Genomic DNA, 288358 nt, shown 5'->3' with positions numbered 1-288358 from the left:
CAGAAGCTTCACTTCTGTTTAAATAAAAGTTTCCAGTTGTCACAGCTGTATAAAACATCAAGCACCACTCCTAGCAGCACGGAAACCAGAACATTACATTTCAAAGAACCTAAATGTATTTTTGTGTCACATCGATTGTATCGCACCTCTTCTTTTTTAAGCCACTTCCACAATTCTGTAGGACAGATTTAAGCCTTTGGTGATGTTGTACATCACATGGGAGTGAACCTGAAGGTGCGAAGCCACTCCGAGCAGCGGAGGCCGTGCCAGAGCGCTTTGTCTGCAAGGAGTAGCTGTGGCCAAGTGGGGGGGAACAGCAATGTCAGCTTCTCCTCTTTGGATGGTGTATCAGTGCGTAGTGCCAAGCTGAGGGAGGAAGGGAGCTGGGTTTGCTGCCCTGGGAAATGCAAGTCTCTGAGATTTGCCCCTGGGTAGATCACACAGCAGCAGCTAGCACAAGTGACTGCTGCAGACTGGTGACAGGTCTCTGCCACCAGCAGGCATCGGGTTCAATCCGTGCTGAGGTGCAGCAAAGATGTGACGTGATTTATGGGCTTTCCACAGGCAGTTGTCTGCTCCTATGCTAAATTCCCATAAAGCATGTAAGGAATGACATGGGGCAGAAAGCTTTCTTGGTCTGGCCTGGGTCTGGGCAGCTGTACCCCAAGAGAGCAGGGATGGCACACTGCCTGGCTTGGAGGTGATGGAGGGGATGAAGACAGGTACTCCTTGCATAGATCTGATCTCAGGGAGACAAAAACTGGCTCTTGAGTTTTACGTGGTTTAGATAGGAAGAAGGGCTAGGAGGGCCCCTTGAAGGTTCATCTGCCTTCAGGCTGGGCTTCCACAAGAGAGGCACCAGGGAGGACTGGGCTGGTAGGGGTGGCCAGGAGCCACATGAGCATCCACCTGCAGAGCCTGCACGGGCACTTCTGTTATCAGCACATGCACTTGGGGCGTGCTTGGCTGCCCCGTGCTGCACTGCTGCAGGCTTGCCGGGCACAGCACCAGGCCCATGGGGGAGGCTGGGTGCTCATGCTGTCACCGGGGATGTTGCAGAGCTATTACTGTAGGAGCTAGCCCACTTTTTCCCTTTTTCCTGACTGCAGTGTAACAGCAGGGAGTGTGTCTCTGTGCTTCCCTGCTGCTCCTTGTCCTGGGCAGGGCTGAGGCCACACTTGGGTGGCTTCACTGGCGCTTGCTCTCGGCCTCCTCCCAGGGATGCTCTCCGCCTGCATGGCCATTGACTGGACCATGCTGCCCTTGCTGCTGTGGCCCTCCCATTAGTCAGCATCTTCACACTATTATAACCAGAGGGATGTGGGGTCCCGGGTTGGGAAGGGGCCATCCTTCACCTCTGCCCTGAAATATTTCCTTCACACCACTGCAATGCAGAAAGCCGTTCACAACATGCATCTGAGAGGGATGGGAACAGGCGCGAGCTTCCTGCGGGGTGTCAGGTTGTGTCCCACAGCTGGCTGAGTGCTGGAAAACCAGGGCTGCGGCAGCTGTGGCAGCTCCCAGGGACATGTGCGTGGCACTGGCGGCGGGAGGACAGCGGGGAGCAGCCAGAGAGACGTCTGTCTTTGTTCTGGAGGGAGGAGGCCGGTGGAAAAAAGCGAGAGGTGGGATGAAAACCAAGCAGGAGAGCAAGTTCCGTGGGCCAAGTGTGCCGCAGCTGCCAATGTCATCAACTCCAGGCCCGCGATGCGGCGGGAGCCACCCTTTCCAAACACGGCGGAGGACGTTGGATGCTCTCCCAGAAACAGCGCTGCAAACCCACCCAGAAAGCTCCCAGCACAGGCAAAGAGAAATATTATTCTCCCATTAAAAAATAAAGAAAAGCCTGATAAGATATCCAGAAAGTGTCTCCTCTTGGTGCCCGCTCTGAGGAAGGAAACTGGGGGTGGACAGAATGCATGTCCTGAGCTCCAGACACTATTATACTGAGACATAGACACTATTTGAGCAAGCACTGATGCTTGCTCAAATCTGACACTGCACATCATCAAAATGGGAGAGCAGTGTAGTGAGGAGAAGAGAAAATTAATAAATATTCTTTTCACGTTGAAACTATACTTCTGCTCTCCATAGGTTGAGTGATGAAAGAGAGCAGCTGTGTCAATAGCCCATTATGTGTGGGGGAAAAATAGTTGTTTGCAGACATGTAAACACATAGAGAGGGTTTAAAGGCTTTGTTTGAAGTTGTGTGTGGCTCCAGCATCAAAGCAGCAGGAGGGGCTGCAGGTGTGCTCAGAGCATCCCCTGACCACGGTGGGGCACGCGTAAAACTCCAAGCAGCAGAAGAACCCCGAGAGGCTAGAACTAAGTGCAACAAAGGATCAGAGCTCAGGTGCCAACAAAGATTTCCCATCTAGGACTTGCATTGGAATATGAAATTTGCTGATTTATCCTGCTGATAAAGTGCTGAAGAGGTGCAAAACAGGGCAGATGTCACTGAAGGGGGAAAGGCAAATGTATTGGGAAAGTTCAAGCAACAGGATTTTGCTTGTGCTGGCCAGAAGGTGCTGGGCCATGCATACCCTGTGGAGAATAGCAGTAGCTGCTTGATCCTACATGGACTGCAACCTGCAGAAGGGACCTCAGACTGCTGACGTCTGTCCTGTGCTGGGGAGATGTCTGGTGGAGGAGCAGCCTTCAGCAGGGGCTCCTCCAGGGAGCTGGGCTGTGTCTCTGGGTGGCCAAGCTCACACTGGAGCCCTGCTGCTGCTCCATTCACCCATTTTTCACCTTGAACACTTAGCTTTGCTGTAGCACTTCCTTGCTTATTTACTCCTCCTGCAATCCCATGTGAATAAGAATTGCTTACCTTAGAGTTCATGTTATTTACCCACTCCTTGTCTTGGCAGACAAAGCCTTAGACACACTTGCGTAGGTAAAACTCTGAAGCTGCATATTTTGGTACATTGCCAACTGATGCAGAAAGTTTTATTCAGAGAGTTAGAGATGTCAAATTGAAAATGGCATCCCTCTGTCATCTAAATGAATGTTTTTTTCCGTGTAATGCCCAAGGTGATTATTTTCAGTTCTCTTGGAAACCTCTCAAGACCCCTGAAGTCACAGGTGTTGCACATAGTTTTCTTTGTATCTTGTGTGGTGAGCCCGTTTCCCTTTATTTTAAACATCTACCTGAAAACAAGATGGACCATTCTCTAGAAGTGTATTTTTCTGTCAACTGCAATGGGAACCACTCGGTGCATGCAAACTGTTGAAGTTCATGTAGCCAAAAAAGCTCAGCAGCTTGGGTCCTTCTACATGCTGCACCACAGGGGCACCTGCCTGCCTGGGTGCTTGCCCTCTCTGGGCTCCTCTTTACGGGCTTTCCAAGGGCTTTCTTGACATCTGAAACATTGGTTTTACCAAATTCACTACAGGAAAGTTGACTGCTTCACTCCGTGTGTGTTTAGGGGTTGTTTCTCTTGGGAAATCATTGGGTTTGGAGATAAGAGGGCTCAATGCCTCCACCAGCCTATTTCTGTCGCTCCCTAGGCAGCTGCTGAAGGCACAGTTCTCCCCAGCTCATTATTTCCAGCTTTCCATGCACATCCCATCAGTTACTTCTGATTTTTTTTTAAAATTTTTTTAATTATTTATTTTGTCCTGCCACCAGCACGATTTCAGGCAGCTCCTCGGAGGTGCTGAGCTATTTTTCTGGTAGCTAAGTTGCTCCGGCAGTTAAGTCGGGCTGGGAGAAAGGCAGGATCCCTTCAGAGCAGAATGGCAGAAACGAAGATTGTCTAAGATGGCACTTGATTAGCGGCATCCTTCATGTCCTACCCTCTGCATTTGGTGTGGGCAATCAGGAGAGGGTGTTGCCAAGGCTACAAGATCTTGTCAGTCTGCCTTCCAGGTCCTCTGTGGCTTCCCTCTTCCTTCTTCCCTCCCTAATTGTGCCCAGACTTTCTGTTTAAATACCATCTGCTTCAGCTGCAATTTGCACAAGTGTCCCGAAGGGCTTTGCTCTTGATTCTCTGTAATCTGCCCTTTGTATGCTAACCCTCTACGAGACTGTCTTGTCACACAGAAAATACACTTGTCTTTGAAGAATGATAAAACAGGGATGTGAAGGAACACAGGACAAGCAGGTCAAATCCAAGCTTGGCGCTGTCTGAGCCAGATTCTGCCGCAGATAATTCCTGAAGTCAACCTGCGATCACAGCAGTAAAACAAGGCTTTGTCATAACCAGGGGAAGGGTTAATGGAAGATCCTGTCTGTAACGAACTCTCTGCTGCATATTCCTGCTCATATTTTGCAAGCAAAATACTTACTGGTGTCAGCGGGGGGTTCAGGCGGGGAGCAATGACTTTGCCATGGCGATCCACATCACTGATGAGAATTAAACCAGGTTTAAAACCGGCTGAGTTTCCAAGGTTAGACCTCAGCCAAGCAGGCTGATTCCAACTCCATTGCAAACCAGCTAAAAAGCAGGATTAGTCCCTTCCCAACAGATTCACGGCAAGGCATTTTTCACAGTGTCTGACCAACAAATGTGCACTTCTTGGAGCATTACAAGAGGAATAAATATAATCAGAATTGTTAGAATTTATTAATATAACTGGCTTCCTCATTTTCACTGTTTCACATTCTTCCTACACCGTTTTTCACAAAGTTTTGCTGCCATTATCACCTTGGAAATGCCCATTGGCATTGTGCTGCAGGCTGTGCTGCTAGCACTGCCTGCTAGGGAGGCTGCTGCCTGATGCTTCCCGTTACGAGACCCCTTTCCCACTTTTGTTTAGTTTGTGATCTTTCAGTGTTTGGGCTGAAATATTAAGAACATTCTGACTGAGCCAGGTAATTCGGTATTTACTGTATGTGTGAAAATGTTAACCTAAAGCAGTGGTTTCTGAGAATAAAGCATAAAAAAAGCATTTTGTTCCGCCCATTTTAAGAAATGCTTAAAGGAATGACTTGAAATTTGATGGGCGTGTTGTACCAAGGATGCCTTTCCCTGTGAAAATTCCCCTAAACAGAGCTAAATGTGTGAACCTTCGAAAAAAATCACAGTTTGCACAGGAAGGAGTTGCAGGATTTCACAGCTGAGTTCCCCCAGAGGCTCTCCCTTCCACGAGCTCTGTGCACTGCAGGGTAGACAACCCCGGAGCTGTCAAAGCATTGCGTTCACATCTCCCCACTGCCTGCACATCATCAGGACTCGGGGATGAGCCCGTGTTGGCTGGAGCTTCTCTTAACACCCAACACTAGCAGATATTTTCTCCAAGCCTGGCCAGCAAGGAGCTTTCCTTCTGATTTCCTATCTTGCATCGTTTTATCTCCTGCACCTCAAGCGGTGTGCTTTGAGGCAAGGCGAGGCAGGGTGGTGAGGGAAATTTTGGAGCTGCATTTCCCAGGTTTTCTCTTCTGAGACCTCGTTCCCCAGCGTGATCCAGCCCTGCAGGGTCTCGTCTGCCTCTTGGACCTGCCCAGCAGTGGTCCCAGGGGTCAGGGCAGGAGGAGACCCCGAAGAAGGAGCACATCTCCCCTTGTCTCTGGCTGTCACCTCCACTTGCTCCTGATGTCTCCATATGTTCAGCCAGATCCCTAATTTATGAGGTGCCTTCACTCCTGTGTGCTCTGGGATTTTTCTCTCAGCTAAGCAGGAGATGGGAGGAGAGTGAGAAGGAGAAAAGACCGGAGACACTGTGAGAAGGAGCAGTAACGGGCAGGAAACACCTCTGTCACAGCCACCTGCAGGGCTGAGGAAGAGGGCACGGGACTCATGCAGGACTTCAAGTCCTCGCCCTTTGAGTTGGGACTGTAGGTCTTGCTGTTTCAGCAGGCCTGGAAGCTGGACACCCTGCCCAAGCACAACTGGGAATGTTCTCCTTTCTCACACCTGGCATCCAGGCCTGTGTCTGCCTCCGTGTGTGGAGGAGGAAACCTTTCAAAAGACATGTACAGCTGTGCCTGGCTCTGGGACAGCTAAAAGGGTCACAGACATGGGGCAGGTGCTGGCACACACCCCTTTCCCTGGGGGAACAGCAAGTCTTCCCAGGGGGGCTGACACTGCAGCCCCCTCTGCATGCGGCCCGATGGGACTGAAAGCAAACAGCGCTGAACCCAGGCTTAACATGGAAAAGATGAGAGGAAGGAGGTTTGCTCTGCACACCCAGAGCGAAGGGATTTCTGCCCTGGCCATTTCTGCTGGGTGTGCTGAAAGGTCAGCAAATATTTGAGGCCAGCCATCCAATAGCTATTTTTGGCTCCTATTTTGCAAACACCACATCAGAAACAAAGAGTTATTTTTGTCCATCAGGATTTCTCTGATAACTTCGCTCGGTACAATGTTAAATAATCAAACCCTGCAGGAATAACAGCCCTGTATTATAATCCCCTATTATCAGATACGTAGAGGCACACAAGGGTGTGTGTTTGGAGGGGAGAGCTCAAATCTCCCAGCAAATACAAAGGAGTATTTATATTATTCATAACATCTGAGTCCACATATTGCAGTGATTTGGAGTATTGCGTGGGTGTGCATAGAGGTGTGGATTTTTTAAACAAGGGGTACTTGTCCCAACAGGAGAAAATAGTAATAGCTATCGTCCTCACTGCTTTTTAGCAATACCGGTGTAGAACGGGGCTGGTGTGACAAGGAGCAGCTGAGGCGCCTGCAGAGCCCAACTCCTACACATACACTGTCACACGGCTTCCTCCACATCTGTGCTGCGGAAACACCTCCTTTGCCCATGAAAAGCCTGGTGGAAGTGGAGCATATTGATTTGTGAGTCACTGGTAGCACTGCTACAGCAACCACAACGGAGAGAAAGCCCCAGCTTCTGGCTTTCTATGGTTCATGTCACGCAGGGCACACATGGGACCGGAGCTGTCTTTTGCCAAGCACTGTATAGACTCAGGAAAGACAACCCTTGCCCAAAAAAACTGAAAATGTCCCTAGAGAAGACAGCTATAAGTAAGAGAAAGGGAGTTTTATGATATGTAATTCATGGCTGGAGGGGTTAAGCATGGAGACCTCACGGACCATCTGCTCTGCACCTACCACAAAGAGCATTTTATTTTTTTTAATTCTATTTAGATGTCAAAGAAACACCTGTATTTTCAACATGGTCTTCATGGCAGGTGATCACCACATGGAGAAACCTGGCACAGGGATCTTCACCTTTGCCAGGGGCATTTGACCAAGCTTCCTGCCTCAGAGGCAATTGCTCTGTAAAGCTCTAGGGAGCAGTTAGGCTGCAACACCAAGCAGTCACTGGTCTGAGAACGGAGGAGAGATGCAGCTTGAACCATCTCCTTCCTCTGGACGTCCTGCTGTGTAACCTGGGCTTCCCCACACATACCAGGCTGGATGAAATGAGCAATGCTGCCCAGGCACTAAGTCCTCCCAAGTGCTTTCTAGGGACCTGAGTGCCTCCTTTGGTGAGTCTTCTGGTCTGCAAGACGCACAGAAATCTGGCCTGGGGCCCACGTCCTTGTGTTTAGCCCAGAGACTGGCCCACCATCAGGAAGTAGGTTTGATATGGTGAGGGAACGGGGACTTCCAAGGCAGTGTCACTGACTTAGGGTTTATTACTCACTAGATCGTGTTCTCTCACATTTCCAGCACCTGGAGTTGTGAGACTACCAGCGAATCTCAATTTGGGGATTTTCTAAAGGATGTTCAGAGCCAATTGTGCTGCAAAGAAATGATTGAAAATGCAGTACCTCTCCTCTTCCCTGCTGCAAAGAGCAATCAGGGACCCCAGATCTACTTCTTTTGAACCTTTCTATTTAAAGCCAGGATTAAACTACAGGATTTCTGAACACCTGGAGCTGACAGTCCTGCAGCCCAGAGGTCCCTGTGCCTGGACCACCCAGCTTTGCAGATATCTGCATAGATACACGTGTCTTCAATTTCTAATGCATTTTGCAAAAGCTGTTTCAATTTCTTTAAACAGGCACTTGATACCTTGAACATTCACATTCCTATGCATCGGGCTCTCCTGGAGTATTCATGTGCTTTTTGTGTGTTTGATGGAGAGGCTGCTGTCACTCGGTCAGAAGGCAGGTAACATATGCAATTGCATATTTGGGTCACTCATCTTATGGAGTGCTGAACAGACTTCCTAAATGATGCCTCAGTCCTTTGTTCAAATTTCAAAATGAATATCACAGACAGGTCTGCATTCTCTGGCTCAGAAAGACTTTCAAGCACAATGAATCAAAAAGGGGATGATTTTTGGAGCACTTGTATGGGAAATTTATGGGTTTGCTTCTTTCCAAGATGAAAAACCTGATGTAGGCTATAAATTTACTTAGAGGCTTGCCTTTAAAACTCAGCTTGTGACTTCTCGTGGGAAACAGAGGACGGGTAGGTATAAATCAACCTGCACTAAATGGAATGGCTAAGACTTCAGAAAGAAAAACCAGGTCCAGAGGACATGCACTTTGTTGTGGAGTTCAGCAGAGCTCAAACCAAGTGTTAAACCAAGCTCAAACTCTGCCATGAGTTTTGTGGCACTTTTTGCCGGGTGAGCTGGCACAAGTAAAGAGCAGAGCCAGCTCGCAGCAAGGATGCAGGCTAAAAAATCCTGCTTGGGCCCTCCTATAGTTTACCACCTGTACCAAGAAAGACGGAGATGGTCTCCTAGTACAGGCAAGAGGAAAGAGCAAGGTAAGTTGGTTTGGGGCAGCACAAGGAGCTGCAGGATGTGTCCTTCAAAGCCCTGGGGTACGGTGCATTGGTGATGCCCAGCGTGGCCCCTTGAAGCAGCTCTGCTTGGCCATCCCACAGGCTCACCCTCAGCCGTGGCTGACCCCAAGTGCAGCCTGGTGGTCATCCAGCATAGCCGATGTGGCAGCAAATCCCAAACTGCTCTGCTGGGACAGAGAGCAATAAAGTTAAGCTGCAACGGCAAACCAAACCCATGTTTAATCTTGATTAGTTTACATTGAACCATGGCTGCTGACAGGTTATTTCAGTTAAAAAAAAGCAAGAGCTCATTATGTCCCTCGTTCTGCTGCCTACTCCCTATGGGTGGAGTTTCACTGAAATCAGCTGGAGCCCTTCCACATACAGCAAACGGCAGGATTAGCAGTGATGTTTTGCAAATATCCCTCTTACTCAAATAACCTATTAACTAAAATGCTCCATTGAGCTGCAATCACAAGTAGGGTTGTTTCAGTTTGTAGTTTCTATGGTGAGTTGTGTGTTTCTGGAAGCAGGGCTAGGTATTTTTTTTCCTCCGCTTGGAAACATTGTGTTGAAGAAAGAGGAGGTTAAAGGATTTGAAACACGTTCTTCTGCAAAATGTTTCCCTTTTGAATGTTTGGTAATACAACTTCATTTGCATGATGCTACAAGCTGTGGGCTAAATCGCTTGGCTGGATGATTGTTTAGCAAGATACAGAGATGCCACAAAATTAGATGCACGTTCAGTAAACAACCAAGCAATGCCCAAGTTCGCAGCTCCAGTGAAGCATCACAGATGGAGATGCTTGCGGTGTCACGCAGCGTGCCGGGCAGTGCTGGGGCAAATCCCACCATTACAGCACAGGATGCAGAGCTGGTTAGCCATGCCAAAAAGTGTTTTTGTCTGTCCCTCAGCTCCATAATCTGGGGAGGGCTCAGAGCAGCCCACGGCTCCTCAGCCTAGCTCCCTCTGGGCAGTTCGCATCCAGCAGAGGCAGCTGCATCCTGGAGAGGGGAGCTGGGTGTGTAGCAGCAATCGGGCAACTGCTGATAGGAATGTGGAATATTTGAACTATTCCTCTTGTCATGTAGAAAGCTGCGCGTCAACACCAGAAATGCAACACAAAAGAAAATGTCAGAAAAGAGAAGAGGCAAGGACATAACAGCAACAGCTTTTGGTAACCACATTCACGTTTCCACCCATTAATCTGAAGATGTAATTCTTAATTCTTGCCAGTATGTTCTATGCAGACTGTTGCTGTCTCCAGGAGTTGCAAGTAAAAGCACGTGTGTTATACCCATGCTCTTATCTCGCGTATAATGACTCTTGTCCAATTTGCTAAGCAGCAGTGATCAGTGTCACATTGTGTAGGCATTAGAAGTATTATTTGGTAGTCTTTTTAATTTTAAGTATTTCTGAAATGCTAGGCATATACATTGCTGCTTTAAGTTTGGGGTGGAAAGAGGGAAAATTGAGAAGAGTGTCACTGCTGTTAATCAAGACATCACCTCGATGCAGTGCCTCAGCAGCACCCCATCGGAGCTGCCCAGTTCTTTCAGAGCTGGCACAGCAGCTCGTGGTGTAGCACATATGCATTTCTTGCAGGTGAGTTTACATCTTGTGTGCAAGGCAGCCACATGCCTTCATTGCCAGCCATGGCCCATGGGGAATTCAGAAGCTGTCTACTCGACAAAGCCCCACTGATGAGAAAGTTCATGAATCCCACAGGATTCATATGTGGCTGTGGGTGTTGGATGTAAAAATGCAGAGCGGTTAACTGAGGGAAGGTAGTGGGTCTCAGAAGAGCAAAGATGGAGGGGGGTGAAAATTTGGGACTGAACATAAAAACCTCCATGAGTGACTTCAGCTCAGATGGATATATTGGTTACATTGAAGTTTGTGGTGAAACTGGAACCAGAAAAGCAGTCTCCGGACACCTACAACCCAGCAAGCAACAAGCTTCCCCCCGGTTAATCTGTCTTCCTCTGAATCATTTATGGATGTTTGGGGACTGCTGATGAAGTTCAGAGGCATTAGGCTGGAGAAGAAAGCACGGAGAGGCTTTGCGTGTGCTGTCAGCCCCCGGCGGTGTGTCCGTCTGCTCTCATGCGCTAACGAAGACCTGCTGCGCTGGGCCTTTCAGGGAGCCCCCATCTTTAAGGCCTTTTGCATTAATCGTTAATACGCTCTTTGTGTGCTTGTCATGTAAGAATGCAAAGACTGAAACTAATCTTCTCGGCCAATATGGTGCATATTAGCTGGCTTCTACTTCAGGCTGTGGGACAAATCCACCAGAAGAGACCAGGTTGGGCTGGTGTGCCATTTTGCAATTTTTTTCCAAACAGGAGAGGGAAACCTGTCAGCACCATGAGGGATCTCATCCCTTGTTTTTTAATCCTTCCTTTGTTTGATCTCTCACGTAAGACACAGTTCATGAGGAAAGTTCACAGTGGAGGCTCAGCAAAGTTGCTGAGAAATGTGTGCCAGGTGAACAAGGCCACGATCACTCCATGGTTTCAAAAGTAGGCCCCGATAATGGTCCGAATGCCCCCATTCAGTGGGGGGCAATGCCCATCTTGAAGCAGGTCCACAGTCAAGGGAATTACCTCTATGCGTACCTGATCCCAGAGGAAAATGGAGCTGGAAGTTTGTGAGCATGGATGCACCAGGCCTGACCTAGCAGCACAGACACAGCTGGGGTTATTTTATGCCTTTGTGTTAAAAGTTGAGTACCTGAATTAGCTGCTTTTATATAGTTTCATTAGCTGTTTTCATATAGTTTCATTAGCTGCCTTCATACATCAGGGATTCCTGCTCTTTCATGTATATTGTATCCAGAGCATCTTGCTCTGAGTTGGTAGTAATACATTACTCAGAGGGGAATGGTATCACCCTAGGAAAATAATAATAATAATAAGCCCACAAAGAGAAGATCTACCTTGATTACAGGATAATTCAGCACAGAGAGTAATATTTTTTCCTGGTAGACCGTAGGAAGACTGGCACACACACATTTTCTGAGTTAGTGCTAACGTATGCAGTCCTGATAAAACTCAGCTTCTGAATTCTAGTCATGGTCTTAAACTTTATTAAAATGCACTGAAAAGAAAGGTGACATGGTAAAGCAAAATAAATAGTGGTGCCTTGTAAAACCTGAAATATCAACATGAGTATTTGAGTGCAGTGCTATTCCAAGTAAATTTGGAGCAGAAATCAGCTCTTACAGTTTCTTCTGAAATCTTTCTCTGGAGGAGAGCCAATGGTCACTCTAGGAATGTTTAATACTTGATGTTTGGCATCGTATGCTCTGTGTCTTTATGTCTCATTCTTTTTCTGTGTGTTTAACTTGTGTAAACTACTCAGCAGTGCTACAGTACTCACAAACCTCCCCACTGCTGTGCATTGCCTGTAGCAGATGTTACAGAAACTCTGGTGTCTATGAACACCCCAGGTGGGATCGCATTATAGTGACAGCCATATTCTGCTCTGGTGTAAAACACGAGTCTTATCCTGCTTCCTGCATCATGCTTCTACTGAAAACTTGCTAGGAACTTACATCCTGTTGTGTTCAATGCATAAAGAAGCACAGTGTGTGGAAATAATCTTGGAAGTAGGAGTAACTCCATGGGCAGAGAGGTTTTGCCAAAATGCATCAGCATCTGGTTCTCATTCTGGGAATCAGTCATTTATCCAGCTTTACGAGGCTGAGACACAAGAGGTCGTATAACTTCACTTCAGGCACCAAGTTGGTGGACCAGGTTGATTTACACCTCAAGATGCTCTTCTCTTACTTGGACACCGGACTTTACAAAGTGATATGAAACACAATTCCCAGAATTAATTAGGTATTGCTTGTTTCTTCTCCCATAACCTGTACACACCCATATGTTAAGACTCTGTAAGATCACATCATGGTGTTTTCCCAAACCTTGTATGTTTTCTGATTAGATATGTGTGTTGGATTTAGCCAAATCCCCACTTAACTGGTGCACTCTGTGTATCTAGGTCATTTACACACAACAGTTCGTATGTGGAATAACAAGCACAGCTCTTGGCAGAGTTCTGCATGGCAGAAACACTTTATACCTTCATAGAAATGAATGTGAACTTTTCTGGGAAAAAAAAAAAAAGAAAAAGGACAAATAAGTTAACGCAACAAAGGTTTTCTTAGCAATGCAAGAATGTCTTCAATAGATAACTGCAGAGACTCTGGGCTGTTGCTTTTGCATTGCTTTTGGGCAACTCTTGGACCTTTTCACGTGGATCCTCCGGCCTCATCCTGGTCTCAGTTTGCAGTGGGGAAGGGAGCAAGAAAACAGCTGGGTTTGTCTCTTGCCAGGGCCAGCTCACTGTGCCGGCAGCCCTGGAGCTTCTGCAGCTGGTGCTGTGTGGGTGTTTTGGGTACAGGGCAACCAGAAGGCAGGCACTGCCCCAAGTATGGAGTCGCTTGGAGGGAAAGACTTGGGTCATTTACATCAGCAGTCATCACGACTGGAGATGATGCTAGGAGCTGGCCCTGCCTGGCACAGGGGCTGAGCATGATAACAGCCATCACTTGCTGTGCTTGTTTCAATGTATTACGGAGCACATCTATAGAGCAGGGTTTTAAAACATTCTCATTTTGTTCTTTCTTCCCCTCGGTGTTCAAAGGCATCTCTCAGCTGCAGTAGACCCAAAACCATGCCACCAAATTTATGGGAACTCTTATCAGTGGATCTGCAGACATGGTTTGAGACCATGCATCAATACCTTGTAGCATTTTAATGACTGCTTTTTTCTCATAATGTATATGAAAATTGTACAGATGATTTCAGCTGGACAGCAGCTTGTGCCAAGCCAGCAAATAATTTTCTAGTCTTGGAACAAGACTGAGCTCTGCCTGTACAAACTAGGCCAAAAAAAAAAAAAAAAAGGAATGGGGGAAAAGACACTAGGCCCTTTGTCCTCCCTGGAATTTGTTCAAAACCTCAGGGATGAATAAGCCACTTTATTTAACCCAGCCCAGCTATAAATAGGCAGCAGCACCTTAGCCTCTGTGTGAACTGGGAACTCAGATGTGTCACCTCAGTTACAATCATGCTTGAGAGGTACAGCCTGAATTTGAGATGTGCTCCTATGCTAAAGGGTCACTGAATGTAACCAGGCCACTGGATGTGGTCCAAAGAGAGACCCTGAGCTAAAATGGAGGTGCTGGGGCTGGCAGGGGCCAGAGGGCCGGTTTGCTTTTGCTCTTCTTTTCTTCCTTGTGTTTGCCAGTTGTGTCTTAAGCATCAAGTTTTCATCCCATGACTAGTTTATTTTGTGCTGCCCCCATGTTTTTGTCACAAGACCTGACCAGACTGAAGGGCTAACCCTGGAGGGCACACGAGGGCTGCCAGCTAGGCTGGGGGAAGGCTGGGTTGATAGGACACGTCCCTCTGCTATTCCTTCCTGCTTGAATCGTCACCAGTGAACAGTTAGCAGGGGCAATAATTTACTCTCAGGCTTCCAGCAGTGTGGTACCTGGAGCTTTCCGCAGCTCCCAGGTCTGGCTGTCCGTCCAGGCAGCATCCCAGTCCCTGGGGTTTTCGTGGCTGCGTCACCCACTGAATAGCGATGCTGGGGAGTGCAGCTGTCAGGGGTACGGAGGACACCTGAGTATGTGACAATATCCAACCCACGTTTCATAAATTAAATGACTAATTCATAAAGATAGTCTGTCACACTCCGGGATTCTTGCTGAAGCGGAATGCTGGCGTGATTGCAAACATCCATTTAACGGCTGGACTCACCGCAATCACGGGAGCTTTAAACAGATTTCCTTCGGGGGGTGTGTGCACGAATCGTCAGGCAGGACGAAAAGATCCTTGTCCTCTGTAGTGTAAAGTCTGGAGGCTGAGAGCGTGACCAGGATCGGAAGGTCTGTGTACCCACCTCCCCGGAGGCCCCCGCTCCCACCTGGGCTATGCAGAGCGGAGGTCTGCTAAGGCTCGGCACGAAGATTTTGGGAGCTTCATGGCAGAAATGTTGGCGAAAATGGAGGAAAGTGCTTTATCAGCATTCTTAAGGGAAAATTGCAGCTTTTTAATGTTTCAAGTTTAATTTTTTCAGTGAAAACTTTGAAAAGAAAAAAAAAAGAAACTTTGTTAAAATCCTCATTTTAGAGAACTGCGTGAAATTAAACATTTAAACATTGGTTCACTGAAATAAAAGCCACAGTTTATTTTCAAAGATAAAATGAGGAAAGGTCTCCTGCTGTAATTTGCGGCGGAAGCAGTGCATCTGGGTAACAGCGTTTGTAACGTGAACGTAAGGGATGTGCTGCCTGTTGTGGCAGACGCGGCTCCCTGTCACTGTCAGGGATCACCTCTCTCCAGAGAGGAATTCACACAAATACTAGATTAAAAACAAAAGCTGTCAAAAACACAACTTAGGATGTGGTTTGATTTGGAAGTGAAACTTTTTAGCTTAACACCATAGAAGTCAGTTTCCAGCTCAGATGGTTTAAATACAGGCTAATTCCTCTGAAAAAGTTATTTGCTCCTTTAGACAGCAGCGTTAAACAGGATACAGCTAAAAGAAAGAATTATTAAGCAGGCATCTGAATAAACTAAATTATCTGATAATATGTTAATGGGAAAACATTAAATGAACCTGAGAATGTAGTTGATTGAAGTTTGAAATGTTAGGAGCAAGAGGACAGTGTTCCCATGAGCAGCCAGGGCTCAGCATGGATCTCACAGCAACATAACATCTGCCCCGCTTGCAACTGCGTTCAGCCACCAGGCAGCACCTGCTGCATCCTGCTGTGGCTGGACACCACGCAGGATGGCCCCAGAAGGAAGGGACGGCTCCTGCATGCCCCAGGTGTGGGCTCAGACACCCAGGAAGGTGCGAAGGAGGCAGAGTCAGTCTCCCTACCCCCAACCCCTGGGGAAATCTATGCCCAGACCGGAGATTTTCCATGCGTGGCACAAGTGTAACTCCAGTACGGAGTGACGCCAGGCATCAGGTTCGCAAGTGCTGCAGTGCCAAAGCTGGGCCCATCGCCTGCCCCTTGGGGTTCAGAGAATTTCCTGCCCCAGGCCAGTGCTGCCTGCAGGGCACCGCGGGTGGCAGGTCCCCAGCCTGGCTGCAGAGGGGCTAGCTGTGTCCCCAGGCAGCACTCTGTGCCGTGCTGGTGTACCCATCCCAGCGAGCAGAGCTGCTTTTGCACTGAGCCTCTCGATAATGGGAAGGGGCAGAGTCTCACCCCCACTTACCCGATCCCTAGCTTTTTGTTAAGTTGGCATTTCTGGGGAAAAAAAAAAATAAAAAATTGTTTGTTCAGCGCAGGCTATCTCTGCCTCTCATCTTCGCTGCCACATGACCCCGCTCCCCTTGCGCGGGTATAGGTTTCTAGTAATGTGAGTTCCTGCTGGGCTCCACAAAAGCCTTTCCAGAAAATGCTAAAAATGTGCATCGCATTAGGGGGTGAGGGAAGGCGGCCAGCTGGCTCGCGGCACGTGGGGACCGGCTGCCACCCGGGGCGAGGGGCTGCCAGAAACACCCGAAAAGGAGCGGTGAGGTTCAAGCTGAGGGTCGAGGCAGGGCTCGACGGAAAGAAGTGGAAATGGCAAGTGCCGAGGGAGTGGATCTGAATTCAGCTGCGTGCCAGGGGCAAAGGCAGGCATGGGGCAGGCTGCCTTCCCTGCGCCAGCGGTGGGCCAGCAGCTGCCCAAGTGGATCTCTGTGCTTTTAAAGCAAGACGCTGCAGCTACACCACATCTTCCAATCGGTCCATTATAGGCATTTAATAGGCTAAACGGTGTAATACATCTACAGGACATACATTAGTCGAGTATTATGTACAGGTGGCATTTTACAAAATTAGAAAGAACTGAAATAGAGCAAAATCCAACAATGTCTTACTCCATAAAACTTCCTTTCTGCACTACATGAAATATTCTACAAGCTAGACTAGAAAAATATGACTGAATGTCTTTTTTTTTTCATTTTTAGTTTCTACAAAGCTTTTCATCCAGAAAAAAAATACAAAACAACTATTGAGTTTATCAGAGAGACAACACTTGCACACAGACAAAGTAAGTGGACATTCATAGACCTGCAAGTTGAATAAATAGGGCTTGTTTGTATAAAACAAGTTTCTCTCTATCTTGCTCTCCTACTTTAGGGCCTCTGGTCCATGTTCAGAAAAATAAAAATGGGAGGAGGAGTTTGGCTTTGCGTGGTAGTTAAACTGGGGCCACACTGCTTTAGTGGAAAGCTGAAGTTTGAAGCATCCATTTGCTTCAGCTGAAATACTGAGGGGGAGCTGCGTGAAAGAGGAAACAGGAAAGAGGGGAGTAATGAGGCTGGAAGGAGGAAATCTGGCATTTCTGCATGGGCTGCAGCGCTGTGTATTCCAACCCAAAAAAGTAGCGTCCTGAGGCGTATTTTCAGGGTGGATGTAGAATTTTGTTGTTTTTTTGGGAAACTTATTTAGGGAAGTGCCATTGACCTCAGGTGGAAATGGGATAAGGGCCATCCAGAGCAGGAAGGGAGGGAGCGTCTGAAAGCAGATAGAGAGCGCATAAAATTGGGGGAAGTGTTCCAAACAACTGGTTTTCCTTTTATAAAGTGAAAAGCAAATCAAGCAACACGTCTAACGTCATTCCTCGCGGAGCTGGGCAGACGCAGGTTAAAGGAAATCACGCAGCCAAAAATACATCGTCATCCTTGCTGCTTTTCCCCAGAGCTTCGGAAAACTTCTCAGCAGCTGGTGCAGGGGCCGCATTTAAAGAGCACCTCGCACCCGAGCTGCAGCCCCGTGTCGCTTCTCAGTGCCTTACCCAGCTTGTTCCCACTTCCTCGGCTTTGCAGGAAGGCTGCCACCAGCCAAGGGGGTGGCAGGGACAGCAGCCGGGTTTAGGAGGTCTGCTTGACACCCTCCACTGCTCTGTCAAGATCTGGTGCTCTGACCATTCATTCAACAGAATAGTTCTCTGACAGCGTGGGTAAGAATGTCTACACCAAAAAGGCAAAACAGGTTGTTATATAGGTTGAGAGCGCAAAGTTTAACTTAAGTATCACGTTATACTACACTACACTGCTTATAAAAAGGGTCCTAGATCCCAAACACCCCAAATAATGAGCTATAATTTTGTACATAAATTAATGTTGCTTTGAAGTAAAATAGTCTCTTTCCTTTGTATTAAACATTCATTGCACAGAATTCTTTGTAAGTAAATATATTAAATTTGGTTGCTAAGAAGGTATAAACTTATCTTATCAATACATCTGGCCAGTAAATTTTATCCATCATCACACAATTAAAAGTTTCCTTTAGAGAAAATTATTACTGGATAGAAGAATGCACTTGAAAGTCAACTCGGGAGTTAACGCTGGAAGAAATCCTGTTATTTCTTTCCACCCACAGCGAGCGGCTTCTTCCGGATGCAACATTAATTGGAAGTACAGACCCCATCCAGCCCTGCCGAGATGGAGAAATCCAACTTCGTAGCTTACAGGGCACTTGTCACCAAAACAGTCGAACCCTTTTCAGAACATGCATTATCTCCACCGACACTGTCCAAGCGGAAATGTTTTGGGCTGAGATCTTTGCTTCTCCTGGGATGGTGCCTGGCTGGAGGGAGTCTCTGGAAGGTCCCCGTGGAGGAGCAGGCTCACCCCTGTGAAAATGGCCCCCAGATCCATCTCCAGGCAGAGAGAGAAGGAGAATCCAGCGGAGACCTGATGCATGCGGAGACAGCTTGTCCCACCACGAGCTGTGGCCTACCAGAGGTGGCTGTGCAACCACAGCCAAGGGGGCTGTACCACAGGTGAGGACCTCCAAGCCATACGTGCTCCCGTGGGCAGCACTGCCAGGGCAGGACAGAGGCCGGTGTGCATCCCACCACCTTGGCCCTTTTCCACCCCTTCCCACCACAGATGGCTCGGATGGGACCTGGCATCATGTGGAAAGGCTCCGCGAATATAGAGGAGGTTTGGGCTGTGCCACGGAGCTCCCCTCACCTGCCCCAACACTGCCTAGCTTGGGCTGAGGGAGGAAGAGCTGAGCCTCTGCACCTATTTTATACACAAAACATACCAAAAGAATAGTCACAACAACTTCTATTAACAAGGTGGGACAAATCCAGCCTTGGCAGAAGCAGGAGCCATTTCACTGGCTTCAGTAGCGAGCTGGACCTGGTCCCCGAAGTGCGCACAAACAGCACGATCCACCCAACCAAATCTACAACGAACGGTCTCACTCCACGAACACCAGCGACTAGCTATTCCAGCTCGTCAATGTACAGCAAGAAAGCGTTTCTGAAGCTTCAGAGCCTTATCGAAAAGACGGTTAGTACAAGGCTGGTTCATCTCAATTTGCACAGGTTAGCCAAAGGGAGAGAACTGCTCTGATCCGCACCCGGGCGGCAGCCTGGAGATCCTGCGTAGCGATGGAGGCTAATCTTACACTTGCGTCTCTATACAAAAGTTACAAAATCAAATGGTGACATTATATTACATCTATTGTCCATAATATCACAGTGCTAGTTTTAAATGGCTAAAAACAAGAAAGGTTTTAGATTTAAGACATCCCTTCTGGAGAAATGTAACCCCTTGGTCCTGCTGTTGATACCTGAAAGCAGCCTTGCTTAAAAAAGGTAAATCCAATGAAATGTGCTAATTGAAATTAGGAGCATTTTTCCTTTGTAATCTCATGTCTGTGATGCATTTCCTAACATGTTGCTTTTTTTTTTTTCCCTAAGGAAAAATTAAACAAATAATATGAATCCCAGCCTGAAAAGCAAAATGTTAAAAAGAACAGTTCTAAAGCCCATACACTTCTTACCAGGTACTAACTAAATAAAACCCTTGCAGATTTAAATACAAATTAGTTTGACATGTCTTCAGAGTGTGTTAGCTTGTCAACAACATTCACAATGAAGTTTCACTTCTGAGGCCACGGAGTTCCTACTCATCCTTTTCAGTTCTGCTTTCGAGAGTATCTGTACTGTCTTCCACTTCTTGAGCTGGATGCGCTAAAGTATCTGCAAAGAAATTGTTTGTCAGTATTTTTTCCCCCACGCTGTACATCATCCTTCATTTGACTCCCTGCTGCACGAAGCAGATGATCCGTCAGGGTGCTCAGCCTTGAAACTGGTAATTTACTGTACTTGCAGACCAGCAGCTGAACCTGGAGTAGGGTACTCTGAGTGCATCACAGCCTGACTTCACAGGGACTTCAGACCTCAGGATGGGTATTAATGAGATGAGGTGATGACCCCTCTCGTTAAAAACAGGACAGCCGCCACCGTGGGAGGGCTACCTGCTGTCTCAGTGAACCTGCTCAAATGTTCAGCTCTGAAGACATAACAAGTCCCAGTGCCACTGCACAAACACAACACAGAGGCCGTAATGCACAGCCTGGAGCTCAGGCCGTACGTTTGACTCATACGTCTTCTTGAGTGATACAACCCTGTGGTTGCCACCACCTAGAAATGGCTGCTGGAACAGAAGAGGATTTGACACTTCAAGATGAGACCTGGTGTCATTGTCCCCTGGAAGGCAAGGGAAGGTGCATCTTGCACCCCATCCTCACTGCTGCCTCTGGGCTTTTGCATGGCAAATGTTGGTGCACTGAAATGGAAACCGTGTCACTCTCTAAGGAAGAGCACTGAGATGAAAAAAACAGAAATAGAGAACAAGCTACACTGACAAGCTCTTATCTCTAGCCATATTTACCCCACAGTGACACCATTAGTCATATCTACGTACTTGTGAGCTCCTGTTACATTAATGCACTCCAGGGACACCACAATGCTTTGAAAATGCAGAGCTATTAAATACTCTGCTTCTAGGCTAAGAGATGGGGAGGTAGATAGACACCATTGAACAGGGCTATTGTTTCCTAGAGTGAACCGCTGATGTGCAGTGCACTGCCTGATGGCCATGCGAGTGGCCAGCGCTGAACCTGATGCAATTGTAAACTCTGTGTCCTCGAAAGCCACAAGGACATTTTCAGCCCACAGGACTCCCTTTCCATTGCAGGTGTTTCTGCACCCACTGCTACTTGGTACTCTGTTGACCTCAGTGCATGGCATAGCCCGAAACTGCTATTTTCCTATGGGGAACAAGGATGAAAACTACTCATTCAGACCTTCCAGATCCACCTGCTGCTGCTGCTGCACGCAGACTCTTTGGTCTCCATGAAGGCCCTTGTCTTCTGCTGATTTCAGGTCATCGGGAGGCCAGCGCAGCTCCCCGCTCTCCACCTCCCCGGACTCAGTTGGCTCCACCACGATCGATGGTAGTCTTTTGGACAGCTTGGGGTATTTCTCACGCGTGTCTGGGAAGCCCTGGGGAGAGATTTGGGGACACGCCTGTCAAAGCCTTGCCCAGGGATCCATGTTCAGAGCAAGCAGGGTACATGCTCCATCTTAGCATCCTTTCTACACCTGACATGCACAAAAATGTCCATCAAAAACCCCCTTCGATCTGGTGCAGACTGACCTGTGTGATCCACTGTGCACAGAGAAAACAGAGACTTTGGCAACAAAATTCACCGTGTTGCCAAACCGCCGTGTTTCACTTCTGGTGGGTTTGTAGGACACCAAGGTCGTTGCTGTAATGGTAAGTTAAGAGGCTGCTCCAGCCCTTCTGGCTGTCGTCCTTTTGCTCTGATATGATTTATTCATATTTTCATGCAGTAACAGTTTATTAAGAAGCTGCCATGCTGCAGAGCTCTTTTATGTTACGTGAAACTATATTTTATGGTGCATTCAAGCAGGTAGCCCCAGAGATCATCTTTACACAGAGGATAGCGCCAGCTACTATTACATTTGTCACACTGAATCTGCCGGTCAAACATTATGTAGGGATTAGAGTTTGAAGCTGAACTAGGTATTTGTAGTGAATGATATTATAACACATAAAAGTGCTTTCTTGTTTTCAATATAGCTGGTTCATTACAGTCCCTCAGGGTACTTTGTTTTGTGTTGCTTTGTGGTTGGTTTTTGTTTGTTTGTTTGTTTTGTTTGTTTGATTTTGTTTGATTTTGTTTTTGTTTTTCCTGGACAAAAACTCACTCCAGGTCCTCCAGGAAGGGGCAGACCAGGTGACTGAAAATCAGGGGCTGAGAAAAGAACCATCCCAATTAAACTCCAGGTGCTTCCATGTGTTGGCTGTGTGCTGGTGGGAACCTGCCCACGTATTTGCAATGTGTTCACCACTGTATCAGGGTTTCTGGTTAGACCAAGCACTGCTGTTATGTGAGCCAGTCTCAACACAGCTCCTGCTACAAGCACAGGCAGAAACATGCAGATATTCCCCAACCACCCTAAAATTGGGCATGTCCCCCAGGACATTGCCAGGGACCTGGGGACTGTAGTGTCATAACGCACTGGAGGTGTTTGCTCTGTGACTTTTGCAATCTCCCTTCATCCCGTGAGCTGCTCCTTTCTAACAGTTCAAGACTCAGCTGCCCCCTTGGCACCAGTGCTGGCATGGGGATGCACGCCTGTGGGAAGGGACAGTTCCCTTCCTATGTGTCTGGAAAGCAGCAAGCACATTTCTATCTATCCAGGATAGTATTGTGGGGATTGATTCATCCCTGCAAATGTACACGAAGATGAAAAATGTTTTATACTATTGTTAGTCTTGCAAATTGAGACACAGTTAAGGAGTCTTCTATAGGAGAATGTCCTTCAGTGCAGCTAGACCAAGGGAATCACTGAGGTTAAACCTTTTTAATGCTTCCCCAAGCTGCACTCACATGGGTGTAACTTGTCCTGATCAAGCAATGCTGCTCACGCTGCCTATCAGAAAAGTTTCCCCCAACTCCTCATTATACAGCCTCCTCCAGACCTGTTTATAATTTGAAAATAAATTGCCATGGCAGCTGTCTTGACTGGGAGGAATTCTTAAGAAGCTGCTAATATTTCCCAGCTATTTCCAAACATGCGCCACGGTGACAACACCCTTGCTGGGGCAGGTCCAGAGACACCTCAGAGCAGCTGTGCACTCTTCTTCAGACCCATGGAGGAGCCTTGGTCTGTGATCCTCATGGCTCAGATGACAGAAAATAGACAGAAAATTGTGGTTAAATTGCCCTGTTGTCTCGCAGGGCTGCCCATACAGGGGACAGTGACCTGCTCAGTCTGCTTGGGTGGCAGAGGACTGTGAGAGTGCTACCTTGTCCCCAAACTTGCCCATAATCCCTGGCAGGGGCGACCCAGTGCAACAAAATTCCTCTTTTTTCCATCTTTCTGAAGACCTAAGAAATGAAACAAACTGGTCTAAAAATGTGCTGAAAGGTGACTGTTAAGGCTGCAACAAAATTTAGGAAAGGCACCTGTGTAGCTTCAGTTTGTCTGTTCTCATTCGTGCTGTTCTCCTGCGGCCTTTCCTCACACGAACCGCGTCATGTTTTTCCCCCGGTGCCCAGCATTTACCACGTCCCCCCAGGAATGAGTCAGGACCGGCAGGAAGCAGCGCGGTGTTTTTCTGCGGAAGCTGGAGTGTGCGACGAGTGGGCAGGAGACTGCAGGAAGAGAAGGACTGGTCTCCTGGCCAAAGGGCTTGGAAGTTGCTGGAAGAAAGCTAGCTTTCCTGCTGAGTCACTGGCTTTGCATTACCTCTCGTTTCTTTTTGCTTTCTTGCGTCTGCTGGCCACCACTAAAGTGGGGATTGGATCATCCTGCCCAGAGGTGGGGATAAGCCAGATGGAAAAAACCTCTGGAGTAGGTGAGCAGAGACACCTAGGAAAAAGACTTCATGGAGTTGTGGCTGGCACAGAGTCTGGACAGGGTACAGTGACACACTGATGAAAACCAGGGACTGGGCACTCAGTGAAAAAAGAAAATACTGAAAATGTGCTCTGAGAGTGCGCAGTGTCTATCCTGTGAGGTTGGTGAAGCCAAGGAAGGTCTATGGTGAGCTCTAGCTGCACACGGCCTTTCATTATACGCCCCAGTGGTCTAAAAGGAATTTGCAAATTTTCAGTTCTGACTTCGCCGACTTGCAAATGTTTGACTCTAACCTATAGCAGTTTTCTCCTACAGCAGTTACTCAGGTACAGCACTGACTCCGCTTGCAATAATACATCTCGTGTTGAGAAGCAACTTGAATCCAGCAGGACACATTGAGGAGGTCTGTCCCCCAGCAGCCACACGCCAAGTCACAAGCACAACCACAGGAACCGAGCTGGGCCGAGGGGGCTGCCACAGGGGTGCCTCGGGACACTGGGGTCCCTCCTGTGGGAAACAGCACCACAATTGGGCAGCTGTGTGGGTGTGGGACTGCCTGGGGACAGAAAATGTCCTGCGCCTGGCCAGTGCAACTGGAGCCATAGCTATCTGGGTGAATTCTGCAGTCATTTCAGATCATCTCTTTGCTAAAAGAGGGAGCTCCCTTCGAGCCTGGAGCTCATTGCACAGGTGGCTGTGTAAAAGCTGTGGGACAGTATTTGCGGGGTGTCTGCATCATATCTTCATATATACGTGCACAAAAGTTATTATTGCGTTACACTGCTTTTGAAAAGCAAATCAGGACATAGTTTTTCTAGTGGTACCTGGCTGGAAGGGCCTCCTTCTTCCTCAGGAGACTGGCTGAGCGTGAATTCCTCCATCACCGGTTCCCGTGTGTTCATCACCTCTGTCATGCTGCAAATATCAAAACAGAAATGGAAAACTCAGCTCTGTGCTTTGGCCCCGCGGGTAGTTTAAAAACAGGCATTTTGTTCTAATAACTATCATGCAGACTGTCCTTTCTAAACAGCCCCCAAAATATTCCCTCGTCTCTTGGGCACGTGTGTTTGCTGCTGCACTGCTGTGGTCTTCAGTGGAGTGACAGCTCCACTGTCCCGCTACCCCTTGTCTTAATCTGCTGCATCTTTTTCCCTAAAAAAGTGTAAATCACAGGTTCAAGCCAATGGCATCTAACGTGCTGCCATGCCGTGCAGGGAGCGTTGCTTGCATTTGGGGGCAAATCCAGGAGCAGCAGCAGCAGTGATGTCCCCCCTGAAATTGAATCTGTGGACAAAAAAAAAAAAAAGTTACTGTGCAAATATCAGCCTTGAATTAAATTCTCATTCTGGTTCTTCATAACGTCTTCAATATTTGCTCTTCCCAGATGTCTCTTCCATTTAGTCACGAGCCAGCACTTCTTTTTAAACTGTTAATTCCAGACACACCAGCTGTATCGGTGTCTAAGGGCCAGATTTTCAGTAGTCTTTATTTCCCTGAACGTTCAGAGAGGTGTTGAGTGGGATTTTCAAATGCATCAGGGAAGGTTTGGCACCTAAATCTCATTTAAATCAGGGACTTAAGAGCCTAAGCTGCTTATGTGCCCATTAACCATCACCCTGTGCTGTTCGGCACTCGAGGCACTACAGCTCCGGCCCTTGCGCTCTCCTTGTCCCACTGTCAGCATTTGGGCAGCCTGGAGCAGGGGGAGCTCTGGCATGGGCTGCTGGCACAGCCCAGCCCATGGTTGAGTAGCTGCATCTCTGTGGAGCAAGGATTTTCCCCACATTTGTGATTTAGAGATACAGCAATTACCCTTTCTATTGAAAAACTCAAGTAGGATGCCCAAAAACTTCATTAGGCGTAGCAGCGAGCAGAGGCTGAAGCATTCGGCGTGACCTACAGACCGAAGGGGCCACGCTCCTTTCGGGTGGGAATACCTCGGCCCTGGGTGGGTTTGGCCCCACAAGTGCCACCGTCAGGGACAGCAGGGGCTCGCTGCCAGGCTGCTGCAGCAGGCAGAACGTAGGCACCGGCAGCGAGCCCGCCCCGCAGCAAGCTCCCCTTTGGGCACGACTAAAGGCTGCCATTAATTCTAGTCCCGCTTCACACACAAAAGCCTCCTTTGTCAAGGCTGCTCCTACTGAGAAATGCAAACTAAAACATCTTAAGGATAGCTTGTTTCAGGCTTACATTACCAATTACCCCACAAAACTGAATTTTACAATATCTGCAATTACTACAAAACCCTTCACAATGACTTTAATTAGCTGTAGCACGGAGCAGCGTGATATCGCAGAGACTTTCACTGCCACTGCATCATATTTAAAAAGAAGCATGGCAGACCCAGGAGACACTTGAGCTTGGCTGTGAGCTAGGACCCGACACCATAGGCATCCGCCAGCTTAGGGAAAAGCCCTGAAAAGCCAGCCTCAGGCCCAGCCAGCGCCGATTTAAGCAGCGTGCTTCCTGGGACACACACACAACAGGAGAGAGGAACTGGGCTACAAAACTCAGCAAGAGGCTGGACTGGTGCCTGATCTGGGCATGCCCCCAGCCTAAACCCACCCAGATCCACTGCACAGTAGCAGAGGGACAAATTCTGCCTGCTGGGAGGAAGTTTTGTGCTCACTGTCACCTGCAGCCCCTGCAACAGGGAGCACCAAGACATCACAAACCACCCAAACCAGTAAAATGCAGACTTTTTTACGGACACCTGCTTTTATTCCTGCAGCTCCAGTGTGCTATACCATTGGGCACCTGTGGATTACAGAGCCACAGGATGGGGATCTGGAAATGGAAGACCCTTTCCCAAAGGCCTTTGGACCCTTCCCTGCCCCTTCCCTGCGCTGTCTCCTCCCTCTGATCACCCCCAGTGCTCCTGAAGCTCTTGCCTTCTTTTCCCATTCTGATCTCTGCTCTGGTCCCAGAGGGACCCTTCTGTGTCCTTCCTGCTGCCCCTCCTGAGGCCATAGCTGAACTCTGCTCTCCCACCCCGACTCTCTGGTCATCACCCACGGAGCTGGTCTGGGGGGGCTGACACACATCCTGCTAGCCAGAGCCAGCCGTCAGCCTGGGGGAGCACTGGGACCACAGCTCTGACAGTGCCCAAGATGCAAGCCTCTCGTTTTGGCTCCTTTTCAGGGTTTGGTGCCCTATCCCCTCTCATCCTGGACAGAAGGGAAAGGGACTTGGATGAGAGAGCGTGTGTGTCTGCCTGGAAATAATCTCAGCTTTGTGGCTTTGTGAGGGGCCAGGATTTATGAAGTCTTGGGCTTGGCTATCATGGAGAAGACACATCCCACTGCTTGTGTCCTGGGGGTCAGTCCCTGCTAGCCAGGAGAAGATTGCTGCGGCTGCCCACAGCTTGCTGGTTTATTTTAGCAGGCTTTCAGTACATACCGAGTGCGTAAATCACTTCTCCGTCCTTGTTCCACAGGACATCAGAGAGATGCAGCCACACATGCACTTTCAAACGTGTCATACGAGCTCAGAGATGCTGTTAAGACCTCATGAAATTCTATTATTGAGCAATAACGGGCTCTGTGCTTCCCAAAGACCACATTACACCCCGCAGATTATTTCTAAATGACAAAGACAAATGGTTCTGGCTAGGAAAATGGTGACAGTCCTGCCAGTGTTCCAGCAGATGCCTCCGTGAATCAGCTCCCAAGCTGTTGAAGCCCAGGCCATTTGAAAAATCTGTGCAACTTAAGGGTTTGATTGAATAGGATGGCAGAAGCGATTGTACTTGATGCATTTCAGAAAAGAACAGGGGGGCATGCAATTGGCAGAAGAATTAGGCTTTAACTGGAACAGATTAATTGTTCTCAGTCTCCACTTAGAAACAGTAAAGGAAAGCAGAAGAAATCTATATGGGCTGGGAAAGCAGCGATGCCTCTAACAATCTTAACTAGGTGTTTAACACTAAAAATAACGAGAAATAAAACAGTTGTGAATGCCACTGCAAATCAGCTCATCTAAAACTTTGAAATCACTTGTAGGACATCACTGATTTTTTTTATAAAGCCACAGAATCTGAAAGGGGAGTTTAGTTGCTGCTTAGGGCTTTTTTAACTGTGGTATGATTTATGTGCAGGAGAGATTTTACTTCTCAGCCAATTTTGATGGAAAAATATTGAGCCATTTTTACTGCTGCTTTTATGTGACAAGTACTTACATACAACAGAAAAGTGGCTGATGCAAGCAAATTATTATAAGAACTGTATCTCTTTTAAACTGGGTTTTGCATTTATGTTATGTACGGTAGGTGCTGATATCACCAATGACATACAGTAGCCATAGTGATGCAAAACAAGGCAATAAATAGCATTTACAAACAAAGAATAAATTCTGTTCTGGTGGATGAGTCACCTACTCTGAACCTTAAAATTCTTCTAGCAGTGAATTAAGACATGCATTTACTTCCCCTAGGTTTAATTAAGCTTAAATATACCAATTAGGAAAAAAAGAGCAAAATCTATTCTTGCTTTTCTGTGAGAAAACTACATTCAGAGATGATTATTCTAAATGCAACCGCTACTGTCACAGGACCATGCTATTCTGATCTTTCTCCAGGAGCATGGAGCAAACGAACAGCCCACTTTCTGCTGTTTGTGATTGCACTAAGAAGGTCAGTTACATACAGAGCAATATATAGGTTGACAAGTGCTAAACTACCTACTGTGAGAAACAATGCACGCACTTTTATTTCGGTTTCTGAACAGAGGGCAAAACTGACCTATGAAATTCCTGGTTGCAAAACGGTACTTAAATGAAGACCAGTTTCAAGACTCAAAACCATGTAGCACTTACTAGGAGAAGGAAAACAGGTGGGTTGCATGATGCAAGCAAAGATTTCCTTAAGAGAAACTAAACCACCTCTTCTCCAAAGCAAGGATCAGAGAGTGGACAAGTGAGCTCCTCTCTGCCAAGATACCCTGAGCAGCCTATTCAAATAGTCCTTTGAATGGAGCATTTGCAGCCTAAATAGTACCATCTCAGGACCTCTGACAATTTGCATGCTGCTCAGACTTTTCAGGGATAGAAATGTGCTATATGCTTGTGCTGACAATAGGCAAGTGCCTTCTGGCAGCAGGACCACATACTGCGTGTCACAGCACACCAGCAAGAAGCCTATGGCCAACGGGTTCCAGCTTTGGCTGGCTGGTGGGCTCCGTGGCCATGTGTTATGTGCCCCAGGCCTGGAGGATGCTCACATGCACACCGAACTGAGCCCTGATCCTGTGCCCACCTCCCAGAGCAGGAAAGGCAACAAAGGGGACGTCTGGCCAGAGCACGAGACTCAGGGTGGGACAAATGACAAGTATGGGGCAGTGACAGAAGAAAGCTCATTACCTTCAATCACATAAATGGGTGTCGTTTCCAGAAACTGCTGCAGATGTTCACTCCTGCTGATGAAATGTTCTGCAGACTCTGTCAAATCCTAAAAGTGTCTGAAAGAGACAATATGACAGAGTCAGAGCGTGCAACCACAATGGCAAAGCCAGCAGTGACCGGGGGGAAAGAGTACTGCGGTGAGCTCGCTGCTTCAGAAAGAGGCAGCAGAAACTCCTGCTTCAGAGGTCTGTGCAATTTTCTGTAACTAATGGGAACTGATCTTGCTAAGGATGTAGCTTGTAGCATACCCAGTGAATTGCCCAGGCAATTAATGTTCCAAAACCACACAAAGCTGAAATACCTTGCAATCTGACTCTTTTTTGTGATGATAAACCTTATTCCTTAGTGTAAGCTCCATAAAAACTGCTGAAACTGGGACACTTTGCTATTCTCCCATGTAGGAATTTTAATGATATTTTTGAAAATCAGAAAATAAAGATGTATCCCCTTGTTTGGCAGGATAAGTGTGCTTAGCGAGACGTGGTTCAAGACATAAAAGAATGAGATTCTTGCTCTTGAAGTGACTGGTCAACACACAAGACAAAATACACTGGAAGAAGGCTAACAGGATTACATTACTGCATGTTTCTCACTGATGTCACAGGAGAAATGATTTTTGCAAAGGTCTTCACCAAACTGAAGGTACTACTTTGACTGGTATCAGGATGGGGGAGCCTGGTGAGCAGAGGTGAGGATCCCAGCAGCTCAAAATGTGATTCACTAATTTCTTATGCCTTCCCTGGCAGAAAGTCTTAGCTGAAGAGCTTGAGAAGGTACAGTGCTGAAATATAGTCAGTATCTGGGCCAAAGATGATTTTCTGAGAAATTTGTTTAGCCCTACAGCTTGCCAAATATATATTCATGCCAACCACAGCTATTTCCTTGGATGGGAAAAAGGTGTTTTCAGTGAAATGAATGGCACTAGTGTATATGTTTTATATCCTCCAGTGGTTTGGATACCAGCCCAAGTGATTAAACAAATCTACCTGTTCTGGAGGCCTTCCTACCAAGATTTATAACTCTGGATTAGCACACTGATTTTTTTTCAAAAACAGAGGAAAATTGTCCATTGCATTCTGGAGTTTCTCCTCATGCCACAGGCCGTGCTTATTGCAAATTAGGGAAGCAGGAAATCGCATCTCCATCCCCAGAATCCAATTCAGGAGGGTTTAATTCTTGTCTGGCAATTTTCCTTCCCAGTGATCAAACCAACTTCAGGGAGGCTAATGTTTGTCCCTTAAAAATTCATGACTACAGTCGGACTTGGTCTCTTGTATGGAAACCAGAGAGCATCCAATACCATGTTATCCAATACTCTGGGAAGAAGATTTTTATCCGACTACCCATTACAAAACAGCTGCTATTAAACCCATGAAAATTCAGCAAGTACTCATCTACCTTAAATCTCTCCTTTAGAAAAGATTAGATGTCATAAGAACAGTTATTGCACTGAGTCATCTCTCAGCGAAAGACAAAATGGCATAAGACAGAACGAGCTGGGCACATCAAAGCCACTGGCTGGAAGCCACGCCAGGCCAGCTGCTATTTAGAGGTATCTGCGGATGCCTGGCTTTTGGTATTTGAGGATCCATGTGGGATTGAATGACCAAAAACAATGCCCATTGCTTTTCCACTCTCCGTAAAGAATTTCAGGGTTGAACTTACCCAGGACCAATCTCCCTTCCATGCGCTATGGGGCTTGCAATGTTTGAGAGGGGACATCGGCCCCTGGAGCTCAGCTACTTGGAAGCTTTAATGGAAAGAAAGTCACTTGAGGACTCCCTTCTTCCACCCACACAGCCGTACTTCAAAACAGAGAAACTTCTGCCTAATCAATATTCTTGGAGAGTTCAGTGCTACCAGTGTATAAAGCCACCAGAATGCATTTATTCTCTGAAGAGTAAATACTCACTTTATCTACCTAATAGGTGTGATTATCTTCTTTGGCTGACACTAGAGGAAACATTATCTAATACCCTTGCTTCTACGATACTGCTTAATCTTTTAAAAACCAGGCACAGCTATTGAGGCCATGTGGTGAGCTCTCAAGAAACAACTCTGGAAAAGCCTTGCTCTGCTCCTCTTCTTGTCCCTTCCTACCTTCATACCCACACTTGCTGCTTTGCTGATCAGTCCAGCCCTGGCTACTTGGTGTACTCTATCCCAAACCACCCCTCTCCTGCCCCTCAAATTCACCTTCAAACCCTCGTCCCTCCTTGGCCCCATCTTGCAAACCAGCTTCTTCTCTGACCCCAGCTGTGCAGCCTTGGAGGGGACGAGGAGGGGACTTCTCTGAGGAAAGCCCCATGCTGGGGCTGGGCCGGGAACGAGGAGTGTTTGTGCACGAGCCCAGCAAAAGTAATAACCTTTTTCACAAGGCCCTTGAGGTGTTGCTGAGCAGAACTGTAGGACTGCCCGGCCATGCTATGCTGGGGACTGAAGAGCCCTGCTGCACTTCCCAGTAAAGAACAACTGAGTTAGGGACTGCTCCAACGAGCTTGTCACATCCTGCCTCCTTAGTAGCCACAGCACCAAGGGAAGTGTGAGGAGACACAGCCTAGGGAATGACAGGAGAGCTGGTTCCACCTGTGTGACCAAGAAACACCTCCACAGCAGCCCCTTTACCCAGATGAAGGCCCCTCCTGCTTCCACCCCACAGAACGGGACAGATTTGCACAAAATAACAGGCACTGAAAGGTGCTCTCCAGGCTTCTCTCTCACTTTGGAAAGCACCTAGGGCCCACTGCCTGTTTGGAGCTTCCACGCCACGAGGACACAGTCTGTCCCACAATCTCATCTCCCACAGGATGACAGCCAGGAGCAGAAGCAGGATTTTTCTCAGCTCTTCAGGGCAGCTGGGGTGTGTGGAAGGCCCAGCTCGGCTGTCACTCCTGGGCCATGGGTGGCCTTGCAGTGGGGAGAGAGGAGACCGCCCTGCACAGAAGTAGATGCCTTTCTGTGGGATAAATTCATCGTGAATTGCAAAGGAGACGTTTTTAAGGTGAACGTGCCTCGTCAGCGAAACAGAAGGAAGAACCAGACACCAGCTGCAATCCTAGTGGTGTGCAGCTAGGCCGCTTGATAATGGAGCCCTGCCTTTCCAAATGCTTCCTCGGGTGGGAGCAGCACCTCCAACATGGGGTCACTCGTGTTTGGAGGCGCACTCCACTCATCCCCCAGCTGCCCCATAGCTGGGGACAGCCGGGTGGCACAGGGACACGCCAGGGCAGGGCTGGTGCGAGATTAGCAGCCGCGGCGGGACGACCTCCTCCCTCCTGCCCTCCCTGCTTCCCAAGTTAATCATTCCCCACGGAGCGCGAATGGAAATATTATGATAACAGCCTAACAATGTTGCATTGAAGGTTCACCTTGCAACAAATAAGCGTAGATAGGCAGCAGAAATCGGCCCTGAACCACTGCTCTGTATGCAAGCATATCACTTCTCCCCTTCTTATTTCAATGGGGACATCCCAGGGGCTTTGCCAGCCCCCTATTTAAATTGTGCTGGAGATACAGACCCCCACCCTGCCCCTCTGTGATGGAGGGCATGGCTCCTGGTACTTGGGGGGGCTGTGAGCACCAGGGCCCGGGAGCTTGCCCTCGCCTCAAACAAATGGGGATCTCAGCCCTAGGCCTCCCCCCACACACGCACACCTCGCCCCCTTATAGGCTCTGGGTAAATGCAAACTTTTCTCCATTCAAGGAGTCTAGTCTTTGTGCTACAAAAAGAAAAGAAAAGAAAAAAAAATCCCCCCTATTGATTACAAGGAGAATTGGCACATGAGAATTATGTCAAACAAGAGAAGCTATGGCCTACTGCTTGATTCTTGCGCACTGGAAAATTTTGACAAGTTACAATGAACCCTGCTCAGCAATTCTCAATAAACATGAGCATTTTCCACCCAGCAGAAGAAAGGGTGCTTTATTTGGGCCACTCTGCTGCAGCAGATCAGGCTGGCAGCTCAGCCAAAGTGGGTGTGTGGGTGATCTAGGACAGAGCTGCATTTGTGGTCGATGGAGACACGAAGGGGCTGCTCTCACTGTGCCAGAAGGTGCACGTCCCTGCAAGGAAATGTCAGCATTTTCCAGGGCCAGGTGCTTCTGCAGATCCAACTCTTCTACACCTTGGTCTTATATCAGTGTCCTACGAGGATGGAGTTATGGCTTAGTCCCTGCAATGTTTCAGGCCACATGGGTGGCCTGGACTATGCAGAGACAGGACCATGCGCAGTACATCTGCAGCGGGTGGGATGCTAGCTTCAGCATCTTGGCACAACCCAAACTATGTGCTTACCTCAGTGACACTCCACAGCCTCCAGTTTCCGCATGAGTGCCTACTGAGCTCAGCTCTTGGACCCCGCGGGTAGGAACTTGGACAGCATCTTTGTTTCCCCTGGTTGCACATTTGTAATGGATGTATTTTATGAAGTGTTGTGGGTTCCATGGGACTCAAGAAATGTAAATTACAGCATGGACCACTGAAGATAAATGTGCGTGTGTATGAACTCCTATTTAAACCTCCCACTTCTTTTTGGATGCAAATCTCTTTCCTAAGCAACTGAGAAAAGTGCGATATGTGTCAGAGTCTGGAGATTAGAGATCTGTTCTGTTCCCTCATTTCAGAAGCTCTTGTCTTCGGCCACCCACGCAGTACTTGAGTTCTGCTCTCCGCAGGCCAAAGCTGCCTTCCTCTCCTCGGCGGCGTGTGCTCTACAGAAGATGTCGATCTCTCTCAGGAAGCAGTGAGATGAAATGACTCTCAATGTGGAGGAGCAGGCATTTCAGCATGAGACACAGCACGTAGTTTGGGAGAGCGAAAAGGGGTAGGAGGCTGCTATTTCCAGACCGCGCTGCCTCCCTCCGCTAACTTCGCAGCAAGCAGCAGTTTTTGCTGTTCCTGCTCCAGAGAAGCTACTGGGGTAAATATCACCCTGGGGAATTTCTCAAACACTCGGCTGTGGACTACCAAATCTAGAAAACACAGGCTTGCAAAGGGCACCGTACTGGCAGATTACTCCAACTCAGCTTCCTCTTGTTGCGCAGCGAGGCTGAGGCTGCCTGTTGCTCTCTGTACACCCCCAGCTCCCGGCGCACTGTGACTGCACACAAATCCCAACCTTCAGGTTGTTGGAGCTGCTGAAGCTCCTACTGGCCCCATTTGCAAAGATGAGCTAGAAACTTGACTCATAAATGGCCAAAAAAATAAAAAATAAAAAAAAGAAGAAGGAAAAAGAACTAAAAGGTGCCCATTTTTAACTACCATATTTTTTCAAGTAATTGCATGATTCGAGGGTGAATTTACTGGAAGTTTTTAGCAAATGATGTTTGCAATGCATGGGTGCTTCCCTGGTGGGTTTTTCTTTTCCTTTTTCCTAGCTGCTCATTTGCTTCAGCTCTTTGATCTCAGCACTAAACTACCTGAGCTTCCCGGCGGAGGATGCCACCAGGGACAGGCAGAGCACAGGAGGGGAGCGGGGCTGCCAGCCAGGCTGCATGGGGCTGGGGACGAGGAGCAGCCAGCCAGGAAGCATGTGCGGAGCAGCAAAGGGAAGAAGAGGCAGAACAGATGGGAAGAATGACTAAGCGAGCTCCTCTGAATGCTAGTAGACCTTGGTATCATGGAAATCTCCACAGAGTCCTCATGGAAGTGTATGCCAAGAGAAAGTTTGAATTTTTTTATATATATTTTTTTAACGTTGGATTCGGCAGCTGATTGATATGAGAGGACCTCATTAAGAAAACATCCCCACCAAAATTAGAGCTAAGCCTCAACAAGCTATTAAATGGTTTTAGAGGTATCTCTTCTGGTACTTGTTGTGCAAATACTATCTCATCTGAGAACGTGCTTTTGGGATCCGAAAGTCTGTGCCAAACAGAGTGTTTCTGAGCTCTGCACAAGCAATGAACCTTGAATTGGCTTTAGCTCACGGAATTGGCTTCAGTCTCTCAAAACAACTTTATGAACCCTGCAGCTTAGGAATAAATATATCATTCCTTCTGATTCAGAGCAACCATTGCTAAAGGGTCTCAGAAAGAAGTATCATCACTTGTTTGTGTTTCTGGGATCTTCCCAGGAAGATGGCGATTCTTTGTCCCTGGTATTTCATACCACAATTGTCCCTCACCTTACAGCACCTGTGAGAATTAGTGATTGCTGAAATCTGCCTGTGCTATTCCTAAGTATTTCTGGATGGTCCTGAATTCAGGCCATGGTCCCACTAGCAGAAGATGAGCGGGGAAAAAGGTATCTGAGGACATCAACACAGAGCAGGTGATTGTTGGATGGAAACATCCTGGGAAATGGGTTGCGAAATGTCTGATGTCTTTCTGGCACTGTGGAAGAGTGCTCCGGCTAGTCTGTCATACTCTGGTTAGTCTATCACTTCTAGGTAACAGAATAGGATAAGAGGTTAGGTATATAAATGGTATTTACTTAAAAGATAAACTAGTTATTTCCTTGTAACTTTAGGGAAATCAGAATATGGTGTTAATAATGCTGTAATATGGTGCAACATTGAGCCATTCAGTACAGAACTGAATACAGCCAAAACACCAAAAGAGTTAGAGGTTAATTTAAAAAAAATAAATAAACAAAACAAAATAAATTAAAAAACCCACCAGTACAACGAGAAAAAAGCAGACACTCCTAAGAGAACATAGACAATGAAGAGACTTTTAATGTTCCTTATTGGTAATTAACAGCAAAACTGCAGGTGTCACAACACCACAGGCTAACACCAGAGATGTTTTTCTCTAGGAACTAAAGCTCTCTAACCTTAATTGAATTTCCAAAGTATGGAAAGTTGCCCCAGCCTGAGATGGAAGATAGGAGAACAGTGTGTGTTATCGCAGTAGGGTTGGGCATGACAGAGGGCAAGGACAATGCATAGATAAAAATAAATATATTATTTTAAAAATGCAGTATGGCTTTTTTGTTGTTGTTTTTTTGGAATGAGTCATTAACACTGAAAGCGTATGTGCATGGATAAGGCTACATGTCTTTCTGCCAACCAATTAACATCCACCTGAAGCTAGAGGACTCCTAAATATTTGCATACGGGTAGTTTATATGGGTGCATCTCAGAGAAGCAACTGAGCTGAAAAATCAGGTTGCATGTTATAGAAGTTGCAAAGGAACTGGACTTGGACTATTCCATCATAGCCCTGTGAGGACATGGGCTCTATGGGGCAAAATGCTGCGGGATCAGCCAGCCCACCCTGATGGCAGCAGGGGCTTGTCCTGCCAGAACCCAGTTTCCTTCAGCACTGGTGTCTGCTCTGCAGATGCCATTACTGATGGTGCTCTCTCCGAACAGCAAAGGACAGGTGATCACAGCCCCTCAGCGCTTTCAATTAAAGAGGGACAAAGGCAAGGGGCTGAGAGAAGGTTTTAAGGACCTGTTTGTATTAACTGGTCTTTTTCATTCCACCTGAGTTGTTATTGGCTGGTAGTTTTCCTAGGGCTTGCAATAAAGTCTTCCTTTGAAGAAGGAACATGCAGGAAACTGATTCACTTACAGCTTTTTCCAGAGAACACACACACACGTCTCGGAGCAAAGGGAAGGGGCACCGCAGAGAGGCAGATGCTGGGCTCCTTCAAGTCCCAGCAGGGCTCCTCCTGCCTGCCATGACACAGGATCTGCCCTGGACCAAGGCTGCTCCGTCTGACCCCTCCAAAATAGACAGATGTGTTTACAAAGGCTCAAACGCAGGGGCATAATTTCAGAAATGAGTGCGAAGTAGCAATTTCAGCCTGTGACACTGTGGGCTTGATACCTGATCTATGCAAAAGCCTGTTGCTTAACACAAAGAGATCATTGTGAGAAGCGAGGCAAAATAGCGACTATATTTGCACATTCATTTCTTCTGCTAAAGTAATGTACCAGAGAGGTTAGAGGAAATTCCACATGATTGACAAATTGTCAGGCCAGATCGGGAAAGCAGGGAAATCAGGTCAAGTCGCTCCCTGTTTGCTTGTTTTCTCTCTGCAATCACAATGTTGACTCTGAAAACATGTTCTTTAAATGGAATATTAATTATCAAAATCCTGAGCTGTGAGCTGGATTCTTTTCTGGGCACAAAATTTGTTGCTCATTAAATCTAAGAGATGGAAAACACTGGCTTGGGACTGGTGGTGTGTAGGCAGATTTCCCCGCTTCACCTTCATTTCCAGGCTTCCCATAAGGAGGCATTGTGCACGGAGCCAGGCTGCAGGAGCACAAACTTCGGGGTCCCTCAGTACGACACGAACCTACAGCCAGGAGGGCTTCCTTCACTGCACAGCTGACCATAGGACTGCGGTAAAGACCTCGGTCAGGAAAAGGCTAATGGAAACTAATTTCTCTGTTTATTGCTTCTCCTGGCTTGAGGGGTTAATGCTGTACCCAGCCTAGCCTCGCTCCCCTCCGTGACTGCAGCCGTGTTCAGACACCGACAAACACACCTCTGTCCCGGATGAAATGGGAATTTTTGTGGTACGTTCATTTGGCAGTGGGAAAATATTCACACCCCTTGCTCGGAGTGAAACATAGTCCTCATTTACAGGGGAAAGTAGGCTCTTTCTTTCTCTACAAGTAACCGCATGTGTGGCACTCGCTACCTGTTGGGAAAGGCAGGGTTTTGGGGTTCTTTCACCCTGCTCGGCAAGGCTGAAAGCAAAAGCATCATTGTCTTAAACTCACATTTTGTTACCCACTTCCTCGCCTCGGAAAAGAAAAAAAAGACAGACAGACACACACCAAAATAAATGAACAGCTGAGGCGATCGCAGCCCAACAACTCCCTCAGTGCCACTCTCATTCATCAGGATTCCTTCACACAGCCTGCGCCTGCCAAGCAAGTTTTGCTTTAAAGGACAACCCATTCTTCAGCGAGTTCTCTCTAACATCCTTTACAAAACAAGTAAACATCTGGAGGGCTTGGAAATAAAGACGAGAGGCAAGCAGAGGAGCAGCTCCTGCTCCTCCTGCCCCCGTCGCTCGCTCCGCACTCGCCCCCCCTGCACCGCACAAGCACCGGGCTGAGGCTGGGATCGGCTCCCCGGGGTGCCCCTGCCTGCTGAGGCTGGGATCGGCTCCCAGGGGGCTGCCCCAGCCCCTCTCAGCCCCGGGGCTTCTCGGGGTCCCCTCCCGCAGCCCTGCCCCGAGCATCCCGCTGCGGGCAGGGCACCGCCGCCCGCCGCCCCCCTCCCTCTCCGCGGCCCGTCCCGGCTCACCGGCGAGGCGAGGCGAGGCGAGGGGAGGCCGGCAGCCTCCCGCCGGCCGTGCACGGAGCCGGCAGCTCCGTCAGGGTGTCCGCATCCTCCCGGGCCGGCCGCGGCACCTCCCCGCCCGCAGACCGGCCCCGCCGCTGCCGGCGAAGGGGAAACCACTCCCCCGGCAGCGCCGCGGGGCGGTGCGAGGCCCCGGCCCCCCCCCTCCTCGGCACCGGCACCGCGACGCCCCCCCACGGGGGTTCGCCCCCAGCACCTTCCGCGGAGCCGGCCCCACGCGTGGGGGGACACCTCCCCGCGTGGGGACACCCCCCCCCGCGTGGGGACACACACCCCCCGCGTGGGGAGACACACCCCATGTGGGAACACAAACCCAGGTGTGGACACACACCCCCAGGTGTGGACACCCCCCGCCATACACACACACTACTAAGGGGTGTGGGGCTGGCACAGGGCCCCCATCTGCCCGAGGAAAGGTTGACTTGATGAGGCGCAAGGTTTCTTTTCTGGGGTTTCCTTTTGCCGGGGGGTGGATGTGTGCACCCCCAGGACATGCTCTGCTCTCATCCAGAGGTGTGACAAGGGGCAGCTCCCTGCTGGGGGTGTCAGCCCAGACCCTCTGGAGAGAATCATCGAATCATTAAGGTTAGAGAAGACCTCCAAGATCATCTGGTCCCACCGACCCCCTACCACCAGGATCACCCACTAAACCGTGTCCCTAAGCACCAGCCCAAGAAAGAGGCCGTCAGGGGAGCGTGCACGGCCCTGCCTGTGTCTGTGGTGCCGTGGGGACAGGCCCAAAGCACGGCAGCGAGGTGACAGTTATGGCAGGAGGCTGGGGAGTAGCAGCGGGGGTGAGGACCCAGGAGATCTGTGAAACCACCGGGGCATGGTCCTCCCGCAGCTCAAGGACAGGTGCTGAGGGCGGCCAGGACCCGCCTCAGTCCCTCTGCACACCCAGCAAATGGAGCTGTGGAGACCTTGGGGTCCCCTCTTTGCTCGGCCCTGGGGGGGGGGGGGGTTAGCAGCTCTGTTTCCAGCACGAGGAGAGGAGATCATGACGGAGCATTGAGCAGGGGATGGGTTCTGACCAGGGGAGGCCATACCGGCGCTTGGCTCGTGCGAGGCCCTGCCAGCAGCGGACACCGAATTGTCAGGAAGCAAGGAGCTCGGCCTCCACTTCAGGGTGATCCATGCCTGGCCGATGGGGAGCAAAACGTCGGCTGCTGCTGGTTTAAGGAGGACACCCGCCTGCTGCTGTGGGCCGAGCTGAAAGGTAACTGAATTAGGCCGGTAGGGCAGCGCTGGCACAGCTGCGCTCAGCTCTTCATGCACCGAGGATGGCGGATGGGAGGGATCTGTGGCCATGCCCTCAAATCCATTTGCGAATATCCCAATGGATATAGACATATGTACGATTTCTATACAGTGTATCAGCCAGGGTACTGCCCAGATCCAGGGCTATGGGCATTGGCCCCGGCACAAAAGGCACCCAAGAAGTGCTGGAGCCTGCTCTCCTCTGGAGCTGCTCTGGAACTGCGAGCTTTTACACCCCGCCTGCTTTTTACACACTCCTTTTACAGGCATGTGTAAAATAAAGATATCGGTTTAAACCTAAACGTGCAATATTTGGTTTCGGTGTATAAAGACACTGTGTGCTGAGAATGAACTCGGCAGTGGCACAGGGCTGGCTGTTTGCTTGCAGCAGTTTTGTTCCCAGGCTCATAATAATGAGTTATTCTTGTCTGAGGATGGAACGGCTCTAAGGTTACATTTGTAGGGTGGATGTTAAAACTGACCTCCCAGGAACATTGGGAATTGCAGAAAACCTTCAGGAAAGAGGTGTCACTGTGACTACAACCCCAGAGAGATACTAGGCAACCTGTGTACCCCATCTGTGCACCCCAGGTACACCAGTGCAGTGCGGGTAGTGCCTGGGACGTGGCAGGATCCAGCCGTGGGGCTGTGCAAGCTCCTCCGCTGGATGAACCTGTTGTTGCTGCCCTCCATCCCTTATGGCACCAAATGGAAATCCTTGAGCAGGCTCCTGGAAGCCGGTGCTGATGGCTCCTGAAGCCCAGTGCACTTTCTGAAGTAGGCTGAAAGGGGAAGGCTCTCTAGCTGACAAACAGGGGAAGTGCCCGTCAGCCAGTGGTATTCCTGTGGAATTGAGCTGAACACCACACAGACTGAATTTAATTGCATGATTATGTCAGGAGACCCCCAGTCTTGGATAGGTGCCTTTATTAAATAAATATGGAAATAATTCTTGGCTTCAAGAGAAGGGTTTTGCATTCACAGAGCCAGAGCGAGCCTGGTATGGGAAGGGCACTCATCCCACACACTATGTTGAGATGGAAACCCATGGTCCAGAGGCTCGGCAAGCCGTGTTGGTGCTGCGGTCTGGGACATGTGCCACCTCCATTCTCCTGGAAGGAGACCATGTGTGGTCCCATGGTGCCAGCCCTGCTGCCTCAGAGACCCTCTGCCTTGGGTCTCTGCCAAAATCCGAAGTGTTATAATGGCCAAAGGCACACAGGTTAGATGGGCAATTTCCATGTTGTGGGTGTCCACAGCAGCACCCGCACATGCATGTGTTCATCCTTACTGCCCACAGAACTGTGGGACAAAGCCAGGTTTTTCCAGGGGTATCTGCCTCTTTTTGGTCTGACTTTATGGTGCTCCACTGCATGAGCCCCAAAGTAGGTCGTACAGATATTATAAATGCTGCCCAAAGTCTTGGTAGACATGGCCTCTTCTGCCATCTCTTTGTGTTTCTCATCTTGACCTGGAAGCAGCAGAGCTGAAGCTCATGCTGGACTTGGAGGCCAGAGTGTACAGTGGGGAAGCGGAGCCCAACCCGACTGTTTAAAAACGACTGTATGCCTGTCTGCCTCCAGCTACAGTGGTGCTTCTCTAACCAGAATGGAGGAGCACTGTGGGGCTATGTGGTGGGAAAGTTGAGTCACAGTCTTGGAATAGAAATTACAGCTTTTAACATCTGGGATCTGACTATAGGATTATTTTCTGTCTTTAATTGTTTACCTCCTGTATCATCACAAGCTGCTTTTTCAGGCCAATTACTTTAATTGCCATGACAAAACAAGTCAAATCCAGGTTTGCGACAAAATTGGTCTTTCTTTCCCCAAATAAACCCTTGAATGATATTAATCTGCTGTTGGTCACCAAGCCCTACTACTTTAAACTGCCTCCTCCCTTATTGTCAATACTAACAAATTAACACTAATAGTTACAAACATTAATTAGTAACAGCATTCAGATGCACATGAAGCCCAGACAAAACTCCCACCGTGGGCCATGCGCTGTGATGAACATGGCCTCGGATCCCCTGTGTCTGCAGAAGGCTGAGCCGGGGCTGCATCAGGCACTGGTTCAACACAGAACCACGGAGCTGCAGAGATGCTGAGTCAAAGCCGGTCTCCTTGCAGCCCACGAGGATGCCCCAGTGCAGATCTCCCGTGCCTGGCATCCTGATGGTGTGAGAGCTCCTGTGGCTCAAGGAGTTTTTTGCACTGAAGTATCCGCCACAAAGTATTATGCAGCTATCATCTTGCTTCCATGTGGTGTGCATGCCGCTTTTTTCTCATGCCTTAACTGGTCAATACACCAGCTGAGCTGTGGCATCTGCATCTGTCCACATGCACAATGATGTGTCTTATAAACCTCCTTGCTATGGATGAAAAAAAGATACATTTCTTCTGCTTCTGTTGCACAGTAGTCAGAAATGGGGACAGCCATGCTGGCAGGTGAAGTGAAGGAATTGGATAAATACGCACAATGCACGGCCCTATTAACCTTGTGAATTTTCTGTTGTAAATTCGATCTTTCTTCTCCCATCCCACTCTTCTCTGTGGATTGCTGCTGTCCCTCCTGATGCACCTCTTGTTCTGAATCGTGAGATGTCATACCTCGTTGTTAGATGTGCAGGTCACCTTGTAAGCGCTCCGAGACAATTAATCATCCCAGCCCCAAGATTGATGGAAAGTTCTCAGTCCTTCAATTTTCCAGTTACATTTGGCTGAGTAATGTTTTGCAGAGACAGGGGAGAGAAGAATTTCTAATTCATTTGCAGATATTTGGTTATTTTAAAAGGCATTGTTGTGAAGCATCTTGCAATACATGAAGTCACATTGGCTAAATATCCTGAAGGAAAGCCCAGGCAGCACAGCTGCTCGGTCCAAGCAGCCATGGGCTGAGCTGGCTCAGCTCTCACGTAAACCAGGCACCAGCAAAAGGGATCAGTTCCTGCCTGGTACTGAAGCTGTTGGGTAGGAAAATCTGGTCATGCCATGGTGCTACTTGGAGCAGGGTATGTAAGGTGTATACCCCATAATGGCTGTGCGCTGCTGCAGGGGTCATTCGTGGCATCCCTTATACCTGCAGGCACTACCACAATGGGGTCCACCATAAAACACAAAAGGTTCACTTAAATTATTATGCTTAATGTTGCCGCGATAACAGGATACTATGCATTACAATACTGGCTTCATTTCCTTCTCCAAATTTGGTCCCTTCTGGTGTCTGAGCAAGGTTGTACGCGTCTGAATCACTGCATCGCCAGGTGTGGTGTACAGGCACAGGACTCCCCTCGAACATCCCGTCTCTCCTGGAGCCCGTGGCTGTCAGTATGGTTGCCATGGTGGTAGCGAGACAATTAAAATGGCTTTATAACCAGCTGAAGGTGCTGGCTGTTTCCTGGATACCATACATCCCAATCAATCTCAGCCCTGACAGACCTTGGAGCAAAGCCAGGTCCAATGACAGCAATTGGTGGCGTTTAATACTTTTTTTTTTTTTTTTCCCTTCTTCAGCCCTCTAAAGTTAGCTTTCCTGCATGGGTTTGAAGTTGCAGTTCAAGGTAAAAAACCCTCATCCTTTCCGGATTTGGTATTTTTCAGTACTCACCCTTCAATTCGGGCAACGCAGCACAAAATTTATGAAGTTTTCCACTCGCTCCTGATCTTTTGACCATTCAGCAAGAAACTGAATGGCTTCATTGCATTGAGTGATGTGGGTGCTGCCCTTTAGCTCAGCACAGGGAGCGAGGGATTTCTTTGTTGGAGACTCCTCCTACCCGGCTGTGCTGCTCCCCCTGCCAGGCCATTCCCCGTGGGTGGTGGGGGCTGGAAGCAATATGTTGGAAGTCACACTGTATCCCAACAGCTTGGGATTCGGAGCTGTCGAGCAGTGGCTCATTGTTAGCACAACTTCTTCCAGAACACCAGGAAAAGAAAAGACGACTTAAGGCTTTTTATGACCTGCTGACACATGAGTCTGGTAGGAATCCGACTGTCTGTGAATCCGGGGGAATAGCTGAGGGCTTCAGAGGTCTGCTGCTGCTGCTGCTAGTTGCAGGGTTGTTGGTCCCTGTAGGGGCGATGTGAGCAGGAGGGCTTCTTCAGCTTGCAGCTGGTTCCTCCAGATGACTAACACGGGTCTACTTTGTATTTTAGGCGCTCTCCTGGGCTGGGTCATCACTTCAGTGTGCAAACAGATGTCTTGCATTTTCTGAGGGCTTCTTGTATCTTTGCCATGATTCGAGAACTGTTCAATTCCCTATTTGGAGAGTTTCTGACTTATATGTGAGCCTTGAGGTGACTGTAGTCCCAGGTCAGCAGCTGGGCCAGCCGTGTCCTTTAAGTCCAGCTGAGTTTGCAGTGAGGTTACAGCATCGCACAAAATGGAGCTCATGGTTGCTATTATGCTTCCCCACATTTCTAGAGAACTTGGCTGAATGCAGGGCTCCTCTGTGGGGCACTGGACACTTCCCCAGTGCAGGTGGCACAGTGGGTTTCAATTTTAGAGCTCTTCTGCCTTTCGTGGTCATGCTGTACACCACAACGGTCTCAACTTTTCTATTTCTTGAATCCTCACTTACAGACAGAATGCTTAAAACAACCCCAAATATCAGCATTACAATGAAATTAACCTGAACCTATTTGAAGTTTATGGCCCTGCTTGAGCCTCCTAGGGTCATGAAACTATTTTGGAAGCTGCTGGCCTATGTCTTTGCAAGTAGTGTACGCTCAATCACTGCACTTCACTTTAGATTATCAAGCCTTACACAAGTCTCCCGATTTTCTGGCTTGCCCATATATTTGCAGGCTCTTCACTCTCTCTTTGGGTTTAGCTGATCCATCTGCAGCCAGCCTCCACCTGGCAGGAGGGACAAAGCACGAAGGCAGATGCTCCTGCCAGCAGCTGCAACAGCAGATTTGGAGTGGGCTAAGCCTCCAGGTCACACAGTCATTAAAAGTCACAAGGTAAATCAAAAACCTCGTCTGGGGGCTTCTTCTTGATTAGAAACCAGCTACCTTCACGAATTCCTCAGTGACCAAAGAAAACAGCCTAAAAAAGCGCCAATTTTCTAAAAGTAAACAATTTAGCAATGTAGATGGAAAGTTATGGGTTTGCTTAAAGGCTCTACCTGAAGATATCTTTTCCGCGACTCCCCTTTGACACCAGTAGGTCTTCCTGGCTGCTCATTTGGGATGATTTTGTTTCAAAATCTGTTTAGAAGCTTAGGTTCTGACGGAGGACAATAATTACCCAAGTAACAATGAACTCAACCAACCACCCGAGGAGTCAGAATGATTTATGGCTTTCAGAGGAGTTGGCTAGCTTGCCTTTTGTCTTTCCACTTAATGCCCCTCTAATATTCTTCTCTGGACACAATGACTTTCCGAACTGTTTTTTTTTTTCCTCCCTTTTGTATTATTTTATTTTTCTTAAATAGAATACGGAGCCCCTCCACCACTTAATTCTCTCCATACAAAGGAAGATTTAATATCCTCTAAATGACTATAAAGTACAAACCTACCAGATGGCAGACTTAGATGCTCAAGGGGGATACAGGCTGCTTTTCTTGGAGAAGCATTTGAATGTGGTTTTGAAAGAGAGAGTCAGTAGATATGTATTAATATTTTCCTTAGTGGGGTGTTGTGATACAACTCAGGAGAGGTGCAAGGAGGAAATATGGTTCATGACCCAGCAGAGGAAACAAATGGAGCTATGCGAAGAACTGTTTTACTAATTTATTGGGTTATCTTTGAGAAACGTGTTAACTATGACCTCGAGCACCTCTGCAGAAATTTTGAGGTGTTGCATTTGCATCCTAAGCATAACTTTTGAGACTCAAAGAAAGTAAAGATTTAAGAAAGTTGCTAACTTCCAAAGACTCCTCTACATTTAAACCAAGGATGTTGTTTACATATATTCAGTGCTCTTCAGCAGGAAACTGTTCTGCTTCATTTTCTTTCAGTTTTTCCTATGCCAGAAGCCAACTTCCTAACAAGATTAATTGATAAAAAGGAGGATTTCTGTAAGAACAAATGTTTTGAATCGCAGTTATTTTCCAAGCCTTTGGTTGAATAATTCATCTGACACATAACTGAATAATTTTTCTTCATAGATTATCTGAGAAGAGATCACAATATTTACATATGGACCTATTGTTCAGACTTATTGGCTAAATAATTTATTGGAATAATCTGTGCTCTGTGTCTCATTTGTGGCCAGTTCCTTGGGAGATGTTGATATTCTGATGATGTGATATGTTTCTGTTCCCAAGTGGCTGAATGTAACTTTCTGGGATTATTTTGTGAAGTAAGTGGTTGTTATTATGAGTTTGAAATGTGTTTTCACGCTACATTCACACTTGTGAGTATTTCTACCAGAAAATGTGTTCCCTAGGATAACTGTAGAAAGCAAACACAAAAAAGGAAGGAATATAGTCAAAGCAAATCCATAAAAAGATTCAGATGAACACAAATGTGTTTGTAGGACACACTTATCTCCGTTGTGAAGCAACGCGATAAAGGAGAAGACCTCAGATTTATAAGGTAGAAATCTCTGTATGCCAACCAGCTCTGTATCCCACATGAACAACTTGGAAGACCATCAGCTGCTAGACCTGTTACCAAACAAATATGACCCATAGCTGTTTGTGTGCTTTTGGGGATATAGGACACATAGCAACATGTCAAGCAAGGCAAAATGTCAAGTTACATATCAAATGAAGAGCAGTGAGAAAAGAAGAGGAGGGTGTATGTCCGTGGAATGGCAATGATCTCAGGATGAACAAAATAGAGTATTTTCTATGTCTCTGAACTAACACAACAGCCTGTAGTAATGGTCACTACCTGACACATTGAAAACAAGAGAATAATCTCCATCATGGTCTAGAGATCAGCTTTCACCCTGAATTTGGAGATCAGATCCTCTTATCTTTGCAAGTGCTACTGGGAGACATGCTTGGAAACAAGGAAAGAATTTAACCTAACAACAGCCTATTCATCCTGGTGCTTCATCGGGCAAAAAGCAAGCATTTATCTGGAACATGAATTCTCTGCAGACCTTTACTTCAAGCCATGTTTGCCATAAAGTCAGTATGTATACTGAAATAGCCAGAGAGAGACTCTGCTCCCAGAAAGCCAACTGAACTCTGTGTTTCTTCCCACTATAAAAAAGTAGATTCAAGTGGAAAACCTGCCACAATATAGTCTTATAACTCAATGGTGAAAAACACCTCTTCCAGATTTAATCCCAGCTGCTGATTGGGAAGACAGGTTGCAGTTTTCTCTCTCTCTCTCTAGTATTCACATCTTTCTCTGAATTTCAAAGCATGTCTTTGGACCAACTAGATCAAACACTGACTTTTTTAGAGCTTTGGCCATATCTTTACAGGTATATTTCTCTGTGTATACTTATATATCTATATATTGTCTGCACTATATCAAACTTCTTTGTCCTCCCCCCTTGTAACACTATCATAATACTCTAAGGTGCTCCTCCTGCCAGTCCTTGTGCACACACTGTTCAGTACTTTGGGAGTTGTCCTGAGGTCCAGTGGTCCCTTGCTCTGTTCCGTGCTCTACAGACTTACTGGCAGTACATCGTGGGGTGCCTATCAAACCACAGAAATACTGGTCTGGAGGGGTACGTGTATTAAATTGCCAAACTCCCATGATTCACATCCTTTCCTGACATCCATTAATGTTCCTGGCACCATTTTCAAATTACTGTTGGGCAGCAGATGGAGGACATGCTGCTAAGTGCTATGATTATGAGATTCATTAATATGGATGGGATTAGGCATATGCGTTTGTAGTTGGGCAAGCAGAAGAATTTGCATCTGGGGTTTCCTAAGGCATTTGATACTGAGGTAATACAGCTGCAGGAGATGATGCTACAGGATCGAATCTGGCAGAGCACATATTTAAAGAAGTTTTACTTGATAAAACTTTTTTTCCAGACTCAGATAAGCAGCAATGACTGGTAAGACCCAGGTAATGGTGCAGAACTGGATGGCTGCTGCTAGTGGCAAAGCTTTTGGATGACAAAGCCCAACTACAGATGTGAGCAGAGCCCAGGGCTACAAGAACACAGCCACAAGTGTGCCCAACCAGGTGAGCAACCACGCTGCCATTAACTCTGGCATTTTGCTGCTGATCAAGAGCTCACCAGCTGGGGTTGGGAGAAGAGTTAGAGAAAATGTTGTCATGGGGATTTGAAATGGGGAGGTTTCTCTTCTGTCACGTCACAAGCCTGGAAGTGCGTAAGAGTTGGTGCTGGCTTTAAAGGGCTGTAAATGAGATAGGCATACTGGCCTACTCTTTGCCAACACAAAAAAGGTATTTTCCACGGGTTTGCAGAGGCCAGCTGATCACTATGAAATACTCTCTGACATTAATGTGAAATGGAAACGTCTGTGATGCTTTGCTATTGCAAAAATTGGGACTAGTTGAAGGGATGGAGAAGGACTATTTGCTTCCAAAGAGGATATGAGCGTTATGGTTCTTCTTCTTGTTCCAGGCATCTGGATTCAGTGTTTGCTGTTTGCCTGGCCAAGGAAGCTCTTTGTTGGTGGTTTCAGCAGGAAGGAAGAATTATTTGGCTTTGTGCAGAGTAGTTGCAGATGATCGCTGGCATGTACTTCAGGAAGATGGATAGGAGGGAGGTGGCACTTCATGAGAAGGGTAGGTGTTTCTCATCATGATGTGCCTCATGTGATAAGTGCCTGCAGTTTTTTTGCACATCCGTAACAACAACAGAGACATCCTGAAGGAAATATTGGAGTGGGAATGTGGGCGGGAGCAGGAGGCAGAAATTTAATATTTTAGGCAGATGAGGAAAGTATCTCTGAGAAATGACCAGAATAGCCATGACCACAGCATAATGGATATTCGGTGTGCTGAGGACAGAGAGTGATTTTCGGCCTGTGAATGCATTGTAACCAAGGAAATATCTTCCTCTCTGATGTATTGACGGTGTGTGGGCATGATCTGTCATTTAGGGGTTGAGCTGGATCTATGTGACCTTTTCCAGTCAAATGCGCCAAAATGAATTTGAGTGGGGAAAGTGATACATGGCTTGTTGGATAAAAAAAACAGACCTCAGTGAGGAAACACACAAACACAACAGCTATGAGTGAGGATGTGTAGGACCACTGGAAGGTCCAGAGAAGCTGTGGGTGCCATGTCCCTGGGGGTGTTCAAGGCCAGGTTGGATGAGGCCCTAGGCAATGTGATCTGGTGGGAGGTGTCCCTTCCCATGGCATGGGGTTGGAACTGGGTGATCTTTAAGATCCCTTCCAACCCGAGCTGTTCTATGTTTCTATGACTCCATGAAGGTGCCACAGCAGGGCTGGCAGTAACAAGAGCCCCAGGACGGTACATGCTCCAGGTTGCATGGGGCTCTCTGCTCAGCTCTTGTGCCAAACCCAGTGCCCCCCAGCTGTCTCCCTTTGCATTGCCCATACAATCCCCCTTTCCAGGGTCCCCATTCCTTTGCTTTAGGAGCCCCCCCGAAGTGCCATCTCCCCTGTGTCCGTGCAGCCCCTCTGTTGGGATGGATTCAACAGGCCCTGGCACAGATTCTCTCACGCATTTTTTCCCATTCAGGTATTTGTCAGTCTCCCTGCGTGTGATAACACTCCTCTTCACACAGGTTGTGTGTTACAAGTGCTAAGGGAAATGATAAAACCCCGGAGTACTTATTGTCCATTCCTAGTTTCCATGGCAACCTTGATTAAATGTTTCTTTTCCCACACTTCAGGCATGCCATTCACCTCCTCCCTTCCCACTCTCCAGCTCCCTTCAGGAGGAGGCGATCTCACGGGGCACCTCCCCAGGCCGACCCCTACAGCAAATGCCCGGGCAGGAGAAGTTGGAGGGAATGAAGCAGCACTCAGTAGATGGAGGACATTACCTGGGTACGAACTCCAAATAGGTCTTGTCTGGAGAGGCTGTGGGCACGCCAGAACTAGCTGGATGCTGGTACCTCTCCTCACGGCTGCAGGAGTGGGAGCAGGTTTGCCTTGCAGGGACGTGCTGTGCCCTGTGGACTTCGATTTCCTTCACTCAGGGCCTGTAGATCTGCAAAAATAAGCTGCAAAGTCACTGGGTTCTCCAGCAGTCTTCACAATACCTCGAAATCCGCATGTGCTTTGGCCAGCCCCTGTAGCTTGGTCAGGAGCTCACTGCTGGTACCTCACCTTTTAACCAGCTGAGTGAAATAATGAGCCGGGGAACATTCTGCAGTGAGCTTTTCTGCTTGGGATGTTTTACTCTTGCACACACATGGGACTGAGGAGACTGCCAGTACCAGGCCTGGGACACGAGGGTAGCAGTCCTCCCCGATGGCTGCAGGGAGCACACGTGCGCAGAGGGAAAGAGGGTTGAGTACTAAGCAAATAGAGCCAGCACCTGAAGAAGAGAGTTTTTATATATTATCCACATATTTAAATTCACATTTATATATTATTTCATGTATGTGCATTTATAAATATCTACTGCTGGAGGACATCTCTGCTCTGTGTTCAGCAAAGTTCTTCTCAGGGCGTCTGAGTGCACTGCCCAGATCTGCTGGGTCAGCCCTGCTGTGCCATCCCTGGCTGCCTTTGCTAATGGCCACCTCAGCAGACCCTTCTGAGACCTGGGGCACTTCTAAGGTCAAAAGTAATGCTGGGGAGGGATAACTTTTGTCTTGCTACTCAAAGGCAACAGGGTGGTTCTGGAAAAATGGTCAATTCCACCACTGCTCTATCTAGCAGCCTTGTCTATACAGCACATCTGTAATACCAGGAATGGTATCTGCAAAAATATAGTCCAGTTATGCAGGGGCCCCAGTAAGGAGCAGTATCACTTGGATAGTGTTTGGAAACCTATCAGAAATGCAACATTGCTACCAGAGTGAGATGAATAGCAGAAGTACTGGTTCACCAAAAGCAACATTTATCTGTTTCTGCTTTTTTTTTTTCTTTCTTTTTTTTTTTTTCTTCAGAATTTCAGCAAATTAGAGCCAAAGACCCATAAATTCAAGGCTTAACAGACTTTCCAAGTACACCTTTCTGACCCCACAGTTTGCAATACCCCCATCCTGGGGATGCTGATCCACAAGAAGGCACTAGATCCAGAGCCCGGCCTCAGATTTGGTCTGCTGAACCTAACACTTCCCACAGTAAACATTCAAGATTTGAAGAGCGTACCTGTTGGGCTGGAACTTTGGTGGAAAGTTTCTGGTCAACCACAGTTTGAAATGAGCCTTCGTGATCCCTGGAGACCGAACAGCCTCACTGCAAAGCCACCCAGCACCCATTCACAGAGATTTCCTACGGGTCCATTGTGCCAGCAAATGAAAGGCCCCAGGTGCAGGCCATCATCCCTTGCTGTTTAATCATCTTGCTGCCTGGCCTGGCCCTGGCTGGTGGCAGCTAGTGCCCTGACATTCAGTGCCTGGGCATGGGCTGGAGGGCAGCGTGACCCGAGGAATGGTCCCAAACCAGGCCTCGGCTCATCCTCCCCACACAGTCCTCCACCAGTGCCATGCTTACACACCCTCATTTTCACTCTAATAAAATATCAACCTGATCAACTGCAATGCATTTGTAGCTCATTTGAACAGGAAAAAAATAAATACATACTAAGAATATCACATCAGGACCACAGAGGCTGCACATGGGGACCAGATGAGCCCCAGGATCAGGTGTGTTGTAGATTGGAAGAAGCTAATCTGTGCCAGTTGGCTTCAGGGCCAGACAAAGGTCCCTGGCCTGAATTTATTCATTATTTCAGACCCACACTGACTGGCCAGCAAATTTGGTATAAAAGTGAGCAGCATGAGGACACCAGATACTTTTAAAGCAAACTAATTAAGTTACTCCAGTGTAACGTCTCCTTAATGGAGGTTTTCTGGAAGCACCTGGAAGTACAAATGTGTTGTTTTGCCTACATAATAGGTTCATAAGTGTGCTCAGGATGAAGTACGCTACACTAGAGGTTCTTCAAATTACCGGGGTGACCAAAATACTCGGAGCTGCCCAGCTCTTCTGTATATATTGATTGTGATTTCAGTGGTGCTGTTTATAGACTGCCCGTAGTGTGCCAAATTCTTCACAGACTCATTATGGGACGGTTTCTTCTTGGATTTGCCCCCTAGATGGTTGTTATACAGAATGGGAAATGGAGCTCATCCAAAGACGGGGGGTATTAACTAACATTTCAGATTTTCACTTCTCAGGTTTGTGAGTAGTTCTTTGTAAATAAACCTGGAATTCCTAGGTCTGTTGAAAGAAAGGTATAGGAAGGAAGGACTTGAAGAAGATGGCTAAAGAAGGGACTGGCTGCACATCTAGTTCTACGTCATAGCCACGAGCATCTCATCCATCTCCCAGCCATTCCCATTACATTTAAGTAGAGCTGTTATAATGAACCACTGAGAGGTGACAGAGGGGGTTAATGTACTACTCTGTTACTGCTGGAGGTATCATTTCCAATTTGATGGAGGTCACATATGAAAATAAGTGCGGTTGTCTCCACTGATTCTTCATGGCACTTCTGGTGGCTAATTTTCCTGAAATCTCTTGGTTTTGCATTGGTTAAGAATCTGCATAAGAGACTTTGAGAGAGGAGACTGTGTTCGTATCCTCTTGGTTTTATTTAACATTGTACTCCTATTACCTAGAGTTTACTCCTCCGGTATGATGCATTTTCCCCTTTTCAGGTAAAGCAAAGTAATAGCTATCCAGAGACCTGTAAAGCATACAAATGGGGCTGAGGTAGAAAGGTCAGCCCTACAGATATGTTGGAACATACCAAAGAGCAAGGCGAACAGATTAAGCTGTATAAATATTTAAAGAGCTGTAATTAGGACTAACATGGCCTCACTCCCAAGGTTCATTATTATACATGCACATGGCAGAAAAGTAAGTAATCATGACCTTTTTCCACTTGCTTTTTGCATACATTTTTGAGCATTTTTCACACCTTAAGATGTTTCTGGCTGGCACTGGCCTCTTGGGAGCGGACAAGACAGTTGTCACAGCTTTCTGGGAGGCCAGGAGAAAGCCCGGAAAGGTTTCTGAAGCCAGTAAGGGGGAGATATTGGCTTTCACCCAGGCATCACTGAGCTTCTGGGGGCTGAAGCAAGGAGGCAGAGGTTTCCCAGCACGGTGGGTGCTCATATCCAAAGCCCAGTGGGACTAGAGGAGCCCTAAGCTGCTAAGGACACCAGCTGTCCCATTGTCACACAGACAGAAACACCCTCCTCTTGGCTGGATGACTCCAGCTCATCCTTGGCCTCAAGACCATGTATTTGTTACTAGTAGACCGAGCTGTTACAACTTTCCTCAAGGCACGCAATCTCGCAAGCTAAAAAAGCCCTAGTTGGTACAAAGCACAATATCCTCTTTGCTTAGCAACACGTTTCCATGAACACCTCACACCACGATGCTTGCTGCTGCCTCATCGCCCATCAGCTCTGCCTGATGGAAGGTCTCCAGCCTCGGACGGAGGTAACGGGTGGCACTGCCTCGCTCGGAGGGAGTACGAGGCTGCTCCCCCCTGCTACCACGGCCTGCAGCAGCAGCCACCTTCCTGTGATGCTGAAAGCAGTGGGACAGCCCAGGGGCACAGAGGCTGAGCCACCACAGCAGCTCTCGTGGGCTTTAGCTCCTTGAAGCACAATGGTGACTCCGCCCTGGTGCCACCACCTCCGGGCAGGGAGAGCACAGGGGACCAGTAGCTGAAGGGGAGTTGCTGGTTTGCAGAGCTCTGAGCTGTCTTCCTCGGAGAAGAGGGTGGGTGAAGGGTCAGAGGGGCTTTTTCCCAATTGCCCACAGACAGACCCTGGTGCTGGGTGGGGGACAGACTCATAAATGCTCTCTGCAGCGTCACGCAGGGGATGGTCCTAGCTGGGGCCAGCAGGGCTGCTGGTGCGGGTCAGGGCTCAAGTCATTCACCCACACAACAGTTTTAGACCTCCTGCCTTCCTAAACACGGTGTTTCGAGTCTGTGCCTGTCCCTTCCCACCACGTCCATGGCTCAAGAGGAGAAGCCAGAACTACCAGCTCTCCGGCAAAACAAAAACAGGCTTACCTGTTTTAAAACCAAACCTGATTGTGTTGGACAACATCAGCTGGAGCAAAGGAAAACTTGTTATAGCTGTGGAGCAGTTTTGCTGACATTTCTGAAGGCTTGCTGGTCATTGCACCAAAATGAAAGTAAGAAAGAGAGGCAGGGCAAGGGAGGACTTGTCCCCAGAGAGCCTGGAAGCTTGCAAGCATACCTCTGCTGTGCAGGCCAGCAGCCCACACCCAGACGTACAGCTTTGCAAATGCCCAAGGAACAAGAAAATACACACACATGCACAGGAAAAATAAAAAAGGAAAGAAAAAATCTTGTTTGCTGCCCTAGTCTTCCCTGCAGCAAAATTAATTGGGTCTTACTCCTGCCGTCTGTAAGCCGGCAGTACTCCCACAGCACTGACTTTAATAGGAGTGCAGATTGCAGGATCAGGCCCACGGTGTCTTGGAAAAGATGAATAATAATCACTATGTGGAGAAATACTGCAGTTTGCAACTCAAAGAACACTTTAAATCTGCTTAGCAATTTGTAACGCCCACAGAAGCACACTGTGTAAAGCTGCAGTTATGAGACAAATCACTTCTCCATTAAGTGTGGCTCCGGAATGTGCCTGGTGCCAGCCCGCACGCCGAGTGGGAGCGGTGGAGGGAAGGGGGAACAACACGCAGGGCAGTGCGAGAGGCAGAGAGGTTTGCCACGCATGGGTACAGTGGTGTAACGCAACAGCACCAGCTGCACCACCTGCAGAGCCCACCTAAGCTGAACCGGGCTGGAAAAGCGTCGGGATACAGCAGGAGAGGAGCACCGGGAGTCCAGAGGGGGGAGTGAGGAGTATTCTTGGTAGTGAATCTATTGGAGTTACACCTTGTAGCTGTCGTGGGAGGGCTGATTCTGGGGAGTGTGTGCGTCTTGCAAGTGAGAAAAGTCGCAGCAAAGGGAGCGAAAATTAAAGACGTAGCACTGAGAAAAGCCAAGAGGAGACAAAGGGAGACTGACCCTGATGTTCATCCTCCAAAGCAGGTAGACAGAATACCACGGCAAAAAGTCCTGATCAGTGGGACTGAAGCCTGAACACGTTTTCCCCAATGACCAGTTGCATCTCAGAGGTCCTCTCAGATTTGGGTGCAGAAGTAAGGGGAGATCTTCCTTTCTAGCCAGTGGAAAGGGAGCAGAGCTGCTAATCCTGGGCCCTGCAGCTGAGCACCCATTATGCCACAGGGACTGAACAGTGTCTTTAACCCACCCTCACCAGCTCTGCCACCCCTTCCCCAAGCTCCACCAGGCACAAGGAGCCTCCACCACCCTCCGGTTGTGATTCCACAGGTACCAGGTGACGACAACAAGCACCAGCAGAAGTGCCACAGTCAGCGGTGGCAGGAGACCATCTACCAACAAATTCCTTACCGAAGGAATTGGTCCACTTCACCTGGCTTTGAAGCACAGAGTGGGCGGCTGAGGCTGCTGTCCTACCAAGCACCTCAATCACATTGGAGATTAAAGTGTGGATGAAATACAGGGAGAGGGAGGATGGTGAGCTATCATGAAGCATCTGCCGGAACCGTGCAACGACATTTAAGCCTGACAAGGCCGGTGAGGAGAGGCAGGCAGGCTGGGGAATTAGACAAAAGGGCCAGGGTTTGAGTGTAAGCCTTTATCTCGCTCCTGGGGAAGGTGTTCGGAAACCTTGAATGAGAAGAAAGGGTAGGAAGATAAACAGAGCCGACAGCTGAATCCCTTCAAGATTTTGAAACGATGATCAAAGGAAAATGCAAAGGAGGAACATGCCCTCAGAAAGTCGGAGGGAAAAAATTCATAGCTCAGTGGTGGGGAGCAGGTCTTAGAGGAGGCATTTCACCCTGCCCAGGGAATCCAGCCTGTTGTGGCCCAGGAAAGCACGCTACTGCTGTGGGGAGAGCGTGGGCAAGACTGAGCAGAAATGCCACATTGCTGGGATTACAGGAGGTGCTACAGGCCCTGAAAGTTGGATCTGGGATGACATGGGAATAGGTCACCTGCAAAGGCTGAGCAATCTCCACCCTTAGAGATTTTCACAGCTCAGCTGGGAAAGGCCCTGGCTTAATTTTGGAGTTACTTATGCTCTGCATGGGGGGTTGGACCAGATGGCTTCCAGCAGTCCCTTCCAACCCAAATTGTTCCACAACTCTGATCTGAAGTGATCTCCAGGTAATATTTTAAAGTTTTAAAATGGTTGCCTGCTGTACTGAAAACCCAGAGGCTCCACAATACTTGTGCCTGGGGAGCTGGAAGGGAGCTTACAAGAAAACATAGGCCATCCACCAGCTCAGCAAAGTCTAAATGAGTCCTAAAGTGACAAGTGACTCTGACAACCAAAGTGGAACTTCTCCAGTTTTCTTTCAGACTGGGCTTGAATGCATGTCTGTGCTTTTGTTGTGAACGTGAGGGATTTTATTAGCAGCATTTGCACTGGGTATTTGTGCATCTCCACTTGCAAAGGAGTAAAAGAGCATCTCTACTTCCTGCAAGCAGTCGGATATTTCTATTTCACATCCCATATCCTAAGACACATTTTGGTGCTGGGTTTGGGTGGTGCTGTGTTGATGGGAGCAGGAACATTTCGTACACTCAAGGTCTCTGTGCCCTCACCCTGCCAGCCTCAGGAGACACCGTGTAGCTGTAACATGTCTCGATCAGCCTGCTGGAAAAGTAAACCACAGTTCATGAACCCTGTAGCTCTGACTCAGGGCAGGAGACAGAGGCTTGAAAAAAACAGGGAAAAGAAAAAATCTATCCCAAGGCACAGGTCACTTTTCAGTGACTCCAATGGCAAAATATGCTTTCAAGATGTTCACGCCCGGCATGTCATGTTGTGGCCAGGATGCCTTATCGTGCAGCTGTCACTCACCCAGGACCAAATACAACAAACAGATCACATTTGATCATTATTTCCTCAGCAGCACTTCAAGACTTCACTACAGGATGCGCACCCTACAGAGCTGGGTATTATGCACACAAAGTACACACCCCCTCCCTCACCATCATAGTGAAATTTCCAGTCCATTTTCTCCCCCGACCCACATTTTTGTAGCAGGTGCTTTTAAATGAAAGGAAGAAAATGAGAAGCAGCTGCTTGATGGCTGCTGAAGGGTCTGGGATAGTAGCAGCAGCCTGGGCTGAGGAGGATTAATAGGCAGTGTGCACGTGAGGAGGTCAGAGGTGGCGAATAAATGCAGTTTATCAGAGAGTTACAGAAATAAAGGAATGAATCACATTGCTCTCATCACCATAGATGAGGTATAAATAGAGTTAATCAGCACTGAATGAAAGCATATTAACTCAAGGAGAATTATTCATGCACTGCAGGTGTTTTCCCAATCCCTGTCCATGCAAGTAATGAGTGAGAGCAGTAATTGGTGTCCAGCCCATCTCTAGCCAGCAGCTATTGCCCCTTCTGGACTGAATTAATCTTCCAAATTGCTGTGCTGCTTTACAACACATATTTCAACATAATGATCTTTTACTTATTATTATTTTTGGTAGCTAGTGAGTTATCGAGATTGATAGCATCCTTTGCAAGAAAAAATAAAGCACCCTACGGGGAGCTGATAACTCATTGAACTTTTGAACTACCTCCAAGTCCCCTCTCTGGGACTTCAACATCATGATGTATTATTTATCCAGCCCTGGCTGTGCCTCTCGCAGCGTGCTAGGAAGCTTCGGGAGAGTAATAACAACGCCGGCCCTGTATGCTTTCCCTGAACGCTCGCCGGAGAGAGCCTGCTACTAATTTCCCTTTCAATAAGGGCTGTATTTTTCCTTCACAGCCACTTTTCCAAGCAGCCATTTCGATGCGGCAGGTTACCCGTGCGGCCTCGAGGGCCTCCCTGCCTCTGCCCAGCTGCGCCTCAGCCTCTGGGTGCCGCAGAGGCCTTCAGGTGCCACAGTGGCCTCCCAGGGCTGCTACCACTGACATCTCCCCGCACTTTAGGCCACCACCGCAGCTCCCTCAGGATGCTGCCCAGGCGCCTGGGTGCATCTCCCCTGGGTGCAGGCCTCAAGGCGCTGAGCTCTGTGGCCCGGACTCAGCAAAGCACTTGACCGAGGCACACGGCATGTGCTCGCCCTCCTCGCTAGCTTAGAGCCCAGGGGGTCACCCAAAGCACCAAAATGAGGCAGATGTGCATTATTAACCCCCTGGGGGCCAAGCCCGGCACGGTGCGGGATGGGTGGAGGCCGGGATGGGTGCGAGGTGCCCGGGTCCCCCTGCGGAGCCCCGCAGGCGCCGGGGCGCGGCGGAGGCAGCGGCCTCGTTTCCTTTACTCCTGGCTCCCTCTCGTGGGCCTCCCCCAAAAGCACAGCTTCCTCGGCTGCTGCCCTCAGCCCCACGGCCCCCGGGATGCCCAGAGCCTCTCCTGGCTGTCCCGCAGGGCGTGGGTAAGGAGTGGAAGTGCTGTTGGTGCCCAGCCGCAACCATCCTTGACGCTGCAAGGTCAGGCACAGCAGCTTGAGTTTCCAGGGTGTGCTCGGCTCCACGGCTGTGCTCCTGCCCCCAGCTGAGGGCAGCTGCTCAATTAGTGCTCTTGCTTTCACGCCCTGCCATCTGGTACGGGGACAGATGTGCTTTTTCCCAAGGAAAAAGGTCATCCGTAATTGTCAGTTCTCTGCCCTTCCCTGCACGCCGTCATCCAAAAGTCTGCAGCACCGGTGTCCCTGTCAGTGTCACTGCGTTTCCATTTCCATTGTTGCCCGGAGAGGTTGTGGAGTCTCCTGCTCTGGAGATATTCACAACCCGCCTGGATGCCATCCTGTGCAATGTGCTCTAGGTGATCTGGTTTCGCAGGGGGATTGGACTAAGTCATCTTCAGAGGTTCCTTCCAACCTCGGCCATGCTGTGACTCTGTGATTTCCTTCCTCTTCTGCTTCCCACTGCCCCATGCCGTTGGGCCCTCCTGCCTCTGCAGCATCCTCCACCTACCCCACGACCCGGCTGAAATCTTTACCCAAGCCTTCAGCTTACAGCTCCTGCAGAGACCTGCTGCCTCCACCCTTGTTCCCAGCCTGTCTGCCAGCTCTTCTGACGTTTCCTGACCCACGCCACCCCTGCCCTCACGTCCTCTCACCAGCGGTGGCCCTGTGTCTGCTTGGTGGTCCTCCTGCCCCTCTTCCTACTTGCTCTGCGCACTTGTCAGCACTGCTGTCTGCCTCTGCTGCCTGACCTCTTCTTTCATCCCCGTCACCCCAAGTCACCTGAAAATGCACTCATCCTCCTTCACTGCTTCCTTCTATTCTTTCCCCTCTTACGTTTTTATGTTTCGGCCCCAGCTGTGTCCCTTATTCCGGCTGTAACTCATTCTGAGATGCAAAGAGCGAGGAGGCATGCCTCAGAAACCTGCTCTGGGGATGCGGAACTGGTGCCAGGCTCAGGACGTGCCTGCAGCTGCGGGGCTATGAATTTGGGTCTGGTGCTTTGTGGCATGAACTGAGGTGGGTAACTGAGCCTTCCTGTGCCTTTCTTTCCCTCTGTCATCTGTCCTCTGTACCACAAACTGGAGCTGCCGAGTGCAGGGCTGCTGTTCTCGTGCAGCGAGGTGTCAGATTCAGAGGCCCTAATTTGTGTGAGAGTGCAGAGCCTGATAACAACACAAATAACAGCAGCATCATACAGCTTGTACAATAAACCACTGGCAAAAGGATATCTTGCGAGGGAAGTGATGCTTGCTAGATTTTACACATTAAACACCCATGAGCCTGCAGCTACCTCTAGGACAATTTATTTCAATTCCACCTCTTTTTCTGCTTGTGAGATACTCCATAAGACCTGGTGACAGTATGTGAAAAAGGAGCTAGAAAGCATTTCGGTGTAGAACAGTCGCTGAGCCATCCAAAATGCTTGATGTGCTTTATTCAGAAATATAATCCACCATTTACTGAAAATGTATGGAGAGAGATATTACTGTGTTATTCGGTCTTGCCCTTCTCACTGTTTCTCTGGTTTCTCTGGACACCCTCAGCAGCAAGGAGCATACCCTGCTGCAGCCTGGCCTTCCATGCCCTAGGTTCATTAATGTCACTTGCTCAGAAAGTTTATCAAGGATCATGTGTGCTAGGAATGCCTGAAGTCTTTGAAAAGCAAGAGAAGGATATTTCTGCATGATATCGTTCAAACCGGTGGGTTCCCCCTGCAAGATGGAACTGTTGGATAACAAGATGACGTGCTGCTGGGAGAGGAAATCATTTTTGCTCTGGCTGGTTCAGTGCCTTCCAGCCTGGTCATCCAGACTCAGCAATGCCGGCTGCACATGGCTGGCATGGGGTTAGAAACGCCTTTGTGTTGACCTCATTCATTAACCATTGAAAGGCGCTGGAGGAAGCCTGAGCCCCGTTCTGCTCCAGCACGCCAGGCATTCAGCGAAAGGCAGGATTTCCTCTGGGGCTACCTCGGGTGGGGGGAAACAAAAGTCCTTGTGCAGAAAATGTCAGAGACAAACATTGGTTGCTCGGCAGGAGAGCTCGCAAAGTGGCCGCCCCCGCTCAGCCCAACATGCTGGGAACATCTGGTCCCTCTGCTCCAGGTGCCCTCAGTTTCTCACGTCAATGCCCAGCCATGCCAGAGACCACAGACAGACCCTGTGCAAGGCAGTGCTGAGCTTCCCCACCTAGCCCTGACCCAAATTCCTAAGCCTATGTAGTAGATGTGTGGAATAATTGCTGGAGATATGTCCACCTCTTAAGAGAAGGTACAGTGTTGAGGAAACGTCCAGGGTGAGATGTGGCAGATATGCAAGGAATCTGTTCCACGATAGTCCCCGTGGCAACAATACCTGCAGCCTTAGATGTTGGCAGCATCAGGGGAGCTTGGTGTGCTGACTCTGAGAGAAGTAGCATGGAGGGTGGAGAGGAGTGGAAACATTTATAACCCCAAAACACACCTCCATCCCAAAGGCTACCTGCCTCCAAGGTGCGACTACCCCTCACTGAACATGTGCTCTGAATTTCTCTAAGCCTATACATTTAAGGCAAGGTGAGAAGATTTTATACCAATCGTAACAAAGGTATGTATGAGTAGAGTCACTCAAGCTCCACCTGAAAGTAAGAAAATAGTATAAAAATGGCTCAAGAAAGGAAGAAGGTTAGGGAAGACACCATCACAGACCAGCTGGGAGGACATCTCTGACTTCGGGGATCAGTTGACGGGCTGAACCTCTCTTCCCCCTCATTCAAACCCTTGGTTATACGGAGTGCTTCCCTGGGAAACCTAGCAGTCCCTGTGGAGTTCCTTCATAAGTTAACTCATTTGCAGTCGGCTGTATTAGTCATATTCTTGGTACCTGCACGTGCTTCGCAGACAGGCATTTATCACCGGCAATCCAAAAGAACCTGTACTCCTGTTGCTTCAATAACCTGCACCAGTCATTAACCTACCAGACTGAAGATGGGTCGCGCTGGTTGTACGTCTGTAATCATGGTCGTTCACTATGCTGAATGAGACCAGAGTGCCAAATGTGGCATCACTTAGAATTTAAACCCAGCGGCCACAGGCCCTCTGATATCTGAGGATAAGCTGGGGTGCAAGGGGGTTTAGGTCCTGCCAAACTTCTTTCCCCTTTGACACAATAGGGTGTCAAAGGCTTTATGTGCCTTTAGTCTTGAGCACCCTGTGGGACCCGCCAAAATCTGAGTGGTCGAATCAAAAGTAAAATTTGATTAAAATTCAAGATAAGCTTTATGGGGAGTAAAAGCACAAAGCAACGTGAATAGTAACATGCTAACATGATTGTAGTTTGTGTCCCCATCACATCTCAGCCTTGTCTCTCTCTCTGCCACATCTCTGGAGGATTGCTCCCAGCAGCTTCATGCCACCAGGCAGCCCCAGTCCAGTGGAGGCAGAGATTAAGAGAAGGTTTCCTTTCATACCCCTGCTCAGGCTTTTACACAGCTTTAAGCCCTGGGCCTGCAGACACCAGGAGCTAAGCACTGAGCACCAGGGGTGCAGGGAAAGCAGCTGCCCCCCACCTGTGCCAGCACACCTGGGAGCAGGGAGGTGAGTGAGCTGATCCTGAGCCGGGGGCAGCAGCGTGCTGGGCAGCTGGTGGGAGATTCCCCTGCTGGACCCTGTGATGTCCTCCCACAGCACAAGCCGGTACTTGCACACAAAGGTACATAAGCGTGAGGACTAGGGCACGGGGAAGGGCTGGGACTTGATTTCTGGATGGAGCCTGGGGTCTGCCTGTATGGCAGCTTCTGAGCAGAGAGGCAAAACAGCCTTGAGAGTATGGCGAGTTTGTGATGCAGCACAAAAGTTTCCTTTCCATCCTTTTTTTATTAATTTTATTAATTAAATATTAGTTTGTTGATATTTACTAATATTAATTAGCAAATTATTGCTAAATTGGTGTTACTCTATTACAATCATTTTACAATAATTTACTCCTATATCTACGGTGATAAGATGGACTGCTGAACTGATAAACTGAGGAGCCCCTTGAAGAGCCCATGGCTGCAGGCTGGGTGCCCCACCAGTCCCCGCACTAGGGACACATTGGTTTGCATGAAGCTAGGAGCAGCCCCATGGCTTCATTTGCAAAGGTGCTGAGCACGGGAAACTGATTAACTCAGATTAACGGGCTGCTTGCTTAGGAGAGCGTTTGCAGTTAGTCAGGCTGCAGAACTACTGTGGCATCTTATTGCTCAGCTCGTTTGCCTTGCTCGTTTCTGTCAGAGAAGAAGACACGTCCTGGAAAGGCGTAATGTAGCACGCAGAAAGCAGCCTTGTCTGCACAGATCCTTACTGTTGGGTTGTGCCTACGGTCTGGGGTTACGGTCACAGAGCCCATCCCGGTTACAGAGCCCATTGCGGTTTCCCACCGCAGGGAGCAGGATCTGCGGCAGCCACAGCGAACCGGCCGGTGCAGCACGGATGCTGAGCTGCCTGGCTTGCTCTGAGCACGTAGGTGAGGCAGTGTAAAGGCCACTGGATTTGGATTTAAGATAGGAAAAATAGCCCTCTAAATAGAGGGCTTGTCTGGAAATGATGGGTAAATACTATCACGGGCTTCTGTCCCCTCTCTGGGATGCTGCCGGGGTGATTTATGAGCTGGTTTATGGGCACAGGCATGCAACAGTGATTGCCCTCTCCTCTCTGCAGCGCAAGGCAGGCTGCAGCTGGCAGCGTCCCAAGAGCTGGAGGCTCTGCTTGGGGTCCCTATGGTGGGACTGCGACGGGGTGCTCCTCCAGGACAGCACTTGGCCCCATGGGCACAGGAGTCACGTCCTGGCCTCTCATGGGCAGCCAGGGCTTGAAAAACGGTATTCGCAAGACAGCTGCAATGTTCAAGGCATCAGAGCTGCAGGGATGAGGTTTTATAAACCAAGTGCTGCTACTGGCTACAGCTTCACAATCAGAGGTCCTGGGGAAACAAGGGGTTTCGTCTGGAATTAACATTTGGGGTTTGCCTTATGGTTCCAAGTCAATATGCTGAAATGCTTTGCAAAAGAGTGTCAGAAAAGAAAAAAAAAAAAAAAAAAAAAAGCTCTGCAAACCAGTCATGCATTTAAAAAGCCTCATCCTTCAGCGGACTAAAGCCAAGTAATAATCCACTCAGCTCTCACTTAATTTAGGCTCGTTCTTAAAACAAAATGTGGAAAACCATCAGAATACTTGGATTGCATTAGATGATCCAAGACCTCTGACTGCACAGGTCGCAGCCTGCAGACTTTGCAGAGGCAGGGTTACGTGGCTTCTTGTCACTGCGTCAGTCCGTGCTCCGTTTAGGCCTAGGATGATCTGCTGTAACAAATGTAATTACAATCGGCACTACTATCCTGGTTATTTATTACCGTTATTTGACTTATTGTGATAATTTTCAGCCACATGAGAGCCTCTCTCTATTCCTCCCCTGACTTGTCCCCGTAAATGCATCCCCACCCTAAGGCAAGGAGCAGGTGGGCTCTTCCCTGGGGAACACACTGCGATGCTGCAAATGGAGGGAGGTGCCAGCATCCCGATAAAATGTAAGAAGTTGCCCAGGACAGACGCACCCCTCATGCAGGGAACAGAGCTGGCGAGTGTGGATCTCTGGCCATCAGCACTTAGTCTTTATTCAAAGGGGCTGTCAGTGACAGCACCGCGAGGAACATTGGTCTGTGACTTTATAACTGGTTTCCATGGAAAATACTGTGTCGCAGGGGGGTATGGATTGCCGTCAGGGAAAAAAAAAAAAAAAAAAAAAACACGAAGGATCGGAGGGAGAAGCTGGATCCTGGGGGTGCTGCAGGGGAAGGAGCGGGGTTGGGGTGTGGGGTGCCTCAGTGGAGGTGGGCTTCCGCTTGCTGGCTGCCGGCACTCAGACGTAGCTGCCCCGGCACAGTACGGTGGCAGGGCTGTTGTTACCAACGCCCACCCTTGCAAAGGCCCGTCAGGGGTCTGCCTCACCCCCAGTTCCCCACTTCCCTCAGCCCCCACCACCCCAAGCCAGACCCAGCACCCCTGGGTCCCCCCAGCGCCAGGCACAGCCCCAAGCACATGTCACTAGAGGGCACTCGGGTTATTTTTTCCAGCAAGGCTGCGGTATTAATATTCCTAACGTGCGCCGTGCCCCTGGAGCCCAGCGGATCGGCGATGTTCTCCCGTGGGGGTGGGAGGACTTTTTGGGGCCTGTTATGGAGCGGGACAGCAGTGCCTGCGTGCCAAGGGATGCTGATGGCAGATCCAGGAGGGTGGCGCGCCCTGCGTGCCACCAGCCCCGCTCCTGCGCGCCAGCCCTCCTGCTGGTCCTGGGGGAGCCCAGGAGAAGGAGAGGGGCCCCAAGCCCGGGCTTTCAGCAGGCAATGGCTGCAGCGAGCTGAGCTTCAAGCAGAACAAGAGCGCTGGCACCGCCAGCACTCGGTGCTGGGGCTGCAGGGGGCTGTGGGGCTGTGACGAATTCCCTGACGGCTCCGCCAGCGCCGGCTGAGCCCCCGGAGCAGCCGTGTGGGAGAAGCACCCGCTGCGGCCTTGGCCTCACCGCCAGCCCCCGGCCCTCGCCAGGAGCAAAGCACGCCTCTCTCCTCCGGCTGTGCACGTTTCCCTCTCGCAAATGACGTCTCATTAGCTATAATGCCTTGTAAGCTGTAACTGGTATTCAAATCAAAGAGAAGGAGCGTATTTTCCCTTATTTATTGCCACTTTATTTGTAGTGGAGTAGCAGCTAGGGGCTCTGATTGGGACCCCCGTGTGCAAGACGTAATGAAAAGATGGTCCCTGCCCCAAAGAGCTTCCGGCTTAATTACCGAACAAGAGACAACAGATGGATGCCCCATACAGACAGGGAGGAGCACAAGGTAACAGGGAGACAATTATGATTAGCTTAATAAGCCGCGGTCACAGTACAACAGCTGCCTGCCATTGTCACTAATTGTCACTCCACTTGCTATGACAGAATTTTTTCAGTTTAATCAAGAAATGTGCTCCGTCACCCGAGGGGGAGAAAGCCCAGGTATTTCCCTTCGCCTCACATCTCACTTCTCTGTGAAACCGTCCCCCTGAGCCCACAGATCCAGGACACATTGCTTCGACAGTGGCACCTCTGCAGGGCTCTCCCTGCCCCTGCTGGCCCCAGCCTGGCCCTGGGATGTGGCACCAGTTCCTGCCCCTCTTCTCCGGTTCCTGCGTGGCCTCGTGGTGAGTTGCTGGAGGAGCTGCAAACCATCGTGCCAGCAGGACGAGGAGCGAGCAGCAGGAGCACGTACTGCTGCTGGAGGTCTGGTGCCGTTCCACCACAGCCTGGCGGCTGAGCCCAGCTCTCTTTGTCTCTGTCAGTCTCTTTCTCCTCACTGTGGTTCAGCCACGCTGTAGGTATCCACTTCCAGCATCTTTTAGGTGCTCTGACACTGTGACTGTTGTAGCAAAAGACCAAATCGCTGGCCCTTTCATGGTTGAAGTAACCGTCAGGTTTTAAGTGGTGTTTAATTCAGTGCTGCTCCCAGCTGTAGCTTTCTGGAGTAGCCGTTTTCCGTGTCTGCTTCTCCCGGGAGAGCTGCACTTTCTGTGTGTCTACCCAGGCCGTGGTCTCAGATTAAGCCCAGGCTGCAGCAGGCACAAATGCCCTGTGCTCCCCATGTTGTGGCCATCGTCCCTTCCCCTCACTGTGAGGAGCCTGGGGTGACTCGGACCATCCCATCTCCCCTCTCCACATCACACACCCCACCTCATCCTGGAAATAATGAGTCGTGCCCTGGAGCAGAGGCTCTGGAGCACCCCAAGAGTTTGCAGCCATGTGCTTGCAGGGCCGTGCCAGCCCTGGGTAGCATCTCTGCTTCACACCGGGCTTGCTCCTAGTCAGGGGACAGGGCTGTGAGCTGTTTCCCTTGCTGGCCACAGGCTATGGCTTTGCAGGGAGCTCAGCCCATCCTCCCTCACCTCCGCACAGCCACGAAGCTGGAGGATCAGACTGTGCCTGCCCACACACCCACCAAATGCCACAGGCGGCTGTTGGGTAGGTCTGGCTGTGTCCTGCCTAGGAAAGCTGTTTCGGGGCACTTTGGTTTGTTTGTAGCTTCTTAAGAGCAAGAATCAAGCCACTTCAGCCTCACCCCTCAGATCACTCTGCATCTTTGGCTACTCTCATCCGTGCAAGAGTGGACTAATTGTCCAGGCTGCTTGCCTAGATACATCACTTCTGTTAGAGCAGTAAGCTGCCAGGTTTATGAGCATTAATAGCTCCATATTCATTCCACTATCACAAAGAATATAATACAAACACTCAAAGATTTTATGGTAGCTGTTGCTGAATCATTGCAAAGTGGAATAACTTCTTCATTAAAAATTAGTCTGTCGTGTTTGCTTGCTTCGTTATCCAGGGTTGTATTTCTTTCCTTTTCCCAGTTGGTAAGTATCAACATGACAGGTACAAGCAAGACACAGGATTAAGGGCGAGTGTAATTTTAAAATAAAACCTTCTGTGCTGAAAACTGGCAACTGTATGGCAGTCAATCTGCTGCTGCTCCTTTCCTTCAACTGAAGTGGGTATAAGTCACAAGAAAAGGAGGATGCCACAGGACATCAGGACATAGCAATGTGCTCAGTGCAGCCAAGGCCACTGAAGGAGGTCTCTTGGGGCCTCGTAGAACTTGATGGTTGGAAATGATTTCCCCATACACATTTTGCACCACTTGTCTTTGCAGTTGAAGTACCTATGAAGCGTGCCTAAGCAATGATACTCTGCCAGGATGAAGGTTGGTGTTCCTCAGCCTTTCTGCAGCTCTGCTGAGGGAAATGGTTGCAGAAGCTCTGGAAATCTGTTGGTTTTCTACACCTTGGGAATGCAGAGCTCATTGCATTGCCAGCCAGCCCAGCAAAAAGGTGAGAGGCATCACGGGCAGCTAAAGGCGAGTCAGCTTAGATTTTGCAGAGTTCAGAAATGCTTGAACCAGTCCTGTCAGACAATATTCCCAGACAATATTGCAGTCAAATATATCCCCCCCAAACCAACATAAACATGTATTAGAAAGAAAATACTGTTCTTTCTGAAGGATGCAGTAATCTGAGACAGGGCTTGATAAAGCAGCGCTTCTGTGCCTTATTTACAATGATGAGACAGACGATGTGAAATGATGAGAAGTCTTGCATAACTAATTCACTGCAATGCTTCAAAGCTGTTAGTGGGATGATAGTAAGAGAAAATAGAGTGGATATTTTGTGCCAAGATTTTTAAAAAGCACTTCATAAGGAGAAAAGTTAAAGATTAATTAACTATTGGCTGTGTTATGATAGTGGAATAAAGCAGCCACTTAGATAGACAACTGGCTTAAAACAGCTTATGAGGGGAGGCTAGGACATGAGCAAACCAGTCAGCATTTGATTTTAAGACTTTAATAATCTGTAATGTCTTGTATTTTTAAATTACTAGGTTGGAATATGAAATATTAGTTACCAAAATTTGCAGGTTAAGACAACAGTCAGGGATTTAATAAGTAGGAAGGGAACTGGTCTGCATGCAAGGCAGTTCTGTTCTGAAAGGCAGTTGTGAAAATTACAAACTGGAATTTTTTGCATGGTTATATTTCATGTACAAGCAAGTGACATCTCTGTAACCACCTGCTTTGCAAACTGAACTGGAGATCCATGAGCATCAGTGGGAATATTTGTAGAGTCGGGTGCTTCTCAAAGTGAATCAGGGCATCAGTCCCTGACCCCAAGCCAATAAAGGAGAGATGTGCTTTAATGTTGATGACTAATGTGGAACAATAAATCAGGGAGAAATGCCAAGCTGCAAATAGCACTGTCATGCAATGCACTGCCAAGTATTTGGGAGTCCTATTCAGAAAAGTTTTGAGCTCATCAGCATTGTATGTAGCTGCAATAAAACTGGGAGAAATAAAGACATCACTGGTGGTATTGAATGCAGAATCTGCACCATATGGTCAGTGGTAAGTGCATTTTGCTGAGATTACAGCATGAAACAAGAGCAGTAGTTCCATAAATACTGTTTTAGGACTGGGCTAAATCTCATGGGCTATGGTAGGCTTATATGCTGCTCTTCCATTTAAGGGATCCTTAAGATGCAGTAAACATATGTTTCATATAGGGTAGGCTGCTCAGGAATTTGACTGTTCTGGCTAGCCTGGTTTTGTCTGGGTACTGTTTGAGGCTGAGTGACAGGGGTTGGGAGACAGAAAAGAAACTCACAGGCCATGCAGAAACAGGCACAAGAAGATACATTAAAAATACAGCTTTTGCAGTGGGGGAGGAGAGCAGAGCGTATATCTCTGTCTGTGCCCAGCCTGAACCACAACAGCTGTGCTTTTGGATCAGGGCACTGCCTGAGGGTCCTTCAGGGCTGTAGGCAGCAAAATCATCTCAGGCTGTCTTGATTCCTGGGCTCTGGAAGGGCTGACTATGTCCCTAGTACAGGGGTCTGCCTCTCCTGGGTGTTGCAGTAAGATCTCGCAGTCCTTGAAGAGCAGGTTCCAGTGTTCTCACACTCTCATTTTTTTCCTTTCTCCAAACTGGGCATGCAATTTAGGTCACTGCCAACCCTTCCATTATTGTTTCAAACCTCCAAGCCAATAAAAATAGCTCGTAAAGGCTTTCATTTTATCTCCACCACCCATTTTTCAGTAATTCAGCAGGAACAGCCTGTGCCCTGCTGCTTTGCTGGTCCTAAGTTTCCCAAGTGTCTTTCACATCTTCTTCAAAATTTCTCAGCAAAACAGGTTGGCTGTCTGGAAAACAGCTGCTCACTCTTCACCTTTGCCCACCTCTCTGTTGAGGAGCTCATTAAAGTCTTCCTTCTGTCTTTCTGCAGATGAATTCCTCATAACTAAAAGCTCCTGTTTTGTTCCTTATTGGGCATTTGCTATCTTCCCTTCACTGCTGCTTTTGAAAATGCTCACATGCTGCTAGGACTTCTACTCTGCCCTGTCATCTCCAGCAAGCCACAAAATAAATGCTTGTGCTTTGTCCTATCAGACTTTTGCCCTCCCTTTTGGCTTTATCATGTTCCTTTGTCAGAGTCTGAACTGGATTTTGAACGCAAACTATCCATCATGCTGCATGTTGATCTTCCGTTGCTTTTGTGCCACCCTCACCAAACATTCCCTGTCTTGTTTATATCTGGAGATGCTAATATCCTTCATAACTCTCCTACAACACTCAGTCAAAACCCCAAGCTCTTCTTAGCATTTCTGTGATGTCCCTATCTAGAGTGGGGTTCCTCAAAGCCTCTGTGGTATTTCTACAGCTGTCCTTCATCTGGTTCTTCATCATGGAGGTATTTCTGTTATCAGCATTCCTACAAGCCACTGTCAGAGCTCTCCGACGCCCGGTGTTCTGGTTGTTTCTTTTGTCAGCCTGAGTTCCTTAGCAACCTGTCTTCTGGTTATATGTCAGTTGTTCCTCCTGCACCAGCAACTACTGAACTCGATTTCTACCAAATTTGGCAAAAGCACAGAAATAGCAAAGACACTGTCTGCCTGCAAGTTCTGTGAAAATGGGTGATTTAGTAAAGGAGAGAGGTTCTGCTTTTGTACCTTCCCAGAGAGAGGGGCAGGACTGGCTCCAGCCCTCTCCTACCGCCTGGCAAGCAGCACGGCCTGCCCAGCCTGCCAGGATGAGAGCCCAAAACAGGTAGGTGGGAGACAGGAGGGGAACTGGGAGTATTGTGACTAGCCAGGAGGAAGTGGTAAATGCTTTGGCACGTTGCAAGGCTGGAGGATACAGGCACGGGAAGGGTGGATACTCCAGCTGGAGTGCTGGAGGGGGGGCAGAGCTGGCTATGCTGCTGCGGAAATGCTATAGACGACAAGCAGAGGAACGAGCATTAGTGTGTGAATCCAGGCCACACATCCACTGGAAAATGTTTCCTGTGTTCTGCTGCTCCCGAATCCTTTCTATCTTGGATCAATATTGACTAACTGGTTGAGGTGATTAATAGCAACCTGGGCTCTGGAGTTGTGTACAGCCAGACCACAGCTAGCTGGTCTCATTCCCTCATAAGTATTCATAGCACAAAGACTCTTTTACCATCTGATTGGTTTTTTCCTCTATTTTAGCAGCGCAGTTCTCTTGCCCATTTCTTTCAACAACTTTGAGAAAGCTGTGATACGTCAGTACAGTTCATAGACTTCACAGACTGCTATTTTATCACTCACTTCAGCAGTGACTACTGACAAAGCAGATATCGTGCTCTCTTTTGTGTCCTGAAACAGCAAATTTATTTGCTGAGGGCTTCCAAACCAAGTGACTGCTAATAACCCAGGCTCACTATAACACATGCTCACACTGCATATTAGCTAACTTTCTTCTTCTGTAACACAGTGGGTTCGCTCATATTTAAAAGACAGACTTCCAGCTCCCTTAACTTTTGTATGGCTGTAATACTCCTCTAGTTGTGATGACTAATTTTGGAGGCAACCTGACCTATATCAGATCAAAACAATATATGTTCCAAGTGTTTATTCCTTTTCTCATCATAAGCCACTTAATCACATTATAGCTAGTACTTTCCCAAGGTATATATGAGTTTCTTACAAATCACTTGTTTTATAAGAAAGAGATATTAAGCATATGCCCAGCCATAGTCTAAAGGACCACTAGATTGCTTCTTAGCTGGCACCGTCCTTCAGTGTGACAGGGGAAGGAGTCTGCTAGCAAAACTCATGGAAGTTTAGCTGTGTGCCCATGGGAACACAAAACCCTTTTGCATGGTCATGCAATAGCTAGAAAGGGCCATTTAAACACAATTACAGCTCATACTTTGTAATGAATGAGGCCCACAGCCCTGCCTCAAGGTAGTGAAAATGAAGTAAACATTCACTGAAGCCTAAGGAGTTATTCTCCAGGGGAAATCCAGTAGGCAGGAGGAGACGCAGGCAGAACAGGAAAAGGTGTTAACTTGCAAGACATCTGGGCTTAACCTGAGCCAACTGCATAAAAATGTCACATCCTGTCCCACGCAGAGAGGACAGCTACTCACAGCAGCACTGACAAGCCAGAGGGACACGGCCAGTCTGACCAGGCTGTGCCTCGGCAGGTCAGGGCCTGCTGCAAAATGCCAGAGATACGTGAGGCTGCTGACATGGTGCTGGTGTAAAAATCCTGGGATAGGTGTCCAGGGCTCAGCATGGCTCTGACTGGGGCTGCTGCCCTGCATCCCGGGTGTGTGTCCTCACACAACGCTGTCCTTGTGCTTTGAGGGGGCTCCAGTAGGATCCCGCAAAGGAAACTGCATGTTGCCTCATGCAGCAATGGCTGCTCCTCTAACAGGCTCTCTCAAGTCAGATGGTTTTGGAGTAACATAGATGGGTGTATATTACCAGTGAGAGACTGACAAGGTGGTTAGCTTAGCACACTCTTCATTATATTCAGAGGAGAGGATGTATTGGCCCTGCTGAGCAGTGGCTTACCTGGTTCTCTAACTCTGAAGCTTGGCTCCAGGGGTGACATCCTCTCTAGTCCCGCAACAAAGCCAGTTTCTCCCAGAAAAGATGACAGATACGTAGCCAACAATGTGCCCTTGCTGCAAAAAAGGGCTGCATTAGGCAAAGTATCACCAGCATGTCGAGACGTGACCCTTCCCTCTGCTCAGCACTGGTCAGGCCACACCTGGGGTGCTGTGCCCAGTTCTGGGCCTCCGGTACAAGAGACCTGGGCACACTGCAGAGAGTGCAAGAGGAGGCCGCCAAGATGCTGGAGGGCCTGGAGCACCTCTCCTGTAAGGGGAGGCTGAGGGAGAAGAGGAGCCTTGTGGGGGGGGGCAGATCTTTTCTGCCTTTTCTTTTCTGAAAGGGTGTAAAGAGGATGGAGCCAGGGTCCTTTTGGTGGTGTCCAGTGCCAGGAGAAGAGACATTGAACACTGGAACACAAGAGGTTCTGTCTGAACATGGAGAGGCACTTCTTTACTGTGCAGGTGATGGAACACTAGAATGGCTTGTCGAGAGAGGTTGTGCAGTCTCCCTCCTTGGAGATCTTCAAAAGCCGCCTGGACGTGGTCCTGGGCAGCCTGCTCTGGGTGGCCCTGCTTGAGCAGGGGTGGGACCAGGTGGCCTCCAGAGGTCCCTGCCAACCTCAGCCATTCTGTGGTTCTGTGGAACCACAGAAGATCATGCATAATACCTAGACTCCCAGCACTGTCAAAAAGGTGACCTCGACTTTCTATTATGACAATGAGTGATTACGTTTGGAAGCCGTCCCTGAGATTCTGCTTGAGCTGAAGCCTGCTGTGAGTACTTTGCATTTACTCTTAGAAACTACACCCAGCTGGATGGTTCAGGGAAAAAATGTATTTAAATTAGGCTTGTGGATTTGCATCTTAATCGTGTTATCATGATTAAGTAGTACCTCGGTGTTACCTGAGGCAAACATAGGCTACACACCTAAATGAAACCTGAAATAGTCAACCCCCTTCTGCTTTACATATATTATGTCAGTTCAGATTTTCATATCTGCAGGGCAATTCATAGATTGGCAAGTGGCATCTTAACGATTGAAAGAGACAGCCTTGCCCAGGACAGGCACCAATTAATTGCAGTAGCGATGGATGCTTCGAAATAATGTGTCCTGTTCCTGGACTGCCACAAAATTAAATTTAGGCCTTGTCCTACTCCCAGCAAAATCAATAGCAGGGTCAGCTGGACATCAATGGATTTCAATGAAGTTATGACAATTTCTACCAGCTGAAGATCAGCCCTGGGGAGTTTAGTTATTGACATCGTGAGCCTCTGCAGTTTGCTGCTGACTCCAGTGAAGCCATGACAATTTATTGTAGCTGTGGATCTGTCCCCCTCCTACTTTACGTCAGGAAGAGAAGAAGCCTCTGTTTAACCATTAATCCTCTTAGAAAGAGCAATCATGACTGCATGCTCTTCTGGGTTGCGCAGCCTGAGCACTCCGCCTGTGGCGATGGCCACTGAAGAGTCATCATTTCTGCACTTAGAAACGTCCCAGTTTCCCCATCACAGCTAACAGACTCGGAACAACAAGTAATAACCACAGCAGCTGCCTCCTCGGATGCTGTATGCCTGCCCATATATCTTGCATGGGGGAGCAGCTCTCTGAACCCGTGACTGCTTGCAGAATCCCTCCCTCCTGCTCCTCCCACGGCCCTTGATGGCTGGAGGACCTCCAAGCCGGGGATTTGGGTTCCTGGTACCATGTCGTAGTCATTACTTGCTCTTTTGTCACTGAAAACAGGGCTTTGGTAAAGTATGTGTGAAGCAATAAAGTGTATGTGTGACATTGTCACACAGAGGATCAGATGCTGACTCAACCCCACGTTAGCAGGAATTGCACCCACACCCAAAATGGAGAGACTGCAACGCTGTGTTTAGTCATGTCTGCAAGTTAAAACCCCACAGATGCAGCTCCTTATGGCCTGTAGGTCGTTTCAACATTGTTCTGTACAGAGACAACTATACAGAGCATCTAAAAAGAAAAAAAAGATAACGTGGGGACAGCAAGATGGCATTTTATTGTCGAGTGCTTGAGGGCTGATTACCACAGAGCCAGCTGGAGGCCAGTGCAGAACTAGAAGTTGTCCTTTCCTTCTCCTTCGCCAAAGTTAGCAAGCAAAGCTGGCTGCTACTCCTTCTGAGAGGGGGTTAATGCACTCCCACAAGCACCACCAGCCACCACACAACCCCCAACCCGAATTAGCTGATGCATGTCCAGCTCTTCAGGGTCTCTCCTAGCTTTTTGTCTCTCCTTCCCCTCCATTCCTGCTGGCAGCGTGACCCCTACAGACCCCTGCGAAGTCCCACTGGGTGCCACCAGCATGTACCCGAGGAAGAGCAGCTCACTGCCAGTCGCTGTGAGGAGGCAGCTGTGAGGAGGGCAGTCAGGCCAGGCCAGCACTCACATTCACCTGCAGTGCTGCGAAGCTTGGATCTCTTCTGAATCGCTGTCAATATTGCTGGAAATTGTGGAAACTGCTGGCATAATGTGTGAGATGGAGGGCTTCCGCACAGCTTTGTGAAGACCAGGTAAGCCAGAAGCCAAAGGTAGCAGTGTTGGTGTAAATCCAGCCGGAGTGCCTCTGGACCTGTAATGGTGCAGCTAGGATCAGCCTACAGCTTGGGTGAATGCTTTGTTAGAGCAAATGAATAGGAGCAAAATGGCTTTTTCGCACATTGTCAGAAAAAAGTCATTTTGTTTTTGGAAGAGGCTCTATTGAACAGGAAAGTGAGAATTACCCAGAGATGCCTTTCAGGGTATTTGATACTGAAGATAGTACAGTTATTTTCTTCACTGCCCCAGGATACTGTGAATAAATTGAAGCCATTTTGGTCCCACCTTTGCCTTTCTGAACAGTGCCTGGAAATTCATAACAAAACACCAGCAGCCAAAGGTGGCTTGCCAGGTCACCATTACCGAAGAAGTAGAAGTGTTTTCTGCACAACATCTCCTGCTGCTTTTTGGACATTGTATAACTGTATTTTTTCCTGAATGCTGTTTATGCTCTGCCTCTTACAAGCAGATTGGAATATTTTCTGATTTCAACTTGTCATTACCAAAAAAATAAAAGATTATCTATGGATTCTCCATTGTGGAGAGGGAACCAGGGAAGAGAATGCAATAGAACTCACTTTTTATTATTATTATTATTAGTTTGATTATACATTTTCTGAAAATCAAAGAGCACTCTGTCATAGAAGAATGAAGTATGTATTAAAGTAACGTTACTTAAAATGCAAAAATATTTCATTCAAAGCAGACTAGTTCTTTTCCTTGTAGGTAGATTTAGTTGTGCTTATCTCCATGGGAACACTGCTATTAAAGTCAGTGACAGATTTTTAAAGGTACAGAAGAGAAGATAAACTGAAGAAGTTTTTTCTTTTTTTTCTTCTCCAATCATTCTTCTCAAGACATTAAAAAAAAATAAAATAATAAAATGCAGCATTAATTTAAAATGCAATATGAAAAACACTGCTACTTTCAGCAACCCAAGGGAACTAATCTTATAGATTAGCTAAGAAAAAGGAACATATTTCTTTTTTGCATATATCACCTAAAATTTCTCTTATTCTCCACAAGGAACAATACTGCTTTGTGCTTGGCTGAACCATGGTGCCAGCGTATCTAGTAAAATAAATCATTAAATAAAAATCCACAAAACAAAATGGGATAATCTTGGTACAGCATCTACTCAGGCGCAAAAAATTGCCTCTAGCAACACGATGCTTTTCACACTTTGAACAAAGATTGATCTGACTGAGTCTGGCAGATGTGAGGTTGCAGTAACACAATCCTATTAAATGACAAAATGGCAACTATACAGATAGCAAAACATGCTGCTGCTACTTACAAGATGTCGTAACTGTTGACAAGTACTTGTTGTTGTTGTTGTTTTTTATCATCCCTACTGCTTCCACCTCCTTTGAAGATCCCTGAAGTAGCATGAGTCTAACTGGTTTTTGTTTTGTTTTGCCAGTCTTTCAACATTATCATGTGCCTAAACAGACTAGATCATGGAGCCAATGCTTTTCTTGGGATGTTGTGGACTTGAAATCAGAACTGAAATAAAATTGAGCTGTTGTGTTGCCTAAATGCGGTGATGACATTCTGTTCCAGATGTCCGCAACAATGACCTCATCTAAAACCACAATTCCCTGACACTTCAGTCATTTTCAGACAAATTCTGAAAAAAGAAAAAAAGAAAGAAGAAAAAAAAAAAAAGAACAAGTGGCCTCATAATGATTTTGATGGAAACAGCTGCCCACTTCAGTTAATGCTACTCTCAAGACGTGAATGGAATGAGAAGCCAGTTAATTTGATGTGATCCATTTCAGGCTCCTTGTATTAAACTGCCTGTAATCAGGAAACATACTGATCAATACCCATGATGATTTCCTGAAATAGCAGCAGGGAGGCAAGTTCCCTTCTTTCAGGTGAACTTTAAATAGACATAAATTACTGAGAAAGAAAACAATATGAGTAAGAAAAAATATTGAGGAGGAAACAATGTGTTTGGGAACCTGCTACATCTAGATTGGAAGAAGTGACAGGTTTGTATGGTTTCTGAGCCTGTGACAGCTTCTTGCTCATTAAATCCAACAAAGCAAACCAGGCAGAAGTGACATATCCCTAAAAGAATCTACCAATACATCTAAGGATTTTTTTCTTCTTTATTTTTTTTTCTCTTTAAGAAAGCACCCACCAAGTGCAAAATCTTTTCATATCCTAGTATACCTCACCTTCACTTCAAAATATTGTGTTATACTATGCCTGAATTCTAGGTACGTACAAGAGCAAAGCAGAAGCACTGCCAGCAAATGCACTTAATGGCAGAATGCACTTAGTAGAAGGTGGCCTGCCAAATGGCTTTGCTGCTATTTTTTTTTTATTATTGTTATGAGAAAGCATTTTAGTGAAAATTGGAAACGAACAGACTCTCAGCTCTTCCCAGCACTTCTTCATGAACAACTTCCCTTTCTTTCCTCCCACTTCACTCATCATCATGTGCAAAGACATGAGCATCTGTGAAATCCCCTTGCTAAACTAGTCCATTAGCAGTGAGCTGAAGCAGACAGAGCTCCCTGGAAGATGAAGCAGAGTTCTAGCATCCGTCATCCTACCAAGAGGCTTTGTCTTGAGAAATCTTGTGCTCACTTCTCACCATCACTAACCCCACACAGTCTCCAGTGGTGACTTAGCTGTTGTATTTAATATCGAGTATCTTACCTCAGTGCTCAGGCTTACATGATGAAATGTCATCAAATACAGCCCCCACTGATAGATTATTTTTGGCACCCAGTCTGGATGACAGCTGTAGATTCACACTGCTTTTGGCAATAAGGAATTTTTTAGAGTATTGCCAAATACAAACAGTGATGGAAAGGTGACAGTTTCCTAAAAAATAATTCCAGGAAGGAAACTCTATGATAACAAGAAGAAATAAACCAGTCATGTTGTTCTTAGCCAGATTTAACTCCTTCTTATATTCTACTTTTGGAATTTTATCACTATGAGCTTTCTCTGATTTCAATTTAATTATATTTTGTATTCTGAATCCTTGGAAAACTCCCTTGCCTCACATTAGTAAGCTTCTCTCTCAGCGAGAAATTCCATCTAACTTCCTTAATGAGTAGAATATATTTACGTCTTCTAGCTAGGTTTTCTAGCTGATCAGAGTCTCCCCTTTGCTTATTAATGTAAAAACAATTGAAACAAGAAGCAAATAAAGTTTGCAACTTGGTATTTTTTACTCTTTATCTAGAATTTTGTCTCAATGTGACAAAGTAGGTATTTGTGATGCCTTCACTTTTTTTTTTTTTTTAGCATGAAGGCCTTAATTTTTAATGAGCAATATACACCATTTCTGTCCATAGACTTCCCTATTTCTTTATTCTTCTCAATTCCAAACTGATCTGTGGGTGGATTTTCCTGAAGTCATAAAGCAGTGACACAGCTATTTCCTGTTGCCATCAAAATTCTGTAACAGAATTTCTCCCTCTAGTAGTTACTAAGTTACCTGGAGAACAGCCAAAAAGAAAAAAGAAAAAAAAAGAAAAGAAAAAAAAAAAGGAGAGGAAAGAAACTTAAGTTGACTAGTTCTGAAGGAACTTTTCGGTAGCCATATGGACTTTTTGCCTTCAGTTCTGCAAATCGGCAATGATTTCAGAAAATATATGTGAGAACCCTTTTGCTTACATTTTGTTTCACAAAAAAAAAAAAAAAAAAAAGAGGATTTTTAAAATCAGAACAGTCCCAGAAAAGGGGGCTGTATTTTTCCACTGAAATATACCACAGGAAAAAGGAACCAGTAAGATGGATCATTTAATTCATTTTAGCCAGATCACATTTATTTTTAGTATATGGAGTTGGCACACATGAGTAACAGAAGTAGAATACCTTCAGCTACGTTTTCAAGCTTACATACATTTTTTAATAAATATGCCAGATTTCACTTTTCAGCTAGGTAGTGTTTTTTTTAACTGCAAACCTTGCTGTGAAAATCCAGCTTTATTTACAATACACAAAACTTGTAACCCTTCACAAGATTTTTTGAAATCTTTCAGCTAATTCTGAAATAACTACAGAACCACTCAAATACCTTTTCACATGCGGGTTCGATACACTAAACCTTCCATAGTTGTTAAAGCAGGCTTCAATATCATCTGCCATCCATCTGCTGTCTTCCCAGCATAGGACCTGATTCTCCAGTGATCAGTGTAAGTCAGGAATAGCTCTTGAAATCCCTGAACCCTACTAATGTAGAACAGACCAAGGAGACTGGTAGGCAGAAAACGGCTCTGCCTTCATCGAGCTGCAGTTTCCTTTATACTCTCTTCCTTGCTGAAGGAGGTTGTGATAATCACCATCTGCAGGCACAGATAAGAAGGGGAAAGATAGATATTATAACTTTCTCTTCTATTATTGTAACAAACTACTGTATCTTTAGAACTCTGCTTCATTGCCCTGATCAGCTGTCCAAAAATGAGTCTCCAAAGTGGTAATAAGTGGAAAATGTTAAACTCTCATTTTAAATAAAGCAGTAACACCAGGGGAAAAAAATGGGATTTTTAAAATGCTAAGAATCCTGAAAATTAATGCATCTATGATATTAAACAGTTTGAGGTCAGGTGAAACAACTGTAACCAGGGAGAAACAGAGAGGGAGAACAATGAAAACTTGTGAAAGAATATGCTGTGAAATATTTTTTTTCAAGTAGATTTTTGCAGAAGGAAGTACAAAGATATAGAAGTCATTTGGGAAAAAAAAAAAGTTAATCCACTGTGGCTTTTCTTTGTTTTAAAATTGTATGTTCTCGGTAAAAAAAAAAACTGTGATTCACAGTATCCTCTACTGAACTGCATTTTTTAGAATTAACAAGTCCCAACACGCCTATACCTTTTTGATCCAGGTAGTAGGTCCAAATGCACAGCATGCTGTTATTATGACCCAAATAGCTTTCAGATACAATAGGTATTTGGTCTCAAAGAAATATCAGACATGCCTGAGGGGCAACAGCTCCTAAAAACAGTATTTCTGTAATCACCTGCTGGACCTCTGTTGTGTTGGGAGCAATACCTTCTGCTCCATAATGCTCCGTCTAGCTCTGTCTGGCTGTGCTCCTGACCTCTTGAAAAGGGCAGCTCTCTATGCAGCACTGGCCGGGTCTGACCCTCAAGGTGATGGTTGAGATCATTCAGGTCTTTCAACAACTTCACACATCACTTTATGACCATGAAGGACCCCAGCAACTGCAACTACTGCCACGCAAACCCCTGCCTAGCTCCAGCTCCTGGAGGCAGGAGGTTTCCTAGCTCTGACAGACCCAGCACTGAGCTGCCTCCCATCTCCATGCGATGATTTCAGGATGGAAATGAGGAGACATTTCTTCTCAGAAAGAGCAGTCAGGCATTGGAATGGGTTGCCCAGGGAGGTGGTGGAGTCACCATCCCTGGGGGTGTTCAAGGAAAGGTTGGACGTGGTGCTTAGGGACATGGTTTAGTGGGTGACATTGGTGGTAGGGTGGTGGTTGGACCAGATGATCTTGAAGGGCTTTTCCAACCTTAATGATTCTGTGATTTTCAGCACACCTCGCTCCATCTAATCACCTGGGGAGCTGAGGACGGAAGAGGCATCCTTCCCAGTATAGTTTTGCATCGGGACCTGACCGGCCGCATTCCTAGAGAGGTAAACTCCCATCACGCTATTCAGCATCTTGCCTTGAGGTGCTGCAATCTCCAGAGAGAACAGTTCTCAGAATAAATTGAAATGCAAAAAAAAAAAAAAAATATATATATATATACATATATATATATATTTAAAAAAAGGCACTGCAGAAAGCTTGAGAGCCTTGCACCCAGCTCCTCCAGGTGAGCGTGGAGAACAGCTGCTAACACACAGGTCTGCCTCAACCACCAGCAAGGCAGGGGGCTGCCAGAGGTGCCAGTTCCTGGTGACACCAGGGATGGACAAGAGGGAGTGACACCAGGAGGTGACAAGAGAGGTGACAACAGGGGGAGACAACGGGGGTGACCCCAGGCATAGACCCCACGGGGTGACACCAGCCCAGGGGGGAAGCTGCTGTCCCTCGGGGGAAGCCGTGGCCTGGCAGAGCCCAGGTCACCCCCCAGAGCACCGCAGCCCCCCCCAGCAGCGCGGGGACCCCCTCCGCAAAGCCCTACAACGGCATGCCACGGGGTGACGAAAGTGCTGCCGAGACCGCGCAGCCCCCTTTATCCGCGTGGCGAATCTGCGGGGACGGTTTCCAAAGACCGAACAACCCCCTCCTCCCCCCGCAGCTACGGCGCGGCGCAGGGCCCAGTCCCCCCCGCGGGGCCCCTCCCCGCGCCGCTCTCGCGGCGTTCGGGGCGTGCCCGGGGAGGAGCCGAGCGCCGCCGAACGCAGCCGAGCGCCGCCGGAGGTTGCCGAGCGGAGCCGAGCGGGCGCGGCCCTTCCCGCCGCCGGGGCGAGGCCGGAGCGGGAGCGGCCGGGGCGCGGCCCATGGAGCGGCCGCGCCTGAGGCGGAGCCCGCGGAAGGAGCCGCTCGGCCCCGGCGCGGCCGGGAGGAGGCGGCGGGGCTGACGGGGGGGCCCCGTGTGGGGGTGGTGCCGGTGCCGCCGGTGGTGGTGGTGGTGGTGGTGGTGGTGCCCGGGCTGCTCGGCACCATGTCGGCCAAGGTGCGGCTGAAGCGCCTGGAGCAGCTGGTGCTGGACGGGCCGCAGCGCAACGACAGCGTGCTGAGCGTGGAGACCCTGCTCGACCTCCTGGTCGGCGTCTACGCCGAGTGCAGCCGCGACTCGCCGCTCCGCAGGGACCGATACGTCTCCGACTTCCTCGAGTGGGGTGAGCCCGGCGCCGGGGGGCGGCTGGGGGAGGCGAGGGGAGGGCCCCCCGGGGGGGTGCTGGGCCTCCTCTGCCCCTCGGGGGGGTGCTGGGCCTCGCCCCTTACGTCCCCCCCCAGCGTGTTCCCCGTGTCCCTGGCCTGCTGTAAGGGGCTCTGCCTCACCCCAAACGCCAGGGCATTGCCTCCCGGCCCTCCAGGGCTGCTGGTGGTCCTCGGGGCTGGGCGTGTGCCCCTCCGAGGGCCGGCGGGTGCTCCTCGCCCTGCGCTCCGTGTAATTCGGGCATGCCCCCGCAGGCCGGCGGGGCTGCAGGCGGCCCTCGTGTGACACCTTTGTGTGGTGGTGTCGGGGCTCTGGGGTAATGAGAAACCCGCAGCAGAGCGGGGCGTGCTGACAAAAGGAGACGTGGGCACCCGGGGTGAGGCTGAGGATGAAAGTTGGCTGTCCTGCGTGGCGTGCTGACTGCGGAGAGCCTCCCCCGGTGCGTGCTTAAACGAATTTATGTTCAAACGGCCCATGGTGGCCGACTGGTTTATTCAGCTGAGTAAGTTATGAATAATAATTCATGGTGAAGGTGACTTAACTTCTCCGTGGAGTGGGAACTGGCGTGAAGGAAGGAGAGAGCGTTGCTCACAAGGATGTTGTCCCGTTCGTCAGCTGTTCTGTGCGTGTACAGTTAATTGGGCTCTTAAAGATATCTGTTAATAAGAAAAAAAAAAAAAAAGAAACCAACAAAAAACACAAAGGATTTCCTGAGGGAGGGGGAAGGGCGATTTACTTCAGGAGATGCAAATGTGTGTCTTGGTCCTGCCGGCCACAGCACTAAAAGGGAGGGAGGGACAGCTGGTTCTCCTTAATTTCTGTGGGGACCACCACTCTTTGTCATACACTAACAAACTAAGAGGATTCACTTCCTGGACTCTTCTATTGACGTCAGTAATGCGATTGCCAACTGAATAATTAACCACTCTATCACATCTGCCCTGCAAGGCTGCAGCCAGGGGAACATCGATTATTTGTTTTGTTGGGGGAGCTTTGTATGTCTCTTGCAAAGTGCAGGCTGGTTTTGAACTTGTTTTCAAGCTGGTGGCTTGGATAAGTGAGCATCTACGGGCTGTGAAGTGTGGTGGAGGAGGGTACGGTGCTACTTTTAGGGTAAAACTCAAGGGCAGGATTTGGGGCAGGCCAAAGAGTAATATGCTTTTCCTATAGCACTGTTGGTGGTTGTGTCTTACAGCACGATTCCCGTGTTGTCATTTTCCGTATGATGGAGAGTCCAATTATCTAATTGTTTATAAAATTGCTTTTCCAAATCCTATTTATTGTGTTCATTGAATGTGAAAAGGTTACTGACTTGATGAAAAGTATATCTCGCAATAAAAACAGCGTGCAGCTCTCTCTGCAGTGTGGGATTACCCTAGTATAACAAAGTGCCTATTCAATAAATAATTGAAATGTATGTGAGCTACCATCTGGTGCTGCAGAGTGGGGATAAAAGTTTATAATCCAGTCTCTCCGAGGTAAGGGGATGGGCCTAAATCTGGACTGCTGTGTATTCCGGTTCCATCAGCAAGGAATGCCCTTAAAAGCAATTAAAGTCCATCCCGTGTGTTCCTCCCTTTCCTTCAAGCTGTTAAAAGCAAGTCAATGCCAAGGAGGAGACACCTTTTATCTGTGTCCTGATGCCCTCACAGTATGGTTCCACTGACAAGGAACTTGTTTCTGCCTCCAGCTAATAAGGAAGCTATCATGCCAAACACGCTAATCTTCCTCATGTCATGATGTGCAGTCTTAATTACAGCCTGCTTCTCTGTTAGGAGACATTCCGGATTGATGTGCACAGGTTCTGCGCGCTGTTATGTGTCTGTGGCAGCATGAGAGTGTAGCTAAATATTTGGCAAATACTTTGAAGATTAGCGTGTTTCTGTATCGACTGGAGACAGGAGGAATTTCCTTTTGACAAAATGGAGACTTATCGCCGACAATGGAAATCAGCCGCGTAGGTATGAAGGGTAAACCAAACCAAGCAGTATAACAAGCAGTCCTGTGCTATTTTGGGTTTAAAACTGGGCACGAGGTATCAGACGCACAGAATTCCCTCAAAATGGTTAAGTGGAATTGTTTGCACTCCTGACTGCCAAGAGGAAGCCGAGTTCAAGCACGAGTAGATGAGGCAGAGTTGTTTTTTTTTTTTTTTTTTTTGTCCTGGCTGTGGGAATGCAGAGGAGATGTTACGGTGTTGAGTGTGGCTGCTGGGCGTGGGGATCACTCTTCTCTGAGAGCAGCACACCGCTGCTTGGCTTCTGGAGCTGGTGGCTGGGAATGGGGAGTCTGGAATCAAGCCCCACGTTCATTCCGTGAGCCTTGTGCCAGCTTCTAGTCAACACCTGCAGCAGCTTTGCACCTCGTGCAGAGCCTGGGGAGCCGTGGGTGATCGATCTCATTGCTTCTGTCCTATAAACCTGGCTGCTGCTCCCTGCCACGGGCTTGTTTCTTCCAAATCTTCTTCCTATTTGCTAACCATAGAAGAGCGCAGGGCGTGGCCGTTTGCCCAGGGGCAGCTTGTGGCTTCCATCTCTTCAGAAATGTAGGAAGAATCTGCCATTTTAACCTTGGCAGTTGTTGCTTTCCCATGGTGAACGGAGCTTTGAATATCCTAGATTTTTTTTTTTTTCCCTGTACCAGAAGTATAATGTACATATTTTTATGCCGCATGTCTTGGAAGAAGAGCTCGCTGAGCTACAAGTGAGGATTTTGAAAGTCATTTTCTTCCAGTTCCTCGTATTTATAACTCCTGTTGAATAAGGCCTCGCCGCTGTATTGTTTATATAATAGATACTGAAATACCGCTCAGCGTTCTTGCTGGGAGCTGACTCCAAGTCTGTAACACAGCAGACCCGTGTCTTACATGTTCAGCAAGAATTTGCCAAATCTGTGCTTAGTGTCATTTAAGCTGTTGCTGCATATGCTGCTTCTGGAGTGAGAACTAATGAGGAATCCGCACAGCCAGCCCTGTTTATTCGAGCTCTGCTTCCTCGTTCCCCTCTGAAAGTCCTCGGTGAAGCTGGCCTGCTGCTGCCCTCGTGCCTCCGGGGCCAAATTCCTTGACCATCTCTGCCGGCCCCCGTAGCCCGGTGGGGCTGACAGGAGAGCGATCCGGCTGGCATCCCGTGAGGCGCTGGGCTGGGCAGGCTCCCGGTGCCCTGGGAAGCCCATAAAGCAGCCTGCGTGGCCCTACAAGCCTGTGGCCCTACTTCCTTGCTGAAGCTGCCCAGTCCCGCTGGTGAGGACTACCTGAGGCTGCCAGCAAGCGCGGAGGAGGGTTTGTGTGGCCTTTGGACTCCCCTGGTGGATCACACCGTGCGCTGGAGCTCGGGAGCCGCAAGTGGTGCGGTCCGTGTGCTGCGGAGAGCCCTCCTGAGGGACTCTCCCTGCAGCCAGCGCACCCCTCTCCCTGTCCTGCATGGCGAGGAGAGCTGCAGGGGTGGTGAGCTGGCACAGCTCGGGTCCCCTGCGTCTCCTCGGGTCTCTCAGGGCATCCATCCCCTGTCCTTTGGCTTTCAGGCACAGCGTGTTCTTCTGCACGGAGCCCGCGCTTCCCTCGTGCTGAGGGATCTCAGTCTTTCCTAATCCAACGCCAGCTGTACGGGAGCCCTAGGATGGCTGCTCCCAGGGCTCTCAGCACCGCGTTGGTGCTCATCTGACATCACCTTGTTTTTCAGCAGTTATCTCAGCGGGCTGTGGCTGCTGCTCGCTGCCCCTTGCTCCCAGCCAGCAGGGACTGGCACAACCGGCTGCTCCGTTCTTCAGCAGCTTCTGTCACGGTTTGGAGCCGGTAGGCAAGCGTGTTCGGCGGAGAGTCTGACAGGAACGGGCCTTATTTGTATTCAGAGAGCTCTTGGTGCTGCACGGCCTCTCGCTCCAGCCTTTGTTTCCCCTGGCTGTGTTCCGTGCCGCTGGCTCACCGCGCAGGGCAGGACGGCGCACATCCCCACGTGGCTCGCCCGGCCTTGTCTCACTCCTGGACTACGCACCGGCTAGCTTTCCCTGCGAGATCACCTCCAAGCCCGCGTCAGAATAGTCTGCTGTGAAACAGTGTGTGTTTTCCCCAAAGCGGGCACACAGGGTACCCCATGGGCTGCTCCTGCTGCTAAGTCAGGAGCTGTTTGCACGTTGGCCTTCTGCTGCGCCGCTTTGTGCGAGGTCTGCTGCCCACTGAGGCTGGTGTTCTGCTTTTGTCTTCTTTCTGTGTTGCTGCTGTTGGTTTGGTTTTGTTTTGCTTGTTGCTTGTTTGTTTTTCCCCAGAAGAACTGGCTTGGAGGGGGCCTGAAGCTGTGGGGAAAACAAAGAGGGCTGCAGGCGATTAGCACAAGGAGGCCAGCTGGGCACCTGCTGCCAAGCCCTTGAAGACAGCCTGGTGCAATAGGCGGGCGGTGGGTGCTGCTGTAACAGCAGTATGCTCCTGCTCCCGGGGGAAAAACGTGTGTGCAGAGCGCTCAGAGCAGCCTCTCTAGCCCAGCCTCAAGCTGCTGCTTCTGGGTGCGTGTCTCTTACGTTTGGGGCCGGGCCACAGGTGGAAAACTCACGGGAAGGATGACCAGAAAGGTGCAGCCGTGCTGCTAGTGCCGTGATTCACAGCTTCGGGTCGCTGCAGGGACTGGTGCATCGAGTTCTGCACCTCTGCTGGTGGGGGCTAAACCGGGAGGCTGTGACTGGGCTTTCCTTCTACTCCCAGCCCTACTTTCTTCTCCTTCCAGCTCTCCTTAAGGAGGCATGTTAGCATTTAACGGGTGAGGTGAGAGTCTCGTGGAGTGGCCTTTATGTCAGCGGAGGTTAGAGCCTGTTCTCTCAGCTTGAAAGTGGTTGTATTCAGATGTGTGGATGTGAACCTGAGGAGAAGTCACGCTTCCTCAGCCTACATTAGAACAGCTTCGAAGCTTGCTGCGGGGTAGACGTAGTCCTCTGACTGCCGCAGATGCTGACGTACTAGAAAATGCCCTGGGTAAGAGTGAGGGCACAACGTGTGGCTGATGCCGTGCTAGTATAGGAGGCAGAAACTGTCCTGAAGTGTTTTAAGATGACCTTATTAGAGCTGACAGACTTCGAGCACTGCTTATGAGGATCTTTTCTATGGCCTATTTGGTTTACACCAGGAAAAAGTATCACTTAATAACACGGCCTGCTTCTTGACATCAGGTTTGTTGGTTTAAATTCTTCTCTCGTCCTCTTTACCAATTCTCCCCATGCAGCGAATGCAGAAAGAAGAAAGCCAGGAAGTGACCCCAGCCTCTCCTAACATGAGCGATGTCCTCCTCTGCCAGCAGGAGCTGCACAGCGCCTGCTAAGCCTCTTGGGCACAAGAAAGAGACAGCTCGCTTGGGTGGGAAGACAGCTGATGGCCGAGAAGTCTGAATTTCAGTCTCTGGCCTGAGTCCCTCTTCTTCCATCTGACCGATAAAGCTGTTGTGGTCCCTTGTGCTGCAGGTAGCAGCGCGAGGGTGTGGGTGAGGGCCCGTTGGGGCAGAGTGAAGCTACAGGTGCCTTGCAGAGGTTCTGGAAAGGCCAGTGGTGGTGGTGGCCACGGTTTCTTTGCGCACACTGCAGTGTGGATGCAGCTGGAACCCTTTCCTGTTCCCTGAAGGCTTTCCTGTGGTCGGAGATGGGGCGCTGTAGCCTGGATCGCCTGGGTAAGGAAGCCTTTGACAGTCAGCTGGCAGGCACGCGCTGGCATGATCGCCGAGCCCTGATTTCCAGCGGTCTCTGCTCTCGAGTAAACGGTTTCTGTTCTTGTACAAAATAGATGTTAGGATTAATTTGTGGTAGAGCAGCAAAAACTGCCATGTTAACTTTGATAGCGTTGTAGTCAGGGCTAGTGATCTGCAGGCGTGAGGTTCAAAGCTTGCTGCTGTGTGCACGATGGACCCTTTACAGTGCGTCTCTTCTGATCTGCAATTTTTAGATTGAGTAGAATATCTTTAGAATATCTTTCAGTGACTTCTTCTGTCCTATTTTATTCTGTGAAACACTGGCATTGGATGCTGAAGTCATGTTTTGACAGCGTGAAAGTAGTGTTGTTTGGAGGATGAGATGCACATTGGCATGAGCTGTTGAAATGACAGCCATCCTGGGCAAAGCTGCTCTTTTGTCCCATAGAAGGAAGTCAGCGTTGCTTTTGTCCTGTGCATAGATAAAGTTGCTAATAACGAGCCGCCGTCTTTACCGAGGGCTTGAGGAATTGTTGTTTGTTAAAGGCTGTGACCTATTTTCTAGTTAAATTTTGTTGAAAAGTCAGGACGAGGTAGGTAAGCCGTTGCTAAATTTGTCTTCGTATAGAGGATGAGCAGTCAGTACTTTCTCACTCGTGGTGCATGATAACATACAGAATGCAGAAGTCAGGTTCCATAAGCATCCATACATTTAACGTTTCTCAGAATTGTTTCATTTAGGAACATGAAAATCATTTGAAATTCCTTTTTGCAGGTAATATTAAGCTAAAATATTTTGCCAAGAAATATTTCATTTGCATCATTAAAACTTCTGTGGTTGGCACCAGTTTTGTGCTCTCAGTGCAGAGAAACTGCTTGGATGGTGGTTTAGTCAGCACATTCAGTGCAACGAGCCCTTATCATCTGAAGCTGAACTAACCTTTTTTCTTCCAAATAATTCACATGGGAGAGTGAGTCAGTTTCTTTTACACCTACGAGAAACAAATGGCTTCAACCGTGAGTCAGAACTGAAGAGACTTGTTTCGTTGGCTTTTTTTAGCAAGTTGATTCTGCTGTATGGTTATATATTTTCATGTATTGGTTTTCAGAAGTGCTGATCTCTAGCCGAGATCAGTTGGGAACGTTAAACTACTTTAGGTCCTTCAAACTTAGGAAGCTTGCATTCTTACTCCTTGCTTACAACTTGAGGTGGTTCTTGGATGGGTGTTACCAAAAGGAGGAATTCTAAGACTTACCTAAGCACTTGCGAATGTATCAGAGCCATTAACCGCGTATAGTGCCCGGGATTCAGAGTAACTTACCCGTGTCTGAAAAGATGAATAGGGTGATGAACCATGAGCAAATTTGTTTGGGAAGGTGGAAAGGACTTATTAAAGCTTTTTACTAGATTCTTGCCTTGATAATGCTTCAAACGGAGTTGAGGTTCGTTTTCTAAGTCTTTTGCGAGGTACACTTGAGAATTCCAATCTAGTCTTGATGTAGTTGCCAAAGAGCTTGTATCATGCTTACTAATACATCTGACTGAAGCTTTAGCATTAAAAAAAAAAAAAAGTGACATGATTTAAAAAGCTTTTTGAGGTCTAAGAATTTCCAAGTGCATTTGGTCTGTGGTTCGATGTGATCTGTTCTTTTTAACTGTCTCCTAATACTAAGATCTTCCACTCAATTTTTTCACCAGCGTATGCAGATCGCCAGAGTGCAGGCTTTTATTTATAAAGACCTTTGTTCCCTACAGTGAATATAGCTTTCTTCAGGAGGAAGCTGCACGCTGTTTTCTTAAGCCCCGATTTTGCATAGAGCTCAGTAATCGTGTCTGTAGATATACTTAGGGTGCACTCAGCTTAATGTGTGCATCCCTCGTTGCCGGCTGAGGCCTTAGGCACCCTCAAGTGCCTGAGATCTTAATTTCTGCCGTTCGTGTCATCAGGGTCTTAGCGCTGAAACCACGGCCTAAAGCTGCAAATGTGATAGTGCCTCTGGATGCCCAGCCTGAGACCTCTCTAAATGTCTGAGCTTTGGGAAGCGGTGGGGGTGTCTTCACCTTGCTCTCGTGCAGTGCCACTACTGACCAAATATATTTAGCTGCCTTTCCCAAAACAGCCAAGAAGAGAAATGCTCAGAAGCAGGGTCAGTTCCAGATATATTCCGAATTCTTTTCACATTTATAACCGTTCTCCCACCTAAAAATAAGCAACGATAATTGCTTTGTGAAGTCCAACTTGAAATGTATTTATGCCAGTTTAGAGAGAGATGCATATTCGGCATTTTTAGAAAAGTCTATAAAAAAATCTGTCTGGATATTTAATCCAACTTAAACATGGGTTATTTTGTTCCAGTTCCCATCACAAATTTCAGTGAAAGATAAAGTAATAACTACGATGAAACCAGTCTTAAACTCACTTAAGTTTATATGCGGAAGTCAGCCTTCCGGCAGTATTAGGACTTTGTAGGTCGAGGGACGTGGATCCGTGCTTTTTATAGAAGGTGTAACTTTACCTAAAGTATAGCAGCCATGACAGGAGTATGTTTTTATTCTTTTGTTATTTTTTCTGAGTATGTTATGATTTCCTGACTAGTAGCAGTCCCTTAGCCCAAGAACCGAACTGTATGGCTACCCTGCATAGGTGAGACTTGTGGAAAAGCTTTGGGTCTCTAGAGATTCTCCAAAGGTGCATAAAAAGAGTTTATGCTCTAAATTGGTTTAAAACATGGAGTACTGGAAAAAAGACAACAAATACTCTCCGCTACCAAAAAACCTTTTTGTTTTGTTTTAGTTGAAGGTGTTACAAACTTGAACCATTTTTAGAGCTGTGCCGAATGTATGTGTGTGAGGGAAATGGAAGCAAGGCAGAGGTTTCCAACAACTCGGTAATACTTCCTGGGCACCTCAAACCTTTTTTCCTGCTCTTTCCTGCTCTTTTCTGATTTTTCCAGGAATCCCTCTGCCCTTGGTTTCCCCTTCCTTCCAGAGATCCTTTGGGGTGGATGGGGGTCTTCTCTGTTACCTGTACAGCTTTGAATTTGCCTTGCTGTTACACCATGACTTCTCCTATCTTAATTTTGCACATTCTTTCCCCAAAGTTAGCTTCTTCGTGGAGCTTTTCCGTGTGCCCCTGGTTCTCTTGCTGCCTGTGTGACTTGGATTATCAGTGCTGAGAGCCGGAGCGCTCTGAGTGTCCTTTATTTTCCTGTAATTAAGGCAGGCTAGAAACAGCAGGAGGGTGACTTTAGGCACGGAGATCCTATTAGCTTTTTGAAATATGTTCCCAAGGGTTTGCTTTTTAGGATGCATGGGTAGGCTTTAAGTTGAGCTCTTCTTGTGGTAGGGTCAGTCGTTCTGCAGCAGCCCCAAATTTAGTGCCTGATGGCGATACTCTCCTTGTCTGGCATTGCACTAGGGGACGGGCACGTATGGCGCGTGCTCTGCAGGCTTGGTTCTGCGGGCTTCTGGCCGCTCTGGGACTGGATCCAAAGAGGAGTAGCATAGGCATTTTTTTTGGTGTATTCCTGAGAAAGATGTATGTATCGAAGACTTTATTTAAAGGAATTGGGTTGCTGTTATCTAGTGTGCCATCTTTTGAACTGTGCCCATGAGTAAGATGGGAGTGTAATTTCTGTTTGGATTCTGTCTTTTTAGCTCGCAGTTCTTCAAGGCAAGGGTGGGATCTCACCATGCCCTATCAGTGGTTCCTTTAGGATGACTTTGCTACCCTGGAGCCCTCTCAAGTTACTCACCCAAAAAAGGAAGCTCTGTTGTTGTGATTCAGAACCTCACCCGATTTGACTTATTACAGGGGGCAGGGAGGAGAACAAATTACATGTGCAAATGGCTAACCGTGATCTAAAGGTCCTAAAGAAATAACTGCTAGCTGGCAACCACTGGCTGTTGGGTTGTAAAGCGGGGGCAAAGGCTCGAGTTCGAGGTAGGTTATCTTTCCATCTTTTTATGACTAATATGGTATTTTTCCTGAATTCACAACGTATCATCTTTCAGAGCAGACTTCCTGGGAAGTTGTGGATAAGTTGGCCTCTTGTGTCACAGGGAAGAAGTACAAAACCTTTCCTTCCAGACCAGCCTTAATTAGCAAAATGTCTTAGTGGTTTGCTGTGGTATTGCTGCACAGAGGAGTTCAGTTTGACTTCTCTTACGTAAGTGAAGATTTACATTGCTAGTAAGTTCAGCCTTGGGTTTCTTGGACACTTAGTCCAAATTTAAGTTTGGAATACTGGCAATATCAAATTGTTTTCAAACTGTGGTTTCTGCTGCCTGGGTACTTCAGATAAAATAATACAAGGCAGTGTGCAGTGGAGATACCTGACCGGAGACTCCGTCAGGCCCACGGACTGTCTGTATCTCGCTATTAAAAGTTTTTCCTGGTTATTAAGGCAACTGAGCTGTGGCTGTGGCTCTGTGCTTGTTCTTGAGAGCCAGCAGGATTTACTGGGTTGGGCGTAGTGCTGTGCCAGCAAGGCTCGACCCGGTCATGTCTATACCCATGGCTGGAAATAAGCAGTCCGTGTGCATCCTGAAATTGACTGCGTGTGATGTGAATTCTTAAGGGGAAAAAAAAAAAAGGTTCATGCCGGGAGTAGAAGTGTCCTGGTAGACTTGGACAGAATCAGAGCTGCAGGTACTGCAGTTATAAACCTCCTGTTCTTGCAGGTAGCATTAAACATGGCAAAGGTTTTGTTTAATGTTTCAGGCCCTTCTGGAGGGTGGGGATAGCAGAGATTACATTCTCTATACTTCGCCTTTTGCATTCCGGCATTATTTTTCCTTTACCCTGTGAACCTCACAAAGTTCAGCACAAGCACAAAGTCTCACGCTGCGGAACTGTAAAAGCTGGGGAATGACCAGCCAGGGAGCAGCCTTGCAGAAAAAGGTCTGGGGATCCTGGTAAACACCGAGCTGAGAGAGGCAGTGGTGCATCGCTGCAGAAACGGGGGCTGCCTGCGTGCTGGACTGTGCCGGCAGCTTGAGGGAAGCGGTTGTTCCCTTTGCAGCACTTGTGAGGCCAGCTGGGGAGTGCTGTGTCCAGTTCTGGGCTTCCCAGCACAGAAAACACATGAGCAAACTGGAGTCTTGGAGAAAGCTGGGGCTCAAAACACATGATGGGCATGGAGAGGCTGCGAGACCTGGGCTGGGCGAGCCCAGAGAAGGGACATCCAGCCACCATCTCCAGCTGCCAGGCAGGAGGGAGGATGAGGAGGCAGGCTTCTGGGAGCACAGCTGGTGGACAGGGGCATTCCCCCACCAGCTGGCTGGGCTCTGGACAGGGACCCAGAGAGCTGGCATCATACAAGGTCCCCAACCCACAGCTGGACCAGGCTCTGAGCAGCCCGGCTGAACTTTGACGTTACCTCGCTTCTGAGTAGGGGGCTGGACTCTGTGTTCTCCAGAGGGCCCTTCCAACCTAAAATTATCCCGATTCTGTATTACGGATTTATTTTTTTCCCCCGCATTAGTAAATTTATTTAACGTCGTGGCTGCTTGAACACAAAAGAGTTGTTCTTCAGGCCTTTCAGAATGAAAACAGAAATAAATGAAATCTTTTTTTGTTGTTGTTGGCAGATAAAGTAGTTCAAACAACTTGTATGAATGTACCATTCATTTTTTTTTTTGTAATTTAAAGTGTTTACCATGATGGGTTGGCATTTTACCATGTAGACTGAATATAAGTATTGACAAACTTTTTACTAAATTTTAGGCTTGTAAATGATGAGAAACTGAACTAATTTTTGTCTGTGGTGTTCTGCCATTTACTTAATAAAAGCAAGAGCTTCCTTGTTCCTGGAACAGAGTTACCAGAACAGGTTTTAAGAACTTTGAACCTATGTTTTATGTGGATTGCTTTTCTGCTAGTATGGTTTCCTTATGTCTAGCTGTTAGTCCTGATAGCAGCTGAAGTATTTTAAAGCCTTGTCGCGTGTAGCTATGAGAAGCCTGCAAGCCCCGTGCGGGCGTGAAGATTTACAGGTTTAGCTGTTCTGCTGGCTGTGAGAGCTGTATCTAAGGGATCTATATGTCGTATTCTTATATCTGACCAAGCTAACAACAGGCTGAAATCTACCTCAAAGCTGTAAAGATCTAATGGGAGGTGTCCCCTTGTTTCAGTTTCCCTCTGTAAAATAAAAACCTGTAAAACTTGCATGAAGTTGGACTTAAATTCGTTTTTTAGTGCTGATACTCTCAGTGGTAGTGCATCAGCAAACCAAAACCCACAATAACAGTTTCAGTGTTAAAATCGTGTCACTGTATTGAAAATAGCACAGTAAGTACTGCGGGTGGGAAGGATAACAATGTATAAATAGGCCAGAAAACAAGAACAGACTCCTTTGTTAGTAGTGTGTTGTAAGTGTTGTTGGAGTATACCAAGTGGTGCTTCACTTTCCATACAGTGAATTTATATCCATGTTTGTGAGTTAGTTGCTTACAGCTGAGCATGTGTGGACAAAGGAAATCTCCCCCAGCTCACAGGAACATGATCGGATTTCTCAAAATACGCGTGATTCCTGGATGCCTGGGAGCCTGGTAGGCGTCCTGATCAGCGAATGTATGCTGTCGTGTACGTCGGGGGGCATTCCCTGACAGCACTGTGTGATGCGATGTGATGCTCCATTACCCTTCTGGGGCAAGGGCTGTGTATGTACGTGAGCAATTTATGCTGTGCGTTAATCTTTTCAGAAGAACCTTTTAAAAAAGTATTGTGTGGCTGTTTCAGATGCCGTGGTTCAGAGTTCTCAGCTGTGCTCGTGTTTGATGCACAGAAGTGGTCCACGCTGTTCTAGTTTCAACGTACAGCTTCTGTGCTGGGATGTACCTGCACACCGTGCAGATACCCTGGGGAAAAACGCGAGTGAAATAATGATGATAACGCTTCTTGTGCCGAATCTTGCTGCATAAAACTGCTGAGAAATGTCATCTTCCTCCCCTCGTGCCCTTGATTTCCTCTTCTGTTTCATTGCTGGGAATTTGTATTTCTTGTTTACTCTTTGCATTTAGAGCAGCCGCCTTGCAGGGATGTCTATAAAACAGCCCCACATGCTCGCGTACACACGGCTGCAATCGTGCTTGGCCTCGCTGATCGTAACGTATCATCGCACGCGTTGGTGCTGATAGCTGTTACTTGGAGTGCGTGCATGGTAGCCACAGAGAAAATAATACGAAGACTTCGCTGGCAAATGTGCCCCAGTAATTCATCTTCAGAGCTCTCTGTGGAGCACTAAAATGGGTGACAGCTGGTGAGAGATAATGGATTATCTTTCTGCAAGATAGAAGCATGGGCAAGACCTACTTCTTACTTCAATCTCCTTGCCCTCATCTCTCCCTTCCCCCTCATGTCCCGTATAACACTTAAGAAGCCATCCACTATATTTTCTGAGGGGCTTAGGTGGGGAGCGTTGTTATTGCTTTTGTGTAAATGATTTGTTGGCAAGGAAATAAATTTAGCTGTGTGTAACAATTCATGGAAGAGGAAATCAACGCTGTCTACTTGCAATCTTTTAACACTTGTCCAGAAATAGATTGCCGAGGAGTCGGAATATTTGAATGAAAAATTGCAGTGTTTGGATTAAAATAAGCAGGTACCTCAATGAGAAAGGGCTGGGGAAAGCGCGCACGGTCTGTGGATCAATACGCTACAAACAGTGGTCAGTCCAACCATCTTTATCACTTTGGGAAGTACCAGGTAGTCAGGACTTAAAGGAAAATCTTAAATTCAGATAATGTACTAAACCATCTGATAGATAAGACTTTGAAGGAGTGAGATGAGACCGGTGATACTCAAAAATAGGTAATGACTGAAAGATTGTTACTAGGCTTCTGAGATTGTTTTGGTGTGCTAAGATTTGTTCATGTAACAAGGCTGAGACTCCAAAATGACTTATTTCTTTGAAAATGCATTTCTTATAGGGCAGTCCTTCAGAAAAGACCAACTTCTTAGGTTTTGATTTCGTGCAGTACAGCTGTAAATGTTCCTGGCGTCTCTTCCTCCCTCAAAATACATCTGAACAGGCAGGGGTGAACTGCTGACAGCAACTGCATAAATTTCTCAGCTCTTAGGAGATAGTTCGCGGAACAGTTCAACACATAGCTGCTCCTGGTACTTGTTTTTAAAGATTTCGTAGAGCTAGATTTTTTAAAATGATGCTGATAGGAACTTGTTTTTAAAATTCAAGTCATATAGGAAAAAGATTTAAGCTTCAGGAAGCTATGATGAAAGTGAAAATTGCCTGGCTGCTAGGGTATAAGCTTTACCAGAAGAATAGTCCTCAAGACTTGAAGTCCTTTACAGAGGGTTTGAACAACAAAAATGTGAGCTTTAGAAGGGCATTCTTCCTTCTGCTCAGTGTGCCATGGTATCTCTTTAGAGATCAATGTCATAGCCTTGTGGTATGTACCTGTCTGTAAGAACTAGGTTAGAGCTTTCTTGTTATTTCAAAAGCCATGAAACTGTCAACGGGTTGAAAACAGCGTTGGTAATACTCACGTCCTTGCTGGATTCGCAGTGGCAACCTGAAGATGGAATGGTGTGTTACCAGATAAGCAGTTCCATGCACCTCTTTCACGTAGGTTAAAAAAAGGAGATGGTAACTGGTATAAATACTGAGAATCGCAGAGATGGAAAAATTTAAAATCATACCTCTTCCAGGTTTCCTTCCATTAGAAACTTCCAGATATGTTTACGGAACAAAAGGGTTATGTAGCCTCAGCTCCACAGCGCTAGCATCAAAAATGAGAGTCTGAGCTACAGTATCAGGGATGAAAAGTTTGAAAATCTTTAAAAGATTGTGGTTTGGGACTGAATGTTTTTTTGAAGCGAGTCAATACAAGTGGAAAAAATTACTTAAGAACTAAAACAATCACTGAATGGGCAAAGTAGCCAAGGTTTATTTAGATGACATTGGAGATAAATTAGCAAAGGAAAATATTAAATTTCCGTGTGGAAAACAGAGGGGAAAGTTATGGGGTATTGCTAAAATGTCATATAAGGAAGGAGAAAGCCAACCATTTGGTTTTTCTCTGCGTAAATAGTTGACTTCAGTGTCTATACTAGTTTGTTCTTCCTTCACAACATCTTAAAATATTTTGAAGATTGGCTGAAATTCCTTGTTGTTCTTCTGCTTGTGGTCTTGTCTTCTGCTTATGTTCTCCTCGGAGCCCGCATTCTTTGTCAGATTTCTGGAAGGAAATTAATGCGTCTATGCAGTTTCCTACTGTGGAAATATTTCTACGAGCACTGCTACACGGGTAGGGTTTCCCAACTGCCTCTGTACTGACCTGCAGGTGCTCACCCTGCTTTTGCACTGGAGCACACAAGGTTTGGGTTGTTATTTTCAGCTATTTGTAAATGAAGAGGTTGGAAGCCACCAAAATAAAGACTGCAGTGTAGATAAAGATTTGAGATTACCAGCCTAGCACAAGCTTGCTCTGGACATCCGGTACCTGATTTTGAATTTTCAAGATCAAACCCAAGTCTAGATGGGTTGTAAGTGGGGATGGAAAGGCAATTCCCTACTTAAATGTGTGGAAATAAATCTTAGGACAAAAGGATTTGGGATGCAGTGCTTGCTAAACAAAGATGATATGAGAATAATCTTTTAAATTCAAGTAAAGGGGAGGGTTGAAAACCGAAAAGTGGCATTTGAAAAGATAAGCTAGAAGCAGAACGTTCTTTCAGATGCTGTATCTGTCATAAAAGCTTCTGGGGCTGATCCTTAGTTGATAGGTCTGCCTTGAAAAGCTGAGGAGCAGGGTATAAAGGAATGGCATAAGTAATATTTACAACTGTGAGTGTGATGATTGAAATTCTTTTCCTTTTTTAATTTTAATTTAATTTTTAATGGATGTAACTTCGGTATCAGCTAAGGACAACGAACAGATTTTTGTTTCCTACTTGCTTCAAGCATACACAAGAAAGAGGGAGAACCTAGAAGCCGGCTGCTGGGGCGCGCAGCGATGGGAGGTCCCTTTTGGTTTGGAATGGCAGCAAGGAGCATGTAAGCTTCCAGGAGCCTACGGGGAGTTTGGGAAAGCCTGGAAAGATGTCCATGAACCAGTGTGCTGCGTGGGCTGACAGTCTGCTCAGAAATTATCCAAAATCATGAAACCGATTTTAAGAACTTCTGAAAGATAACACAGCAAAGATGTTAAGAAAAGACGGGGGTAAAAACACTAAACAAATGCAAAAGCTTGTGTTTTTTGGCACATGCAATATAAAAGGAAAGTTTATTCAGCGTATTGTATGTAAATTGTGAAAAAGAAAGTTGTGTAGGGGTAGGTGCCAGAAATGCACAACGTGGGGTAGAGAAGAAAGAAAATCTTCCCAACTCTACTAGAGAGAGCTAAACTTAGAAGGCCTGGAGACTCTGAAATGTCTCTTGGAAAAGGCATGGTGTTCTTCTGTTTTTAGATCCTTGTTCTGTATGCTTTGCACATGTATGGTATGTTAAAGCTCTTCAGTTCTAAGACAGATTTGAAAAATTCACTTTAACTCCAGGATTTGACTTCTCTGTGGGTGACTATCTGGGTTAAAGGACACTGAGAAGTTTTGAGCTTGTGTAAAATGGCATGTGTCTAATGTTCCAGGTTCTTGTTCATCCAAAATGTTTTCTTTCAGAGCTCTTTAACAAGTATTCGGAAACAAACAAACAAAACCTCCAATTCTGCAGGTTTCTCAGTTTTCTGTTGTCAATTTTTGGCTTTTTTGAGCCATGAGCACTTAACAAAAAAAAATCCTGTTCTGTTAGTGGTCCACCTCTGTTCCTGGAGATCAAGACCTAAAGCCAGATGTAGCATCTCCTTATATGTTTCCAGTAGTTATTTTTCCCCGCAATATCCAGGCTTCTCAATTTCAGTTTTCACTGTAGCATATGCAATGCCTGCAGATAGCTGTAGACAAACTTTAAAATGTGCTGAGTCAGATTTTGGCATTAAGGAAAAGTTGCTTAGTGAAATCAGAAGTGGTGCTCTTCCTAAGTAGCTTTTGTAAATAATATGAATTATTTGCATAAGATAAATATTGTTTTCTTTGGAGTAGGATTGGGAAGAGGGCATAGGAGTGTTGTGTCAGAGGAATGCATTTGTAAGGCTTAAAGACGCAGAGGTTTTCATCGTGCCTTGCAAGTCTAGAAGAGTTTTGCTCATCCCTTTCCGCTACTGTTACTGGTGCTCTTCACCACGTTCAGCCAGAGGTGTTGGAAGCGGCAGAGCGAGGTGGAGAGCCTGGGGTTTGTGTAGCTCTGCAACCAGCTAGACATTACAGTCTGAGTTTAAATACTCGCCGTTTATGTTTCAGGGCAAGAATGGCTCTGGCTGTACAGTTCCTGCCCCAGAGAGGGCATGTTGGGCTGTGGGGTTAGTGTAAAAAGGAGATGAAGAAAAGCTATCTATAAATAGTAAAAAAGCCTCTCTGAACCTTTCATTATAATGCAAAGCAAGTCTTAGCAAGAGACTTTTTAGTATTCTCTGCAGATTTAAAGGTAATCCCCCTCTTCTCTGCTTCGGAGAAACTTGAGGTACTCGTCCCTGGCTCCCGCAATTGCTTGGCACGCGTCTTCGTCGCCTTTGCATGCGGCAAAAGTTTGACTTCCATTGACCTCTGAATGAGATCTGGGGCTCTAAGGACGTTCTGAACCAGGGTGAGTAATGCTGGAGAAAATGTCCTGTACGTTGCTGCCCTGTAGAAGGAAGTGATAGGAACAAAGCTGTGCCACACCTGTGCTTCACGGAGGTGTTGTCCTCCACACTCTTTGTATTGGAAAGCACTTCAGGGTGGTTATGTGATAGCACTGCAGCCATGAGCCATCAAAAACAAAACCAACCCGAACCAGGTGCAGCTCTGTAGCACTGTAAGCTGGATCTGATGCCTCATCCCCTTGGTCTCTTATTTCCCTGATGCTTGTGTTGGTCTGGATGAGAGCTGAAGCGTGGCAAAAAGGGTCGCTGTGATCCCACTGCTCCCTCGCCCAGCCTAGCATGCAGCACCAAGGCTGCAGCCAGGGCTGCTGGACAGACTCATCTCAATCTCAATCTGGACAGACTCATCTCATCTCAATCTGTGCCATTTAAGATGATGACCTCATGGGGGGGGGGGGGGAACCTCTAACCCCTAACCCCTTCCCTTTTCTTGCTTGTGCTGCTGTAGCGGCCCAGACCCCTCAGCGGTGACAATTCAGTTCGCTCAACTACCTGGAAATGGTTGCGCTGAGTTTCTTGGGAGCTTAGCTTTCTGCTGGGTTAGTGAGCAGAATCGGATGGGTGAGGTGCGACCTGCCAAATTTGTTACAGCTAACACGAGGAGGAGAGCAGGCTTGTGCAACTGCCCCTCTGGTTGCAGGGCTCTGGGATCACCTCACTTGTTTCACTGAGCTACGTCTGAAATTCACTCTAAATTTATAGGCATGGAAAAGTGGTACCTGGTAAGGTGGATTTCTCTCCTGTGACTGTAAGTGTGTGTGTGCTTTGTCAAGAAGAGCTTATTAACAGAAACATCAAACCTTTATAATAAGAGAGGTGGCATGTGGTAGATACAGAACCAAAGTATGAATTTTGCTGTTACATAGTGTCTGTATGAAGTTTTTGGTTACTTGGGAGAGCATCTTGTGTATATCTGGAGAATAAAGATAAGTATTTTAATTGTAAATAATAAGTGGTAAAATGCTGCTTGTCTTGGTAGGGTTTCCCTTTAAGATGAAATACAGCATGCAGTTGGAAAGCTCAAACAAACTTTGCTTGTGTGATGATGTAAGTGGTAGTTTCTTAACGTGAATGTGTAAGCTTATATCACAGTGTGGTCATCAGATTGGAATTTTTATTTCTTAGGAGGGTGTGCGAGAGACTGGGTTCTGATGCAATTTAGTTAGAATCACTGTTGAAATTTGGGCGAGCTCAAATTTGAGATGTTCTTAATCTTTAGTTTGAAACCATCAGAAAAATAAGTGAAAATTTCCACGGGTTTTTCTGAGTAGTCATAACCTACTAAGTATTCTACAAAACTTATTCTTAACTGGTTTTTAGATCATTCATCATGCAGGAAAATCAGTGGATTTTAAAAATATTTACAACTTTGTTATGGAATGAGGGAGATTGAATCGCTGATATTTTACTGTTTGGAACTAGTTACTCGCATCGAAGCATGAAACATTTTTTTCCATTACTGATGTGCTTCAGTATGCGATCTCAATCTGCTGTGGCTTAAATCGCCTCTCCCAGCACCTGCAAAATCTGGCCTTGGACTTGGAGCACAGCACCGTTCAGGTACCCAAACAAATAAAGCTATATTAAGCCGAGATTGTGTTCCGTAGTGTTTGTTGTCACCCGTTTCTTACAGCGCTTTGACGTGCATCTTGGAAGATCCCGTCCTCGTGCGCTGTAGGTTGGCTGGGAGCAGCCTTGTGTACCAGATTGGAGCTGTCTGCGGTCGGAGGCAGATGCCATCGCTTCCAAAAAAGGCCATTTTGTCCTCTGCAGCCTCTTCCTGCAGCCTGCCGCGGGCTGGTGCTCCAGCGCTGCAGCTGCGCGTGAGTCACAGGGGGCGAGCGGTGCGGTGGGAGGGGATGGATGGACAAGTTAGCTTTCGCCTGGAAACGTTTCCTGGTCCGACGTGCCACGTGAGCACTAGCGATGAGCCAGGCAACGAAAGCGGAGCGCTGGTGGGAAGGAGGGACTCCTCCGGCAGCAGAATGGATTTCCTGGATTAAAGCGGTCGTGCAACTCCCCCGTCAGTTGTCTCAAATGTCTGGGAGGTCAGAGAGTTAGTCTCTGGGAAAGTATCTAATTCAGAGAGCTTGTATATGACTTGGTGTGCATGTGTTTTCTGCGCTGGATCTGATCCTCCTGAGGAAAACAAAGTGAAGATGAAGCTTAAGAAGGTGTTGGTATTAACAGTTGTGTAAGAGCAGAACAGATACTTTATTGTGGAATAGTTATCTGTTCCTCGTATTTCTTTGTAATGTTTAAAAGGAAGGAAAACACCATGCTTGAAAACCTCATGAAATTCAGGTACGAAGCAAAATCTAGTCTTTCAGTCTCCTGAGAAAATCACAGCATGCAGGCATTACTGGGCTCCTGCACAGCAGATCAGTCGGTGAAGTCTCTAAGGCTGAGGAGGCCGATAGACTGCCAGGGGATCCATCTGTCTGCTGGGAGAGCTGGGAACCTCAGGGAAAGGTTAGGGAGGCAGCGGGGCTTCCCTTCTCCCCAACTGCGGTAGCTTGGAAATAGATATGAAAGATTGGAAACTGCAGTTGGGAACATGATTTCTCTAGGAGCTTTAAAATTCTCAAGAGAGAGTTGGGATAGAACTTAATCTCTCACGCTACTGACTGGTTTTTTTGTTTTGTTTTGAAGTACCCTGGTTATTACTCATAAAGGTGCAGGTTTCCTTGCTTGGAATGTGTCGCCCTGTGTAGAAAGGTCTGTCGGTGTCCTGATACATGTCACGTATTGTGCAGCTGCACCACGCTTTTGTGGATGTTAAGTCTCTACTAGGTTTCCCAAACTAAATGCTCTGCACAACCATATTTCTCTTCAGTCTTTCCACTGGCAGATAGAACTGTTAGTGTTGACCTTAGTACTAGAAAGACCCCTGCCTGATTTGTAGCATTAGCATATGCCATTACCTTTAGGTCTGATTTGCATGTGGCTTTTGTTTCACCTGACCATTATTCTGTTGGTAAGCAACTGTCTTTTTCTCTCTCTCTCTTTATGTATGTGTGTGTGTGTGTATATATGTATGTAGCAAACGGTCACTGGGTGTTTGCTCTTGCACATGTAAGCCAGAGCGTATTTCCCCTCTGGCCTGCGAGAGCTCAGGTGCTGTCTGGCTCTCCGAGGAGCATGGCTGCACTGGCAGGAGTTGTGCTGGCAATGCCTTCTGTCACTTGGACCTCTCAGAAGGATCGGTGTGCTCCTCAGTGCTCGTCTGTACAAACCTCAAGTGTTATCCTTGGTGTCCTTTCAGTGTAAGCATGAAAGGCGGTGAATGGGCCAGTCGGGCAGCGAGCCAGCTCTTAAGTGCTCCTGGTAGCATTCAGCAGCGAGCTGGCAACGGGAGCGGGGTGCTGCCCATGGAGTCCTTCTATGTGGTGCTTGCTTTTGGGGTTTGCCACACAAAAACTGTGCTGAATGAATAGCACTGACCACAGATGAGGTTTCAAGGTAAATGCCTGGCTCTTCTGCCAGCAAATGTAGTGACACTAGTAGGATCGGAACCAGTGCTGCTACTCCTTTTTTTCCCCTTCAGAACGCTTCCTGATGCCATTATCCTTTAGCACGGAGGATGAAGCAAAAACCTTTACATCTTTCATGTAGATAGTCATCCCAAACTAGTATACGAACCCTAAATGCCAGGATTAGTTCTGTGACTGATGAAGCCAATCCTGGAGCATCCTGCAGCAGCTCTGGTACGCACAGTTTTGGTTCATGCCCCAAAGTAATGACTGCTTTGTCCATTTAAGTCTTTGAGGATTTTGCATGTGATTATGTAATCCAGATCAGTCTAAATGCCACCAAGGTACCTGACTGAAAGTGTTCAAGCACTCTGTTTTATGTACGTTGGAAGCCTTTCATAAAACAAAGCAAACTCCATAATTACAGCTCTGTAACTTTGTGTGCTCTGTCTTCAGGAAAGAGTTTCTTTTGTATGCTAGTTTTGAGTTTCATAACACAATCTTAAATTCCTTAATAAACTCACCGCTTATTAATTCTCATGAAAAGTACTGGCAGTCGGCCTCAAGGAGATTCAGGCTTCCTTGGTGTTATGTTAGCACATGCACTTATTACGAAGTACTGACCAGCCAGGCTCGCCAAGTCCCGGTGGCCTTGCGGGGGGACCGAGGGGCTGTGGCAGCGTGCGAAGCAGCAGGAGGCTGTCCTGCGAGGGCTGCGAATGCCCTGCCGTGGGGTAAGCAGCTTTGCTTCGCAGGTGTTCAATCCAGTGGAGCTTGTGTTCGTTGATAACCCAAGTCTTGCACCACTGGATTTGTTTGTCTAATGAATGTTGAGTGAGCGATGAAGAATCAGATCCCCGAGCAGGAGCCAGGCAGGATAAGTGATGTATGTGTGTGTATATAGCGCGCGTTAGAGACGTGGGAGGGAGGGCATGGCAGGGGTGAAACACCCAGCAGAAAATGGCAGAGAACACAAAATGTGCCGCCTTTGTAAGTAGAAGTTTGGCTTCCCATCTCTTTGGGATCTGCTCCTTTACAAGGCTGAGCGGAACAAGCCCTTGCCCTTCCCGCCGTGCTGCCTTCCCTTTCCTGATGCGCCTTTCCTTCTTCCCTCCAACGTTTCAGTGTCATCCTGCTGTACCTATAGCTCCCTCCGTGACCGGGCACAGCAAGGTATGTCTGCTCTGCAGCTCAGTGTGTGCTCGTTGCCCAGCTGTACACCTGTGGGGTGACACTGTGGGCGTCTTTCCTATCACCATCGGTTTTTATAGAACTTGGTGTCTTTGGACAAGTTAATATCCCCTTTACCAAACCTCATTAAGTGTCTTAACAGGGATCAAAAGTTGCTGGGGAGGAGGACTGGGCTCTGATCGCCGAGCAGTGTGCTCACATACCTTATTTCCTTAGGAAACCAGACTGACAAAAGGCACTCACAGGGCTGGCTGATAAGAGGAAACACTGCGCAGGAAAAGGGAGGCAAGGATCTGCAACTGGAAGAAATTAAGGCTGGAGTAAACAAAGGATGGAGGAATTAGCAGAAATTTACGCTTCTAAAATAGAGGGAAAATCGCACAATCAAGCGGCGAGGGGATGGTACTTCTTTAAAAGGCGAAAGTGTGGGTTGTGGCAGGTATTTATCAGCCCCGGTAAGCTGGTTGGGGCTACCTGGGTGTGGGTATCTCTCAAGACAGGTATACGAGTGCTAACTTGTTGAACCTGTCAGCCTGCTGTTTTAGCAGCAATATCACAGGAATGCTGCTGCTTTGAGGAGGGTGCACAAAGGGCAAACAAGCTGCTTGCTTTCTAGAACGTAAGTTAGGAGGTGGTGGAGGGAAACGGTAAAACTCGCTTCTCTTTCGTGTTCTTCCTCCAAAGAAAACATCATCTTAAGTGAAATATTGGATCTGCCTGGTGGGAGTGGGGCTCCACAGACAATTATCTGCGACATCTTGTTGTTTCTTTGACATTAATATTTTGCAATTCACACGGTTTCCACCGTAACGTTTTGTGCAGGGAGTGAATAGATAAAGGGAGTGTGACGGCAGATGAATTTCTGTGTAACAGATGGTTTGGACGTGCCTTCTAGGCAGGTCTACCTGAATGCTATCATCTCATTATATAATGGCTTAAAACCCAAATCACTCACAAGATCAGTTCTGACCTATGAAGCTCTGGTGCAGGGCAGTCGGGTATATGGATAGGCTGTCCAGAGAGGTTGCGGAATCTCCGTCCCTGGAAGTGTTTGAGACCTGACCAGAAAAAAAAAACCAACATACCCTGCTCTGAAGTAAACAGAGACAGTGACATGAGCAAGGAGGTTGGTCTAGAGACCTCCCGAGGTCCCTTTCAGCCTGAGTTGTCCTATGCTTCTGTCTGCGTGTAAGTTTCTTACAGTTGTCACATTTATTTAAAGCTTGAAGTTGCCAATGATAACAAAACATCAGATGTTCCTGAACATTTGACAGCTTCTACTCGGTGATTTTTGTGAGTGAATTTCTGGGATCTTGCACTGCCAAACAAAATATGCACGAGTCCTCAAATCGGAGCTGCTGGACTACTCCACCGCTGAAGCAGGAGTTATCACAAACCCAGGGTAGTTTTTTGTCCACTCCAACGTAAAGGTGCAAGCTTCTCTGTTTCCAGAGAGTAAATTATTAACACAATCTACACAGTTCAGAATCTGAGCAGAAAGTACAAATCCAAAACATATGTCAACACTTTTTGTTTTTAACCACATTCTAGCTTGGAGAAAGTTGCGCTATTATTTTTGAGCAGGATGTTGACGGTACTACCATCCTTCCCCAAACCTGCATTTGGGAATGAAATCTTGTGTGTGCTTCTGACCTTGGTGGCGGTAGCAGAGCAGAGGGCGCCTCGCCTGTCACATCGGATCACCTCTCCTGTCCTTTCCTGCAGCTTCTGGTCCTTCAGAAACAGTTCCACCTGGAAACGTCTTCTATCAGGTGGCATAATACAAAGTGACTGCGGTATAGATGTACATAAGAGACCTAAATCACAAACCTATTTACCTATGACTGGGCTTCAAATTATATTTTCAAATTATTCAAATTGATGTTTTCTTTCTGTGCAAACAAAACATCCTAGTCCCATCTATCAGGCAAAGAGGAGAATGTTTGGAATATAATTTGTTTGTGCGTGGAGAATTTATGCCTTTTGTACACACCATGGTTTCTATGAAGAAATAGATGTTGGCATTTCACTTCCATTTGTGAATATTGATCAAAACATAGACCGTTAATGTTTGGTATTACATTCTTGAAAGCAGACGTTTCTTGGCTCCTTAAAAATTAGTTTTTTTTCTTCCTGTGCGGCCTTGTGGAGAGCACCCTTCTTCCGAGCAAATACAATAACGCAGAATCAGCTTGAGAGAAAAGATGGTGCTGCATACAGATATGCAGAACGCCTGTCCCAAATGTTGATTAGAGTCTCAGTCGTGAATAAACAAACTCATGCAATTACTCAGAGCTATTGTTGCCCTGACAACAGTGTATATATAACAAAATTTAGTAGTGGCTGCCAGTAAAACCCCCAGTACAGTTAATGCTTCTGTTTGCCCAGATGAAATACTTTCGTTAAGTTTTATATCAGTTCCAAATCGTAAGTCCTGCTGTTAATATTGGGATCAGAACTAATCAGTAAAATGTAATTATTCCAGTACATGGGGAGATCTTTGCTTTGAGTTCACTATTTATAAAATAGTGACATATAAAAGGAAAAGCTTGAGTCCTTTACTGGTGTTATATAGCAGTGGGTGCATCACTTGGCATCGTTTTGGCAAAGAGCACATGGGGCTCTTACACGCTTTCTGGAGCAAGTTTCTGCTCCCTGAGTTTTGCCAGTTGTGTGCATGCTGCTAATCTGGGTGTTGGATGGGTGAGGAACAACAGGAGGCCTGAGGGGAAGCAGGAAAGCGGATTGGAAGCATTTTGTGATTTCACTTACTGAGACGTAAAAATTGCACAATCCAGTACTTGAAAGCAGCAGGCTACATGCTGGTACAAACAAGGTTCTTCTCCCAGATGTCAATGAAGTAAGTATCAGTTTGACAATTACTGGTTCATTGCCTCCTCTGGGCTCTGATTTGCTGCCTAAACTCCCTTTTGGCCTCTGTGATGATGAGATTCTGTGGAAATTAGGTTCTATTTTCAAATTTTGTTTCCTTTTCAGAAACCTTAGGTGCCTTGACAAAGACCTGAATTTGTCTTTTTTTGGGGAAGTGCTGTCCAGTTTATCATCTTACTGTGCATTCGGTTGTTCATGTCTGGTGCTAAACTTTCCAAGACAGTTGCTGCTGAAGTGGCTGTGTTTCTTAACACCAGCATTTGCTAAATAGTAAAAGTCAACATTGATGAAGTGCACAAATACTCTGAAAAACAGTAACTTCGTTTTAGGAAGAAAACCTTTTCATTTGCATGTGTTAAATTAATTTTGTTATGCAGGACTTCCACTGACAAATGGAGATGAAGCAGTGGGACTGAGCTGGGACTTGTGGTCTTTGAGTTGAGGTGGAGGTGCAGGGGTGAGGTCTGCTTGTACTGCCGTCTTGAAGGATCCACTGCCTAGAAAGATAGGAGTAGTGCTTTTCCTTTGCAGTCACTATTTCTTCTTTTTGTGTGAATTTAAGTCCAGTGTATGCTTGATACGTAATTAATATTTATTTTAAAATAGAAAGCTAATTGAATTAACTTGCTTTAGTACAATTTAATGCACTTCTAAACTGAATCCCAATTTTTAGCAAGATGAAATTTGGAGTATTTCAAAGCAAGGGAAACTGTAGAAAATAACAGCATCACCAGTTGACAAAGTAATGAAAATGTAAGAAATAAAGAAATAAGATTTTTTTTTTTAATGTACAAGACAGTAAGCTGAAACCTGTGTCGGCTTGTCATTCTGCTTTGAAAATTACTTGCAATTGATTTGCAGTGGCAAGGTTCTTTTAATAAGTACTTGCACCAATTATGTTGGTTTTCTGTTTAGTGACAAGGATATTTCAAAAAAAAAAAAAAAAAAGTATTGGCTTAGTATCTTCCACAAATAAAACTACTTGATTTCATTCCTACTTCCCTTGAATTGTAATAAAAACCAGAAGGTGTTGTTCTGCTCAGTTCGCGTAGGGACTGCTACTGCAGAACGCAGGTCATTAACTTGTGTATGAAACGTTGACACTTATTTTGGATCTGTAACTGCATTTCTTCAGTCCCTCCTGATTTGATGGGGGGGGGGGGGGGGGGGGGAAGGAGGCAGAACCACCTTGCAAATAATTAATGTATAACATGATCGTTGGTAGTGGTGCTTCGTTGTACAGATGTCAGATCGGACCAATTTGGTGGGTTTGGGATGATAGTCTCAGTTGTCCCGTGGGAGAGACTGGTGGGCGTCTCTGCCCTAAGCAAGTGGAGGATCGAGTAGATTCCCCATTAAATTTCACGCTTTGGAGAAACATGAAGCTATCCAGTGAGAGGGGAATTGCTCGTGGATGAAGCCTTTTCATAAACAGTTCTTTCAAGAACAGAGAAGAAACGTGGCTGTTCCTTAGTCCAGGTATTTCTTCATTGTATTAGCTGCTGCAAGTTTCTGCTGACAAGTTTTCAGGCTTTCTTGCTTTGACTTCCTATAGAATCCGTAATTGAGTTCAGACTTCTGCATCTCCTGTGTGTTTGTAAGGTTTGGTTTGTTTGTTTGTTTGCATCCGAAATACACTGTCAGTCCAGTGCCCTCTTTTATAGGAGTTCTGTTTAGTTTTTAACCCATTGGTTTATAATCATAATGCATGGGGAGGTAACATGGGAGTCTGGGTGGAATTACAAGTAGTAGTTCTGTGATATTTTACTCCGCTGCAAATGGAAAATATATGTTTTAAAAACTTCAGTTGTCTTGGTCTGGGAATGTTTGTGATGAGGTGGAAAAGCACAATTTTTTGTGCTTAATTAGATGTGTAAGCATTCCCTTTGTAGACACCATACTTGCTTTTGTGCAATTTAGCTTGCACCACTGTTTTTTCTTACTGATTTGGTCTCACAATTTGCTATTTATTTTGATTATTAATGATTATTGTAGCAAGTGTTGTATCTAGACAGTAATACTCTTTGCATAATACACTAGAAATAATTAAAATTTTATGAATTGGGGCTAGAGAGGAGAAGATGGATGGTATCTGCAGGTACAGCGGAATTTATTGGCTAAATGCTTTGAGAAATGTGTGGAGTCCAGCAGGACCACTATTGCAAAGTAAATGTAGGTCAGTTAATTGCTGGACACCTTTCAGGCTGCAGCCCTTCAAGACTTGTTCTAGCTGAGATCTGGCAAATGCGATTTTTGTTTTTCTGTTTTTAAGACGAAAAAATAGTTCAAAGTAACAGATCTTGTAGAACATGGATTCATTGGTATTGCGCAGAGCCCTGTCTACTGAAAGTGAGCTGTTAAGACTTCAGTTGGTAGTAACTAAAGATATAAAACAATGAAAGCTGAATGCTGCTTAAGAGGAGAGTTACTCCAGTGGCTGGAGGATAACACAATTGTTTTCTTCAGGGTTTGCCCATAATGAATGAGCTCTTTCCCAGTTTTATGGTCCTTTGCTGACTCATGAAACCCTAAAGAAAGGCAGGGTGGCAGATCAAAACCTCTTTCTGAAAGACTTTGCTCTTTATTTGATGGAAACAAGGCAGAATCCCAGACTGAAGTTGATATTGGCCGTCCATATGTTAGGGTGATTTAGTAACAGAATCTATAGCTTTCTGCTCACAAAATAAGGGAACTTCAGCTTATTTGTCTGTTTATCTCATGCACAGTCCTCCTTGACTGCAGCTCTAGAAATTTCAAGTCTGTGTGGCCATGTAATCACTGCTAGAGCACTTGGATTGTGGCTCACAGCACAGTTCTTGGTGGTGGATGAATACGGCAGATAAGTTAACTGATAACAGAAGGTGGAACCTAGTAATCTATACAGTCATAAAAATACAGCCAAAAGTTTCAGTATTCATAGGATTAAACTTTTTTTAATTCTAAGTGCTAATTGCATACTGTAATGAAGGTTTTTCTACTATTTGTACATTCTAGCAGTAGTTGAAAAAGTGCACTAGATATGCTGCAAGTACTTCAGACTTCTGTTTTATGGATTACTTTGATTCATGGGATTTCTGTTAATAGAGTTTTCCTTCTTTTCTTTTCCCTAAACAGCAAGACCATTTACGAAGTTGGTAAAGGAGATGCAACTTCATCGCGATGACTTTGAAATTATAAAAGTGATTGGAAGAGGTGCATTTGGTGAGGTAAGATAGTTTTGCTCTCAGTTGTAGTAATATAACTTTCATCACTTGTGCATCTGATTTCTTGGTGCAGTTGAATTTGTCCTAAAGACAGAAGATTTACACAGATATATTAAAATACTTGCAAATGTAGGATGCTAGCAAGGTACTGCTAAAGGGGGGTCCCTTTGAAGCAGGGTTTCTAGTGTCCAGTTCTGCCATCTATGTGACTAGCTAATTTTGACTTCAGAGTAGCAAAACAAGTGTCTCTTCAATATGTGTATGAGCAGGGTGGTCCCACCTAGCAGCTGCACAGCTGAATTTGGGATCTCTTCTCCCACTTGCCATATGTACTCTTCTGTACTGCTATAATTTAACACAGAGCTGGGCTGCTTCGATGGTAGGAACGCGGAGGCTGCTCCACCCATCTGCCTGTCTCTGCAGCAATCTGGTAATGCAGAAAGACGCATTTGGCTGCCTCAGAGGCTGTTCCCTGTCATCTTTGAAGATCAAAGGCTGCTGGATCTGTTTTTTGGACAGCAAGTTGAATCATGCTGGGATGATAGGAACGCCTTGTGTTTTGAGGACTCGCCAGGCCCAGGACCCTGGACTGAAGCTTTACTTCTTAATATGCTTAATGAAAGTCTCATCGGTCACACAAGTCTGAGAGGGCTTGCCACTAGCGAAAGCATTCACGAGCGTGCCCCCTGTAGGAGGCGTAGGACGCTCCTGGAGAACCTCAAAGGCAACCTCTCAGCATTTAAGTACACGTAAGTAAAGCTGTAGCTGTCAGCAAAAGAGATGATTAAGTAGAGGATTTCTGGAAGCAAGGAATTTAGATTTCTTTCAGGAAGCTTCTTCTAAGTAATACCACACTAAAGTCAAATGCAGTGACAGCCATTAAAGGCTCGCTTGGGCCCATTAGCACTTGATTACAACTTTTGCTGCTGGTGGCAAAGGCTAGGCTTCCTTATCTTCATCTGGTGTCAGGAACAGGAGGATGTGCTGTGCAGGGCTTTCCTTCCAAGCACGGTGTGCCCACGGCATGTCAAACTTTCGCAGAGGGTTTGATTGTGGGACAGGGGTATTGTAGTTTGATTGTGGGACAGTGGTATGGTAGGCAGACCAGAAGCTGACCTATAAAAATGCCAGGCCCCTACTCAACCTGGGTTCAGGAAGCAGCGAGGTTTCTGTGCGTTGTGAGATGAATGGATAGAACAGATCCACATAATTTTAAGCTACTTCAGGGACTGCTTTTGAAGAAAGTGGACACCTAAGTCAGGCAGAAACTAATGTTTCAGGAACATCTCCTAATCTGTACCAGCCTCTAACAATGTGATGAAATAGTTCGTGTGTAGTCACTGTGGACATAGCTACTCAAAGAACTTGAGAGTTTTAAGTAAAATGTCCAGATAAGTCCTAAGGTCTTGACCTGTAAAACAACAGTCCACTTTCTAGTGGATGTTGAACTCCATGAGTTGCAACACTCGTTACAAAAAAAAAAAAAAAGGAAGTGTTATCTTAGGGTAGTAGAAATACTGCATGACAATCAGTTGGTTGTTTCATTTAAGTGTTAGGTTTTATCTGGAATATGTTAGTTGAACATGGCTTTTAGGCAAGAATAGTTCTGCAAAGAGTTCACAGGAAAAAACAGAAATGGGAAACACAATTTGATAAGTCCAAGGCAGGGCTGAAAGCTACAAATTAAGTCTAGAAAAGAGGTCTGAGCAAAAAGTTTTATGGCCAAATAAAGGGCCTAGAAAATCAAGGCAGTAATAGGTAACTGTCTACATCGCTATTAGTGCTTTGATTCAAAGCAGTAGCATAGCACACTTGAAGGCAGTGCCCCCAGTTACTGCAGAATGTTTTTGCTGTGTGTAAGTTGGATTTCTTTTGGAGGAAGCTAAATGAGAACCTGTGTTCCAGGTGTGCACCAAATGTGCTTCTGGCCCCAGTGAGTATATAAGAATCAATCATTGTTTTCAACTCTTCTAGCAGCTTCAAAGCATGTTTAGTCCAGGAGACCAGACTAGATACCCTCGGAAGCAAAATTCCTGAACCACGTACAGTATAGATTGTAAGGCTCAGCACAGGCTACTTTGATGTGTTGTTCTGGTCCTGCTGTGCCAAATTACTAGCTATAAGTGGCTGCGACCACTGATATCTAAAGAATTTTAGATTAGTGTTTTGGCAGTTTGTCTTTTGGTGGGATTAGAAGTGGTTTCTGGATCTTTTCAGAACTAGACTTGTGAATGCTATAGCTATCAAAATGATTTCAGGACAAGGGAGCCCTTTATAGTGGCTTGCATATGGAGCCAGTATTAGGAATGCGTTTGCCAGAATATTCCTCTTAATCCTAAAATCAATGAATATGTAACAGTAAGCTCTTTTCATATTGCCCTGTAACTTGGACACAGAAACGGGACACATTTCCTGATGCTTATTGAAGGTTGAGAGGAGTTTTGATCTCTAGCAGGAGATGGACTATGGCTCAGAGTGTTTCTGAAGACAGCCTTGGACTTAATTTTTAGACAAAATGCTCATACAAATGTTGATAACTTACCTGATTTTCTTCAGCATCTTACAACAGTTTATTTTTAAATTATCTCTTCACTTATCTTTCTTTTTTGGGGTGTTTGCAGTGGCTTATGGCTTTTGGGTGCAGAGATCAATGTCTCATGTGATGGTCTAAAGTTTTGAAGCCTTGTTACAACAGTAAGGGAGGACAGTTTTTTATAGTACTTAAATCTGTTCTCTTCATAAAGATGCTCTTCTTCACTTAGGGATTTCCCCAGCTGGAAATCTCAGTACAGCAGCAGATGAAGCGTTTGCATGAACTTTTCAGAGATTTCTGTTTATACTTGTTAGGGGCTTTAGGGTGAGCTTTCTTAGCTTTGGATCAAGAGTTTTAGGGTATATATAAATTCAGAAATTCTGGGTGGATACTCATGTTAATGCTGCTTGGGGTGCCTGAATCAACAACGTCTTTCATATTCTTTCAATTGGAAAAGCATGAAATGATCAAAGCAACTGGTAAATTCTACACCCCCCACCCTCCACCCCAGTGGAAATGAAATTTCACAGAAGGGAAATGATAAAACGTCTTAATTTCATCCTTCTGTCACAGCTATGAGTAGTTACAAAGTCAGAAGAGTTGGTTATCTGTCGATACTGCATTGTCGTTTTCATCTTTTACTTAACAGGTTTATGTTTGTACCAGCTTGAACCTTTTTGATCAGTTTAAATTATGTGGGATCATTGATTTTAAGTTCACTGTACTTTAATCCCACTTGCCAGAGAATATTTCACGCTTTTTGCTTATGAATGAATCCTTTAACCCTTGTGTATACTACGGTGCTATAACTCTTAAATATAGGCATTGTAAAATAGTAAATATGTGAAGGTTGAAATTCCATAAATAAGAAAATAAAATCTAGGTTCTTTAGAAGGCCTTGTGGCGTCTGACTTGTGTAAAACAACACTTCAAAACACTGAATGGGGGTGCTGTAAATAATTTTGCTATGGTATGTTCATACACATAAGAACTGTTATAAATTAGTTGATGGGATTTTAGTGTTATTTATAAGGTTACTCTTTCATTCTTGATTAAAACAAAACCAACAACAAAAACAATACTTACAACATATTTGTTGAAGTGCATAAAGAATTTAATCAGAATTAAACTAAGCATATTCCTTGTAGAAATAAGTAGTTTAATTTAAAAAGCTGAACAGCTAAACAAGCCAGACTTCAAAAAGATTGAAAACTGCATTCCATTCTCCTGAATGTGTATAGCAGCTATGTCCACAGTTTAGCTACTTTAGACTTCTTTGAGAACCCCAGGGGCTTTGGTCTTACCAACGAACTTTTGCATAAATCAGTAGCTTTGAAGAAAGATGGCTTAAACAAAATGAAGACATGGTATTAGACAGGATCGGTGATTGATTTTGCCACACAACACATAAGACACATGCTCCTCGACCAGAAAGTGGACTGAGATGGCATGTGAGTGTGTCCTTATGAATACACCAGCATTTAATTTAAGGCAGATTGATATAATCCCCAGTGTATAACTTTACTGTGAGTGCCTTTTTTCTTTCCTTTTCCTTTTCAAACCAGCAGAACTCAGCCTGATTCTTTACACTTTTTCCAGCAATATGAGAAGAAGAAAACAACTGGTAATCCAAAACCACCTGAGTGAAAGTTCTTAGAGCAAAGGAGAATTGAGAAAGCAAGAGGAAAAAATATTTCTTAAAGTTCTCATTATTATGCTAAGACAAAAATAGCCTAGCTCAGGACCTAGAGATTTCTTCTGTAGCCACCTGCCAAAACATGCAGTTCTCCTTTTCTCATAAACTTAGCCAGCTACTTTGCATGCATGGTAAACTGAATGTCTGAATATCCTTTACAGGAATATTTAAGGCTCTGAGTCCTGGAGTCACTGGCTTGAGAACATCATTACATTTTTTTCAGAAGTTTCATAGTTATGAAGAAAAGTTTCAAACGTTCTTTGAATGCATACTATTCTTATGAAGAGTATTATAAATTGAAACGTTAGCTATGAGAAGAATAAACTACTAATGGTTCTTGCCCATCCCCTACAGTGTACACCCAGGTGGCTGGAACGTTGTCATGAGTGCCCACACATTGCTTTCACTTTGTTTTTTTGGGATCATGTAGGCAGATGGCTCAAGTGCAGAGGGGCAACCTCCATAGGGAATAAAATAATAGTAGCAATAATAAAAAACACTCTGAATTAAAATCAGAACTAAAACGAATTTCTGTAATCTTAATTCTGGGTTCTATTAATAAAATGAATGCAGTGTCCTGTCTTGATGAACAAGAATGAGTATGCTCTGTAGGGTGAAGTTTTTGTTACCCACTGAAAACACACCTTTCCTAGGAGAAAATCTAAATAATACAAGAACAGAATGGAAAACTCCTCCAGTTTTTAGACTTGTAAAAATGCATTATATCTGTGGCTTGAGATTTGCATGTGGCTGGCTATTCCTTCTGTCTAGAAACAGTGCAGGCCATTATTTGAAAGGAAATCACGTCCTGAGATACTGGGCTTCGTGGCATTGCACCTACCTGAGGAACTCAGGGCAGCCTTAGATCTGCTTTCTGTGTGCTTGGCATGTATAATGTGGCTGACACCTCCTGGAAATTTGGCAGTACGGGACTGAAACAATCGCTTTCCTTCCCTTGTTTATTAGTAAGGCCTTGTTTCAGTGAGCAGCACTGCAGCGGAAGGGTGGAACCCTTTGGTCTTGCTTAGCACAAAAATAACTAATATTCTTAAAGTGCCCTGCTTCAGTAGGATTTAGCTACTGATAGATTAGAAATACCTTTCCTATAAATGTTGCTGAGTGTAGACTTGATCCATAGGGTGTTCAGTAATAGTACTTGTTACCTCTACTCACTGTGCTTAGTCAGAGTCTTAGCTGGAAGCGAGACCTGTAAAAGTGTTGCCAAAAGAAAATAACTCATTGCTGAGAGAAGAGGATGGGACCGATCCCATGTACCAGAGGTTTCTGATGAATTACGTGATTCCTAATGGGAAGTGCACTGGCTAAGAGCGCAGTTAGGCTCAGAAGTGAACAGGGAGGAACTGACCTTCCTGTTGACAATTATCCTTGGCAGTGAGACGCTGTGCTGTTAGGGCCTTGTCTATGCCCTAGTCACAGATTTAGGGTACTAAGTGTAATGTTTTTGTCTACATCTAGAAATTAGTGTGGGACATGGTGAGGCTGCAGCTGAGGCTGTCTCACCTCTTCAGATGCTTTGGTAACTGACATTGGGAACCCACAAGGACCGTGCCTTCCTGAATTGTAGATTAACTGAACTCATAAGCATAGGACACGACGTATGACACTTCTCACCTAGCTGCTCAGACTCCAGGCGTTTAACACACGATGTAGAAGAAATGTTTAATGAGCTTTTCCTGTTCCATGCCATGCTCTTCACAAGCTATTTTCTGAAGTGGAAATGGACAAAGAAGCTGCTTGGTTTTGAAAATGCTTCTGAAAGAGGCTGCTGCTCTTTGTGAGCCTCTCCAGCTGGGCGGCTGTGTGGTGGCAGCACCCGGCTGCTATGACAGAAAGCTGGCTGCAGGGAGCTGGATGGACAGACGGAACAGACAGACCTGCCTTGGGCTGCTGTGCTTGTCTGCCTGCTGGCCGCTGAGGAGCGAGCCTGGGTGTTGCTCAGGGCCACCTTTTGCAGAATCTTTCTTGCTGGCACTTATTTCTTCTCTGTACAGCGTGAAGATCTATTCTGGGTGATAAAAACATTACTTAGTTTGGGAAATGTGAACTGTGGAATACGAACCCTGCAAAGATACTGCTGCTCATTTAAAATGTAAAACAGACATAAAAAACCTGATAAAGTGGTCCAGACCAGTTTTTCTCCGTGATAACTGTTAACTAATGAGCTATGTATCAAAGACTTCTCCTGTCCAAGAGTATTGGGAAGATAAAGCAGTTCCTGCAGTGTGTTTTCAGTAGGTATCATCCAAGGTATCAATTGTGTGAGGCAGAAATAGGAGTGTAAAAGTGGCGTCTAAGAGCTTTAACTGAGGGAAATGTATATAATATTCAATTACGAGTCTGGTAATAAGACATTACAGGTAAATTGTGTACATCTGAAATGACATTTTGTCTCTTCTGGTTGAAAGGCTTGTCTAAAATCCCCACTCAAATTTCTAAAGACGTTCCAAGTTCCTGCCAAAGGTTAATTCGTGCAATTTTACATCACTTTATCCATGTAATTTTATTGTGCATTAGCCTAAGCAGATCTTTCATCATCCTTGTTAGCGGTGTCCTTCCTTCCAATTTTATTGGTAGGTAGCAATCATAGCCACTTTTTGCCTTCCTTATTTTTTTTTTGAACAAGCAAAGCTTTTTGTATTCCTGTGTTAATATGAGAAGCTCTAAATATCCCTCCTTCATACCTGCTGCTTGTGTAGTTTTTCTGGGTTGTGGCTGTGCGTGGAGTTTCCAACGATTTTGTATTTCTACAAGGCAATAACGTTTACCTGTCGCTATCCCTATCATTACGAGCTTGCAGAAGGACTGTTAGCTGTAAGTCTGGGTCCATCTCCTTTTCAGGTGAGAGCTTCTTGTATTTGAATTTCACCTTGTCCTCAAGGGCTGAAATTTTAGGATTAAGTTTTACATGGAAGTTTAACATGCCATGAGCATAAGTAGCGTTAGGTAGCTTTTTTATGTTTGTCTTGAAATTAAGTCCAGCATGGTTCCCAAAAAGTTGAGCATCAAACAATCCATAGGTTCCCAGTCGACAGTCTTTTTGTTAACTATCTTAATTGCTTTCTGGAAATTCAGCCTTGCATTTAAATGATTTCTGCAGTTTCTTACATCATGCTTGCTGTTTACATAAAATTTGTAATTTGATGCTGCTTGCTAATGTTGGTTATGTCACTCAGAGGTCAGAGTACAGGACTAGGAAGTCTCATGTTTTGTTGAGGCTGATTTGGCTCGGATTCCCACCCTATAGGCTTCGTTGGGGCAGAAGAGAAGCTTTGGATAGCTTTGCACATTACAGCCGTAAATGTCAGTATCAAATGGCTTTGGAAGATCAGAATGCAGCAAAAGGCTTTTATGAAATAATTTGAGAAGCAAAATTCTAGCTCTTGCCAAAGTCTACAAAGGTTATTTCAGCTATATTGGTTCCGTTTTGATTTTATTGCAGTACAAGGGAAGCAGAGCTTTGAGGCAAAAAGTCCTGGAAGAAAAGGGATGGCAGAAATTAATACAAATCTGATGGGCTGTTGTGGCATGTAGTTATCGTGCTGGGCTCTCGCTTACACTTTAGCTCCAATTCTCATACTTTTTTTTTCATAAATGTCTTAAGAATACTTAAAAGAAAAAAGGTTTTACTAGCCGTGGAAATAAAGGGTAAGAATCAAAATTAAATCCAATTTCTTTACAGTGTGTGCACAAAGTAAGCACTTGTTTGGCCAGTAAAGTTCTAAACCTATGCTTAAGGTAGCAGCAATGCTTTTGTTGTTGAAGGAGGCGTTTGTACAAATCTGTGTCCTTTGGAATACCTCTGAACACACCTCTGAAGATTTTTCTTATGATGTAGTGAATTGGTGTGTACTACAGAAGCAGTCGTATTTCAAATTTTACATCTTGCATGGTTCGCACAATTGCAGTGTAAGGGATTTTTGTTTGCTCATGCAGAGTAGTCATTGTGGTTATTTTAACTGCATTTTAGATATGCCAGAGAAAGAAGTTTATTAGAAAAGCAAGAAAAAACAAATATGCTGCAGCATCTCTGTAGCAACCGAAGTATTGTATCATGAATACAATCTTAGAAATATGAATGCAATCTTAGGAATATTGCTACCTGATGAACAAAGTAAAAGCTTTTTCTCAAGTTAACTTTGTGCTTTATGGAACAAAGGCTATAAGTTGTTTGTTTCTGTGTGTGTGCGCAATATTATTCTTGGACAGCAGTGAGGTTTTGGTGTCCTTGTGGTAGTGTTTTTTTATCTTAAAAGGTAAATAAATCCTAATGATTCGAATGAACTGCAGAGTCAGGTCTAGTCAGGCCAAAAATCTGTTGCTTCTCTGAGGTATCTTCTTTACCTTTCAGGTTCCTTTTCCTTGTAAGAACACCTGCTACTTTTTCATTTTCTTGGGGGATTTACCCATTTTGCTGCATGGTTCAACGATTTTTTTTCTGCTGGCATAAGAAGCTTCTTGTCCTACTGCTCCCTTACAACTACAGCATCAGCGTGTTTACTGGTGCCATCATCTGATAACCACTTCAAGTGAAAATGTGAGAGTCAACTCTCCTTTTATTAATTCCACTTTTTCTTCCACAGAAAACAATTCTCCTCCTCCTGAAATTTTAGTCAGGCTGTTTTAAGGAGTCCTTTCAGTTGAAAATGATGGCACTGATAAAGATGGCAACTGGGGAATTGCTGAGTAGATCGTACAGATTTGACTCCCTTTTCTTTTTTCTTTTTCCAGGCTTGTTCTCACTGCTTTGTTTTAATGTTTGCACAGCTTCTCAGTGCCCTCTGCGATGCCAGGCTCGCGTCACACCTTACCAGTTCAGCACAGATCAGTCTCTAAGCTTCCGCTGCCCCGCAGTGCTTGCAGACAGCGATGGCCTTAGATAAAACGCAATAGATGTGTATCTGTCTTCTGCTTGCTGCTTTGTACGTAGACGCCTGAGCGATTCGAGCGTTGTGGTTTAATGAAACTTGAATATTGCTTCTTCAGGGCTTGTAAAGCTGAACTTGTAAATCGCTTCTGCCCCAGAGGTTTTGTTCTTTGCAGCAGCTCATCGCGTTCTGCTCCGCTCTTCTCCTTCGGTGCAGATGGGGGTATTTCCCAAATGGAGACTGGGGTATTTCCCAAACTATCGTGTTCTGTATGAAACAGAATTTAATGTCTATAGAGACTATGTCAGCATCTTGCAGTGTCTCAGAGCTTTTAATGTATAGTTTAACTTACACCGTATCTTTAGCTGTGTCAGGCAAATGATTCAGTTCATTGTCGTTGGAGAGACTGTTACAATAGGTTTGAATTAGAAGGCTGTGACAAGGCTGGGGATAAAGCTAAACATCTTAGGCCATTACCAGCATTGCAGGTCAGCGCTGAACCCTTTTATATGTGCCCAAGGAGTCTCATGTTCAGGCAAGACTCATTCGTACTCCCCTATCCCCTGCTGTAGGAGCGGTGTCTGCGGGAGGTGTTTGCAGACCAGGAGAGGTTGAGGTGCTGCGTGGCTGGGGGTAGTTTACATGCCGTACAGAAGGATTCCTCTTAGCGCTGTATTTAGGGCTAAATTCCCATGTCTTCCCTGTCATAGATACCTGCTGGTCCTTCCATAACAGATTTCCATTGCATGACTGTGCAGCTGTGTACTAGATGGAGCTCATCTGTCAGCGTGAGCTGGTGAGAGGAGCCTCACGCACTGAGGGGTGGGAGGCTCAGGTATCCACCTGCAGAGCCGAGCGTCTAAATGTGGGTCTCTCATCCCTCTGTTACTGGAAGGGCAGTCTCCCACTGTCCTTCATCTGGAGTTATTTTAGGGTAAGTGGCAGGGGGGAACTCTTCCCTCCTCAGGTCTTGTGTTGATCTGCTCGGTGCACTATTCCAGCCTTGTTTTATAGTTAGCATCTTGTTGGAGTTTCTGCATCTCCTGAATCCCTTACAGATAACGGTTATAAAGCAACAGAAGAGGAGAGCATGACATGACTCTTGTTACTTCTCCCACTGCTACTCAGAGCTCTGATGGAAGCAATGAAAGCCGATTGCTTTTATGCTTCTGAAATAGACAAAACAAGTAGCAGCAGAAATACTCAAGCAGTCCCTGTACAGTCTTGTGGAAACGTTGCTGTCCTAGTTGTCAGTCTTGCTTTTCTTTGCCAAATGTAAGAATTTTATTGAAATAATAGCTTTACTACAAGAAGAATTAGTTTTGTTCTTGCTCTAAATACAGTCTCTGCATTCCTAAGCCTTGAAGTTTTTGTATTCTTCAGTTTTTCTTCTACTGTTCAGCCATATGAACAACTGTTTGTGGTAGGCTGGTCTAAGCAAGTGACTAATACACAGGATGCATAGCAAAATGCTTCAAGCAAAATGATGATTAAGTAAATGAATGTTGTTTTTTTGCTTCTGTTAAAATATCTGCATATAGTACACAAAAGCATGTTAATTTATAAATATCTTTCAAGTTTCTGAAAACAGGAATGTGAAAACAAATGAGTCAAATGTAGTGTATTTCTATTGACAGCGGCCTTTCTTGTTTTCTAAGGCTGCCCTTTTAAATGTTCCCTGGTTGGCTGAAGGCACGGTGTTAGGAGTATTCCTTGTTCGTGGTCAACAATGCAAAACAATTTATGATGCATCTTCCTAGGAGAAGCTTCATACCCCTCCTGTATCATCCCCAATGTACTTGCTCATGAACGGTTGACCACACAGGGTGTGTTGTGCATCAAGTCCGTAGTATTAATGGGAGAGGAATGTAGAGGAAGCTCAGAATCAAGCTGTAATTTGTTGGTGTGAATTGATTGCTGATGGCTCTTTAGTAATTTACTTCATTAACACTGTGTGAACATTAAGCTGTTTAAATACTGTATTTCTCTGACAGTGCTTTTGTGTGAAAATTAAGCTGTTTAAATATTGTATTTCTCTGACCGTGCTTTTGTTAAATGAGGATATCTTATTATTGCAGGTTGCAGTTGTTAAAATGAAGTGTACGGAGCGCATTTATGCCATGAAAATTCTCAATAAATGGGAAATGCTTAAAAGAGCAGAGGTAAGTAATACGATTCTCTAAAGCAGAGAATTTTAAAAATGTCATCAGGAAAATTACACTGAAGCTCTTCCAGATTAGGAAGAATTATTTTGTGAGCCTAGGAGCTTCATACTTTTTTTTCTTAAGCTGTTTTAATGCAATCAAGTCTGACGGTCCCTTCCAGGCATCTGTTGTTCTCAGCATTACCGTGTATTCGTTTACCAGACAGTCTGCCCTAGTTCTTACCCTGAATTTATTGGCCAGATTTTTGTTTACAGTAAAGGCAAGTTAAAGACTACATGAAAGCTGAGATCGGTGCTACTGTGACATTCACAGCTGTATACAAATACATTATGAAAGGATCTTTTTTTTTCCTCTTGCATTCAGAAAGCATATATTAAGGAGCTTTGCATCCTGCAGTTTGTAACAGGATTTATGTGACTGGTAAAACTGTAACTAAATACTTTGATACCACAGATTCAAATTGTAAAACAAATGTGTTAAGAGGGTAAGTCTGTTTAAAAAGGGTGTTTTTGATGAAAGGAGATGTAAGTTGTCACAACAAATTATGTAAATGCGAATGTGTACTTCACAGATTAGGCAAGGACCTACTGGGAATGCGCCATAACTGGCGTATTCCTAGAATACCTACTCTTGCAGTGTAGTAGGCAAATGTAACGTTAAATAAATCAGCAGTTAAATGAGCAATAGATCTGAGGGGAAAATACGTGTATTGCATCACTCCTTGTAGCAGTTTTATTGAGGGACAAAGGCTAGCTGCTTGCTGAGGACGAAGCCTGCTGACACTTCCCTATCCTATTCTTCTGTCCCCTTCCTGACACCACCTCCCCCTCCCCAGCCTTCCCTTCCTCGTCTCTCCCTTCCTTTCGGTGAGTCAGTTCCACCTCTTTTCCTGTGAATTAATCTCTTGGCTCTTGTTAAGCCCTGTTCGCCACTGCGTTTGGCTGATTTAGTCACACTCCGTCCATCAGCCCGTCCTCTCCTCGCAAGCAGCGCAGCCGCTGCTGTTGGGCTGTTCTTTGAGCTGTCAGGAGTATTCACGCTCCTGGCTGTGCTGCATCAGTGGTTCTGTATTAAGTCTTTGCCTGCACCGGGGAAATTCGGTGCCATTTCAACGCAGATTTCAGTTGGGCTAATTCATTGCTCAGTCTAGAATCAGTTTAAATCCTAAAGTGGTTTTAGGGGGTTCCCAAACTCTGATGGAGATGCAACTAATGCTGGCTTCCTTCTGTCATTTTTAAAGTGACTTAATTAAAAGGTTTAGTTAAATAGCTGAAACTTTATGTAGAGATGTCCTGAGGAGAGAGCTCTTTCTTTACAAATTGTTCTCTTCAAATTATGTGACTAACTCCTCTTACCTTGTCAGGCAGGCTAGGAGCTGGAAGAGTGTTATCTACCAAGAAAGAGCTGTAATGAGCAATAGTTTTCCCAATACACAGTTAGGATAAGTAACAGTCCAGCTAAGTCCTTTTCCTGCTGATTTCCCCATCTTCAAAGAACAGCAAAGGCAGCTGTCTGCTTTGCTGTGCCCCTTTGACATTTCCTGTTCAGTTTGTTGGCTTTTTTTTGGCTTTCCTGGGTAAGCAAGAGCTTATAACCTGATATCAAGTTCATAAAATGTTTGGGAAACTAAAATTTCACAGATGTGGTAGAACTTGTTAGTTTTTGAAATGAAACCTGAAAGTATACGATGGCATCTTAAGCGGCAGTTCCACTCAAAAGCAGACTTGAGGTGTTTTATTATCCGCTGTGTGAGTGGTCTAAGAAACACGATGTTATGCTGGTTTATGTAATATGAAGCATTGTATGACATTAAACATAGCAAAAAGTTATCTAAATACTGGGGATTTGTGTACTGGCTGCAAGAAAAAGCATATGGTTGGAAGCTACTGAAGTACAGGAAAGATTAGCTAATATCAACTGACATCCGTAAATGGACTGCAAGCAAAAAATAGGCATGCCATTTATGTTGATGAGGTGGGCCATTTGTATTCATTGTTCTGACAACAAAATGCATAGTCATTAGTCTGTTACCGCTCACAGTTCCAAATAAATCCTGACTAGCTAATTAGGTAGCCTGTCGTGCTTTCTCGAGGCATGTCTCAAGGCATTTTAAGCCAGTGTAAGCTGAAAAGGATAGTTTTGTACTTTGAATTCAGGATGCAGACTGCTCAGAAGCATTACTGGTTTTGAAGTGTTCATAACATTCCCTCACTATTTGAGGTTGCGCAGTGAACTGGATCAAGGAACTGATGTCTTTGAAAATAAATAAACTAGCTTTCTGTGTTGGCAGCCTCCCCAAAGAGCGGTGCCAGAACAACTGAGAACTGCTGTGCCGTGGTGCTGAGGGCAGGGGATTGGATTACTTTGAGCTGCAGTTGCTGCCAAACTTTTTTTTTTAGTGATACTTTGACCTTGCATTCGTAAACCTTAAAATCACTCTCAGTTAACATTTAATTATAATACCCATCTCTTTGCACCAATAATTACTAACTTCACAACGTGACCCCATCATGACCTCCTTCAGTAGAAACGTAAATTGGCTTGTGCTTCCTTAAGGGGAAAAAATGGTTAAAATAACTTTATAAGATGCAATTGATATATGGTGAGGCTTCGGCTTCCCAAGAACGTTCCTTTCATAGTGTGTTTTCTATGACATCTAGACAATTGGCAATGACAAAAAATGAATTCTCATCCAAAACCCAAACACCTGAATCTGCAACTACTGGTTGTCATAATAATGGCTTTCTGAATCGACAGTACTGAAAGAATCCCAAGGTCTGCTTCTTGATAATACTGATCTGATCCAATAAAAACATTATTTTTATTAAGGAAGACTCTCTTGAAGGTTATGAAAGGTGGTTTTATGTAAAGATGCTGAGAAAACACATTACACTTGCTTCCCTGAACCGTTGCAGTTTGCTATTCGAAGTAGAGGAAATATTCTTGGAATTGGAAATGTATTATACTAGACAAAGATAAAGCAGTAAACTTTGCTTATTTCCTGTAGTGTTTGCAGTGTCTATAGCTGGTACTGCAATCTAAGAAAATTAAGATTTTGATATATTTTCATATATAACATTGTGATATATTTTCACAAAGGTCTTTTTCAGAAGAACCAGATTTGCAGTGACAAGTTATCATTTTTTCTAGCTTTTAAAAATATATTATGGAACAAAGATTTAGTGTTGGCTTGGATTGGTTTGTGGGTTTTCTTTTTGGTGTTTTTCTTTTTTTTAAGGTCGCAGTCAGAATTAGAATGACTGAATGCATAACTACAAGCCTGCAGAGTTTCCTTGGCTTGTCACTTGTGCAGACTAAATTCAAATGAATTGAGACCTCTGTTCAGTAATTTTAGATAATCTCATAAAACATCCATATATATTCATCCTGTGAAAACTACTTGTTGATGTTGACAACGGCTTTTTCTCCTTTCTTCCTTTAGACAGCCTGTTTCCGAGAAGAGAGGAACGTCTTGGTGAATGGAGATTGTCAGTGGATCACTACATTGCACTATGCCTTTCAAGATGAGAACTATTTGGTAGGTTCGATTCATCAGCAAATAAAAGCTTTATGTTATGAAAGAACTTTATTTTTGGTACAGTTAAGGGTATTGCAATAAATCAGTCTACCTCATGCCTTCCAGCAGTATTTTGGCGTTCTTGTTTTCTCCTTGAAGAAAGACTTCAGAGGACTGACTGTGACTGTAACAGAGTGAGAAAGTCATGTACTGTGGTCTATAGAAGTTTAGCTAAGCAGTCTTTTAATTAACCTACCCTTGCATAAAATGTATCATGTTTAAGTTTATATTTTTGGATAACTTTTTAAAACTTTTTTTAATAATTTTTTGCAATTAAATAATTTGAGAGATGTTAACTCTGTGAAAGTAAGAAGGATTTTTGTTTTATTGTTTATTTCTACTTTCAAAATAATGGTTTTGTTTAAAAATGGCAAAAGTAATTTAACTTTTTTTTAAAAAGCTGTGATATCTTAAAAGCCTTAGGAAACAAAAAACAGCCAATTTCATAAAAGTATTTAAATGTTTTTGAAATCAGTAGATTGGTCATCTCTCTCTGTAGTTTGAGAGATTATAGCAACCCTTTGTAAAGAAAGTAATGGCTATTATTACATGTAGTGATGATTACTGCATAACTGTTGCTCACTAGAGCTGTAACGTAGAAGCTATATTTAGCTTTGTCACAGAAGTCAGGAAAGTGCTGGTCAATGAAGTTCCTACACACTGGAATATAGTGAAACATCCAGCTTCCCTGTGGTACCTGAGGCTGCGTTAGAGAACCTGCTATTTCTGTAGCAAAGAACATAGTTGTAATGCGAAGGTTTTCAGCATCTTAATGCTTTCTAGATGGCACTATAGAGATTCTATCAAGTCATGACTATAAATAAGAAAAAAGCTTACCAATGAAAACCTTCCAAGGGGTTCAGGAATGAAACGTAAGAAAGAGTTAAATACCCAACAGTTTTCAGAGGTGCTGAAACAAAAAAAAATATTTTGATTATCATCTTACACGTAATTTCGCAATGTCAAGCACATTTTAAGCACACTGGGTCTCTGTACCCTCATTTACAGTCTATTTCCATTTAATAAATACTTTGATAGATCCTGATTTTTCAACCTTTCAAAATTTAGTTCTCTGACGCTTTCCCAGAAAGATTGCTCATAATTTCAAATTCCTTCAGAACCAAACAGCCTTCAGACTTTTATAACAATAACCTACAGCACCCTGTAATGTACTATTTCCACGTAGCATCTGAGAATGGAGCTACCTAAGAAAAAAATGTTACCTGTAGTAATAGCTAGTAATAGAAATGACAGTACAGAGAGGGATCGAGTGTTGCTAATACAATTTCATGAAAATCTGTTCCAAGTAAGCTATAGCAGTATAATATGTTTCTTTTCCCCACATTCTCAGAGGCATGGAGAACAAAGATGTGGAAGTTTCACTTGACAGCAGAATTTAGACAGCTAGCATCTAATTAAAGATCCAGAACTTAGAAAGCAACAGCTCTGTGTGGCAGCCAAAGTCAGCAGCTTGCCTGAGGTCTGGTACTGCATGTGCTGAGCTGCTGCCTTCCAATTCGGTCTGTTACTCAGCATCCACCTCGTGTAAATGTCTGGTACTAACAGATGAAGTGTATGTGCATCTCAGTCGCTCTATTGTAAATGATGCATGAAGAAAAAGTGAAGTTGACAAAACACATCAGGAAGTGGCTTTCATCCAGAAACCTGGGCTGTGGTCCAGGTTTTCTTCCATACAGTCTTAGTGGTTTATTTGTCCAGGGACTAAAAGATCTCTGTTCAGTCCTCTGCTCAGCTTGAACAAGTTTATAGCCGCATTTTTCCACATCTCAGGAGAGTGCTGTCATGTTACAGAACCTGGACAGGTTGGGCTTACTTTTTGACTTTGCTGCTTATCCTTGATCTTGTAAAATGGAACGCAAAGCTAAGAAGAAAATGAGAACAGACAACAGAGTTTGGTTTCCCAACCTGGAGTGGACATCGGTCCTCCGAAAGGGAAATCTCTAGCTTCTTTGTATCTGCTCCCAGTGATGTTTGTGCATTATAGCTCATGATTCTTAAATGCAAAACCACATAAGGTTAACCCTGAAACAGAGAGAATGTTGGTGTCTTCCCCACACCTAGGGCTTTGCACACCTAGGACTTTGCCATCCTCTTCTGGCTGCATGAAGAGAGACTTCAGAATGAGAGGGAAGATGAGATAGCAAAGCAGTAGCTGCTCTTGGAGAATCTAGAAATACTTGGGGCTGTATTCTCTCTAATGTTAGTAGAGCATTTAATGATGCAGAACTTAAATATAAGCATGAAACAAATTCAACCAAAAGTACATGTTCTGGAGTTTCATTTTCTGGTTCTGCTCCTCTAGTTTTACACATTTGGGGCAAATGTATCACATTGTAGTGTGTTCTGAATAGTCAAGTCTTAAATGACAGTGTGTTGAAATGCTAGCATGACTTTTTCTGGTTCCTAGAAAGACTTTTACAGAGACAGTTTTAGACGAGATGGATTAAGTAAGCCTTTGGTGATTCTACTGAAATAGATAGGGGGTAGGTAAGACGTAGTCCATGCATATTGTAAACATGCATGAGACCTGAAGTTCATAATCTGTCCCAGACTGAAATCTGTGAGTTTTCCTGCGCTTTACCAGAAATTCTATCAAGAGGGAAATTTTTATTTCCCAATCTCGTTCCTGAGTATTCATAAGCGTATTTAGATGCCTTTTTTTTTTTCCCCCGCTGATTTCTAACTACTCTTCCTGTTTGATACAACTTCTTTCCAGGAAGAAAAATGATATTTCTAAATGTGTCATAATACCCTTCATTTTAACCCAGTGTGAAGAGTGAAGTGCCACTGGGCAAGAAGGGGAAGATGTGGAGGATAAATAAAACTTGATTTTTGTTATAGAATAGGTTCACTGTGTTCCCCTGATCCAGGCTCCTCGTTTCACGGGTCGGTTGAGTTCTCACTGCATTACGAATGCTGTGGGAGCTGAGAAGCAGGCAATGATGTCTCTTTGACAGGCATTCTATTTCAGATCCCACAGAAGGCTCTATAAACTCTCTTAGCCTTGAATTTAAGAGAAAATAGTGTAATACAATATCCCTCTTAAAACATTTCTGGTTCCTGTCTGTAGCCTTTCCTTCCCAAACATAATTGTTGTGTGTATGCAGTGTTCCAACAAACGTTTAAAATTCCTTGTGGTGTTGTGCAATACTGGCTGGTTGGTTTCAACAAATCATGAAATTTGCCTGTCAAATTAAGCTATAATGATATGCAGAACAATATCAAAGTGTAGGCCTTTTTGAGTCACTCTTTTAAGGCACAGCATCGTAAGGAAATGGATAGTGGTGCACTTACTGTTACTTCGGATTCTATCTTCTTTATTGTGCTTCTCTGGTGGAAGAAGAATCAGTAGCAGCAACGCTAGATTCTAAGTTGTTTTCCTTTGATGAGAAAAATCAGATGACTGTTTTGGAAAGTTATTCCCAGAATAAGTAAAGTTACTCCTAAAATCATATATCAAGGGGTGGGAAGCATGGAACAAAAAGGCTCAAGACTGCTGGTACTAAATGAAGTCAATATATGCTGAGTGATGGTCTGGATTTAGGTGCATTTTGCTAGGAAATAACTGAACCTAATCCCTGTTTTGTGGTATGAAAACCAAATAGCAAGTCCAAGCCCTTTTCTTTCACTTGTTAACTGTATCTGTGTTGGTTCTTTCAATAGACAGAATAATGGTTAATTGGCCTTGGAGGCTATTTCCTTTTCCATTGAAATACAGTCACAAGAACCCAAATGTTTGATTCTTAAATTTCCTGCTGCTGTAGTGCCTCTGGCTTGTCATGAGCCTCCCTGCCACAGTGTCATGAAGCTCCTGCCAGCTCTGTTACGCATCCGTGATGTGGCATGTGCCAAGATGAGTGTTTGAGGATGGTGGTACAATAAATCCTACTTTTGGAACCTCAAGTAGTATTGAAATGGTACCAAAGCTAAAAGTAGTAATGAGATGTTTATTTTAGACTGAGCTGCATCTATCTAATGAGCGCTAATACTTTCCAGAGAAGTTTTTAGTGAAATTTTAATTAAAATAATGTTTGGAGGAAGAGTGCTTATTGTTTATTGCTTCTATAAAGAGTTTGCCTCAGCAGATGCTTATATTATAAAATATTATATGCTTAAGATAAATATCCTATGTTCAGTTGCATGCTGCTTCTCACGTTTTAACACCTGATAATAAATGTGCAAGTCAGACAAAAAGCCACTTGCATGAATTAAACTTCAAAATATTAATCCTTATTGTTTCCCATTCAAAAATGATTCTATTTTATAAGTGGTATTAAGTATTTTCTGTTCATGTTAAGTGTAATACTAATATTCTTTCACTTTTTTAACTATTGTTTTTAATTATTTTTTCTTCCCTCTGGAAATTTTTCAGTTTGTGCTGATGACCTGCATTAATTTTTGGTGGTACTGGATTTTTTTGGTAACATTGTAGTTAATACAGAGATAAACTCACCCTGATTTACTTGATTGTAGTTGCTCTCTCTCTCTATAAATTTATGATAAGGATAGAATGCTGATGTATCATTATTACTGTAATTATTAAAGGAATATGGTATGTTTTTACACTGAACAAACGTAACACAGAGGATTACTAATTTTAACTTCATTTCATATGGATAGAAAAAAATAGTGAAAAGGGTTTTTTTTTTCCTAGCAGTTAGCTGATGAACTTTATTTTTTTCCCTTAACAGCTGTGTCTCAGTACATAACTGCTTTCTTTCTCCCTTTCCAGTATCTAGTGATGGACTACTATGTTGGTGGTGACTTGCTGACGCTTCTCAGTAAGTTTGAAGACAAACTTCCTGAAGATATGGCAAGGTTCTACATTGGTGAAATGGTGCTTGCTATACATTCCATACACGAGCTGCATTATGTACACAGGTAAAGTGCCATCTCACTTGAGAAAAAAACACATTTACATCTATATTAAATTCATCTTAAAGATATTACTACAAATACAAATGGGCACCATAGCCACAGGCAAGCTACTGTGGGCACATGCTGACTACAAACTATAATGTAACTGCTATAACACTTTAAATACCAAATTCTGATGGACTGGTATTAAAAGCAGTGGTATTTATCTGACTAACCTTTTAGTAAAACTTTTAGTTTGAATCAGACTTCTTGACTTACTCTCAGTTCTCTTCATGAAATCTACCTACCATAAGGCCATGGTAACAGTGAATCTGTTTACCTCAGCTTATCCTCAAATTGATGAATTTTGTGATGAGGAGGCATGTGCCTGTCTAATTGTTTCTACAACATAGGATGCATATTCCAGATCAATACCTACAATCGTGGTAACTTAGGTTGTGTTCCGAAGCAGTTAAAAATATAACATTCCTTATTCTGAGTAAGAGAAAATGGGTCAGGCAGGTAAAGTACACTTCGTTTTTGAGTCATCTCTCGGGGTGAGTATCTCAGAAGAGCTATTAGTAGTGCAGGGGAGATGTTTGATAAATATTGTCATTTCAAGAATCTTGAACAAATGAGAATTTCTATCCTTGGTTTTGTTTTCAGATTTAGAAACTGTGTGTGATATATCAATTAGAAAGCAAAATTTTAATAATACTGGAAATCTTTGTGGTTGTATCTTCATACACTGACCTTACAGCTTAATTTCGGTAACCAAGAAGTTAGAAAATATAAAGTGTGAGAGTAGTGATGTTTTTTGTCTGTGTAAAGTCTGCTTATGGCCATACAAGCAGGTTCCTGAAGTCCCGTCTCAGGAGAAGTGGGCTTCATACTATTTACTTAGCAGGTAGATCTTGACCACCAAGTCCCTTTACCTCTTTATGCCTTAATTTCTAACTCCATAAAATACAGACAGTAATACTCCTGTGGATAAATGTGGACAATATGTGAGGATGTTAAAATGGTACAGATTTGGAGAACTTCACCAGAGGCACTATTGCACCCATTTCCGAGGAGTGGAACCTGACCAGCTGCAACTTTGCATGGGTTGAATGAATGTCTCTTGTGGCAATAGGAATGAACGGTTCCAAGGCCAAAGCATGGGATGAATGGGAGATGTATGAATGCCCAAGAAATTACTGCTTGGCAACTACAGTGGATTAGGAAAAGCATGATTGCTCTGGGGAGGATTTCAAGGACCCTTTAAAGGCTTGTATGACCTGTTAGCTGTAGATAGGAAACAGTGGGGCTCAGAGATGAGGCATTAAGCCTTTCTCAACAGAAACAGTGTTCCCTTAGGCAAGCGAGACCTGAATGCAAAACAGAAAAGCAGAGATGTGGTAGATGAGATTGGCTCATGCTTCGAAAGGCACTGTGAATGGTGTTATTTAAACAACAACAACAACAAAAAACCCTTGCATAGTTGTGTATAAGTTTTAATAGTCCTCTGCTCCTACTGAGCTCAACTCTAATTTATGGGACTATAAGGGAAATCTGTACAGGCCTTAGAACTGAAATGTGTGAAATAAATTTAACAATAGAAAATTACTAATAAGTTTATTGGGAAACTGTAGTTGAAGTGGTCTAGTTTTCTGGGTTAACAAATATTTTTCTGTCCTGTAACAAGTAAGTATGCATTTAATTTATGTTGATAGGCATACATTAACACTGATATTTTGTCGTAATACTGCTATTAGTAGCAGTATTGGTGAAGTTTCAATAATAAATTTCAAAGCATTAGCCCTTGGTTAAAAAGTAGCAATTCAATTTTGCGTTGGAAAAAATGTATCAGGATTTTTAAACATATGAGGGCCCTTTGTTAAACCCATCTTGATTTTTTTTCATGTCTGTCCAAGTGTGAAATGGTAGAATTCAGCGGCTGAAAAAGCAGACATACATTGTCAGCATCCACCTCTATGGAGCAGGGTGTTTTAGAGCATGTTTTTTTTAATCTTGTTCCTACTAATTCAAGTTTCTTCCCCTCAAATTAAGCTTAAGCTAGTGTACAATTCTAAAGTTTTTGAGCGAGTGTGCTGACATTTGGAACTTCCCATTTGAAATGAAATTCCACATTCTGTGGTGCAACAGGATTGGTGGGTTTAATGTAAAGCACATGTTCTATTTATTAATAATACACAGTATTATTGGAATATATGTGGTATCTAAAACAAAAAACACAGATTTATTGGTTTGGTTATCTTTTTTTGGCTAGCTCAGTTAATATTTCAAAATGGCATGGTGAAATGCTGGCACGTTGTGAGCTGATCCAGGGTGGTGTTGGCTAAGGAAAGGGAAGGACACTGGTGCAAGTTAGCTTGCAAGACTTGAATGTTGTCGTTCTTAGCCTGCAGAATTGGTGTGTAGCTGGGTTAGTTCTACTTTCTGCACTTGCTCATCTCTCTTCTTTTCTCAACATATTGACTTGGTGCTCTGAAAATAATGCTGGATATTTTGAGGCTATCAATTAAAAAAATATGTAGTGGGCATCAAGACTGTCATATTATTAAATTTGGATGTCTTTGTCTATCTTTTAGTTTTACTAAAAAAAAATTCCTTGTGTGAATTTGAGCACAGAGAGGTGAGAGAAAATGTAGTTGGTGGACTAAATTTAGTTTACATGCTCTAAATCTTTTTCGGCTGCCTTCTTGATATCAAAAATAATATTAAGTAATGAGCTACAATGAAATGGAAATCTTAGTTCCATGTCATGTAGTAGCTTTAGCATGCTGAATGCCATCTATAACTCGCTGTGTACATGTATGAATAGGAATGAAGTGGTTGATCCAGGAGACTTTCTCCCATTACTGTATCCTGTTGAAATGGCATTGCCGTGATCCTAGAGCTAGGGGAATTCAGTGCTTTGTAGAGTAACTTATGTATGTACACAGGATGCGAGTGTCTTTAGGTACCCATAGAAGCAAATGTGTTATGCGGTAGTATATAGAAAGATGGTCTTGAACAGCAATTGAAAAATGCCAGACAAAATTTATAGAAACAATGAAAAATCTTTCTGGATAAGAAGCTGTAAGTTAGTTATAAATCTTAGCCAAAAAAAGTCAAATTAAAAAATTGCCTTTTCTCTTCTATCTTTCTTGCCCCTCCAAAAGCATATTAGGATGTATATAATCTTGAAAGGAGGTTGATAAGGTAAACTACCTATCTGTTAGTTGTATCATTCTGCATAACTGTTCTGCTTGATTATGGGAGCAGAGCTCAGCTTTGATGAGCTGAAAATCTGATGTAATCTGAAGCTTCAATATTGCAGGCAAAGTTTTAAGTTCGTCAGGAAGAAAGGGTCAAAATAATGAGTTTGCATCAGTGGGTATCCAATGTAAAACTGTTATTTTGATGCAATCTGTACAAGTGCAGCTCATACTTTGTTTAAATTTTTCACTTTTTTCTGTTATGACAGGGACATAAAACCTGATAATGTTCTTTTGGACATGAATGGCCACATACGACTGGCAGACTTTGGGTCCTGTCTGAAAATGAGTGAAGATGGCACGGTATGTATGTAGCAAAATTAAATTGCATTGCTGGTAGTGGTACCATTTATGTGAGTTTCTGATCTTAAATCTAGTACATGTTATCAGTGTGCACCAAAGATGTGATAGATTGTAAACTTTTTGACATGTTAAAAATTGAGGGAAATGTGCAACACGTTTATATAAAACATTTTTTCACTCTTCTTGTTTTACAGGCTGCATTTAAAGTTATTCTTTGGTATGTTTTTCTGTCTTTCACCTTTTTTCCTACTACTCATTGAGTTCTCATGAGATTTTTATGAACTGTCCAAAGAGCCTGTGCTAAAAAAGGATAAGTCTGATGTTATTTATGCACTGGAATCATGGGTGACCAGGAACCTAGCAGTCATGACAGATTTAAAGTAAAAGTAATCCAAAATGAGGACATACTTTCTAAGCAGTTTATTTTACATGCCTTTTACAAAAGAAACAGCAATACTGTGGTAATTTGCCATCTTGTGTACCAGATAGGATACACACCTAAGAGTTAAATTGCTCGTGAGGTTTTCTGCTCTCCCTAGTTCGAGGTGCTTCTAGGAGTGTCAATTCTGCCAAAATAGGGCATGCGATATTCACCGGATGTGGCGCAGACTCCAGGTTTTGGTGACATTCTGCAGTCATAGAATGCCTGTTAAGGATTTACCTTATTAAAATACAGAATAAATTGGAAGGAGCCATTGTAACTCTGTTAACCCTTAGAACGTATTCCTAGAGATTACTTTTCTGCCACTGCCCTGATGGTCAAGGCTTCCCTACTACTTGGACACAAGGAAGCTAATTACCTTAATTCCTGTATTTTATCCACAGTTAGGCTATATAAGTGTTAAACCAGTTTTGAACATAGTAAAAATAGGGCACTACTTGCCCTGGAACCTTGTTTTGCTATCTTCAAATGAAACTGTAAAACTCGAGCATGGAGCTTGAACTCCCTGCTTTTTCATTTTTCATTTTAACTTCTGTCAACCAATTGCAATTTTTAAGTACAAAAATACACACACACACACACACACATATATAAAGGCAAAACATCTTCCTGTCTGTCTGCATTCCGAAAACAGCTATGACTATTTTGAGTTTTTACTGTTTGCAGAATAAAATGTACTGATGTTATGCAGAAGTGGACTGAAACGTAGTCTGTTACTTTCTGAATATCATCTTTATTTTGTTGCTGTCATTTTTTTAATAAATCTCTTCCCTTCCCAGAATAATGTACTGATGTATCTGTTTGCAAAAGTACTAGTGTATGAGTAAATGTTGCTGAGAGAACCTGAAAACTAACCAGAACGATGTTTGCCTTATTTTTAAGGTGCAGTCCTCAGTAGCAGTGGGTACACCTGACTACATCTCCCCTGAGATACTGCAAGCAATGGAGGATGGAATGGGAAAATACGGACCTGAATGTGACTGGTGGTCACTGGGTGTCTGCATGTATGAAATGCTTTATGGTGAAACGCCCTTTTATGCGGAGTCCTTAGTGGAAACATACGGGAAGATTATGAATCATGAAGTAAGAAATAAATGCATTTATCTTGATTTTAACATTTACAGAGAGACTGCTGTCACTGCAAAATACTGATGTGGGTGGTAGTTCATTGCTTTTTTCATGATGGTTTAGAACCATATCTAACCGTGTAGATTTGTTAGTTCAGTTTTTAGGAAAATTGGCATCTCTGAACTGCAGAAATCGAATTCTTTGTTAATTTGATTTTTTTTCTAAATGGTGATGATGTTCTTGAAAAATCTTAAACCATCTTCATGAAACAAAAATTGAAAACAACTCTTATGTTAGGCCCATTGAAAGTTTCTTCTGGACTGTGCAGGAGAAATGAAGTAATACATTATATACGCAGCTGTGCACATTTTGTCACTCTGCTAATCAGTACAAAAAACGGAAACAGACAAGTCAACCAGTGTGGACATGAGCTGCATGAAGAACATGAGGCCAGGGGAGAGTTGCTCAGAATAGAAGTGGCAGAAAAACATGAGCTTTTGAGCTGCATGAAGAACATGAGGTCAGGGGATTTTGTCCAAAGTCAAAGTAGTAGAAAAGCGTTGAAACTTCTGTGTGCCTTGTGAACATTAGACGGTAAGAATTAACCAGTTAATGGTGTCCTTTTGAGAGGTGTGGTAGGAGTATGTGATTTATGGACGTCCTCATCGTATCTAGCTAGAAGCTGTTGTACAGGGAGCGCTGTTGCATTTTCTTCTTCCCAGGTTGAATGTACTGGTGTTTACAATGCTGTGCTCTCATAGTGAAGCAGTGATGAAATCCTTCCTAGACATGAAATCCTTCCAGACATGAAATCCTTCCTAGAGCTGACACCCTTGCAGTAGTCAACATTAATCTCTCTTTTGCTTTAATTTCTTCAATGAACTAATTGGTGGCAAACTTTTCTGTGTTATGTTAGAAATATGTAACCAGCTTGTGGGTAACTGCTGGCTACCTAGCTGTTAACATGCTTTCAAGGAGGTTTAAAGCTGTTGTCCTGCAGATTTAATATTGCAATATCATTTGGACACAAAATCAATGTGATGTTATGTTTTTCAATGGGCATTTTAAACTTTAATTTGAATTATGCTATTTTGGACCCTAATGGTCTCATTCTGCCCTTGAAAAGATGTATTGTAAAACGTTAAATATTCTATAGTCCTTTATTGAAAAAGACAACAAACAAAAACCTTCAATATTTTAGCTTACTACTACTTCCACTATATAGTCAAGAAGTTTTCCCAATTTTATTTAGAGTAACATTATGTGTTAGTGGTAAGTACATTTTTAGATCTTCTGTTTATGATAATATAAATCTTAGTGAAATTATATTTTGATAGGAAAATTATAGTAATATTAGTAATTATATTTTCATATATAGTTGTTATATTTTGATAGGGAAAATGTATAAATTAGAAAAATACATCCTTAATCATAACAGTGTTTTGTGGGGGATTGACTAATATTGTCAGCCATTAAGAGCTGAAATAAATAAAATCTCAAGGAGTAGATCTTCAGGAGATCAGTGGATCTATGACTAAGAGAATACCAGTGAGTGTATGTCTTTATTGCATGATCTTTAATGTACTGCAGTGTGTCAAAACTTCTGTCTGTCTTCCAAAGAAGGTTTGCTTTTCATAAGAGTTACTGTACTCACAGTTAGTTTCAAACAGATCTGTATGAAAGGAATCAAGAAGTGATTACTTGGCCTCAAAATCCATTTTAAGACAACCAAGTCTGTTACTGAATGTATTGTACTGTGCTCTGCTGCTGCTCACTGGGACTGGAACAATGCCTGCCTATTCGTTTCCAGTTTTATTGGAGTGATTTAGCACTTCCTTTTTGAAATCACTGTTGAAAACTAAGGAATGGATTCTCTTTAAAATTTCTCAATTCGTTTTTTTGTAGGAAAGATTTCAGTTTCCATCCCACGTTACAGATGTATCTGAAGAAGCAAAAGATCTTATTCAGCGGCTTATCTGCAGCAGAGAACGTAGACTGGGACAGAATGGAATAGAGGATTTTAAGTCTCATGCATTTTTTGAAGGACTTAACTGGGACAACATCCGAAACCTAGAAGCACCTTATATTCCAGAAGTTAGCAGTCCATCTGACACCTCAAACTTTGATGTAGATGATGATGTTTTAAGAAATCCAGTGAGTCTTTTATTTTAATATTACTACTGCAAGTATGCAACTTTGCTGCACTGTAAGGTAGTAGAGAGAACTTAATTTCAAAATTGATGTGTGCTTTTTGTTTGTTTGTATTTTTTTAAGTAAAAGGAGCAAATAGTCTGTTAATAAGCTGTGCAAATGAAATAAGATATCTTATTATTTTATTCTAAGTTCTAAAAAGCCATGAAACAGATTCCTGAGTCTAGCAAATTTAGTTGTACTTTCTTATGGATATGCACTGTGGTACAATCTTAAAGGAACGGGTAGTATTCTTATTGCAGTTGTATTGACATGAATGGTCAAATGAAAATCCACAAGCAGGACTGCTCTGAGAAATTTCAGAAGAACGAAACCCCACTAAATTGTTGTTATTTTTATCACAACTGACCCAGTTTGTCAAGTGTTACCGTTTAGAAAAGAAGCTCACAATTTCTGAAAACCCAGAATGACAAAGGGATGAATTTTTTTATATATTTTTTTCATGTTTGGAATGACTTATTCAATGCTAAAACAAGACAAATAGCACGGTCAGTCAAAATTAAAACATTTAGGCAGGAAAAAAAAATCTCGTCTTTTTACCTTTATAAGAATTTTGGATTTATTTATTTATTTACAAGTATTTTGTTTTATTTGTTATCAAATATGAATAACGTCTGTCTTCAAATACGCATATATTCTTCATTCAGCTTGTAATAGCAGCTGTCCAAGTGAGAGAACTCAAATTGCTGCTACTTAAGTCACTTAAGAACCAGGAGGCTGTTTGGGTGTGGGGGCATTGATGTTGCGCTCCTCCATTTCCGTTGTGTTAGTAGTTTACAAACTCCTATCAGGAAGAGTAGGGAGCTTTCCTGTAAATTTGTTCATCAGCTTGCGTTCCAAAAAATGAAGAGCTTTTATGGCTTGGGTTTTGATTACCTGTCTAGCAGTAACAAGAACACTAAAGAAAACAGCATGCATTTTCAAGCCAGGTCACTTTTAATTAGGAACTTGGAAGTTTTGGGTTTTCTTTTAATGGTTGTATTGTGCTTTGAACTTGTTGAAATGCTGCCCTTTCAAGTGCCAGTTCACAAAAAGGAGGCTCCTAAATTCAGGTCGTTATGTTAAGTGACCTAATCTGAAATAAAGTTCATACAAGGACAATGGAAGGCTATGCAATGAAGCATAATCGCCAGTTGTGAATTGGTGTGCTCTAAGAAAAGGCTTTCCATCAGCTGTTTCTTCGAAACTATGTGACTAAATCAAATAGCTTTAGTTCTGTATGGGTTCTTTTTTGGGTTTTCATGCCTGTTGTTTTTATGCAGGAAGTGGTGCCACCAAGTTCTCATACAGGCTTCTCTGGATTGCATTTACCATTTGTTGGGTTTACGTACACAACCGATAGGTAAGCAAAGGATATGTTGTTCATTAAACTTGTTTCCCAAATACAGCTAATTCTAGGAAGATGTCATTTTTATAAACAAGTAGAAAGATTGATGTGTATGTGTCAGTGGATAAATCTTTATCCCATTTTTTTCAAGTGTCTGAACATGTTTTGATCATGCCAAGATTAAGTGCTTTAGTATTTAATTTCCTTTATTTGAAACAAATGAAATTTAAGGGACTAGATTTGTCACGTTAGGTGGCAAACTTGCTCTTAAAACTTGCTGTTCCTGCCTTGAGAGGCTAAAAGCAAGTTCTTGTCCATGTTGCGTGTCTGCCAGAAACAATTCAGGATTAGTTTATTGCTCCTAAACCTTGTTGACAGGCAAAGTTAACGTAATTTAGTGTTACTCCAGTGCAGGTTCCTGATTTTCAGATGGTTCTGAGCACAGACTAAGATAGCTCACTCTTGTCAATCTTTGACATGGAAGTAAGCCTCCATCTGTCTTCAGAGATCCCTCAAATATATACTTGTGCCTCTGATTGTGAGGTTATTCTGTCCTTTTTGTTATTCCCATGTTTCCATTTGCTGAGATTTATCTCCACAATACGGTTGCAGAAAGGACCCAGTGCACTCATCTTTTTCAGAGTAAAATCACATGGCTTAACTAAATCTATCCAACTTCTGGTTTTCTTTCTCAGTTGTTTCAGTGCAAGTACACATTCCATTCTGCTTCCTTTGCTGTCAGGCAGTAACGTTTGGCAGAGGGAGTTAATATTTTTAATCATTCAAGTAGTTTGTAAAGTAAACATAAATCAGCATCTTTAAGGTCCTGAATGCAAATATCTTAATTCTACACCAGCATACACAGCAGCTAGGGAGTAATCACTGTATCAACCCTGACTGTTATCTCAACAGTAACAACTACTGTGCTAATTGTTCTTGTAAATTTAAGGTGAGTATTTGGTGGAATCCCAGCGTTTCGCTGCTGTAGACTACTGTGAGTATTTATTAGAATATTCTAACTTACATATTTGTTTTCAGCTCTTTATCTGACAGAGGCACTTTAAAGAGTGCAATGCAATCTGACACTGTATCCAAAGATGTGGATGTACAGCGTGACTTAAAGAACACTTCACAAATAGAAGGTTATGAAAAGAAAATAAGGAAATTAGAGCAAGAAAAGCAGGATTTGAACCGAAAACTGCAAGGTTAGTGGCTTACGTTTCTTTGGGTTCTTAGTTCTTCTCATTAGGAAGAATTGGATTGTATTTTATTGATCAACTTTTTTTCCTTCCTTTTCTGATTTTAAGAATCTACGCAGACAATGCAGAGCCTCCAAGGTCCAGTGTGTGTTACAGTAAATACGAACCGTGATAAGGAAATAAAAAAATTAAATGAAGAAATTGAACGGTTGAAGAACAAATTAACAGGTAAGACTCTAGCATGATTAGTGGTAATTATAGCAATGCAGCTTAATGTTAACAGTAGTAGCAAAATATATCCTTTGGTTTTGCAATAATTACAATTAATGTTATTGAGGTATTTAAAAAAAAAGGGGGGGGTTTAAAGCCTTGTTCAAAACTAAGAGGCATTTCCGTTTTTCCAAGCAGGCACTTAACTTTTTCTTCCATTTCCTTGTCCTGATAGCATATACTAGTGTGGGGAGTCTAGAGTACAATGTTAATTTCCGTAAAAATGTTGGGAGATCCTGTTCCCGTTCTTTTTTGGGGGTACACTTTTGGAGCAGTTATCCTGGAGGCATATATAAGAGAGAACAGGGAAAAATGATTAGCTGCCCTTTAGTAACATAGGGGGATAGGTTAGGGTGGGGGGTTGTATGATAATTCACATCTAAATATTTCTGAGCTCCTGCTCCCTTTGTGTTTCTGTCTGGTGATGCACTAATTAGGAAGTGTTGCAGAAAAACAAATACTGGCATCTGTCCTGAGAGAAGGCTGACTCGTCCATATCACTGAAAATCTGTTGCTTGACAATGCTATTAGTTTATGCATACGAACCTCCTGTTAGTGTCTGATTTTTTTAAGAGGGAATCAGTCATAAACTAAATGGTAGTTTTGAATCCTGATGACTTGGCTGAGAGGTTTATAGGGGCCTGTAGTATGTAGTGAGTGAGTTCAGATGCCAAGTTGCTGATGCCCAAAACCTCCAACTGTTGTCTTCCATTCAGGAGGACTTGTTTTTTTTTGTTTATCAGTCTTCTTTTTTCTTGCTTCAAATTCCTAATACAACCTTAATTCATTATCTTGTTTTGTGTGTCAATTCATTGTCTGTCACAACTGATTCTTTTTCTTACAGTTTGGCAATATATTCTCCCCTTTGTAAGTACATCTGCTGTGAAATCAGTGTTGCTCTGAGTGCTAACCCCCACCCCCCCCCCACCCCCCCCCCCCCCCCCCCCCCCCCCAAAAAAAAAAACAACAACAAAGCACCATCAAAAATCTATTCCTATGTATTCTGTAATAGGTTTGTCAAAATGGTTAGATTAAGGTGCTGCTTCTGCAGATGGCTGTTGTGTGCTGTTAAATACTGAAAACTAGCAGTGCAGCCTGGTTTAAAAAGAAATAGCATTGGTTCATGCAGAGTGGGAGGGAGGCTAGCACAGCTTTGTACTAAAATCAGAAAATGAATACTACTTTAATCATTACAGCAGTGCTTGGGATCTCTGAATATGTAGGTCTGATTTCCTGTTCTGCCACAGACATCAATGAAACTTAAGTGATACAGTTATTCCCTGTGCAACTTCTTATTTATTTGTTTAAAAGAAATAGTAATTAAAACCAAATGGACAATGGCAGTTCAGTTTCTTACCAGCTCTAAGACTGAGCAGAAATATAAAAAGGTGGTTAGTCTTCTGTGCTTAAAGATGATAATTTCAAATCAAATTTGTTTAATTATTTTGAGACTAAAGGGAGAACTGCCAGGAGAATATACTGGTAGGAATGTGGACAGTTAGGTCTCAAATCTGCCTCACGCAGGATGGTGTTGCCTTCCCAGATTGTTAGCTCTTATCTACTCTAGGAAATAAATAGTCCTTTCCTGTCTTGCTGGATGCACTAATAACTGTAGTCTTACTTGTCATACAGTGAAAACTATTTAGGAGACAAATTACTAGGACTGGAATTCCAACAACTGAAAAAAAAAAAAAAAAAGCCCTCTGCTAAGGCTTTTTCACCTCAAGAGATAACTGTCTTTGGGTGGTGTGGTTTTGTTTGTTTTTTGTTTATTTTTATTTTAATATGCTGAGAAAATTACATGGAGCTCTCAATGCACTGAAATTACCTTAAGCTGTCTAAAAATGGAATGGAGAAGTTAATTTTCCAAGCAAAGTTATGCCGTTTATTTAAGTAGTGTTTCTTACTTGGTATAAATTTAAGACATAGGTCTTTATTATTTATTACTCTGCAGATATAAGTAAACTGGAAGGGCAGCTTGCAGACGCAGTAGCTTTTCGACAAGAACACGAAGACTCTATACATAAGTTGAAAGGACTGGAAAAACAGTGCAGAGTACTGCGGCAAGAAAAGGAGGACCTTCATAAGGTGAAGGACGAATATGTTTGGAAATGGTCATGTAAAATAGTTATAGAACAACTTTGGTTACGGTTTCAACATTCGTAATGTTGCTTTTTAAAAATATATTGAGATGTTAGTAAGCCTGTTAATCTCATTAGCAATACAGTTGTTTTCCCAGGTGGCACGCTTTTTGAAAGTTGATTGACATCTTGTTAATTTTAAGTATATTCTCTTAGATGGGAATAACACCTTTTAATACTGACTTGTTCACTGTGTTTATGCCTTTGAAGGCAACTGCAGGTTACATACCCAGGTAGTCACACAAAAGCTAACAGACTGTAATCACAAAGCTCAATGGGATTTGGTTTGCCCAAGAAATACTTCCATTAAATTTGAAACTGCTTGGGGATGGGAGGGAATTTTCTAAAGAATGGCTTTAGTTTAACCATTTTTTTTCTCAAGATACTTCAGTATACTCACGAGTTAAATTCACAGATCTATGGCTTGTTGTCAGTTTTATAGATGCTGAAACATATGAACGAGTAAATAGAGCTAAGTCACTGTGCCAGCTTGAGCCCACTTATTCTTTATAATACCAAAAGGTTAATTATTGCTTGAGGATGACTTCAGTATCATTGCTAAGTATACTTACTGTTGTGTAAATTACACCTTTGCTTCCTAAAATCTAACAGCATGCTATGTTAGGTCACCAAAATATTTTACAGTAAAGTAAATAGGAGCTTTGTATATACTACCTACTGCTTTCAGTAAAGCCAAAAAAAAAAAAGCTACCTGTATTCAAATATCTGGTTTTTTAAAAGATAGAGCAGCCATATTGCTCATGTGGCATTTAGGTGGACCAAAAATAATCCATGGGCCAAAACCTATGGGGTTTTTGTCCACTAGAATTTAACAGTCTCTCTTCTGTTTGTTACCACTGGTCAGGGTTGTTTTCCAGGGTATATGAGTAACAGAGAAGGCAAATCCGTTCCTCCTGGTTTGTCCACATGCCTTTTTGGAAGTTAATGAATGCTTCTGCAAGACTCCTCCTAATGGCAATTTTTTTAATGTCTCTTGGCCTGTATACTTTTCTTCTGTTGTCTAGTTTCATGCTTTTTTTTTATTTTCACTGGCAAATGATTTTATGTAAAGCATTTAATTTGTATTTTAATCTTGTTAACTTATGTTAACTATTTGCTGTAAAAAGAAAAAGCTTTTATACTTTAATTGAAAGTATTAGAGCTTCGCAGTTTGTTCTGAGGAATCTTCCTCAGTTTCCTTAAGAACTTCACAAGATTTTCTGCAGCATCTCAATGCTGGTAACTGTTTGACAGTTCCCCTGAACGTGTTGTCTGCTAAAACATTCCTTTAAGAAATATTACTATTGTGCAGGTACATGAGGTAATCTGAAATTACATTTCTTAAGAGTTGAGAGGGGCTTGTGAAGTGAGGTTTGTATCACGGACTTGTGGAATAGCAAAGGTCCTCTTGGAACTGCCATCCTAGAAGCAGAATAATTGCTATCCTGGTATGCTATTGCAGCTGTCTAGCCAGAAGAAATTTGTGTAAATTAACTATTAAAAATCTTATTTAGAAGTTATCTGAGAGGCTTGAATTTTCAAGTTGTGCTTAATGTAGGTTCACATCCTTTCTTCTTGGAAAGAATATATAGAGTTCAATTTATTCATATATGTATTTATTTATTTAAACCAGCAACTTGTAGAAACCTCAGAGAGATTAAAGACACAATCCAAAGAATTGAGGGATGCCCACCAACAAAGAAAGCTAGCTGTTCAGGAATTCTCCGAGCTCAGCGAGAGGATGGGAGACTTGCGGTCGCAAAAGCAGAAGCTGTCCCGGCAACTTCGTGACAAAGAGGAGGAGGTGGAAGTGAGCATGCAGAAAATTGATGCTATGCGACAGGACATCCGTAAATTGGAGAAAATCAGAAAAGAGGTAGCTTGATTAAAATAGCTAAGAACAACATGTTTCACCTGCTGCTTGTCTGGTATCTCATCTGTGATTGGATTGAGAAATCAGAATCATAAACAGTAATTTACTTTGTCTATAAGAAATTGCTCTGGTAACTCTTCCATATCACTTCACTGCAGTTCACAAAATACATCTTGAATTTGTTGCTAGATCTGTTTGGCTAATATATCAGGAAATGAACTGAATCTTCTATTTTGTTTGTACTCAGGCTGATTTTAATCTGGAGGAAACTATTCTTGCTACATGCCCAGCTTCTTACTACTTTACTTGTGTTTTGCTCCTTGCAGGCTACAAGTCATAGCTTGAAACCTAGAAAGCTTAATGCCTTGATGGACTTTACTTTGGAGTATTCTGACTTCCTTTTTATTTTTTCAGATGATTTTTTCTCTTTAGCTGAAAGGAAGAAAGGTGATACAGCCTACATAGGTGTTTTTTCTTACTCTTTTAGTCAGTGTAGAGAGTATCTGGGTAATATCTTGTAAGCAAGTAAATTCCTGATTACTATTCCAGGCAATTTATGGTTTTAAATAATCTGAAGTGGATAACTAGAAGAACGCATAAGAAACAACTATCATGGTTAACATAAGGTTTTGATCACTTAAAAACTGTCAAATTTTACATGTTCTATGAATGAACTTTTGAAAAGGAACTTGAGCTTTATAAACACTACTAGAAATTTACTAGCAAATTGAAGGGCAGACTATGAAAATGTAGTAAGAGGTGAAGTTTCTCAGACCTATCTGTGAAGAAGAAGTGGTACTTAACCAGAAAAGGCATAGGGCTGCAGCACCATATTGGATGCTGCATTCTGCCCTTCTGTCTAGAGCCTATTCAAGTGTTGTTGCTTATTCAGTTAAATGAAATGTTTCCATGAAGGACTTGATAATGTCTTTGTTCTTAGAAAGTCCTCTGTCCCCCCTTTCCTAACGTATGTATCAATCTTCTATTCAGAATATAACCTATAAGTTCATTTTCTTGGTCTACAATTCTACATATGGTGATTTTAAAAACAACTTTCTTAGTTGAGTTTGAATGCAGAAAAACAGATTTTATTCTGCCTTGGCTGCATAGTTGCCACTAAATTGTCTTTCTGATACAATAAGCTTTTTGAAGTGGATAAATGGATGATCAAGCTTATTTTGTTCTGTAATTGCAAGGTACAAGTGTTCAATGTTCATATTTGAAGTATTTCACAATAATTTGGTTCAAAGGTCAAGATTTTTAAATCTGCTGCCTTAGCAGATACTGAAGCGTGGAGCTGATCTGTAAACGTGGGAGGCTTTCTTCTTTCACAGCTGCAGTGACTTTCTTGTGCTGTTTCCTTCTCTTAACATAGATGGAAGCTGTGCAGTTATCCCTACATATATCTGGTATGGTTTATATCAATACAAAAAACCATTTGGAAGTAGTTCCACTGTGAGACAGATGGATGCCTGGGTCAGTGAAAACAAAACATGACATTCTGAAATCATTGTTATAGTGGTGTAATATAAGATACAAATAAGAAAAAATTTGCTGTTTTCAAGGCCCCTGAAAGTTCATTCCTATGAGATGAAATGAATGATACAGACAGCAGTATGTTGTGTTGAAATGACTTAAAATTACTTTGATTTTATAGCTAGAAGCCCAACTTGAAGAAGTTGCAGCAGAAGCATCAAAAGAACGCAAACTTCGTGAACACAGTGAGGCTTTCTCCAAACAACTGGAAAATGAACTGGAAGCTCTGAAGGTTACTTAGGGGCTTGGGAGGGATGGGACATTTTTACTTGTTACACAGGAGTTGCAATATTTTTACTCCAACTGTTGATACCTGTGGGACACTCAAAAGAAACTACAGCATTACTAGAAACCTGACCTACCTAACCTAATTAGGTTTATTTGCTTTTTTCTTTGAAATACTTTAATATTGTTTAATATCTTGCTAATGTCTTCAAAATGTCCAGTTCTTATAAATTCTAAGCAGCTATTAAACCAACGTGGTCCAAATTTGTTATCTCTGCAACAGTATTTAATCTCTTAGGGTCATGAAAGCAGAGCAGTTACTTAGAGGGCTAAATGCTTGAAGAACCTTTTAGACCACTCAGACCCCAAGCAAAATTTTTCCCAAGTGCTACCAATTGGATAGTTCTATTTAAAATAACGATCCTAAAATATAAAGATCATAGTATTTTCCTGATGGTTTCTCTCCTTCTTCTCTTCAGCTGAAGCAGGGAGGCCGGGCAGCAGGTGCCACACTAGAACATCAGCAGGAGCTTTCCAAAATGAAGTCTGAGTTGGAAAAGAAAATCTTATTTTATGAAGAGGAGTTGGTCCGGCGAGAGGCATCACACGTTTTGGAAGTAAAAAATGTGAAAAAGGAAGTACATGATTCAGAGAGCCATCAGCTCGCACTGCAGAAAGAGATCATGATATTAAAGGATAAATTAGAGAAAACGAAGCGAGAGAGGTATGTTTTGGGATGGGATTGGTTAATCGAGGATTTTTTTTGTGTGTACTGTATCGCATGGGTAACTGTACAGGATGGTATTTCACCTTAATTCTGTTTATTCCTCTCTGAAAATCCCTGTCTACAGGTTCAGCAGTGTTACAATATGTGTTTCTGTTTCTTGTTGTCCTTAGGCACAGTGAAATGGAGGAAGCGGTAGGAACAATGAAAGAGAAATACGAGCGTGAAAGATCTATGCTTTTGGAAGATAACAAAAAGCTAACAACAGAAAATGAGAGGGTAATTATTTCAGGAAACACTTAAGCAAAATATAATTCTTGCTTTGCTACTTTCTGATGTTGAAAGTGTGCTTATTGATCACAACAGGATCAGTGAATCTTCAGGCAATATCTGAGTAAAACAAATGTGGTTCTGGCCATATAAATGTCAGAGATCTGGCTAAATAGTAGCTTTGTTCTTTGCAGAATTGATTCACACAACTCAGAGGGCACCAGGAAGTGGGCACTTCCAATTTCTGTGAGGGCTTCACATAGAGGGAGGCATTTACAATAACTGTCTGCCATTCTGATGGCTTACAGTTAAGCCTTATTCCTCACAACAGCCTCTATGCCTTTTCTTTTTCCCTCTCCTGTGTTTTGGATTGTTTTGTGTGAGCTGGCAATACGTTCTTCTGTGCTCTGGAGCTAGTCTCCAGTTTTACAAAAAAAGAATTATTTCCTGTTCTTGGTCTGTGTTAGAACTTCCACATAGGCCAGCACAGTGTTATTTGTTCAGATTCTGTATGTGTGTAGACATACATGTATGAAAAAACTGTGAAACTGACATAAGTCACAGGTGAAATTAATGTTTTGTTTCAGCTTTGCTCCTTTGTGGACAAATTAACAGCACAGAACAGGCAGCTAGAAGATGAGCTCCAAGACCTAGCAGCGAAAAAGGAGTCTGTTGCTCATTGGGAAGCTCAGATTGCAGAAATTATTCAATGGTATGTACTGTTTAGGGATCCAGATGGCCACTTCCAACTTTTGAAGTATTGATTGGGCTTTTTTATGTTTTGCCAGGCACTTTCTGTGTGTCTGGGATCAACAAAAGCATGGTGCTTCTGAGTGATGATGATGCTGTTTCTCTTTTTGCTTTGCAATATAGCTGAGTACATTTAAAGCATTTAGTCTTAACTTCTAAATGAAATTGTCAGATACTGTTAAGTGCAAAGGAGATGGTTTTGGTGTGAACTTGCTTCAGGCTCTTAAGTGATTATTAAATCACAAAGTTTGGAATATTTTGATAGGCCTAATCAGGAAGATGATTATGATTTTTATGATTTATAAGGTCCATGTTAACATATAGAACTTCACTAGCTGTACAAAACAAGCATTTGCATTTAATTCACAGGTCAGTCTTTCCCTCTTACTTATCTTCTGAGTTAGCAAGCTGTATGCAAGTATTTTCAGCATGCAAGACGTGGTCATCTGTATGTGTCTTCTGCTGGATGAAGTTGAATATTGTAGGCTGGGCTTTGGAGAACAGTGATTTTTAATGAGATGACTTACTACTTGCTGGCTAATACTTGTGTGGAAAGGCATTTCAGCTACTGAGTAGAGAGGAGCAAGGTGCAGAGATTGATAGGGTACATGTACTTGCCCTTCCAGTTGTTAAAGGAGGTCTTGATGGTAGCCACTATAAAAAACTGAGCAAGTGATATGCAGATCATTTTCCAAAGAATAACAGTGAATCTCTCTAGAACTCTTGCTGATGACAGGAGGAAAGCTTCAGTTTCCCTAGCAACTGCCACAATCAAGAGAATTGGATAAGAGAAAAAAAATAAAGCAGGCCATCTAAGCTGTATTCAGTTTTCTCTGCTGGGAAAGTTTTTCCTGCTCTGTCCATATCTGCTATGTTCCTAAATCCTGTGCAAATGCTAATTATTTGTTGGCATGGTATTTGTTGCTGTGAACCATGAAACTGTTCACTAACAATTTTTTGTAATTGCACAATAGGGTAAGTGATGAGAAAGATGCTCGTGGCTATCTCCAAGCATTAGCTTCGAAGATGACAGAAGAACTAGAATCTTTGAGAAGTTCCAGTTTGGGATCACGAACGCTGGTAAGAAAATAGCAAGCATTTGGGCTGTTCTGGGTATATCTAAGCAGCTATATTTTCAGTGTCAGCTACGTTCTCATCAATATCTGTTCATAATCAGAATTTGTTTCTAATAAATCCTCTCTGCTATGAGTTATTAGCTTTATCTATTGCATGTGAAAGCCATTTGGGTCATATCAGAATGTGATATTTACAGCAGTGTTTCCTACTAGCATCTGCTATCACAAATCGCTTTACACAGTACAGAGAAGAAACAATAGATTAAACCCTTAAAGGGGAGTGTAGAAATGTACTTCACCACATTAGATGCAAGTAAATATTTTTAATCGCCATTACAGTGAGATTAAAAAATACTTTATTTTGTACAATTATCTTTGTACAAGTTTTAACTGGTTAGTACTGTCAGAAACTAGTGACACGAGAGATTGTAGCTTTATGTCCATGTAGAACACTGAGACTTTCTGCCATAGTTTTTTCCCACATAGTAGTAACATGGTTTCCCAAAATTCTGTAAAAAAGAGGAGAGGTGAAGCCCTCACAAAGTATGGCTTCAAAGACAAAACTGTTTTGCCTTGGCAGGCATTAAATACCTGCAGAGCCACTTGCAGTTAGGCTCAGAAGCCCACATTCCTAAGTAGTGTCAGTCAGCACAGTCAAACTGCCATGCAAAAAGTCAATTTGCTGCTGGTTTATATAGATAAAAGTTATTCATCACTTCCAAACATATGAATAAGAGAAAATAAGAGAAGATTGACTTTTTACGAACTTTGCCTACATCTTAGAGAGACGATCATTATGTTGATAGGTTTAGTAGGAAGGAAGATTGGATCAAATGCAGTTGGCCCAGAATAAAGAATGCTTTCTGTTCTTTGTATTACAACTGGTTTTGTAACTTCAGCAGAACCTGATCTAAGGTAATTATTTCTTAACATAAAAAGTGGCTCTCATTTTCATGAGTGTTGCTTGCAATTTCACGTGTGACTAGAGAGAATATCCATTAGAAAACACTGAAAATGTAGTCCACATTGAAAAATGCTTGGGAAAGCTTGGAAAATTAGCTTGTGGTGGAGAGGAATTGCGTAGTGTATGTAGAAGCATAGCGTATGCTACTTAACAAGTGTGTGAACTGTTTAGGTGAATGTTCTAGATTCTTAAGACCCAGGTTACTTCATTTTCTTCACTTTTTTGCCACTCTCATTATGTTTTAGGTTAGTGTGTTTGACATTATTTACATTTATCTCAAATTTGAAAGTCCAGTATGTCACCATGCAGGTTTTATACTCTTTTTAGCATAACTAAAATTAGCCATTTTCAGTGAGTTCTCTATTTGACAGTCACGCTTGCTGATCCTCCGTTTTGATTTCAAGCGTATTGTTTTGGTGGCTTAACTGTTAAAAAAAAAAAAAAGTTTATTTTTTGTGAAATGAAATCTGACTTGATTGATTTTACATGTATCAGGAATGATGTTCATAATTAATATTCAATAACTTATTGCAACAGGATCCACTTTGGAAAGTGCGACGCAGTCAGAAGTTGGATATGTCAGCTAGGCTGGAATTACAGTCTGCCCTAGATGCCGAAATTCGTGCCAAACAACTAGTTCAAGAAGAGCTACGAAAAGTGAAAGATGCAAACATATCTTTTGAAAGGTAATAAGGGCTTTGGTTCTGTTTGAGTTTTAATACGCTGCTCTAGACTGCTGGTTAGAATAGTAACAACCTTTTTCCAATAACCCCCTTGTGCCTGGGATTTGGACTTTTCCAGAAAGACCCTACTCTACAGACTACACATTTCTTACATAGTCAAGTGAGAACTCTAACAATTTATTTACGTAAAGATTACACTGCTGTGAATATCTTGGGAATAAAATATGGATCTTAAGCACCTGAGGTAAAAATTATGGCTAAGAGCTATTTTTTTTGTAGACTAACTGGAGAGCAGATATATCCTTGGGAAGAAAAGACAAAACTAGTATTAGAATAATTTTGTATGGCAAATATCTGCAGTGTTTACAGGAATCTTAAGTGCAGTTTTCACTATCCAGCCACATACTGAGGTGCCTTACTAGTGAGATGAAGAGGGGAGAAATAAGAATAAAAGAAAAATATTTAGCCCTTCACACACCTCCAAAAAAGGTGTTTCCTAAAACTCTGAGACTGACATTTCTGCGTTTGAAATGTTTGAGATTGTATTTTGATCACATTATGTTGCTTTAGTAAATTAAAGGAATCTGAAGCAAAGAACAGGGAACTGTTGGAAGAGATGGAAGGTTTAAGGAAAAAAATAGAAGACAAATACAGAACAGATTCAGGTAATTAAAGTTACTGTATTTCAACAGAATTCTAACACGGCCGGTGGTGTTGCATTTTAGCTAAGTCTGTTATGTTTTGGGTTTTAGGTCTTAAACTTCCAGACTTCCAAGATTCCATTTTTGAATATTTCAACACATCTCCTCTTGCACGTGATCTGACTTTCAGAGTGAGTTATTACACAAATTAACTACAAAGCTGTGATAGCCGAGTTAAATTTTTATTACCGAAAAGTAACTCTTGGACTCTATGTGGCAAATTTGTATCTGGCCTATTAGCCAAATTAGTGGGACGTAGAATTGGATGTCCAGTAGATGTTGGATTGATTGACATTTTGAAGAGAAGCTAGCACCTTTGGGAAATACTCCCAAAAGCTCACATTGATTATTTCTTATTCTACTTTCTTTCTTTGTTAAACTCAAACCTTTAGCTGAGAAATACACATTCAGGTTGTTTTGGAAGGGCTGGCACACCCTATTACAAGTAAGGGATTAAGCGCTTTACTGTTGGAAAATACTAGTTAATATAAAGAAAAGTATTCACTCAGTTCAAAGGGCATTTAAGCAGATATGTAAAATTGTTGGCTCCAGATCTTAATGGAGTGGTTAGAGTAGAAGGGACTGGAAAGAGAATCAGAGGACCCACAGATGCTGGTATTGTAAGTGTATTGTGACACACCCTCTGATCCTTGGAAAACTAATCATACAAATTGCAGCTCCAACTGGGTGTTTCACTTAGAAAAGTTTGTGCATTCCCTGAGGAAGCAGCTGTTAGATGCAGCATTGAATCACATTTCCTTACTTCATGAACTCTTGATCCTTGAGGATTTTCTGGGATTTTTTTCTTCAAAACACATGGACAGCTCAGGGTAAAACCAAGAGCTGGAACTGGAAAGAATAATCTTTTATGTTTATGGAGCTGAGTCAAAGGGGCTGAGGTTAAAACCTCATCAGTCTGGTTAGATACTCTATCTGAAATGTGTGCTTTCTGTGTCCCTTTTCAAATTGTTATCGGTGCCAAAAAGAAAGCCTATGGACATGCTGTGGTATTTGCATATGCATACTTCGTGTATGCACTGTTCCCGGTTACAAAACATCCACGCTGGCTTTTTTGCTGAAGCAGCAAGATGAGCTATGCGGATGAGGTGGAAGGAGAGAGAGAAACATGATATATACTACTGTCTGGATAATAGCTTTTATCTACAAACCTTAATAGTTTAAAACATTGTTTTAAAAAGCACCAAATACTCTTCAAATAGTAACGTGTAGAATATCAAGCCCGTAACTAATCAAGATTCCATTCTACAGATCCAGCAATAAATACATAGCCTGTGGGAACACAGGTGGCGTTTTCTGATGAGTTGCATTAAAATTCATTATATTGTATTTAGTGATATCCACTAACAGTTTTTTCACATGTACATGTAAAGATAATGTCATGTGATCTGGGTTCATTTAGTTTGAACGAATATTACTGGCCCATATAAAACATTTTATTTAGCTAGCCTACTAATATTCCATCTGAAATTTTTCTGTGGGTGATAAAGTGATCGTTTTTATCCCTCATATCTGTTACAACAAAGGATTCTGTTTCTTCTTCGTCTACATCTTCTCTGCTAGCCTTTTGGGAAGAAGTAAGTTCTTGCTGGTAGTTCTGTCTCCTTATTTTGTTGTGACCTGTCATAGTAAAAATGGCCTTCTAAAACTAGACATTTTGTTTCATTAGTTTCTCTATAACTTAATCCACTAAATAGAGCTAGTTTAGTTCTCTTTTAATACCTTTCTACAGGCTTATTATTTTAGATTCTGTCTATATGGCTAAAGCTAAATCATGCCTTGCATTTTTAAATTGTTCATATTACATAATGGTATAATTTGATCTTCATGGCCCAGCCCTACCAATCAATTCATAACAAAAAACAAACAACAAATATCTGAATCCATTTAGTGAGCTAACTGAATTCGAGCCATCTTCCTGTCGAAACTGGCTGGGAAGTGAGTGATTCATTACTCATTGCCTTTAGTGCTAATTACATCATTTATGTGAAGTCTAATCTGATGTTTGTTAATCATGATTTTCATGATGTCCTCAGAGTACAGTAATACAGTACCCTGCTTCCACACCCAGCTTCTTCAGCTGTGGAATTGTAGCATGCTTCCCCCTTGTGCTGGCAATTAGTACTTGCTAATGTAAGTGTGAAATTAAAGCTTGTAATGGATGCTAGTCTTAAATTCTAGTGAAATGTAAGACAATATGATTAAGACAACATGGTTATTTTTAATGATACAGGTGATAATAAAATTAGTGGCCATGTTCAAAAAAAATTAAATTTAAAAAGATTGTATGGTGTTACTTGAAGAATTTTTCCTGTGGTGAAATTGGTAGCTGCTGTCTGCCAGAAAAATCCTAGGGTGGTACCAAGCTACCAAGAGAAATGAGCTATTTTATGGATTATTGCCAAGCTTCTCAGACATCATTCCATACCCTCATGCAAGAGGATAGACATAGTCTTTCTGAGAAAAGAAGGCTTTTACAGGATTTATGCTGCCTACTACTGGGTTTTGCATTTCAGTGCTTCCAGCTTTACAGCTTTTCCATCAGGTGGCAGGGTTTGTTTTAAGGAAAGATTTTTTTCGGAGTGGAAAGTTGTTAGATGTATGCATATAGATATGAATATTTTCTCGATTTATTTTTTACAGTGAGCTGTTCATTGTAGCTACCCTGAAATTCTAATCTGTTGGCATGAGAACACTTCATCTAATCTGTGGTATCTAATTTATCATGTTTGATGTCACTTTTGCAGACGAGTTCTATTAGTGAGCAGGAAACACAGGGTCCCAAATCAGAAGTTTCACCATCTACTTCAGTTGTAACTGCAGAGCAACAACAAGAAGTAAGGGAACCATTATTTCACCCTGAAGAGTAATTCGGTAGAAAGTCTCTGTCTTGTTCATTATAAATATATATTGCAGCATTCATTTTGAAGAGGCAGAATTGAATGTTGTTTATGTGTAACTTGTCAGTGTTAATTGCATCTGCTTTAAGGACGGTTGCAAATGAAACCTTTTTGTTGGCTCTGTGTATGTTGATGTACCTCATTTTCATATGTTTTCTGTAATGCTGCTTGTTTGTTAGTGTGCAGGCTTTCCTGTGAGTGCTTTAAAACACAATCTGTTTGTGCTAAATCAGAATGGCAATGTTTATGACAATTAAATTTCCAATAATTTTTGAAAAAAAATCAGAAAACGATAAGCTTTGCCACCCCAAGATTAAAACAAATTCTTGAAGCCTCGTTTTGCTCAATTACAGTTTTTTGTGATTCAGGAACCAATTCCGCTTCAGAGGATGCCTGCAGCTCCTTCCCCCACCATTCAATCCATTTCTCTAGCTGTACCAAAGGTAGGGGGACTGTACTAACCTTACTCTGAAGAACTAAGGAAAAATTACCATTTGTAAATTAGCCATCTGTGTTTGTCCTGTTTGGGTTTGTCATATGTTGTTTCTTTGTTAGGTCTCTGGTTTTACTCAAATGTTACCAAATGCAAGTTGAAGGGGTTTGATTTGTCAAAAGGGATGACAGAAAAAAATACTTGGTTGTAGGATTTGGTTTTAGTGTCTTCTGCAATTTGAAATAATAAATACTGCTGTTGTCTTGCAGCACCTTTTACAAGCTACAATTATTTAAAAGCCCCAGTTTCATAATATGCGTTGATACATTGGAGGGTGGAGGGTGAATGGAGATGCTTGCATTGTATAAGTACAGAAGTTGAACTGTTGTTTTTCTTGTTTGTCCTGAATGTATCTTTCAGCCTAAAGCTCACCAGCTCAATATCAAGTCATTCACAAGCCCTACTCAGTGTAGTCATTGCACCTCTCTCATGGTGGGATTAGTTCGACAAGGTTATGCCTGTGACGGTGAGTCGGTTAAACTTTCTGCTTTTTCTGCAAGTTGTCCACCCAGCCCCACAAAATTGTCCCAAAACACTAATGTATTTTAAGGCAATCATTTCCTTGGAGAGGGAGTGAAAGAGAAGGGGTGGCTATCACTGAATGGTTCTCATTTTCTTTTTCTCCTTTTTTTCTCTTTCTTTTTCTTCTATCATCCCTTTTTTTTTCTTTTTCTCCTTTTCTTTCTTTCTTCTATCAGCGTCAAAGAATTAGCTTAAGCTCTCATGGTTCCTTTTCTATCAATCCTGCTACCATTAGTGATGTAGTGTGAGTTGAGCAGGTAGGTGGGAGTGTTTTCTGTCTGTATAGTGAAGCAAAAAGATAACAGGAATGCTGTGGTAAGGTATGCATCCTGATCATAAACCCTGTGTGCTGGGAAGAGTATTTGCCAGGCTTTTTGGTCTATAGCCAGCCTTACTGTCCATTAGGTTTATTTAAAGTGCTTTCTCTGATGCATGTGTCACTATTGAATTCCATGTTTTAGTATATGGAGGTATTGTTGTTTGAAAATGCTTCTCTGAGTCATGATGAGACACATGAAGTCAGTGAGAATTCCACATATCTGTTCAAAACACTGTGAATAGTTTTTTTGTATTTCTTTCCCCAGCTTTGTTCTTGCTATGACACCCCCTCCACTGACACTTCCAGCATCATATTCAGATTGTATCATCTACCCAAAGGTGCTTCTTTCCTGGCAGGTCTTCAGGCAGTTCTTCCCCAGAAGCACCTACTGCTCTGCCAGCACTTGCCCTGGGGCTGCCTTTTCTCTCCTGCTGACAGTTCTGAATTCTTGTTTTGCACCTTTTCCTTCTTTCCCCCCCCGCCCCTTAGTGTATCTATCAATTTCACTCTTCTATTCTCTTGTGTTTTGATTAAGCAGTGCATCATTAGTTTCTCGTTTGCCTCCTCTGCTCCAGGTCTTGATAGCTACAGAAAAAACTAGAATCACCTTGACATAAGAATAGAGATGACTCCAACAGAACAAAACTTTTGCCATGTTCCATTCCCAGTCACTTGCTTTTCCCAATTCCTCCTCTTTTCTATTGCTGGAGAGTGCAGTAAAATACAGCTGTACTTTCAGAGCCTTTCCCTGTTCTTAAACTAGTGTGCCTTGGCTTGCACAGTCCCGATAATTATGATGCCTCCTGAGAGAGCTGAATTTATTATCTGGTCATGGGCAGCACCTACAGTCCTTTGTGTGCATGACATTATGGTAACCCTCGTAAGGCAGTGCTCTCCCTGGGAGCAGGCTGCATCTCAAAGAACAAGCCAAGCAGCCTGCCCTGCCCTGGGCTACCTGCGCTCCTGGCTGTTCCCAGTGGCATCATGAGCTGTTTTGTAGGCCAGTCTGGTTCCTGCAGAAACACGTTGTTTCCAGCTGCCATATTTTTCTGGCGTCTTTTGACCCTCGGTAATTACAGGACTAGAAGTGCGCAGGGTATTTGACGTACTCACTTCTGAGAATGTGGTTAGGAGGAAGCACAGAGAGGATAACAGCGCCATGCTGCTGACCTCCTGCCTTCCATGCCTACAGGGAGAAACACCGTCGTTGGGGCAAAACAGATGAAATCTCTGTAGAAAGATCTGGCCCATAAACTGTGGGTCAGGTGCCTTGCTCTAACATGTTAACTCATCCGACAGTTCCGAAAGTCTGCCTTAAGTGAAGTGTCATGTGCTGGGCTTTTTTATGTAGTCCTTCCAGGTGAGATACTGTATAGACAGGAGTCCGTTGTCCCTTGCTGGTGTAGCACAAAGTGGTGTCAATGGTAAGAAAGGATGCAAGATTAGTATAGTGTACATCTGCTCCTCATTTGAACTCTGAAATGTATATATGCCCCTTTCATCATACAGTATTTTAGTTGTTGTCCCTTGGTTTTTTCTTTGTTACGCATTCAAGGCTGTTGCCTGTTTAATTCTTTAATGATTTCTATTGTTTGTCAGTTTAGTTTTACTTTATTTTTGTATGAGTAGACTCTCTTGCATACTTATATCCAGTTAAACACCTACTATGTTTATCTTGTCTCTTACCACTGTCCAATCATTTTTATTCCTCCTTTATTAATATATATTCTCTTCTGCAACTGGGTCGATTGCTTCTTAGCACCACTGATGCTGACCAACTCCTTTTCCTTCTGGAAAATGCTTTTATAAGTGACATTGGGGTGTGAAGTCACTTTCTGCCCAAGGAAGTATCAGGTTTAAAAGGGAAAATAAAAGCACCTTGGAGTGTCTCCTACAATATCTAGGTGTGTTCACTCCTTTAGCATAGTGGGCTCCTGCTATGTTTGACTGGCAATTTCAGTGTAATTAATTAATTTGCTGCTTGTAAGGGTAGACTATGTTAATCTCCTGTTATGATTCACTCATACATGCATTTCACTGTGGATTTTCTCTTTTGTACTTAGTGTGTTCATTTGCATGCCATGTTTCCTGCAAGGATAGCGCACCTCAGGTCTGCCCTATACCCCCTGAGCAAGCGAAAAGGCCTCTTGGAGTAGATGTGCAAAGAGGAATAGGAACTGCCTATAAAGGTTATGTCAAGGTAATAGCCTTTTTGGTCTTGGGGAAGAGAACAATACTACGCTTCACTTACGCAGCTTGGAACCTCTGAAGTATATTTAAACATATCTCCTAAACTGGGCTGAAGCCTTAAGGCTTTACGTGCCATCTTTGTAACTTATTTAACATTAGTTGCATTAGATGTGGGAAAAAAACCAGTTGATTTTACTATAGGAGCTAAAGGTTAGTAGCTAAAATGTTCATAAGTCCCAGGGGGTGTAGGGAGGAGGAATTTTAAGGAAAAATTTGTCATAGTTGATGTAAACATAACATAAAAGCTAAACTGCCCTACAATTTTGGCATTTGTGTAATACACAGGCCACATTGTTTATCCTAAAGCTACATAATATATTTATTAAACTGTAACAGAGGATGTTTGAGCTTAAGGGGAAAAAAAAATGATTGCTTGATTATTTGATGTTTTTCACTCCATTTTGAAGGGCAAGTAAAATGTGTTCAGCTTCCATTGATCAAAGTATTGGCTTTTTGAAATGTCCCTGTTTTCTGTGTCTACTGCATGTGCTTAACTTTAATAAACAAGTAGCTATTTATTATTTATTTATACACAGGTTCCAAAGCCTACAGGAGTTAAGAAGGGGTGGCAGAGGGCTTATGCAGTTGTCTGTGACTGTAAACTCTTCTTATATGATGTGCCTGAAGGAAAATCCACCCAGCCTGGAGTTGTTGCAAGTCAAGTCCTGGATCTCAGGTTTGTATTTTTCTGATAGGGTAGAAACCCTCTGTATTTTTTCTCTTACAAGAATATTTATCTTTGGTATGCAATAAACTTTTGGATCATGGAGCTCTGGTCTGAGAAAACTCTGTGTTCTGGGTATAGATGCCAGCTAAATTTAGGCTGAAAGAATTGGCTCAGCAACAGTAAGTCACTTAAGTGCTTTATAAGAAGTCACTTGTACAGGCACTAATACTTACAGTATTAGCATGCTTCCTCCTAGAATTCCATATTTCCAAATGGAAAACAAATAGGCTTTGGTGGATTGGTTCTTCCCCTGCACTCAGACCTAAACAGTGAGTCACAGATCGTCCCATAGTCAGTAACTTCATGAACATCAGAAAAGCTGAAGCAGCCTGCAGAAAGCATCAATTAATTTATAATGCAAGTGGCTCTGACCCCGCCTTCTCACAGGAGTCATTTTTTCATGGTGAGCCATTTGTAACACTGAACACTGCCTACAAAAGATCTGAGGCTTGCATTCATCAGAGTAACAAAGTTTTTAAATTTTAATTTACGGAAATATTAAGTATATTACCTTGTATTACAACGCACTGTTTCTGATTATAAAATTTACATTCATAAGCACGTTGACTTTTATTTTTTTTTTCCAGACAGCAGTACCATGGGGTTGCACCAGTACTGCTGTTCTGTTCTCACGTTTATTCTCTGAGAACTGTCAGCGTCAGTTCTCTGACATGCTGGCGGCAGGAGCAGAAGTGTGGATCTATTGAAAATAACAGCGTTCACATCAGTACATTGCTTGAAGCAACTCAGCCAGATATTATACCAACTGTCCTGTGCTTTATCTGTTTATTGTAGCTGCCTCTTTGAGGCTGTCTTCTGAAGGTTCTTAGATGTTTTAACAGATGCTAACTACCATGACTAGGAATTCTAGCATGGGCAAGTTCCAGGCATTAGTGTCATCTTTACAATAAAATTGGCAATTATGGTGATCAACTTGGTCTTGGCACTTTAAAAAGGCTTGTGTAGACAGGCTCTCTGGGGTGGAGCACTCTGAAATGCAAAAGTTGTTCTGTTGTCTGTTTATTTTACTGTAATAGAGAATAAAATCTAGCTGTTTTTGAAAATCCTTATTTGAATCCCACAAACTATAATTATGTTGCCAAGAGCTTTTTATGTGATTTTTCTTTTTTTCCAAAGGCCCCTCTCTTGCTACACATTGAGGTATGAATTATTCATTTCTAATGTGTCTGCTGGGCTGGAAGAGCAATATTCTTGCTGCTAATTGTAGAGTAGGTGTGGTTTGTAAACCAAAACTACCCGAGGCCTGCCCACTTCACTTCAGGTGGACTGAGTTACACATACTGAATGTTGTAGAATCATAACTAAAGCTTGCAAGTTGTTTAGCTTGAGGACAGTTACAGCATAACAAAGCAGTGCTCCCAGTTGTGACCTCTGTGCAGTGTTAAGTAATTGCATCCCATTGAAACAGTTGGGATGCCAGTTAGATTTTGCTGAATATTGTTGGTGTGTGCATATATGTGATTCTCTTGTTCTCTTACCAGAGATGAAGATTTTTGTGTCAGCTCTGTCCTCGCGTCAGATGTAATACATGCAACTCGTAAAGACATCCCTTGTATATTCAGGGTATGGCTATCAATTTTTACTATTAAAGACAATACAAATTAAACACCAGTATTCTCTTTTTATAGAGAAGTATGGTATCCACATTTAATGTTTATTAAAGTATGCAAATTCTGACTTTCCTGATTGCAGAAGTATAAGGATGTATAGGAATGTGTACAAAAACAACATGATACTCCTATTATAACTGAATGGTAAAGAACAAAGTTCTTTTAGTACTTCCTTGTGTATAAAGTTTGGCATCATTTTTTTACTTAATTATAATTCAGTTGCTTTAGTATATTCATGTATCGTATTCCGTTGGTATTACTGGATCCTGGTTTTTTTCTTATTAGATTTGAAGGACTCTAGCTCTGGGAATTGATGTTGTAACAAAGTAAGCTGAAGCTGGGTAGTGCTTGCTGATTTTATTTTACCATGTATTATATTAAAAAAAATCCAAAACTTTTTTCTTTAATTTCATTTTTAAGTATAGTAGGGAAATACTAAAATAAGAGGAAAGAATTCACTTAGATAAACTAATTGTTGATGTACGTTCACTCTGAATGCTCTATTTATTTTTAAATAACAGGAACTTTTTTCTAATTTGTATGTGAATTATACTTAATCTGGAATTTTAAAATATAGGGAAAAGTATGTTAATAGCCAATATCTATAATTCCTTACATTTGAATACAGAAACTCTCCCTGTTTTCAGCATCTCTAAACCTCAGTCGTTTGGAATCCAGTCAGAGGAACATGCCAGCCAGTTACTTGGTCCTGTAGAGTTTTATTTAGGAAATGTCTTGGCTACTTGAATGCTACAGTGGTTTTGCTTTTTTTGGCCTTTTTTTTTTTTTTGCACAAATACTTTCTGCAATGGATTTTTCATCCTTTAGTTTACAACCACTTTTACCTTCCTTTTCCTAGTTTCTAAATGTTCTGTTTTTATTCATGTCTGCCTGCTGTCTTTTCAAATTGCAGAACAGTGCAATCATTTTAAGAAAAAGGTTTCCATACAGCTTAGCTTGCCTGACTTGCTGCTCTATTTTCTGCTTGTACTTTTTCTTAAATACCATTCCAGCTAAAAAGCTTTTGTCAAGTAGTCCCTGTATAAGAGTACTTGTGTGGATGGACATGATGAAATGTCTCTGGAGTTTGATCAGATTATCTCCTACTAGAGAGATTTGAGGAATTAACTAAAAGCCTGCTGGATATGCAGGATATGTATCAATTTAGATATCCTGTTGACAGAGACCAGAGAAGATGCTGACAATGTCCACCTCTTTTCTCAGTTTTATTCCCTTCAAAAGAGGGAATTCCTACAACTGAAAACCAGTGATACCTACTGCAAGAGAGAGACATTTTCTTAATTTCATTTAATTCACCCTGAACATCATGTCTCTTAGACTTGCATCAGACAAAATGTCATAGAATATTATTTCATGTAAGACACGGTGATATTGGTGGCCCACCAGAAAGACAGACTTCTGTTTTCTGTTGGTGGACAACCCAAAAGAAATAACAGATTGCTGCCAAGCAATAAAATATTGCCACCTCTAACCCCCCACGAAATCAAGAAGAGAAAGAACACATCTCAAGCTCCAACCATCTGTCCTTGGTAACTGGTTTTAAAGCTAGATGCTAGGCGATCCCAGCATCCAGACATTGCAGTAGAAGTACCTTCCATCATCAAGAATTTTATAACTTAAATAATGGTGTTTCTAGTGGAGTTCTTTTATAAGTTAGTGGCTTGAGTTGAGAAGACTTGAGTTACAGAGCAGATACTGGATTTTTGTATCATGGATAATGCTAGGGGTAACTTCTACTTTTTACATTTGACTGCATGAAAGATGGTATTTCAAAGAGAAATCCTAGCTAAGTCTGATGTGGGTTGTTTTTTCTTCAAATTTAGAAATATTGTCCACTATGTCTACATCCATCTTTAAAATAGCCTGAACTGTACTTAAACAAATATGTACAGTTTGCATGTTCATCAAGCTGTTGAGCAAATGTAAACTAGTCATTTCTTTACCTACTGCTCTTCACTCTTATCTTACTTTTGGAGTTCTGTCTTTTGACATCCAATTATCCCAAGCGTGCTTTCAGATGATTTTCTTTACAGTGAATGTTCTTGCTTAATCTACTCTTCCAGGAGGTGTATGTTACCTAGCTCTACCATATCACCCGTGTTTTTTTGAATTTTCTCATCAAGGCATATAGGTCAGAGGTGTTTTATTCCGTGTACGCATAACCTTCTGTTTGGCTCTTTTTAATCTTTTGCTGCTTTTTTTCTGTTTAACCATTGTTATTCTACAAGTCTGTTGTGAGGGCTGGTACTGGCTGATGCCCTCTTTGTGACTGAAAGCATAGTTCCCATGCTCTCACAGTTCATATGATGTCTTCATAACGGACACAAAACTAATATTAAGAATTAATAAGTGCGTACTTTGTTCAACAGAAAGTTCCTGGATAGTTCTCATATTCAGGATAAATTCTGCTTAGAGATCTATAGGATGGTTTCCCTGAAAATTGGGTGAAGCCATTGTGATTTTTGTTTAACTTGGTACTTCTGAAGTACTGAGAATGAAGTACTTGTGCAGTACTTCGTTCTGAGAAAAAGTATGTTTTCCTTCACAGCCTTTAATGACGGCAAATACTTGAAATACTTGAATACTTGTCTCTGGACAAGTATTTTGAAAATTAAATGGCAAAATCAAAATCTAGAACTGATCATAGCAATGTCATTGGGTTTAAATGCCTCTGACTCAGAAAGCATGTGTTTCATGTTTGATAAGTTATTAAAAGATGATGGGGAAAGGGTATGGGACAAATGGTATGCATCTAAAAGTCCATTTCAGAGAAGGAAGGAGCCTTTTGCTTGCATCCGTTGGTCAATGTGGTAAAGGAATGTAGAATTCCTTGCCTGTATTTTAGGATTCAGAATGATTAAGCAAGACTGAGTATTTTTAAACAAAACCACTGAAGCTTGTGCATTTTTTCAAAGTGCTGTGGCCATGTTAGGTATGTGCTGGGCTGCATATGGCTTAGGTACATTATGGCATTGTTATGAATAAGTGTACTTTACTTGCATGGTTCTGGGAAGCAAATAATACTGACCAAGCAGTTACCGTATAGGTCAGAGTAATAGTGACAAAGTTTATGTATCAATTTATGTATGAAGTATATAGTAATGACAAAAGGACTCATTACTGTTATTAATTTTTCTTTGTCTGTTTAAAGGTGACAGCTTCTCTCTTAGGTTTGCCATCAAAGTCTTGTTCTCTACTGATCCTGACAGAAAATGAGAATGAGAAAAGAAAGTGGGTTGGAATCCTAGAAGGGTTGCAGTCTATCCTGCACAAAAACAGACTGAAAAACCAGGTCGTGCATATTCCACAAGAAGCCTATGACAGTACACTGCCTCTTATTAAAGCAAGTTTAGCTGCTGCTATTGTAGGTATGTTTGTCTTAACTTTTATAAGTGTGTGAGAGTAGCTGAAGCTTTTAGGTGGGCTTCTGTAATGAGAGCACCGATACGTTGAATTCCTCAGCTGAATACTTTCATAGGGAGATATGGGGAAAAGTACTAATCTTGCACTGATTATTCAAATTTTTCCATCCACTTGGGGGTAAATAGTGATTGCTGAACAGATTGTTTTAGCAGTATATATCTTATACAGCAGTATATATCTTATACAGCGTACTTCTGACAGACTATATAAACTAAAGCAAAATTGATTTGCTGTTGAAAATCTTTGTCCATAAATGTTTCCAGCTGTTCAAACAAAGCAGTCTACTTTAAAGATGTGATTAAATATAGCTGAATTAATAGCCTTTTTCCCCCTTTTCCTCATTTAGATCGAGACAGAATAGCAATTGGTTCAGAAGAAGGACTGTATGTGATAGAGGTGACCCGTGACGGTAAGTTAGGCCATAATGCATGCAGTAATTATATACAGAATAATGAGCTCCATAACTTTTAGTGCTGTTTTAATATAGGTTACACAACAGCCCTTCAAGTACGGTAAGTATTAAGCACTGAGTTAATTGATGAGAATCAAAAGTGAATGTGAGATATAAACACTAATTTGGTCATTATCGTTATATTCAGTTGACTGGCTGAAATTAAAGAGACAGGTTAGTGGTAATATTCTGACACATTCTCACCTTAACTGTGTTTCCACAGCAGGTAGTGAAATGCTTCAATACTCAGAGCACACAGTAGCAGTTGATGGACAGTGAATTATCAGTCACTTACTAAATAGAATTTGAATCGAGTGAGAGAAGTTTGGTTTGGAAACTTGTCCTAATGTGCGCTATCAGACAGCTTAAACTGACATGACGTAGAAGCTAAACAGTTAGTGCAAGCAACCCAAGAGAGTTTAAGACTTTGGCCATTACAAGACACTATACGTGCCCGTGGAAGGGGGTTTGGAAGTAGATGATCTTTAAGGTCCCTTCCAACCCAAACCATTCTATGATTCATTAAAGCCACTGTGTATCATCTCTTTCTTCCAGCTGGTAGAAATTTGACAACTACTCACACTATGTTTCTGGCCAGTGATGGTCAAAGTAAATTCCTTGCATGTCTTTCCATGATCCTTTTTGTTTCCTGACCACATGCTTCTTGCTGAACCTGCTCTTTTCCTTCCTGTTCTTAATAGACTGCCCTCTGCTTTGGGAAAAAACGGTATCACTTTTAGCCTGTTTTATCTGAAGGCTTGCCATGTCCATTCCAGAAATTCACACAGATGTGTTCCAGTTGCCACAGTGGAGTGAATGCTGCTTAGTCACTGGTCAGCACAGTCTTACCCCTCCAACACTGAATTACCAAGAATCACGGATAGGGAGTGAGGGAAGAGTTTTTCCCTTTAGCCTGATATACTGAGCACAAACACAGATGACTGGGAGACATGCCTTGGTATGGTGCGGAAAGCGAAAAGGACTACTAACAAATGAGCATGGGGATGGTTAGGTGTTAGTCCACATAAAATGTCATTTTAAATTTGGAAAAGTAAAGAATGTCTGGTTAATTTTGCAGTGCATTTTCTTAACAAAACAGGATACTCAATGACTTCTTACTGCAGTATAAAACAAACAAACTATTTGAGTCAAACTGAATATATGGAAGTTATATTTCTAACAAGCAATGAAGATTTAAATCAATCTACTGCTATGTATCTTCTTCCAAGTTACCATTGGAAATATTTTTTTCTTTCTCTTTGCCTTCAAAAGGAGCCAAACTTACCTTGTGATTTCCGTACTTTCTTGTGATTGCTGACACATTCTAAATTCAGACAGTACTCTAAATCCTTGCTTTTAGTGATATAAAAACTTAACAGCCTTGGCTAACTGGTAGGATTGTCTCTAACAAAATGCCTAATGCTTTCTTCACCTATATTTATAGCTTCTGAGCTTAGGTTCCTCTGTTGTCTTTAACCTTCTGGGAGTTAATGATGGTGAGGTTGGTGATACAGATTTGTAAAATGAAAACTTTGCAGCTCTGGAAAAATGACTGTGAAACTTCTGAAATATCCCTTTGACTGTTTTTAGTCATTGTCTTTCAAATCTCCAAAAACACAGTTCTTTACATTTTGACTTGATGGAAGAATGTGATTTTCCTTTTTCAATGCAATTTAGTTTGGTTTGCAGTCATGTGAAAACTTGCTTTTCAATGTAAAATACAGCAGTGAATATGGGTTTCTAAAGTCTTACTTGACTTTGAAAATAAAATGAACTAAAAAAAAAAAAGCCAGAGATGTGGTTTTGAGGCAAAAAGCAAACTGTTATTGCTTCCTCTTGCTTAGAATAAGCCATTGCCCAATTCTAGGAGAAACTGCTTTGCACATGGAGACAACAGATATTTGAAATTCTTTTTAGCAGTAATAAATGCCATTCCTTTGAGTAAATTTCCAGTGGTCACCATTCTGTAAGTACTTAGATATAAACATAACTTAAGATGCAAGTAATTCCAGAGATTCCAGTATAGCTTCTTGCACAAAAGAAAAGTATACATTTAATTTGAAAGGTCATTTCATAAAGAAACAATTATCCGCATCACCATGCCATATGTAAATATGAAGATGAATTGCCGATTTTGTTTTTAAGTTAAAAGCTGTTTTCCATGAGTTTTCTGTGGCCAGTTCCTGTGTGTAATGGCATTTTTATAAATAGTAGTATCTTCGTCCGGTTATAGCAATTGAAATTTTCAGTGTTAATTAACTGTCAGCTGCTTATATTGAAGGTCTTTGGTCAGGATATCACTTAGCTTTTGACAAATAATCTAAACTGTAAGTTGGAGCTTGAACTAGGGAAAAAGAACTTTCTCCATGGCAAAGTTCCAGCAGTAGGTTATTTCATAGAGCATTTCTTCAGACATATGTTTGTGCAAGTGTGGGGGGAAGCCACACAGCATGAGGATTTGTAATCTAAACAGCCAAAGTCTTGCTGTAAATTTACAGAATTCAGTAATTCGGCTAGGCTATTCGACTAATACTGGGAAAAAAATGCAAATAGTTTCCAATTAATATTTATTTTTTATTACTGCTCACAAAGATTTTGAATTCATTCAGCTAAGAGAAAAATAAAAGTGATACTTTGATATAATTGACTTAGGCATGTTATGTAGTATGTTTTCTAGTTTGGATTTTTTTCTGTTCTGTTTGTACCCCATGAAATGCTCACTGCTTTCTTGAATATGACGATAGACCTGTGATCCCAAAAGCAGAACAAGTTGTACCTAACCCCCTTAGATGCTACTAACCCAATATGAAAGTGTGCAAACAATGAAAACTCCCTAGCCCCCAAAGGTAACCTAACCAGTCTCAATGGTGAGAGAGCTTTTCCTAGCGCCTGTCCTAAACCTTTCTTGCTACAGTTTATTGCTTGTCCTTTCTGCAGCACACACATTTTTTGCCTTTCCCTATAGGTAGTTAACACCGATAACTGTATGGCTTTTGTATTTGGATGAGGCATTTGCCAACACTACGGCGTTCTGTATCCCAAGTTCTCACCATTCAATACTTCATATTTCTTCTGTTTGTGTTCTGCTAATTTAGTTTTACTCTCTAACTTACTCAAGACACTGATGTTTTTCCTGAATGTGGAACCAGTTCCAGAAGATGTACTGTCTTGCAATGAGTAGACAGTACAGATATATTTTTCTGAAATTTTCCTATATTTTAAGCAGCCTTTTCCTGCCAAGTGTTACTGAGACTGTATATCAATAAAGAGAGTTACAGGAACACTTTGGTTCAATGTTTGTTCTGAGAATTAACAACAGAGCATCAAATGTGTGTAATAAGTGCTCTTTCTTATCTGGTGTGTGTCTCTGTTTAGATTTGTTTTCAGGCAGCGGTACGTAATGGTGCGGTATTTCCAGGCCTGATAGTTTTATTGTTTTCTCGTTTCCTTTGCAGTGATAGTCCGAGCTGCTGACTGTAAGAAGGTGTACCAGATAGAGCTTGCTCCCAAAGAGAAAATCATCATCCTCATCTGTGGTCGGAACCATCACGTTCACCTCTACCCCTGGGCCTCTCTGGACGGATCAGAAGGAAACTTCGACATCAAGCTTGCGGAAACTAAAGGCTGCCAATTGATTACAACTGGAACACTAAAGAAGAGTTCTGCAACTTGTTTGTTTGTGGCTATCAAGCGACAGGTTTTTTGCTATGAAATTCACAGAACTAAACCTTTCCACAAAAAATTCAGTGAAATTCATGCTCCAGGAACTGTACAGTGGATGGCAGTGTTCAAGGACAAGCTCTGTGTTGGCTACCAGTCTGGGTTCTCTCTGTTGACCATCCAGGGAGATGGACAATCTATAAACCTGGTAAATCCTAATGACCCCTCGCTTATGTTCCTCTCACAGCAGTCTTTTGATGCCCTTTGTGCTGTGGAGCTCAGTAATGAGGAATACCTGCTTTGCTTCAGCCATATGGGAGTATACGTCGATTCGCAAGGTCGAAGGTCACGCATGCAGGAACTAATGTGGCCTGCAACTCCTGTTGCCTGTAGTATGTATATGTTTTTCTGTTGCCATATCCCTGTTGCTGCTTTACTTGTCTAAAAATAATCAGCATGTATTCTATTTTGCTTTGGTTTGTCTTTTAAATACCTACGGTTTAAGTTTTGAGTTAACGGGGTATGTATCCTGATGGTAGCTTTGGACTTGGCAGTCTCTTGGGCTGAGATTCTGGAAGCTGTGAGAAAACAAGCTCTGTCTTGGTACAGGACACAGAAGAACTAATAATGGAATGCAAAATAACTTTTACAGAGAATAGTCCTGGATGCAGGGCAGTGTAAGACTGCTGCTTCTGTGAAATTCTGTAAAGGTTTTTGCTCTAGAAAGCATAAATGTTTAGTCGTCTTTAGGACGTCTTCTGTGTCCTGTATTCAAAGTATAATAGAAAGTTGATAGATCAAATGTGACTGCGACTCTAAATGTTCGTAAGGATAACAAAACAGGAGGTGAAAATACTGCTTGTGGCAGCTGGTTGCAATTTTCTGTTTTTGTTGTATTTTGAGGGGGAGAATTTCCAAAAATAATATAGGCAAGTGAAGGGTAATTTTTCACCTGCTCTGTTCTTTTCCGGAGCATTGGTTTATCAGCTAGTCAGGACAGAAGCACATGTGGAACATTTCTCAGTAGTCAGAGGCAGTTCATGATAAAACCCAGCTTTCTGTTTGGAGCTCAAATAATAATTAAAGTGGTATGGGATGATTGAAGGCAAGAAATATCTTTTTGTTTAAATAGTACACAGAGCAATTAGGTGTTCATTGGTTTGATTAGGTCAGGTCCAAATTGCAGTTTGTTTAATTTTAATTGTCTTGAACTGAAATTGTTTGCTTGCTTTACTCTGACCTAGTTCTGTACAGAAGTCTGAAGCGAAGGCCCAAGGAAACAATGTAGTTGCAGATTTACTTTAAAACACCATTAGCCAAAGCTAATGTTTCCTTTTTCTTTATCAGCTTTACAGTTTTTTGTATTTCAGCAGACTAGCTGTGCTAGTTAATTGTTTTGTCTGTTATTATTAGAAGCTGGTCTTACTGTAAACTATTTTATAGCATTCTTGTACGCACAGTCCCGAGTGGCATTGGCCTAGGGTGTTGTTTTTTTTAATGGAAATAGCAACGTTGTTCACTGCCAAAGGAAACTGGATTATTTCCCTTTTCATCAGCCTTGTCCTCCTTCCTCAGTTCTGGTGTCTGTCACTAGTGATGGTGATCCTTTAATCACAGAATTGCTCGGGTTGGAAGGGGCCTTATAGATCATCTAACTCCAACCCCCTGCCACGGGCAGGGATGCCACGCACTAGATCAGGTTGCCCAAAGCCCCATCCAGCCTGGCCTTGAACACCTCCAGGGATGGGGCATCCACAGCTGCTCTGGGCAGCCTGTGCCAGGGCCTCACCGCCCTTACAGTGGACAATAGGAAGAAATTCTTCAATCTAAATCTCCCCTCTTTTAGTTTAAGACCATTCCCCCTTGTCCTACCATTATCTACCTGAGTAAAGAGTCCTTCTCAGTCTTTTTTTATAAGCCCCCTTTAAGTACCGAAAGGTTACAGCGAGGTCTCCCGAAGCCCTCTCTTCTCCAGGCTGAACATCCCCAGCTGAACATCAGCCTTGCTTCACAGGAGAGGGGCTCCAGCCCTCTGGTCATCTTTGTAGCCCTCCTCTGGACTCGCTCTAACAGCTCCACATCTTTCTTGTGCTGAAAGCACAATAATAAATATAAATAATAATAATAAATTTTATTTTAAACTCTCCCATCAGCTCATCAAAGTGGCAGTTGTTCTTTCTGTGCTGCAGCTTCTGGTGTAACAAAAGGACCGTGTTGTAGAGAGCTTTCAGGATATGCTGGAGAACTTGGCCGTAGGGTATTTAGTCACCTGTTAGGGGAGGCTGAGGTCTGTGTTAGCCCAGTCTGCTCCGTTATTTTGGGCAGCCAGCTAAATGTGCTGGGTTTAGGCGCGTGGGGCTTGTTAGCTAGAGGGTGGTGCAGCACAAATGCTCAGCGCCAGCTCAGGTCTCGAAGCTGCAGCCCAGTGCGGTCAGGAGGTGCCAGGTCTCGCTGGGAACCAGCGGCAGGCTGCCTGCTGGCCTTGGATGCGAGCTGGCCAGGCAGATGTTTCCATCTGATGCTCTGTGGTCTCCCTTTTTTTGGACATCCAAGCCACCCATTGCCCCATATAGCGAGCAGCTGACCCTAAGTCCCTTCTGGGATACATATATATGATAGCTGTTCAAAGACTTCTGTGAATGAGTTTTAAAAGCAGCACTAAAACATCAGTTCTTGTAAGGAGATTCTCAGATGCACTGAGTATCCTATTTGGGTTATTTTCCCTTTGTTTATTGAAGCAGCTCTTGGTATATCTTTTCTCTACTAAGTCCCATAAATTCCTAGTAACTGTTCTTTATATCAGGACACAGTCATTACATGAGCAAAAGCATTTGATATGAAGCTGTAGGGATCTCTGCTTTTGTTTGACCTAAAGTAAACTTGTCTGTGGATGCCTTTCATGCTTTAAAAAAAAAAAAAAGACATGGATTGTGAGCTTTAAGCATTGTGACATTTTTACGTTAACCTGATGAAAGCAACTCATACATGAATATCTAAAGCTAGATAATTGTTAGCAAAAGAGGAAGGAAGTTCAGAATAGAACTGCATCATGACTTCATGACCCACCTCACAGATGGTGACCCTCTTTTCCCCTGCGCACAGCAGATGTATGGTTAGTTTGTTGCTTCCGAAATGAAGTAATCTGCCTCTATAGAAAAGCTAGCCTCTATCCTACCACGTAACAAATTTATACGCATCTGAAAGCTTCAGATGGCATTCTGCAATTTCATGAAATCATAATTTGAAGATCAAAAATACTGCAAGGGTCAAACTTAAATCTTCCTGTGATGCTGGCGGTTGTCGTTAGCAAAGCTGTTATTGCAAAAATATCTGTTTGAAAGTGGGCCTGAGAAAAAGAATGATGTTTTTAAAATGTATCTCACAAATAGTGGAAACTTTTGACTGTTAGAATTTGTGTAAATACGTGTCAGGTATGGACTTCTGAAACCACATTAGGGTTTTCTGTTTGTTTTTAATCTATGCAGGTTGCAATTCCTCATATGTAACAGTGTATAGCGAGTACGGTGTTGATGTATTTGATGTTAACACTATGGAATGGGTTCAGACTATTGGACTGCGAAGGGTAAGTACTTTTCTGTGAACACAGAACTTAATTCCAAACGAGATGTTTCTTCGCAGTGTATGCTAGGCTGGAGATAATTTTCTGCCTCCTTCCTCAAAACAGATCAGGCCATTAAACATGGACGGCACTCTGAACCTCCTGAACTGCGAGCCACCGAGACTTATATATTTCAAGAACAAGTTTGCAGGTGAGTACTGAGCAAGGGGAGAAGTGGGAAAATCCATCTGTCTGGGTAATTTTAAGCAACGTCACCTTTGCGTGAGATGAAACTGGGATACTTCTGGATCAACATGACTCTAAGTATATAAAATTGCTTTGTGATATTACAGCTGGAGCTGTTCTCAGTGTACCAGAAACGTCTGACAATAGCAAAAAGCAAATGCTTCGAACCAGGAGCAAAAGAAGATTTGTATTTAAGGTTCCCGAGGAAGAGCGATTACAACAGAGGCGGTAAGAATTTAGTCTTTGTGTATAACAGGTTGTATGTGATGACATGCAAAGATGGGGAGTGCTAATAGTAAAAATCACTCTGCTCTTTTAGGGAAATGCTTAGAGACCCTGAGCTAAGGTCAAAGATGATTTCTAACCCAACGAATTTCAACCACGTGGCACATATGGGACCAGGAGATGGAATGCAGGTTCTCATGGATCTCCCACTGGTAATGCACGTTTGAAGGGGTGGGAGATGTATGTGCATTTGTAATTGCTCGGGAAAAAATACAGAAATGAGCTGTATAGGGTTCAAGTATTATTCTATGTACCAAATTCTTCTAATCATTTTGAGAAGGGTAAAACCTTCCTTATATATCCTTTAGATGTTTCTAAATCCTGTGCAGAGAGATGCTATTAGCTAACTTAAGAATGAGACACTGAAAGAAACAGATATCGCTGCCAGGAACTTATTAGTCTCTCCTCCTTCCTTTTTCTTGTTTGTCATCTTAAAATAACAGAGTGAATTTCCTCCCCTCTCATCCTCTCGGCATTCTGGTCTGGTATCACCTCCAACAGGCTTTGAGCACATCTTTCATGAGCCCTGCCCCTGCTGATATCCTTCTCCAGAGTCACCATTCCTCACTGCAAGGCTTCCTTCTGCTTTCTTCCTCTTCCTGTCCCTCCTCCGCTTCCTTAGTGAGGGTAGGAGTAGCTGCACACTGTTAGAAACTGGATGGTGTGCTTGTGGCACTTGGACAATTCTAGAAGAAAAACAAGGAGGGGGGTGAATGCTTTGGAAGACAACCAAAACATGTGTAAGCCGTGGCATTTTATAGCATTACTTTTTGGTTTACATTTAACAAATAGAGCATTTTGTGGGCTATTTGAGAGCTAAATCCACAAGAGGAAGGTGCAAAGGTATGCTTTTATGCTGTGTACCTTTCATTTTATAGCTGCTAGTCAGGCTTTTTCTTGTCCTTCTCAGCTAGCTCTGATGAGGATAATGCATTCATCTTTCAGCAGGAGGAGGAAGGAAAGCAGAGCTATTGGCATGACCACTGCCCCTTCATGCGAGGGTTTGCTGGCTGACAGGTTCCAGTGGCTCCTGTCTCCAGCAGGTGGGAGGAGTGTCCAGTGGCTGCTGCGGGGCTTAGTTCTTTCTCTGTCTTTCTCAGGGTTTGTGTCTGTTTCTGAAAATATGTGGATGTAGTCAAGTAAGTTCAGAGTTTTTTTCTGCCAATACTGGGTTGTAATAGCATCAAACGCACAGTAGAGTTTTTATGAGTAACAGCCCCTAGTTTGGATAGCTTTGGTTGTTGGCTAACAAGGTGTTTCATCTCATCTGTAGAGTGTCCTACCCGCTGCACAGGATGAAAAACCATGTCCATCTACAGCCAACCTCTCACGGCAGCAGCAGCAGCAGAGAAGCAAAACCTATATTTCTTGGCCCTCATCAAGTAAGGCTGGGAGCAATCTTGTCAGCTCTAAGCTGTAATTGATGGCTTCAACAGGAGATGTAAAACTGCTTTTTTTGCTCCTTTCTCTGCAGGTGGCAGTGATGTGGGAGGAGCCACGCCTTCCCGAAGCATGTCCGATCCTGACCAGGAGTTTGACAAAGAGGTAACATAGCTTTTATTAAATGGAGACTGACAATATCCTGTTGGTGTAGATTTTCTTCTCCCAGTAAATTAAACAGCTCAGAAAATACTTCAGGAAGACTGTGTTCTTTATGGAGATATATTCCCTCTGCAAATGTTTTCTCCAGCATGTAATAGCTGATTGTATGCTAGATAAGCCAGCACTATAGCAAAGCTGTGAAAAGATCTTTTTATGGCGATATTTTAAGAGGTATTGTGTCCTGGATTAAGCTTTGTAGACAAGGCAATTTTGACTAATTGATAAAATGTCCTCGAAGCTCCTAGAAATGTCCTCTGGGCTATTAGCATAGAATAGGAAAGTAATACCAGTTGTTAAATGGTTTTCTGTGCTCCCTTAAGGAAGACTTTTTGTCTTGTAACTTGAGAAGGAATAATATTTTAAAATGTTATGTAATCTGTTTTTAGCAAGTGTGAAAGTGTGCGCTGGTTGGTAGTCAGCAGCCTGAAGATGTTCTGGCCGCACAAAGCTGGTGTCCCTAAATCTGTATGATGTTTTTTCCCCTTGATTTATCGTGGGTGTAGCTTCTTGTAAGCTTTGTTCAAGTACTGTCTGTGCAAGATAAGTGTTAGGAAGTAACACTGGCAAACTCCTGGATCAAGATCTTCCTTTCTTTTAGTGTTCTTTGGTGCCCAACTACAGCCCTCTGTAATATTCTGGATTTTGAAGTGTGGCTTCCTAGCCTTTTCCTGACACCAGACCTTTACAGAATGCCTTCGTACATCCCAAGCCAAAGTGTTTGCCCAGACTTCTGAGCCACGCTCTGACTTCCTTTGTCAGAGCATTAAAAGAACACTTTTCACCATTAAAGCAAGCGTGTTAAAATGGGAATCTCTGAATATGGGCATTTTTAAAACTCTCTTGATTTTCAAAGGTGCTTATGACAGACTCTCCCAGTTGATTTTGTTGTTCTGTGGCATCCTTTCCAAAAGTCTGTTACGTTTTGCATTCTAATCGCTGTTTGTAGGCACCAGCAGTGGTAGATGAAAAGGTTTTTTACAATGTTTTCTTTTTTAGTAAACCTTAAAATGTCTTGGGACATCTTAAATTTCAAAAATAGTAGTTTGTAACTTGGAGGATCTAATACCACCACCTAGTTTATACTGCTTTTCCCAATGGTTTGTGACTTGGTCACAGCATGAGCTGGTTCGTGTTAAGATAATCTCGGTATATATGGTCTTACTATTGCTTGAGGCGTGCAAAACCTTGTAAGCAGCATTCTTGTAGGATGTTACCTTTCAGTATATTTGCTGTATGTGTTTCCTTTTTTAAAAATAACTTGCTGTAGTGGTACCGGTTTTTCCTGTGCGTAAGCTGTGAATTTGTTCACTGCTCAGTGTTGTAACTCCTCAAAATAGTGGGAAACTTGCCAGCCATGTTGTTGAAGTGAGACCAGTCTGTGAAGGCAAATATCCAACATCCAATCTAATGCTGGGAAAATAACTGTGGATAGAGTGCCTTCATTAGATATTGACGTAGGGCAGCTCCAGTAAGTATATTCTGTTTCTGGATCTCCAGCCTGATATTTGGCAACCTTCACTCTTTTGTCAGGCACTTCACATGCTTGCCTTTGTTGCTGGTACTGTTTTGTAAACAGTTTGTGTGCTTGCTTCCTTCCTTCTCACCAAGCTGAAGATGATTTGACTGTAATTGTTTACACGTCTATATGGGCAGACAAATGTACTCCTTTGCTATAAAAATTGCTTGAAAAAATCAGGCTGGTAAATGCAAACTAACAATGCACAGATGGATGCGTTCTATCAGGAAAGTTTTCACAGAATCACAGAATTGGAGGGGTTGGAAGGGACCTCGAGATCATCGGGTCCAACCCCCCTGCCAAAGCAGGTTCCTTAGAGCAGGTTGCCCAGGTAGGCGTCCAGAAGGGCCTTGAATATCTCCGGAGAAGGAGACTCCACAACCTCCCTGGGCAGCCTGTCCCAGTGCTCCGTCACCCTCACTGTGAAGAAATTATTTTGCATGTTTTGCAGTGGCTGAAGTAGAGGAGCCTGGATTTTAACAATTTCCACATACTTTGCCATAATTTATGTTAGGTCAGAAGGTCACCTCCAAGACTGCACTAAGGCCCGTTGAAGATAATGAAAGTATTTGCATTAGTGTTTAGCTATGAAATGAATGTAGTGTGTGCTGCTTTGTAGGCCTTGCTCTCCCTAATTTTTCGAGTGCCTTGAAAGCTTTTGAGTGTAAGGAATTGATTTTAAAGAAGTGTAATTTTTTAATGTTTCTCGTTTAACAGCCTGATTCAGACTCCACCAAACACTCTACTCCATCCAACAGCTCAAATCCAAGCGGTCCCCCAAGTCCCAACTCTCCTCATAGGAATCAGCTGACGTTAGACGGACTGGACCAGTCAACTTGTGATGCATAACACTACAGCTCTCACCGTTCTGGCTTCGACCATCTACTACTCCACGGAGCATTCAAGAGCAGGGCAAAGCTGTCTCAGATGCTAGTGCCAAGACTGACACTGAATCTCTAGTGTTGTACAAGAATAATTATATATCCAGATTGTAGATACAAACTATTGAAATGAAGAAAATTCTTTACTAAATAGCGATCAAGCTTTTTATGCAGAATTGTTCACTGTTACGGTTGATTCCTTTCTGCGCAGCTGTGACACAGTTGTATTGCATAGGAGCATTTAAGGCCACCAGTAAATAGTCTTATTCTTATGCTGAAAAAGAAATAGAGAGAGATACTGATAATGTTGCTACAATATCAGGAATATTATTTTTCTATAGAATGATGTAATGTCTCATTAGCAGGAAATCCTTTTAGACACGTTTGGACCTCTGAATAGGAAATGCGAGCAGGTCTAGTTACATCCTCAGAAAAATACACTTTTCCCTTTTTCCCATAACAGCTGGTTTCGTAAATCTTAAGGAGAATGCTAGGAAGCTGTAGGCTGTTCCCAACATCGGTAAGAATCACCAGGAAGTCCAATAAAAGTTGGTTATAGTTTTGTGGCCTTTTAATTCATTTAGCCATTACATATTCAGCTGCATAACAGTCTTTCTACCTTTCTACCGACTTTTTAGTCTTGTACATAGGACTACTACCAGTTATCTTTTACCCACACCCTGCTTTTTAGTCCTCATCAGTCAGCCATTAGTCAGGGCTTTTAAAATATTGGTAATTACTGCTGTGAAGAAAACTTTACTCCTAGTTCCTGCCTATCTCCTCCTGAGAAGTTGTTTCTCCTGGTTTTTTTTGGTGTAAGGACGCACTACATTGTTTAGCTAGCAAGCCTTCTTGCGGACACACTGCCCTTGAAGTCTGCTTGACCTAAGGGACTCTATCACACTAAAACGTCAGTCTGTTTATTGGTTACCAAAGTGGAATGTGAAGGATGTGTAACTGGGGGTGCTGCTTTTCTCATTAATTGTATCCTCACCTGCATGAAGACCCCATGATTATTAATCAAGTATTGATCATGTAGAAAAATGCACAACACACTCCTGTATATTTTGCTATGGCCCACGTGCAGTGGTGATGTTTTGCGTGTATATTTAATCTCATGCTTCCATGTATTATACATTTAGTAATCAAAGGTTTGTGACCATGTTTCATTAAAAGCTTGTAATTAATTCAGTGGCTGGCATATCCAGTTTGTCATTGTCACACTAGTGTGCCTTCTGTGCCAATTTTATGACAGTTGGATGTCACTTATTTAAAATTTGGTTTAAATGGGCTAATGATATACCAATGGCTAATGTTCTTTTCTGAAACACTGTATAGGACGTGCACTTATCTTTAGTTTAAACTGAGTGTTCTAGTCAACATTTAATCCTGTTACGTTAAGTGTTCGACAGTACTTGCTCTTTTTCTCAGATTATTGATAAAGGGGCTCAGTTAGAGCTGGACACTACTGCTTTGGGGGGTTTCTGGTTTTTACTTTTTTAATGTAAGTCTAAGTCTTTGTAATTATTGAATTGTGAGAACATTTTTGAACAATTTACCTGTCAATAAAGCAGAAGAGGGAGGTTTTAAAGTTCACAGTCGTCTGTCTTGACATCTGAAAACAGTCCCCCACTGGCACTTGCTGTCATCTCGTGGTAAGTTTGCTTCGTCTACGTGAAAGTTTTATGAAAGTTTATGAACTGAAAAATACTTTGAAGCTCCATTCCTGAATGGATTCTTCCTCTCCTGCAAGAAAGGTGTGTTTCTGCATGCAGACGCATGTTCAGGAGCAATGGCAGGCCTTTTGGAGGATTGCAGTGTTGAAATCGTGCCCCCACTTGTGCTAGAGTTGCCATTTCATCAAGGCAGTGGCCCTGTTGATTCATTTTCAGTGATTCAGGTCATTATTTCCTTATGGCCAAAGCACAGTGAGGAGGCTGCAGGGTTCCAGAGAAGCACTTCAAGGACTGATGTATAAACGGTGCCCCACACACAACACAGAGGGTTTGGGAAGCTCCCCTTGTGCTCTATAATTGAGCACCGTGGAGCTCACTGCAGCTAGATCAGAGCCAACATCTCCCCTAGTGTGACCTGGGTGAGTGTCCCTTACCCTTACAGCCTGCCCAGGTGCCTCCTGGATGGACTCTTGGTGTCACCCATCTTACTTCAGGTGAACAGAGAAGGCCTAGCTGAATATTTCGGACATCGCTGCTCCTTGTTGGCCAGACCTGGGCAAGGCCAGCGGGCCGGTTGGCTGGGGAAGCGGTGCCGGCACTTTGCTCCGGGGAGGTGGGGGGAGAGCTGGCAGCAGGCTCAAGGTCTGTGTGCCAGAAGCCTTCCCACAAGCATTCATGCTAATCAGCCTTTGACTTCTAAAAAACGTTTCTACTGCTCTTGAGCTGATTTTTCTCCGCACAGTGAGGACTTCAGATGACAACAAAGTCTTTAATTATGGGAGTATTAAATCATAGCACTCAGCAGTGCCAGGGCTTGGTTATAATTTAAGCAGGAGAACGTTTCTAGAAAAATAAATGAATTGCTCAGTATGAATACCTTTTTTTTTTTTTCCTCAAATCTGTCTGAGCAGATTCCTCTCTGAGGCCCCCACCACAGCCCTTTTCACATCTCCCGTTCCCTCAGGGCTCCTGGTTCTGGTTACCTTAAGAGTCCTCCTGAGCCCTCAGGAGAACTTTTAGTAACGTGGAAATTCAAGACTCGATCTGAAACGTTCCTCTGACGGAGCACTTTCTTCTCCCTGGAGGCTGCCAGTCTTGGTATCACAAGTAAGGAATTCAGTTATGCAAGGAATGAGGATAATTCGGTCTCTGCCTGTTCCTCTGCCAATTCCAGTTTCCTGGCGGCATTACATCAGGTCCTGCTGGAGGCGGTGACGGACCTGCCCCTCACCAGGACACTTTGGTCACTTCCAGCACAGGCCCTTGACACACGAGGCTGTGTCTTTTGGCACACGTTCTGGTGTCACTTGCAACCCAGAGCTAAACAAACCTGCCAACACCTCTACAGCACAGCTGTGCTGAGAGCAAACAGCTTCCTAAATGGGTGCAATCTGCTGGGGTGTGTGTTTGTAAACACTTGGTGTTTGCGTGCTGCGTGCCTCGCACAGCTAAGTCACAGGGAGGGGACTTCAGCAGGGAAGCGAACATCTTGCTGCTTTCCTCAGAGCCAGGTCGGGAAGCCCTGGGAGGAATCAGGTGCACAGAAATGTTAGAGAGCTGGCAGCGGCAGCCTACAGCGCTGGGAAGCAGGAAGGCCTTGGAGGGAAGGGAAGAGCGTGGGAACTGAACTGCACCCTGAGGAGAGCCAAGCAAGTAAGTTAGGGGAAGGCGTCACGGTGTGACCACACGCCTTGTGCTGGTGCTGAGTTTAGCCTATTTTTAGGAGCAAAGAAAAGAGCTGGTGTTCTTGAGTCAGAAAGTAGTGCTCACCTGCCCAGGTCTGGCCTTGTGTAGAGGTGGTTTCCTGGTCCACTTTCTCCTGTCTGCTCATGTACCCATAAACGTGGCTCCCCTCTCCCTTTCCCCTCGCCTCCCTGTGTAGCACCCTCGTGCTCTTTGCCTTGCAGCCAAAAGCTCGGGCTCGGTGCCGGCTGCTGTGCAGGAGGCAGCGTGCGGCTCCCAGCATGGAGCAGCCCTTTTCCGAAGGCCGGAGAGCTCCTGCCCCACGGCCTTGTGCTCAGAGCCGGCAGTGCAGCACCACCTCGGTGTGCCAACCTCCTGCAGGTGTTCGTGGGGCCCTGGGGTGACGGCAGGAGCAGCCACCGCTGGGACGATGGCGATGTGCTGGTTGTGAGGGATGCTCGGCCTGCCCATGCCGGCGGGGTGAGCTGAGGACAGCATGGAGCACCGCGGGACGTGCTCCACAAACGGCAGCTGCAGTGCTGCAGCCAGCCAGGGGAGGAACACGAACTCAGAAATCAGCCCTTCCCTGGCCTTGCAGTAAATATTTTCCCTGCTCCCCAATAAGACGCAGCACTTTTTTTTTTGTCACCTGACAGCACGGGGGAGGCAGCTTTATTGGTCGGTTTACCACAGCCGAAGCCCCCAGGTTTTTGCGGCACCGCCTGCTTCCCGGTCCCTTACGCAGCCCCTGCTCTGTATTCCTGAGGAAGAGCAGGAAGAGCCCTGAATGCTGATGAGAGGAGATGTCCATCGCGCTGCCGGCCACGGCAGCTTCGCCTGCTCCTTCCCTCCAGGGGTGCCAAATCACACCACTTTAGCTGCTGCTACCCCCTACTAAATAAAATAATAAAACAATGCATTGGGTCTGGACTGTTTGCGTGCCCTATGACATTTTGAGAACCAGCGCCTGAACCCAGAGCTGCACAGCTTTTGGCGGCCCCTGCAGCAAACCAGAGGTGGGCACAGCCAGACAAGTTGGTGTCCGTCAGCACTGCACGAGCTGCTTTTTCTTCTAAAACCCCGGGGACCAACGACTCGTGAGCTCCCACCACTATCACTAATGCGTTTTGTATTAACATGTCGCAGCGGGGACCCCGGCCTCTCAGGACTGAGCACAACAAAGCCATCAGGTACTCAGCTGTGCCGCGCACAGCCTCAGCAGCAGAAACCACGGACCTAACGCGCTGGCTGCCGAAGATGCCTGCGAATTAAATTCCGTGTGTATGCAGGGTCCCAGGAGGGACTCTCACATACCGAAGCTTCTGCATTCCCCCGCCGGGGCTGCGTGCGTGTGCCAGTGCGGAGGATTGACGTGTCGTGACAACACCTGGCTTTGCAGCCCCGCTGGCCCCCGGCGTGGCAGCGCGAGCGGCGCTTCGTGCTCTGCAGAGCTCCCCCTCCCCACAGCGATTCTGCGCGAGCACGCGGACATCTTCCCTGAAGGAAAAGTACAGAATGTGCTCGGCTCGCGCACTGACAAAAATTGATCTCTGCTTTAATTAAAGCCTCTATTGTAAGTGACCTCGAGCTGCTAATGCGTTTTAAGAATGAAGCCTGGCAAGTAGCAAATCCATGCGCCCAAAAACAGAGGGCTGAAGGGGCGCAGGTCTGTGCTGAGGGCAGAGCCCTGCACAATTTGCGTTCTGCAGCATCTCTGAGACCCTGCCACCTCGCTGCGAACGCCTGCCCAGGGCTCCTTTCAGGATTCCCGCAGGCACCGGCAGGACACGGAGTTAAAATGCCCCCGCCACCATCTTGTGCAGCGCTCCCTATGGCTGCTCAGTTTCTTCCCCTTCCCTCCCCGGCGCTTGGCCATTGGGGCTCCTGCCACTCACCTTCAGCTCACGTCCCGGGGAATGCAGCCACCAAGAGCCCTTGAGATGCTGGAGTGAGGGGCCCCAAAACAGCAAGGCCAGGGGGGTGCCTTGGGACGGTCCCTAGTCCCTGCAGAACAGGGCAGGGGCAAGGGGCTGCCTGGTGCAGCACTGCACTGACCTCAGCTGGGGAAAAACCCAGCTAGAAGAGCTTCAGTCACTTGCAGCGAACTGATGTGAAAGGGGAAAAGAGCACAAAAACACTCCGAAGCACAGCAGAGTACAAACACCCCCCCCCCCCCAGCAGCGAGAACAGCCGCGGTGCACGGGGCCGGCAGATGCTGCGGGCGCTCTCCAGGCACCATGGTAACATCGCAGCCACAAACCAGCACCAGGGCTGGCTGTGGTGTGCCGTGTCCCCACTGTCCCCTCTCTGCAGGGCAAGGATTTGATTCAGGGGTGGTATCTGAGGGACCTGCGTGTGCCCAACCTGCCGGTGGCAGCCACCACAGGCAGCAGGCGATGGCTTCATCAGAGCCAGCTGCAGCGTGTTCCATCGCCTGTCACCCCACGTCAGGGCTCCAGTACCTCTCATGATGCCTTCCCAGGCCTTTGAGAAGGGATTATGTCTTCCAGAGACTTGAAGAAAATATAATAAACTTAAAATAGCTACTTCCTTATGGAATATGCCAACAAGCCCTACTGAAAACCCAGCAGAGTGCAAATTTGCATAAATCTGCATCTATTTCCATAATTTCAGGCTCACTCAGTAGACCCGCTCTGGAAGGAACAGGTGCCTGACGCTGTGGACACCTGAGGGTATGTGGCACACCACAAACACCACCAAGGCTCCCCCCGTGCCACCGCTGCCCTGACCCATGCTAGCGACGGGCCCCGTCCCCTCATCCCTCCTGCAGCAGGCCATGTGCCCCGGGCCTCATCCAGCATGGGGCTGGCCCAGGCACAGGGCACCCAGCACCCTGCAGAGTCAGACCCCACCTCACCAGGTGCCACACAAGACCCAGAGCCCAATGCTGACCAGCATTACGGCACCAACAAAACATGTGTCATGTGAACAGAGGTGACAGCAGGAGGCCGTGCCTGCGTGGCCGAGCACTCATGGTGAAGGTTTGCTGCCATTTCCTTCACCACACGGATGTTTTTATTCAGGTGGGCACCGCTGCTTGTGGTTTAGGTCCCACCAGGAGCTGTGTGAGGGGCGGAGAGGTGGCGGTGTCCCCCAGGAGGCTGCGGCTGCCCTCCTGGCTGCCTGGGCACCGGGCCTTGCCGTCAGGCCTCGGTCTCTCTTGGGTCGTACAGGGGGTTGAGGTAGAACATCGGCGGGGCTTTGGGAGCCAGCTCCTGCGGCGCCTCCTCCATGGAGCTGGCATCCAGCGGTTCCTGCAGCAGCAGGGGAAGGAAAGTCAAAGGATGGGGAAAGGAAGCAACACCCCCAGCAAAACCCACCCAGCGCAGAGCCCTGAGCACCCCCACGTCCCCAAGCGCCCCGTGTCCCCAGGCAGGGGCCACTCACCACGTCGAACATGGGGTTGTCGAAGCCTTTGTCACTTGCTGGCTCGGGGGAGGCCGGGTCCTCCGCTCGGTCCCGGAGGCGGGGGAGGCGCAGGGGACACGGCCTGGGGACAGACATGGTGTCACCCTCTGCATCCCAGCCCTACAGCACCCTTCCTGCGCACCCCCAGCCAAAACGCTGCCGATACTAGAGGTGGGTGGGAAATAGGGGCCAAAGGTTTGGGTTATCGTTGAAATGGGACATTTGTGCCCCTTCCTCGAGGAAAGCTGCATGTCAATGAGCAGAAAGCAGTGGGCCTGCAGCTCCGGGACCTCTACCCTGCCAGCCCACAGAGAACCATGTGGTGCTCATCACCTCAGAGCCATTGCTCGCCTTTCCCAGGCTAAAATGAATTGCCACAGAGCTGCCACCTGTTCCCACTGCAATCTCAACAAGCACTAATTACTTTTTATCATTACTTTTACCATGTTATCATTTCATCACCTTAATCACTACCATTGCTTTCATTAGACTCCTCATTACTCTTATCCTAAGGGTCCCGGTCCTGAGCAGTGTCCCTGTGCCAGGTACGAGGCTCCACACGTGTCACCGCAGCCCCCGAGCACGCCCAGCGTGCTCACATACACAATGCGAGAGTGCTGGGGTCTTTTTGGTGGGAACAAGGTGAATTTGTTGGTTTGCTGCTGGCCAGGACGGCTCCGCTGCTTGGAGCCAGACTGTGTGCAGCCTGTCCAGCAAATAACGTCCTCATGGGGACTCGGTGGCTGCTGGAAGAAGACATCCAGGGACAGGCTGATCATTAACCCACAAGTGCAGCAAACCCAACCAAAAACACCACGTCTCTGTGGCCCTGCCTCCAAATTCACCACAGCCCAGCAGGGCAGCCTGGGGGAGAGCAACCCTGGGGTCACCCCAACCGGTGGGGGAGCACCCCCGGGTCACCCCCTCCCCAAAACCCCACCGGTGGGTGTTCCCCACCCCGGAGCCACTCAGGGACGTGCCGCAGGAGCAGGGCGGCTGGGGACATGGGCTCAGCCCATCTCTGGTAGCTGCACACCCTTCCCTCCTGCTGCTGACAGAGCAGGTTTCAAAGGCCTGTCCAGCGTCCAAGGAAGTGTCAGTGGAATATAAATCGTCAAGTAGCAATTACGGGGCTAAGAGTTTTATTTAGAAATTAAACGGAGGCTCTGGTTTATGGCTGGGAAGCGTTATGCCAGCACGTGCCACGCGGCAGGGGAAACGTCACCAGCCACCTGCTCCGCTCTCAGCCCACGACACAGCCAGCAGCGGCCCTGGCTCCACGTCCCCTGGCAGGTACCAGTGCACCGGGCACACACAGATGCTCTCGATGCCCTCAGCATTACACCATGTTTGGGGCAATCCCTGTTGCCTGCAGTCAGGGTTGTGGGGCGAGCCATACCGATAAACCTGCAAATCACCCCTTGCCTCTTTTAATCCACGGGGATGAAATGAGGGTGCCTCTCTCCCTGGGGCAGCAGGGATTTGGATGCTGCTGGCCAAGGCTCTGCAGGCAGCCAGAGCCTGCTGTGGGCACTGCCCCCTGCCCACCCCGATGCCGAGTGTCGTGGGGAAGGGGATGGAGACACAGGTGGTGCCCAGCACGCTGCGCAGCGTGCAGGATGAGGGCACTGGGGGAGATCTGTGGCTGCTTCCTGACACTGCTGTCCCCTCTCAGGGCTGTTTCAGAGCTGTTTTGCACGGCTTTGATGTGGTTCTATTTAGAAGCTGGCAGCTGCAGCTCTCCATCCCCTGGCAGGCTGCAGGCAGAAGGCTACAAGGATTGGGAGATCTCACCAGGCAGCAAGGGCAGCTGTGCCCAGCAGATCCCTCCTGGCTGCGGAGGAGGCTGGGGCCATGAAGCTGCCCTTCGGCCACCTCAGCCCTTCCCAGCGGCCCTGGCTGGAAGCCAGCAGAGCAGGACACAGCCTGCAGGTTACCATTAGCTGTACGCTGCCGCAGAAGCCCTGTCCCTACCTCAGCTTTCCCTTTTGGTAGAGAAAGAGGACCCCTCCCAGCACCAGGAGACCGGAGAGCAGCCCCAGGACCGTCCCCGCTGCGATCCTCCTCGCTGCGCGGCTTCCTGCTTGCCCACTGAGGGTGCTGCCGGTGGCCACCTCCATTCTGCTGCTTGAAATGCCAAGTGCTTCACCTGGGAAGGAGCAGAAAGAAACGGGTGAGGGCTGGAGAGGGCAAGATACCTGCACACTGCCCCATTGTGCACATGGAAGAGGGGATCGGCAATTGGGCCTGGCACAATAGGGTCACCCATTTTAGGCCCATTCCCCGAGGAAAGGGGTGGGATAAACATCTGGGTGGACTCAGCCAGGATGGGTCTGTGTGGGTCTGAACCCACAGGGCTGGGTGCGTGGTGCCCCAGCTGTGATCTACACACTTTCCTGCCTCTTGCAGGGCTGCATTCACTCATAGCATTCTGGCCAGAAAGCAGCTCTGCAGAGAGGGACCCGGGTCCTGCGGGCACCAGGCTGGCCACGGCCAGGTAAGTGCCCTCGGGGCAAGGATGGGCACAGGTTGAAGCACAGGAAATGGGAAAAAATAAGTTTCATTTCATGGTGCTCCACTCACACCACTATGATTGAAACAGTGAAACTTTGGGATAAGCAAGGCTCCCTAATGAAATGGTGAGAAAAGCAGTGTGTGTGTTAGGCCCTGGTGGGGGTGAGGCAGTTTGTGAGTGCCCCAGGGACGTGTCTTAGAGGATGGCAGAGTTACCGTGCTGTGCTATGTCACCCACGAGGTCTGCGGCCAGCTGCTGTGCCGCGGTGCCAGCCTGCTCTCCAGCCCCGCCGTCGACCAGCACGATTTGGATGACAGGCGTGGAGCCCCGCGGGAGGAGTCCCAGGAAGGTCTGAGCTCTGTGCACCTTGGAGATGGCCATCCGAATGCCTTCGTACTTGGGCTTTCCAAAACACAAAAGTCACATAAAGCCCGTGAGAGCGGTGGGCAGAAACAAATCCCATCCGTAGACAGCCCTGATGGACGTACCGGTGAGGACCACCACTAAATCTGCACGTGAGCCCCAGCACAGAGCTGCCATCCCTGCTGCTGCCTTCCCAGAGGGAAACACCCTCCAGCCAGCCTGCAGCTGAGGAAGCAGCTCAGTGTAGCACCCCATGGGATGGGACCTCAGCTGCACCAGCCCCCAGGGCAAGGTGGCATGCCTGAGAGGCCGAATCTGGGAGGAGAAGCCTCCCAAATGGTGGGGACCGAGACACCCTGCATCCCTGGGACGTACCAGGCTGAGCCAGGCTCGCACCACTCTGTCCTGGTACTTCTGCAGGTCAAAATCGGGTGTGAAATCCAGGGTGACAACAGCTCCTGCGGTCCAAAAGCAGACAGACAAGCAGTCACAGCCCAAAAAGAACAGAGTGCTGCAGCAGAGGCACGATGCCGGTTGCCCCAAATGGCACCCAGGGACCCCAACACCTCCAGACAGCTGGGTCACACTGGGCTTGGGGAATGGAGCAGCGTCTGAGCAGCGCTGCCCAGAGAAACCTTGCCTCCTTCGCTGGCCTTTTCAGCAGCTGCTTTGAGTGAAAGGCTTTTGTTTGGTGTTGTATTTCCAGCGGGAAGCTCTCCCCTGAAAGCTTTCTCCCGCATACGCCCGCGGGAAGCTCTGCATTTAGCGGGGTCTCAAGGCTGCGGTGCAGCAATGCTGCCGTGGCGTTGGAGGAGAGGCACAAAGGAGCGGGTACTCGTGTTCCCTCTGTCGCTGCCCTGCATTCATCGATTCAGATATTTTCCTCGGAAACAATGCAAGCAAACATTTGGTGAAATATGAAATTCCCCTAATGGCTTTAAAAGGCTCTGCTTTTAGGAGTGTATCAGAGAAACATATGGTGCCTTTTTAATGAATTCGGTGCGATGTACCAAATATCCAGGTACAGGCACGTATGAAAAATTGCCCTAAACAGACTGCCAGGTAGATTAACAAATATGTGCCCACAGCCAAGGGAATGCTCTCACTCTGCAAGTTTTTATCTTAAATGAAGCAAAACAAACTTGCTGTTGGAAAGGTGCAAAAAAGGCACATTTCCTTTGCTTGTTTTGCACTGCACAAGGTTTCCTGCCACGCTGTGACCCCCGCCAGGACACTCCGGGCCCCCACTCACCGCAGACCCCGCAGCAGTGGCCGAGGGGCCGCAGGGGGCTCTGGCAGGGCAGCGCCGGGCACCCCGCTGCCCCGAGCAGGGACGCGCAGATGCGGTGTCCGTCCTAGAGGAGAGCAGGGCAGCGTCAGTCCCTCATCCCCCCGTTCCTTTCGATGGGGAGGAATCGCCCCTCGCTCCCAAAGCACTTCCCCAGATTTCCCCGGGGGGACTCACCTGGGTGTTCCCACAGGCGCAGCCGGAGCTGTGGGGACAGCGGGTGCCTGTCACCTGCAGGGTGCCATTGCCGTGGAACTGCCGCGGGGCCGAGGGGCCCCCCAGGTACTCGGCCCAAGCCTCGGCGCTGCTCAGCTCCTGCCCGGGAGGAGAGCAAGAGGACGATGAGCACCTCCATCACCGCCTCCAGCAGGTAGCCTGCGGCAGCCACACAGCAGGAAAACCCTGCAAATTGCCCGCTCCGGCTGTTCCACGGGGCCAACAGAAAAGTCTTTTCCAATTTATTTTTATTTTTTAAAGGACCACAAGTAAATCATGGGAATTTTCTTGTTCTGCCTCTTTCTGCTGGGCCAGGGACTCAGTTTATGTGGTTTTAATTACAGGGGGAAGGGACTGGATCTGAGGTGTTTGCCTTCAAGCTGGGGAACGTGTCAGTGGGCTCAGCTCAGCACATGCAGAGCTGGACTTCCCAGCCTCGTCCTGCACAGCCACCTACACCCTGCACCCGCTGCCTTCCCTGGGAGGCCCTTCCTGACACATCAAGAGGATTTCTTGGTCCTTGGGGTGAAAATACCCTGCAGGCAGCAAGGAGTGGGCTGGATAGAAAGGGACAGAGTTGTCTTTCATTACAAGGTTGGATTTTGAGAAATACGAGATATACACAAAAATACAAAGCGTTTTCCCTTTCCAGCTCATCACTCAGCAGCTGCCTCCACTCCACAGCACTGCAGCCATCAGGGGGGTTTGGTGGTGCAGGATTGTGCCCCTCAGTGCTGGGGGGGGGTTCCAGGCATCAGCAGGACCAGCATCGCTCCAGCACCCAGGACCATCCACCTCAGCATCCCCTGGACCCCACAGGTGAGCTCCATCGGGGTGCTGGAGCTGCCAGCGTGCTTGTTTCCTGACGCCTGGCCCCGAAATGGCTGATCCCAGGCAGCACAGCAGCAGAAATAATAAATCACTTGTGAGATGTCTACCGCATCTCCCGCTTCTGGAGGCAGCGCCTGTGTGCTGCCGCAGAGGCTGTGATCTTCAGCTCTTCCGACCGCGAGGGACAGGGATTTGGCATCTGCCTGGCCCGAAGCGCAGCAGGCTGCGAGCGTTCCTATAATTATCCCCCCGATCAATTAGAGAGCGGTACGGAGCCAGAGCTGGGAGACAACTGTCAGCCCGCGGGGCACATCCAGGCTGCGGGTGGGAGGCAGGCGTCCCGGGGGGCCCTGAGCACAGCGGTGGCAGACACGTGCCTGGGACAGGGGCAGCCCCTTGGTGGCACAGAGGGTGCTGGTGGGGAGAAAAAATTCTCCAGATCTCTGGATCATCATCTGCCTCATGCTGCACCTCCCTGGGGATGCAGTGAGGAGGTGCTGAGGAGGTTTCCCCCCGGCTCCTCATTACCTGTCCCATGAGCGAGATGCTCCGGAGACGGATCGCTTGCCGCGATGAGTCGAGGTTCACACGGAAGGAGGTTTCGGGCTGGAAGATAACATCGTCGTACTGGCACGGGACTCGCTCCTCATCCACGGAGAAGATGTGCCCGGCTGGCTCCTGGTCCCCAGTGGGGGACACATCCTGCCACAGTGCGGGGTCGAACCAGGAGCGCTGCTCGGCATCAGCAAACCTCAGCACCGTGCCTGGGACAAGCGAGAGGAGAGGTGGAGAGGGAGCTGGACCCGACCCGCAGCCTCTGGGCGGGTAAAAGTGGTGGCCACTGGGCCACAGGGCTGGGGCGAGGAGCCTGCTGGCATCGCCTCCCCCCGCAGGGCTTCCTGCCAAGGGCGGGTGGCAGCAGCAAAGCCCAGCTTCTGGCTGCAGAGCCCTGGACCCAGATCCCAGGGGATTTTTTTCCCCCCTTCTTTAAAGCTGAACCTTAAGGTTAAGGGGGGAAAACAGCCCGGTGCTGCAGGCCCCTCCAGCAGCCCCACGCGTGCTGTTGTACCTGACGCTGTCCTGCGGCTGGACTACAACACCACGTGCCACCAGACGTGTTATTTGGCTCCAGGACAGCAAAAGTACATCTCCGGGGCAAGCAGCGTTGGGGCAAACAGGTGGCACTGCCCAAACCAAACTGCTGCCTCACTCGCTGCGGTCTGAGAGCCACAGGAGGCAGCGGGATGTGCCGAGACACCCGCGCACACGGACGCCTGCGGGGCCGAAGGGCAGCGCTCCCAAACGGCTGCAGCTCGGTGCTGGGAGGCCCGGGTGTGCAATTTGTAACCAGTTTTCTTTAGAAACACCGTGGCAACGCAAAACGAGGGCTTTGATGTGGCTGCATGCTTAACAGGCAGGGTGAAACACAAACAACATTTACCTCTCCGCTCCGGCTTCAAAGAGCCCCCTGGTATAATTACTGTTTTAGAAGACAGGTGATGGAGCAGGAGAAACGAGACGCGACGTGGGGGAAGCCATCAAAGAGCGGGCAGGGAGTCAGAGGGGCTGAGTCACCCCGCGACGAGGTGGGAGAGCAGAGGCCTTGGTAGCGCTGCTGCTGCTGAATTCGTGTGGCTGAGCGCGTGTTGCTTGGGCGGCCAGCCCCGCACGAGGTACCTGAGCCACATCCCGCGTCCCAGCTGCCGTCGAAAGCCGCGAATCCGGCGCCAGGTGCCAGGAGGAGCTCTCCGTTCAGGGGGAGGAACTGGAGGAAGGGATTAAGAGCGTTACTGTGGCCCCGCTGCCAGCCACCCAGGCTTGTCATCAAATAACGCCGCTAATTATCAGGATGCCGATTGCGCTCCCCATCTCCGAGGCACTCTGCAGTCATTAGGAGTTACCCTCACTGTGCCCTGCCTGATGGGAAGGCATTGTCGCCTCGTTTTACAGACGGGGATGCTGTGATGGGGTTTCACTTCGTCTTGTAGCAGCACAGAAAAGCACGAAGCATTCAGGGAAACAAGAAAAGCAGAAAAGCCAGGTAAGCTCTTTCCACGGCTCCCTCCTCCTCTGGCATACACAAACACTCCCAGCGGCTCCAAAATGGCTTCATAAATTCCCGGGCCACGCAAAACCCAATTCCTGTCTGCAAGCGCCCAGAGGTGGCAGAGCAGTGGGCTCCCAATGGCTGCCGGCTGGGCAGCAGGTTTATTAAAGGTTAAAAAAAAACAAAAAAACACAGTGGGTTTATTAAAGGATGAGAATTTATAAGGATGCCCTCCACTGGCCCACAGACTAGGACATGCCTCTGTGCAGGCATTGCCCTGTGGGTGAGCATCTCACCGTGCTGGCTCCCGCCACACCGACTGTGTTTGCCCCTCAGCAGAAGATCAGCAAAAATCAACTGGGGAGCCCAAGCGGGTGTCAGATGGAGCGGGTTTGTGCTGGGGGCGAGCTATGGGAAGCAGGCAGCAGCACTCAGCACCGCTTGCCGCAGCCAGACCGTCTCCTCGCACCCCCTCGGGCAAACAACCTGGCCAAGCTGGTGGCACCACGCTTGCCTGGTTTGAGGGGGGTCTGCAGGACAAACCCTGCCCAGCCTGGAGAGCACAGCACTGCCCCGTTTCAGCAGGGAGCTGCAGCCTCCAGCCGGCACTGCCCGCCCCGGGGCGGCCTGCAGCAAGCGGCCGACTCACTCACAGCGCGCCGCTTATTCAGCCCGGCTCGTCTCATTTTCCACGTACAGCTTGCCAAAGGAAAAGCTGGGTTTTCCCCCAGTACTTCCATGCGTCGAGGGGTGAGTCACGCGCGAGGCTCCTCCAGCTCAGTCCATCGGGGGCGCAGCATCGCTCCCACCAGCCGCTGGGAGCCCTCGGGTCCGTGCTGTGCCTGTGCAGCGGGCCCTGCGCTCGGGGAGAGGCACGCTAGATGGGATGGTGAGGTTTCATCTACTTAATTGGCCTTTAAATACGCATAGGGGTTGGAGAAAGCGAGACCTGGGACTGACGGCAGCGGGTGGCTGCGACAGCTCTCTGTCCCGGGGGAGGCCTCGTCTGCGGGTGCTCGGTCCCACTGGCGGCCCGCTGCACAGAGCGAGGAGGCCGATGTCTGGGCTCTGGGCTCCTCCTGCCCCGAGGCACGGAGCCTCCCCACCACCCAAAAGGAGACATTTGCCCACGGGTGCTGCTTCATGAGACCACAGGACTCATGCCTCCTAGTGCCTAACTAGGAACCGCACCATCATGTCCTCCAAACCTCTTTGCTCTTGAGTAAAGCCAATTTTTCCAACACGGAGAGAGGCTGAAAGGTCTGCCAGGATGAGAATGGCAACGTGCCCTCTGTCTGCAGATGCAGAAGCCATGTCTGGTGACATTTTGAGGCTCGGGACTTGGCCTACTTTGAGCTGGCCAAGCTCTATGCTACCAGCCTCCTTTACCAAGCAAAGCACTGCGGCTCGTTTTCGACAAGCCTGTGGGCTGCAGCCCTGTGTGACCGTGCCGAGCAGGGAGGGAGGTGTCTGACCCCCGGTGGCTTGTCACCAGCTGGCCCCTGGTCACTTTCCCAGGCTGCAGAAGGTGGTGGTGGTGAGTTTTGTTGCTAGGTTGAGACCACCAGGTTGGGAAGTCCCATCTCTGCCCCCTGCCCGATGGACATCTCTCTCCCCAGTGAGGTTACCTAGCACTTTGACTGCGGCTGTGGATCAGAGCACCCCAAACACCCCGAGGCCATGCAGCGAGCTTTTCTGTCCAGGGGTTTGTTTGTTCAGAGCTTCACAAATTAATGAGGGGGAGAAAAAAGCTGCAAAGCCAGCACTCAGACAAGTGTGCCCATACATTTGTAATCTGCATTACTCACACTGCTCCCGGGAGCAATACAAGAGCATTTTGTACATGTGTTACGCCCGGAGCAAAGGAAGGCAGCCAGGTAAGGACCTTGGCTGGTTGCAGAGCCACACACAGATACACAAATCCAGTGACCCAGCAGGTCCAACGTCACATCCCCCTTGCACATGGGGGTGAGCAGCATCTGGACAGGGTCTGGAGCAGCTGCAGGGTCAGCAGCATGCTCTGCTCTCGCATGGCACCACTCGTGCCCACAGGAGAGGTGGAAGAGTATGCCCCTTAGCCTCGCGTCCGACCTGCCCCACACCTGCAGAGCCTGTGGGCTGGCTGGGGTTGGTCTGCAGCCGCCGGCCCCCGGGCTCTCTGGAGAAGATGCAGCTCCTCCAGCAACCACAAAATGCAAGAAGAGCCCTGCACTTTTGCTTCCCAGCAGGAGTTTCCGAGGCTGGCCCCCACACCAGCAGCTGCATCTAAAGCCCGCTGCCCACCACTGCAGAGGTGCTGTACACCCACCACTGCCAGCCTCGTGGGGAGGCAGCGGTGGGGCCTCTGCTGTCGGCAGCAGAGCTGGGCAAACCCTCCCGAGGTGCACAGGCTGGTGTCCAGAGCATCTCGGTTTGTAAATGATTTGCACTTTGTCTTTTCCTAGCAGAGCAAAGAGTTAAGCAGCTCGGCTCACTGCAGAGGACGAGTGGAGACGCTGGTTGGGCAGTGGCTTTCTGCATTTGGGAGTTTGTATAGAAATTACATATAGGCTGGGCCCCTCTCCAAGTACATTTTGAACTGAGCAATGACATGTACCAAAGGACCAGAGCCAAAAAGCTGGCAGTTTCATCTGTTTTCCTTGGCTCCTGCCAACCCGTACTCCAGGGCCATTAATACCATGAGCTTGGAGTCCCACTAGTTACTTCCCATCCCTGACACTGGTAAATGACTTATCTCCTTGGTCTTCATTATCAAATGTAACGACAACTGAAACACAGCCATAATTTTTCTAATCAAAGTCAGAAAAAAAGACCCAAAAAGACGACAGAAAAGACCCCACCTTGTTCTCAGCCATGACATGTGCCACGCCGGCACTGTGCCGCGGCACGAGGTGCAGTCCTGCTGCCCCAACACGTCGGTGAGAACAACACCAACTGCTGAGGTGCAAAAGGAAGGAGAGGGGAAGGCAGGGCCGGAGCCACCTCCTGCATTTCTTTCCTGCAGAATGACCTGCAACTATCCTAGCCCAAAGGCAAAGGCCTGAGAGGGCAGCTTTTGAGATTGGTTGTGCCCAGCCTCTGGCACATCCCGGCACTGCTCTGGCGAAGGTTTGAGGTGAGCGACAGGAGCAGTGCCACATCCTTCAGCACAGGGAAAATGGGATGCATCCGCCAGGGGAAAGGCAGGAGGCAGGCAGGAGAACAGGCAGCCTCTGGTCCCTTCCTGCTGCTGCCTGTGGATGGGAAATACGGGGGTTTTCCCCCTGCCCTTGGGGGCTCTGAGTGCCGCCAGGTGTGCGGGCTCTTGGGTGGGATCCAGCAGCAAGGCACGGGGCCAGATTCATCCACAGGTAAATCCCTGGGACGGCTCTGGAGCGCTGCCAGGGCCCTGCTTGCCGTGGGGTTGTTTTGGTTTGTTAGGGGCTTCCTTTGCTTTCTCTCCTGCCCGGATGAAGCTCACACCTGCATCCTCCAGCTCGCTTCCAAGCCCAGTGCTGCTGGCTCCATCCTGACCTCGCTCCTTCCCCTGCTCCTGCACCTGGAGCATCCCAGCACCACCGGGCGAACGGCTGGAAACTGCCGAGACCTCCCTGCTGAGGGAGCAGGGGTGGGAAGGTGCCACGGCCACGGTTAGCCTGACATCCTTCCGTGAGATATGCCCCCCGGGAGGAGCTGGGCTTCGGCATCCTAAGGAAGAAGGGTGAGATGTGCACTTTTTTTCCCCATGAGAACGCTGCTCAGCGAAGACGCACTCCAGCCCTCCTCGGCTCCCACGAGTACCTCGCCCTTCTGCTTTCACCCACGGCAGCAGCAGGGGCACGGGTGGCGGAGCAGCGTGCCGGCGGGACGTCACCACTCCGGCATCGTCCGCTGCATGTTATCGAGGCACTTGGCTGCTCTCCCCTGCCTGCATCCCTGCTGCCCCCCTGCAAGGCGGGGCAATTCGGCAACTGTGCTCTCATTAATGCAGGATCAGGTTCCCCTGCTGTGCCCGCTGAGCTGGCCTCCGCACCTCGGGGTCCCAAGACGTAGCGTGAGGGTGATGGAGTGGCGAGGCTGTGCTCAGGGGGCAGCTGAGCCCCTCTCGGCTGACCCGCAGCCCCACCTGACTCGAAACACTCTGCTGGGGTGCATTTTATCTGCAGCACCATGATAAAATGCAAGCCAACAGCTTTTCCTGGCCCTGGGGGGAAGGAGGTCCTGCCAAAATCCTCCTGAGGTCAGCAGGCTGCCAGCCTTCCCCCAGGGGACCAAAGCCCTCCCAAAGTCCTGCTGCACCAAGCAGCTCCTGGCCCATGTGTGGGTGCTGCCTGGGGGCTCAGAGCCTCCCTGGGCAGAAATTGTGTGTCCCGGTGCCTGGGCAGAGGGACGAGGGGACATCGGGAGCATCCTCACTGTTTTGCCCAAGAAGTGAGAGCGGGGACACAGCTCCCGCGCCGAGCAGCCGGTACGTGAAACGTTCGCACCTGCGGGAGTGCAAATCAGGCTAAGGCACTTGAGCTATGGATGCAGACTGCAAACAGAGGCTTAGAGCTATTTACAAATCTACTCGGGATTAGTTCAGCTCATTTTTCTGAACTCCTCTCTGTGCCCAAGGTCAGAGAGAGACGGAAGGCGGCTGGAGGTGCTCGCCGAGGGACGGAGGCACGGAGCCAGAGCTGCCCCAGCACCCACCCCAGCCCGCGAGCCCCCGGGGTGCTGGCACGCTGCTCTGCTCACCGCGGGCTTTGCAGCTCCCTCCTGCTGCAGACGAGTCTGCAAGGATCAAATAAAGGCAGGGAGGTGTCAGCATGGACGGCTGCAAAAAGCTGCTTCGCTGCACCCCTTCCTCAGGCAGACCTTCAGCAGGCGCGCTGCCGGAGAACAGCCTGCAGGATCTGGGCTGGTAATTATGTGTCGTCACACACACACACACGCACACACACACTCCTGTAAAATTTTTACCTTCATCTCGGGAAAAGAGAAACTATTCCCTTGCCTGGGTCTCGTTAACCTGCGTTGCCGCGATTTCGGAAGCAGGGGGAGGGGAGCGCCGGTGCGTGGGCCGAGCACAAACCATTGCAATTCATTAGAGCCAGCGCCCCTGGAGAGCAATTGGCATTTCGAGATCAATCTCTGCCAGGAACCAAGCAGGAGCATCCTGCAGCAAAGCCGAGTACATTCTGCTCTCACAATTAGGCAGCTAAAAATAAAACGCCGAGAGATGAGGACCCGCTTGGACCCCAGCTCCTGACCCTCCCTGGGGCTTAGGGCCCCGTAGCGGGTGGGCAGGGACAAGGTTTGGGCAGCCGGACCCCAGTGACGGTGGGATGGGCGCTGGGCACAGCTCGGGTGTGAGCCCGCCCTGCGGGCAGCGAGGTCCCCAGGGGACAATCCCACCCCATCACCTCCCGGACACCTCGGGGTGGGGACGGGGAGAAAATGGGGTGTGATGAGCGGCCACCAGCTCGGTGCAGGTGGCAGTGCCACCAGCCATTAGGCGTTGTGCTAACTGGGCAGGGGGCTCCGGGGGCTGAAGGCACCGGAGATGCCCAGGACATCGGTGTTTTCCCCCCAAGCAGGGAGCGGCAGAGAGCAGAAGGTGATGCTTGTGCTGTGCCCTGACCCCGAGACCACACGAGGCTGCGCTGCCCACGTGGCTAAACCTGACTCCTGCCCCCCCAAAAATAGCAAGTGGCATCATCCCTGACCCCGCGGGCCGTCCCTGGCCCCGGCTGGGGCACGCACTGCTCGAGGGCCTGTGCGGGCTGGGGGACGCCGTGCCCGGCTTTCCCGCGGGGAACGGGTGCATTGCAGAGCCTGCAGCCCTTCAGGGCCACAAACAGGGCGAGCACCCAGGGGTGCAGCTGGACCCGGGTCACAGCACCCAGCACAAGACACAGGAGCAGCCCCGCAGCCACGAGCGGGGTACGGGGGTGCTGGGTCTGGGTCCCCTGCCCCTTGCCAGGTCCTGGGTTTTCGATGCCTTGCTGGCACATCAGGCACTGCCGCGCTGAGCACCTCTGTCCTTTTTTTGCAGATTTACCCTCAGGCACCTCTGGAAGCCTGCTAAATACTTATCTGCATCTTTAGGCAGCTAAAGACCATAGAAAATCCAGCCTAATAGTGATGGTTACGCTTCAAAGTCACTTACGCTTAAGCTGGATTTGGATTTAGCGTGTAGCTGAATTAGAGACCCGCTCTAACCTTCAGAGCAGACAAGTGACAAATCGGACAATGAAGGTGCTTCCCCTGAAGCAGGGGAGGTGGGTTTTGTGGGTTCGTGCCCCTGCAGCCCCGACCTGATCCCAGCAGCTCCGGGGGGCTGCGGGGCGCTGGGCAGGGGCCGGGGGCTGCAGCTCGCCCAGGAGAAGAGGAGCAGCGAGCGGGCGCTGAGTGCGCAGCGGCATGCAGGAGGGGAAAACAAGAGGGAGGGGAAAACAGAAACGAGAGGAGGGTCTTGTTACAACGGGATCGGGTCTGATCTTGCCGCTATCCATGGGCACACACACACAGGGGCAGAGGATGAGCAGTGGGCGCGCAGCAAACAGCCTGTTCAGGGCTGAGCACGGGCATTTTGGTGTTTCTCACACAGGGGGCATGGGGGGGGAACAAGAGTCCTCGCACCACCTCTCCACCAGCCCTGCACCAGCCCCAGCATCTCCTCCCCTGCGCAGTCAGCACCGTCCTCATGAAAGTCAATGAGAGCCGAGCCCCTTCCCTGGCCACGAATTCCCACCTGTGATGCTATAGCAAGCATCGCGCGCCTGTTTTTTTATTATTTTTTTTTTTTTTTGGCCAAAGGCTGTATAGCATCTCCATGGCGACTCCAAAGCTTAACGTATTCCTGCTGATTTAAGTGATTAATTCTGTGGCGCGGCGAGGCCAGCATCCGAACAGGTGCAGCCCTGCCTCACTGCAGAAAGCCTCAAAACCAATTTGCCTCCGAACGACCCCGTTGCCAAATTTCACGCCGTCCCCAGCTCAGGTGCTGGATTTCGTTTTTTTAAAATCCCTCGTCTTGGCAATCCCCTTATCACCTGGTGACCACAGAGCACGGCAGCGCATGGCAGGGAGAGGGAGATGGTGGAGGTGAAATTAGAAAATTGATTAGCCAGGTTTGGGAACTCAATGGGACAGCGCACTGCAAACGGGGATGATCTGAGGAGGAGGGAGCTGCGTGCTGGGAAGTCAGCTGCCCAACAGCAGCCTTTGCAAAGGGCTCGAAACCCCCACCAGAGCCTGACCTGGTGCTGGGGAGGATTTTGGGGCCACTCGGGCACCCTGACTCTACCACCCGTGGTGGAAACCTACAGCTGAGCGCCCAGAAGAGGTCGGCGGGGCTCTGCTGCCGCAGGTGGGATCGTTGGCGTGACGCTGGCCTCTCGCCTTTGTTCCCAGCGCATGGCCAGCCTTGGGTCTTTTTAATTTCGGCTCTTTAGCTTGTTTTTGAAAGGCTAATGCTGTAATGAATAATGCTGCTTTGCAATTATGCACTTCGCAGTCCTCTGATGAAAGTACTTTAGAAATATTATACATTCATCTGTAAGTAAAATAAAATCGACTGGAGTGATATTTTGCTCTTTTCTTCTCTGGGTAAATTCCACCTCATTTATTACATTATATTTGTATGTATTTCCCAAGTACATTCTTTCCTTCCAAAATTCATATTTAAAATGCCACGTAAATAAAGTAACTCCTCCAAATATTTGTAGAAGGGTTAAACGTGGCGCATGGCGTTATTAAAGCATCAAAACTATTAGCGGGGTAGACAGCCCGCACAAATTATACGACGTAAATTTCAAGGGCTCGTTCAGACTTAACGGCTGATAAAAGAGCCAAACCCCATCTCTGATTTTTTTGCTGAGCCTAAAGCCCAGAGAGAAAACTCTGCCGTGGCCACATCCCGTTTGGTGGGATGCCCCAGCTCAGCCCGCTGTCGGTGTCGGGATGGGCTTCTCCTCCCCATCCCCTCCTCGACGGTGTTTTTGCAGCTCAAGCCCCCCAGCCAGGACCTCCCGTTGCCCCCCACAGCCCCCAGCCCACGCTCGCCCCTCGGGGGCATCACAGCTCCGTGCTGTGCCCGTCTCACCGCCTCTGGGATAAGAGCGCCCGAGAAAAATACGGAAAGCAATGGCATTTGAAAGGAAATTTCTTGAGCAACATTTTGGGATTTCCCCGAATGGTTTGTTTTCATTTCAAAGTGTTTTCCTGTCAGCTTCGCTTAGCCTCAGCCCAAGGCTAGTATCTGTTCTGCACCAGCTGTGCCGTGAGCTGGTGCTTCCCGAGCAGGCTGCTGCAAAGAGCTCAGTGGACAGGGGTTTTTTTCCTTCCTTTTGGGAAGAAAATTTAATTTCTTCCAATGGGCTTTTGGGATGTTTCACCCCTACTCCCCCAAAATGAAAATAAATAAGTAAATAAAACATGGAAATGGGCTTTTTGCTCCAGGCTGCTTTCCGCACAGAGCAGCACAGGACGCTCGAGCTGCTGCCCCAGCTGAGGTTTCTCCGCGGGTTGGACCAGACCGGTGCCACCCACCCGTCCACCCGTGGCACGTTGCTCACCATGTCTGTCACTGCGTGGGGAGACCTGACGAAGACCGAGAGCACCTGGAAGGAAAGCGAGAATAAAGAAAGAGTCTCAGGGCGCTTTCCATGGGCAGGTAACGGGCTTGCCAAATGCCCAATGTCGTTTTGCAAAAAAAAAAAAAAAAAGAACAACAAAAACAAATTCAGCACTGATACCTTGTTCTTCTCAAAATGAATCACGTCGCTGGCACACGGGACCCGCTCTTTATCCCAGTTGGACGCGGTTTCGAAATTGGTGTTGGGAATCCACTGCTTGTACGCAGCCATGGCAGCAGCTGGGAGGAGCAGGGAAGCAAACGTAACCCAGGACCTCTGGAGAGATGTCCCAGCGTGGGCCAGGCACCACAGCCTCTGGTTCTCCTAAGGTGGCCGCAGGGACAGGGTTTGCAGCCCAGACCTCCGCACCCTTGAAAGCCAGCCCTGCGTGCTGCACCAGCTCACCACCACAAGCCTGGGGCCCAGGGCTGTGACTTTGCTTTCCTCTCCCCGCCCTGCCCATGCCGCTGTGGTGGCATCATTTGTGCTCACCCCAGCAGCGGTGGGGTGATCTACCAGGCTCTGAGGGACACGAAGGAAGGACGTTACCCTAGTACTGGCCATCACAAGGGTCATCGGTTCCAGCTCCTTGCTCCAAAAAGGACCACCCCAAAATCAGACCCTGTGTCTGAGAGCGGTGTCCAAACACTTCTTGAGCTCCATCAGGCTCGGTGCTGTGACCACTGCCCTGGGGAGCCCGTCCCAGTGCCCAGCGTCATGGGATGCTCTATGGGATTCTTCAACCTTTCCAAGCTGGATCTGGGGATTTTCTGCCCAGGATCAGCCTCTGTGTGACTGCAGTTCCACAGCCCCCATCCTCCTGCCCCTGCCTCCTCTGCAAAAGGGATTTTGGGCTGAGTGATATTTTTTTTTACCCAGCCAGGAAGAAATACAAATAAGAGACAGATACTTTACACAAGAGACAAGGCTGTAAAGGCCTGCAGGCACTGGGTAAGAATGATATATACAACCCGGTACCTAACCATTAAATTCCTTGTTTTCTGGTGCCATTAGGGCCCCAACCCATGAGGCATTAATAAAATACAGAGCCCCTGCCCTTGGTGGTTCCAGGAGGTAGGAGGTGAGCACACGGAGCCGGCAGTGCCAGGAGGAGAGAGCAAGAGGAGAGAGGGGATTTGGTATGGCGTGTAGCACAAAATGTTGGCTGGCATCACATGTTTGGGGCTCAATAGTGGGGATTTGCTTGTGTCCTACTGCCTGAGGTCCCACCAGGCTGGGTGTCCCCCAGCAGCTGTCCCCATGGGCTGCCAGGACCCCGATGGTGCCGTGGTGGTACCCGCTCGTGACACCCCCAGTGATGGCCCCGCTCGCTGAGCAGCAGCCGTGGCGGAGGCTGGTTTCCACCCTAATCCCCTCTGTTTGTACAAGAGCTCCGGGAGCATCTGTCTGCGAGCCTGACATTTCCCAGGCTTGGCTGGGAAATTCGCATTCACCTGGAGATGATTCTCAACAGCCTGAATTAAATGGCTTCAGGAAAGTGATTTATGAGACAGAAAGGAGGGGGGGAAAAAAGGTAAAATAAAAAAACCTTTGCTCTTAATAGGGTTCATCTTTTCCTTAGGAAAGGGGAAAAAATAACACCACTACAGAGTACATTCAAAGTAGGTGGTGGAGAGGAGTGGGCAGAGGAAGGGCAGGAGCACAACTTGGGGGCTGGAGGTGGGGTGGAGAGGGACAGAGGGGCCATGGGGACCCCAGCTCGGAGGGGAGTGGGTCTGGATGGCTGTGGCTGGTGGGGAAGGTGTGCTGCAGAGCGCCTGAGACCTGCTAGTCCCAATGACCGGGAGGAGAGCTGGCTGGTTGTGCTAAGTAGGCTCTGCAGAGGCTTTATCAATGTGTAATGATCGCCTTCGGAGCATAATTGCAGACTTGCACTGGCTGGGCCTGCCAGGGGCTCTGCTGAGACCATTTATTGTACATAACCATGGCCGGATGAGGAGGGAAAAATATGGTTTTAACCTGAATGGGAGTCATAATGCACTAGCAGGCTCCGGAGCGTGGCCACGAGCAGCTGGGGCAGGAGGGGAGCAGAGGGGCTGGAGACACACCTTTCAGCTGCCTCAGGACGGGTGGGAAATGTCCCAAGAAACAGCAAGAAAACTTTCCATTCCTAGCAGTCAAAGGAAGAATAGGGCAGATCTGAGGTCCTCACTGGCTTGGAGTCAAAAAGGGCTTAAGAAAGGAAAAAGCTCCCAAATAGCCATTGCAAGCTGCTCTGTCCATGCTAGGGACCCGTGTCCTTCCCACCCCAAAAAGCCAGGTTAAAGCTGTGGCAGGAAGGCTCTGCCAGCCCCATTGTACACACACCTCATGTTCCCACAGCTGCGAGGTGTTTTGTGGAGCGAGCCCACGCTCTGTGTGCCTGCCCGGCACACTGCCCACCGCGGGGCTGGGGCTCTGGGGCCGCAGAGGTTAACCTGCTCCTGCACAACCCTCTTCTCCCCATACAGCTGTGCTGACGCATTCCTGCACCCTCCGCAGCCCGGGAAATATCAGCGTGCTATTTAATCAGCCTTGTCTCCAGGGAAGCGCAGTCCTTGAACATCAAAGCGACATGCATATTCAACAGAAAATGGATCCTGCAGTGCAGAGCTGCTGGCTTCGAGCGAGAGCAGGAAAACCTGAGCTGCAGAGGTGCGGCGAGTGCCACACACAAATTGCAGCCTGGCCTCCCAGGCTCATTCTCCTTCCTTCTCTTTGTCCATCTGGAAATGCATTTTGCTGTTTGCATTACGAATACACCGCAAGTGACACTGCAGCTCTGCTCCGAAACAGGATTGCTGAAGGACACTTGGAATGGGGAAATCATCCCTCGGCCAGCCCTTTTCTGCACACAGCCAGGCCCTGGGCGTACTCACCAAGGAGCTGCAGCACACTGAGGAGGAAAACCAGGCCATCCATGTCACTGCAGGCTTCTGGTGCTTGCATCCACAGCCCTGCCCGGCCGGACCTTGGACTGTCCCGGGCACGTGATGGGCTCAGCCCGCGGGAGGCTGCAGGGAGCGCAGCGGTGCGGGAGGCAGCCTTCCCCCAGCACTGACCACAGCCTCGGCCAGCCCTGGGAGCCAGTTTGCTCTCAGCTCCTCTCCCAGGCTCCTCATTTTCTTGGCATCCCCGGGGAGCCTGGAAGAGCCACTGGGGAGCGAGGCGAGGAGGCGAGAGCAGTGGTGGTGGCTTCTGGAGCGGGGGCGAGAGCAAACTCACCCCATGCGCTTCCAGTCCTCCCCCCCCCCCCCCGCAGAACCCCGTCATTACCATAATGGTCTCCGTGTATTTTCAATTAGCTCCCTTGGAAGAGAGCAGCTTCCAGCAACAACTTGTAATTGTACTTTGGCCACCAGCTGACTCGCTCATTACCTGGCGCGCGCCGCGCAGCCCCACGCTGCTTTTGTTGAGGCTGCTGGGGCTCAAAGGTGGCAGCGGCGCCAGCACAGGAGGAGGATGAGGACAAAGGTCCCCACCATACCCAGTGCCCCCACTGACCCTGAGCAACTGTCATTTTAAGGAGCCACAAAGCCTGTGGATGGGTTTCTCCTCCATCCTTGCTGCCAGCCATCCCCGCTGATTGGGGGTAATTTGGTGAAGCCACTCACCACTCCCTGGAAATATCCTCTCTTCCCCCAAACCCTTAACCCTGTGAGCGGAAGATTGAGAAGAGCAGCAGGCTTCCCACTCCCCAGGTGCCCCAGCTGATGCACTGTGCCCGGGGAGGACGGCACTGCTGTCCCCACGTCCCTGTCCCCACCGGTGCCACAAGCACGGCCCACTGACTCGCCAAGCGAAGACGCTATGGAGCAGCAGCTCCCAGCCCGGGCATCAGCCCAAACGCAGTCAGCACTTTCCGCGTAGGGAGCTGGATGCCAAGAGATGTCCTCGAGGTGAAAGGCTCCCACACTCATTACCGCTCACAAATCACTCCCTGGGGATCTCTGGGTGATTGCTGGCTGCGCTGAAATCTGTACTCTAACAGGCAAAATAAAATTTAATCAGCGATGCTCAGCAGGAACAGCTTGAAAGAAGGTCCACAGTGCGCAGAGGGCAGGGCGCACGCTTGTCCATGGCCTCAGCATCCCACAGCATGTCTGAGGCAGGTGGGAGAGGAGAAACCATTCAGTCCCCATGCAGCGAGAGGTGCCGCAAGACATCAAGGCAGGGTGGGGTGAGCCTCCCCTCGCACACAGTCTGGGTTCACACACCCCTGTTTTTGCTTTTTTGTGCCCTGTTTTCACCCAGCAATCAGGCAGAGGTCTAACATACCTTATCTGTCCTGTGATCATCAATGGGAAAATCTTGCCCACAAAGGGACAGGCCCCATTCCTGCTGCTCTGATAGGATGGGGCAGAGCAGTTACAGGAATCCAAGTGAATCCCCTGGTATTGGGACAGCTGCAATGTGGCTGGGAGAAGGGGGACAGAACAGCCTAGGACAGGACAGGACAGGACAACCCAGCGTTTGCTCTGTGTTTCTCCTAGGGCTGGAGCGTGCCCCCCTCTGCCCCAGCTCGTGCTTCTGCTGTAGCACCACAACGCAGCTGCTCCCAAGGAGCAGGCAGTGCAACAGGAGGCTGAAGGAGGGCGAGGCTGGGGTCAGGCAGAGGCACGGAGAGAGTAACAAAGATGAAAGGAAGCAGAAATCGATCTCCAGAAATGAAAGCTGCTGCCCCAGCCCAGAGATTAGCACGTTTACTCCTTGCTGCCTGCCAGTGCAAGCGCTAACTGCCTGTGATCATTGGCACTCTCATGAGACCCCACCTGGAGCACTGTGCTCAGCTCAGGGGCCCCAGCGTAAGAAAGACACCGACCTGTTAGAGCAGGTCCAGAGGAGGCCACGAGGATGATCGGGGGCTGGAGCCTCTCTTCTAAAGAGAGGCTGAGAGAGCTGGGATTGTTTAGCCTGGAGAAAAGAAGGCTCCAGGGAGACCTTATAGCAGCCTTCCAGTACCTAAAGGAGGCCTACAGGAAAGCTGGGGAGGGAGTCTTTGTCAGGGAGTTGAGTGACAGGACAAAGGGGAATGGCTTTAAATTTAAAGAGGGTTGGTTTAGATTAGATATAAGGAAGAAATTCCTCACTCAGTGGGTGGTGAGGCACTGGAAGAGGTTGCCCAGAGAAGCTGTGGATGCCCCATCCCTGGAGGTGTTCAAGGCCAGGCTGGATGGGGCTTTGAGCTACCTGGTCTGGTGGGAGGTGTCCCTGCCCATGGCAGGGGGTTGGAACTGGGTGGTCTTTAAGGTCCTTTCCAACCCAAACCACTCTGTGATTCTGTGATGCTGCAGGGAGGCCGAGCACATCAGCACTGCAGAATGGCAAGCCACACACAGCAGAGGCTTGACTTACCCAGCACTGAATTATAAACTGGTATCAGAGCCAGAGGTACTATTCACTTTAGTCAGTCAACCCAGTGCCTCTCTGAACTCCCCTGCTGGACAACCACATCTCTTCTTGCAGTTTACAAGTCGCAGCCTGTAGCAGAAATAAGAAACACAGGGAGCTTCTCCTCCCATAGCAGTCCTCAGCAGGCACTTCTGGCCTGGGAAGGGAGCCCAATGATTGCTGAGGTGGCACGAAACACTGATGGTTGTGACCATTGATCCCTGAGGTGGGTGATGTGGCCCCGACTCCCTGCAGCCCTCCAAATGGCCAAGCTGCAATAACAACATCCCCAGAAAACCATTTAGGACAGAGGAAAATTACTCTGTGATAAAAATAATAGCGGGGGCAGATGACACAGGATGAGACAACTTGTGAGATTCTCATTTATCCGAGAAAACATTAATGTCACAGGTGTGACAGCACAATCTGCATCGCCACAGCCTATCCCTGGTGGCAGAGGAGCTGTGCAACAGCCAGCCAGGGAGCTGAGGCTGGACATTTGGCCAGCCCTGGAGCCCAGGCGCTGTGGAGCTCAGCTGGCTGGTGTGTGCCTCCAGCAGCCCCACGACCGCCTTCCCTGTGAGGTGCGGGCAGGAGGAGCCAGCCAGAAACAACGTGCTCTCTGATGGTGTCAAATGAAGAAGAACCATCCAGCGCTTCGTGTGTAATCACAGAACATCCCAAGCTGGAAGGGACCACAAGGGTCATCGAGTCCAACTCCTGGCTGTGCACAGAACCACTCAAAAATCAGCCCACATGCCTGAGCGTGGTGTCCAAACGCTTCTTGAGCTCTGGCAGGCTTGGTGCTGTGACCACTGCCCTGGGGAGCCTGTCCCAGTGCCCGACCACCCTCTGGGTGCAGAACCTTTCATTAACACCCAGCCTGACCCTCCCCTGTCCCAGCTCCATGCCGTTCCCTCGGGTCCTGTCGCTGTCCCCAGAGAGCAGAGCTCAGCACCTGCCCCTCCGCTCCCCTCGTGAGGGAGCTGCAGGCCACCATGAGGCCTCCCCTCGGCCTGCTCTGCTCGGGGCTGAACAACCAAGGGGCCTCAGCCGCTCCTCGTACATCCTCCCCTCCAGACCCCTCACTATCTTTGTAGCCCTCCTTTGGACACTCTCTAATAGTTTTACGTCCTTCTTATATTGTGGTACCCCAGACTGCCCACAGTGCTGGAGGTGAGACCGCACCAGCTCAGAGCAGGCTGATTCCTCCCCTTGCCTGGCCAGCAGTGCCGTGCCTGATGCACCCCAGGGTACAGTTGGCCCTTCTGGCTGCCAGGGCACGCTGCTGGCTCACGTTCAACTTGCTGTCGACCAGAACCCCCAGACCTCTTTTCAGGGAGCTGCTCTCCAGCCTCTGGTACCCCAGTCTGTACAGATATCCAGGGGTGCCCCTTTCCAAGTGCAGAATCTGGCACTTGTTTTTGTTAAACATCATACTCCTGGTGATTACCCAGCCCTCTAATTTGTCAAGCTTTCTCTGCAAGGCCTCTTTACCCTTGACAGAGTCAACAACTTCCAATTTAGTGTCATCCACAAACTTATGGATGGCACTGGGTAGACAGCTTGTACATGATGCACAGGGACAAGAAGCCTGAGGTGAGCAAAGGAGGAGGCTGGCACCTTCCCCAGGGATGTGGTGGAGCATTGTGCTCCACTGGGGGAGTTGGAGGGGCACAGACTCTTCCAAATGTCACTGGGGGGAGAGCAACACCGGAATGTGGGTGATGATGGATCAGCTATTTCACAATGAGGAAGGACAGGTGGGATGCCAATGGCCATTTGAACTCGGAAGTTGCACATGTTTATCTTGGAGCCTCAAGCAGGAGATCAAGTGCTCTCTGCACATGGACAAGGAGCAGCTACAGAGCTACATCATGCGTGGATTTGGGATCTGAGCAACGTGGCTTGTTTTCAAGTCCTGAGCCAATGCTCTGCCAGACACTTTAAGCAGCCCACTTCATCCCCCTGCGCTCAGAAAAGATTTCTTTTTAAACCCTGATGTTACAAGCCTCCACCTTCTGCCCTGGGACACCAGCTAAGGGGGCAATAACTGGGGACCAGCTCAAGCCTTGCCTGCTGGCAGTGACAGGGGCACGCTGAGAAGCACCTCACCTACCGCCCTCAGACAGATGCTGTTTTTACCAGCCAGGGCTGATTGAAACAATCTCCTCTGCAGGAACTGCTGTGTTGGCACAAAGCAGCAGTCGAGTGTCCATAGCAATGTCTGCAAACAACTCCTGCCTCTAATCAGCTCAGCCATGCTGTCAAAACACAGGTTTCCACCAGCTGTAGCCGGTACCACAAGTTGTGGCCAAACACTTCTTAATCCAATTTGCAGTCCCTGTGGCGAAAGCCATTCCCATGGAGTCTCATCCACATTTGTCAGCCTGGCCCATGGGCACTCAGCTCTCCCACTGTTTCCCAGTTTGAGCCATTTTCCATTTTCATGAGCCCATGGGACACACAAGAGCAGGAATCATGTTCCAGCATCAGCTACTGACAGACCCAGCCCTGGTGGCCACTCCAATGGACCAAAGAGCTTGGGTGGACTTGCCCTCCCCTCTCTAGGTGCCACTGTGACCTTACAGTTTGCCTGATCAAGGGTATTTCTACATCGTGATTTCTCCCAGGGTGCTTTCCATGCCCAGCTTCTGGAAAATTAACAGCCACAGCAAAACTGTTTTGCCAGTTTGCTTGGTTGAGTCACCCCAAGGCTCCAGTTTTGGTAGTTCTGGCAAACTTCCTTCTGGCAAACTTCCCAAAGAAGCAGGTGATCACAAAGGGTGGCAAGAGAGGACATGGGCCGTTGCCTGTTTAGGCAAAGAGCAGAAGTTTGGCACCACACACGGACAAACCAGGCACTACGCGACAGTGACAGCCTTCAGGCCTCAACCCAGCTGCGCAGGAAGCAACCACACAGCTGACTCATGGAACAACAGCTTTGGGGAAGGAAGGGGGTGATCACCTCTTTCACCACTTCTTTTGACCACTGGCTATTTCAGCCTTCCTCAAACAATTCCAGGACTTTGACACACCAAAGCAGACAATCCTGGTGAGCTGGGGAGTTTTCAAAACCTTCCGCAGGGCCAGGAAGTCAGAGGCTTTGAAAACATTTATCTTTACCAAACAGTAAGCAAACCCAAGGCTTGAAATGCCAGAAAACTTATTAAGTTACATTAAAAAATAATAATTCCCCGGCAGTTCTTGCAAGTGATGACCCCAGCACGCTGTCCAGGTCCAGGAGATGTACACGACTGCACAGCACCCTCTGTAGACAACACCAGGAGCTCTTCACCCCGCTGTCACCAGCTGCTCCACGCTTCGAGAGCTGGCACACTGCTGCTGTCACCCGAGGCAATGCATCACCTTCCTGGGGAAAGCATGCTACAGAGCTGGAAGTTGCCTTCCATGACCTGTTGTGCAACAGAAAGCACCTATAAAACCTTATTCTTGCCAGAAACAGGGTAGCATATCACTTTGATTATAATTCATGGCTGGAGGAAGGAGGAGGAGGGAGACAAGGAGAGGATCAGTGTTTATTTTTGTGTTTAAAGCAATTCACTGCTTCTCCACCTATCCTGCTGCACTGTAACAACATCAGGGTCAAGTCCAAACAGCACCAAACAAAAAATTTGGAAAAAGAATGAGCTGTGGGGTAGCAAAGATTGCTCTTCCTTACGAAAGCTCTGCTTGAATGTAACGCACTAAGTTAAAAGACGAGGAATCTCGCCCTCTTTTTGTGCTCCACAGCAAGGTAAGAGCTTTTACTCAGTGTGGCCTCGAGTGCTGGCCATGGGAGCAGGAGTGGCAAATGCGATGTGCAGGGCAGGGCATGCCAGAGCATCCAGAGTCACTTACAAGTGACTTCTTTCAGCAGCAGAACAGAATATCCACTTCAGTCCCGCTGTGTGCGGCCAGAATTGCATTTCTTAGCCACCATTCCCTCTCACCCTGTCCACCTTCCTGTGTTCGCCTTTTGCTTGTTGTCCCTATTTAAAAAAAAAAAAAAAAATCTCAAAAAGAGCACCCTTGTGCTCCAGGCTTTCCATCACATTTAAACTAGCTGCCACCAATGCGGGTAGCTGCTGGGTGCAAGGACAGACCAGCGTAACACACAGTAGAGATGACGCGCTTCACACATCACCCCTGGGAATCTGCTTCCACCACCATGCTGAATGTGAAACATGCTGGAAATACTATTGCTTCAGCCACTTCAAACCACCATTGTACTTTTGCAGACTGCAGTTACCCATGATTTCACACAAACCCACCCCCACCCCCCTTCCTTATATACATTTGATGAAAAAAAACACTAATGACACGGGAGAAGAATAAAAATCTATGTTTTAGGACATTCAAGCCACACCATCTCTCCCTTCACTCATCTATTTGGGAAAGCAAAAGGCACAAGGGCACGAAAAGCCATTTCAATTATTTCTACTCCATTTGCTTGAGGACTCTTGACATTGATGTTAGAATGAACACCATCGCCTGACTTACTCTAACCGAGTTATCGCATGGAAAGTAGGACTCTGGTAACATTTATGGCAAATTTCCTGCAAAGAGGAAGGGAAATGTCATAAGGCTGATCAGGTGTGCAAAGCACTGAACAGCCACAGTATCAGTGGGTACACAGAGGAGAAATGATGTGTCTTTATACCCTGTTTGCAAGGCAACACCAATCATTCAAATTCAACACACCAGTTTTTTTTAAAAAATATGATTTCCTACTTAGATTTATTTTTCCTTTAATAACACAGTTTAGCATTTCAGAGTTTGGCATTCTATACTCTTACACACTGTCCTTGTTTATTAGCATTTAAACACAAAAAGACATAGCAAGACCTCCAAACACAAATAAATACAAAAACACAATATACAGTAAACTGAAATACAACATAGAATAATGCTATTGGGAAATTAAGACATGTTGCTAATTCTTTTTTTTATTATTATTCTTAACAACATGGTTATTGCTGAGCAATAAATTATACATCTTAAAGTTGTTTTTCCCCCTAAAAGAAAAGGACGAGAACCACTGGTTACCAGATCACTTGCACTGTATCCTTACAGCTATTGATAATTAAGACAGGCAGAATATACACAATCAAATGAGGTTGGCCTTCTTTGGTCTTTGTTTTTGATCATAAAACTGAACACAAGTGTACCGTTCACTGAAGAGTATGAGATTAAAGAAATGGTTACACAAGTTTTAAACACGTTAATTTGTACATTGTTCTTGATCACTGATGTCTTTTCCATAGATATTTCTTACAGAATTTCTTGGAAACAAATGTCAGCTTTAGTTTTCCCGATTATGTTGTTCCATGCATCTTAAAGGTTATCCTACTTGTTTAAGAGAAATGGACCTATGTCCAGTCCACCGTCTCCTAATAGGGTATTTTTCACAGCTCTCTAGTCACAACTAAATCATTGGAGTTTTATAGCTTGTAGAAAAATCCTGAACTTTCCTTTTTATTTTTTTTCTATAAAACTGAAAAAATATATTAACTGAACAACAGCTATAAGAAAAACAAAATAGGTGGATCACATGATGCATCAGCAACAATGGAAGCTTGTACCTTCCCATTCCACAAGTACAGATTATACAACTCTCTGCCAGTGACGCAGGTCATAGTTGGAAGATGTGTCCTTTCAAAGGTGAGCTATTTTCAAATCCAAAGCTCAGAACACTACGCAAGAAAATGACCCTTACGGATGGATAATGCTGGTTTATCTCAGTAACCCTTAGACAGAGTCAAATTTTATCACTACGCATCGCACTGCCAGCAATGGAGCGTGTGAACACCGGCATCGCTAAGAAGTTAAAAAGTCCTTGCAGAACTGGCAACCAAATTAAAAGCTTAGTTCCAAAGGACCAGAAACACAAACACCACACAGAGACGACAAACCCTTCCCTGAATGGGTAGGTAAGTAAGCCACAGAGTTGGGATCCAGATCTGAATTTCACATCAAGTATGGTATGTTTGGATCCAGGATTTTGGTTCAGGTGCTCCTCTGTGAAATTTAGAACTTATTTGAACCCTAAGGAACTAATCCTAACTTGGAGGGAAAAAAGATAAAATAAAACAAAACACAGCCTAGTATCTACACTAAGATCATGAAATGGAAGACAGAAGCTGCAGTCTTGCCTATAAATTAGAAGAGAAATAGGAATAGTCAGATCCCTTATGTCTCATGTATCTCTAACTCTTCCAAATCTTAAGAGGATGTCCCTGAATTGGTGTTCCAAAGTTTTCCACAACCTTCATTATCTGGTGCTTCTCAGCAAAGGCCTAGATTAAGAGGCAGGAAAGATAAATTAAGCCCTCCGTAATTTGGTTTAAAGAAAAACAAGAAACCACAAGAAAGAAATGGTCAGTCACACTACAGGCTGGCAGAACAAAGATGAATCCACTTTCAAATGGTATTGTTCTCCCTCCTCAGCTGAGTGTCAACTGAGGCTTTGTTGGGCAATTCTGAACAACCAGAGCAGGACACACGTTTGCTGCTGTTACTCACACGTTGCGCTGGCCTTCCCCTCTGCAAAGCAGTCAGGTCATTAACAATGTCTGGGCTGTCATACACACACAACCCCAAATCATGACAGCTTGTATGTTTAATTCTAGCCCTTACTGTCTTGATGTGGGCCTTTAAGGTACATTGACTTGTTTTTCGGTTCCTTTGAGGGGCAAATGCATCAATAATTAAACCCAGTGATTTGAAGACAACACCAAGGAACTGGAACCTCTCATTTAGCGCTGGCTCCAGGAAATCCCTTTCGTCACATCTCATCCTCAATTTCCTTTTTCCAGAAGAGGAACAGTACTTGTTAAAAGAAGAAAACGTTTGCAGATGCAGAATACTTACTACCCCTGTACAGAGCACTAGAAGCTACTCTCAGACAGACTGAATTCCAGAACTGAGCAGTTTTATTGCAGTAGCTAAGATTCCTAGGTCAACCAGAACATAGAGGTATTGACCGAACAGGACAGGAATTTGAAGAAGAGATCCAGCTTTATCATCATCTTTTGTTCCCAAATTAAAATGAAAAATTGACTTTGCAATTCACAAGTTGCCCATCTCTCTGCTAGTTTAAAAAACAGGAATCTCCTAATTAGCTGAGTATGAGGAAGGACGTGTCCTAGATGACATTCCAAGGTCTCCAGAAAGGCTAAGCAAATTGCTCATTTTCCCAGTCAACAAATGGTTTGTTTGCTATGCGCAAGCCTTCAAACCTGAAAGATGGGAATCCAAAGTTTGCCCTTAGCCCAGACCCTCCCTTAGCAGCAGCAAGTTATATTTGCACAACTTGATCAAGTATAAACTGGGGGAAAAGGGTTTTGTTTCATCACTTCTACATAAAGAAAAGACTTTGCATATATACGTGCATGCATGTCTGTACGCATATGTATGTACCTACACATGTGAGTGTTTTAGCGAGCAAGAACTAAGAGATTAGGTATAGAACCCAAGAATTTTCCCCCCTCACCTATTTGTATATTTGCATAGTTAAATCATAACAAGGCATCAATACTGCAGTAACGTTTTTCATTCTTCTGCGGTGCAGGCAACTTTTCTTGTCACTCCCTACACGCTTCTGTCTTGGACCAAACAGCACCAGTGTTTTAAAAACAGAACAAAAAGAAAAAAATCAAAAAAATATCACACACAACAGAAACCCTGCATTGTTGGTGAACTGCCTATTACGTATGATGGAATACAAATAGGTGGTACCTTTTAAACTCAACAAGCCAAAATTGTGGCAAGCCGAGAAACACGAGCGATACAATCACGACCTAACACTCATGGGTTCAACACTTAAATTACAACTAACACAAATCTCTATTATCTTTGCATTTGAGAAATTCACCAGGCACAGAAACAGGCACATATCTTCAACTTTCCTTTTCCAAGTAGGAGAACCCACTGGAAAAGGACATAAACCGTTTTTCATATTTATAAGAAAGCTAGCACGTTACCCACATTTTTCGTCAAAATTATGCCACCTTTCCCATTTTCCTATTGCACATTCTCTTTGTGAAGAACATTTACAGTACAAGGCTGAAATCCACATTGCATATTGTAAGTCAGCAGTTGAAGGCGTACCATGTAGACAGTAACTGAAACAAGACCCCTTTAGTCAGATCAGAGAAGTAATGCAGACATGGTCAATCATAATAATCGCGGGTTGGTCTTTGAACCGAAATAGTTTCATCCTGTTTAGAATTCAAGACTTTCTAAATAACAGATGCGTGCCCCTGTGCTGAACAGTGCACAAGAAGGGCAACATCCAGATTCTCACTGGCATCTCCCTAGAGAAAGCTGGAAATGAAAGAGGCTTGCACATCACCTGGAGCGTCATCATTAAGAAAGAACACTAGCAAGAGACTTCGGTTGTGCACTGCTAAGAACTACTAAGTAGAGGGAAAAAAGGTTCCACTGCAGAAACACTGTTCATAGTAATGGAAATACTCTGGGACCCCTTTATGCAACAATGGCACACCACACGAGTTGCCACACAACTTGCCAGGGGTTCAAGAGTAGCCTGGGGGCAGACTGTTGCCTTATGAACCATTTTGAATAGACCTTCCCTAAAAACCTTTGGATATCTGGGTCAGAAACACATAGGAAAAAGGATAAAGGGCATTTCAATGATAGGAAAAAAAAGATAAATAATTTAAAGTGTTGAGTAAAGCACCAGGTATCTTTCCTTCCAATTTAGAGAATATACAGCGGCCCTGTTTTCACAAAATGCTACATACTCCTTGCTGGAAAGCAGAGGAAACTGATTTCTATGTACACAGTAAGAACTCTGCAGAGATGGCCTGTGAGTTCTGCGGACAGAGGGGTGTTACGGTCAAGGCTTCGGGTATTCCACAGCAGGCGGTGTTTACATTTGTGTAGCAAGATCCCGGATTTCACAGTACGCAGGGTTGGCAAACTGGAAATTCTCTGGCAGCTTCATGTAGTTTTAAAAAGTAAGTGCAGTAGGCCTCCGTTTTATTAACTGTGATAAAAAGCATATATGCAAAAATATTTTTATATTGATAGCACATTACTGCATTATAAAAGCTGCCCAAGTGAAGCTGAAGACTCTGGCAGCTGGTGCTTTTGGCACTTGGGAGACGTGGAAAGCAGCATAGAGATCTGTGAAATAACAACAGTGACTGATGTTTCTGCTACAGTGATCGGCATTAATAGAGTTAGCAGTGTTCATATTTGAACTTCTCTACGAAGTTTCTGAGTCAATATCCCGCTAAGAGGAGATATTCAGATCTCTTAAAGCTACTAGTTTAGGCTGTGTGCAGACTCAGGAAGACTTCCCTATTAGTTTACACTTTCACATGTTTCAAAGTCCTCTTTCAATCATAAAGGCTGGAAACTCTTTTTTTTCCTCCTCTTTTAGAGCCTGGATTTAGAAGCGCAATTCTGTCACAGGAGCTGGAAACTTTAGTCACAAATCTGCAGAATATGCTGGGCCCTGCTTACACCAGAAATCTCCTCCAAGTCCCAGATTGCAACAGGATATAAACTGTTTTGAGATGGCCAAACGTTTTCATTTAAGTTTGCAAGACATGCATTAGCAATGGGAGGAGAGTCCTTTGGACATTTCCACTTGGGAATCCTGTTTTCAGTAAAATTCTGTGATGCACAAACACAAAAGCTCAGCTGCCTACATTCACAATTATTAAAATGACACGAGTTGAGCGAACCTCCGCCCGAAAGCGTAAGTGATGGGTTTGCTTGTGCAGCCTGCATAAAACTGCAAGTGCCACGTAATTATATCTACAGACATAGATGCAGGTATATCTATAGATATTTATCTCTTGTGCAGAACGTCCTCCTTCTGTGCTAGAAATTCAATGCTAGCACGTGCCTCCATATTTTAGCTTGCACCTGTTGACAGCTGTGTACCATAACGGGAATACAGTACCGGGACAATGGAAGGCAAGAAAAGGAAGACAAATTGCTACTGACAGTCGTGACTGTCAGCAGCAGGCAGTATTCTAGCAGGTGCCTGGAAAACCCATGAAGACCACTTAGCATGCATTGTATATTCATAAATACTTCTTGCAGGCACTGTGTGTGAAGGCACAGCCAAAAAAGACAAGAGCAAAGACAAGCTGAAATACAAAGGCATGAATTCAACTGCACCTTAGACAAAAATTGTGACTATGCCTCAAAAAGCAGAAAGCTGATACGACCTGACGTTAAAGACTAAGATGCACCATCTTCTTTCAACAAGCCCATGAAGGCTTAACACAGCGGTGCAAGCCCGCTCTGCTGAAGCGGTTCTTGGATTTAAAAAGCACCACAGTCAGGCTATGTCACTAGACTTGCTTGTCACAGGCTATTAAATAGAAGCAGATGAACACAGCAGGTTGCAATCAGCATGTTTCAGTGCTAGCAAATGCTTTCCACTAAAGTTCAGGCTGTTAGAGTAAAGAAGCCTGGGCATTCCCTGTTAGGATGCTCGTCTACCATGAAAAGCTGCCATGAGCATATATATTCACAGCCCCACAGAGTTCTCAGATGAGTCTGTTTAAAGTGATGCCACCTTACGACCACAGGCATTAGAGGAGAAATGTCGCCTTCCTTCACGCTGGCCATGGAGACTGTCTAGTCCGAGCTCCATAGGAGCACTGGGCATAACGTTTTGGCACCTGAGTACGGTGGATTCTGCAATGGCCAAGTCATAGAAGCTCCAGAAGCCAGAGAAATCGGTTTTGGCTTCGATTTTGCACATCACAAGGTGCCTACGGGCTCTGAAGACAAGGCTAAACATTATGCCTGAAGTCCAATTAAACTACCATTTCAGATATCAGAATTAATCTGAATAAAAAGCTATGGTTTATAAGCAGCACAGCACACCTAAGGCACATGTATGCATGCAAGCCACCATCACTGTATTAAGACATGGCTGATTTGTCCTTAAGAAGCAATGGCTGCTAGTACGGAACAAACATACAGGCTTTTTTCAGCACTAATCCTCCTCCCCAATACTGAATATACTATATACTGCTGACAGCATAATGTGCAACATATATAGCTTGATCGGAAAGCATGGGGCAGAACTTTAAAAAATGTACAGGATTCCGTTTAGAACTCCAAAGTTCAACAAATGCCCTATTTTAGGGTGAAAACAATTATAAATCTGATAATGATGCACAGCATCCATGAGTGATTTTTCCTTAATTTTGAAATAGTGTCATTAACTACGACATATATTGTAGGTTTACATTTCTAAAGAGAAATAACAGAATTGAATAGTTTTTTTTTCCTATCACAAGTGATAACCAGTGTTTGATTTCTTCTATTTTTCTTCCAAGAAATATCAGTCTATCAACAGTTTTAAAATAAAATGTTTTCTGTAACAATAGAACTTTAAATAAAAATATGATTTTGATTCAGATACTTTTGAGAAGACATGGATACTTTTCCAAGATCTTCTGACAAAGTAATTATTAAAACAGAGACCAGATGAGGCCTTAAAAAGACAATATACTATATTTCAGACAAGATTGCACCTCAGTTTTTCAAATAATATAATTGCAACATTACTTCATTTCTTCTTTTAACATGCTGACAATTTCCAGCTAGCCCACATGTGAATGTTTTTTTTGTATTCTAGCTTAAAGAAATAAAAGTCAGTAATTTATTCAGCACATACTGTATATGTCTTTTCACCTCCAATTGACTAGATCATTAATAAGTTAAAAACAAAAACAAAAACCCTCTCTGACCATAATCATTATCCTCATGAGGGATAAATGATTCTTCAGAGTTTAAGTGTCGCTAGTTCTATTAAAAAATACACCATGGTATGATTTCTTAATGTGTTGCTACTTTCGCAATTGGACCCTATGCAGTTATGCCTTCAAACTCTTCCGTCTGTTCCACAAGGTGGTTCTGTGAGCTTTAGGACCTCTGATTGAAGACAAACTGATACAAAACCCCCAAATGGAGTTGTCTTCTGTTTAATCTGCCTCCCCCATCGTATGTCAGGGGTCTGGTAGATCCGATGTATCCACTATGACTTTAATAAAAATAGTATCATCTTTAATATACGTTCCGTTCTCTAGAACAGTTTGAGCCACAAAGACTGGGCAGCCAGACGCAATGTTCATTTCTCCAGTTGGCTTCTTGAAACTGCTGCTGTTGGGATCTGGCTTGAAAGCATCTCCTAAGTGGCGTCGGGACGGTCCCTGATCCATTAGCATTAGAGTCACTTTCTGCTTAAATGGCCAAGGAAGCAATGCATCATATTCTCCACGCATTATGACGAAAAACAGTGACAAGTGCGTCCCCTTTCCCATGCCATCTCCATTAAGGTAAACTCTGGCACACATCTTGTAGCCAAAGTATCCAGTATAAAAGGGTTGGCTGTACAAGGACAGAGTCTTCCCCATGACTGCCTCTTGCTTCCGACGTTTATAATCTCGAATTTTCCAAATAAGTACTCCGTTGTAACTGGCAGTTTCTAGAACTTGGAATCGGAGGTCCATGTCAGCCAGCCGAATATCATGAACACTCAGCATCTGATCGTGCCTGTTCAGCTGTGTCTCTAGCAGGCCTGTTAGAAAATGGAGAGGACTGGGGTAAGAGAAGAGTTTTTTCCTCAAGATTGTAAAAATCTATCACCAATACTGCTATCGTATATGCAAACGTTTTCTTCCCCAGGAACCAAACCACATTTGGTCACTTTTGAAACAATTTCCACAGCCAACAGTTTGCCAGCCAGAAACCAGGTTAACTGGGATTTTTACATCCATGGGTATTAGTGATGCATGCAGTGAAAGTCCAATCATCTAACAAATTTTGTCGGGTCAGTGAGCAATGTAACTACAGAGGCTTCCATTTTTTGGAGAAAAGACCTGGTAGCATTATCTGTAGGTTATTATTGGCAGTGAAGGCCTTGGAAGGAGTCACGGATCCTACATAATCCCTCTGAAATTCAAAAGCACCACTGATTACTCAAAATGTTCTTCTCACACACTACTCAAATGAGAAGTGTAGTGCCTTTACCTTGTCTCAAGTTCATCATAATAGAACAGAAAATTCAAGCTTAGCTCTGCATTATATAGTCGGTCACTTCAGAGGAAGGGCTATTTTTAATGTCTCCTTTCCCTTGCATGAGAAGTAACATTACTCATTCTCTCTGCATACTGGCAAAATTGACCAACATGAAATACTGAGAAGCAGATGCATTTGTAAGGTAGGTTTTGTTTCATACACATCTGTTTAAATGTCAAGTTGCTTGCCCTTATCGTTTAAAACCTTATGAATGTTCCATGCTATCTTTGTAAACTCCAGGTTTTCACTTCATTCAACAAGTATGGCAATAACCTTGTTACTCAAGCACATCCCACAGTATTCTTTGGGATACAAATATACCTCTGTAATAGACAGCAGAACAGCTGATTTCAAGTGGGTAACAGTAATGTTGATCTATTCATGGGTGAGAACAGTAATAAAAAACGACTTGTCAATACAGATACAGCATTCAAAGAAGCTGCTGAAAGCTATCAGCTTTCAAAGATCAGCTGAAGAAGCATTTATAATGAACTAAAATTATAATCAAGGCAAGGGTCAAGAAAAAATAAACAAGAATCAAGCCTAAAAAACGTCATGGAAGCAACGCCACATCATTAACAAAACAACTACATAGTTTCCTATTCATGAATCAGAAGGATCAGCATTTTTGATGCTCTATAAGGAAATGGCAATGGGAGTGGCCATAAGGAAGTGGCAATGGGATTCAAACTGTACCATCTCTCCTTTGACAACGCGCTGAGGCTTCAGTCCCTTCTGCTTACACTTACTTGTATTTCGAGCTCCTTGCCCTGCAGTTTTGTCAACACTTTCCAGCTCAGTCACTCTGTTCTGAAGGGATTCTACACTGCTCTTCATGCTGTCAGCCTCCTCCCAGTTCTGTCGGAAGGGACGGATTTCCTTGTCCAGTTCTTTCAGTTTCTCTGCTTGACTGTCTATCACTCGCTTCATGAAACAGTAAGTTGGAGTTAAAAGAAAAAACTCAACACAACAAAGAGACGTAATTTATTCAAGATAAACAAGGATTATATATCCATAGTAAGATGTATTTCCGATATAAAAATGTTTCATTAAGGTCAAATACTGAAGTAAAACAAAAAGTCCTGAAAATTCAGAGGAATAGCCCAAGTATTTGCAAAACACCTCAAAAGTCTTTAGTGCTGCGTAGATACTAATATTAGAGCACTATTAGAATTGTCAACACAATCACTTAAAAACAAAATTGTTAGAGTGCTCTTGTCTAAAGATTTCTTTTTTAGAAGCCTTTTGATGCAAGTACAATATTCTGAATGCCTCCATATCGGTATTATGGGCTGGAATTTGTTGGGTTTCATTTTAGGAGTACTTAAGCAACATAGTATGGGCACAACAACAACTTACCATGGTGTGAATCAAGTGGCTGTTAGCGTGCATGCTTTTATCATTGGGTAAAACCAATGTAACTTACCCCTCAGGAAAAACATCAGCACTCCTGCACTCCACACGGAGCAGGAGTATGAATATGTGCAGATACAGCGCCATCAGCAAGCTACAAGCTTCTATAAACCAGCTATCAATGCCTACGTTATTTTGTGCCCATATCATTAGGAGCAAAAGCCCTAAAGCGCATAAGCAGAACTAGCACTTCTGACCCCTTAAGCACCTTTGAAATTCCCACCCTCACTTCCTAAATTGAATAAACCACATGTCCTGAAGGTGCTTGGCTAGTCAAATCTTTTTAAGAAAACAAAGGAAAAAAACATAGTTGATTTTGGAAAGCCATTAAAAGCCACAGTCAAGAAAAACATATACAGAAAGACTGTTTTTCCCGAAAGAGGAATATTGCAAGCACCTCAGTGAATATAAAGGACAACATACTCCCCAGTCTACCTCGTATCTGGTGTAAGAAATACATAGTACTTTGTTGTCACAGCTAATTTAAACTAGCAGGAATTTTAGCCAGAACCCCATATTCAGATGTAAAGTTCAAATGATAATAGAAACATTTGAGACAAGAAACTACTTTTGCTACCACCTACAGTTAAAAGTCCAAGTCTAACTTTAGAATTTATTATCATATAATGCCAACACATGTAAAAATGACTTTTCACTTATTTAAAAACAAAAAAACAACAAAAACCAGTAGTGGCATTTGAGAACAAAACAAGAAAAAGTTATTTTGCATTTGCCTTCTGGTTAGCCATGTGGATTCAATGTTCCCCACTGATGGGGAAAAACCTTCTGCCTCATGCAACCTTCATTTCCCTTTTTAGGCATTCGCTTTTTTTTTTTTTTTTTAATCATGTGGTTTTGGTTATACTGGAAGTCTGTAATGCTTAATTGAAGGTTGTCAATTTGACAAGCCAGTTAGCAAAATCATGTTCTAGGAATGTTTTATTTTGTTATGTCCCAAAACCACAAAGTAATCCAACATATTTCAAGATTAATTACTTATTTCTATGTTGGTGTTTTTAAAACAAGCTTATATAAACTTATATATATTGCAAGATTAGGACTTTGTGAAGGAAATCTGTGTCAATCTTAAACCAATGGGCTATGGTTCCATTAAATAGAACAAGCAACTTTTCTGGACATGCTAATCATCAGCTACCGACACAGTCGCACCCTCTCTTTTAGACTGACAGTAATAAGAAAATAAAATAGGAAACAGCTGTTTGCCATACATACAAAAAGAAACACACCAAGGAATGGCCTGAATGAACACTGTGAGAGCAGAGCTACAGGACTGGGCCATTAAGTTTACTATGAACTAAGGTGTGCCTAAGTCTAACATTTTTCCAGTACTCACACAAAAACTCTCCAATGCAAGGACAATTAACATGTTTTTGGCTTTGTACAGTGTCTCATACAGGTGCTCTCATTTCCTGTTGGGACCTCTTGGCACTAATACAGCATCACTCAAAATAAATAAATTTTTAGATGAACTGGGAGAGCGTCAAAGATGCAGAAGAGTTATTTTCCTTTTAGAAGAAAGCTTTCTCAAAGTTGTTACCAGGGACCAACTTCCCTCCATCAACCTGTCTGCAGTGTTCTGCTTCTGTATGTACACCACCAATTTGGGGTTTTAGCTTCTTTTTAACAAATGTGTAGCATTTAATCTCCTGCACCTCTTCATGTGATTTCAAGATACAAAATCATCTGAAATAAACTTGTATTCCGTTTTTAAAAAAGCAGTGGGATCTCTGTTTTTCACCCTACAGGGAGTCAAGTCTCCCTCATGCTGGGAGATACTGATGTACTAAATCTGAACTTAATGCAGCAGTTGAGAATCTTACTCTAATTATGCCATTAGAAAGCACACAGATGTCTCATACTGTACTCATAAATTTTCAAGTAGATACCAATTTTCTGCATGAACTTTTTATTCCAGCAACTGACCTCTCCAGATCGTTAATCTACAGAGCTATATACCTGAAAAACTACTCTTCTAGACATTGATTTTCATTTAAAGTTTTGGTTTGTATAAGTTATTTTCTGAATTTTAGCACTATTATTATTAGAAGAATTCAGCAAATTTCATGAGGAGCTGACAAAACTGTATTTGCAGTTTTCTCTCTTTAAGGTGCTCCTAGTGGACCCTTCCATTGCAACTGATAGAGCAAAACTGAACAGCAAAAGAACACCAGAAATGGAACCAAAGCTACTGCTTTACTGGGAACCAAATTACGTATCCTTCCTTCTTTGAAGGGATGTATTATCTACCAAAAAAATTATGTTCATAAGATCGTTGTCTTTTGTCTTACATATTTCATGTCCACACTCAGTTTAAGACTTCGCTTACTAGTATGGTTCTGTATGCTCATAAAGAAACTGGATACTGGATGTGAATGCTCCTTTCCACTAGATACTAGCTGAAAAAATATCATATATCCTCTTGGTAAAGCTAGTGGAACTGAGCTAGAAAAAGCAGCAATTCTTTCCCTAGACACTAGTATATAGAAAATTAATGTGAATCAAAACATCCTAAGGCCATGTACGAACCCATTTTAAGAATCCATTTATTGGTTCATTTCAGTGCCCATACACTTTTGATGCTTTTCCAGTAGTTGTGCTAAAATGCTTCACAGTGCAGATGATGCCAGTCGTGCTCAACAAAACAGTTCTTGCCGTGCCACAGAAGATTAAATGACAATACTGAGTTTCTACTGGCAGTTACTAGCATGCATAGGATGTGGGGGACTACTCATGTAACAATTCTCCAGACCTAAATTTGTTAGCCCTATTCTGGAGCTATCTGTGGCTCTGCTACAGTCATGGCTGCTCAATGCAATTCAGAATATTGTTCACACCAGGTAACCAATTCCTTCATCTCCTAGTAGGCAACAGAAGGAGGCCAATCAAGTTGTTCAGGGAAGAGGAAATTGAGGTGAATTTCCAGGATGGCTTTAACAACCTGACTAAACCAGGAAGTTCCAATAAGTGCAAGGAATCAGGCAGAAAACGCTGTAAAATGCAGCTTGGCTAAAAATAACTAAACTAAAATAACTGGCAAAAAACAAGTAAAGAGGAGGAAGCAGGAAGAAAAAAAGGCAAAAAACCCACCCCCTCTCCAGTACCTATTACCCATCAAAAACACCTGTTGCAATCTGCCAACTATATTTGTTTTGTTTTTCTAAACATAAACCATTTGAAAATTGATTTTTGTTAACACTCTTATGGCTTGGGGAAATCAAAGACATTGCAATCAGTCATCAAGACAATCAAGAAAAACTGTGCTATGTTTTCTACATTTCCCTCCTCATCACTGGTTATTGAGACAGCATGTGTAAAAACCCAGGCTTACAAATTAACTTACCTCCAGGCAGATTCAATCAGAAATATCAATACACACATGGATTAGCTTCTCAATGTCAGAACACAATACTGTAAGCATGCAGCCACATCCCAAACTATCATCAGACCAAGGAACAACAACTAAGGCAGGCTAGACTGGTTACCATGTGGGCAGAACATGGCAAGAGTAAGTGCTATAAGGAGAAAAGATATTGTTGCTGAACTTACACTATAATTTGGAGACTTAGATCTGTCCTGAGTATGAACTTCTCTAGTTCAATATAGGAAGAGAACAGTAAGTGAAAACAGTAAGTGAAAAAGCTACTTTTATTTACTTTCCTTTTAAATGGATGATAAAGCAGATATTTGGTATTCTGGCAGCAGATGTGCTAAAATAATGTGTAAACAATATGTTCACAATAGCTTGCTAACCTACCTCCTGAAGTTCCCCTACTAGTGGGTAACATCACGCATGCTAACACAAACTCCCAGCATCCACATTCCAAGTTAGGTCTGAACGCAGAGCAAAGTATTTCAACTTGGGCTAAGCACCATGCTACTGTACCCAGAGGGCTTCTACTCCGATAATGTTTTGTGGCCAGGTGATTCAGACCACAAAATAAGAAACTCAGACCTACTGGCAAAGGAATATATAAATGTATTTTTCTCAGAAGGCTCAAAGGACAAGAGAAAGAGGGATTATTATTATTATTTCTTTTTTTTTTTTTTAAAGTATTCAAATACATCGTACTATCTTTGGATTAATTCTACCCCAGACTGATCTCACTCATGATTAATACTTTTTAAAATACCAGCAAGTAGAAAAGAAATATACATTAAGTTTATGGCAGTTTTAAGGTGCTAAGCTTTTCCTCTAGTTTGACAGTAGTTCCTCAAGCAAATATTTTTCACAGAGTAAAAAATAATTATGATTGCTCTTCAGATATTTTTAACTGTTTTTAATCATTTTCCTTTTAAAATGGGGCTTTGTTTTAACATAGGCTCATCAACTGTGGTGTTCTAGTGAAGTATCTTCCTCCAACAAACACAACAAACCAGCTGCTGACCAGAAGAAAAAAAATTTAGAACACCTTTAAAATAAGGTAAACTCTCCCCCCCCTTTTAATTAGAACACCTCACTTCACAAGTGTAAAGGTACAGTACAGAAGCTACTACCATTTCTGCTTTAATGGGGATATTCTAAGTTTCTTACCTGTAAATGAAGTATTTTAGATTCATTATTCCGCAGCATTTCCTTCTGTCTTTCAATTTCTATTTCAAAGCTACAAATCTGATTATGTAAAGTTTGTATACTCTTGTTCTTTTCCAAACTTTCATTCTGGAGCAAGGCCACCTGGAAAAAATTCTACAATTACTCCTGCCAGAGTTTATTAAGAATACCTGTAACTTCATTATTTTTAAACTGTCTCGCATACATGAAAGGGAGAAAGATTTTACTAGGATCTCCTCTACGTCTTGCCAAAAAGTAAATATAAAAAACAAAACAAAACCAACATAACAACCTTCTAGTAGCTACTTTTCCACTTCCATAGAGTGGTACTGGTACAACTTTGGCTAATAAAAGTACAGATGGGATACACAAACAGCAATAGAACTTGTGTCTAAGCATAATCTTTCCTTTAGTTTGTAATTTCAGGGCTTGGTTTCCCAGTTTCCACTAACCAGGTAGTAGAACCATGACTACCTTGTTAGTGCAACAACCATTGACTTGGTAGTGGCTTGGAGCTGAAATAAACAACCTGAGCCCTCACAGACAGGGATACCAAAGAAAAGTTGAACAGATGAAAATCTAGTTAGGAAGGGGAAACATCAATCTTATTCCACTTATTCCAATCTATTCTGATATATAGCAAATTTAAGTAAAAATGGCATCTGAATGGGACTGGCTTGGCTTCACAGAATGTGATGGTGATGAAGACTCCTTTGATGAACAAATATAGAAGGGATCCATGTATCTGAAGGAAAATCCAATGGTGTCTACTAGCAAAAAAAAAAAGAATAAAAAGCTACAGAGACAGACTGCTGATTATATTCTCTCTCTGTATTGACATTTTATGAATTCATTCATTAGTGACTCATTCTGATTTTAAAACATGAGCCTTGTTACAAGAATCATATAATGTATCTCCTTGGAGATGAAAGTAATACAGTAAATATTCTGTTACTGCAGGTACACACTATTTTGTGTTCTGTTCATTAATGTGGTTTGGAGAAGGGTGGTGATAGGGTGCCTTTTTTTTCCCCCTAATCTCATTTTCCCTAGGTATGATTATTCAACAACAAAAACATAGAAAAACCACCAACCCAAAATAACATTTGGGCATGGACATTTAGGTAGATGGTTGGACTAGATGATCTCAGAGGTCTTTTCCAACCTTAATGATTCTATACCCCAACTAATTCCACAATTAGATTTTTTAATGTGGATGAGAAGCAGCACTGTTTTTGACCTGCCAAAATCTTTTGATAAACATTCCACATTAAGACCAATTACTTAGATGCTTCATGTTCCCCCCAAAACCTACCCCCCGCCTCAACAAATACAGTTTGGGGTCACACCATTTTTACCTCTGATGTGGATGCCACTGTAAAATTCCAGTACCTTAGCTGCCCTCTAACCAGACACAGCTGAATTACTTAAGCATCACTGTGTTCCCAGACTCAAGAAGCTAGCCTGTTTAAAAAGGTAAATAATTCTCAACTCTATGCAAGCCTAAACTGCGCAAAAAAGGACTGCCAGAGTCCAAAGGCATTCAGCATGTTCATTGAACGCAGACCCAAAAATATATAGAGATCATACTTCATATTATAGGTTGGTATCTACCTTTCCATATGGCATAGCATGTGCATATGGGAACACTTACAATAGCTCCACCTTTTATATATGGAACACTAGCACAAGAGGGTTGGTCACCAGCAATGAGACAAAGCTAATTTCACCAGTGCAGAGAAACAATCCTGAGGCTACAGGAATGCATTGCCTAGGTGTCAGAAAATTTTCAAGAACAAGTGCAAATTTAAACTAGCTCCCCTGCCTCCCACTTAGATCTGCTGGGGTAGCCATTTTTACATCCTCCTTTTCCTTAATGAATCAGAGTTCTTCAGTTAATTGTGATATTTACATTCCCTCTCACTTTTTCCTGCTCAGGCCTCCCAGTCGTAAGGCAGTAACACTGTGTCACTAGCATTACATTTCCATTTTTGTACAAGCTATAATACGTGGGTTTATCTTGTACCAAGATTTTCCACGCAGTTTTACAGATCGTAAGAGAAACAGAATTATGTCCTGCAGTCTTTAATCATAAAGAGCTGTCGATGCTAACTCAGTAACTGTACTTAGGTGGCAATTTGTGAATAAGAAATCTTTTAACACTAAATACAGTTTCATAATTACATTTGGCATAAGTCTTTGGAACTTAGGTTAATTAAATGAAAAACAGGGTAAAGGAAACAGGGCATCCATTTACAAACTGCATCAACCACCAGCTTCCTTTACTTTTTGGTCATATTTGAAAAACTGCTAGGATAAAGTGTGTTCTTATTTGACAGTTTTTCAAATAAAGCTATTCTTACAGCTATTGATTAGTGAAAAAAAGAATGGAAGTAACCCTCATGCCACAAAGAATGGGATTAGAACAGACAGGTCCCATACTTAAGTCACACATTCAAAATAAACTATTTCTACCAGATTTCTTTAAGTACGGGACAAAGCCACAAAATCGTGTTCAAATCATTACTTCCAGCACCATAAAACCTATAGGAGTTCAGTCTGCAAGTCTGTCCCGTAACAGAGCAAATAAAACACTGAATTTTAATTCATCCCACAAAGCTGTGATTCAAGATTTTAAATCTGACCTCCTCTTATCTACTTTTTGCTAATAAGACCATTCAAATACCTAAGTCATAACTCAGCACAGCCTTTGCAGCTATGAAGGCTTTCAGCTTGCATATTCCACATCTCTGTTAAAGAACACAGTGACTGGGAGAAGGCAACATTTCCTAACCCCTACCATACATTTCAGTATCCCTAGTGAGATCTTTGCCCTCCAGAAACCAGTGACAAGACTTCCACTGACTTCAGTGGGACCAGGATTTCTGTGATATTCATCAGCCAAGTTAACTTTGCACTGTCTGTCTTCAGTGCAGAGCATTTTTTTTTCTCAAAGAGAACAACAAGGAAGTTACAAATTTTATTACCCTTCTCTAGAATAAAGTCACTAACATATGATATGTGGTTAGCTATTCTGGTAACTTGGCAATGTCTTGGGATTTCCAGTGATTCAACTCTTTATTATGAATAGGAAGAAGTCTACAAAGCAGGAAGTGAAAAAGAAAAAGGACAAATAAAAAAAAAGGACAAACAATGATAAGCAGTTATGTCCTAAATGGAAGTTAAAAGAACTACCAACACATTAAAAAACATACTAAAGTGTATATTCTCTTAGCTCTAAAAGAGACAGACACAGAACTGCTGAGCATTTTGTAAATGATGAAGCACCTCTCAGGACACTGACAAAAGGCAGGAAGTGATCTATTCTGGAAGTCACAGGGAACGCTTTTTCTTCCCCAATGATGCAAAATAAATTGCATTGTTTTGATCAGACTAATGAAAAACAAACTAAGGATATGAATTGGTATCTGTTAAAATCAAAAATGCACAGTTCCTACATTAACAAAAAGATTCAAGTGCAAAAGCAAACTTAAGTATTGTTATTGACCAACAAACTAAAATTTACACACTTAGTAAAAATTGTACGTGAAAAAAATAAACACTGAGGTAGACCTCTCCCAGGCTCAATAGTTTTCCTTATAGGGCTTCAAGTTCAAAAAATTGCAATCCATGGACTAATGTGCTAGGGACAAAACTGTATTTTGCTGTTCCTGTTAACTTCTGCTTTATAACTGCATTTCCTGTGGCTGCAGGACCTTGCTGGAAACCCATGCATGACAGAGCACTGTGCTAGACCAGCAGAGGAAAGCGCTTTCTAGACAGAGCTTGCTAAACCATTGCTAACAGTCTGCTGGGAGATGACAGAAGTCACAAGCCACACATATCCAAGTGCCACTGAGCTTACGCTGGGATCACTACTCTCATTTAACTCACTCTAGAAAAATCTGAAGGGACTCCTGATTCTTCTGCCTGCGTTTCTAGAACAGTTCTAATAGTTCTGGGGTCCCCACTACCACCAAAAAAAGCAGTGTTATTTTAATGGTTACGTAGAACTGTAAGAAAAGTAACCTTTTCCAAAAGATGCAAAAAAACAGCAACTTGTTCTGAAATTTTGCATTTCAAAAAAAAATCAAAAGCTTAACCATCTGCTCTCCAAATAAAAATTAAGTCATTTAAACTATTCACAAGATCATGGCTGTTCGTGCGATTTCCAGAATCTCCCAAATCCCAAACATTCTAAAATACTGGGAAACTCAAGGATGCACTGCAACAAGAACTTCACTCTGGTCCAACACTAAAGCAGAAGTCATCATGCCCAAGAGTCACAGGATGTTTAATTTAATTAACCTTTGCAGGTCATTAAGTTTGGAGAGCAAGAACAAAAATAAACAAAACGCAGTTTATTACACGCTATTTCTAATACTGTTACCCCTTGAAAAATACTGAGGTAGCAAAAATACAGCTCATAGTACTGCCATAGCTTTCAGAACCCTCTGTTCTTTCAGAACCCTCTTTTTTGTAAGAAGGCAGCTCAGAGAGGATATTTAATATTGGATATTAAATACTAATGTAGTTTATCTAAGTGAACGGAGTGTTTTAACTAAAGCTACCAATGAGGAAAATTGTACATGGAGTTGCGAAGCCAAGTTTCTTATAGCATTCTATTATAATAAAGGTACAGTTACACTACGTGGCTTGAATGCTTTTGGAGCCTACTAGTGCTTTAGCTGTACTGTTGAACAGCTGTTAAACAGAAAAAAGTGCTTCTTCCAGTACTTTTAGATGATTTAAAGAAATCAATGAAAATTAGAAGTGAGTAGAAGATATACCTTATTTTCTAGAGCATTGCTCCACTCTTTCAATAAGTTAACATGCTGCACTGCTGAGCTGGCTTCGTGTGCTTTAATTTGTTGGTTTGTTCCCTGTGACAACAAAGAATTTATACATTTTAGCCAATTCCACTTCTTTTAAACCTACAAAGAAAGAGTATATCAAGACATCGAACCAACACTACGTATTTTGGTTCACGGATGCATGTTGCAGAACTGTAGAGAGAAGGGAAATCTACTTGAGAATTTACAAAAGTCAGGAAAACATTTAATATAGCAAGTGTTTTATACAACTGCCATATATCTCCATCCAATAAACTCTATATGTCAGAGACAAAGGCGAGCAAGATTTACAAAATGAATTGTATTTCAGAGTCTTCTGTGTAGCTTTACGCTAAATAAAGCATAATAAAACTCTCGAGGCATACAAAACCTAAAATGTCCAATTCCCCAAAGCGTAATTTAAACTTGTATTTCATAAGCAGCTTCAAAAGCACTAAATTTACCCTCAGTTGAGTATTAAAGACAGATATTTAAGACAAATTCATCACTGGAAACTGCCAGCTTTATAAACTACTTTGAGAGATATTCCAATGACTAGTTTGTCATCCTAAGATGTTATCATGATAGCTCTATGATATTCAAATACGCTGCCTCTGCACAACCTGTAAATGCTGTTACAGATAATCACTATATAAAAAGTTTACAGAACACACATAGATCATATACAGAGTACATAAAATGCGGACCATATTACTTTGTTTGTATTGTGTTGCATTACACCTACTTCAGTAAGTGTTTTGCAATGCAGAGTGTATTAGCATCGATGGCAGATAAGCTCCAAAGAAACTGAAGAGGTTTCAATGATCCTCAAAGTATGTACTCTATATAAAGTATTAAAAATATATATGTGGATATATGTACATATATGCACACATATACATACATAAAATGAATGGCAATACATACGACATAACAGTGGGCAGGATTATAGCATTGATCAATTCTACAACTAAGAGCATTACTGTTAACGCTTAAAATGATGAATGCTCATTATTTAAAAAACTGGAAATACCTGCTGGAAGTAGTTTATTGAGAAGTGTTGCTACTTACAGTTCTTGTCTCTTTAAGCTATCATGGACTAACAAACGAATGACACTATCTGATAAACTCAATTTTTTCCTGTCAGCAGTTTCTGAAATTTCCTGAATAATCCTTTCATTATATAAGCATACAAAATCGCTACGATATATGCTATAGGGAGCAGAACATTACAAGTGATTGGAATACTGCTTCTGAATCCAGTGTTGGATTTTATTTTTATCAACATCACAGGGAGCGCTAAGATTAAAATCTAGAACATTTTTTAAAATAGATTTTCAGCTATACTTTGATTATACACCTATGTGCACACAGACATATGAATGCACATAATACATGTTTTAAATAAGCTCATCTATGTTTAAACTTAAAATTAAAAATGCTAAGACAAACAAATGAAAGAAAATATAAACATACCTAGGTTAAGAAAATATTTTCATAGGAACAGTGAAGTTATTGGTTTACTTTCTGAAGAACAGAAGTGACATTACTCTTATTCTAACTTACTAAGTTCTTCAAATATGTCAACCTCCCTGTTTCAACAAAGATGTACCTAACAACTGAACTCTCAAAGCATTAAAGGAACGTATGGGTTTTTTATATCATTTACTTTTAAAATGGAAAAAAACAATCATCTGATGTTTAATCATTTGGTGCAACTGGATGACTTTTTCTTAACCAAGACTAGAGAAGTCCAGAACTTTCACGTCAAAGAGTTAAGTTCTACTTGCAGACTTTCATCAATTGGGAAGTATAATTGTTATATACTGACCTGAAATGTGCAGCCATAACGCTTAAAACTACAGGTACTTGGGGCATTAATACATTCTGACAAATGTGCATTCAACTGCAATAGGAAAAAAAATGTGAGTTTTGGCAAAAGACGTTTGCATGATAATGCTCAAAACATAAAGGGCACAGGTTATCAGATTTGTAGTGTGCCATTTGCAGAACATACAATACACGTGTGTATATTTTCTCCAGTCTGAACTAAAGTGCAAATACTTTATATACACATGTAAACCACACGCACATGCCAATACAGTATACAGTGTGATACATTTAATATACAGTGAAACTTCTACTAAAGACTATTTCAATAAGCAACCCAGTTAAAAAAGCAAACAAGAACAGTCTACAATTATTCATATTATTTCATTTGACTTTAATGATAATGACTAATCTTTGCTCACCAAGTGATTTTTACTGGTGTTCTGGTTAAGTCTTAAGATCAGTTTCACTGTAGCAAAGTACATCTTTTCTAACTCTAATTGCACAAGGAACCAATTTTTCAAAACATAACATGCAATTCTCAGTGCCAAAATTAATGGTTATATTACACAAAAAAGACTAAACAAGTACTGCATGAAACAGACAGTTTTATAATAGGTACAGTTAAGTAACTTTTTAAAATGCAGTACACGGGACTAAAACTGATTAGTAAAATGCCTGCATTTTTCACAGATTGAGATTTATTCCAGTATTTTGGATTATTATGAACACAGACCACTTTTCATTTCAAAATAAATCAATTCACAGAAGCATATGCATACATACAGACAACAGCCATTGCAGCACAGAGGGCAGCAGCTGGATGCAAACTGCCTAAAAGTTGGAGCAAAGAGCCATTTTTGCAAAGGATAGAGCAACAAACACCCTCTCTTCAAAAAGAGGATCTGCAATTTGTATTTCCCACAAAGCAGACAGGAGCTAGAATCTAGCTCCTCAGCTGGTACCACTCTTTTGGCTTTCAAGATGTCATGTGAAATTCCCACACAATAAGTCCCATATGACTCAGCTCATCCACCTCCAAGGAAAGAAGGGGTGAACCAACTCTGCTTTGAACCTGTAGCTCTGGAACAGACAGGACAGGCTTTACAGTCTGATACCGAGATGCAGTCAGTCACTCATCTCTGATATACACCTATTACGTTTCACTATGTGTAGAAATTCATACTGTAGTTTCAAAAGAAACACACGGTTCAGAAAAAAGACCAAATAAGAACGAGACGTGGTATAACAGGTTTACTAGAATGCCACATTTTCAATTTCTCCAAACTAGAAGTCTGCCAAAGAGTTATGAATTAAACATGAAAAGCTGCCATTTATTCTACAGTTAGATAGTCACTTTTTGTACACTACAGAATTTTCTCAAACTGTTAGGCAGGCATTTTTCCATTTTCGGCATTAGAATTGTTGTTCCTAACCATGCAGCTAAGTTATATATACACATATATATGTACACTGACGGGATCAGAAAAAAATTAAGCAACATGTAACAACGGATGATGCAGGGCAAGATTCAAGTTCTAATTCTACCAATGGTTTCAGAACTCATTTCTGGCTATATGTACAATGAAGTGATAAAGCCTGGGTTGATGTCATGCAAATTAGTGGGACAATTCTCTTTAGCAGTAATATACCTCTTCACAAAATAACTGCTCAAGATTTAACTATGCATGAGTGCTCCAGAACCAGGGTCTAAACTCAGAAGTGTTTAATTCAGAAACTCACTGACAGAATTGGCCCAGGATATATACTTTCTCTTTTCTTAGCAGTTTAACTTCTGTTAATCTAACATACATGTTAGATTTCTTTATCCTAAGGGAAAATGCTGCCCATGTTTGGGAGGCACCTTGGGTACTGTGATATATGATTAATAATTTACAAGTTTAACTGAAAAAAAAATCCAACCGAGGAGGTATAAGTAGAAAGAGAAGCTGACATCCTCAGATCAGAAACTTGGCTTTCTTTAAATGAGGTTTACAGAGTGCTGAAGACTTAAATAAGCTCTTCCCCATCCTCAAAGTTCTATTTGAGGAAAAAAGTTAACGTACATCTACTGACAGAAGCTACTTATACCTGCTTATTTATAAGAACACAGATCTGTTCAAAGAAGACACTTCATGTGTTTGGGTTTTTATTTTGTTTGCTTGCTTTAATCTGGTCTATATTATCACTGTAAGTCTCCATGCATTAAGAGAAATTTTTATGCATTGTTGCATCTGGCTGTAGGCATGTTGTATTCATGTTACCTTGTACGTCATGCTAATTCTCCAAGCATTTGTTATTTTTTCCCCAAATTTAATAACCTTACTTTACATTCTTCCACAGAATGATTCTGCTTTCTAGCAATTCACTTATATTTTTCTAGCCTTTATTAACTCTTGTCAATGTGCACTAAAGTTTCATTCACTCATTCTATTTTAATACAGACAAACTATCACTACCCTGAGATGCTGCTCTGTTGTGCTCAACAAATCCTTTAGACTAGGGTAGGGTGGAGGGGGGATGCTGTTAAAAAAAAGCAGGAGAGACATGCGCTAGTCTTGAGTAAGCCAAGTGTAATATAGACACAAAACTAAGAAATTATTTTTTAAGTAGTTTTCCAATAAATCATTAAAGATACTTGAGTGTTATCACACTTAACTGTGTGGTAGAAAAAGCTTTTCTTTAGATCTCACATTTTAATAAAGGAAATGGCTTCTGGCAAAATTCTTGCGAGATCTTACTAAAAAGATATTTGATTTTCCAGCACAACACTGGGCAAGACTTCTTACCTCGCTCCTCATGAGTGTCTTAACACTACATTTATGAGGACATGAAACCATGACACATGGGCAGTCTGTATCTTCATGTTTCTACAGAGGAAAAAGCAAACAAACCACAAATCAGCTTGTACTCTGAAGTTAATGAGCACTTACCTGCAAAAAAATGCATCCTACAATAATTATACACTTTTTTTTTCCAACATTAATCCTAATTGTGCAGAGTTACAGAACTGCAATTGCCGAAACATCCTTTTATGCTTTTGATAGATTCTGAGCCAAAAATAAAGATTTTCTTGTTTTTTTCATTAGAGTAAATCTACTTGCTTACTATTTTGTTTTTACTCAGGAGGAATGAAACAATAATTAAAATCATTTTTTCTCCCCCAAGAATTACTCACAAAAATCAAGCACCTTTAAGAGCAAATAGAACCACTGCAGATGCCTTTTTTTTTTTTTAAAAGAATATACAGTGCATGGAAAAGCTCTCCAACAACATGCATTGCACCATCTCAGATAAGCTTTCCCTCCTATATAAGGATATTTCCCTTCCAATGGTTTTCTAACTTTTATTCCCAAACATCTGATACTGAGTCTCATTGCTATACATCCAAAGTTCAAAGAGATGAAATTTATCACACTGCTAGGCAGGCATTTTGATCTGAACCTAGCTGATGACAGATACCTTAGTATAGCTGTCAAACCAAAACACCATAGAAAGGGAAGAAAATCAGGCCCAGTCTAACTGAATTTGCATTTCTTCTCAGTTTTTCTCAGCAAAATGAAAAATCTGGAAAAAAAGTTTTCATTTTGTGTCAAGGAAAGGTCCCATTCAACTTGAAACACACTGTTTCATTTCTGGCACTTAAGAAAAGCAAAGGAAACAAAGGTTTAGATTTATAAGCCCACTAGAAAAGTAAGATGACGTAGCGTGCCACTTTTGCCCAGTACAGATGTCTATCTTTGAAACAAAACCAAGACAATGGAGACGCAAGCTCTGAGATGTGAAAGGTCTTGGTTCAGAGCTCAGTCATAAATCTGTGAGCATGGGAGAACGTATACGTCCTCGGTTTTTAAAAGCAGATTGGGCATGCCGTTCTGCGTGAAGCAAGTCCATCCTGCGATCCCTATGACTTGCACTACCTCAACTTGGTGTAGCGCACACAGTCAGAGACAGAAAGCAAGAAAGCCTAGGTTGCTTCTTAGCCAGACAGCCAGGACAGCCTCCTGAAACGTGGAAGGAGCTAGGTTCAGGCCTACCCCAGCAGGACATGGTTACCCAAACAGGCTCGGTGCTAGCACAGTCTGAAAACACCTCTCCCCAGAATAACTTCTGTCACAGTGACTGCAGTATTCTTTTGATAAAGAACAGCTTTAGGACCTTATCTTCTGACAGACTTAAGAAGTGGACCTGGACCCCACTCATCCTGAGCACATACGTTGCTGTGTTGAAGAGACATCACACACTACCATGCAGCTCTGGGAGCCTACTGTGCTACAAACTTCTCCAATTGTTTGGCAAATACAAAATTTAATATATATATATATACACACACACACACAAACACACAAACTCCCTTCTAACATCCTTTCCCTAATTTTAGCTCTCTTTAACCTACCTAAGCTTTCTGACAAAGGTTATGAAATAAATGCTGAAAGTTCCCTCACAGCTGATAACAAAAAGGCCCCGTGCAACTCACTGACAGCCCTCTCTCCAGCTCCTCTCCCAAGGCCCACCCAGTGAAACCAGTGACCTCAGGATACACCAGACTAATCTCATTCCCATGGCAGAACCTCTTCCCACCAACCAGCTACATTCACATGCTGCCAAGCACACAAAACCTAAAACCAAGGCAGCACATCACTTGGGTAGCACCACAATGGGGAGCATCGAGCACAGGTGAGGGAAGGCAGGATATTAACACAGCTCTCTAGAGAAGCTGAGGCCACATTAGGGACATATGTAGCCCCAAGAGCAGCAACAAGGGAGCAAGGTCTCATGCCTACCCCAGCGGCTGGCCCAGCCAGTTCAGCTCTATTTCCAACTACTGACTGAAGTTCAGATTGCCTTGGCAGGGGCAGGGAGGTAGCAAAGAGCCTAGGCACCAAGTAATGCTGTCCTTCCAGATCTATATCGTATTACTACCCAACTATAAATTTTATAGGACAAACATTCAACTAACTTTGTGGATTATCCATCAAAAAAATATAGTAATTCAGAAGAATTTCAGGTTACTAGTTCATTTTAAATTACAGTACGGAGGAGGTAGATTTGTGACAAGAAAAAACTTTAATTTCTTTCATTTGAACCATATGCAAAAAGTTAACTCACCTAGCAACAGTACAGGCAAGACAAATGCAATCTAAAAAAAGTGAACTAACTTTGTTAACTAGAGAGTCTGCCTTCAACAACGGGGATTTCCTACCCCCCAAGATCATGGGATTCTATGAAGACACAAACCATATGTACTCCGGTAAAATTATTTTTGTTTCCATTTGCATACCTTTTTTCTCAGTACGCTCCCTCTATCTCCATTTTCAGTTCAAGTCACTGAGACCTGCTTCAGTCATTATTACATTAAAAAAAAAATTAGGCTACAGAAGCTAGAGATGAACTCAGCCTCTGGGTGACAAAACTCTAATAAGTCAAAAGGAGCCTTTCATTCAAATGTTCGGTCTCATTAAGCTTCTAATTCTCCTCATTAGAAAAGTACAATGAGGTAACACAATCAAGTCATTAAAGAAACAACAGCAGCAGCATTTTTATAATCACTGAATTTTTGAAAATCTAGGCAAGGATCTGGAGAAGATTTTGGAGGAGAAGAACAATTACTTGATTTACAACTATTCTTTTCTGTACTTCAGTGTAATATGTCATTCTTGTTTCCAACATGAATACATTAAAGGTGAATCATTGAGTTAAAAACTGGTAGAAAAACTAGTCTCAGCTTCTGAATATCTTGAAAGCTACCACTTGTTCAAAGATTTCATAAGCGTTAAATCCACCAGTATCTGATAAAAGAGATTTCTGAAACTAAAAGAGTTTTATGTTCCTCAAAAGGTAAGGATGATTTCAGACTCAAAAATTTAACAGTGATAACTGCATTGCCCCAATAAAAAAATCAATTGTCTACAAGGAACCCATGAGCATGTTGGTTAGATATGGAAAACCAGTTGCATAACAAGACACATCTAATACTCACTGATTCTGTCCATTAAGACTGAACACATTTTTTAGTGTCATTCTTTGTCTATTATCAATTCCCAATCTAAAGAAAATTCTGGGAGAATACCAGCCATAATGTAACTAAACACACTTTCACATTTGCATGTGCAAGAATAAAAAAGGTACATACAATATTCTTTGCCCCCCCCCCCCCCTTTTTTTTTAAACATCTCAACCACCTAATGCTAGGTAATTGCACAATTACTAATTGTACCGAACCTTGCAAATATACACTGAAATATGTTAAAGACAGATACTTCCAAACTTGGCAAGATTCTGCCTATGCTTTTTTGTAACAACATATCTGAGCAAAGAATGCTTCTCATCATTGTGAGGATTCACTTAACAATATACAAGAACATAGATATCTATAGATATGACCACTCTTAGTATACTAAGAGGGCTGAAATCTGAGACTGTCAAATTATAGAAACTATCAAATTATAGAAATTAGGTAAATAAAATGAGCTATCATAATTACAGCAAGAGAGATTCAGCATAAAATATGGGAAATAACACACACATTCAGCTTACAATTCTATCTGTAAAAAAAAAGTATGGCGCTCTCATTCTCTGCTCTGTACTTAGTAATTCACAACAGGCTGCTTATCAGGCAAGCTACTTATATGCCAGAACAGCAGGAATTTGGCCTAGGCCTGTCCTGTACCATTAGTGGTCACACTAAGACATTCTGTTACCACATTGCTGCCTTCCTTCCTCTCCTAACAGTTCACAATGTACCCAAGAAGGGTTAGACAAAAAAGATGTTATTTCTCCAGTCAATAGCTAATGCTTATGTATTTCCAGTATAACATTTAACTGTTGTGATAGGAGTTAGATTTATTATATCAATTTAAGCAAAAGAGAAAAGCCAGGCAGAAGTTACTGTAGTATCATTATCAGGCAGTGAATCTAATTTACTTATTTATTTTTTAACGTGCAGTATCTGAACATCAGAACTAAAACAGAATACATTTCTCAGTCACCGCAGTAGCTGGTGCCTTCACAGCAAAAAAAAAAAAGTGTTCTGAAAGACAGTAACTCAAAACAGAAAATAGGCTAAGTCTGAGAGGACAATACTGTATTGGCAGTTGAACATAACATGAAGAGTTATTTCTCCATATTAACATATGGAATCTTGAAACAAGAAAATACCGCACCTGCAACATAATCATTGGGACTTGGCTTTTACAGTATTTACAAGTTGTCTCCCGGTATTTACAGGTCTTCTCTATGTGGTCTGGCAAATCTTTTCTTAGTATTTTTTCTTTGCAATCAGCACGAGGACATGCAAGTTCTTCAAATTGACAATCAGTTTTCAAATGCATCTGGAAGATGAAACAAAGTCAAGCCAACTAAGTTTTGTGCATTTCTTCTCTCCTTTGAAGACATCCCATGTTAAACAACTTCAGAACCAAAGTAACCTTAGGACCAAAGTAAGCAAAGTTACCTTGTGCACTAAGTTACCTTGTGCACTTTAAATACCCACACAGCTCACTGCAGACTGCTGTATAACCATTCCTTCTGACTGTTAAATTACTAGATTACTGTTATGCCTTTGTGAAACAAAGCTGCAAGTTCTATATGAGTCTGGTGAAGCCAAAGATTACACAACTCCATCCATAAACCACCACTTATGTCAGAGGATTAGCATTGGTAATAAAAATAAAAGAAACACACCAAAAAATTCACATTTTTAACGTATACATTAGGATTTTTCCCAATTTTTCTTTTTTTAGTTCTCTCTCTAGCTCCTGTTTTGCACTTTTACATTTCAGAGCTTTAGTGTCACACAACCACATTATTTTTTACCACAATCCCTCATAGCATATCAAAAAGATGAATTCCAAAACAATCTAACTCTGTTCCAACTTTATAAATAAGCAGATTAATCACCAGTGTGAGCAAGACACTGGCCAGGGTTTTCATTTGCAAGATTTCTTCTCATTCTTTAACTCAAAAGAAGGCTTATGACTATGTTTGATTACTTACCAGTAATTGACCCAGAGACAGTTGTTCTTTGCAGCCCTTGTTTTCATTTCTGCAGTATATCTGAAGGGCAAGAAGTTCTCTCCTGCAACAATTATCCTTAAACACCTGAAGGGAAAAAATCAAATAAGATCAAAGGCCATTTCGTCTTAGAAACTTAAAACCCTTCAAGAATATGCAAGTTCAAAGAAAGAAGTCCTGCAATTCAGCTACAGCAATGTCATTTAATTTTAACCTTACGTGCCAAAAATAAAACGCTACCATTCAATTCTTCTTAATGTGCACATCACAGATTTCTCCACTGTGAAGCAGCCCAGTGACAGAAGATATTTGGACAGATACTCTACTATTATTCCACCTTTACTATAAATACAGTAAAGGGGAAGGTAAAAGAAAAGATTATGATTTTGGCTATTTGTTTGCCCATAGTAGGTGTAAACTAGAACTCATGTTATTTGGGAAGCTAGTGTATTAGATACAATACCTTAAGACCAAAAAAAAGAGTTGAAACAGTGGTTTAAAGAGAGGATTTCAAGGAAGGCAGTCACACAATGACCAGCCTGGTTTGTTTGAACACCTATTTACACTTCTCTGATAATACATACTTATAGAAATTCTAAGGTCTTAGTTCAGAGGAGGTTTACTATTTCACTGATAAGGCAGCTTTAACCATCTCTCCATTTTGATGTTTGTAAGCCTTTCCGGCATTTTCGTCTATAATAGAACTGCAAGAAGTTAGAAGTAGAGAGCTAAGGGGGTTAGACTTTGTACCTTTCACACATGATATCCCATTTTAAAAAAAAAATCTGTTTCAGAGACAATGTAATGACGCTACCAAGAAGCCCTATTGCTAGGGGCAGACACTGGGAAAGAGGACTTGATGCCGTTATGGCTGTTCTTTGCTGTTCTTAAGTGCAAACTGAATGGATAGAAACTTCTAGTTAGTTGAAACTGCATCCATGGACATTTAGAAATACCAAAGACCAAGTCCAACCATGACTACTTTACTGATAAATGGGGTTTTGTGAAACGTATCCCTACAGCTTACGCAGTAACTACGGAACTGTTCTGCATGCCAGCATTTAATAACAACAACAGCACTGTCCACAGTGTCTATGAACCTATTCCCAGTATCAGTAAAGACAAAAATACTGCAACCAATCTGACACAGGTCACTGATTTTTATTTACTTTTCAGATGCACATGTGAAGTTTAATGAATCAACAAATCTCATTTAAATAACCAGTTTTCAGCACTGCAGGTCATCCCCCCCCCTTAAGTAATACACAGTGCTACTAGGCACAGCTTTGCCAACTGAAGTTAAGATAAGAAGATGATTCTTGAAGTTTTGCCAAGACTGTCTAAAAGCTCTTTAATGATTTTGGACACCAACATTCTGTGGGAAGAGACAGGTTTCCAGTTTCATGAAAATCACCATCTCACTTGCACACTTCGTCTAACATATTTAATATACGCTGCCCTTCGTGTCATCCTCCTATTTTAAAGATATTTGAACTTTCATCATAAATGTACATATTTATGTGTATTGGGAGCTAGAAAGCCAGAGCTGAAATGATGAATAAAGTAGACATCGTGATTACTGGTTTGAGCTCCTCGGAAGCCCATCCATGTCAAAACTGAATTAAGCACTGTTCAGAGAACTACTCTGCATTAAGACAAGAAGAGATTGATGTACCCACTATCATATTCTTGAAAATGGTTACTATTAGAAGCATTTATTCAGGCAGTAAAGACTACTGACACAAAGAATTTACTGAACACTTCTCAGAAGAGTCTAATGTAAAAAATGCATAAAGTCAAAAAGAATTTTCTCTACCCTCAACCCTTCAGAGGCAACACAAAGTTTTCTTGTGAAATACAGAGAGATTATCAGTGAAGTAACTTATCCAAATAAAGTCTCCGATTCTATTACACTCACTGTAACTCCACACTGTTTTGTTTCCACTATGGTTCACAGAATACCACCATGTAAAACAGAATTAGTCAACAAGCAGACATGATCTAGAGCCAAATCAGGAGTAAGGTTTGCTTAGACCTGTCACAGCCTCTGCATACCTACAGTAGATGCAATATTTGTTACTATCATCCCAGCTGATGAGAGAACTGCAGTATGTTGCTGCAGCTTCCAGCTATGAAAAGGAGATACAACACCTGGATAGAGCATTAGGAATGAAGCCAGCACAGTTTTCTGCCATGTAGTTAACAGCAAAAATAAGCTGCCTTCCTAGATAAAATACATAGCTTAGATTCTAGAACAAAACTATGTTCTGTAAATAGCTTATTAGGCTTATGAAATAATTGCCACAAAAAACTTAACATATCTTATGTATGCTATGCAATTTGATACTTTGAAGAAGAAATAATTTTTAACAATACCTTGTCTTTCACTATGCTTTCTTGACAGGCTGTACATTTTGGACTCGAAGAACTGCGGAGAAAAGAAAAAAGCTGTATTTTAACTCAACTGAATTTTACAGTATAAGAACTTCAGATTAATAGGCATTTTACTTAGTTAAGACAGTTCAATGCTTTTTTTTTTTTTTAACTGTTAAAAGTGAATACAGTTTATTATAATGAGATAACATGATGTTACTTCAAAAATTTGGAACAGTCTGGCATTCCCAAGGCAATAAGACCACCATGATGCCTCTGGACACCTGCACAGTGGTTTTCTTCAAGTCATCAAAATTCATCCCCTATTTTAAAAGCCTGCACCTGATCCACAATTCTTGTTCCTTCTCTATCACTGCAAACAGGCAAAATATTGCATCTTTCAATTACCCAGATGTTTTTCAAACAACACACAATTAAACTTTACTCTCTCTGACAGAGAATTTTAAATATTTTTACCATAAAAGGATACGTGTCCATCTCTCTCAAATCTGTTCTGGTTTTAGCAGCTGTTACAGTTCCCTGCTCCCTTTACCTAGTACAAATCCCTTTATTTCTTTGCAGCTACCTCTCCCCCAAGTAAAATGGGGATAACCATACTGATCTCCCTCATAAAGCACTGAGATCTGTGGATGAAAAGCACTATTTAACAGCTCGGTAAGTTCTTTTGTAAACCATCTCACCAACAGACTGTGCAAATTGCTGCTGTTTGCAGCATTGCAGATCAATGTAGAAGATTGAATTGATATGATTATTTTATATAATCAGTATAGTTCAGTATAGTTATTTCAAATCACCTCACTGGCTTCTACTCATTGAACTGACCATTCTATATGTCTTAATGTATTTTTGAGCATCTTCACTGTCTCGTAGCCTCAATATCTGTGATATTTTTCTTAGGTAGAAACAAAAAGAAAGGAAGGGAGGGAAACTAATCTACTTGAGCGCATATAGTGTTCAATACAATGTCATCATTTCCTCGCTTTTACTGAAATCACTCAAGCACCCTACTTGCTCTTTTAAGCTACAGCTGCATATTGAGCAGACTTTTTTTGTTATCTACACTGACTCCCAGTTCTTTGTCCTCAAATAACCCTGGAAAATAACCTGCTAGCATGTAATCAGTGTGCACAGCAGCATACCAACACTGAACAAAAAAAATTGGTGCCAGATACAGGAACAATTTAAACTTATTTTGCTTCCTGTTTTATGGCACACTTTTTATTTCTTAAAAAACAAACTATAAATTTAATTTTAAAGGATTTGTTTGCAACAGGCACTTAAATACGGTGAAGTAACTACAATGACAGAGTAGCGTGGTAGATGGCCTTACCCATGTGTTCTTTTCAATAACAGACTGGTTAAAAAAACAGGAAGGTAAAATTACACATATTCTAGCTGCACTGTAATAAGCACATGTGCATGTCTCGCAGCAGGGAAGGAAAACTGCCCAGATTCCAGCAGTGCCAGAATCCTTACTGCTTAGATTGTTAAGGGTCTGCTCTGTCCATCTGTACGCATCCAAGCATGCCAGGTGTTTGCTTTTCTGCAGTCACTGCTATTAACCATGTAAGAGCCTTCCAAAACATACATTCAGAAAGAAAGAACTGCATTTCTTAAAACAGGCTACACCTTAACTGAAAATATGTATTGAAAGAAAAGCCTTTTTTTTTCCCCCCTCCTCAATTTGGCATGCTGTAGCATAAAACCTACAGGAGCTGATCAGTGAGCTGCAGGCACTGGTATTTCCCCTGTACAGATCTTATTCTTTATCACGACAGGGTAACGTAGTGTCCTACAACCTCTTTTGCCATATTGCATGTATTCTTAATTTGCACCTTCCCAAGCTTACGATATCTCCAAGTGAAATATAGCCTACTGCCTAGAATTAAAATGGTTACAAGAAGTAAATGGGAGATCACCAAGAGCTTCCAAAGACAAATCCTCTCTAGATTAGTAGTCCTATATGTAACGTCCAGCGAGCTCATTTTGTTCTGTACCTCTGCTTTCCCAGGAGTAAATGGAAGTATTGACTGCTTATTTACACCAGGAGATTAAAGCTTGGACAACGGTCTCCAAATATCAGACCAAGTGTCAAAATCACACTGCTGAATACAATCCCTGGCAAAGCATCAAAGTTGAGAGGCAAAGAAATATACTTCCGTTGATGTATAGATATTTCTTAAAAGCTAGATACTCCTTTTTCAATAGCCACACTTTTATTCTTACCTACACTGGCAAAGATTGCATCTCTCAACATTTATTTTTATGTCCGCAACATACACTCACATATTCTACACTCTGGACCAAACATCTCAGCAACAGAGCAGCCAGCATCCACAAAACAAAAAGCCCCAGGCCACAGATGTAGAATGCTTGTGGAGCTTCATTTCCCCATAAGACGTGACATTTACCCAAGGGTCCCGCCACTCAATTGCAAAGACAGGTCCACAGGTAGGTCAGGTACTATCACCAATGAGCCTCTGCAGGCTCACTTCCTCACACAGCCACAGCTCCAGATTATTAAATGGGTTCTAGACCAAAATAGCTACCCAGTCTACACTCCAGGCAATGCAATTTTTACTTAATTTAACACTGCATGGAATTAAAACACATTACCAATAGTTTCAACAATATTTATGGAAAGTTTAATTCATCTTCACCCAGCGGAGAACACAAATTACTGTGCCAGCATATAGATAAGAAATAAGCAAGCAAGCAACAAGATGAAGTCTACTTCCAGCCCCAGGCATTAGCTTAATGTATGCATAGAACTATGGTGGTGTTCATACTGTTTTCAGCAGTTCACAAGTTTTAAATATGTTTCAGTACAAGAAGAGTTACCTTAGCAAGACATTCATGCAGGTCTCACAGAATCTGTGTCCACATTCAGTCTGTTTAGGATTGCATAAGATGAGGTGACATTTTTCGCATTTATACTTATCCTCCACAGCATTTACAAATTTCTCTTTGTAGCCGCCTTGCTCTGGAACATAAATTGATGCTGAAGGACTGCGATCGGGATTGGCCCTTTGTTGTACCATTTCTACAGATAAAGGAGGTTCTGTCTTCTTACTGGCATCCATGCTCTAAGATAATTTCTGTGAAGAAATAAAATAAGAAAACCTCTGAGAAATGAAGGCTTTTTCCATTTAAATAAAACAAAACGTATCCAGCATCCGACAGACTATGTAAAAACAGAAAGCGCTAAGAAAGGAGTCTCCACACATCACGCACACAATACACATACAAAGTAAACATATCTGCATAGGTGTATTAAGCTTCACAACTCCGTAAAGCATTCTACATTTTTAAAGGCTCTAGAAGGTGAAGAATTAAGCCCTATTCCTGAAAGGACAGCCTTAGTTATCTGTGGGCATTGCTCTGGGAACAAGAAGGAAGAGTTCTTTTTATTCTTCTATCCCTGTCACTGAAAAACATCAGTAATATTGAAGTCGTACCATTAGAGGAAGCAGCAGGGTGTGCGGATGACAAGGTGTGCTGGTACAGTGCCATGCTCAACTTTGCTCACATGCTACTGCAAAAAGCACACAACCACTACTCTCCTACATGGGGTATCTGGAACCTACACAGCTCCATTGCCAGCTTCTCCTGTCTATCTCATGCAACAGCAATGTGTAAGACGCACCGTTCTAAGCCTGTTTTAGAACAAAACATCAGGTTTTTACTCATTAAACAGCTTTCCAACCTCTTCATCATAAATTCCCCCATGAAGAGAGCAAGTGACACAACTCTAATTGGCAGATGAGATACGTCGACATAACATGGCCACTTGATTAATTCACTAGGATGAAGCACAACTGACAGGCAGCTGAGAAAATAATTAATGCAGTTGAAGAATGAATTACAATAGCTGTTATCCTGGACTGTGATACCTCTAGGTCAGCATGCAATGAATTAGCAGAGCAACAGAGGAAGAACACTGCAGATTAAATCTGAAAACCTGCTTTGAATAACTTCCTTGCTTATAGAATCTTAGAACAGAAACACCGAATCGTTTCAGTTGGAAAAGACCTTTAAGACCACCAAGCTCAGCCAACACCTAACACTATTAAGTCTACCATTAAACCACGTCCTTGAGGAGCCACATCCATGTCTCTTACATACACCTCCAGGCATGGCGACTCCACCAGTTCCCCGGGCAGCCTGTCACAATGCCTAACCACCCCTTCTGTGAAGGAATTCTTCCTGATACCCAATTTAAACCTCCCCAGCACAACCTGAGGCCACTTCCTCGCATCCTCTCATTCGTCACCTTATCCTGCAGTCAAAAAATCTACAGGTTCTTAAATACAAAAACAAAACAAAAACCCGCCACCTCAGCACATGAAGGATCAAGCATATTTGGAGGATAAAACACCTATTTACATAAGAGAAATACTTCACTATTTACAAGAGAAGAAAGGCCTTCTTCAGCTCTCTCTCCACATTAACTGACATTTAAGGCATAAGCTTATTCTACTGCTCCAGTTGCTCCCTAATCACTAAAGCTATAATTCAATTTTAAGAAGCAGAAAGAAGAAATGAGGCCCAGTTCATTTCTCAGTTATGAAAGAGCATCCACAAACACTACAAAGGGAGTCAAGTACCTGACCTCCCAAATACACAAACTTACACTTCCTTCACGTACACACTTTGTAATCTCTTAGCTTCCCTTGCCAAGCTCAAAACAAGTACTTGTAATTAAATGTATTTTCTTGTAGATCATTTCTGTATCTGTACTTTAGGTATAGAATTCTCCACAGAGACTAAACAGACAAGGAAATTTCATTCATCTCTGATACCCTGATACCAACTGTTTTTCTTAAAAGACAATATCACTGATACCACTTCATATCTTTACCAACACCAGCTAAACACGAGTAGAGGTGTTCAGTGAAGAATTCACACTTCAGTGCCCTCCCATCCCAGGGGAAAGCCTCTCCGTATCTCCATCAAATACAGAGAAAGCCTGAGGAAAGCCATCCTCATAACTTGAGTACATAGATTCAATGATTGCGTTGTACTCAAAGCAACAATAAAAACCACATTTTCTACAGTAATCAAAAATATAAAGTCTGGTCCATAATTTGAGTTAATGTCTGCCTATCTAGTCTTCAAAGACTGTTCTGCCAAGGCATTAAACTCTGCAGTCTGAAGCAGAGAAAGATCAGTGCTGAACTGAAAGCAATTTGCACTTCTCTTTAATGAAGAAATTCAGATTAATTTAGACGAGGGAAGCAAGCAAAGCCTGAACTAAAGTTTCAGCGTTTCAGCAACAAGCATAAAAGCGGACTACGACCGCACTGAAGAGACAATTCAAGACGTTGCAACCAGTACACAAGAGACGAGACGTGATGCTGAGAACAAGAGTCTGGGAGGAAAGAAGAGAGAACTGCCATGAGTGAGAAAGGAAAGCGGCTAATGAAAGTAGTTTAGCATTAGAGATTGCCCAACTCCAATGGCATTGCTGAACACCCATGGCTGGGCAGAGGTGACCCCATCATGAGCTTAGGACTTGGCTCTTTGTTGAAGGGTGCAAGGGAAAAAGGAGATTAGAAAAAGAGGAAAAGTGTTATTCCATAAGCAGCTGAACTGGTAAAACTTAACTACCTATGGATTTGTTTCTTGTGCATGATTGCAGGAAAAGCTATAATTCAGTTTCCTGTTGGTTTAAAACATACAGATACTAATTTCTCTTTTCCCTCTGCAACTCCATATTCTTTTGTCATATTTGAGACTTCTACCATTCGGTCAACTTTTGAAGTCAACAACCAGCTTCAAGCACATTGATGGGTGAGAACAACAAATACGGGGAACATGATTTTCCTTAGAGTGACAGAATAAAACAAGACATGGCCTGATTCTGACCCACAAAACAAACAGAAAAAGAGGCACTTAAAGAGATGCTGCAGGGAGAATTGGCAAGTCAAGACAGCACAAAGTTCCTGAACTTATGCACCATACAAAACAACTATACTGAATGTTTGTTTCCTCATCCTGTTTCTTCAAAACAAAAAGAAGCTAAATATCGGATATTTAAAGTCTTTCAAAAGCATTATTTCTTCATGGAAACTGAGTAAATGGTCACAAGGAGGCAGGGGTGAAAAGAAGAATACTCAAGATTCAGCTGAGAAAGAGTACTGAATGCCAAATGAACAGCAGGTGAGAGTTTCACAGAGATATGAAACTGCTCAGTGGCTGAACTGTCAGTTGGAAAAAAAGAGATTTCATACGAAAATAAGCTGCACAGTGCTCCACATGACTCCCCTTTTGGAATTGGTATATTGAATATCATGTCACAGAAAACAACCAGAAAGCACACCGATAAATAAAATTTACTATGCAATATGCTTAACGGTGAGATTTGTGCTCTTCAGCTTTTTCATTTTTGTTTCATGAAGAAGTATGTCAGACAAGAAAAGCTAAACAAGTGCAGCACTACAGCAGCCAGCTTGGTGAGGAATTCTCTTCCACAGCTCTCTGAACAGGCAGCATTTTCTTAGGCAGCAAAACCAGGAAGCCATTCATAAAGTGCTGCAATAAAAATACAACGGAGAACTGAGCTTAAAAGAACACTAAAACTTCTTTATTACAACCCAAAAGCTGCATTTAACAAGGAGGTTGGGAGACTTGATGTTCATCGCAAACCGCACACACAAATCAAACTACTGTATGCACAGAGCTACATCCTCAGGCATGAGTTACGTGCTATTACACACGTATATGAGGTCACTGGTGAACACAAGTGCAAATACTACAATTCAGCTGCCACCCCTTTGCAAACAGCTTTCTATTATGGTTTACATACCACTACAGGGTGACATCTGCAACATCGTCTTTTCCCTTCCAGGACTCTTAACAGTGGGACTCAGATTATACCCCCATAATCAGGTTTTAAACTGCCAACAAGAGGCACTTTCGAAGTCACACCTCAGTAAGATACTACGTGCTTACAGTAGTAAAGATAACCACTTCTAGAAAGCAGGGAGGTGAGCCTGGCTAGAACATTCAAGATATGCCAGTTCTGGTGGGAGCTGCTGACTCCTAAAGGCATGGCAAGCTGCCATCAAGTCAAAGACTTCAGTCCTTGTTCAGCAAGCTAAATCTGAACTCCTGATTCACCACTAGCTACTTCCTTAAGCTCCAGCTTTCTTATCCCTGGGAAGAGTCATCACAATAACAAGAATCAATTTTGGACATCTTAAAACTCAGTCTGTTGGACAAACTGTTAAATCTTGGACAATCATCATTCAGAACAGATCAACACAGAAAAAGAGGCACAATCTCCAAGGCTGGTTCTGTCCACTATTGATTACAATTCTTTCAGCCGTTTCTCATGCAGTCAGCATAAGCTTACAGTCACACTTCTTCAGAGTAACAAAAGTGGAGATTCTCTGGTCATCATGTCTGTGACACGCTTGCTCCCCCAAAGTCGGTCACGTCTCGCTGAGCTCTATTTTGTCATTCCTCTTAATACAAGTGAGGTCCAGCCTCAGATACTAGGGTGTCAAGTAGTATTTCAGGCTGCACATACTGCAACAAAGGTCAGTACAATTTCTTCTTTCTTAACTCATACTAATATTAGAAACTGGAAGCAAAAGTTTACTGACTTGACTTAAGATGTTCCAAGAATTAGACAGCATGGAAGTTACCAAAACAGCATTTTTCTCTTTCCTTTAAGCAAGAATGCTGTTCTCATTGCAGAGAGGGCAGACATCCTAGAAATCTGCGCTAAAGTTTTTGAATTATGCCACATAGTTGGCTTTTGTTGTTCGGTTTATTTGCTCTTTAGGAATAAAACTCATTTGCAACTTAGAAATACAATAACGCTTCTAAAAAAATCTAAAATAAATTTACATCTGAAAAAAAGACAAAAACAATCTGTAACTCTTACTGAACCCCCAAAAAACTCATTTAGAAATGGAACGCAGTATTTACTACTTAGCAAGCTCTGCATGAAGACAGTTTCAATACACTGACAATATAAAGCAAATAAGCTTTTACCAAAACTTTAAAATCAAAAAAGGTCAAGCAGTTATTTCAATAAAATGTTTATGTTATGAAGATGAAAGATATAATCTACTTTTGTTTTACGTAGGACAGGAAAAGCTTTTCCATCAAATTGCAAGCTACACTAACAACAGAAGTTACCCAAAGAGAACAGTGCTGCACACACAATACCTAAATTAAGCTCTGAAAGAAGAAACATGAAGTTGGATGGGAGCTAAAGATCACAACAGAACAGTGCCCAATTAAGATGATCCAGCCTTTCTTCTTCAAAGAGCAGCATTTGTATTTTTATCCAAGTGTAAGAATACGCAAGCTTTAGTGTCCCATCCTAACTAGGTCATTTTTCGGTAATATGGAGTGTTTTCTTCTTAAACCTAGTTTTTACTGAAATAGGGCTCCTTGTTTTCTATCCATCCTTCCATTCATGTATCAGCCTCTCGAAAAAAATACAACACAACCAACTGGGAACCAACTGTACAGACAGGTCTCATGAAAACGGGCAGCTCTGTGGGGAACAGAAAGAGAAACTTAATGTAGCATCCCAGTGAGTAAAAGGCTAGGAAATTGCAACCTCAAACACCACCGCCTGTGTGGTCTATCAGCTGGCCAGTCTGCATAAGCCACATCTAAACCACCAGCTCCCCCGTGTCTAGGCAAACTGGGTGGTCTTTATCCTCCCTATTACTGTAATGGGAAAGGTAGGGTGTTTGAAGGCTTTTTTTTTTTTAAATTATTGAGGAAGGGGGAGAATTGGGTCAAGAAGGGGATATAGTGCACAGATTTGTAGGAAACCAGACACCAGACTTCTTCAGTTTCAGTCTTCACAGAATTTTCTTTTGTAATTTACAAGATATGCTCAGAGAACCAAATAATTGTTTACTTGCAGTGGTATTTCTAGTTCTTCAGTCTTCCTAGCCTACACGTTTCAATCACAAAGTTATTGCTTCAAGTTATCGCACAGAATTAAACAATGAAAAAATTAACTTTGTCTTTCAGCATTTTATAGCTTCTAATAAATTCCTAGTACATACCTATTGAAAAGAACATACACCTCTCTTTTACTATCTTTTAGACAGTCTACCGACTCAATTTTGCTTGCACTTCTGGATGCAATTATAATATACAACATACTGCCATAACACGATGACTGGTTAAAACAATAATGCAAGCTGAAAGCAGTATATCGGTGACAACGTATTATCAATTTATCCAATGCAATAAATGTCAAAAAAAATTAAAGCTGAGCAGGAAGACTGCCATGGGTATTTTGACTCCAGAGCTCCTGAGCATGAGGTATCTCACTGCAGAGGCCTGGTCTCACAGCATCCAGGCACCACCTTGGCCTGATGTTCACGCCAAAGCTCCACAGTTGTTGAGTCTGAGCAGGGGCACAGAAGAAGAACTGAGAAATAAAACATAAATAGTTTAACCCTCACCACAGAAGTATCTAGGTAGTGACCAAAGCAGCACTGGAGCGGCAGGTTTGAAAGCACAGGGTCATCCATTGATTTTGCCTCATACCAAGTTCAAAAGTCACTTCTCTCTCCTTGTTTGTACAGGGAAATTAATGATTTTCCCCTCCATGCGCTTGTTCTGTTTGATGCACTGTTTACTGTCTCTGTACAACATGTACAGGATCAACCACCAGCGCTTCGGTGCTTCTAGTGTATGCTCTGTGGGGAAGTTCTGAGGGGCACCAAGGGAGGACAGGGGAGGGTTGCAGTCACCAACTTCAGGTATAACTTCACACGGTGAAAAAGCATGAGACCATCCCTCACGTTTTTTCATGCAACACATTCAAATACTAATTCCTATACAAAAATAAAAGCAGCACTGGCACGTAAAAACATTTTCATGTAGTAAAAAGAACTGGGTATTTTAACTGCTATAACCTTCATCTTACACTTGCATAAGCATCCACCTTCCTTGCATAAACTAATGCAAACCAACTTTGAACATGACCTTGATATAACATACAAAATAGAAAAAAAATCAACAGGGAGCTGGGGGAAAAGAATCACTACTTGGATATAAGCACATAGGATACAAGCACCTGAATGCACACGGGAAAGACTGAGTACTCTCTGCATGAGAAGCTTTGGCCATTCACTAGCTCTTCACAGTCAGTTATTAGGTACAGTACCCTGGAATCATCCAGCTTGGAAGAGACCTCTGGAGGTTATCTAGCCCAACCTCCTGTTCAGAACAAGGCTAACTTCAAAGACTGGGCTGCTCAAGGCCTTGCCCAGCCGAGTTTTCAAAACCTTGAAGACTGACGATACCACAGCCTCCCCGAGTAACCTGCTCCAATGCTCAAAACTCCTGCTGTGAAGAAGCTATTTTATAGCTATTACAATATGATCTGGTATAGAGAAAAAGCCTATCCTTATACATGAATTGCTACGCTCTCAAGCAACTAAAGCAGGTTTCACCATGTTTAAGGGCTCTATGCACTAAAAATTACTGAACCAATAGCAAAACTGGATTTGGGTTGAATGGTATAGACTATTCCTTCTTTTCCTAGGTGAACTGGGAAACCGTAAGTATAAAAAAAGATCTGGTATCTTGAAGTACTTTCAAAAGAACAACCATGCATGTCACTTGAACCACAGATATTACAATACTGGGTCCTTCCTGTGTTCCAGTTTGCAAGATTACTGAATAGCAGAAAATGAGTGGTAAGTTAGTTTCATATTTTATTCTTTTAACTTTTTAACACTTTCTTTGTCTCCATTTCTTTCAACTACATATTCACGTGAAGTGACTTACAGCATTAAACAAGACAGCACCTCAATACAACAAGCTCAATTTAGCAAGCCTGCTAGACTGTACTTTCATGGGAACAGTTCTAATATACTTGTTACACTGAGCAGTAATTACATCACTATTAAGAGTTCAGAATAGGAATATCTGTAAATAATAATGTAGTATTCATTCTTTTTGGAATCCAAGAGCCCAGAGACTGACAATTTTAATAACTACTCAATGTTGAGTAGGATAATTAACATCCAGTCTAATATAAACTGCAGCAAGGGGTGGGAGTAACAACTCAAAGAGAGATTTGATTTAAGGTTATTTAAAAAAAAAGGCAGCAGAAAAGTAATTCAGTGTAATTTAGTACTGCTTACAAAGTCAGCTTTTCTATGTATAACTTAATTTTTTGAAAGTTAACATCATTTCTTTCCAATAGTGACATATGCGATAGCAAAACAACCAAGATTCAGTTTGAGGCAGTAGTAAAAAGTGCTTGTATTTCAGCTTGCATTCGCTATCTACAGCTCTTAATAATTACTTCATAATCTCAGTGGGCTATCAAAACACAGTATAAAATCATCTGAAGTACAAGAAATCAAAAGCCTCTTTTAGAAATCAAAGATCTCTTAAGCTTTGAAAACCTGGTTCACAGGACAACAGATGAGAGACATTCTGTCCAACCTCACCACACATAGGTCAGAAAAAGAAAACTTACCAGGCTACTGCGTGTCATCTATGAAATTAACTCCCAGCTGGGACCCACAGCCCTATATGAGGTTTTTAGTAGAAGCATGTAAAGAACAGGAAAGATCAAGAGACAACCAGATAACCACAGGACAAAGTGCAATTCTTCCTCTGCTGTTCTGGGGAAGTCCGCAATTGAGATATGCCAGTCACACGTCAAGGAAGTGGATCAACACCCTGTATTTTCATAACTTCTGGCTCTGTTTCCAAAGGAAAGACACTCACCTATCACAAACGATTAAGATTGAATGCTCTGGGAATGCCATAAGAATCTGTTTCAAGTTAAAGGTAGTTTCATTTTACAGAACTGTTTTATCTATGCTCTGAAGAGAGCGCTAGCAAAACCTGTTTATATTTGCATCCTGAATACTCCGTCTTTATGGAAATCTATTTTCATCAGACCAGATTTCCTCCACTTCAGAGCAAGTCTAACATTTCTTTTACCTTTATTATGCAGCATAGAAGTCATTCCTCCAAATGTTACAAGTAGTAACGAAAAATCACATGTATCCAGATGAGAAGATGTATGCTGCTTCCCAGTTACGCCTATTATGATGAGGAAACAGATTTGAACGACCCGTGACAAATCCTAACAAGGACCAACAAGGATTAAAGTGGATGTCCTGTCCAAATCACTTTGGCCAAAGTCCTAGAAAAAGATGTCTCATTACCAAGCGACCTAAAAAGTCACTTTTCCTACTGAGATATGACTTCAAGAAAAAAAAAAAAAGCCTGCTGCGTGATTTAATCAGAAACATCTTTATTTTAAACTACATCAGCTCAAGACACCAACATCTTTTAATCTGACTTCACCAAATAAGAATCAAAAAGTCTTGCTGTCTTTTAGTCTTTTTTTTTTAAATAAGCACACAGCAAAAAAACCCACTATCAATGGATGCTATTCTTTTCCACTGTTAATCATATAGATCCTCAGTTTCAAGCCTCATGAATACTCTTCAAATCACAGTCTATCTACTCTGCTGACTGGCAAGTACATGAAGAATACTTTCTGCATTGACAGTTTCTGGCAGAATACATCTGTGCTGACTCTAAATGAAACCATCCTTGAAATCTACGCAGCAGTACTACCTATCTTAAAATCCCTTACCTCATCTTCTGCTGTTGTTTCCAGAAGCAAAGATGTCAGAGACCAGCAAGTAAATAAATAGAAGTGCTGCATGCCTTATAGTAAATAACTATAAGAAAGCCGCTTTTTCTCAAGAATCACAAAAATATTGGTTAATCTAATTTTAAAATGCAATTGATGTTTAACAAAATAACATTCCCAGGAAATTCTGAACACAGCAGAGTACACAGGAAGCTGGGAAATGAAATAAATGCAACTTCTAGTATGGTTCTGCACTTTCTGAATTCAATGCTGAAATTAAGTACTGCCGAACTAGAGAACGGGCATCTAGGAACACCAAGATGACAGCATCTCACGTACACAAGAAATTCTTTCCAGTCTAACTGAATTAAGTTTTCTAAACCTACATCCAAAGCTCAAAAATCCATTCACCTATGGACCCACATAAAACATTTCCCGCTCTTCCAATCCAACTGACTACTGCATGTCTATGCTAGAAAATACAGGTAAAAATTACTTTCTCATTGGAAAAGCCCTAAGTATTAATCAAATTCCAGGACAACAAATGACATCAGAATACTTAACACTGAATTGCCTGGAAGACATTCATTTAAGCACAGATTGCTCTCTTACTGATCTTAGGTACATTTTTCCCCATTCTAGGTAACACCCTGTAGTGGGTTTATGCGACAAGGTTTTGGTAGCAGGGGGCCATAGGGGTGGCTTCTGTGAGAAGGATCTAGAAGCTGCCCCATGTTTGATAAGGGCCTCACGGCTGACCAGAGCTGAGCCAATAAGTGATGTTGTTTTGCACCTCTGTGAGAGCATATTTAAGACAGGGAAAAAAAACGCTGCACCACACAGCAGCTGGGAGAGTGAGAGGAGTGAGGAACAGCCTTGCAGGCGCCAAGGTCTGTGAAGAAGGAGGGGGAGAGGTGCTCCAGGCGCCAGAGCAGAAGTCCCCTGCGGCCTGTGGTGAGGACCATGGTGAAGCAGGCTGTCCCCCTGCAGCCCATGGAGTACCGCGGTGGAGCATGGTTCCACGCTGCAGCCCATGGAGGAGACCACGGTGGAGCAGGTGGACCTGCACCGACGGAGGCTGCGGCCTGTGGAAGACCCTGCCGGAGCAGATTCCGGGCCGGACCTGTAGCCCATGGAGAGGAGACCACGCAGAAGCAGGTGACCTGGCAGGAGCTGCTGCCCATGGGGGATCCAGGTTGGAGCAGGTCGCTCCTGAGGGATGGACCCCATGGTACAGACCCAGATCTGGAGCAGTTCTTGAAGAGCTGCTGCCTGTGGGCAGCCCACACCGGATCAGTTTAGCAGGCACTGCATCCCGTGGGAGGGACCCCACAGCACAGGGGACAAGAGTGACCGAGAAGGAGCGGCAGAGAAGCGCTATAGACTGACCATAACCCCCATGTCCCCGTTCCCCTACGCCGCTCTGGGGGAGGAGGTGGAAGAGGGTGGACGGGGGGGAAGGTGCTTTTGGTTTCTTTCCTTTGTTTCTCACTTCTCTAGCTTGTTAGTAATAAGCAATAAATCTTACTATCTCCCTATGCTGAGTCTGTTTTTCCCGTCACGATAATTATTGTGCGATCTCCCTGTCCTTATCTCAACCCTTGAGCCCTTTTCATCATATTTTCTCCCCGTTCCTCTTTGAGGAGGGGGAGTGAGAGAGCGGTTGTGGTGGAGCTCAGCCGCCCACCTGAGTAAAACCACCACACAACCTCAGCTTCGTCTAACATCATTGATTCTTATTCAGGAAGAAAGGGGAGGGAGGGGGGGGACGTAAGGGCAACTCCCTCTTCAACTGTATTTTATTATTCATCAAAAAGTGGGGGAAAACAAAAACATTGTCCACTCGTTCAATGACATGACCACAGGTTTATCATCAGTGTTTATATCGCCTACTTCAGTGTTGGCACTATATTCTTCATGACCACCATCTTGAATTTTAGGAAGAGAGAGAGGTTTTTTGTTGTGAATATTATTGTAGTAGAGAAAAATCCAATCAAAATACATTTCAAAATGGAATCTGAACAGAACATTTATGCTAGTATTTCTAGTTATATTGAAGCATACTCCAGCTTCTACATCTCTAGTAAAAATGTATTACTGAAGTTCAGTTTTCAAGAGCAAAAAAACACTTGGAGAAAGTCCTAAGTCAGGCCTGTCAGAATCTGAAGTCATAACTTTCTAAACAGAATTTCACATTCATTGCTTTCTAAAGAGCTTATCTTTTTAAACATGCTCATGTAAGAAGCTGCGTTTTCTTTGTAAATGAAGACTCAGACTCACAAAACATGTTTTCCCATCGATGCAAGAAAGAACTAACTTGTTGCTTTCTCTTGCAGTAAACTTAGACTTTGGGAATGTGCTATTTGAAGGCCAAGTCTATGCAGGAGAAAGATATGAGTTCCTTCTGGTGTTATGACAGTGTTTGTTCTACCAGCTGCAAAGTCCTATTAAAAGATTCTTCTGCCTGGAACCTGATGCAATTTCCTACTTTCAAAATTCAGATTGTGATTACTTTCGCAAACCATTTTATTATTTTGTGCTGCCTACCTTAACTCTTGTATTTGCTGCCTGCAGGTGTATATCAAGTTATCCTGGAGGTTTCAGATCAGTAGATGTTGTTGACATCTTGAGAATAAGCCATCTTTACAGTATCAGTTTAGACAGGGTAATATACCAAGGACAAAAAAAAAACAGGTCCTTTTGAACATTTGTCTCTGGCACTGGATTTTGAGAATTAATAAAAGTTGATGAGAATTTTGTCCTCTATGATACACTTAAAGTGAAGATTGTAAGACTACTTTACTAATTTTTTTCCCCACTAAATTTCACATCACTACCCCAAAGTGCGTGCTATCCACTGTTAGCCAGCCAAAAAAAGTTTATAACAAAAGAAGCAAGCAAACTTGCAAGCATACGTCCAGTAGAAGTGTACAGTATTGCTTCTTTGTAAGAGAAGCATTAAAAACTTGCAACTTCCACTTTATCCACAAGGCCTTAGAAAGACTTTTGTTAACATGAGGCTGCCAGTTTTAGCCGGAAATTCTTTTTCCAGAAGGCTCCAGCCAGAGGGCTCCTCTGGTTAATATTAATAAAATCATGTTCATCTCCACCAAATTAATACTGAAAAGAGTAATTGTTTAATATATTAATAGCAGTCTAATATTTAACTATGATTTTTTATTTGTGAAAAAGCAAATCTGAAGGCCTCCAGGTGCTGCAGTAGAAACTAGAAGAATAGCACTCAGATTCCTTGTAGAATTTATGCTGATAAAGACTATCTGCTTGCATTGTAAGGATCCATGCAGGCACAGTCGAAATATTCAAAATGCAAAGAATAGCTTCCAACTGGAGCAAATGCTAAGTTTAGAAGTATGCAAAGGATATTCACTGTTAGACCAAGCAGTTTAAATCCTAAGATTAGAGTTTAAAGGATGCTGCATCAGCAGTGAGTATTCAGAGGACAGACAGCTGTAATTTCCTACTTTTTTGCAAATAACTTGAACCCAGGAATGATGCTTTATTATAGCAGTAGTTTGGATTTTTTTTTCCACCAATTCTACTGAATGGCTACATGACTTTAAGACTTCACACTTTGTTTTTTCTTCCTCTACCACAAAATAAGCTTACCTTTTATAGCCTCCCTGGCCTGAAGTGTTCTACATCAGCAGAAAGTATTATTTTCAGACTCTTCTTCAACTAAAATTTAAGAGTCACTAGTCTAAATCCTCCCTGAAGACTTAAAAGTCTCATCTCCAATACTGTCCGATAAAATTGCAGCCCAGTGTTCTATATGAAGCAATTTCAGAATCTGGAAACACTAACACCAGATATATCACAGACAAATAGCTATTAAGTCAGGGCACAAGCATCTCTATACATAAGTAGAACTACCGCCATATCATTATAAAGCCTTCTGTGAAGAACCCTTTCTTCTAATGGCTTTACATTCTTCTGGCAGCTCTTACACTTACCTTTAGAAGATCTCAAAAAAGGCATCAAATTTAATCCAATTAAAAACATACAAAAATGCGCCTCCTACACTATAGAAAAGTCCCAAAATAGTTGAAAATTCTAAAACATGCATCTAGGGAGATAGGCTCAATACAGCTCCCGGGATCTTTTCCCATCATTAAATAACCTCTACAACACACTAGGTACAAGCTCATAGCCTCCATTACAGATAGGCATCCCACCGTAATTTAGTTCAAGCCTACAGAATATGAGCATTTGCTTTCAGTAGACGTAGCTGGAAATTTTCTGGCAAAATACAACACTTGGAGAAAAAAATCAAAAACATCTCCAAAAGCATCTGTTAAGCATGCTCTGCATTTCCCCTATCCCTCTGCTAACCTTAGAAGCAATTACTTTGAGGCCAAGTGCAGAAAATTCCTAGCATTAGTTCATATCAGTAAATTTTGTAGATAAATCATAAACTTTTTTTTTTTTATATCTTCTAATTTTCAAGACAGTTATTCAGGAAAAAAAAGTGACAAAACTAGGTATTCACAAGTACACACTATATATACATAATTTATAAAGCTCTAGTATTTTTTCCTCCTGCATATTGACTGTACCGGGGTTTTACTAAATCACAGCTATCACCAGCACAGCTGTCAGCAAATAACATAAGTGAAGGTTATCCTACTTTGGAACACGGACACATTTTGTTACCAGTCCAAACAGCTACTGTGCCTCACTGAATTAATGGATTTTGTAAGCGCATTTACAGAGGACACAGGGCTAATAACAGCTTTAATTAGGGCAAATACACAGTATCCAAGTTCAGCTGAAATGAAGATAATCCCAACTTTCTCTCTACCCATATAAAAATTTTAAATATTTAATGTCATCGCATAATTTTTACATCTGCAGATGGATCAAAAAAGTGGTCAAAACTGAATATAAAAAGCAAATGAGAGCTCACCTCTATTAATACAAACTTTTTGTACTGAAATACTACCCTTCACACAGCCCCCTTCTCTTATCTGCTGTGTTTTGACCAGTAGCTTCGTTCAACTACCACAAAGTTTTACCTTGAAGTACAACATTAAAATCTACAACACAGATTTTTAGAAACGTATTTTCCTGATGTCTATGTTCCATAATAGCACCAGTGTAATGGAAACTAAGTGTTGGACATGGAAATCCAAACCAAAGTCATCAAAATGAACACTACTCACTCTCACAACAGGTTGTATTGCATTTTTGATGTCCACAAAGAGGAAATGTGTACAACTAGATGCTGAAACAAAAACAAGGCAAAAAAGGAGATTTCCAGTGAAGTTTGAAATGGCACATAAGCAGAAAACTACTCAAGAGTCCTAACAATCTACATCGATCCAGTGAAAAGGCTGCTCAGATGGAATGCTCTCCCAAGAATATCCTTCTCCTTTGAAGTTTATCCAATGCTATCCAATTTTTAAGCTTGGCAAACAAGGTTTGTCTTAGCAGCCAAAAAAAGTTTTATTAAAAACAACATCAAGAAAGAATTTGACACAAATGTGAATAGTGTCAAGCAACCCTCGGTCAAGTCACAAGCATTAGAAGATTAAAGGTGAGCCTCCAAACAGATAAAAAAATGTATTTTCTTGGAATCTGCTCTTTAGCAGAGGTCCTTTGTAAGAGAAGGTTACAAAACCCTTCTTCATTTAAATGCCACAGCAGTATCACTGCTGCTATCAGAATGGCTTAATGGTTGAAATCCTTGATAGTTCTTGCCCTCTTCCCAGCCCAGCCTTTGCTCTTAACTCACTGCCTCTGCTAACCTCTTCTCTAGCTATCCTGAATACACAGGTAAACTGCACATCACTCTGGAAATCACATACTCCTCATGTAAGTTCCCCATGAAAGACAACTGAAGATGCTACAACATTAAAAGGGAACTTGTTAGTTTTAAAAGCTCTTTATTTCCAAAGCTCCTGGAACAGCTTTCTTGATGAAATTTCTATCCTCCTTTTCTTGACACACTAACATCCCCTCCCTTCTCCCAGACTTGGAGCAGGCTCTTTGATTGCTTACATTTCCTTTATTTTATTTGAATCTCATTTGATCTGCAGCTTCAGGTGAGAGCAGGAAAATGAGATTTTCCCTCAATGCTCTGAAAGGGTTCTCTTTACTCTTGCCAATAAGAACAGCTTTGCTAGTCTGCCACGTTTCTTTCTTTAGGGTAAAGAAAGAAAAGTTATGTCACCTTCATTCAAAAATGCTGTATAGGTTTTTCAGCATCTATAAAGTCAGTCTAATGAAGTTGAATATCAAACTAATTTAATAACAAATTTTAAAAAGAACATAGATAAAGAACAGTATAGTTAACACACGAATGATTTTTAAACTGTTCTTTTCCTCTCCACTATCGCTCACAGCAGATTTTTCAACAAAACATGCTAAAAGGACATGCATAAAGTTATGGTTAATTTTTCCTGCCCTCACACACGTACAAGCTTATCCACCCTGATTCGTTTTCATCATAGACTTAAAAAACACATACACACTTCAAAGTCGTGCAGTTTTCTTTAAACACTGAATTCCATTTGGAAACATTATTCTGGAAAAGCAGCTAAGTGTTTTACAGAGCATTTCTTCAAAAAATGATTCACCCCATGACAATATTCAAACCTGTATTAGAAGAAAGCAACCTGTCTGGGGGCAAACTTGTTTGATCTTAACATTTTTACAGGCACAGACGAAGAGGAAGAGTCTGAAAGCATTATTAATGGAAGCGTCCATCAATTTCTATGCCCATTCCTAAAAGTTGGCAGTCGAGTTCAGACAACAAATGCCCCAATGCTTATGCAACCAATACACTAATCTGAAGTCCCCAGAGCTCTCATGCTACAAGGACTACGCTTTGTGACCGTGTTGTAGAAACCTCACTTAACCATTTATACTACACACAAATCAAACCACACTTGTGCAATACTTTCAATTTCTCAATTCTTGGCAGTGAAGTCCTGCAGCCACCTACCACAAAGCCTAACAGTGTCAGCGAACTCTGGGAAGCCTGACCAGCTATTCCGTGGTGCCAGCGCAACGATGTTCCCAGATGACACTAAGCAGGGTGGCACCGAGGGCCCAGCTCGGCAGCGTGTTCCCAGCTGTCATCCTGCAAAGATGGATCAACCTCAGCAGTTACACAGAACGGGTTACAGAAACGTAGACAGCCACAGAATCATATCTGCCACTCAGCGTGCCGGGCTCTCATTCTCATAATCACATCTAATATAAGTAACTCTGTACCACGAGACCAAGGGAACATTTATTTTGTCAGGAGAAGTGCTACAGACTTTCAGAGCTATTAAATGAGTCCTTTTGGGGGCTTTCTTTCTTGATCTTTGTCACATGCTTCAATTCACCTTCGGTCCTCAGGAGGTAGAGAAAGGCAAGGCTACCACTTCTAACGGAGCAGCAGCCATGCTGCACCTTTGGACCAAAATCCTATTAATTAAGGCTAATGAGCGGTTCAGACTCTGGAAAAAGAAATGCATTGACCAACGAAAGCCCAGTCTGACCGATTCTAGAAACGAAGCTGGAAAAATAGCCCAGTTCTAAAATCCATACCAACAAACTCACGTGAAGATAAATAACCTTACATTTCCCTACCAAAATAGTACATACATTCCAAATCAGTCGATAGTGCTTACAGATGTCACAGATTTCAGTACTAAATTTTTTATATAGTAACTCAGCAAAAAATGTAAGTTCTAAAGCTCTTTTAAAGCTCCCATCCAGAATTTAGACACCAATTATGATTGCCTTGGTCACTATCCATTTACATTCTCAGCTATAAAGCTTAATTTAGCGCAGCAATTTTTGAGCTTCCAGCCCCTTCTGCCTCTCCCTGCACGTAATTCCTTCCAATTCAGAGAATTTAGGAGCCTCCACATTTTTTCTTACTAAATGAGTGCACTTCACAGCTAAATAGCAGCATTATGACAATGCTATAACCTTAAAACTCTTACATGTAAAAAAAATCATCCAGAGACAAGAATAAGACAGAAAGGCCTGATTTTTAGTTCTTAAGATTAACATAAAGAGGACAAACAGTCCCAAAACGCTGTTCTTGAAAATAAATTTTTCATTGTTACATTGGAATATCAGAGTTAAACACGACCAAAAAAAATCTTTTAATTCATCTTAATTAAAGGAACTGTTCATCAACCTGGGTATACTAGATAATCCAGGGAATTTATTACAGCAAATTTCAATGAGCTGCAAGCAATAAGGTGATCAAAACTTTTACTCTCCAGCAGAACACAGTCATTGTTGCATGCTACAACATGCAGAAGTTACTTCCATTAACCTTCAAATGTTAGGCAACAAAAAGTACCTTACCTTGCTCTCCACTGTCTGAGCACAGAGGATTAGAAACAAAGCATTAGGCAGAAACTGCAAGCAGTTCATATCACAGAACAAACAAACCACTGCATCAATAAACTTAATGGCTCTCTGCCATGACATGCACACACGAGGGACACAATGAGGACTTATCCACATCCTCCTTCACAAGCAGCCCGACCTCTGAATCTGGAACCCGAAGGCATCCATGCATTACCTCCCGCTCCCAAACACGGATCTCAGTAACAACACTGCAAGAGGAGTCACCACAGCTTGATTTTCCCTCCTAGTAATTCCCTCCTTGCCAATGACTGCACTGCAGTCTTTCTGACGGCTACGCAAAATGCAGGCAGGAGAGGACTGAAAGAGCCCAGGAAAGAAACAGTCACAGTAAAGTTTGTTCAAATCATCTCCTGCCACATCAGATGTGGGCTTAAGGGAATAAACTGCAGACTTTGGTGAAATCTCTAGGATTTTTCTATTGTCCCTCTCACGTTCCTGCATCTCTTTTCCTTCATCTTCTTCCTCTCCTTTTCATTGGATAATTTTTGAGGTGTACTTTGTGGCAAACTTAAAGGGAATCAGGGGAAAAAAAGGTAAATGATACGAAAAAATATTTTTGATAAATATTTTAGTGACTTCACTATTTATATTAAAACTATATTTTATGTTCATAGCCACTAATATGTTAAGGTGTTAAAAATAAAGCAAGAAGTCTTTTAATGTTTTGAAGGTGATAGGGTTTTTTGGGGGGAGGAGGGAAGAGGGTTGTTGTTTAGTTTGTGGTTTTTCGGTGGTTTTTTTTTTTTTTGCGTATGCTGTTTAAATAGGGCAGTCTAGTTAATTAACTATTTTAACACTTGGATGCTTTCCCCATACAATTAAAATTGCCATGATTACACAGCAGCAGCATTTGCAAGACAAATGCCCAGCAGCAGCATCTGTAATTATTTCCCAAGTATTCTGCAACAGCAGCTAAAGTATACGTTAGAAAAAAAAACACTAAAGAAACTTTCACGGACTGCCTGAGGTTGGAAGGCACCTCTGGAGCTGATCTTGTCCAGTCCACCCACCCAAGCAGGGTCACTACTGCAGGCTGCTCAGAACAGTGTCCCACTGGGTTTTGAGTATCCCCTACAAGAGACTCTCCAACCCCACCTTGGGCAACCTGCTGCAGCATTTGAGCACCCTCAAAAAGGTTTTCTTGTGTTTAGATGTAATTTCTTAGGGTTTATTTATTTATGCCCACTGCCTCTTCAGACACTAGAGGTCTAATTTATACTTGCTTTAACAGAGAAGTTTAGTCTAGCTTGTTTTCCCCTTCCCCCTCTCTCTTCTTCACTCTTCACAGCTGCATTTAAGAGCAGAGGGAGCAGCATGAGAGCCCCAGTACCAATCAGCCAGTTAGCTCATTTGCAACAATAGGCTCATCACTGCTTTTCACCCCTCCTTCCTTCTGCATCCTGCAGAGCAAGGCTCAAGGCCAGATCTTTTAGTCCATAGCAGCCCAGCTGCCTACTATCAGCAAGCTATTATTCCTCAAGACCCATCCACCTCCTCCTTGGGTGAGCATCCTGCCCAGACTTATCTGTTTTGGCATCACTGGAACATCAGGTGGGGCTGAACAAATGCTGACAGTGGCACCGAAAGCTCAGCAACCTCCAGTAACTCTTCAGCACTCCCTATCTCACCTCCCTACCTTCTTCTGCAGCCCCAGGAGAAGGGGCAGGAGCCAGCATTCAGACTGTGTTATTTGGGGATAAGCAGAAAGGAAACAGGAAAGAATTAGGAGGTGCACGCATCCTCTTGGCTTCTGGCTCACAGCAGTGAAAAGACTGCTTGTTTTTAGTGGCAAGCTTCAACAGGGTTTACATTGACCTTTTAAAGAAGAAGGTAATGGGCAACACAGGTACAGACTCACAGATATAACCGAAATATCTGCCTCCCACTCCCCCACCCACAGATGGGAGAAAGACTACTTTCTCACAGCTGGGCACAAGTGCTTCACTTACTTTTCACAAAGGATCCTGAGATCCCATGCACTGATACAGCAGCCTTATTTTTTTGTTGTTGTTGTTGTTTTGTCTTGTGGGGTTGTGTGCGTTTGTTTTTCTCATCTTCCAATATGGCTTAGTTAGTTCTTATAATGGACAACGTGTACTCAAGTTTAGGCTCCCATACAAAGTTTTAGTTATTTTAAGCTTGCGTCTACTAAAAAGATTTTATTCAGTGCCAAAGGTCATCTTCAGTTTAGAATCTCTTCCCTGGCTTGTGGGTCAAATGTTAAGTGCCACATAAAAAAAATATGATAACGTATTTTGAAAGGGGAAAGGACTGTTGGCTTTGGAACAGGAAAAAAATAATCAGAACTATTAAGAGACTTTCTGCATGACTTGGAGCACTTCTGCACGTTTCTATTCCCATTCATCAAGGAACAGATATAATGCCTCCTTTCTCTCATCTTACCTGGACACCTACCAAGATCCCACCTCTTCACATACTTGTATATGTATTACCTTGTATAATAGGACTTCAGTCTTAAGCTGGGGACTGCCAAAAATCAAAAAATAACTAGAAATAAGGAACACAAAAACATAATTATATCTTGGTAAAGCTGGGGGGGGCGGACCAGCAATATCCCCTTTCCCCTAAAAAGGGTACATAAATGGTAAAGTAAGATTTGGAAATAGTTTTCAGTTTCTGCATTTAGTCTAGAACTAGCACCTTAACACTTTTTAATCTGTTTTCCTTTGGGACACTGGGAATGACTTCAAGACAGAGACATGCAGCCTAGCTGCTTTCTGGCTGGGATTCACACACTATCAAGGATGCACACAGCATTTCCTAAGAAATAACATCTAGCATTAAGTTAGATGCTAGGGCCAAGGGAAAAATTCTTACAGACAGATAACAAGCCTGCTTCACAAATTGTTCAAAATCCCTTGTATTTGGGGGGAATGGTAAGAGAAAAAGAAAAAAGGTCAAGACAGTATCCAACCATTCCAGCAGGGCACTTCCTGCTGGATTTTCTGCTCTCACAACTAAGGTATAATGCAGTTTCCCAAATTAGGCAGAGCTGACTACGGAAGTTGGCTACCATCTGACTTATTACATTTCTAAACTATTTGTTAAAAGAGATCTTTCCCTCTGGTGTTCAATGAAATAGAGATAATAATTTGCTTACCTTGCTTGCAAATGAAATAAAACTGATAAAACAGCCCAAAATTTATTAACAAACCTCCACATACTATCGGGCAACATAACTCCATCAGGCAGAGAGTGCAGAAGAACTTGCCAAATAATCCACTGATTGTGTGGAAAACACAAAAGACACTACCAGAGGGCTGGCTTACAGAAACAAGAAAGAAACTTGCTTGAGTTTTGAGCTATCACCCTGATTCATACCTAAAGCAACTCAGAGCACTGAAGCCGATTTGTAAAATTAATACCATGAACTTAAAGATGTGAAAACACAAAGAAGAATAAGGTACTTTACAGTTTCATGCAATGACAGAAATACTACCGCTACCCCTCCCGCCAAAAAGAGGAAAAAAAAGAAAACCACCTCATACTACTGTCACGAGGTTTCTAAATGTACGCATTACAAAAACAATGTATGCAGCAGAGAAAAAATTTCGCAACCTACCTGTTTACATGAGAAAAATTCGCAACACAAACCGCAGTGATACACAAGATTGCAGTCTGTACTTCCAATGGATTAATATAGTCTCCCACTGCTGAGAGCTGGTCTTGATTCAGTTAAAGCCCAAGCACTCAGGCTTTCCTGCTGGGAAACAAACAAGTAAAGTCGGTTTCAAGTGTCTCCTATTAATATACAGAAACAATTCTCTCAAGCTTGAAGGCACAAACAAGAAATAGTAGGTTAGAGCTCCATGAAACCACACAAACTACAGCAAATCAGAAAGCTACACTGAGATTTATTAGTTGACTAGGAAATTCATTGCAAAAGTGTATTTACTTCATGGAGGAAGTCACCACTGCCACCACCGAGTGAGTCAAGCTAATCTGCAAGAATGTTTTACATAATGGGAAAATTTTTATTGGCCAGAGGTTCACAGTGTTCTTAAATTTCCAGAAACTGCAGATGTAAAGATACTTCTGTTAACCTGAACCAAAACCAAGAAAAGAAACTATCTGAGATGCATGCTCCATTTCTCAACACGGGTCTAATTTTACTAGCTACTGTACTTGAACCTATTCAGCGTAGGAAAAATTTACACTCAGATAAAAAAGGGAGGAAATACGAAGATTGAAAACACAGGTAGTTTTAATACTGCCACCAAACAGTATTAAAACATATTGGCTAGACCATCGTGGCCATTTCTAAACTGCGATACTGAGAACTGAACGTAGCTTAAGTTACCAGTTTATTCATGTAAAAAAAATTACTGCTAGTGAAACAATCAGAATGGATTTACAAGAAAGGATTTACGAGAAAGCACGATATCATCTTAATTCCTCCATTTTCACTTTATGGTGACATAAAAGCTAATAAGAGCCAAGAATCCCTACAGACAGTAACAAACTGAAAGGTGTTCTTTCCTTTTACCAATGAAAACATGCTGCAACACAACTACAACATAAAATCCAGTTCACTCAAAACAAGAGTAACTGGAATGAAGGAAGCTTTCCTCAGTCTTCCAAAGGCTGAAAACAGCTTGAGAACTATATTTGATGTCAAGAAACTCAAAGATAAAATCAGAGTAAATTAAATACATTCACTGCTTAAATTTATTCCCTCTTATTCTGCTAAAAATACAACAAATTTGAAAATTCAGATTGTATAGATTATCGCTTATAGTTTAGTTACTGCTTTTACTTTTTTTTTTAATAATACTAAAGACTACATCTTTTTTAAAAAAATACAACTTTTGCAAAGTTGCAAATTAAGTATTTTGAATTAATATAATGGATCTTAAATTCCAAAGTATTAGGATTTGAATTCTAAAATATTTCAAACTGCAAAACTGATCATAAGTTAAATCTGTGAAAAGTCTCAAAAGCACAAAGACTACAGTTGTTTCAGTAGTGAAGAGGTACAACTCTGTTACTGTGGCAGTGTAATACAACTTTACCAACAAGCCACAAAGCATTCAGGAAAAAAGAAATAAAAACACCACACACTTAGAAGCCCAGATTCAGAGTTCAGCATCTTTTGCCAGCTCCTGCAAGAGAACTCCACAATGCAATATATGAAAAACTGTTCCTACAGTCCTTCTGTAATCTATTTTACTCTTGCAATGAAATTCTTTATAAAGAGTTCTGTCCTACCAAAGCATCCTTTCCACCCCACTACACGTTAAAACCTCACAACTCTCCTTTCTTCTCACAAATGATTTACTTTACTGACATATCTGCCAGTAAAAGCCACACTTGAGTAAAAGCCACAATTGAGAGTAGCCCTGAGGAGAAGGACCTGGGGGTGTCGGTTAACAAGAAGCTCGACATGAGCTGGCAATGTGCACCTGAAGCCTAGAAGTCCAGCCGTGCCCTGGGCTGCATCAAAAGAAGGCCACCAGAGTGAGGCAGGTGATTGTCCCCTCTGCTCTTGTGAGACCCCACCTGGAGCTCTGCAATCAGCTCTGGTGCCCCAGCAGAAGAAGGACGTGGGCCTATTAGAACGAGTCCAGAGGAGGGCCATGAGGATGATCAAGGGGCTGGAGCACCTCTACTATGAGGACAGGCTGAGGGAGCTGGGGTTGTTCAGCTTGGAGAAGAGAAGGCTCCAGGGAGGCCTTATAGTGGTCTTCCAGTGCCTAAAGGGGGCCTACAGGAAAGCTGGGGAGGGACTCTTTGTCAAGGAGTGAAGTGCTAAGACAAGGGGGAATGGTTTTCAATTTAAAAAGGATAGATTTAGATTAGATATAAGGAAGAAATTCTTTACTCACTCAGAGGGTGGTGAGGCGCTGGAACAGGCTGCCCAGCGAAGCTGTGGATGCCCCATCCCTGGAACTGTTTAAGGCCAGGTTGGATGGATCAACAAAAAAAAAAAAAGACTGAAAAAGGCCATCTGAGTCCAGTAACTACATGCTCCTTTCCTAGTTTCAATGTAAAAAAAGGGTCTGCCTCCACTGCAGGATAGAACTGACCTGTAATCATGCAAAATTGTTGCATATATAAATATACACACACAATAAAGTAAGCAAAACAGAAAATAGAAAGCATATTCCTATTATCTAGCGATGGATGCACTCGTTCATTTGAAGGCCCAAATTCTACCCCCAGAACATACAGTCCGAGACCAGAGATACAGCTGCACTGACCAGGTGAAATACAACATCTCTACCACGCGGTGGCCAAAGCAAGCTCTTGGAATGGCCCTGAGAACCCAAAGGTGCCCACCAGTTCACGTAGAAAGCTCCTCACCTGCACCTATACTGCCAGCTTTCCTGTCACGCTCAACAGCATCACGCTTCCGCTGGCTTCATCATCTTTATCCACGTACCGACTCTGTCCTCCCTCTCCACAAACTGGCAGACTGCACTCCCTGTATGCCTTATCAAAAAACCACAACCAGAACAATATTGGTTTTGTGGTCTGCCTAAGGTTTTCCACCTAAGGCGATCGCTGCACTTCATACTGTAAGTGTGAGCATAGCTGTTCCTGGGGCATTACACATCTGGAAGTCATGCTGGAGTGAGCTTAACCTACTCTTTTGCTAGACAGCCCTACGAAAGTCAGAAGCCTCTGAGCTACTGCCATAAATGAAGGCCATGCCATGAAAGCACCTTTCCTTTATTCTGACAGGGATACAATGCTACAGAGGGTTCAGTAAGTCTTGTCAAGCAAGATATTTCCATGTGCTTCAGGGACAGGCCTCAGTACAGCAGTCCAGATCTGCACAGTGAGAGCGCACAGTACTAGCAGACTAAACAAGGGGCAAAGGATGCACTAAAAAAAAAAATGAAATCCTTGCAGCAGCACGCATGGATTCCAGCCCATATTCCAGCCCATGATGTAACCCTCTACTGAAAGGAAGAACAGAGAGGATGAAGGCAAACAACACCACCACACAACTTAGACTTCTTTCTTCCCGTAATAGAGACTTCTGTCCTTCTAAAGCACTCAACTCATGGACAGAATAACAGGATAACAGAAAAGCCACCTGTATCTCTACTTAAAAACAGCTGAGAGTTCTCACCTGACAGGCTGACTGCTCAGACCTTATACCTCCAGTCCAGCTATTCCCAGTCAGAGTAAGGACTGGAGACAACTCTGAAGCCTCCTGTGTCTGTGCAACCACCAGAAGCAGTTATGTCTTGGCAAATTCCAGGCAATGATATTACTGATTTAAGACGTGTAACATTCCAGGATCTATTTTCCCCTATGCACTTTTGCCAAGCTCAGTATTGACAGGAAGTTAGTTTTAATCGACTGACATAATCCTGAGAAGTCATCAGCCTGGCTTCAATTCTCATCCTGCCTGTTTGTCCAAAGTTGGTTAATTTGGGCTGTCTTCTTAACTCGTTCTGCCGCAATCACGGCAAAGCTGTAACACTGTCACGATGAGGACTGACTGTTCTGAGCATTAGCAGAAAGAATGACCCAGTCACCACTTAGTCTCATCCTGGTTATTGAGAACAGATGAATATTCTACCTTAGCCTAGAACAGGAGCCACGCTAATTTACAATCATTATATGTTAACCTCTTTATGCAAGCACCAAAGATCTCAATTCACAGGGAGGTTTAATTGGAGGCCGTAGAAGAGTCTCTCAGACATGCAAACACTGAAGGCTTCTTAAAAACTTCTTTATTTACAGGAGGAATAGTAGAGATCAGAAGAACAAAGAGACAACACCAGTTTAAGAAGAGTTATCATAAGGGCTCAGGGAGCTCTACCAGGATGATCAGGCCATACAGACATGTGAATTATTAAACACTCACTAAATGCTTTTGCTCCTATTGTTCTTATTGTACGTAATATTTAGCAATAGGCTCTGACACCTGAGCCCTAGTGACTAATTACAGCCATTAGGATAGTGCTACATCTTTATTTGGCCTTCCCATCTTTCCCTTTGCATTTGCTATACTTGTGGTAGTTAAAAAAAAAAAAACTTAAAAAAACAGCTCCTTCATTTTACAGTTCACTTCACAGCTTCATATAACAAAACTCATGTTCACTGATCATTTAAACATTGCCCACGGTATAAAGTGAGTTCTAGCACGCTGCAGCTCTGAGTCTACTCTACAAATGGGGGAAAGATGCAACTTCATTTCAGTGCTGGTAATGGCATCAGGACTGACACGTTGCATTTAGTCTTAACTTCAGATTCAGGCATCTCATTTAAGGTGAGGCTGTACGACAAGTACTTCGAAGCTCAATGACATCTTGAATTGGATTCAGTATTGAAATTCAGGAGATCAAGAGAAATTGAGGCTGCACCCTTGCTGCAAGAAAAATGTAAGCTATTTAAAATCTGAAGGAGCAGTGAGCTACCCAAAGCCAACAACCAAGACTAATCAAGGCCTGCTCATTCTGAATTGGAATTCTGTTCTCCAGAATACTTGCAGGTATTCCCAATTTGGTATCCACCTTGGAATGTAATAGATTCTCTGTTATTCAATCCTTTACATCACTGTTGAAAATTATAACCATCCCAAAAATAGATACTTAAGCAACATATCCCAGGATGATCACAGCTACCAGCATTTTTCCTCTCTTCTCCACTCCACGCTACTGCTGCAGCTATCCTTTTTAAAACGGGATGGTTCTCCCCAGTCCCCCTAAATCCTTAATCGTGACACAGAAAGAACTGCAATAGAAATACTATGGAGAAGTTTCTAATAACCCTTAGGATCATTCTGCTATCTTGCAGATGTTTACAAACAAAATATTTTTTCTAGTTTCTCTGGTAAATAAAATTATATTACGCAGTTTCACACCACTCTTGTTACAGAAGTCACAAAATCAAATATGGAAAACATCTGGAATTGCATTTAACCTCCATGAATTACCATAAATACGCTGAAGAGTTAACAGCTAATTGGGTTATGCATTATAATATTTCATTCTTACATAGAAGAAAACAGCATTAATCACTTCATTTCTCTTGGCATCAACTGTTGTTACTTTTTCCTTCATATTGACTATTGGAACAATACCCTCTTAACTGCTCAAGACCACATGAAAGAGTGACGAGAATATATTTTTATCTCCCTCATTAGTTTGATATTGTTCTTTGCCTCAAACACTCCAATTTTTTCCCCTACATGCCTGTGCCATTCTGTCTTGCTTATCTTTAACACTGTCACCTAATTTCATACAGTTTCTTCTTGGATTTCAGATCATTAGCAGCGTACTGATTTAGCCAAAGCAGTCTGTTGCTATGTGTCAGTGCAAAAGAAGTACAAATTAGTAATTCACACTTACCTGCTCTTTAAGGAACAACTTCACTGAATTCCTTAGTCTTAGTCATGCTTCCTAAGTCATCTCCTATGGCATCTTACCTACAAGTTTTCTGAATTCTAGCTATTCTATCATACAGCTGGATGACATGATAATCTTTTAACCGCCCTTACAAGGGTTGTTATTATGAGCAAGCTGCATGTTACTATTAGCAAAGTGAGAACTTTGCCGTAATTATCTTACCATTCTCAACAGCTTGTCCATTTTCCCAGTTACCTCATAACTGGTACCTTTTCCTGTTTGAGTTTTCCCCCAAATGAATCATTAAGACCAGCAAAGAGAACCATCCCTCTGCCTTATTACTCCAGCTTGCTAGATTTTGGGGGAATTAACAGCACCTTGCAGTCACACCTTCTAACCCCAGGTAAGGTCAGAAAGTAAACCAAGAATCTGCAAACTGCTCACTTCTCTTGAAAAGAGAAAATTACATATGAAATCCACTGGCTGCTCCTTACCAGCTTTCAAAGGCTGTTAAACTCTGGCCAAGTCTGTTACGTTAGGCTTCCTGCTGCGGAGTACAAAATTATTTAAGATTTCCAACCCCAAGAAGTAGAGTTTTGCTAAGCCATTTCTGCTAGCCAGCCTTCGTGAATGCTTTTCCATAAAAAACCTTCCCAAAAGAAAAAAAAAATCTCAGTTTCTTAAAAAAGATTTCATCTACATTTCTTGCTAAGTGTTATTTCATGCTATGAAACTCTTTTGCTGACTAGTCACAATCACCTGCATTTGTTAAATCATACTAAAAATACTTCTACCTGTAATGGGAAAAGGGCTGTGGCTTCATGAACCCAACCTAGAATCACAGAGTAGTCTGGGTTGGAAGAGACCTTAAGGATCAGCTAGTTCTAGCCCCCGACCAACTTCTATTTCTCTTGTCCAACACCAATTCTAAGAACTAGTTATTTTTCTACTTGCAGCCTTTGTGGCACTGAAGAATTCAAAGACTTCAGCAACCCAGCCTTACCATCTTTGAAGGAGTCCTAACAGCATGGATACACTTGATAATGCACATTTTCAATTAATACGTATGAAGAGTCAGGTGTCCAATCATGAGTTTTTAGTGCAATTTTAGATGCCCTAAAGCATCCAAGATGTGCAGGACTGGCAGATACAGGCTTGGACATATGGAGCACAGTTTTGAAGCAGTAACTTGAGACCATCTGGGATAACCTACACCATTTAAGAAGGTACCATGTGCCTACACACAAGCACCATCTCTGTTCCTGTAGGTTTTTCTAAAACTTGCTAGTCAGCCATGATACAGGCAAATGAATGCTATCGCTACACATTTAATTAGCGGTATTTGTTTCAACTTAAAAAAGAAACACAGGGAGCAGCAAGAAGACAGGAACTCAAATTCACCAGGGTGTTAATGCTGCAATGGTCAGCCTAATTCACTTGGGGATTTTAAAATCAAGTATTTCTTGAGACTGAATTTCTTTAATGCTGTAGCGTCCCAATCCACATGATAGCAGTGTATGAAGGTAACACAGTCATCATTTAAACAGATGAGGGATACAACAAAAGAGGCAGCTGCTAGAATTGAAATCATCCATGCGAAAAGCATATGCTTTACTTCTTCCATACCTCCTTCCCATGGAGACAGCCTGTCTTTTCAGTATCTTACCTATTCATTTCAAACTAAGAAAAAACATCTTTGCAAGTATCACTGCCTTTGGAAAGTATTTTATTAAAAAGAAGTCCTTTAAAAAAAAATGTAAAAACAGTTCTAGGCAGAAACCTGCTTCTATTAGGTATCTAAATATTTCAATACCAGCAGCACCATCTAATGGAGAGCTCACCAATTTTTCCCCCTTCTTTAAGATGACAAACATTTTATTTTGGAGATGATAACAACTGATATTTTAACACAAAGCCTATCTAATACTCTACAAAAACAGATTAGCTACAAGAGAAGCCAAATCATTTTCTCCATAAACAGTCAGACAGTCCATTTTCACAGATATGACGTAAGTACAACAGGGAGTTTGTTTAACCAGGAGATAAGATTTTAGTTCAAGTATTTAAATATGTATTTGTGGAAAAAAGCAATGCCAGTTTACAAATACCTTAATGTTTAAACTTTCCCTCCAAAAGTCAAATAGAGATGCCAGTGCCTCTAAAGTCTAAGGAATATGGACAACCCTGGATCTTATCCATAGCAACCCAAGTGACTACCTGCACCTGCTCAAAATGAAGTTAAGCACTCCAAGACATCCTTAAGGTTGCTCTTCCGGCACAAAACATGCTACAGGAGATGGGCAGCAAATCAAGAAAAAGCATCAATAAAGCATGTAGCACAATAAATAGCAGGAACTGCCAATAGTCATCTCATTAACAACATTTTCTCATAAAAACATGACAGGAAAGTATATAGTTACATATGTAATTGACCTTCACGAACTTTCTTCCTCACGTCATTTTGTCTTCCTTGTTCTTTGGATGGTTTGTTAAATCACAGCATTTCAAGGAAGGGTTCAACTACTTTGAACTTTGCCAGTTAACTCAGCACACTGACACTCTTGTTCTGGAATAACTGCCTTTTCATATACAGCTCAAAGGACTTTCGAAGACTGTCTGCCCCAACTCACCTCAGAACAGCTGACTGGTACATTGAGAGTTTGTATTAGAAGACAAACAACTCTTAGTAAACATGTCTGCAAAGCTACACTACACATCATACTTCAGCTACATGTGCTACAGGTTTTACATTCACAAAGAGGACAATTCTGAACTCCCTTCCTCACTTATTTTAGGAAAATGTCCTCAGCAAAGATACACAGAATGTAGTAGGCGGATATTTGTTTGCTTGTCCTAACATTTTTTTTTTTAAAAAAAGAACACACAGAAACTGCCAAGAGAGTAAATCCCCCAAAACTCCCTCAAAAAGTTACTGGCTGGAGTACTGAAAGTTACATATCTAAATAATCCTTTCCAAAATGAAAGTGAAGCTTTCAGGAATTTGCAAGAAGGAAAGAGGAAGAAGGGGAATTTACAGGCCAAGGTATTGAAAAATCGCTGACAAAGTATAGCACACAAACAGCAATAAACTTGCTTTATGTTCCTGGATACTGCCAAGAGCATTCTTCTGCACCTGCTCCAAGGAAGTGTGAAAATATCTCACTATAACATAGATTAAAACAAAAAAACCCTGCCAAACAGTAAGAGCAACACAACATCAATGTCTGCTACTCTAACTACAACAGGAGATCCATTGCCATTTCCATCACTCACCAACACCACCAGTGAGAAGTAAGGCATATTTACTAATATGAAAAATATACCAAAGGCATATTTACTAATCTGAAATGTAGCACACTCAGGTTTTGCAGATAGAAGAACGGTTCAACTCCTAACAGGAGACAGAGAAGATACTGACACTCAAAATCAGCATTAGGTATTATGAACTTCAAAGTAAGTTAGGTCAAATCCTTTTTTTTTCCCAAAAAAAGTTGAGTTCTGGAAGGCAATGGGAATACTACTGCATGAGACTGTCTCAAAACCGCTAGATACACACATACGCGTATCAACAGCATTCACTTAAGTATGCAACCTCCTTCCACTTAAACTAACGACAACATTTTGAGAATATGTAGCTTTACAACCACATGCACTTTACCTTTGGCACCTGTTGAACGTAGAACTGGTACCTTTGTCACATGCAGCTACAACAGTCAGAACTAAAACGTTCCCAGGTAAAAGCACAATGCTCCTCTCTTAAAAGGAACAGAAAAGGGGACAGTGAAAAGGATGGAAAGAGAGCATTTGTAGACCTAAGGACATATATACTTCAAACAATAGGAGGGTACATTGTAGATCCATCTTTAGTGGCATGGAAGAGCTTGTTAATTCACCTTGTGTTGGGGGAAATGAAAGAAACAGGTAGTTACAGAGAGGTCAAAGAAAAGCTGATTTACAGACAAAGATTATTAGCCAGAAGTAAGAAAATAAGTACAAACCTGGAAGCAAGTATTTCAAGAGTAAAGTGATGCAAATGGGAAGAAAAGTGAACGGGAAAATGAGGTCAGTCATTTTGGTCAAGTAAAAGGATGAGACCACCTAGGAATAAAAGTCATCCCTTCACAACTTAAACTTACAGGAGATATGGAGCAACTGAAAGCAGTTCAAAGTAAGCCACTTCTAAGAATCAGAAGAACCAACTTAAGAAAGTAAGAGCGTTTACACTGTCTGGCCAAACAACTTAAGATGGAACAGAAACACAGTGGTAAGAGTATTTCATTGGTAGCTGAAGAGCATAAAATGCAGAAAGACGAGTGACTTAGGATGGTTTAAAGGAGTTTAAAACAAGCGGAAGATGAATGGAAATTTTAAGGCAGTACTTCCTAAGCAAAAAAAAAAATCAAGATAGATACAATTCCTTAAAGTTGCAAGTCATTAAATAAATGGTCAGAAGACATCACTCAAGGAAACTTACTCTTGGAAGGTTCTTCTCTGTAGAAAGGCAGAGATAGGCGATAGGTATAAACTGATAGAGTACAAAACGCATCCATAATAGAAACCTCTAACAATTGTTCTAATATCTCTCACAAGTACATGGATGAGCTTACAGAATGAATTTTATTCACATTGCCAAAATTTGGTTCATGAGCTGGGCTTTGCCGTTAAAAAGTTATTTTAGGCACTTCTATTGTGCGAGTAAGCTGGTTCCATAGAATAAGGAAAGACTATGACTATTCTAGAGCATCCAAGGCAGAAAGCTGGGAACACGTAAGAGCACCAGAACAGGTACCACTTTGAGAAATTATGTCATGGACACTCAGGTTCATGGAGCCCTGCATGTTTGCTGTACGCAACAGTGCAAGAGCCGTGAAGCAAGTACTGTTTCCTGTCCCATAATGCTGACGGTGCAGAAAGGCACAGCACTGTGGAGAAGACAAAACAGGATGCCTCTACACAACTGTTGCAATTCATGTCATTTATCAATGGATAAAGCTCATACTGCCCTGCTGTGCCTCAGCATCTCATCATCTTTGATGTCCTCAGAGGGCAGGAAAGCACCACTATTTCCATTTCACAGAGCAGGAAAAGCCGAGACCATGGGGCCAGCAGACAGACATAAGCCACAAGCTGTATGACAAGTATTCTCAGAAGTCCCAGCCAGCTCTCACCTAACCCTAGAGGCACCTAAGTACCAGTACTCTCACCCCCCACAGCACCTTGAAGGCATCTTCTGTGCTACAAGAACAGTCTGTCTTGACAAGGCTGGTCACCTCAGCAAGCACCTCAGGATCAGGTTCAAACGCACCAGAAGATAAACAAGACATCCGTGGAGAGAAGCATCAGCAGACTGCATGCCTTTCCTCATCTCGGTAATCGTCCTAACCACCCTTCTGAGCCATCGCGCTTCCTCTTGCTCCGTTTCACAGGCACAGCGAGTTTTGATTATTCCTGGCATAGCAGAAGAGTTTCAAGAGAAGGAAGTGACACTGCTTTACTGGCCTGTGAGCTGATTATGAGAATACTCCCCAGGGAAGTAGAAAAGTTGGATTGGAATCCCCCTTCTGCCCCGGGGACGTGAGCATGATGTCACACCGCTCAGCACCACAACATCAAAGGCCCTCGGTGCTTTGGCCTTCCAATGACTTACATTACATACATCTACAGGAACAAAACAACAGACTCCAGGTCTCCCAGATCTTACACTGGTATCGACAACAGGCCAGCTTCTTGTTCTCAAGAGATGTCAGAGCTTGTGGGAACAGAGTGGCAGCCAGGAAGGCACTGCTTCTTCTAAAAGCAGCATCTGCAACGTGCTTTTCAAGACCAACCAAATCAAAATAATTCATTTTGCTAGACACCCAAGAACTGAAGACTCGTGGCATTCCAAGCTTGTCTTGAATGGACGTATCTTACTTGATTTACCAAAAGATGTTTTTTGTTTTAATGCAGAAATCAAGTCAGACAAGTTCAATATTACTCCAAACGTTAAACTTCTGCAATCACGAGCCTCCATGCAGCCATCATTAGAGCACGTAAAAGAGAAGTTTCATGACTTCTTTCACTAAAGGTTTGGTCTGGAGCACTTGCTATGCATACTGTATGTGAAAGGGTATATTCACTTCAGAGCACTTACACTTATATTAGAGAATTATCAGTGATTTTATCATGGTAAATAACCTAGAGAATGTTTCCTCTACACATCAGCTAAACCTATTTTGTAAGTGAGCATTTTATGACAGTATATAAAGTAATACCGGAACTATAAAATGCTCCAACCTAAAGAATTTCTGCTATGGCCAACGCAGTTCCAATGCTTGCAGTTTGCAATAGTCAATCATGATGTCAGAGTACACAACGACCCAGTCTGAAGTACAAGGAGGGAGCCAGGGATGGAGGCCATCCCACACGTCCAACAGGGAACTTCTGCACCCATGAGCACCGTGAGCCTTCCCTTCCCGTGCTGCCCTTTACCAGATGGACTGCAGGATTCTACTAAAAATCACACTTACATGTGCAGAGTAAATCAGCATGGAAGAACAACAGCATGGAAATCAAAGGCTTAACATTTTGGGGGTGTGGAGAGGATTAGTGACCTACAGTTGTTGTATATAATTTTAGAGACACTCGCCCTGTTAACCTAGTTACAAAGCCAACAGTCAGAAGCAATCGAAGTCATAGGGGCAACAATGTTTTGCTGTCAGTGCTGAAGTAGAAAAAAAATCCAGGAAGAAAAGAAAAAATTCTCAGACCCCACTACGTAGGATGTATACATCACAATTTCCAATATCAAATCATCTTTTGCCTCATTTTCTTCTTATGCTCTCGGATCTTTCTACCGACGTTTTCCTTGCTGATTTTCTAGGGGTGGAGGGAGTAGTCTTTATTTTCTCTTCTCTCCCATTAGCACAGACCAAGAGAGCACCTCTTCCTAATCTGCAGGCACCTAATCATCTTCCCTTGCAAGCTGCCACCCCTTTCCTCTGAATTCTCTAGTCCTTTCTTTTTCTTTGTCTGAAACAAATGAACAAAAGAAAAAAACTTAAAGACATAACAATTAAATGTTTTGTTATTTGTCAAAACAAACATATACTGACTTCAATCTATTTGCTTATGATGGCAGGGGCTTCCAGCAGGCAGACCAGCTCTATTTTCTTTGCCAGCCCTTTGCTGCTGTGGTTTCTATGTCACTACTTCATCACTGCAGGTTTAAAAGTGTAAGATAAAACCCTGCAAAGCTACAGCTCTCTTTCTTGTGCTACAATCACACCTTTATATTGTTGCACAAACCCACACAACCCTCCCTCCCTTGGCTTCTCTACCTCATACCACATCTTGAAATCTCCAATTTCACCCTCTGCCACCACTTTTGGCGTTCCTGAGCCACAGGCCAAAAATGCCAGGAGGTTTTAAATACAAGCATCATATGCAGAAAGTACCCACCCACAAGAATCAAAAAAAAATAAAAAGCCTTGGCAATTCTTTAAAGGAACGGTGCACAAGAACACAGACATCTGAAACCAACATGTAATGAGCAGTCTTCAGACATCATAGGATTCAGCACCTCCAATTAACAAACACTATTATGCTGAAGAACATGAAATCCAGTTATTGCATCATCTTGGATATCTGAGATCAAAACGTGTTATTCTTGCAATACCTATTCATACAGAGCCAATTTAGGATATTGGATTAGATTTAAGTCATGCCTATTTTTAAACTGCCTTACTTTTCATCTGCAGAACTGTGATTGTCTACTTACCAATGTATTTACATACCGGTGGTTTAACAACAAAAGTTAAAAATTAGGACTGCTGACTTTTCTTGTTTTCGGTATTGCCATAGCTACTAACAGCATTGGAAAACACGTTCCCCTTCCATCACTTAAACTTTTCATTATGAACAAGAGCAACGCAAAGATCTGAAATGCAGCAGGCTGTTGAAATCATTTAGAAACAAACCGTATTAGCATGGACTAGTAAGACCTCATTAAGAATTTTCTGTTACTGATGTTAACTACTGCCATCTTACAGCTTTCTCAGATACCAACAGTAAATATGCTTACATGACACTCAAATTCTCTGAATCCATACTAGAACTGCTTCTCAAAACTGGGATCATCACAGCTAACTGCAGGAGGACTTCAGGCAAGCCTAAGGACTCAGTCATTTAGTACCCTCTTTCCATTACAATTAATTTGCTTTGATACTGAATGCACTGTACCTTTCTGCATCCTCAATCCAGCTGCTAGTGGAAGCGTTGAATCAAGTCAAATTTCAGTAAAACACCTACCATTTTCACGCTGTACCAAAGCAACTTTTATAACCTCATAGCACTGTCTGCTTATGATGCCCCAACTCATGACACATCAATGTTTCCGCTATCAAGCCCTATTACAAGGGGTTTCCCAGTCCAGCCATAAAAAACCGATTCAGTCCAAATATTCAAATATTTCTTGTCTTAAAAAGAAAATCCTCTCCCTAAGCTAAATAAACAACATGTACATCCACGTTACTCATACACTTCAGCATGTAGAGATTGCCTTTTATAGGCACTTTTAGCCAAATAGCTCATTTTAAAGGACAACATACATGATGTTATCATCTCTTTAGTCCTAACTCTAATGCTCAATGTATCCTTTAAATCCAGGCTTCTACGCGAGTCAGTAGCTATTTTAAACACTGACTTTTACTATTTCGTATTGAACTATTTCATTCGTCTGAGCTACATACAGTTAACACGCCTTGACATCACACGCTAAGCTCCCTTTCGGTCTATGAATGCGAGTTCAGAGTAGTACACAACAACCCTACACGAATCCTACGGGACAGGCATACAGTGAGGAATACACAGTTCCATCAAAGAGATAAAAACACTGGGATCATGATACTCTGTTAGATCTCAACGAGGTAGAGAAGGCAGGCACCCAAGCAGACTGCAAATTTCAGATTATATCACTGGAACTTCCCACATTTTACTACTACAGAAACAGAAAACGACAGAAAGAGGTTCTAGTGCGCGGTGAAGATCCACCTAGAGGTGCACGTACAGCCTTTCATGTCACACACAAGCTCAGACTGGCAGCAGGCGAGATTACGCCGCTCAGCATTAATACGGTTTCACTCGTTCCTCTGCATGTAATTCGGATCTCAGACACTTCGGATACAAATAAATCAAGACGTAAATGCCTTACCTTCCTATTTTACAAGCCGCTGCAGTTCTCAGATTATGAGTCAGTCATAGGTTCATCTGCAGAGGAATGACTCAGTATAAACTTTTAAACACTCGTTGTTTTTTTTTTCCTAACCCGCACCGCCGTCATTAATTTAAACGGGCGAAAACGCGATGCTGCGAAAACAGCGCACGAAAATGAATGGCGTTAAAAATAAATAAATAAATAAGAAAAAAAAAAAACCAACAACACACAAAGCCCCTCTCCCGGCTCCAACCAGCCGGCCGGGCTGCAGACGGGGATTAAGAAAAATAAGATAAAATAAAGCCAAGTCCAAGTCCGGGGGCAGCTCGGTGGCACGGCCACGGGTTTCCACCTCCCCCCCCCCCCGGAGCTCGCCCGGCGAGCCAAAGCGGGCCGGGGCGAGCCAAAGGGAGCCAAAAGGAGCCGAGCCGAGCCAGGCAGCCCGGGGAAGGCGCTGAGGTGCCGGGGGCCCCCCGGAGCAGCCCTGCTCGGCGGCTGCGGGCAGGCAGCGCCTCTTTAAAGGCCGCCGGCCCGCCCCCAGCGCCGCACACGGAGGGAGCCAAGAGCGCAGCGAGGCTCCCGCATTCAAACGCCGCAAGGCAGCGGGGAGAGGGAGCGGGGGTGGGAAGGGAAGGGGGGGGGGGGGGGGGGCGCGGGGGGCGAAAATAAGTAAGAAAACGGGGCACCTGCAAAATACCGAGCGCCTCCGGGCAGGCAGAGTCCGCGCTGGTCCGTCCCCGGCCGCTGCCGCCGCCGAGGTCCCGGCACCGGGCGCCGCCTGCCAGCAGATGCCCCGTATCAGCGCCGTGCCCCCCCTCCGCCCCGCGTGTCCCCCCCCACCTCCCCACAACGGCTCCGGGGAGCCCCGAGCAGCCCGGCCGGAGCCCGGAGCAGCAGCAGCAGCGGCGGCGGCGGAGCTCCAACCGCCCCGGGGCGCGCCGAGCCCCGCGGCCGCCCCTACCTGCGAGCGGGCACGGCGGCGGCTGGAGCCCGGCGAAAGGCGCCCGCCAAGCCCGGCGGAAAGTCCCGGCCGCCCTGCGCCGTCTCCCCCCCGCCCCGCACTTCCTCTCCCGCCCGCTCAGGCTGGAAATCCCCGGCGAAGCCCGCTGCGCGCCCGGCTCCTCCCCGCACACACAGGGGCGGGCCCGGCTCAACGCGCAGGCGGCAGCCGGGGGCTGGGCTTTGCCCTGCCCGCCTGCACCTGATGCCGCTGTCCCCCCCCCCCCCCCCCCCCCCCCCCAGCACCACACCGCACCACAGCACCCCGGGCTGAGGGGTTGGGGGTCCCGGGGGCTCGCCCTGAAGGGTTTAGGGCTGAGGGAGAGGGGGGACCGTGAGGGGACGCGGAGGAGAGGAGCCGGCGCAAAGAGTCGCTGTGGAAGGCGGTCGGCTTTATTTAAAAAACGCCACTGGGGGGGGGGGGGGGAAGGGGAGGGGAAAAAATAAAATAAAAAAAAAACACACACACACACAAGAGAGGGGGGAGGGGAGGAGGAGGGGAGGGGGAGAAGAGTCTGGAAAAGCTGAGGAAGGAGCCGGGGGTAGGGCGGCTCGACCACCCCCCTCAGGAGGGCTCCCCTCAGAGGGGCTGAGGGGAGATGCTGCCATCCCCTGCGGGCGGCCGGCCTCGATAGGCGGCCGCACCGCGCTGGTGTCGCGTCATGTCGCGATGTGGGCAGGTGCCTGCTGTGAGGAGGGGGAGCGGGCAGGGGGCGGCCGCCGTGAGGAGCCGTGCGGGGCTGGGGGGCTCAGGGACGGAGCGGGGGCGCGGAGAACCGGGCGGTGTGGGGCTGGTTTCGCCGGGGTGAGGCCAGCGTCCCTTTCGGACGTTGTTTATCGAGGGAGGATCGGCCGGGTGCGGGATCCGGAGCGGGCAGGCTCCGCCACCGGCAGCATCCCCCTGCCCGCGTCCCCCGGAGCCGTCCCCGCCGACCCGCTGCCATCCGCATCCCCCGCAGCGGTGCAACGCCCACGCCAACCTGCCCGGCGAACCACACGTCTCCAGCTCCGGCTGTGTCCTCACCAGACCCTAAACAACGAAGCTCGGCTAATTCCCTCCTTGCGTGCCGCTTCCCTCCTCGTCCCACTTGTCCGCTTTCTCTCCCCCCTCCTCGCTCCCTCCCTCCTCTTGCTGGTGTCCCCAGTAAGGGGCTGGCGTTGCTGTCAAGACAGCTGCGCCTGCTGAAACGCTGCCGTGAACCTGTGAGCAGAAAGACAAGCTAAGACCGAGGTCTTAAATGTTCCCGTCACTTGCTCGAGATTGCCTAGCTCTGGGAAGGCTGCTAGGACCGAGCCTGGATTTCTCCAGCAGCGGGGCTGCAAATAAGTTTCTATGAGAGACAAACCTGCAATTTCCTTCCTTGCCACTCTTTTTGCTGTTGTATGTGTGTCCTCTTGTTTTGCCCTGGAAAAAGAAAGGAAAAAACATAACAGGATTCCAGTGCCGGTAGCTCCAGCAGCTGTACTAACGTGTTCTTGCTAAAAAAGAGACTGAAAACAAAGCCTTACACCATCTAAGAGATGTCAAACAGAGGCTTTCCATATTTAAAAATGTCAGTAGCTGAAGGGAGGAAGCATTGATCTGATGAAATATCTCCCATTCCAAGTGCTTGGTTGCTTTTTTTCTTTTTCCTTATCACGATTACAATATTCCAAAGATTTCGAACGCGATTATTACAGTGATGTATGTCCCCTGTGCCTGGCCCATAAGGGGTCTGGGATTTCATGGCATACACAACATTTTCAGTCAAAGCAGCGCCTGTCAACGCTGCTGCAGCACGCTGCACGTCCCTGCCACACAGCGCTGCTGGCAGCAGTGCTCGGAATACAGTCCTGGAGGGGCAGCTGCTTGGAGCAACAGAAATGATGGTAAAGTGACCCTGCATTTTAGTAAAATGGTTCAAAGAAGTAAAATGATTCAAAGAAGTAAAATGAGAGGGCATTGATTCGGAAAATTGTATTTGAGAAGAATTAAAAAAAAATACATAGAAATAATGGTGGTCATCCGTTAGAAACTTGAATAGGGACAGTAGTCTGTAAAAAATATGGGGAAAATGTGGACGAGTCGATATCATGTGATTAAGGGAAACCATAATTTCTCAGGTACAGGCTGGAAAATATCACTGGGAAGAGGCAGGGCTTAAATATTCTGGAGAGTGATGGGAGCTAGACTTGTCAAGCAAGCAGGGGGTCCATGGACGAGGATGCTGTTTTAGGCCTCGTATTAATAAGCGACAAGGGCCTTGTAGAAGGCCGTAGCATTGAAACTGAGCAATCACGGACTAATTCAGCTCCTGTTACACTGCAAGAGGGACAAATTGTCCACAGCTCGGGGGTGACAGAACATGGAGAAACAAAGGATGCTCGTGACGGGACTGAGGAGCCCAAAGCTGAGTTTTACCCACAGATACCAAAAGAAACTGGCAAATGAAATTACAATTTCAAAAACAATTTGTTCAAGGTTAGAAGTAGTGAATGGAGGAAGGCAGTGATGCTGGTGGCGTTAGGCCTGCCCGCCTGGCCTTCTTACGGGGGTGTGTCTCAGAGAAAATGACTGTGAGTTGCCAGCATGCAGAGCTGTGGAAAAGGCTTATGTGAGCCTATGATGCACCAGCTGGGGTATTTTTAGAAGAGATAGGGAAGTATTAACATAGCTTTACACAGCACTGCTGAGGACCCTCCCCTCATTTGGAAAATTATGTACAGTTCTGGTGACTTACGATCAGAAATGGTTGACTCAGGTTGCAGCAGGTGCAGAGGAGGAGCAGCAGGGTGACGGGGAATGGGGCTTCTGTGTTCTCAGACCGGAGCTACAAGCATGCAAGCTTGGCTTCCTTAGCTAGCCAAATGAAGGCTGCAAAAAGGCGTGGTGATTCACTGTAAATACATTCATAGAGTAAATATCAAGGAAGGAGAACTATTTAAATTAGCGAAAGAATTATACAAGCACAAGGATGTATGGTTACGAATTGGTCGTGAGCTTGGACTCGGACCGGAAAGCTTTCTGACCGTGCCAGGAGTGAACAAACTAAGCACAAGCACCTAAAAGGTTTTAAATCAGGGCATGGTACTGTGATATGTCTGAGGGGAATTTAAAGGGGACCGAGCTGCTGACCTTTTCCATTGTACCTCTACGCTTCCCAAACTTCAGGGCTGCTTCTGGTCCTCTACCCCAGCTGCATTTGGCTTCTCAGGGTTTTCTCAACTGCCTCTGAAGCACTGGAAATTAGTCAGAGACAGGATGTAGAAAGGACACTGGTGACATGAAATCGTCAGGTGGTTTGTGGTGCATCTTGCTCATAGGCGTATAGCTGAGCTGATTGACAGATCTGGGTCACGAAGAAATCTTTTCCCTCAGGTGAGTCTGGCAGGGGACTGTTTCCCCTTTGCCCCCGCCCCTGCCCATTTCTCAGAACCTTCTGGGAAATTTACTTGGCAAATATCTTCTTGCAGGGATTCTGGTGTCACCTCCTGCCACAGTCCTCTGTGATACTGTGCGTGTGAGGTCTGGTCTTTTGCTGCAGCTCTGAAGTTTATTATCCAATACTCAGAAGTGTTTTGTGACCCTGGATGAATGGGGTTTGCAGAAAAGGTGTTCTGTGAGACGTCCTAAACAAAACCTCCACTGCGTTGTTGCTCACCATTGTAGGGAGAGATCATTTCCAGTCCTATCTTTCTGAAAGCAGCATCAACAGATTATTTGTAATGCTGGAGGTGAACCTGGGAGAAGGATAGGGACAGGACAGCAAACCATTGTTTCTCGTGTGAAGCGGTTTCCTGCAATTAACAGTCATTCAGCTGAACTATTGTAACTGGTGATGATACAGTACATCCTTATTAGCCCTGCTGTTTCAGGTGCATTTTGGCACTGCTTCTGTACATAATGCTACCTCTAATGTTGTGAGTCGTGTGCATTGTGCCTGCCCTCTCCACAGTTTCTGCAGCGTGTTTTCAGAAGGTGGTTATGTCGCGTTCCTAATCGATACCTATTGTGCATTTGAGCAGGACTTAGCACAAAACAGCTTCTGCATCTGGCACTGGGGAAGCTTCTTGACTTGCAGCTTCCTCATCTTACGCTATGGATTGGAGGTGCTAATTAACAGAACAATAAAATCATTAAATTTATATTCCGTTGTATTGCTGGAGAGAACCTGTATCATGGGAATACACATTCATTTATTGCATCCTATATATGAGATAAAGATTCCCCTGAGTTTATTTCAACTGCTGCTAAGCAGGATAGTCTAATGCGATAGCCCTCTTGCTTAAGGAAAAAAAGATTTCCCCTGCCCAAGCAGTGATTTGTACTTTAAATTCCTAGAAAGTGAAGGCTTTTTAAATGACAAGCATTTGAGGTGAAACATTCCCTAAGTCTTCCAGAAGTTTAGGAGTATGCTATGTGACATTTTTCCTTTCTTTCAAACTAATTGTAATTCTCACGTCAGCTTATACACATCCTTCATGATTGACAAGAAATATTAGTATGACATATCACAACTGTGTCTCAGTAATCTTAGGGCTTTCTTATTCTCTTGCTGAGACCATTAAAAAAATAAACATTGAAATCTCCAGGCTCCCCCACCACCAAGACTGCCATTGTGCCTGTGCCAAATTGGCTTTGGAGTCAAATTAAAATTTTGAGTGGATGTCCAAAGAGGCCTGTAGAGTGGGCCACATAAACTCTAAGTTGTACCTGGAAGAAAAGACAAGTTACTACAGCAGGGAATTACTAGAGCAGAGCAATTCTTCAGCTACACGTCTGCGCCTCAGTACATCTCCAGATCCAGAGCTGTGGTGGGAAGAGTGCAGACTCAGCAAGACCTGCTTTCCACCATATGGAGATTTCCCTGTGACAGCTGAATCCGAATATAACCAGTAAAAGCATCTTAAAGGCTGCTTTGTGCCTTTTGAGCAACGTGAAGCAGCTTTATCGGAATCAAGGATTTGGTCCAAAAGTTTTCCCCAGACATAAGATGTCTGTTATGATACTAGCTTGTAACTAACAAGTGCAAGGATTCTATTAAATACCTGGCAAAGTAAAAGGCTGAGATGAATATAACAGCTGTATTGACTTATCCAGAAGCCCTCATTTGCTGGGTGATACACCCATCTCTGAAAATATCTTTGGGATCTTTTCTCCATCAAGAATCTCAGAATGTAGTCACATAAAAGAAAAAAGACTCTCCCAATATTGGCAGAAAGACCAGATGAGTATTCTTTCAATGCTGAGAATTGCTCATTATTGTAGAAATTGTTACTGGCTCTTCACAGTAATCAATAATAGCTGTTTCTTCAGGGTGACACAACTATTTTTACTTTCACCTTTTCTACATGTAGTCATGGGAACACAAACCAACCTGCAAGAATTAGACTTAGGAACAATTTGAGCATTTGAGGTGACGGGGAGGTGGTCATTGAGTCTCGTCGCTTCCCTGGCTTCCAGCTTAGCTGTGTGCCTCATCTCCAGCACCATGAGGGCATCACAACAGATTGGGTTCCAGTCATGCCAGCTAAGAGGCATGTTTTTTCCCCTATTATTGACACTGCTCTAGCAAGTTCTAAAGGGGGATTTCAGAGTGTTCTTGAAGATTGTTTGAGCCCCTGGGTGCTCTTCTGTCATAAGCAAACTGTCTGCAAAAGGTGCGTTTCCAAACCCTGAAAACCCAACTTCATCAACAGCCTGATCTAGGAAGACCAGCTGGCCTTGGTACCAAAGAGGTTACTGCAAGATGGAACCTCAGCGTTTGCTGCACGGTAATGCCAGAAGATTCCTGGACAGAATCCAGCCAGTAGCAATAATCATGTAAAGAATAGTTGTTCTAGAAGCCTAGAGGAAAATAAAACTTCCCTTGTCAACGTTGTTCCCTTGGGAGCTATTGCTTTTCATCGTGGAGCCCTGATTCCCTATGTTAAATCACATGAATCTTACCCTATGTGTATGACAGATACTATCGTCTTACTGAAGGATGTTCTGTCCTGGATCCAGGTCTTACAGATACAGTTTTGGGACTTGCTTCATGACATTAACAATTCCCTGCCAGCCTTTGTCTAATATGTATCCAGCAATCTAGTGGATCCACAAGTGTTGGATCCAAGACTTATATTCACTCCAATACGAAGGTATCATGTCCTGTCTCTCTGGCTTTTAGCATACAGTTTGTAGTTTCCTGACGGTCTGCCTCTTGCTACTCAACATTTTTTTTCCCCACTATTCTTGGCAGTTTTCTCACCTTGTATAATAAATAGCAATTCAGATTTACAGTTTCGCAGCTACCATTCATTCTGCCTCATGATAATATGTGGAAAATGTGGTAGCTCTAGGAGAAAAAATTATCCAGCTGCTTGTCAGAAGATAGTTCTTACCTGGGATTCTGCTTATCCACCCGGGTCTTCAGAATTAGGAGAGGAAAGAAGATCATCCTACTTGCTGACTGATATTTAGGATAATTTCACTTTCACCTGTATTTTTTATCACAGGGTTTTGGGAGGTCTCTGCTCTCTGAATTTGAAGAAAATGACAAAGAGCCTCCGAGTGGTATCAAGATGAGAGTGGCTGTCTTGTGATGCAAACAACTAACTATCTTAGCAACCACAACACACTGCACAGGTGAGATCCAAGACCATCTACTTAAAATGTATCTTCAGGGATGCATGATGATATTCAAATACTTTCCATGTTGAGCTTCAGTATTCTCTGATTCTCTGTATCAAATACGTTCAGTTTTCAAGTAAAAAAATAAAATAAATCTAAATGCTCTCAAGACAAATTCAGCCTAGCCCCTAAGAATCAAGCTTCTCTTCTTCTCACCTCTCACCAGCTATGATGAATGTTCTGCAAGCCACATTACACCCTAATCAACATTTGCATAATCTTTACTATCTCTATGATTACAGTATGAGGGGGTTATATATAAGCTAGACAGTAATTAAACAGAGCTAGAAAGAATCCAGCTCCAGTGATTAGCATAAAGAAGCAATGACTCAAGAGCAGATAGACTGGGGAGAAAAGCTGAGAAGGAAAAACGTGAGCTGGCTATCAGGATAAGGCTTCTGGTGAGCCTGAGAACTGGAGAGCTGTGGGATGGCTCGTACCAGCACGGACAAGGAAGGAGGAGGCCTTGTGGCCTGAGGAAGGCCAGCGCCAGATAGTTGCAGTGAGTTGTGGTGTTGGGGGTACAGGTAACCCCTCCTTTAGCCCGAGTTGCTTTGTCATGCAGGATTATTCAGGCCTCTGGAGCAGACCCACACCAAGGCCTGAGCAGCAGGAAGAAGCCAGACAGAGCTGTTGGACATTAGGTTACCAAACAGCCGCAACTGCTCAGCTGTAGAGGCTCCTGTTTTGAAACTGGAGGGATAACAAATGAGTTCTGTTGGCACCAATGCACACAAGAGCCAGGTCCACTGGAGAAGAAGCCCCTCCTGTTGTGCCCGATATTGAAAGACCTGTTGTGGAAATGGTGAAATATTAGCTCAGACCCTGCAAAGGTATGAACTAGGAGTATTAGAAAAATTCCTTTGGAACCTTCAGATGACTGGAAAGAAATGCGCCTGACAAAACTGTCTTGAAGTTGTAAAGAAACCCATCTTTTTCTACAAGAAATGAGTGACCTACTGCTGTTGGTGGTTGTCATCTCCCATAGCTGTGGGATGGCATATCAATCACAGGCATCCACCCTGCAGAAAAGTGGACAAAGAAAGGTAATACTTAGTAGTAGCTTCCCTCGTGACAATAAAAAAGAGCTCCTTTGAAACTCAGGAGTGATGCTGAGGCTACAACTATGTAAAGAACCCTTGGAACAGCGGGAGATGTATGGAGAAGTCATCAGGTCAGCTTACTTAGGATCAACACAGGAACAGGACAAGGGGATTTCACCATTCACTAGGTCACCCCATAACAGTCCCCAGGTTCTTCACTCTTTTCATTCTTCCTAGATTATATCCCAAAGAGATAAGAGCCCATGTCTGAGCCTGCACTGTTTTCCTGGGTTCAATTTCCAGAGGGTCTGCTCTAGGATGCTTCCCCTAGGGCATTGAGAAGGGTGCTTCCACGTCCTGAACTAGCTGCATAACTTCAGTTTGCTGCTTAGCAATGAAGTGTTCCCCTCGTGCAGACAGATGTGAGTTAAAAATGCACAAAATCTAATGTCATTTTTGTGCAGAACTGAAAGTTTAAAAAAAAAAAAAAGCTAAATTCTTCTTTGGCCTCGGTCTTACCTATGCTGGTTGGTCTTTGTGCAATCTCTGCGGAATTAAACCACAGTAAGCCAGAGCAGATGGGAGACCCTAGCCTCTCCTGTTCTTTTAGAGATAATACACAGTCATAAAACCAAAAAATAGTATCCCTGCCACCTCCAATTTCCACAAGGTATTGGGAAACTTTCTGATCTGAGATGCAAAGTGGAAAGCTGTGGCATTTTCACTGACTTTCCTGGAGCTGCTCCCAACCCATACTGTGGTAACAGATTGCCGACTCAGCTGAGATCAGACTTTTTTTCCTCTAGCCAGGCCTCCCATTTCAGTGGCTGTGGAGAGAAGGTGGCAATCTGTGTCTTTTCCTGGAAAAGTTATTTCCTCCAGGTAATGGTATTGCTGCAGAAGTATAGCCTTGCATCTTTTATATACTTCAGGAAATTCTTTATTTGTAAGAAGGGCATATCTAAAACTCAGACACCTTTGAGGAGCTACAAATTGCCAATTCTCCCAATTTTTATCATAAGTTTTGTGATATTTGAGGCTTTTTCCTCAAAGTACCGGCTTCTGGAGTGATGTGATTACACAAGAAGCTCTCATTTTTCTTTCACTTAAACAAAAAGGCAGTAATTTTCTTGCTCTCATGGCTGCAGAGGGAAGGCTTAAAAATATAACCTGAGCACACTGCGAAGGCTCAGAAAACAGAAGGCAAAGCAAAATGAGTTGAACATATATTCTCTTCTAAACTTTATAATTAGAAGCCCATGTCATTTTTTTATTATTATTTTAAGATGTGACTCATGATTTTTAAATTATTTGATTTGGCAATACTATATAGATTGACTATGCTCTTGGATAAAATTCTTTGTCACGCTAAAGGCTAAACTGAGCCAAGAGTAAATTCACTATAAACAATTACATATATTGTCTATTCTTGGCTTTTTTAAAACATCATCTACTCTTTACAAAAACTCTATAACACAATGAAGACTAATGGAAAAGTATAGCTTTCATCCCAGCCAAGCCCCAGTATATGAAAAATACAAAAATTGAAAGGCCTGACAGAAAAAGAAGCTAATAAAACTTGAAATAGTTGAGATTTATTTCTTTACAGTGTAACTTCTCCTATACCCACAGGACCACATTCTGTTCTGGGTTACACTAGGGTAAATCCAGAGTAAATCCAGTAAAATAATCTGACTTTATTGGCCACAACTAATATATTTTGCAGTGAATTGATATCAGTTCTGCTGGGTGTATTTGTCATTCCATTTCTAGTTGCAGCATTTATATCAAAATCTAGTAAGAACAGTGTGACTGGGGAATTGAGGAAATACTAACATTAAGCCTGAGTGCGCAACTTCTGTTTGACTGATATCCCTTCTGTCCTGCTTCTGATTATTAATTCTGAAG

The 288358-nt window shown here is 44.2% G+C and overlaps 3 protein-coding genes and 3 long non-coding RNA genes across 31 annotated transcripts; 1 reads left to right on the top strand and 5 right to left on the bottom strand.

Moving 5' to 3' along the window:
- Window positions 1-20919: 20919 nt before the first annotated feature.
- On the bottom strand, window positions 20920-38132 carry LOC118250332 (uncharacterized). The gene is made up of 4 exons (XR_004779417.2): window positions 37977-38132; window positions 28722-28819; window positions 24191-24281; window positions 20920-20978 (listed from the first exon to the last, which is right to left on the bottom strand). It is a non-coding gene; the product is annotated as an uncharacterized LOC118250332 (long non-coding RNA).
- A 35127-nt stretch (window positions 38133-73259) lies between these two features.
- Window positions 73260-75494, bottom strand: LOC118250307 (uncharacterized). The gene is made up of 2 exons (XR_004779414.2): window positions 75115-75494; window positions 73260-73851 (listed from the first exon to the last, which is right to left on the bottom strand). It is a non-coding gene; the product is annotated as an uncharacterized LOC118250307 (long non-coding RNA).
- Window positions 75495-77691: 2197 nt separating this feature from the next.
- On the bottom strand, window positions 77692-81295 carry LOC118250379 (uncharacterized). Its single transcript, XR_004779441.2, has 3 exons — window positions 80767-81295; window positions 79370-79489; window positions 77692-78130 (listed from the first exon to the last, which is right to left on the bottom strand). It is a non-coding gene; the product is annotated as an uncharacterized LOC118250379 (long non-coding RNA).
- Window positions 80172-175644, top strand: CDC42BPB (CDC42 binding protein kinase beta). 2 transcript variants are annotated; one of them, XM_035551417.2, is made up of 37 exons: window positions 80172-80603; window positions 108697-108788; window positions 119979-120062; window positions 123508-123603; window positions 128396-128544; window positions 131993-132086; window positions 133411-133611; window positions 135502-135750; window positions 137070-137149; window positions 138173-138339; window positions 138442-138561; window positions 140558-140691; window positions 142378-142620; window positions 144275-144385; window positions 144858-145102; window positions 145276-145381; window positions 145960-146084; window positions 147097-147202; window positions 148700-148848; window positions 149416-149510; window positions 149598-149677; window positions 152312-152401; window positions 152833-152907; window positions 153318-153423; window positions 155862-155998; window positions 156585-156724; window positions 158278-158359; window positions 161579-161795; window positions 162197-162259; window positions 165757-166353; window positions 169447-169544; window positions 169647-169731; window positions 169874-169994; window positions 170086-170203; window positions 171325-171433; window positions 171526-171596; window positions 173887-175644. In XM_035551417.2, exons 1-37 carry the CDS (start codon window positions 80426-80428, stop codon window positions 174016-174018), a joined length of 5145 nt encoding a protein of 1714 aa, XP_035407310.1. In that variant the 5' UTR covers window positions 80172-80425; the 3' UTR covers window positions 174019-175644. The 2 variants fall into 2 exon arrangements, with proteins under 2 accessions (XP_035407310.1, XP_035407309.1); XM_035551416.2 differs by having other exon boundaries at window positions 152818-152907.
- A 4743-nt stretch (window positions 175645-180387) lies between these two features.
- Window positions 180388-199690, bottom strand: AMN (amnion associated transmembrane protein). The gene is made up of 12 exons (XM_035551294.2): window positions 199581-199690; window positions 196822-196940; window positions 196642-196686; window positions 187729-187816; window positions 186580-186815; window positions 185182-185319; window positions 184969-185071; window positions 184092-184174; window positions 183569-183755; window positions 182813-182987; window positions 180818-180920; window positions 180388-180684 (listed from the first exon to the last, which is right to left on the bottom strand). Exons 1-12 carry the CDS (start codon window positions 199648-199650, stop codon window positions 180574-180576), a joined length of 1458 nt encoding a protein of 485 aa, XP_035407187.1. The 5' UTR covers window positions 199651-199690; the 3' UTR covers window positions 180388-180573.
- A 6737-nt stretch (window positions 199691-206427) lies between these two features.
- On the bottom strand, window positions 206428-278862 carry TRAF3 (TNF receptor associated factor 3). 25 transcript variants are annotated; one of them, XM_050710892.1, is made up of 15 exons: window positions 278718-278845; window positions 278443-278534; window positions 277754-277908; window positions 275313-275574; window positions 262821-262958; window positions 241066-241322; window positions 238207-238258; window positions 235813-235917; window positions 234981-235148; window positions 230607-230687; window positions 227819-227893; window positions 225946-226038; window positions 221138-221278; window positions 215922-216096; window positions 206428-214672 (listed from the first exon to the last, which is right to left on the bottom strand). In XM_050710892.1, the coding sequence occupies exons 6-15, from the start codon at window positions 241305-241307 to the stop codon at window positions 214101-214103; spliced, it is 1704 nt and encodes a 567-aa protein (XP_050566849.1). In that variant the 5' UTR covers window positions 241308-241322; window positions 262821-262958; window positions 275313-275574; window positions 277754-277908; window positions 278443-278534; window positions 278718-278845; the 3' UTR covers window positions 206428-214100. The 25 variants fall into 25 exon arrangements, with proteins under 25 accessions (XP_050566849.1, XP_035407055.1, XP_050566847.1 ...); XM_035551162.2 differs by having other exon boundaries at window positions 277754-277809; XM_050710890.1 differs by lacking the exon at window positions 275313-275574 and adding an exon at window positions 265084-265284 and having other exon boundaries at window positions 262821-262961; window positions 277754-277809.
- Between the last annotated feature and the right edge of the window lie 9496 nt (window positions 278863-288358).

Source organism: Cygnus atratus, chromosome 5, assembly GCF_013377495.2.
Source record: "Cygnus atratus isolate AKBS03 ecotype Queensland, Australia chromosome 5, CAtr_DNAZoo_HiC_assembly, whole genome shotgun sequence".
NCBI lineage: Eukaryota > Metazoa > Chordata > Aves > Anseriformes > Anatidae > Cygnus > Cygnus atratus.
This window is presented reverse-complemented; position numbering and strand designations above follow the sequence as displayed.

Excerpts from the sequence above, each read along its gene's own strand:
- AMN (XM_035551294.2), bottom strand. The coding sequence starts at position 199,650 with ATGCAAGCACCAGAAGCCTGCAGTGACATGGATGGCCTGGTTTTCCTC. Across the intron at positions 187,817-196,641 it reads CCCACGCAGTGACAGACATG|TTCCTCCCCCTGAACGGAGA; the intron begins GTGAGCAACGTG and ends CCCTTCCTCCAG. Across the intron at positions 185,072-185,181 it reads GCGCCTGTGGGAACACCCAG|GACGGACACCGCATCTGCGC; the intron begins GTGAGTCCCCCC and ends GCTCTCCTCTAG.
- CDC42BPB (XM_035551416.2), top strand. The coding sequence starts at position 80,426 with ATGTCGGCCAAGGTGCGGCTGAAGCGCCTGGAGCAGCTGGTGCTGGAC. Across the intron at positions 153,424-155,861 it reads ACAAGGTTATGCCTGTGACG|TGTGTTCATTTGCATGCCAT; the intron begins GTGAGTCGGTTA and ends TTTTGTACTTAG. Across the intron at positions 170,204-171,324 it reads TTCTCATGGATCTCCCACTG|AGTGTCCTACCCGCTGCACA; the intron begins GTAATGCACGTT and ends TCTCATCTGTAG.
- TRAF3 (XM_050710892.1), bottom strand. The coding sequence starts at position 241,307 with ATGGATGCCAGTAAGAAGACAGAACCTCCTTTATCTGTAGAAATGGTA. Across the intron at positions 216,097-221,137 it reads CTAAAATACTTCATTTACAG|CGAGTGATAGACAGTCAAGC; the intron begins GTAAGAAACTTA and ends TGTTTCATGAAG. Across the intron at positions 214,673-215,921 it reads GCAAGGAGCTCGAAATACAA|GCCTGCTAGAGACACAGCTG; the intron begins GTAAGTGTAAGC and ends ATTTTCTAACAG.